The following is a 281,515-nucleotide window of genomic DNA, read 5'->3' as shown; positions in this document are numbered from 1 at the left end:
TCTGTAAGCCCTCACCTGCGATGTCATCAGGGGATGTCTGCTGTCATGGGCAATGGCCTCATCTGGCCAAGTCCCTGCGTCACGGCTGAGGGTCCTGCTGATGAGAAATAGATGTTATATCTTTTAGAGTTTGCAGTTACTGATCTTCGTGTGAAGCGGAGCCCACCCCACAAGGGCCTACCCTTCTTTCTTTCATGAGCATGGCTGAACATAACCTTATCTGTTGGATGGAGTAAGAGCTTATCTCTCACTGTAAATGGCTCCAACTTCCCATTCCACCGCCACTCAGAAGAGCGGTATCCCACTACCAGAAATTCAAGAACAAAGCTCTGGGAAAGCTGATAGAGCAACAGCAATGGACCAGATGCTCCAGCCTTATAAATTAGGAGAAGATTATGCATAGCCAGCTGTACCATATATATGCCCAGTTTTATATGATGCCATGATCCTCTGTGTTTATCATATGGTCTAGCATCTGGTCAGACCTGTTCATACTTCCCATATATCTGCTCTAATCAGATGTGGACTTGGCATTTATTTACTTGCATGACTTGATCTCAGCTAAGAACCACTCTCATGGCCCAGGGGTGGTGTGCAGTTGTGAAATTACACTGGCTTTTGCCAAAGATCTGTCACCTGTTATCAAGTATTCCAAACTGCAGGGAATTAACCATAAATAGGTGGGGTTTTCTGCGGAGGTTCTGTGGATTTCGACATTTGCTACAATGATCAAAGATACTAATCTGTAAAATCTGTCTGATAAGAAAAAAAAGAAAGAAGAAAATAAAGCCCAAACTCCTGAAAGTTAGTTTGCAAAGGACGCAGGACACAAAACAAGGGTACTTCTGTGGAGAAGCAGAGGGAAAGAAATTACACCAGTGTTCATCCTCAGGAAAGTTACAGTCTCCTTTGCAACTTGCTTTCAGAATCTTTTCTAAAGTGCTTCCAAGAAAAAAAAAAAAAAAAAAAGAAAATTTAATTCCCCAAATCATGAAATCACTGGCTGTTTTATTGCAAGTCTTACGTGTTGAGTCTGCTGAAAGCCCAGCTCAAGCAGTCATTACTGACAGAATTTTGGCTTAAGATCGGAAAATGTGATGCTCAATTCAAACTTCAAATTTCAAAATTTGCATTTCAAAAAGGGAATTCCTGAAAAGACTCCATCATCTGAGGTAAATACTGAAGACCCACTAACAACTTGAATTTTTTTTAAATATTGTGCTCTTTTCTAAGGCAGTGGGCACCTGACGTTGAGTTGCCTAAATACCCTCAGTACTGACAAAATGCAGCCCAATAGTATCACGCTCTGAGGACCAGGCTCTTCAGAGATGTCCTTACTTTTAAACACAGGAACCGGTTGACAATGAAGAGCCATTGTGCTAATTGCTACACCTACAGAAGAGCAATTGGAAAACAGTCATTAAAGTCATTTATTCCAGGCAATGTCATTCTGGCACAGCTTGTTTTTTGCTTTTTTGGGGGGCAAGAAGTCATACAAGTCATACCAATTTCCAAGAAACAGCCATAAGCTCTTGTTTTTCATTTTGTAACAACATATGAGTGTTTTTTAACATTGCTCGTTATGGGACACTAGCTGACAAGCACATGATTTTTATAGGACTGGGCTAAGCTCTTATTTCTGGGCTAAACTCTCACCATAAATTCTTATATTGGAAAGAATAAAGCTCCTAAAAGATATCAACAAAAAGAAAAACAACGGGGTTGTCTCTGTTACATCAAACTTCAACACTTTCAGAGGGTCTGTGAAGTCACTAATCATTCTCTGAGTGGAATGAGAATCAGAGAGACAAACCTGGGGGAGAAGCTGCTGGAAAAGGCTGATTTAAGCTCTGAAGTATTAGGAAGGGTCTGTAGAGCAGCAGAGCAACTAATACAAGGAGGGAAGACAAAGTACACACAGAGAGGGGCTGGGAAGCAAAAAGCCTGCGGCATCAGAGCAGAAATGTGTATGTCAACAAGCTTACAAAATAGGAGTAAAGTGATTTGGCCAGCAACACCGTATAGCTGCTGGCACAGACACTAAGCAGCTTCTGCCTTGGAAAAGGACTGCTCTATATGTATGGAGCAAAACTGTTTTATACGTGTCCTCCAAGGAGAAGATATACCTCTAAGGACACAATGCTTATGTATTCTGCTCAGAGAGGCCATCTCGGCTATTTCAGCAGCAATCTTAGAGGGCCAACAGCCATAATCCAGAGGATTTCAAAAGCTGGAGGGAGAAATTTATCAGAGGAACAAGCAGCACCAGTTACTGGTTTATTCATTTCAACTGTCCAAGAAACAAGCAGACACACAGTGGGACTCAATCACCTCAACAAAGGTGCCTAGTGCCATTTAAGATACCTCTGAGTTTCCAGAACATTTGCACATGGTTGGCAGATACAGCAAGGGATCTGCAGGAGACCCTCACCTCCCCGGGGTGGCAGCTGAAGCCAATGAGGGGACATCCCACAGACATGCACTAGACATCTATGCTTGGGTGACTGAAGTTCTACCCCAGTTACTGAAATGCTACTCTAACATACTAATGGGATAGCTACCAGCTATAAACTGGACCCTAAAGTCATGTGTGTATGATTTCTAGGGTTACATTAATAAATCTGAAGAGAAAACACGCTTATGGGGATGAAACACAGATGAGAAAATCTTGGTGTGTACATTGGAGTTGCAAGGTGCCTTGGGCACATTAGCCTTTCTTAATGCCAAAGGGCATTTCCTTTGCATTTGAATGATGAAGTTTACATTTGAATGATCACTTTTACACTTGAATGATCTTGTGGAAAATGGAGAAGGAAGAGTGAAACTCCTAAAAGTGAACGTGAAGAGTCTGCAGAAATTGAATGAGATCCCAGTTTGGTACTGCTTTATGCAATGTTCATTCCAAGTACCTTTTTGAAGCCGATTCTCTTCTCTTACCTGATGAAATATTGCTCCACTCTGATACGTACCATGAAAAATTATTCCAAAAGTACAGAAAAGAGTAAGTTAAATCCTCTCAGCTGCACAACAAGATGTATCATCATGCCATCCCAAAGAGTACAAGGCCACCATCCCTTGCCAAGATGCTCCTTAATGGTATATGCCACAAAAAGATAGATTTCTAGAAATAACAGGAGACACAATGAAGTAACGTGTAATGTACTTCAAGTCCGCAAGTTTTGAAACAGAAGAGCCTGGGATCAAGCAGAAGCAATGGGGAGAGCTGAGCAGGACATCCCCAAGACTAGGAAGTCCAACTGGGAGACCTAGAGAGATCTATTATTGTATATGTTCCAGCCTTGCACTTCCTTGCTCTGCAAGCTGTACTACCACCTCAGAAAAGAAGCAGAGCCGCAAACAAGCAAGAGCCACTGCAGCTGTGCACTCCTTTAGTGTCTGCAAACACAGTACCTGTGATGCACTGGAGTAAAGCTGGCCAGAAGGGCTTACACTGGGAAAGACATTTTTCCCTAATTTTTATACCTGCTGTATATTAAAGACAGCTGAAAACACCAACTCATATTACCAGCAGCCATCTAAAGGTACATTATGTTGTTCATTTTATCATGACTGGCCATTACAACAAAAACCATCCTGCTACTTCCAGGTGAAGGAAGGAAAAGTAACATTTTAGTGCTACATCATGAACAGGTTCAAAGAAAAGAGGCGTGCATTGGTGAACCCAACACCTGGTGAGCTGTGGCCAGAAACAGGACCTCTCAAGGTCCAGTGATAGCCAGTCATGTTATGGGATGAGGTGGGGAAATGAGCTAAACAGGGGAGCACAAACTGAATAGCAGACAAGCTTCCGTCGATTTTCCATAAGCCCCCACACTGCACGTGAATAGGATCAATGAAAACACTTCCAGGTAAATATTTCTAACGAAAAACTGGAATTTTACTGAAAGAAAAAAACCCACTTATTAAAATATCTTTCATAACATTATGCTTTTCAAGTGAAAAAACAAAACAAGTTTCTTTTCTCTGTGGCCAAAACCCCATGTCCTTCATTTTCCAGGCTGTAAGATTTCCAATGCCGTGACTAAATTTCCTGGAGTAGGAGAGGAATGGAAATTTTCCTTGACAGCTCTGATCAATCTTGACCTAACACATCCAGTCAGAGCTCCGACTCCAATCAGTAACCTTTAGGAATGCTTTCAGTGAGGTGCTATTTCTCTGAAAGCAGAATAATTCAACAACCTTTCCTGGAACGCAGCATGCACACGTGACCCAAGGCAGGAGATAAGAAAGAGGACATTGCTCTGCACAGCCTTCAGTCCTAAGAGGGACGGTCATATCAGAAGTTGAAGTTGCTCCGATCATCCTCAGTTTCTTATTAATGACACCCTGTGATTTCCCTAACAGAGACTGACGAATCAGCGTTACGCTGACATGAAACCAAAGCATCTCCCCACCTTGGCTTGGGCCTCTTCCCTGCTGGAGGGGCTCTGCTCCTGCTCACTTCGTTCAAGTTTCACAAATTGCACCTCGCAACAGCTCCCTTCCTTGCTGCAGTGGCTAGAAAAGAAGGCAACAACAGAAACAACGCCCAAGAAACTTCTGTGTAATCGCGGGGGGCCAGGCAGCTTACTGAGGCTTACAAGTCCAAACTGGGTATTAAGTCCCCACTCTGCTTTCATTTTAGAATAGTGCAGAACAGGGTGTACCTCCATAAACAATCACTATTAAAATCATCTGTTTTATGTTTACGATCCAAGCACCACTGCTAGTATTTCTAATGAATTTCAAGACTTGAGCAAGCTGAAGACTGAAGTGTGAGCAGCCAGTGGGCCAAAAGAAGGGACTGGAAGTCATTAAATCCATATCCCTACGGCTACCTGCAAGCAGGCACAAGGGAACATAGAAACTATCTGCTTGTTATATTAATAGTAATATTTCTTCAGTAGAAATGGGTTTTGAGGCACTTATCAAGGCCTTCTGCAGGTTATGTCCCTACCAGCCTTAAAGCATTTCAGTTAGCTGGAGAACAACCTGGACAAGCTCACTGAGAAAAGGTCAGCCAGTCCAGTGAGAGCAAGTCCTAAGACATCCTTGGGATACAGAGAACACAAAATTCCCCAGAGCTATTTACAGTTTCTTAATGGCCAAGTAGGATAAAAGAGCGAGAGGTTCACTCTTCCCCCTCGGCCATGGTGCGTTGGCTGCCGTTACTCAGGGAGCTGCATACTTCACCCTCACCAGCAATTTACTCCGGTGGCAAGAACGGCTTCTGGGTAAGGACTGAGCAAGTACTAGTCAGTGGTGCTGGACATAGTGGATGTGGATGACTCTGAGTCTGGGATGGTGTCACAGCTGTGAGAGGCAGAGAGGCTGTGCTGCACAAGTAGGGACAGACTCTTTACTTGCTATAGGCTGTGCCAAAATCTGAACCAGCTTTCACAATCTGATGGCTAACTTCATGTCATGACACAGGCCATCTGCATTCACTTTCTTAGAGACAGCATCTTAGCCACGGTCTGTGTAAAAACACCAGATGTGAGTGTTCCACTGCCGCAGAAAAATCAGAATTGCTTGGTAAAGAGAATCCCAATTTCAGAAATTCAAGGAAAAAAAAAAAATCATGGGTATAATTTCTTTGTATTTTCTAAGTTTATCTATCTTGGTTTGAGCTGTGCCTGGAAAACTGTATTTCAGAACTGAAGCTTTAATGAATGTTTGCACTACTTTTATTTGTTTAAAGAAAAGCAGAAAAAAACCGGAGGATGAAACAAATTCAAGCAGGGTTTTTTATTCCTGAAACAGGTCTGCTTTTATTTTCTTGGAGGAGGTACGTTTCTACTCAGTGCACACAGCTATTTCTCCAGAAATGGAAAAAAAGCAAAGCTGAAAAGAACAACAGCAAAATCCCAAATCCCAAGGCAACATTTTCTAAACAAACCAGGGAACTAGAACGAGAACAGTCTGGCTGAACCGTACCTGGGATTACACTGACATATTGTGGCGAGACAGTGGTAATGCAATGCTTTAATCACTTCTGTGACCATAAGCTGCTCTGCTACTCTCCTCCCTCTGGTTGAGGAGCAGAGAGAAGTCTGGGGTCCTCAGTCCCAGAACGAGGACAGGGACAAGGAACCTGAGAAAATACATAAGCAAGACCTCGTGATTGGATCCTTCCACTGCTTCCATCCATGGTCTCTGGAACAACGGAGTCGCTTCCACATCTTGGCATAACGAAAAGCCTTGTCCAGTTAGGGAGAGGCAGAGCAGATTGCTTCCCTGTCTTTGAACCCAGAGCTGAAAACCCTACACCCCACACAGCTGCAGCTATGCGTTTGGAGGCCTCCAACCTCTGAGCTTTCAGACAGCCAGAAAGCTCGTTGTTTTCCAAAAAATTGTCCCCGAATGACTCAGTTGAATTAGTTTTTCCCATATCGCTGATGCATTGGGAAAAAAGCTCAGGCACAGGCGGTGCCCTGAGACATGACATTTTCAGAGGAAAAAGAGCATACAGACAAAGTAGTTCCCAGAACTGTGTCAATGAATTAAGCCGTCTGGACTGAAAGTCCCCTCGGCCATAATGACAGGACCTCCCCAGCCTGCAGAGCTCAGAATTGTAGTCTTAACAATTTCAGCCTTTTCAAATAAGAAAACGTATTATGAGTACGGTCACTCTGTACCTCTCTTTCCCAATGTAATTTCATCACTGGGTGGAACTCCCCCTTTGTCTTTCCAGCAAATGCCCTAGGCCTTTCATAACAAAACATTGTCACCTCCCTCTAGCAAATTCTAGTACTAATATTTCCTCTATCGCAGACTTAGAAAGCCTTTCAATCCATGGGGTCACAAGAATCAGAGTTAGTGCCAGAGCTACAACGCATCCTAACCACAGAACAGTTGTGGTCGAGCGTAAAGGGTGATGTGAACAAAGGTTGGACAACCACAGTTCCACCACACCATCGGTTGCACAAGCTGAAAGACTTCTGCAGGGTTACTTGGTGCACCTTTTTTCTAGGCTATGAGAAAAGTTTGAAACATGGAGCCTCATGGTATGACCGTGAAGACCACAGTCATTTAAAGAGCAAGCCAGCTAGCAGAGCTTATATTTCCTAAGTAAGAGGAAACAAGTTCCCCTGAAGCACACAGTATTCAGAGACCATTGACTTCAATGGGAGTTAGTCACCCCTGGTTTCAGAGTGCCTTAAAACCTTTAAGGTATTTATCTTTGCAGCACCCCTGTGAAATGGGTAAGGGCTCTAAATCTGGTCTACAAAGATATTCAGGAGTGTTTGTAAAGATACACAGACACCCAGTCACCTTTGAACTAAGTAATTTGCTAAGATTACACAGAAAGATTATGGGCAGTGCAGGGAACTGAACCTTGTTTTCTCTGCTCTGAGGATCTCAAATACCAGACCACTGTGACACTGCCTATCACTCAAAAATAATTATCAAAGTAATACACGAATGCCAAATTTGAACAAAAGTCTTCCTTTGCAGCAAAGATAGTGACAGAGTTTATATCACAGTCACAGACTCAGCAGTTAAAGGTCAGCCTGACTCTTAAGTGCCCAGTCATTTGAAGGGGAAATACCCATTCTGGCATGCTGTGTTTCAAAAGACACAGAAAGCTACAGAACAGCTGGCTCAGCAGCAGAAATGATGCTCCCTTCCCCGAGTCCACCCTGAATGACTAAAGATGCACCCCTTTTTTGGCTGCTTGGAAGAAAACACTTAAAAAGCAGCAAGATGTTTTCACTGAACAAAAAAGTATGTTCTCTGCTTCAAGTAGAGATGCTTGCTCATTGCTTCTCAGAACAGCAAAATGGGCAGTTTCAATCTACAGCTTGAGATGTTTTAACCACTGTTATGCCCTGACTTTTTAACCTCTGTTGTAATTAAAACCACATTCCTATCAATGGCACTATTATGTACGAAGGCAATTGCATGAAGCACAGCAGTTTTGACTCTGCTGAACTTTATGTTGAAGTGAGTTTAGTTTTGTTATTCACTGTTACCTCGCACAGTGCTTGGCTCCCCAGGCACAGAGGAGAGTAAGGCTACAGAAGAGCCGTGACTATTTCCGTAAGAAACCTGCAGTCCACAGAAATGAGCAGGCAGTGCCTGTTTGCCTACTGAGGAAATATTTCCTGGAAGTGAACCACACGTGGTATTCTTACCTATAGTAAAAGGAATAACTTTTCTATGGCTGCTGGCACCTGACAAACTTGTTTCACATCCCCACCACTGCCTAGTGCATAATTCTTTCTGTCCTGCCATAAATGTCAGTTGTCAAAATAAATACAGATATAAATACCAAATGGCTTGAAGCTTACTCACAAGAAGAATGAAAAGCTTTACCTGTAAAACACTCAAAGTACGCCTGAGGTGGGAGGAGGGTTTAAATCAGTATTTCTTTAATATACTTACAACTTAATATTTCTTTAATATACTCAAAACTTCCTTGGCCAGAGATGAATATGCTGAAAAAAAGCTATTTCGCAGCCCAGCGCTTCTGCTGCTCACGTAGCAATTATTTTGGTATTTTATGTTACTGCAGAGACTAGAGAAAGGCACCCCAGCCGATACACAGCTCCCTGGTTCGCACAGCCCAGTTTCACCCTCCTGCCCCAGGGTGTGCGAGTCGCTGCCCACGGCCCGGAGGAGCGCAGCGAACCGCTGCGCGAGTGGGCTGCCCCCGGCTGGGCGGGCCCAGCACGCCGCTGGGCAGCCCCCGCGGCGCACGCCGCCGCACCGGCAGCCTGGTTTTGGTGACGCCCATCTTCACCCCACGCGTGGCCCCGCAGCGGTCGGCGGTGCAGCAGCTGCTCGCGAGGCTGCACCCGTGGGGGAGCAGCAACGCCCCTCCGGCCTCCGTGGGCCCTCGGCCCCGCGAGACGGCCGGGGTGCTACGAAGGCCTTGCGCTGCGCTGCCGCCTTTCCCTTTCGGCAGCTGGCTGCGGGGGCTGCCCGGGCTCCCCCCGGGCTCTCCCCGGGCTCCCCTGCGTGCCGGGACGGCAAGGGCAGGGCGAGAAAGCAGCAGTCAGGGGGTACCAGCAGGCCGGGTTATAACAAGAGAGGCAAGACGTAGAAAAACTCCCGTGCGGGAGCATGGCAATGCGGAAGAGACGGGAACAGCGGTGAGACTTCTCCCCAGCAAGCTGGGCACTGCCCTGAGGTTGTGCACCGCGCGAGGCATGGCGCCTAGACATGAAATATTGCAGTGCCGAATGCTGCAACGCAGAACGTTGCAATGAGAGAATCCTGTTTGTCTCCCTACCCTGTCTCCCTACCCCACGGAGCCCTGGCAAAAGTGCGGGAGACTTTTTTCAAAGGCTTACACAGCCGTGTGTTGACTGGCAGCCCTCTGCGGGAAGCAGGCGGGAGGAGGCTAGGTGCGCCCAGAGGAGGCAGCCCACCCCCCGCCGCTCTGAGGCCGACCAGGTAAGAGCCTCATCTTGTGATGCTAATCTTGTGATTTGCAGTATGGATACACGCTAAGTGTCAGGTTGAAAAAACATAATCACTTGGATGCTTGAAAATGAGAATCTGCTTAGAAAACTCTACGAGCATGTCAAATCTGGCTATTAGATACAGTATCAGCCATTTTTCCAAAGAAACCTGAAAAGGCAAAAACCTAGCCTTCACCTTGAACTTCTGCATCTCCTCGGAAGGGGGAGCGCAGCGGACGTCCCCTGGCCGTCTGCAGACCTCGGGCAGTGGCGGTGTGACAGTCCTCTGGTTTCTTTCTTCAGCGTTTTCTTATCCCAAATCCAAAACACAGCCTCGTGCTAGCTTCGATGAAGAAAATGAACCCTACCCCAACTGAAACCAGGACACACTCACACCTTGTCCATGGGCAGAAGTTTCAGTGGGTGACCTGGGAATTTTAAACCTGTCAGGTTTCCCCATATAGCTAGGTCTGCACTCTTGATTTTTTTTTTCAGTTTTATTTATGGGACAAGCTTAGGTCCTTGACTCCTCCCCTGATACGCTGAAATTAACAGTCCAGAAAGCAGTTGTAGAGGCTGAAATTCTGATTTCCCAAGGCTGAAGCCTCTCCCACTATGAGTACACATGCCAGTGACAGAAGAGAACTGGTAGAAACTCAGATGCTTATGATGCTCGCTGCTATTTAAACAATTTGGTTTCACGCTATTAGTAAAACTGATAAAAACTTTTCCACAGCAGCAAACCAGACCAGTAAGGACATGACATGAACGTAGTACAGAAATAGTACCTACCACAGAAGGTTTCTTGAGGTGAGATTTGTCAGGCGATGGGCAAAAGTGGCAGTACACCTGCTATGTGGTGCTGACGAAGCTCAGGGCCCCATATAAAGGCAATAATAATAACCCCCAGGAGGGCAGGGTTAGACATGAGTAAGCCATTTTTTAAAAGAGAAACCTGCGCCTAGTACATGCCCAGAGGTTTTATACCGAGTTTTGTGGACACACACACAATCCAGGCAGCCAAGTAGCTGACTTCACCTCTGAAGTAGGCAGCCTCAGCAGTCCAGTCAGCCTCCAGCTTTGGTCCTTCTGTAAATTCCCCACTTTGCCTTGTGACGTGCTGGAAGGAGGTGTCACCACAGCTGGAAAGAAGTTTATGTCTATTCTCGGTTCCTTTATAGTCAACCTGTCACTCCTACCTCTTGCGCTATTGCTGCTTGTCAGCAAGATGCAGTAAGAAAGGAGGAAGTACAAAATATCACAATGATGAGATTTCCGTGAGATTGTGAACGTGAGATGTAAGTCAGCTCAGACTGACACGCTCGCTACCTTTATCATTACTTGAGAAAACATCAGAGCATCAATGAAGCAGAAAACTCTTCAGGTATTTTCTTATGTTTTAGCATGGTCCCAACAGTACAATGCAATGGGACTGTAATTTCTCTCTGTAGGCAGATGGCAAGGCAACACAGAAAGCAATGTAATGATCAGTGTGGCATGTTGCTAAGACATGAATTAAAGCTTCTGGGCCATAAAATCTAGGATTTTATAGAGATGAACTATATTATGCTTTCAGCATGGGCTCATCAAAATTACCAGAAATGAAGATCATGCTTAGCTGATGTGTATTTTTCGGCTTGATCTGATTATGTGTCACTCGTTTAGCTTTGTCTACATCTAGCTGCTTTCTCTTGCGGGACACCCTGTCAAGCAGATTCCTCTGACATACATTTTCAAGTGTTGAAACACATCCTGTGAGATAAGTTCAAATCAAGTGGAGCTGAAGTTGTACCTTTGAGCAGCCTTTTTCAGACCAAACATCACACAAGAGACTAGTTTCATTTAATTCCAACACTTAATTCCAACTGTAATAGGACCCCACTGAAAACATACAGCTTGGGTAGGATGTAGTTACCTAAATCAGGGCAGCAAGTACATTTTAGATGCTGAGGGTATCCTGCCTGGCCTCCAGCAGCCACTGCAAAAGAGACTTCAGGTCTGCCTATAACATGTGTCATACCTACCTGTTCTTGCACCTCCTATATATTCAAGGGCATGGTAACCTGAGTATCTAATATTAATAACTATCAGAATAATGCATATTAATACCCCAGTCCTCTTAGGTGGTGATGTATTTTTCTCCTGCAAGTTCTTGGCTGCGGTACAGCAAATTGCACACCTGAAGCACATATCCTTGTTCAGATAAACTGAAGACTGCAGTCAACACTGTGGTCAAAATGAGTGCAGGTTCTGCATCAGTGTTTAGGTGTCCACTCTTATACTGACTTCAAACTAGCCATTTTGGATGCTGTTAGTAGGCTAGTCATGAAAAGGCCTCAAAAAGTTAACCACCTGACATTGCAGTCCATACAGAGCTCCATATTCCCCCAGGTACATTGCTAGACGTATCTCAGATACCTCGGATACAGGTCTGGATGCCACCATGGGATAGCATAACCCTGGTCACAGTGAGTACATAGCTCTGGTCGTGCAGTGTGGAGTAAGCCACTGCACTTGAGGATGTACACGTCACATCCCTGGCTATGTTCCTCAGGCCTGTGTACTTTATTCTGCTGTCCCACCGCGGCTGCAGTGCCACCAGGTCTCACAGACAACCCAGTCTCATGACTCCAGTCCAGGAAATCTTGTCCCTTCCCTGCACAAACCACCCCTGCTATGTATGGAGATTTTTGCTGAGTTGGAGCAGCCATGGTAGGCCAGTGCAGAAGCCAGGATACCAGACTTAAAAGGTTAATGATCTATCCATTATGCTAAATCCTATGCAGCAGCACTAATTCTTCCTATTCAGTCATCCCTTTCCCAAGAGCTTGGGACAATACGAGAGACGTGGAAGGCTAGCTGATTTATTGCTTTCATGCATAAGGTCAGACTAAGGAAGACCAGCTACTGGAGTCTGTCGCCCGATAAACATAGTATCTGACTAGACATTGGTTAGCTTGTCTTCAAAATATCCTTTGACATGGAGAAATTACTACAAAAATAACACTTGGAGACTTTCAGTAACTTGTGCATCACCTACCTGTTTTTTCCCCAACGCAAAGGAGCAAATAGGTTTTATTACCTTCCAGCATCACATATTCACTCTGAAATGAAAGCTAAGACTTTCTGAGTTACCATATCAGCTACACCTATGGCACATCTTCATGTGGGGGTAAGTGATGAAAGTTACCACAGAATATAACCCTACAGTAAGACTGTAGCCAAGATTTCTGCTATTAAGTCAGAATACCCAGAGTGAAGAGAAATTAAGTAGTAAACATGCTTCCTTTGAAATAAACAGGCATATCTCTCACTCAGATCAAAACTGCAGTTTAGGACTGTTGAGAACACATACACCCCTACACACACCCCAGGACAAAAATGTGCTTGTATATGGAATATTTGTCTGTGTATATACAAACATATATGCACGTAACATAGATATGTATCTATTATATATGAGCATATATATTCTCGGCAAGCTGAAAGACACAAAAGACCCTAAGCCACCACTTCCGAGCTTCTCTCTGTAGGCGAGTTACCTTCTGACAGCAAGATAAATGAAGGGGCAGCTGTGTTCATTCTCTAGCGCTCATGCTTGTTTAGCACCCTGATTAATGAGGAGTGCTATACTTAGTCTAATTTATCTCTCGCAAGCCTTTATATGCTGCTCAGAACCCAATGTAAAGTTTATGTGCAGATGCACCCACACAATAAAACGATTCCATATTGAAAATTACTTTAGTTTAATTTCAAAGTGAGTCCCCAAGGACCTCATTGCTGGGGATGCAGTGTCTCAGCCTGCCTTGACTTTGAGCTCACGTTACGGGTTCGCTGGCAGCCCGCAAGAGAGTGACGACACTGCAGTAAAAAGACGCTGTAGGTATTGTGAGAAAATGGCGACATCCAGTTGCTACTTAGGTAAATTTTTTAGTTCATTTGGACATTTCAGAAAGGGAGGGAAAGAAGCGGGGGTACCGAAGAGAAAAAACCTTGTATACTAGAAGCCCATCCTGTGCAGACATGTCTGTCTGAGGAAGGTAAGAGACTCTAACCTTTACTTTAAAGATTCCTCTGGCTGAGAAAGTGCTTCCATCCCAGAAAAAAGTACATGCGGAGGAAACATCATGGCATGAGCCTTATAAAGAAAAAGCAAATGATGGAGTCCTGCTGCATCCTTATGAAAGATTTTTAACTACATTTCCACTTTCATCTGAATAAATATTTTATGGGATGAAAGTAATTGATAAAATGGCATAATGGGGATCATCAGGAGGAGTTTCAACACCTCTCCATGGACTGGTTTATTGCGAGCCTTTGCAGTGAGAAAGGGCCATGTGAGTGAACACCACATGAACTGAGCGCCAAACAGCTGCAGAAGCTTAGAAATAGCCTGTGGTGGCAGAGTGGGTAACAGGAAAAAAACACTTTGACATACAAAGTCAAATGCACACGGTTAGGCAGAATAGCACTCAACATTCGCTGGCTTTCCGCAAGTCCACCAGAAATCAAGAGTAACTCTCAAATTAGTATGTAAGCTTTTAAGAGCAGGAGGCTTATTAGTCACAAACTGAAGGATCATCTATGTGGAAAGGCAAAAAGGAAAAACAAATGAAAGGATAGTTCTTCTCGTCCAAAGAAGATAAGCCAGCTTGGACCACAAATCCATGCTCCACATTTAGGTAATTCTTGCTTTTCAGTGAGATGAACATTGCCGTCTATTTGGCACGACACTACCGAGGCCTGCAAAAGGCTTGCACATCCTCAACAGTTGGCTAATTTGACATTAATTTTGAGACTAATCTTACCAGAGTTGCAACTTCGACTGTGTATTTCCTCTTTGCTTAGTATTTAATTTTAAATGTACGCTGGGGCCTTTTGACTACAACTTCCCTAAATAACACTGCTCTAGGGCAATGAATACAGATATTCTTCTATTCATTTTTTTAATTAGAGCTGGTATAGTAAGCAAACGCAAGTAAAATTTATCTTCAAACTCTCTGAGATTTTTGTAGCAAATATAAATTTAGCAGTTATTTTTCTAAAGCTAAAATGCTCTAATGTCTTTTATATGATACTGATATTGATAAATGTGATGCAGAAGTTGCCGTTTCCTGCAGAGAGTGAATTGCTGACATTTGAAAAAACAGATTTAATTAATGGCATTTACAATGACTCAAATGCTATCAAGCATTTGTGTGGTTATAGTAATTTCTTTACCATTGCATGGAAATCAAGTAGCAATAAAGCTTGTTTCCTTCAGAAGTTAACAGTGTGAGTTACAGCTAAAGCTTTCAGTATTATACCGTTATGGCCTCTTCATAGGCTATTTGTTTCTTATTTCAATTTCCTACAGCAACAAAATACTTGTAAAATCTTGATTTCAAGGGTTAACAGTCTGATACTGGAGTTAAGCAAAGAAGATAAAATCAACAGAAACTTTATTCAGAAGCGATGAGATTTTTTTCATTTTCTGAACAACTCTTATGGAAGCACAATTTCTGTTTGGGTTATTCCTGTTACTGCTATAAATGCAAACTCATCCTCTAGCCTCTGAAAAACAAGGCTGTGATTCATACACCTGATTTCTAACTGGTAGCTTTATTAAACTCTTGCAGTGTTAAACTTCTCCATATGCATACATTCACTGTGTTGCTGCTTCTGTGAGCTTTAAAATCACACTCCACTTCATGGGTTCCAAGGGACTTGCTTGCATCATAGTAAAAATTACTGCATGCAGTGGCAGTAGAATACAAACTATTAATTTAGCTATTAATTTATTCTAATTCCTCTGTTTGCCCACAGAAAGATGCCTCTGATTGTTGCCAATATCTTTGCAAATTAGCAGCTGTCTTCAAGAAGTAATGTGTCATGTCCTGTTCCTAAGGAACATGGTCATGGGTGTGACTGAGACATCCAGCTGCAGGCTTCACAAGGGATTTCACCAGATGAAAGATGGCAAATCACCTCCTTAAACTGGATCCAAAGCATTATCAAAATATTGGAGGCAAAGCCTTATTGCAGTCAGGGAGTTCGATGGTAAAGAAAAATAATCATGAAAGAAAAATCCAAGGAATTATTTTATTAAAAGGCCAATTAGCACTCATCCAGTTACTTGAAATGTCCTACCCTCCTATTACCTCCAGACACAGCAGATGCAGGCTGGACTTACACAGCCATCTCAGAAAGTCTATATTGCAGGAGACGTAGCCATCAGGGTACTTGGCTCCGTACCTGTTCTTTTACATCCTTCAGATGATACTGAGACACTTCAGAGTCTCCTCAGCTCCTTTTTGCTGCAGCAATGCAAGAAACTCTCCTCCTGGAACCCTGTTCCAGCCAAGGACCATACTCCAACACCCTTTTTAATCTTTCCTTTTTACTGCTGTCCTCATGAATGACCTACCTCAATTGCCTCTGCACTTGTTTGTTAGCACTTAACTTCCAACTACAGCTGTCCACAGCCAAACCTCCCACCTGGCAACCAAGGAGCAATGTAGATTCAAGAAAACAAGTCAGAAAAACAAGTCAGCCTGACTTGTACAGGATGACGAGATGTTTGAAGCTGTCCAGTTGTATCCCTGCCTTTGCTGACAGGTGACGCCCAAGCACACGTTTCTTACACAAGACTGTTGGGCATGTGTGCTCAGGAGGAGCCCAGGCAACAAAGCATGTTCAAACCATGCCAAACCTGGGAGGCTGGACCATGCCAAGGCAGGAGGTTTGATTACATGGTTTCATGGTGGACTTAGTAGTGTTAGGTTAACAGTTGGACTCTCAAGGGTCTTTTCCAACCTAAATGATTCTATGATCTTTCAACCAACACTTCTGACTCTGTGACACTCCATGCTGAGTTCAATTAAACGTGGAAACGGTGGCAAAACCCACCTTTATCACTTGATCCTGGAAGGACCATATCCACTTAAGACATGGGGAACTTAAATTCCTTTATGCAGGAAGGAATGCCTATGCAGGTGCCAAAGGCTCTTGGCAGGATGTGTATGTTTCAATGGTCAATGTTTTATTGACCATTATCACAGAGGGTCTGGCCTCATCATACGTGCAGAGAGGAGATGCGCAGCTCACCCCTAACCCTGAGAGAGAACAGACACATGGTGCAGAGGCACTCAGCACCCATGGAAAACCCATCAGCCCACCTCCTAGGGCTCTCTCCAGCTGCTGTGAACCTCAGTTTGGGTACTCAGTTTGGGACAGAGGGAACCAGGGGGAAGTCCACCCTCCTGAACTGCTCACTGTGGTACGGTAGCCCTCAGCATTGCAGTACCAAAGGTCTTCTGCCTCTACTGAGTCTTAGGCACCCTCAGACTTTTACCACAAACCAGCTAGCCCCACAGATTCAAGTAAGGTGCCGTGCAGCAGCCAGCCATGGCACCTCCTCTATCAAACAGCATCCAGGTACCCACTACTGCCAACGACCGCATTTCAGATGTGTGCCGCAGCTCGAAGCAGCTGATGGGAAGTACCATGTCATATCAGCCATGCGTGCTCCTGCTCCACTTGGAAGTACTTTTTCCGACTGTTAGGACAAAACCTTGCCTTTGGGCATCTCTCCTTCCTTAACAAAACTCTATTACAGTGACACCACTCCCTCAAACACTTGCCATCTCTTTCAGAACTTCAATACAAAAGAAGCCTTTCATTATTTTTATGGAACTAAGCCTTCTCCATTCATTTGAATGACTGTTTCAACCGTCTCTTATGATTTATTAAGTATTTGCAATGTTTTTCTTTTTCTTTGTCGTATTATCACAACACATCAGTATCACTTTGAATGGGATGGTTTCCACTCTGCTCCCAAGGTGATGTAACACAGCAATATAACATCTGCATTGATTACGTTATGGCAAAACCTTTTAATGCGTGGCTGCTTTATTCATGGTTTCCTCAGTGTGCCCGTATTTTTGCACATGTAAGTCCTAGATGACAGTGCTGCCTGGGCTAACCAGGCCAAGCCAGGCTACGGTCTGAGAGGTGATCTCCACAGCAAGCACATTTTAAGCACAATTCTGGACGTGCCATGCCTGCCTGCATGATGGCCATTTGATCTACATGTCTGCAGTGAACCCTGCCCTGTGTGTGGTGACTCCCATCTTATTGCATGTGTGATGAAGAGCCCTGACAATATAAGTTATCCAGATTCAGGCTTCTCTTGAATGACTCCGGGCACCTCCGTTGATAATTATGTGTGGCTTTCTAGCCATCTGAGCAAGGGCAGTAGTCACAGCAAGATCTTACAAAGTGAGTTGGAGGCCTCCATTTTAGGAAGACACCTAAAATAGGTGGTGTTGCCAAAACATGAACATTTGAGCAGGGGACTGAAAATCAGGCTTTATAAAGCTCAGGCATGTTAGCCATCCAAATACGGTAGTGCCCCAAACAACCAGCCTCAAAAAAACTGCAGCTGCTCAAAAATAATTTGTGAACATAGAGTAAGTCCACAAATACAGATGTCTGACCTAAACCCAGCTGAGATTGCATCATTGTATTTCTCAGGCCAGGAATAATACATATATCAGCAGGGGACATAGCTGAGGCACATGTCCGCAGTTTCCAGGCCAGGTGCCATGTACGAAAGGGCAGGTTGTACTCTGAGGATCCAGGTAGGATATGTTTCCCTCCTGTTTCAGGTGTTTCCTAGACTCATTTCTGTTCTACAAGGCTGTATCTTAAGGTTCTAAATGTTTCTGATAAGAAGTCTGGTTTGCAGGAGAAGCACATTTTATAGCGTACCATGATCCTGGTTTTCTGAAGGTTCATGGGAGACCTCCTGGGAGTCATGCTAGATCCTTTCTACTTTGCACAGCAGGATTTCTCTTGCTATCTCTCACCGTACTGCTTAATCATCCAATAAATTAATAAAGAGAAGGGGATGAAAGAAATGAAATAGCTTGACCAGCTCAGTGAGAGCTATGCATACAAATGACTTACTGAATCATTATTTTCCTCTACTAACCCTCTCCCAAGAGACAACAGAGCAATATGCAATTCATGATCAGTCCATTCAGGCTGTTCTTGATCCCACTTAATCCTTGGGTGCAACCTTCTGATATTCTGGGGGTTGTTTTCTGAGGACAGGATAAATTAAGTCTATTGAAGGATGTCAGTTGCTTTCCTTTTGAGGAGGCATTAACTGATTTCCACCAGCAGAGGGTCTTAACTCAGAGGCACACTTCATATTGGAAGCTGTTGGGCTCAAACATTTCTCAGAGCTTTCATGCTTCAGTGAGTGTTCTGGGTCAAGCTCTGTCAGGGATAGTGCTGTTATGATTATTACTTCCCTGTCTAGCTTAGATTTTTCTGTCTCGGTGAACTGACCTTGGATTTGGTTTTACAAAACAGAAGGAGTGCTCTTGGCTGTGGTCCGTGCTTGGGCCTGCTACCTGGACTATGCAAATCAGGATTTGTAAATACACCGTTCAAAATAGCTCTGCAGCTGTGACTTTGGAGTGTGGAAGAATGATTTTCACTTCCCTTATTAAAATGGTTTAACTTTATGTGTTTTGGTAATATCAGTAGATGGAGTCAAATCAAAACCACATGCCGTGTCCTCCTACATTTAACACCTGATGTAATATGAGAGTGAATCATAATTAGTCTTCTTAGTTGAATTAGACACAGGGAACAACTCTGGTAAAGGTATTAACAAGTGTGGTCACTGGAAGACTTACCATGCTTTCCTACTCTGTTAGTCCTTACAATAAGCATTTTATTTTTATAGAGGTTATTGACAGCATGGTAGGTTCAATAGTCTAAGGCATTTTGCTGGGAGAAGACCATTTACCTTGTATTCCTTGTCAATAAAATGAGGAGCAGAGCGTATAGCTATGTCTGCACTGACCTGCAACAGTTGAGAAGGTCTCCTGAAGAAGACTCACTTCAGTTCAGCCATGATGGGGGGAAGATGAGGGTCAGCTGCAGGTGGGACCATCTCATCTGGCACAGGTAGCACTGCCACTCTGGCTGCTGTGGAAGGGGTTGGGGGTAGGCAAGGAAATCCATTTCCACCCTTTTTACTTCAAGGAGCCTGTATGCAAGGTGCCCACACACACAGTGGAGCTTGGATATCAGAACTTTTTCCTTGGTCAAGTCTGCATTTATTAGCAACAGCTGGTAAGAGGCAGGAGGCAAAGCATTTGCAAAAGATCTACAGTTTAATGACCTTCAGGGTTTAGAATATGTACTAATCTCATTCACCTGAGCTTGTCCTTTAGGGAGTGCTCTGTAAAGGTGTATTTCTAATTATAGCTGTGTATAAGAATGATTTTTGATTGATGCTGATTTGTTTACCTTATGAGTTTGAGATTACATGTTTTGTTTAGTCAGTCAATCTACAAAGAGCAAAGGATGATGCAACCAGCAATTTTTAAGATGTTTCAGTTCACTGTGAGCAACAGCAGGACTGTCTGTTTCTTTTTCCAAAGTTCTGGAGAAGAACACTGTTTAAACAAGACCTGTTATCTCCTACGCAAGTTCTTAGTGAAATATAAACGTCTGATCCTTTTGTTTCAGCCTACAGCTGAAAATAACTGTGCTATTTTGCATGCCTTGGAATTCATGAACTTCTATATAATCTTTTATCATCAATGACAAAAATATCTTAGGAAACAAGATGATGAAGAATCTCTTTTGCAAGAGGTACTTTATGGGGGAAGATGAATAACCGTTGTTACACTGAAACTAGTAGCATGAGGAATAACCTATAAACGCTGTCTGGAGGAACAGTCATCGATCAAAACTCTCTTCAGTAACACTCAGAACAATATTATTTTGCTCTTCTCAGCTTTCTCTTTGAAAGCTCTGGCAAACTCTCATGTCAGGGAAGGAAAAAATACTATTTAACTTATTGTTGCCTAAGTATATATTATTTCTTTTATTTTCAAAATGCGACTGAATTTCATAATAAAAAGAATCGCAGATGAGTAAGTTCTGTTTGTGTTTTCCTTTGGATACTTTCTTGCTACAATATTTTATGTAAGAGCATGGAGGGTAGCAAAGCTAGTAGTCAAGCTGTCTTCCCATTGATATGGACTGTATGCACTTATTTCCTATCTATCTTCTACTGAGCTGAAGAGCAAGACCATTGCCTCTTGATTGCGCCAGCAAAACCTAGTAGCCTGTGCCCGAGTTTTAACCTGGCTGGCTGTGGTAGTGCATTTCTAACCCCCCGGCCTTGCTCCTGGGCCGCTCTACAACCTGAGGAATTCAATTGCCTGGCAAGCCTTGGCCTTTGAACAAAGACTTTGGCAGTTGAGAACCCCTCAACTGTACCAAGCACTCTTGCATAGCTGAGGTAGGGAATGGCACTGAGTGTACCAGTGTATGTGGTTGCCTGACCAAGGTGAAGAATGAGAACAGGACTAACTAATCATCTCCTGACAGCCCTGGAACGACCGGTGCCAGTGCTACTGGAGACTTGAGAAATTACCTGTCTGGGTTGCGGCCAGGATGGAACTTCACTGATGCCTACAGTCAATCATCTCCCGACCCTATAAACAGCAGTTCTGAGCTCTTTGGACCGCTGCAGGCTGCGACCAGCATCTCCCTCTGAGTGGGACACCTCTCAGAGACTGTGAAGTCTCAAGTTAGGGAAGTGATTGTGCCCCTGTACTCGGCACTGCTGAGGCCGCACCTCAAATACTGTGTTCAGTTTTGGGCCCCTCACTACAAGAAGGACATTGAGGTGCTGTAGCGTGTCCAGAGAAGGGCAACGAAGCTGGTGAGGGGTCTGGAGAACAAGTTGTATGAGGAGCGGCTGAGGGAACTGGGGTTGTTCAGTCTGGAGAAGAGGAGGCTGAGGGGAGACCTTATCGCTCTCTACAACTACCTGAAAGGGGGTTGTAGCAACATGGGTGTTGGTCTCTTCTCCCAAGTAAGTAGCGATAGGATGAGAGGAAATGGCCTCAAGTTGTGCCAGGGGAGGTTTAGACTGATTATTATGAAAAATTTCTTTACTGAGAGAGTGGTCAAGCATTGGAACAGGCTGCCCAGGGAGGTGGTGCAGTCACCATCACTGGAAGTGTTCAAAAAATAAGTGGACATGGTACTTCAGAACATGGTTTAGTGCGCATGGTGGTGTTGGGTTGATGGCTGGACTTGATGATCTTAAAGGTCTTTCCCAACCTTAATGATTCTGTGATAAGTTGGGAGGTTCGTTGCTGAAGACTGGCACGGACCTGGGCTGAAACCCCTGCTTTGACAATCAATCCTTCACCCGTTGAGAAATGCAAAGGCATTTAACGTGAGTATTTCATAGAACTCTAGGAGAACTTTTTAACATGTACCTTTGTGTATATATATATGTATATGTACATATATCTTTCTTTATATATGTCCTCTTACATATATATCTCTTTTATATGTACCTCTTTATATATTTCTCTGTCTATATCTACACCTGTCTGTGTAATTAGATAACTTTACTAAGTTTTTAAGTTTATTGTGTTGTTAAACTTTATTAGGAAATTATATTACCTAACATTGTGATTAACATTGTGATAGTATTAGTGAATTTTAAATTGCTGCTATTTTATACTAGATTGTTGCAATTCTGAAGTTACACAAAACACAAAATCGTAAGTTACATCAACACAACAAAATCCCCTGCACTTTTTTAACACAAAATCCCCCTTTAGTCATAAACCATTGACCACGCCTGGGACTAGGAGTGGATTCAGCCGCACCTAGACTCCTCTGAGAAGGAGTTTAGAAAGCAAGGGGTTCACTCTGAATGTCCTGACTCAATGGGAGGTTCTTCCTCACTTTCTTTCCCTAATCCACATGTAACACACAACAACCTGATTAGATTCCCCTGACTCTGTGAAAATCATTCCTCTCAATCCATGTGTAAATCATCCTAACCCAATTTGAATTTGATTTCTCTTTTTATGCTTTTTCCATGTTGAATAAGTAATGGAGTGGACCTTGCCATCGTATTCTGTTAAGTCATGTCTTTTACAAATTTATATTAAAATCATTTGCTTTCTAATATCTTCAGTAGTGATTCTTTAAGTGGCTTAAACCACTCATTTGAAACACTGGCAGAATAAATATTTACAGCACAGTACTGATGAGTATGCCAAGGACGTTGCAAACACTAAAGGCATAAAACTGTACATTATCAGAACAAAAGCATTCTCATCTAAGCCTAAATCAATTGGTTAAACCAAAAAACCTAGTCACAAGGGTAAGGTGGCTGTCGTTCAGGATATACAAGGCGCACAGGTCTGTTCCTATAGCAAGCGCAAACCACAAACAATGTCTTTTTCAGTTCTACATCTGGATTTCAAAACGTAAGTCTGATAGCATCTTTTAATATTTTCAACCACTTTTTCTTTTAAGTTCTGCTGAAGAATACTAAGCTGCAACTGTTCTATTGAATTAATGGAAAGGCAAAAATTTCCTGAAATGTTTCCTGAGTAACAGTGTAAGTTTGTCTTTTCCATGTGTAATTTAAAAATTGGCCAGGGCAGCCTCCCTGCATGTTTAATTACAACCATTTAAATATTTCCATAGAAAGGTCAGTTTTGCAAGGCTGGAGTGGATCGTGGCCACATCTCTGAACTTTCCAGTTCCTTCCTAATGCTTATGTTGTACTTTATTAATACAGTCGGCAATGACTGATGCTATCTTAATTGAAACGACTCTTTTATTTACACTCCTGAGTTAAGCTATTCACAGAGCAAAGCGTGGGCTCTCATTTTCTGAGGCAATCTCTCTATTTGCTGGTGGGAGGAAAAGCCACAGAAAAGTTTTTTTCTTCACTGTTCAGCAGGCACACAGATTCATGGGGGATCAGCAGCCTGATGTTCTAGATTAAATAAAATTCTATTTTGTCCGAGCAAGTCTTTTTTATTGCTTGAGGACAATAAACATGACCTGTAGTAATAACTATGCAGTCCACCTACCTCACTTTTTGTCCGTTAACACACCCAATAATAGTCACCACCCAAGTGCAGTCAATGTATCACCATCATCTGGCAGAACCACAACGCCAGACACTGCATGCCTCGCTCAGGCTATCTTCTAATGGAAGCCAACAGCAGCCAGCGGAGAAAGGAGTGTAGGATTACAGATAGCGTTGAAGCCAAAAGCTGTGTCTATTCACGTGCACATACTCACACGTGCACTCTTCTGTAAAATAAACATATTTCTTAGAAACATGAGCAGTACTCAGAATGAGAGGGAGATTGCCGAAAAACACAGCTATGACTTGATTTCAGTTGCATCTCTCATGATCAGGGAAAGGGGGGGGGAGGAGCCTTGCAGTCCCAAACTGATGCATTTGAACTGGTCATCATCCTCAACCCTCTCAAGCACAGCATCTCCTCCCTCCTGCTGGGCTTCTTGGGGCTAAGAAGGTGAGGTGAAGAAGCAAAGAAACACCCCAAGCCTGCCAGCAAGTTCCCTGAAGAAGCAAGTTGCTCCTTCCCACCTGCCACACAGCATTTTCTCCCCAAAGATTATCATCTCTTTCTCATGCTTGTTTGACAAAGGCAAGAGCTAATCCCGACTCCATCTCATAGCCCCAACAGCTAAAAAGGAGTATAAATCAACATCTCTAGGATTGGAGGGTTTTGCAAGATTAACGGGTACATAATCCTAAATGGACTTCTGACTTTTTCCATTGTATAAATGACTTCAATTTTTGAGCTATTATAATAAAGAAAAAATGATTCAACCAACTCAGTCTTTTAGCCACTTTGGATAGAAGTTAAATTCTGCTCTTAACCACTCTCTTCTACAGTCGATCTGGAGTAGATCTACAGAAGTAAAGGGCTAATCCAAATTTGCTGCGATGTGAATGACAGAGAGTCTGTCCCACTAAAATTAGTTAGATTCTTCTATCACTAATTTGTTACATATATACTTTATTTTAGAAAAAAAAATTCCGGTTAGAAAAAGCAGTGTCATCTTTCATCAAAGTACCTTTCCGGTACCCATGCTGGCCATCACCTCAAAGTAGATTGATACGCAGCAGTCGGGTGTCAGCTCTTGCTTGCAGAAAAGCCTGAGAGAAATGGCAGGGAGGAAAGGACTGAGAACCTGAAAACTGGCAAATGGGTGCCAGGACGGGGTAAAATGGAAGGGAGCAAAACAACAGGGAGGACAGCGACTGGGTTGGTTGGCAGGGGAGGGGCTGACTGAGGGTCCGTCTGAGGGAAGGAGAGGGTCCGTGTCACGGCACGTTCAGCTGCTAGAGCCTCCCCACGTACGCAGGCCATAGCACCCCACGAGCACCAGTTACTTGAGAGAAGAGACCGTTCAGGCTCCCTCACCTCCTTCTGCTCTCAGACTCGGCGAGAGCTCTGTTCTCAACAAAAGCAGGTTATTTCTCACCATTCCAGAGTCGCTGAGGTGGGAACGCACCTCCGCAGACCCTCTAGACCAACCATGGTCAGGTGTAGCAGGGTGCTCAGCTCCGTGACCAGCTGGATTTCGAGTATCTCCGAGGATGGAGACTCGATAGCCTCTCCCCACGTGCAAACACGCTATTTAGTGGGACGTCAGGGGAGAAATCAGACATCGGAACACGCAGAGATGCAGCACGTTGCCCTGCAGCGCGAAAGAAGGGGGTAGAACACGACCCCACCCAGGTGTCACGGCGGCGTGGCGGGCAGACCCCGCCGCGGGGGCAGCCCCGAGGCTGCAGCAGCAGGCCTGCCCGGCTTGGAGGCGGCGCCACGGCGGGAAGGCGGGTCCGGCGGCAGCGCCAGCCGCCCGCGCCGGGACCCGCCGCCGCCGCCGCGCAGCCCCCTCGGGCTCCCGTGGGAGCCCCTCCGCGCCGGCGCCGCCCGCCTCCCCCTCCCCTTCCCTGCGCGCCCCGCCCGCCGGCTCCTTCCACCGGGGGCGGTGGCCCCGGGCCGGGAGATGTGAACCTCATGGGCGCCGGCCGGCCGCGGCGGGGGCCGGCCTGGCTGCTGGTGCTGCCGCTGCTCCTGCCGCCGCCCTCCGCGGCGCAGACAGGTAGGTGCGGCCCCGCGGGGGATGCGCATCCCTCCGCGGGCCGGGGTGCCGTGGGGTGCCGTGCCCCGCCGTGGGGTGCCGCGCCCCCTCTGCCTGCGGCCGGCCCGAGCCCGCGCCGGCAGCCCGGGAGGCGGCTCCTGCTGCCGCCGCCGGTCGCGCCGGGGCCGGGGCTGGGGCTGGGGCGCTGCGTGCCCCCCGTGTTAGGCAGCAGCGCCTTCATGTACCGCCCGTGTTTCTGGCCCCCGGTACCCAACTGGAAGAAGAGGACTGGGTATTTCTGCAGAGTTGCTTCACCTTTTTCTTTTCGCCGTCGTTACGCTGGAATTAGGTTTTACGAGCCGTGTGTTAATGTACTTTCAACTGTGAGTTGGTAGCGTGCTCTTGTTACATGCGCCGGGGTAATTCCCCACATGCCGTCGGCGTTTGTATCTTCCTTGGGGCTTGACAGTCGCCCAGCTCCGGGGGCCCCCCCACCGCGAGCCGTCGAGGGACAGATTACAAGCAAAGGCAGGGCGGGTTTTGGCAGTTCAGCTCGTGTGCCCAGCGTCCCGCGTGGCTCCCATCCCCTTCTCCCACCCGCCCACCCCACCGCGCACGGGGAGGCGGCAGCCGGAGCGGGCTGCGGGAGCAGCTCCGACCGCACCAGCCCAGGGCGCAAGTGATGGTGCTGCCGAGGGGGAAGAGCTTGTAAGACCGTAGCTGATGGATGTGCGTGTGTGGTGGGTGCCCTGCTGCTGCCGAAAGCATCACACGCGGTTTCTTTTTTTTATGCCCCTCGACTATAAAACGGGGCCAGGCATTGCAGAGATTTGTAGGTCTTCTGAGAAACCTACTCTGTCTTCATGCCATGTAGCCTCCAAAGCTAACTACGTAAGGACAGAGTCTGCTCCCGCTGAAATCCACAGCGAAACTTACAGGTCCTGTGAGAGCTGGATGGAGGACGGACTGTTCTTCATATCCCGAATGCTCCTCTGTAGCACTAAGTAGTGCTGTGTCTCAGTTAACTCTTTTGACAAAGTACTCTGTTATGCATCAGTGATTTTGAGTAGCTTTCAGAGGTACCAATGCCAGCTTCTTTTTAGGTAACTGACGATATCATTTTCATTTTAAGTACACTGATCATCACTGCAAGTGTTTTGGAAAATCTGTATAACTGGTGTTCAGTTGCCCTTTAAAAAAAAAAAAATTTAAACTTGATTAATACTGGTTTTGCTTCCAAAGAAGGTTTAGAAAAATACCAAGGGAGTTTTATGTTGGTTTTGTCTAATGGTTGTTCAAGGGAGAAAGGAATCTGTTTCCACATTCCTGAGGTTTTAGCTGGACGTAATTTCAGGTTTTTGTTCACAGCAGTGTCAGCGCAGAAGGGAGAACTATGCCTTTCACTAAAGGCTTAGAGCTTCCATTTTCACCTCTTCAGCATGAGACAGTAAAAATTGCTTTAATTCAGGCTATCAGTATTTTTCCAATAATGGAAAAAATATATGAGGTGCAGAACTGCCATAGCAGTGCTCATGCTCTTTCTCCAAAGTGAAGTAACAGGTAGAGCAGTCTCTTTTGGGTACTTTCTTCCCACAGAAGCAGCCTGGGTTGCCAGTCGCAAGCAGATGCAGTCCTGAAGATACTGCAGTTGTCCTGAGGACTTGATCTGGTGCCAGAATAGGAACAGACTGTACAGGAGCCCAGGTGCCCTGGAAAGCAGTTTCACAGCAGGACTTCACAGAGTCGAGCTCTTGCATCTTACGGGATCTGTGCTGTGCCCGTCCCCTTGTGTTCTCTTGCTGAGTTCCTTTCTGAACTCCCTGGCAGCAGCATTTAAATACTGACTTACATTTGGACCTTTGCAAAACACCTTTCGTTTGACTGTGGTGTGTTAGTGGGTACAACCTTATTCTTACCACCTCTCTGAGCGTTACCTGGTTTTGCACAGGACAAAAATTTTACTTGCCACTGCACTCCAGTGGGATTTTTGTAAATGGGTGTTTCACTCGCTGTTTAAAAATCTACTCTAGAGCAAAGGAAAAAGCATGGAAAAAGAAAAATGGAAAAGCAAGTGGGAAAAAATGCAAAGTTCGGTGTTTAATCAACAGGATCAAGAAATGTAGTATGTTCTTCTTTACTGCGTGAGAGAGTTTAGCAATGTTTGCATGTAACTCATAAGGATAGGAAGGGACATCCTGAATTTTGGTCATAGTAGAATCTTAATCTATTAATTTACTGAGCTCCATCTGAAATCCTTCCTCATACTCCTAGTGGAGACTTCCCTAACCTCATTATTCTGAAATTAGAGAAACCTGTACATTTCTAGCCCATAGAGTCCAGTGTCTGTCTTATAGATCTGTACAGAAAAAAAGAATGCAACAGATACTACAGTATATACCTATTCTGAGGAAAGGGAAATCACCCTGAATGCTGTACTGCAAAAACGGAAGCTTTCTGATATAGTTAAGGTGTGCTTACTATTTTTGTTCAGGTAAGGCATGTGATTTTGAAGTAAATCTCTCGATCGTTTCAGTTACTGTGCTTCTGTCTGTATTGTGATGCAGTCTTGGAACTGGATTTCTTCTGGATGAAGCTGCCCTGGAAGATGTGATCCATCAGCATATCGAATGCAAGTGGAGCTAGTCCAATGTTAAAAAGAAAAAACCTGAAATGTGTATAGTGTAGACAAGATTTTCTCAATACCAACATTTTCATCTAAGAGACCTGCTCATATCAGGTTGGATTATTCGCTAACGTAGATGTAGCCTTAGATTCCACTGGAGCTGGTACGTGGCTATACCAGCTACGTTTCTTGTGACGGGACCTTGAAAGCTTCCCCCTTTTAATGTCTTCTAACAGTTGCATAAGTTGCTTGGTCTGCGTTGACACACCTGACAATTTACTTGTCTTTCATCTTCTACTTTATCTTATTTTTACTAATAAATAGATCTACATTTTGAGAAGCAGCTTCAGACCTCCCTTTAATCAAATTTCAGTATGTTTTCTTTCACAGTTACTACAGCGCTGAAATGTACAAAACATCCCTTTTGATCAAGACAATGTGCTGGGAAATGGAGAGTGAAAGGATAAAAGGGGTCATCATATGGGCTTTGCAGTTTAGCCATTGAGCTGGAGTTCAAGGACCACATTGATGCCCAGACATATTTTATCATGTTAAAACCATCCAGAAGGCAGTCAACATTCTGGTGCTAATAATCCACATCCTTTCCTTCTCACATACCCACCGTGAATACTCGAGAAAGCTTCCTGATGTCAGCATACACACTTTAAAAACTTTTAAGTCTCTCCGTGGATGCTGCTCCTGGATTTGAGAGGAGGGGAGAGACTGCTGTTTGCAATTCACAGCCCCCCCGCCTGCCCCCCCCCCCCCCCCAAACAACCCTGCGACAGCAGAAGCAACTTTCTCAGCTTATTTTGATAGAAACAAAGCCTAAACAACCACTTTTGTTTCTGCATGAATTTACGGTCTTTGAGCACCGGTCATAATTTGCGAAGGACAGAAGTGAAATGCTTGTCTCCAAGTTGAACGGTGCTGAGATGTTTAGGTATTGACAGAAGGTGATTTAAGGTACATTTTGGCTCTTGAGAAGAGGCTGATTTGTTGCATTGACACAGCCAGGAAGTATTAGCTAAAGGATTAAATAGCGTACTGAAACATCAGATTATTTCATATATAAGGCATGCAGTATGCACCTAATAAATAGGCTAATAGCCCTGTGGATATACTCTGTGATGTCTATGTCCTAGGAAGTTTATAGGTTGCACTTGAAGTGATGGCTGTATGTTACCCAAACGCAGTAAGAATTCACAGAAGATTGTTGTCTTTGATTAGCTAAATGATTCAAAGAAGCAAAAAATAGATTCATGCAACAGTAGAGATGAGAAAAGCAGTGGGGGAAAAATATTGTAAAATATAATGCGTTTTGAACCCTCAGAAAACTTGACAATTTTGTGCGCCTAGGGTTTTGTATTACCTGGCATATGCCTATAGACTCCGCAGGGTTGCACTGCATCTGTGGTGGCGATAACCTGTGTGTTTACTGGAGGGGGCATTAAGCTTCAGTAATAAGAGTGGAAGTATATGGGAGGGCTGAGCTTGTGTTTTTGTGTGGTATTTCCTGGCTCTCTGCCAGCCTGAAGGAGAGAAGAATAAATGTAACACCGTAATAAATAAAAAGGGATATTGGCATAAGGAGAACTACAGTACATGAAGGAGGAGTGTCATGTTCATACAGTCAAAAGGCTCCTCCTTATCTTCTCAGCTCCAACTTCCAGCCTCATGGCAGGCTGTTTCAGGCAATGCTGCGACCTGTGCCCTGGTGCTTGGCTTTGCTTATGATTTCCACAGCTTGAAACAGCAATTCTTATTGCCTGTAAATTAGGGATGGAAATGGTTAAAGGAGGTTTCCCTGGGCAAAAATTCAGGTTCACCACTCTAGCTGATAACCTTAGCCTTCCATGACTGTTGTTCTCTAGTGGCCTTTATGGCCTTAATTTCAAGAGAAGCAACTGGTTAGGACGACTCAAGTCATTTGTGCATGTGTGGTTCCCATTTATGTTTATTTTTATAGTTGTGGCTTGTACAGATTGATTTCTGCTGATTGACTTCTCTCCAAGAAGTGGTGTTGATCATCTACAACTGCAGGATTAATAGCTAAGAGAGAGAAAAATCACCCTTTATGAGCTAAACAAGAGCTCCCATATTTTAAGAAGCTCAGCTTTGTAAGAGCCTGAATTCTGGAAGCCACCCCATTTCTAGGCAAAAATGAGGTTTTATTAGACAGCTGTCTTTAAAAGATGTACAGATCTGTTTGTGCTTTATACTTGGTATACCAGTAACCTGCAGGTTTTTATCCACTGCTCATCCCATCTTGAAAAAAATACAGTAAAACTAGATAAATCGGAAAGAAATGGAAACAAGTTGTTGGACTGGAGGTATGAGATAGTTTACATATGAAGAGATTAAATAAGCTGTATCCCTTTCTCATGGAAAATAAGTGACTTTTCCTGTCAGCTTGGCTACTGGAAGAGTGTTTTAAGGTCAATAAAGGAGGAGGAAGGAGGAAGAATGTAGTTCTTTCTTCCCTTCTTTATACTCCAGCACCTTGAGTTAAATAGCACCTGGTAGCTTAGCTGTTTTTCAGCCTTCCATTTTCCACTCCCATTTCTGTGATGGGAACAGGAAAGTGTCCAAAGAGGAGTAAGAGAAGAAGAATGTTGCATCAGGAAGTGCAATGATCTTACAGGCCGGTACCAAGATTTATGTGTTTGAGCCTGATCACGCTCTGTGCATAAAAACACAGACGAGTGGGTATTACAGCTCTTAGATGAAAGGGGTGGATTTATTTCCTACTGGTTTCTTAAAGGCTGGAGAGAGCAGTTGAGCTAGTATTATTGCATCTGCTTTGCACAAGACTTCGCTTCTCTTGGCTTTCCTTGTCTTTTCCCAAAAATACATCAATATCCTGCTCTTAGTGGTACTGTAGTCAGAACAGTGAAGTACAGGATGCGGCTCAGAAGCGCTGAAGACTGACTGGGGCACGTGTAATTGCTGACAGCGCTTTTTCCCACTGTAAGAAGGTAGCAGGCAGACGGAGAAGTAGACCTGATTTAGACACAGAGAGCTGAACAACTTGCAGTAGCTCAACCATGACCGAGAGCTGGCTTCTCCATCCGCCCAGGCGATGGTCAGGCTCCTCCTGAGCTCGCCAGAGCGCGTTGGCCGTTCCCTTGAACGTCTGCGGCACCGCGCTGTCCCTTGGATCCAGCTGTGCACGTCACCACCCCTAACGCCGGTGCTGAGGCAGTCTTTCCTAACTTAGGCGTAAAGGACGAAGACGACTCTGCTGAACAACTTCCTCCGAACAGCAGGATCACTTTAAATCTACAGGCGGGTAAATGAGTCTTAAAATCGTGACTGGTGGTTTTAACAAAAAATGCTTGTTGAGTACAGGAAAGATAGTAAAAATAGTATCATACGTATAATTAGATACTGACTTGTTCACGTCTGAAATTACTGTGGGACGCTCTGAACAGTCATACGGTGCCTCAGAACCCACCAGCCCACACCTGACAGGAGACCGACAGAAATGGATGGGTACCCCAGGAAACCTTCGTTTCTTGCGAGTTCTCTCCAAGCAGTTGCTTCTCAAAGGCACTTACATCCTTGATCATCTGTGGGGAGAAGCATAAATGTGGGGCACAAGAGGGAAGAATAACTCCGTGAGTGAGTGCTTCGAGCCGCAGAGATGCTCAGCAGGCTGCCTCACGCAGCAGATGTCCAGCACCGGGCAAGAGATCAAACCTAGAGCCGTGCTGGCTCTTCCACGGGGTGAGCCTGAAATTGCCTCTCGCCATTTGCAAGCACTGGCTGGGGACTGGAAATGGGCCATTCACGGTCGTTCGGACAGGGGTGGCTGTGTGACCCCATCGGCCCGATGGCCTGCGAGAGATGAGGCACGGCGGGCTTGCTGGGGCGTTGGTCTTTGAGATTTGGGATGGAGAAGGTGATGTGTTTGACTTGCATCTTTTGAGGATTGCCTTCCCCTCCGAAGTGAAGGCAAGTGCTCATCCTCCGTTGACATCACACTCAATCTCCTGCCCAAGGGAACGGGTGGTTGCAGAAGAGGGGATTTCACTAATTAATTTGGACTCCCAAGAAAAGCAAAAACCCTTCTCTAGACAAGGCATCAGTAGGTCAGAGAGCAGGGAGCAACACCTTTTAGGCAATAAATGTAATGCTGTCTGTTCTAATGGGTCTGTTGTTGCCTAATAGATATTAGCCAGCACTAAATGGTTAAAAACCAAAACTAATTTTTGCTCAATGTATGTGTAAAAAATAGATATTTTATGCAAGGATGGATTAGCAGTGTTCCAAAATGTGGTGTATTGGGATTTGGCTGGTAACTGTCACACAGCATAATTTTTTCAAGCAGAAAGCTTACTTAATTCTTGACTATTTTGAAAAACAAATGTGAGATGTTAGAGGCATTCTAATTAAGCTTTCATTTTCTTGGCTGTTGTGTTGTGATTGATCTAAGTAGTAATAAATTGGTAGTGCTAAACATGTTCTAGGGAGAAAAGAAAATCCTCAAAATTAAATGCTGGACAGTTGGGCTATTTTTAACATTTTATGTAACTTCAAAACATCTGCTTTAGAAAGCAGCTATTGTGTCATGAATTTCCATCAACAGTGGGCTTTTAAAATTAATTTAGTTCTTGTTGACAAAAAATGTTTTTGCGTTCCAAACTTAGCAAAAACTCATTTAATTTTATAATTAAAAAAACTCCAAAACCAAACACAAAACACTTCTGGATGGATTATGACTCTGAAAGCCTTGAAGGGGTTGTAAGCAATTTTAGACAAATGCACCTTGAATTTCACTGGCTTTGTTTCAGGACAGTATTGGTCACTCAGAATTAATAGAAAACATACCTACAATAACTTTCTCCTGTTGGAGTGCATGGAGGAAAGGTTTTCGCAGCAGGGCATGGTTAGGTATGACGAGCTCTACTCTTGCACTTGCAAACCTTCAACACAGTGGGAAGAAAATTCAGTTTATTCCATTTCTGTCAGATAAATGAGCAAAAAGGAATGGATGTCAGCTGCTGTGGCCCTCCCCAGCTGTCTCCTAGCAAGCCTTCAATGGACTGGGAAGACTTTCTCTTCCTTTTTCAAGTTGGGTCTTTCTAGACTGAGGAAATGTCCTTTGACCAATATTCTCTGTAGAGGTGTTTTTAGCAGTTAGGACATGGTTTGGAAAAATAAACACAAGGCTTCACACGGAGGAGGCGAGCATGTCAGGGCAAGCCGCAGCTTTGGTCCCCCGGCTGCATCTCTCCCATTCTTCGGGCTGTATTTCCACTCGTGCTCTTTCCCCAAACGACCTTTGGGGCTTCACCAGCTTCCAGTGGCAGCCTGCCTGTTTCTGCAACAACAAACCCCGCGTGCCCGGGTCTCGTCCGTCTCTCGCGTTTCCCCTCCTCTTCTCTCACGCTTTTCCATCTGCCCCACCGCCCAGTTTACATTTAGCCTCGGGGCTGACTCCGTTTCTCTCCCCTGACGGACAGGGAGTGACGGGCGCCGGTTCTGGGAGGGCGAGGGCATGCGTTGTGGTTAGCTCGCGAGCCCTGTTATGACTCGAACAGGAAATCACCTCCGTGCTCCTCCCCGCATTCCCACCGTCACTGCTCAAGTCAAAGGGTTTCGACAGCCCGGCGGCGTACCCAGCGGTCCCCGAGCTCCGGGAGAAAGGCAGCTAAGCTGTAATGACTCCTCCTCGTTATCCAGCCTGTTTGGGTCGAAAAGAATCAGCACAGAGAAGAACCTTCAAGCCGGCTTAATTTAAACAAAAGTTAACTCATTTGTTTAAATTGTTGCTAAGATGACTAATAGCAGGTAATGACATTTGCTAGTGTGTATTCCTGGCTTTGCTTTGCTGTGTTTCCCTTCCTCTCTGTAACTTCTGATCTCCACTTTTGGCTCAGTTTCCCTGTTTACCACTTGGTGTACTCCCGCGCATTCCTGCACGGCCAGTGCCAGCTTGCTCGAGGCTGCAGATGTGCCAGAAAAGACAGTCCCAACCCACTGCAAGCGAGAGCCACCGAACACGATGCTACATGGACATTTGATCTGAGTGTGACCATTTTTATGTTATGCTTAAGCATGCGTTTGAGGGAAAATTCTTCACTGAGAACAACATAACCATTGAAACAGATAAACACAAGGAAGAAAAGAGAGCAAAAATTCCGTAAAAAACGAAGAGCAGCAGCATAGCAGGAGCAAGCAAGATTTCACAGGAATTTGGTGGAAGTCACCCAAAGCTGAACAGAAGGACTAAAGAAAGGGCGGTGGCTTCCAGCATCACCAGAAGCCAATGTTTGGTGTCCTACATTGCTCCTAAACTGCTTGATGCTTCACTGGTGGGTCTAAGCTCCCAGTGGGAAAAGGTGAATTGGGGATTCAGCCTGTTTGAGAGCCTGCCCTCTCACTGAGGTGGGTGAGCGTGGATTAGATCCGTGGCCTTGAAGTGGCACCTGCAAATGGTGGGGCGCAGGGAGTGCCTGCAGCGTTGCCCGTAAATTCGGTGCCCAGCACAAAGGAGCCACTTCCATCAGAGGTACTCTCAAGGGCCACGTTCATATAAGAAAATACAGCAGTAATTGAAGCCAAAGTCTATGTCATTGTCAGAAAAGGAGTTCCTGATTTAAATTCCGAGATGATTGTAGGGGAGTCGCCCCTGGGTTTTATTGCTGTGGCGACGGGGAGAAGCTGAGTTGCAGTAAGGCTCACCTTTCTGTCTTAGAGCTTTCCACATCACTTGCTGTCTTAAATTATATCTTACGGGTATCTAGAGAAGCCCTGTGACCTTCTTTGTTGTTTTATTTTATTGGATAATTTAGTGTTTGCACCCCTGTAGCCATGCCAGAGCAAAATACAGCAGGTGATCGCTCTGCTTGAGAGCGGTGCAGTCAACGACAGTACTTGCTCAGGAGGCAGCTCAGTGCCAACAGGTCAGCTCTCAGTAGGTCCTCTGCCTTCTCTCCACCTCAGAACTATAGCCATTGTACAGAAAAAAAAAAAAAAATCTACATTTTTATATAATTGTGTATTTTTATGCTTTGCAGCTGCTAGGTTGCCTAACTCAAGTGAAAAGTTGACAAATCCGCTCGTAGCGAGAGGGCAGAGGTAGTTGCAGCTGTGTTTGTTCTGTTGAGATTAAGCACAGCTGATCGTCACCGAGGTAGGCAGTGGTGCCTCCCAGCAGATAAAAAGCCATCACACTGAGCGGATAATAGCTGTAACACAGAAATTGTGTGTGTTTATGTTTGTAGTTGTATATATGTCTGTGTAGGCATGTGTGGGTAGATACATAGATACAGAACAGTAGGTTTTGAACAGTACCGACTCGAGCAAGGCGCATACCTGGCAGGGAGCTCTGCACAATTAAAACTGACCACGTTTTTAAACCCAGCAGGCACTTTCATGAAGAGAAGATGAGGCACTTGCTGCCGTGCAGCCTTTTCCTCATGTGAATAATCTCGCTGACGTCAGTGGGTTTTTTCGCTCACACGTGAAGGTGTTTTCAGGCTAAGTCACGTCTACTTTGGAGAGTCTCGCAATAGCTTATTCTAAGATCAAGACTTGGTTCTTTGTTGTGGCGGTGAAGGTTGCAAGCCTATATTACTACTTTCTTTCCAGTCCAGGTTTGCAGAGTCATGAAGGTGTAAAGAATGATATTACTCAAGGTTTGATTTACAGCGTTTCCAAAGACAGTAATAAGGGTTCCAGGTTTTTCCATGCAAGAAATAAAGTGACTTGATTGTGCTGGGAAGTGATGACAGCCATTGCAGACTATCGGTGAGACAGACTAAACCTAGCAAAGCAACGGGTGTGACTGATTTCTGCTCTCACGTAGGCCAGTACGAACTGAAAATGCTCCATGTGACACCCGTGCCGTTAATCCCTTAATGGAAATAAAATCAGGATATTACTGGATATATTGTGTTTAAAGACAAGATACTGAAATAAGCAGCTGATGCGCATACTTGAGTCCTTTCCTGACTAATAACCATGGAACATACAGGCTGTATGATCTATTTTATACTCATGCATCCCAATCCTACTGAAAGTCGAATAGACATCAGGGGGTTCATTCTTAACTCTTCCTGGAGAAATAGAGGAGTATGATAGTTTTATTCTCGTTTTACAGATGCAGAATTGAGGAGTAAAAAACTTGCATGATTTGTTGTAAGGGCAAACAGAAGCCTTTACTAAAGGGGCAAGACCAGAAATAGAAGCCAAATCTCTGCTTTTGCAGCGAACGGAAAGTTAACGGTCTCGGTCCCTCTGCCTTCCAAATGGCACTGAGCTGGGGGCAGGTGGGAGCATGCCGGCAGTGTTGTAATGCTTCAGATCTTGTAAAGATACAGGCTGTGGGTTCTGCGTGCTCAGATTGGCTCATCTGCTACAGTCAGTGTTTCTGTTTTGAAACTTCATTTACCACAGCAGAAACCACACTGGGAGGAGGGAGATTTAAAAAAAAAAAAAAAAAAAAAAAAATCGACCAAAAGCCAACTTTTCATGTTACTAGCTTAAAAATATTTTAATGTACCAGACAAATGCATGACTCTTGCTACTTTAAAAAAGTGTTCCTTTTTATGCAAGGATGGACAAATGTCAAAAGGTACAGGCAAACAAAAACTATTCAGAAAACCAATGGAAGTAATTTCCCTTGTCTGTGATGAGCTGGCTGCCTCCAGCCAGTTCAGTTCGGTGACTATGGATTAGCCTGATAAGCAGTACAGATTTTAAAAACTTCTAAAGAAAAACGGTGTGAACAGTGAGCTGTTAGGGACATTTTTTGCTGTCTTGTACCTGATTCAGCAGTACCCCTGCCATATTTATTACTACGCAGTGTGAAGCTAGATTTATCAGATAGTATAAGAAGACCTATTGAAATGGGGCTGGCAGTGACCTTAAGAGATCACCCAGTCACTACCCTTTGGCAGAATCAGATAAATTAGTGTCATTTCTGGCAGATGTTTCTCTAGTCTGCCCTTTGCAACATCTCGCAGCCCTCCCAGGTGACCCATCGTCACGTGCTGCTCCTCTTCCCACAAGGGCTTGGTTACTCTTAGTGCCTCCTTTCTTGTTGAAACTGAACTCCGTTCCTTTTCCTTCTTGTTTGTGGTGGACACGGAGGATAGATTATCGTTTCATGTAAAGACTTCCAGCGTTCCCCAGACAAGGTGCATCTCTGATAAGTTTAACTGCCAAGGAGGCAAGAGATCAAGGCTGATGGGCTTGACCACCATCTCCACCGGAGGGAGAGAGTTGCACCCAGTCTGGTCCATCCTACCTAGAGAGATGAACCACCCCATGGAGGACTTTATCCTCCTCTGCTCTTTAGGACCACTGCAAAGTAGATGTCTCACTCGGAGCCCAAGTTAGCAGAGACAAATCTCCTCATCATCTGCTGCTGTTTAAGGGCTAGAATTTTTTTTAATCTTTCTTCTGGAGGGTTTTGGGCTGTGCAGCATATACTGTATTCTCCTACAGAATGTTTTATTATTAAATCTCTCCTTGTTGGACTTTTTTGTTTTTCCTCATTGTTTTTTAATGAGAAGCCTTTTATGGCTTTGATTCCCAGCAATCTAAGAAAATACCTATGTTTATATTTCCTCCTACTTGGGAATTGCAGCAGAAAGTTTCTTTGTGCCTCAGTCCCACCCTCCCTTTCTACATGGATTGCCTGGTTGCCTTTCTCAGGGCTTGGGCAGGATTCTGTGACTTCTGAATTTTTTTTTAATTTTTTTTTAATCTCTTATTCACAGTTGTTGATTATGCAGTTGATGGGTTTCCTGAAGTTTCATACACTTTAGTGCTGGGATGTGGTACAAAGAATGAAACTTGGTGCATGGATGATTTCTCATAGTCCATGTAGTGCTGGCTTTGGTTTGTTCTTCTTAGTAGCATGCACATTATTGGTTTAGAACTTTGCTATTTTACTGAACAGATGTTGCAAAATTTTAGTCTGTTTTCTTTGCTCTCTTGGGCAGCTCCATCTTTACATTTGGCTTAGTTTCACCTAAAGCAGTTGTAGGGGATGCTTATTTGGGGGAAAACGAAACCTTTTATTTTCTGGGTTCTGTATCTCCCACTTTGAAGCAAATGTTAGAGTAAGGCAGATTCCTGGAGGTCTCTTTCTGCTGCTTTCACATCCCCTGGCATCCTGAAACTTTCTTATTTCATTATAACTGAGTCTATAGTTTGAGCTCATGCAAGATGACTGTCACTGAGCATTTCTGTGTCCAAGTGTTCAAGGAAATGGGACTTTCTACGTACTTTTCGTAAATAAGCTTGCCCTAAGGACTATATGTGAGGAAAGTTGTTCTCTGACTAGAAAAAATTGGAAAGCCACTGAACAGTAGCTAACGGCTAGAGATACGAGAGCAACATTAGAAATACCCTCCATAAACAGCTTTATGATCTGAAGATAGAGGCATAACCGGAGTTTGTTTTGAACATTAACGTACAGCTAGAGGCTTGGAAAACCCAGAGTTTCCACTGAGACAGTTTAAAAGAGTTGGTCTCTACAGAATTACAAGCAGATTGTTTTAATAAATGTGTTGAAGAGAAGCTTTTTGGCTCGAAGACAGCTGGAAGTCAGCAAGTTAATCAGGAAAATGGTGGTGACTTTGACTTACAAAAGCAACTATATGTTACATATACAGGAGGATGAACACTATTACTCTAGTAATAATGAAATATACTACAAAAAACCCTTAAGGTCTGATTAAGAAAGTAACAAAGGTCAAGGACTATTAATTCAGACAGGTTCACACTGTTTGTGTTAGTATGCTTTATTTTCCCCTTTCTTTGTCTCTTTTTCTTAAGAACTAGAATTGCATCCCTGGAGGGAGAGCTTAGAGGGTTTTGAAAAGTCCTGAAGCACTACAGATTCACTTTTTTTTTTCTTCCCCATTATGCTCTTGTGGCCACTCACAACAAGAATCTCCTTCCCAGGAGCTGCAGCTTCAGCTCCAGGGCTGGTGTCAGGGTTGCTCCCATGGGCACAGCTCTCATGGCAGGAGGTGCTGGGGATTCAGTCACAGCTTGGAGCTTGGGATTCTGCCCTTGGGCCCATGGGCCTCCGTTTTGCAAGCAATTTAGCAATGTGAGCATCCCCATTAAATTTATTATATTGGGAGTGTGTATTAGGAAGATGTGAAACCGGGTTCTTAAGAGCCCCAGACTTGCTTGTTTATTCATTTCAAAAGCTGGTGCAATGAACAGCAGTTTAGATGGGTGACCTAACAGTGGGTGTTCACTTCTGACTTTCTGGAGAATCAACATGGATGATCAAATGACGCCGGGGCTATTGTGGTCATCCAGTCTGATTCTGCAGTGTGAAATCATACTTCTGTTCGTAAAGCAGTGTTTGCAGTAGACTCCACGTGTCTTTTTAAAAATACCTGGTTTGATTTTTAAAAGTCCACTCAGCTACACCAAGAATTCTACTGAAGCATCAAAAATATTTTTACAATTTCCAGCGTTTAATTGTTCTGATATTCAAATACCTTTACAATTTTAAAAAAGTCTCTTCTAGGCCGAACTTTGCTATCTTTACCTTCCAGTCCCTGGATATTTCCATGCCAATGTCTGTCGTAAATGGCAAAGACATATTTGCCAGAGAAAAAACAGATTCATACAGATGGAATTTGGGACTGCACTAGCTAGGGATGCCTTTGAAAAGCCAACAACCTTGTGCTTTTAATGATAAGAAAGGCAGCATGTAGATTTTATGGCTTACTTGAAAATAAGTATCTTTTTTGGTCAACTTGGAATCATGTGCATTTGCAGATTCTTAGTTTGTATTGTTCCTTTCTGATTTTCTTTCTCAGGAGCATTGTATTGTTCTTTGCCCAAGCCTAGGAATGTCCATTTTCAATCTATAAACATGAAGAATGTCCTTCACTGGTCAGCACCAGAAGGCACAGGAGATGGAGTACTCTACAAGGTGAAGTATTCAGTGTAAGTTGGCTTGTTTATTTTATCCCCCACTGACTTTTATTTTAGCATTTTAAATAATTTTTTAAAAGTTTATGTAAGATGGGGCTGCTAAAAAGTAAAGAAAGGAGAACTAAAATGTGGGTTAGACTTAAGCAATACGGTTTTTAACTTTTAGTTCTGGTACTGCTTACTTCAGATCCAGTTAAAAAAAAATTCTAAGGAGACTTTCTTCCTATTAGAGAAGTGTAGGATGCAATGTGGAAGCTTTCAAGGGCATTCCTGAGAAATGAGACAGAAGGATGAAGAAGGACTGTGCATTGGCATCTGTACACATTAGCCTTCTGTACACACTTAAAGGGATCTGGAGATGTAGTATTTAGTAGAATATTAACAGCACTCGGTGTTCCGTTGGTCTTTTCTAACAGACCCAACTCCCACAGATTTCGTCTGATCCCACAAGCCTCCCTAGTCTAGAAGAAAATTCACTGAAGTTATCAAGTGTTGTAGAAAGCCAAGTAATGTGATTTGAATCAGGCCCTTCTATTTTCAAAGTCTGCACCTTTGTCAGGTGGTGCAAAATCCATCAAAATGAAGGGATTTGAGTGAGGACCGCACTCCATTTCCTTTATTCCCACCAAGAGAGCACTGGGTCATTCTCTGGGACAGTGCTGGAAGTTTAGCTTGTGAAGGCATAGTGCTGTGGTCATGGATGATGTAATTCTCCCAATCCTTAACCTCTAGTATGAACACTTCCCTCGGTCTAGTAATTTTTTCATGACACTAAAACAATTTTAGATCTCCATAGTTTCCTGTAACTTGTACTGTCTACTAAAAAAAGCAAGGAGTTGCTTCTACAGTCAGAAACTGCAATCTTTTTTGTCCAGACCTTGCTCGCTGTGCTAACAGAGGAGCAACAATAGCCCACCTCCGAGAAGAGGAGAGGGTGCTCAGTAATTAGGGAATGAACGGTAATTGTGAAGAAGGTAGAACACTGAGAAAGCACTAGCTACACTGACTCTGCAGTCATAGGTACGGCCATCTCTCACACTGAAGACAAAAATCTTCATATGTGCTTCTACCTGCCTAGGAGAGCAAGGCCTTGAGCTAGGTGGGAAATGCTGGTGAGTGGTACTGTCCTGCAGTCGTGTAGAAGCTGCCACACGCCCTTACTAATTAGAAGCCAAAGGGGAATTCTTTTCAGCAAAAAGTGAATTTGAAGAGCAGGAGCTTCTGAGCAAATCCAGGTAGGAATTTTCCAAGGAAACCCTGATTTCTTCTACTAGTGTATAAGAGTTGGTCAGTACTGAGGCATTGTTTGTGGCATGAATATGCCCCTTTTGCAACTATAAGGGTTTTGAAATGCGTTGTATTCCAATGGAGTCTTTCTTTTAAGCAAGAACAAGTAGTAATGGTCGGCAATGAGCTCCTGTCCACTCATTTTGGAGACCCTGAGCATTATCTGTCTCCATACAGCAAGATGAGCCACTGACCATTCTGACAGAAATCTTTGTCTCTATATAAATAGTTATCCTGACTCTGTTACCCTGTGTTTAGTGTTTAAACTAAAGCTCTGGAGACTGAAGTTGAGAGATCTCTGGTCTGTGTAAGCAAAACTGGACTTGGATTGGTATCATAGTATCCCAGTTAGTTCCATGTAGCCTCTTCTGGATAGGGCCTGCTCTGATTTATTTTTCCTTAAAAACTTGTGGAAATCTTGTGTTTTATCTCAGCTGAAGTTGGGAGTTCCTTGAAATTGCAGATTTCCGCAAAATAAGCGAACTGTTTTATCAGCCGTAATAGCAGTTTCCGTGCTATATTATCAGGTGACTAATATTAGGGCAATAGCTTTTGTACAGCTCCTTTCTCTTTCAATATAGATACGGTGTTGGCAAATGGATTAGAAAGCCAGAATGCAGGAATATCAACAGAACGTGGTGTGACCTCTCCAGTGAGACTTCTGACTACGAAGAGCAATACTACGCGAGCGTTAAAGCGTTCCTAAATGGGATGTGCTCCGACTGGATGGAGACCACACGATTCAACCCTCTTACAGACAGTAAGGAAAGTTAATCACACAGGCAGATGTTCAATGGCTTTAATACCGTGTGCTCAGACTGCATGTGCCTTCATACTGTATGATATTTTAATTTTAGCATGCAGTTAGATTTCTTGGCAGTTGTTTCACGTTTATGCTTTTGGCAGAAGTAATTGAAATAATCGTATTAGAATGTGGATATATGCGTGTGTTATATATACGGTCTTATATATACTGAATACTCTTTTATGCTGTGGTAAAACTTTACTCAAGGCAAATAAAAGCTGTGGCACATGCACAGTATAAAGAACTCTGATTTTGAAAAGGCTCTATTAAACCAAACAGTATCATGCTCTAGAGCACAATATCTCTTATCTGTGCCAGATAATCTGAGAACATACTGGTAATTTAGCTTGTAGCAAATTGAGTTTCAAGGTTGTTTATCCTCGCCTAGGAATTCCTAGGCAAAATTTCAAGTCAGTGTTTACCTTCTCACTGTAAAGATCCTCTTAGTTACCTGATAAATTATTTTATACCAACATAAATGAATTGTTCAAAGTCCTACTTAGACTCCTCAAAACTTTACAAAAATGTAGTATCATCCACTTTAAGAAACTGCATGGCCAAATCAGTGTGCCTCTGCTGCATTTGACTGCTTGTACATGTTCTTTTTTCCAGCTAAAATTGATCCACCCATGGTAAGTGTATCTTCTACTGAGAAATCCATTTCAATCATTCTGACTGCTCCTGAGAAGTGGAAGAGAAGTCCCGAAGGAGAATCCGTATCTCTGCTTCAAGTGTATCCTGGCCTGCAATACAACGTGTCTGTCCTCAACAAAAAAACGAAGAAGCGGGTGAGCTTTGACAAGGCTGTAGAACTGCACCGGTTAAATCTGTGCTCTGCGCTTGCTGAAATGCACTTTGCCTGTAACAGCAAGGATTGAAATCGGATTCATAGCCTTGTAGGAATCGTGGGCTCATTCAGGTTGGAAGGGAGCTCAGGAGGTCTCTAGTCCAGAGTCCTGTTCAAAGCAGGATCAGCTGTGAGCTCAGACCAGGTCGCTCAGGGTTTGTCCAGCTGCACCCTGAAAATCTCCAAGGACGGAGACTGCACACTGCTTGACTTTCCTTGTAGGGAAATACGTTTCTTTATATCCAGTCTGAACCTCTCTTCTTGAACTTATGTCCGTTGTCTTTCATCCTTCCACCATTCAGCACTGTGAAGGGCCTGGCTCCGTCTTCCTGATGACCTCCCTGGGTCATCCTGGGGGCTGCTGTTAGGTGACCCTGGCGCCATCCCTTCTTCCCAAATGGAACAAACTCCAGTCCCTCAGCCTCCCCGCACAGGGCAAGTACTCCAGCCCCATCCATCTTGGTGATCCTCTACTAGACCCGCTCCAGTTTGTCAGTCTTTTCTGTATTGGGAGGAGCAAAACTGGTCACAGTATTCTAGACGTGGTCTGACGAGTGCAGAGTGGAGGGGGATAATCCCTCCCCTCCGTCTGCTCTCACTTTTTTGCTTTTGGGGCACGTTGCTGGCTCATGTTCAGCTTGCTGCCTGTCCCCAGTCCTCTTCGGCAGAGCTGCTCCCCAGCCAGTCTACTGGCAATACTCGCCAGTGCATCCTTTGTCACCACATCTCAACATCTTCATTGTCTGTCTCTGCAGATTTACGTTTCATTATCAAGTAGCAGTTCCTAGAATAAACACAGCGGATGAGGAAGAGTTCAGAAGAAAACATTAATTCTTCTGTTCCTGTCCTCCAGACACAATCCCTGGCAAACCTCTGAATTCCCTGAAAAGAGACAGAAACTTTACACCAGAAAGGTCACCTTTTGTCAAAGGGAATGTTAAAATGCCGAGATTAGCAAATAGTATAGAAATTTTTGTTCTGGTTTGGTTTTTTTAATAAAGATGCTTGACATAGAGCAATTACTTTACTTTGGATTGCAAGGTCTACATAATACCCATTATTCTAAAGCTCCTATGTTTACCAGAACATCCCATTTGAAAGATTTTGTGGAATGTGCCTTTTATTGTATATATAAGGTATGTATATATGTATATAAAGGCACCTTATGCCTTTTATTGGCCTAGGCATCAGGACAGGGCTGGAGCGATGCTTTAGCTCTATTGCAACATCAGCATGAAAATGTGGGCTAGTGGTAGTACATGGTCCTACTTCATATAAAATATGAAATTGTTCAGTAGTGGTAGAAGAAAATACTCAGAGAGGACGTGACCTAGTTGTATTTGGAAAAAAAGGATGCAGCTGGCAGTTCTTACATTATCATACTCTTTACAGAAAATCTGTGTGCTTGTGACACATTTTGTATACAAGATCTTTACCTTTCTGTAAGTGAGGAGTTAAAGGGAAAAAAAAATTTCCTTTTTTATGTCTTCCAGTGGTTCTTCTCCATCAGCAACAACACCTTGGTTGTGCCCTGGTTAGAACCTGGAACAGCTTATTGCGTCAGTGCACAGATATATGTCACCACACCACTGCTGCACAGTGGGTTCTCTAAAGAATATTGCATTGCTACTTTGAAAGGTATGTGTAAGCTGGCACATGACAAACAGAAGATGCAAGTTAGAAAAAAACATGGTGTTTGCGTTTGTGAGTTTTTTATGTATCCATTCTGAGAGTGAAAAGCTAGAATTGTTTCCCCCTTCTCTGTGAGTTTGTACTGATGAAAAAAATCTTTGCCTTTAATAAAACATAGCTGGGGTCTACAGACTGGAAGGTACAACAGTACCTCTGAAGAAAAGGATCTACATTCTTTGACTCTTAGTGAATGGAGAATATTTTTTCTCCTTGAATGAAGTCTGGGAGTGGCAAAGCTGGGTCATTCTCAGGGGGCAGAAGTTAGAAACAGGAGAACCCGAAGGAGGGATTGTTACTTCCTTTTAGAGTTTAATCTGTAATTTAGATAATAATAAATATTTGTCCTGTAGCTCAAATGTAATTTTTTTTAAATTTCCTGCAAATTCCTTGTTTATCTAAAACATTTGTATCCCATATCCACAAAGTAATGTGGTGAATGCACATTGCTATCTGAATACGTTAAAAAGTTTCTCAGTACAGTGAAAACTTTTGTTTTGTTAACAGATAAAACGGCAGATGAGACTATAACAATCGTATTTGGATATGTTCTGCCTATCATGCTTGCTGTCCTTTTTATTTCAATGACATGCTATTGTGTGCACAGGTATATTCACGTCAGCAAACAGGATCATCCAACAAACCTGGTAAGTGTTCTCTGGTGCAGGAGGTCACTGCTCGCCTCAGCACTCACAGGAGAGCTGTGCATTTTCCAGGGCTCCGAGCTGGCTGGGAGGAAACCATGGCTAGCTGCAGATACACACTCTAGTTGCCACTCAGATCAAGAAAAGAACATCGTATCTAGAGTTATTAAATGCAAGAAAAACAGAGTAATAACTCAAGTTAGCAACTATGGCTCAAAAGATGCCCAGATCTGAAAAGATGACCAGAGCCAATGAGGACCAGAACAGAGTTGTTGGTTTGGGAAGTCATTGCCGTAAGCAAGGTCTGGGGTGCACAGAGGCAAGTTCTGTTAGGAAATCAGCACTCCTTAAACTGATCTAGGAAAAAGCACAGTAGAGGTTCAGTGAACAAGAAGTTACTAATCAGTTGAAATTGGAAACAAGAAGAGAAGATAAGCAGTGCAAAAACCCCGTGATGATTTCTTGGACTATTACTGGCTATTACCACACTTTAACATTTAATTGTGATTGTGAGGGATTTAGCACATGTGCATCATACAGATAATTTAATCTGGATTTCAAGAATACTTTCAAATACTGCACTACTTTCTAACACCCAAAAATGTACCAACAAATACATCCTGTTATTTACACAATCCAAATACACTATGTACAAATGTTTGCAAGTTTCCTAGAGCTGCAAAGTTTGTTAATTTTTAGAAAGAACACATAGAGTCTAAGAAACAGTCTTGGTTACCAGCCCGGGAGCCCAGCAGAGCTTGCTCACAGTTATCTCTAAACAAGTTGCTCAAGCGTAAACGTGCAATTACAATAATGAATGAACACTTTGATGTTGATCCAATCTGCGTGACACCGTGGGATGGGAGGTATAAGGGAGTTGGTTTCAACATGCTGATCTTCCTGGAGAAATCTAGATCAGCACAGAGGCGATAGGAGAAATGTTCAGAGAGGGACTGTGGGTTCAGAAGGAGTGGAGCAGCTACTGCTGCAGTGTGTTCAGATGTGCATGGAGACACCTCCTGCACCTGGTGAGGCACCAGCTTTATCACAGAATCGTGGAATCACAGAGTGGTTTGGGATGGAAGGGACGTTCAAAGATCATCTAGTCCAATCCCCCTGCTGTGGGCAGGGTCATCTGTCACTGGCTCAGGTTGCTCAAAGCCCCCTCCGACCTGACTTTGAACACTTGCAATGATGGGGCATCCACAACTCTGGGCAACCTGTTCCAGAGCCTCACCACCTTCATAATAACGAGTTTCTTTTTCTATCCAATCTAAATCTAATGTCTTTCCATTCACAACCATTGCCTGTGGTGACAACAGGCCTTGGTAAAAAGTCTGTCTCTGTCTTTCTTATTCTTTATCCTGGGACGCAGGGCATGGTGGGGGGGACAGCTTGGAGAGCAGTCCAAAAACGTAAAGGGCTACTTAGTGAAAAATTCCCACTCAATAGCAGATTAAACTCCAGCTCCAGGAGTTTATTCTCTAATAAATACATTATTTGTATGCTGTTTTGTTTTTTTTTTTTTTAATGTCCATTGCACTTTTTAATAACCACCTTGAAGCTTCAATTTCATTTCTCAAACCTCTGGATTCAGTTGATGTTAAGGTAACAAATGAATATAGATGTGGTATTTTAATGATGCTCTCTGGCTTTCCCAACCTACAGGCTGTTCCCCATGGGCAACCCATATTTTCCTATTGCACCTTCCTTTAGTGACTGCTCATACAGTATTTACTCCTGTTAGAAATACTACTCATTTCAGAAAAATTTCCTGTTGTTTAACGAGATGATTTATCGCAGAGTCACAAAAGCAGCCTGTGACAGACTGCACAATGTGGCCTCCATACACCTCACTTCAACCTTCTGTATAGCTTCCTCTCTGAAAGGAAACCTGATATTACTTAATTCTCTGTAAGCTATACCTTAACATGGTACCTGACTGTGCTTGTGGGATGTGATTTTGACTGCACTTCCTCTTCACTGGCTAAAAAGAGTGGAATAGATTCTGTAATTTATGACTCAAGGACAACTTCAGTGGTTTCTCCAAAGTCACTTGAGTTTATGCTGGAGGAAACAAAACCAGAATTTGACGAAATTTTTTTAACCATTATTTTGACATAGGGAAGATGAGAAAATGGATATTAGAGCTGGTCATAATATAGCTTTACTTTGGATAGAATAAAAAAAGTGGAGCATATTAACGCTCCTGGAGGTTTATGTGATGAACTTTCTTCTTCCCTAAATTGAAATAACTGCCTAATAAGGTCTAGCCTAGCCTTATATTTTAAAAATATATGACAATAGTAAGAAGCAGCAATATGGTATTTTTATTATACGCCACTCAAATCAAAATATTTTTTGCTTTCCAGGTATGGCACTACACTGAGAAATGCAAGGAAAGGGTTTTCATACCTTGTGAAAAAATAGTGGTCAACCTTATCACTGTTAACGTGGATGAGTACAAGCCATCTCAGGAATCCAATCCTCTATCAGAAAGGAAAAGTCCCCATTATTACACTGTTTACAATGGCACCGAAGGGAAGGATTTGCCTTCAAAAGAAGTGCTGGAAACAAAACACTTGCTTGATATTTCACATGAAGAGATTTCGCACAAAGAGGATATTTTAGCGGAAGGGGACCAAACGGGGAACTGGCCATCTTATGGCCAGCCTGGAACAAATAATACTTTGAGACAGAAAAATGCAGGGACTGTGGAGTATGAACATGATGTAAGGGCTGAAGACTTCAGTCCTGGTCAGAAACTAGAAGACCTCAGTCTGAAAGAGAAGACCTCTGCCCCCAGGGAACTATTAGGTGAGCCACGGGACTGGATTAATATGAAAACAGGACAGCCGTATTGCCCCCAGCTGGAGGTGAGGGCACCAGACCCTTGTTTGGGACAGAAAATAGAGGAACTTAATTCAAAGATGGTTGATGGAGCAGATGAATTGCTGGGTGAGACCCATATCAACTTGGTGGACTTGGATACTGAAAAATCTGGGCAGATATCCTATCCTCAACTGGAAAAAATAGCACAGGGCCTCATGGAGAAAGAGGGTGGACAGACCATATTAGTAGATTGGGATCCTCACACTGGAAGACTGTATATTCCTACCTTGTCCGGTGTTGAAAATCAGGTGTGTGAAGGAGTATTTAAGTGTGATGATCCTGACAAAGAGGGAATTTTGTCCAGACTGTATGAGAAAGAGGTATCTGATGAATCATCAGAGGACCAAGAAATGTACCTCCTGCAATTCAAGGAACAATGGGGGCTGCACGTAGAAATGGAAGACTGAACAATAATTTTCTAAAATACTATAAAATGCCAATTTTGTTTTCTTTGCCAAAGAGAGCGATGGACTCGGTGGAGCAAACACATCTTAATGTATTGAAGTTTTTAGAACCATCACAGTTGAACAACTTATTCATGATATAATATTTATAACAGTTTCCAGACATGATATAAGTGATTTCAACTCCCATCATAAACCCTTCAGGTAAAATATGATGGTTATGAGATTATCTACTTTTAAAATATATATATATTTACAGAAGATGCTGTTAGGATTTTCACATTGTAATGTCTACCAAAGCAAATGATCGGCATTTGAAAGCAGTAATTTTTAGCAAATAAAAAGCAACAATATGACATTTTGGTGGGCTGTTTCATGTGTCTTGACACAATGCAGTCTTTTCTAGGTCTCTCCTGCTGCATGTAATGATTTGAGCTGACTTTTGCAGAACAAGAATGGCATTCCAGTATATATTCTGTTTCTGTTTTTAAACATTCTTTTGTTTAATGAAGTTCTTGGGTATTTCTCTTGAAAGACTTGTGTGAGGTGCAGGGTCGCATCCATAGTGTGCCACACGGATACGCAGCCAGCAACAATTCTTTTGGCTGGTGTGCCTACAGGCTCAACAGATGTAAGGGAGAAGAAAGCAAGCATTAGTCGTATTTTAAACTGGGGGAAAACGTGGCACAGAGGGATTCAGTGAAATGCCTATAATCTTACTGGCTGGACTGTGTCTCACCCAGCCTTAGACACTCACAGTAAAACATCTGTATGACTCGTGTCCTGCAAGTGTCTGTTGTTCTCCGATGACTTTAATGGCAGGCTGGCGTGACTAGCGCAGACGGAGAAGTCTGCCCCAGACACAACCCACTTGCCATGTCAGACCCAGAAAGTGTACTGGTGGGCTTTCTTTTATTATCTGATGTCCTGGCTGGGACTTTCAATACAAGTTCACTTTTTTCCCATGTCATGTGACATTTATTCAGGACATTGAATTACAAGATATTCTAGAAATTACTTACTAGGGAAGATGATATTTTTCTTTTCAAAGCCTATCTGTCACTTTACTACTTAATAGACCTTTTTTTGAACACCAAAAAAAAACAAACAGTAATGATTTGTTTGGTTTTGAAGAGGAGAAGCAAAAAAAAAAGGAGAAAAAACTGTTCTCTAGTGTTTAAAACTTCTACCCTCCAAACTAGGTACATGATTAGGTGTATTTTTGAAGGAAGAGCTTTACCAGTATCTTTTCTCTCAGGTAATGTTTTTATTGCATGACCTTGGCATTTTCTATGACTATTCATCCTCTGAAATATTTCGGTTGCAGTCGTAGGCTTGAAAACCAGAAATGACAGTAAAATATTTCATGCTGATGACTCCTTATCTGATGTAAAAAATGTCCTCAACTGCTTTTATTATAAAGACATATATCATGTAGTAATGTTACACCTAAATACTTAGGTATATCAACACATTTGTGCATCAGGAGATTCACAGAGGAGGGTTATAGCTCAGAGTGAAAATAGTTGGAGATGTTAAAAGGTCAGAACTTCTACTACTACCAGCCTCATTTAAGCCATCCAAAATCTTTTCAGGTATTTCCTAAAGACTTCTTAACTAACCTCTTTGTGCATAATCTCCTAATTGTCTTTTGCAATGTGGGGGCTGTAATTCATAGGTGGGAAACAATTATTTAGTTTTTTCTGTAGTCCGTTGAATTTTATCCAGTTACCGCTGCCCTAAGACCAATCACTTGTGTTTTGTGTATATCTGCCATATGGAAGGATGAGGATGCTCCAGCTTCCTCACTAGTTTGGTGCAGCTGCCAACCAATCTTCTTGGAACAGGAAGGTATCACTTATTCTGTGTTTGTATTTCCCCTGACCTTATTTGCCAGCTGTTGGTGTGTGCTTTTTTGTTAGATAAACAAGCCTTGCCCCAACAGTTACTACACGTAAGGACACTTAACATACTGTAATTGAGTCATTGCTCCTTAAAATTTGAAAACTTGGTAACTAAACCATAGAATCTCATTTAATTCAGTTCTTTGGTCATTGTAATCTCTTTTCTCTGCATCTTACCCCTTTTTTTTTTTTTTTTACTTTTCAGTTACAATTAAGTTGTATAGCATTTATTTCCTCTCTTGTACTTGAAAAGGCATCACCTTCCTAGTTAACAGGATTCTGAGGTTCTTGCAGTCATAGATGCATTTTCATAATAAATTTATGCATTGAAATAGTAGTTAATTTTTGGACCAGAATATTTGTAATAGAAGTTTGCAGCACTTTCAGTGTTGCTTACTTTTGAATTTGCATTGAATTCAGAACTGATACTAGATTATGCAAACAGTCCTTCATATTTATAAGATACGCTTTCAAAATGTTCTCAGGATAACCACAGCAAAAAGAGCTGGGGGAAAATGGTGCCAATTTCCATCAATGTAATACCATTAAATTGTTGATGCTGTTTTTAATATCCTCAAAGCTACTCATGTTTTGCCTTAAAATCTTCTAATTGTATTAAACAAATGAAACTGATTAGACATGGTACCTTCAGCAAGCCAAACACTCAGCAAGGAGCAAAATACTTCCATGTAAAATTTTAATTCTACCTACAAGATTTTAGACAAAAGGCAGCTATTAATTACATGGAAAATCCAAGCAATAAGAGAACTGACACGTCCCTAGTCTTTATTACACTTTTTTAAACTTCAGTTAGCCACATTTAATAGACTTAATGCCTCCAAAAGCAAGGCCATATATCTAGAAGCAAAGACTACAGACTATACTCAAACATAAGGCCTTGAAATCAGTGATTTTGCAAATGATGTGTGAGATTAATAGAACTAAGTAGCAGTCTGTTGAGAACAACAGGTTGTATATTTCTTGACTACAATGGCAATAAAAATAGAATTTCACCCGTGTCTGCCGGGCTGATGTGACCACTACTGGAAAAATAGCATCCAGTTTACAAAATAAGCCAAGCCATGAAGATAGAAGGCAAATACTACTATAAAAGGTTAAGGCAATGCTCTTCTAAGCCTGAAAAACAGGAAGCCTAGCTATCAAAATGAGATCTAATTGTGATGAAACCGATAGCTAGGTGTGGGCACACATGGTTTTGGAAAAGGAACTATAATTTTTAAGTGTGGTTTTGCTGCCTGCAGCTTAAAGAGTGACACGGTTCTTGAAGGAGGGACTGAAAGAGGCAGCTGAGTGCAGGATACCTGGGGTCTGACTTACAGTGGCCCTGGAAAACCTACTGCACAATGCGAAAGAGCAGATGGAAAAGTCCAAACGCAGCAAGCAAAAATGCAGTATGAGCTATGTGCCTGGCACGGTAAGGACTGCAGCCAGAATGCCCGCCCAGTGCATGAAGTTGGCCAGGCGAGGAATACATGATGACTGCCTAATACATGATGCAGGATAACCTGTAACGTGAAGTGTAGGGAAATGATCAAATTGTTAGAAGGAAAACCAAATTACACGGCCACTGGATGTAAGCAGCTGGGTTGCCTGGACCTCACAGGGCTCTCTGATCACCTCGCCACTGAAGGAGCATGGAGGGCTGGACAAGCCTGAGATGAGGATGTTCTCTGCGTAAGTGGGATCAGAAAAAGAGTTGTTGGAGTGGCCCACTGCGGGTAGAGGGTAAGCGGGTGCATTTTGGAGATGGCAGCAGTGCATTAGCATCTGTGATGGTCCAGTAATTTGCAACACACTGGTAGTGCAGTGGTTAGAAGGAAAGGTCGGCTCTGGAAAGAGTAGCTAACACCGTTAATCAGATAGCATAGATTTTCCTATGGATATTAAGGTAGGTCCAGCATGAGCTCTAAAAACATTCTCAGAGTCTAGAAAATCACAGAATCACAGAATCACTAAGGTTGGAAAGGACCTTCAAGATCATCAAGTCCGACCATTAATCCAGCACCACCATGATCCCTAAACCATGTCCTGAAGCGCCACATCCACATGATTTTTGAACACTTCCAGAGATGGCGACTCCACCACCTCCCTGGGCAGCCTGTTCCAATGCCTGACCACCCTCTCGGTAAAGAAATTTTTCCTAATATCCAATCTAAACCTCCTCTGGCACAACTGGAGGCCATTTCCTCTCGTCCTATCGCTGGTTACTTGGGAGAAGAGACCCAGCGCCCTCGTCGCCACAACCCCCTTTCAGGTAGTTGCAGAGAGCGATAAGGTCTCCCCTCAGCCTCCATGCACAATATGAAAACACCCTGAGCGAGGAAGTACTTCAAATTACATTATTAATAAATGGCTGTACAGAAACATGCTCAATTTCTACTGATTTAAAATCAAATTTTAAGTTAAGCTTTGCTTTAGCACTTCTGTAAAAAGGAATGAATTCCTGAATTTGGGACTGACAAAATCTGTCAAATTTTATCAGAAGAGAGTTAAATCATGACTTCCCTAAGGTCTAACCTGCAAATACAGGCTTAACCAGACAAAATGATTAGAATATGAAGCAAGCAAAACTTAAAATAGAACAACAGCATTGTTTGAATGCTTTAAAACAAGGACAACTGACTATTACCAAGGGCTGTGAAAATTCTCCGATGCCTTTAGGTCTTTCAAACAAGCGTGTCCTTCTTCAACAATAATGCTAACAGATGGGTGACATTCCTTGCCTGGAATATGCTAAATGGTATAATGATGCTCATACGCTGTGAAGTCTTAAAACTGACTAATCCTCTTTTTCCCCTTTAAATAAGAAATGTTGGCTCGTCTATACAGTGGAGTTAAAAGACCAGTTATTCCAAGCACCATGTTTTTGAACAATTGCAGCTTCTATGTCTGACGTGATTCATTCTTGCGAAGTCAAAGATTTAAACCTGTTCCGATAGCTGCCATTGTCCCTTCAAAATACCAGTGTTCCCCATAAAAGGAAGACAGAGCAACAAGTCAAGATTTTTCTGCTTTGATTTTGCATATAGGTTTCAGGCTTCACCAGCCCAGGATCACACAGCAGTAAGTGTAGGAAGTCATTTTCATGTTTAGTGTCATCTAGAAACCGTAAAGATCTTTGTTAATTTGTACCGGCAATAACACTAAGCTGGTCTCCTTAATTTCTCACTGTCTTTTCCCTTTCTGGTACAAAAAAAAGAGAACAAAAAATACAGACTTCTGTTTTTTAAAACCTCCAGAATCGGTTTAGCTGAGACAGATTTTCCTGGACTAAGTTAGGTTTTAAGAAGAGGACTTGCTCCTTAGCACCACATAGCAATGAAAACCCTCGCTCGCCGAGAGAAGACGCACAGTCCAGTAGCGCTTCTTCAGCTCTCAGCTTTTGCATCCATTCTGCTGGGGGAACAATGCCCTGCATTACAGCAATGTTTTGCCATCACACTGTTCCTGCTCTGAATGCATGCTGCTTGCCAGTGCTCTTAACAACACTGTAAGCAAACACAGATCCCCCTTCCACAGTGCCATGCATTAACTGCGAAGGTCACAGCTCCCCTCAGCAGTATGTCACCATACTGAAGGTTACTCTGAATTGTAGGGCTATACACATTCACAGTTTGTCTTGAATTAAAAAAGTGAAATTTTAAGGTGCAAATTTAGCATGTGAACCAGCTGCAGAGTCCAGAGATGCCCAACAAGATCAGAGGTCTCGCAAACCCGACCCCCAGGGCAAAGTCAGCCAAACCGATACAGGAAAACTACTCTCTAGGGAAGAGAAGGTAACAAGCGATGCCATGCAGCCATCTTAATGTGGCATTAATCTCTGCTGTGCTGACTCGGCTGAGCTCCCCATAGATCCCAGTGCAGGGCCATTCTGTCCCACCACCTCATTAATGCTGACATTAACAGGGTTTTGCTGGATGTGGTCTGTTTGCTTGTTTGCTTTGTAGCAGATCAGTGGAGTAGATAGCCTGGGAAGAGTGGACAGTCCTTAAGAATAAAAAAAAAAAAATAGAGAAACATCAGTCAGGAGTGGTTTAGATACAGTTGATCTTGACAGGGAGCCAGGTAAGAATCAAATGAAGTGCTCCTGTTTTATATCAGTGGGCATTGCCAACCAATGCAACGCTCTATAGCAAGCTGCATCAACCCAAACAGCAAAGAAAAATCCCACTATGCAGCCAAGCTATCGATGGGAGAGGTGCTTCAACACCTCTCCTTCACTCTTGGCCTCAGATGAGGCATGGAGTGAGTGAAGTGGTACTCTTCAGGCAAACCTCCTGCCTGAGGCGAGGCAGGGCCCTTTCCACTGGTGTTCAGTTTTCTGAGTCACGCCCTTCACTGCCTGTGCCAGCTTCCAGGTTTCTGGTCTTTTAAGCCCTGAATAACCATTTCATACTTACCCCAGTGCTCTTCATCCTGTCTCAGGGAGATGATGTACCTTATACTACCCCTTGCTCACTCCTTGTAATGTAAGCACCATTACATCTACAAAAAGATCACAGGGACTCAACTGCAATGTAATTTAGAGCCTGTTTACTCTTCTCCCACTGGACTTAAAAACACAGTGTGCTCTATTTGTCTCCTGATATACACAAACACCCCAAAATAATTCTCCTTCTAAATTGAATGTGTTTATGTTTTCCAATGTGGTCACAGAGATATTTTACTCTTTAAGCAGTTACCACAGATGGTATGCATCCTAACAGAAAACAAAACTCTGTTTTTATGATTAAATAGATTTTAAAGATAGATCTTAAAAAGACTTGGGGTGAACTTTTCCCTGGTGTGCAAGATTGAACTTGCATAACTCACAGGCTGATGGAATCAGGTGTTTATTGTTTATCCAGCTCCATAAAGACATAATACAAATTTTAGTAAACTTCACAGAGCTTTCATGGTCAATCAGAAATTTTAACATCCCCACCACTTATTTTTTAGCTGTCAAAACACATGGGTAACAGTCTGTTCTGCTGCTCAATACTACCCTCTCTTTCCCTCCCACACCCAGACCCTGTTTTCCCAGGCCTCGCATTTTTAAGCTGTAGCCAAGTAACAGCCTGAGAGTAGGACGGCAGTTATCAGTTGGAAAGGGATAGTCAGCAATTGTTTAGGGATAACCAGCAAAATTAATGTCAGGCCATGCAGTTGGTTGTGGTAAAGATGGTGTGCATTGCCAAAGAGCAAAGGAAAATAGTAAAAGCTGTTTAAGGGTTGTTTTCTGTTCTACTGCATCAAGAATTTAATCATGCTGGAGATGAGCAGAGAAGCCTTGTGCCTGCCCCGGAGCAATTGCAGAAGCATTCTACCCTCTTCTTTTTGGCAGGAACTTGGTGCCACCTGGAAATAGGAGTGCCTACATCCCAGTACTGACCTACTGGGATTCTCAATATGCAGTAACGAAAGCATTTGGCAAAGGGTTCCAAATTAATTATAGCTGCAAGTTTAGCCTCTGCCTCTGAAGCTGGCATTCAAACTGTTTCTATAAGGATTACAAGCAAAGCTATTTCTAGGGAACAATAGAGGTGGTGATAGGAAATCTGACTTCTGCTCCTTTCTCTCAGTCTTCTGCTCGCTAAGAGACTTCATTGCAGCTCCTGAGAAAGGGCCTGGAGCAATGTCACCTGCAGCAATGTCACCTGCTCTGCTGAGCCTCTGGAACCAGCAGTGAGCTGGTCTGTAACCTCCACTCCTACTAAGGAAGCAGAGGTTTGTCAGCAAACTGATCCCGTGGCTTTTAAAACATGAATGTGAGCCTGAACCTAAAAAATACTCCAAACCATCTACTGTATTCATCTATTGATGGGTAGTCCACAATACCTTTGGTGTACCTTACACCACTAGTTAAACTTTAATTTACTTCCATTTGTGTCTTTCCTGTGTTTGCAACATCCTTAATTTCTCATTGCCATCACAAATATTTCATCACAATCTTTTGGGACAATTGTACTTCTAGTTTATCAAAAACACAGGTGCCAGAACTACCCAACCTCGCAGCCCTTGTCAAAACAGTCCCAGGTCTCTGTAAACACATTCCAGTCCAACACATCGAGGTGCGGCAAGACTATCACCTTTTACCCCATTAGTAAACACAATTGATTTGTGTGGCAAAGAGAAAAGACTCTTACTTCCATTATGCCAACTAATAAATTTCTCATAAACAGGTTCTCTCAGGAGGCACCAGTTCTACCCCACTTACTTATACCATTATTTTTAACGGAAACCTTACCATAATCAACACAAGTTTGATCTAAACATGTTTCTCAAAACCTTTTATTTTTCAAAATGCAGGGTATGCTTATGGAGTAAAAAATAACCCTGTTTTCCAAGATTGTATCAATATCATTAATAAAAATAAGGTGACCCAAGATTAAGTGACACACAGCAGCCAACCCACAACGTCCCTCTAGAGGAGAATGGCTGTGCGACATTATGTTGCAGCTGACCTTAGGTCTGAATACTCTATTTTTTCCATTCTCCTGGCAGTGGTACACTATTATAGCCGTAGATGTTTTACCCTGTTGCTTGTGCCATGCTTTGTTGCATCAGTTCTGTTAAGGTTAATACCAGTTTTCTTTTCCTAGTTAACCTCAAAGGAAATCTCAGCAAAATCTTAACATTTTAATGCTTCTTTCAGATCCAGTGTGCATCCTGGCCAACCAAGCAAGCAGGACATTTAGAAGCCATTGCCAAATTGCCAATTTCCTTCTCAACACCACTTGAAAAGTGAGAGAGATCCATCACTTCTGGAGAGTCTGAAAAGCAGCATGGTCAGCACCCGAAATCCTTAGTGATTGCACTGAGCACTGGACACTTCTGCCAGGGATTGGACTATTTGGAAAAGAAACTCCACATTCCCCCATGAAAGGGGGCTCAGTCCTCTGTTTGATAGAAGAGGCAATGAAGATATAAAATGGGGATTGAAGATATTATTCTGAATGCCTGGCGCATTCTCTAACACTGGGTAATTTCCTGACATTTCTGTGGCATTCAGCAATGCAGAATCTCTCATTACTAAGTGCCTTCTTAATACCTGTGACTGTTTTGAAGTCCACCCTGTAAAAGCAAAACCATCCCACCTATCAACTGTAGTTTGTGCAGTGATCAGGTCATGTTACTACTGGCTCCCTTAAAAATTACCACTTTAAGTGCCCGACAGAGATGAAACATGCATCTTCAAAGCTCCCAACTGATCCAAAGCCAAATATTCCAGTAAATGGTAATAATCAAAATCCATTAAGAGGATGGACCAGTTGTGGCTTGTTTTCCCTAGCTTTTTACTGTTATGTTTTTCATTAGTAAGAAGGCAGATCTGTTCCTTGTAACTTCGTTAGCATTTATCAGAAAGCTATCTGCTATAGTGAGGCCATCAGAGTTCACGGGGAATACATATAAAGACCAAAACAAGCAACCTCATTGAGGCTAGGTTTGTAAATTTGCTTATCTTCTAACTTCTGGTCACCATGACACAGGGCAGATGGCTAGATTTCTTTCAGCCTGATTTGATTACCACTTGTTTTTGTCTCTTCTGCGAAAGAGCACAGAGACTCCACACTGAGTTAGCTGGGAAGGACCTCATCCTAACAGTCTCACCAAAGTAATCTTGTTACTCCACAAACCAGTGCCCTCTCCAGTGTTCCTAGTAGTAGAGAAACATCAAAAGCCAATGTAGTCAGCTGAAATTCAATTAAACTAAGCACCTGAACCAGGTAGCCTAAATTTTGTCTACGAAAAATAGAAAACTCATGGCAACAAGTGTTGTAGAAATACCAACATGGACAAGCTGCTTTACTTGGGGATGGAAAACTATTAGCAGTTCAGATACAGGACAGGGATTTAGCATTTAATCCTCAGGCTTGCAACAGACTTCATTATGACTTCAGGCAAACCAAATTATTTCTTCCTGTTTTCTATTTCTGCCTCTATTAGTCCATGTTTATTATTTAGAAAGCTCCCCAAACCTCTCTCAACTTTGGTCTGCCTAGTGCAAAACATATAAAGACTCGGGCAGTTTTTGTCCAGCTGGAGCAGGACTGAAGGACACAGGAGCGTTTTGGCTGCCAAGACACATTGCAGCTTCTTATAGCAAACACCAGGAGCTGCAGGGGAAATCCTTTGATTCATTCTCTAAATCATGAAAGCTGCTTGGCAGAAATGTGTCATGCTACTGAGTGGGGAGGCCAGGGCAGCGCCTAAGAGCCTGTCTCCAGGTCCATGAATGCCCCTAGACAAGGAGACATCCCCACCTTTTCAAAGCCCTCACTTTCTCAGAAAGACGGAGGATGTCCAAGTGCTTTGTACGTTAAAGAAACCAAGGATGCTTGAGTATTCCCAAGTGACAGCTGCTGAGTGGTGCCAGCGCACCCAGGGAAGTTGCCCATTGAATGAAAAGCTCTTCATAAACAGAATAGGAACTTAAAATCAGAAAATGGATGGACTAAATCCTCTGCAGCCTTTTGACATTTTAAAGCTGTTGCCAGCAGTGTGGGAGGAAGTAGAGCGCCAGACACCTGTCAGTCAGAGTTTCAAGGAGAGTGGATGACTGAGAATTTGGTCACACCAACTTTTGCTGAAGCCCACTGGTCACTCCCTTTTTTCTCAGTTACTCCATTTCTGTGTTATTTGACCAGGCTGTAAAAGCTTTGGAGCACAGTTCAGAACCATCTCATCTCCTCTGCACCTTTTCAGTAATATAAAAAGGACAAAAATGGCAGAGTAGCAGATTCAATGGTTACTTGGGAAGACAAATGCCATAACCATGAATGTCCCTCCCTTCCTCCTCCTTTCCCTGAGCTTTTATTGCTGAGCATGATGCCATATGGTATGGGATATCCCTTTGGTCAGTTGGGGTCAGCTGTCCCAGCTGTCTCCTCTCCCAACTTCTTGTGCCCCCCCCCAGCCTTCTCGCTGGGGTGGAAGTGTGAAACAGAAAAGGCCTTGACACTGTTCAGCAAGAACTAAAACATCTCAGTGTTACCAATGCTGTTTTGGTCACAAATCCAAAACACAGCACCATCCCAGCTGCCATGAAGAAAATTAACCCCATCCCAGCCAAAATTAGCACAGACCTGCTAGGAACTCTTCCAGGGCCAAACACCAAGCAACACCACTCGAAGCGTGGTTGCAGACCCAGGACAGACAGCTCACCTGCCCTGCCAACACCCTTTCTGCAGGACTAGCTAACTTAGCATCTTGCTACAGCGATACTTCTAATGGTCCTAGCCACCAAACTGCCACGTCTCTGGCATGGGTATCTCTGAAGTGCATTTTGCTTTGTAACTTATAAATTCAGAACTGGCAGGACTATTTCTGTGCTTGCAGAATAGGTAACACCAAGAGACTGAAAGACGGGCTTCTCTGCACACAAGGTGTTACGCTTTTCCCTATTCTGCTCCTCAGTGTAATAAAGACACGACCTCAGGTACAAAACTTTCCCGTGGCGTAAGTCACCCCATGACTTCTTGAAGAAGTCCTTTTATGAGAACACCCGCTAAGCGTGGCACAGCACAGGGAGAGGTGCAGACTGAGGGTTCTGGGAAGTTTCGGGACTCATTACTGACTCATTACTGCCATATTAGCAGTTTTACAGGAAATCCTGAACACCTCAGGAGAACACAGGTCTGACATACACCTGGGCTGAAACACCTTCACAGACCTGGCATACCTGGCTCCACAACAACTCCTCGCAAACCTTTTTTCTCTCTGCTTTTTGGTCCCGAGGTGAGAACCCTCCAGCCTTGTCAGCACCCCTCTATTCGAGGGAAGTTTTAAACCGATACATGTTCTGCTTCAGTATTTGGTGCCTATTTGGAGAATGTTATCCTTGATTAAACTTTGAAAAGTAACGGTGATATTTTAGCATTTACCCCAAACTGATGTCGGTTTAGCTTGCTTAGGGCGGCCCAGGCAGAGCCAACCACAGACTCCAGTGCCTGCCTGAAATGTTTCCCACTGACAGCTCTTTCCCATGAGACCGTCTGTTACTTCGAACTCAAACCGGTAAGTTTCCGTATCCCTTTACGTTTTTAAGACACGAGGATCTGCTAAAAACGACCCTGCAGCCCAGGAGCTCGCCCTCCCTCCGCCACTCCAAACCACCCCCCCACACCACCCGCTGAGGCGGCGGTCGTTTGGCTCCCCGGCCCCGCCCCCCGCCCCGCCCCCTCCGCGCGCGCGGCGGGGCCCGGCGGCGCCTGGCGCCACCTGGCGGTCGCGGCGGGCGGCGGCAGCGGCGGGGCCGGTAGTTTGTCTTTCTGCAAGGGCAACCCGGGAACTGGGGCGGGGGCCGGGGTTAGACGTTTTCTTCCCCCCACCCCCTCAGATATGTGTTTCTTGTGTCGTTTTTAACACTTCCGCGCTTTAAAAGTCCTTAAAGCCGCGCGCCGGTGAAAGGCAGCTGCGGCGCGGGCGCGCGCGCGGTGAGGACTTCAGAGGAGCGATTTCACGCGGCGCAAGCACAGCTGTGGGGGGGTGAAATGCCACCGTTAGCACGCAGCTGCGACTAGTTCAGTAAAGAAAGGCACCTGCTAGGTCAGGGTGACAGTGACGCCATTTTAGCGGGTGGGTTCTAGCAATCTCTGGGATTAAGATTCCTTAAATTCTGGAACTCTCTCTCAGGACTGTCTGTAGTTAGGACTTCCACTTCACAGCACCTTAGGGAAATGCACGCATTCAGAATCACAGAATCACAGAACCATTAAGGTTGGAAAAGACCTTCAAGATCATAAAGTCCAACCATTAACCCAACACCACCATGTCCCCTAAACCATGTCCTGAAGTGCCACGTCCACACATTTTTTGAACACTTCCAGAGATGGTGACTCCACCACCTCCCTGGGCAGCCTGTTCCAATGCCTGACCACTCTCTCAGTGAAGAAATTTTTCCTAATATCCAATCTAAACCTCCCCTGGCACAACTTGAGGCCATTTCCTCTCGTCCTATCGCTGGTTACTTGGGAGAAGAGACCAACACCCTCGTCGCCACAACCCCCTTTCAGGTAGTTGTAGAGAGCGATAAGGTCTCCCCTCAACCTCCTTTTCTCCGTTGCTTGGGTCTCCCCCTAAGCTCTGGTATTTGCTCAGAAAGCACACAGCTCAAGCCAGCTCTGCTCAAGTGAAGTCAAGTATAGGCTGCCCTTGGCAGGTGTTCTAATTGCATGAGTGTGCCTAGGGTTGAAATAGCCTTGGAGGGGTGGTTTTTCTCTTTTATGCTTCTCAGAGAGAGGAATCTGTGACAAACGTCTGCACAACGGCAGGATTTTGGAAAGGGCGGTAGATTAAATGCAGCTCCTTTCCCAGCCACCCTCTCTGCCCTAAATCACACACAGTAATCGCCAACACAGTGGCTGAAGAACACACGGAAAGGCAGGAGAAGCCCATGAGGTGCATGTCCATAGGTCAAGGAGAGCAGTTCCAGGGAAGAAGCACATCTGTCTGTCTAGAACCTCCTCTCCAGGTTCCCCTCCATTCTGAGGGTTGTCACTGGTTTCCTCTTTCCAGATAGCAGAGATGTAGTCTGAGTGTTTTAATAATTTCAAATGCAATGGGTTGTCACTATTTTTTCATTATTTCTGAGAATTGTATTTCTTGATTTCCTAAGAAACCATGAGAGCAAAAGTAAAATCCAATGAAGATCCTAAGTGCAGGCACCTGCTCCAGAGTGAACTCCAAACTCTGACTTGGTACCCAAAGTTGCTATTTTAAGGAAGAGGGACAGCTAGGTGTCTCACGGGGTGCCAGAGTGATCAGTGCTCAAGGTGGAGAGCCCATCTTAAGTCACCAAGACAAGTCACCAAACAGGGACACACGAGGGGAAATCTCATGTCCTTCGAGATGTCAGCACCTTGTTCTAGGTGTAAAGAAAGGAAGCTCCTACACTCGGTATCCTGAGCCCTGAAAAACCTTCTGAAATTAGGTATTCAAGGCAAGAAGGGCTCAGTCTTCTCTAAAGCAGGATCACTGAATGGTAGTGGTATATTTGAAAAGTTGGATCATTCACCCAGAAGAAGGTAGTTCACAGAATTCAAGCTCTTCCTCTGGCCAAGGAGGGATCCAAATTCATACCAATATGAACACACGCTGGGAACTTTTGTGGCTATATAGCAATTCAAGGAGGAAAACTTTCCATCTCCCTGGAAGAACACAAGAGGAAGCAACTGTGTCGTTTGTTGTTACTAATGGGAAATCATCTATTCTCTTCTCTGCTGTCAGTACTGGTTATTTATTTTATGTATAAATGCAAACACTACCTACAATGGAAAGAATGGCGACTTCTCTGGATGTCCTGTAGGAGAACACAGCAGCTAGCTTACAATCTGTGATGAGACCAGACTTGTCAGTGTGTATGAAACATTCTTATAACAGACAAATTGATAAATCCTAAAGGGAGATTCAGAGGGGAAAAAAAAAGAAGATTTCTGGATCCCGGTCAGGCTGGGACATAATTGAAATATATCTCCTGCCAAGATTCAGATGTTGCCAAATCTGAACCTATCTATCTTTTTCACCATTTAAATACTCCAGTTCCACACACCCCATCCCTCCAGCTGTTGAAGAAATATTTTCAACAAAGTAATTTTTTTCATTCAGTAAAGAATAGGAATCGTAGAAGACAGAGGAGTTCCACAGCAAAACTTGTCTCAGGACATCAGGATTCATACCAACCATGTAAGAAAAAATCCCATACTATTCCAGTTTTAGAGAGTAGAAGGATTTGAACAAGCAGGCATAAACTTGGGGATAATCCATGGATGATGGCAAACCTTTGCTTCAGCTGTTGCTAGTGAAGATGATGTAGAACACGACAAGTAAGAGGACGTAGCCAAAATGGCTCAGGGGGGTGGATATGCTAAATTGTAAATTGCAATCCGTGATTTGGGAACAGAACATGTAATTACAGAGAGAAAAAATAGGCTAGAAATGAGAACAAAGTTTCGCACTGTTGGAGAGTTAAAGCTCTGGAACGGCCTTTCCATAGCAGCAAAGTGCCCAAACCTGGCCATTTTTAGGAGCTTCATAAATCAGTGAAGGGGATTATATTAAAGACTGGACCAAAATGACCCTAGTTAACCTATAGGTTCATGTTTATAAACCAGAGAACAGAGACTCAGCAAAGCCCCTGATTGTGATGCTAATCACAATCACCCTGCTGCGAGATCAAAAATTCTGTTAGAATAGAATAAGATTTCAACCAGATTAAATAATAGTGCAGACAAAGCCAAGTTTTGCTTCGAGTTCTTCAGATTTACTATTACCTGTGGGTGAAGTTCCCATTCTTGGTTGTGATCTATAATTAATAAGTTTCATGCAAATTTTAGAGCATCTCCCTATATCCTGCATGGTGCAGGTGTAAGTCCTCAAAATGAGTGGCAACAGTTTGTTGCCATCATACTGAAAAACGGATGCTGACAGCAATCCTCCACCTCCTGCTGCCCTCACAATGAGGAGAACGTAGTGCCAGGCCATGAGGCTGTGAAGCCAGGGAAGCAGCAATGCCTGACATACGGTGACGGGTAGGATACCTCTTCTACAACAAGTGTTTCCCCCTTCTGCTGGAGCAATGCCACAAAAATACATCTGAGGCCCAGAAACAGTGTTTACCTTGCAGCACCACTTGGCCACATATCCACAATACAGTCCTCATAGTTTCTGTGCTGGTGCATCAGAAAGACCGAATTATGGTGCTTGCACCTTTTTCCTCATGGAGCTGTTAGAAAATGGGAGCTCTGTTCCTGGAAGGACAAGCCACAAGCAAGTGCGCTGGAAGATAAAGCTGATACTGCCCAGGCTCCCTGGAACAATTTCAGATCACTGTAAAGAGCCTGATCTTACTTTGAATCAACGGCTCAAGATCCACAAATCTTCAGACTGCATGAGCACCGTAGGTGGGCTGAGGATGCAGACCTGGTAGCAATCCTGAAGAGATAATAACACCAGTAGTTCATATTTTGCTTTGAGTTTACTTTCTTTTAAAAATTTATTTAAATAGAAGCAATCCCTTTTTCAGAGAAACCCAAATAATCAAGAGCTCTGTCAAGACTTCTCAATTGGTTTTCTCTTTGAAGATAAATAGCATGTTTTTATGTTCATACGCAGAATCTTCTGCTACCTAACTTCAGCCCATCAGATGGTCTCTGAAAAACAACCAAAGGGGCAGGAGGCCAGCTTTAATCATTTGTAGCTAATACACTGTGCAACACAGAGAGACTGGGGAGAATAAGTCTAGATAGGAAGTCAAAAGTACTGTATTCCTTACAATTACCCATCTTCAAAGGAAAGAAAGGCTTTGGTGGTATAAAAAAAAATAATAGTGGTGCTGTAGTGATGCCATATTTGCTGCATCCTGTATGAATTAGTTTCATTCAAGTAGGAACTGTGTTGGTGGCTTTCTAATTTACATTATGCCTCTGAACGTTATTCTATAGCGCCTTTTGAGAAGAACTTGGGGTTTTAGACAAATTGAATATTGTTCTCGCTTTCATGTAGATCATCCGGATCCAGTCAATGACTCAGTTTTTTTATAGCCCTTTTAAAATTTCATTTTATTTTTAGAGTGCAGAACTTTTTTTGATTTGTTGGAGCCTACTCTTTTGCAGCATTGTTCAAGAAATGACAAGTGCTCTGTGGCTTCACATAAACACTCAGGAAAGATCAGAGACTGGAAAAGCTGTAGAGGCTGTGGGAAAATCTGGGGCTGGAGCACAGCACTGTAATGCCATGTAATGTATTACAGCAAATATCAGATTAAGTGGAAGAGCGACTTGCTGTTCAACATATTTCAAGCCCTTGCCATGCTTGTTACTTTGGGAAGGGATGGGGTGAGCCAGGAGCTGCATTTGGTGCATAACGCGACAGTGACAGCATGATGTGAAGAAAAGAATTTGCTATGCTCAGCTGTGACGGAGCAATGCTGCTGCTGCTGCTGCTGCTGCTGCTTCCCCGGGCACAGGGCAACCATCTGCTGCCTCTCACGAAATGCAAGCCCTCCTGTGAGGGCTTCAGCTCCACACTTCAAATTCCCAAACCCTCCAGCTCTAAGGACAGGGAAATAGTAGCCTGAAGGCTGAAGCCTGGCCCCACTGGGCATTTTCTCCTCTCTCATGGACAGCTCCAGACTGAGGACCACATAGGGAGTCTCTGGGGAAGACAAACTTGGTTTTCCCCATTCTTTTGCAACTTTCTGATGGTCACTATCCCGTCACCCTCCATCTGCAGCATATGATGCGCACCTTCCTTTTCGCTTGCTTCTGGAGGCCACATTGTTCCCCGCTGTAGAAGCAGCTGTCTGTGACAAGGACAGCAGGTACGCTGTCACAGATGTCTGGTTAGCTACCTCTGTAGGTCCCATAGCATGCTCTCTGATATCAGGAATAGTGGATAGCCTGGTTTAAAAAAAAAAAAAAAAGGACAAAACATTACAGAAGCACGGAAAGCTGCCTCACCAGGGCTTTCGGTGCCAGGCATGTGTGTGTCAGGCAGCTCAGGAGCAGTGCAGCTCTGTTCGCATGGTGCTACACCCATGTAAATCAGCCCAAGTAATCCCATGCTGTCACACAGAGCTACCTCAGGTGTCTCTGCACCTGGGGCAATCTGTACTTTAGATAATCTTCCCAGGAATAATATGGAGTTACTGAGAGTAACTCATACACTAATCCCCAGAGTGGACCAACCCAGGAGTGTCACAACCCATTCTACAGAGGAGGAACAAGTACTTCTGCAGAACACTTTGGGAACAGGAGTGCCCAGTTTTGAGGCTCCCTTTTACCTGGTGGAGTCCTCTGCCCCCAAGGAGGGACGCAGGCCCACAGGTGGCTCGGGGCAGGGGTGGGTGCCAAAGCATGGGAGCCAGATTCATGCTGCCAGCCAGGACCTGCTAACACAGGAAATGCTGAACAGGGCAGCGCATTTGAAGATCACAGTTGATGGGGTATTTCAGTTCCTTTGTTCCTTTGGTGCCCATGGTAATTTGTCCATAGCTTGAAGTTTGGTAATTTTTGCATAGCTAATGAGGGCTAACCTGTGTTCTCTACATAGAATCATAGAATGGTTTGTGGTTGGAAGGGACCTTAAAGATCATCTAGTTCCAACACCCCCCCGCCATGGGCAGGGACACCTTCCACTAGACCAGGTTGCTCAAAGCCCCATCCAACCTGGCCCTGAACACTTCCAGGGAAGGGGCATCCACAACTTCTGTGGGCAACCTGTTCCAGTGCCTCACCACCCTCATAGTAAAGAATTCCTTCCTTATATCTGATCAAAATTTACCCTTTTTTGGTTTAAAGCCATTACTCCTTGTCCTATCTCTACATGCCTTGTAAAAAGTCCCTCTCCAGCTTTCTCATAGGCCCCCTTCAGGTACTGAGAGGCTGCTATAAGGTCTCCCCAGAGCATTCTCTTCTTCAGGCTGAACAACCCCAACGCTCTCAGCCTGTCCTCATAGCAGAGCTGTTCCATCCCTCTGATCATTTTTGTGGCTCTCCTCTGGACTCACTCCAACAGGTCCATGTCTCTCCTGTGCTGAGGGCTCCAGAGCTGGAGGCAGGACTCCAGGTGGGGTCTCACCAGAGTGGAGCAGAGGGGCAGAATCGCCTCCCTCAATCTGCTGGCCATGCTGCTTTGGATGCAGCCCAGGATATGATTGGCCTTCTGGGCTGTGAGTGCACATTGCGGGCTCATGTTATATCCTGTAACAGCTCTTTCTTTGTTATGTTACCACAGAAATATCATTTCCAAAAGGTAGTTAGTAGAGAGTCTCCAAAACGCAAGGGGTTCATAGTACAGAAGTACAGACTAATACTTACTAGTGAAACACATTAAACCTCTTTTGTTGCAGTACAAAATTCAGCAGGAATTTTTCAAATGACCACTCATTATTGGCCTGTTTGGTCTCATTGGAGTCATCTGTGGTACTCCCATTAACCAAACAAGAAGCATGTAGGAAAAGCTGTTTACCACGCACACTCCATTTATCTTCTAAAGTAAGTGATGCTCATACATGCCCCAGTCTATGTGAGCAGTAATTCAACAGGCAGGAGTATTTCTCTGAAGCAAGAAACAGCATTAGAAGAACACCACGCTGTACTCTGTCTTACTTGGGTTTACAGTCAGAGGCGGAATTTGTTTTTCTTCTACCGAAGAGTGAAAAGAGTTGTCAGAGGTAGCAGCAACACTTTCCATCTGCACTATACATGCTCAGCACTCTGCTACCGAATGCCAGACAGCACAATCCCAAGTGACAGCTCGGCTGAGCCTTTCACTGCAAACAATACACCGTGGGCTCAGAGGACCTTTCTGTAAAGAGGAAAAGAGCATCTGGGCAGCTGCTCTGCAGGAGGACTCGCTGCACCTTCTTTATCTCACTTCTACACCTGTGAGCTCTCTTCATTAGTTCATCTTCCTCTCTTCAGATACAAGCTGTTATGAATTGTTAAGGAATATTGCATAATGTATTTTACCAATAAGAGGCTGCCTACAGATGGCAACTCATATTAGGTGAGACAATGCTATCTATGTGCCCTGACAGGTTTGTGAACTGTGAGCAATTTTATTATGCACTTGATGCACTTTTATCTTCTAGTAGCACATACAATTGCAGAGGATCACTCAACATTTAATTTTGATTGCAAAGTCTTTGGGCAGAAACCACCTCTTGTATAAGCAGAGCCTAACACAATAGGCACCTGATTTTGTCTGTGTCCTCCAGACACTTCTGGCATGCAAATTGTAAATATCAGTCCACAAGATTGAATTATTCCTGAGTCCTTCCGCTGCATAAAGTTGGTATAATCCACTTGATGTTGTGTCAATTGCTTTACAAAAGTAAAACTTTGTGCATTTACTGCAAAAGCACAAGGTAAAAATAAAAGCTACATGCCCAAGGAGAAACACACACACATCTCCAGGTGTTTACAGAAATACTCCTCAGCTGCTGCCTGTCTCTGAAGTCCATAGCCATTGAATCTTCTGCCACTGGCCAAACACAGCACCACTCAGTCAGACCACCAACCACCTACAGCACTTCAGTCCTACTACCAGTTTCCACCTCTACATGCAACCATTGCCGATAAGACCCAGACCAGGTCCCTGCCATCACCTCGCTCTTTGGTGAGCACCGTAGTAGCGTATCTAATTTGGTCAGACATGGAGAGATGAGCTGAACCAGCTGAGATCCTTGGCTCCAGGAAAAGGACCAGAACGAAGAGTCCCAGTGGGAACAGGTACCTAGTCAGCTGCTGAAACAACCTACCATCCTGCACCAAAGGAGCTTGTGTTGGCATGTTCTTGCGTGGGCTCTGGTCTCCTTGCTGCAGCGGTTAGAAAATTACCATGGTGACTGCGACTGTTCCAGCTCTCTCCGAGGCACAGGAGGCAACTGTTGGGCTCTGTGCTGGCTGGCACAGCCAGAGGGTGCAGGGCTCAGCTACTGAGATCAAGCCTTAGGTGCAACACATGGCTGCTCCCATCCTGGTTTTTGCAGCCCTGTTGGATACACACAACTCAGGAAAGCCTGCGTTGCATCTGCTAGGCATATATACTTACCTTTGGCCCCTGGGGGGGCTGGTCACCTTAATGTAGGGGTGGAAAGCTCCACAGAGGGAAGAGCAATTAAAATCAGGTTTTGCCATTCGTGGCCACATGTCTTTGTACCACCCTTTGTTTTATGCCTTTGGAAAGTTCAGCTCTCATGTGTTCAGTTTTTAGTGCTTTAACAGACCTTCCAGCCATGTGAATCAAATTGTCATTGAATCCAGTCATTTCAAATCAGATCAAGTGTTAGTCTTCAAATTAAAATGTTAAATACAAAAATCAATGGAAGCATTTTACTATTGCACTCTTGGGATTGTTTTAGAGATGCAGTTACAGATTTCAGTCAGCCATGGTTGACTGCACAGCCCAGGAGTATCTTTCAATCTAGAGCCAAGCCTCTGCATACCTTCTGCATGCAGACATGGCCATTGCTCATCTGGATGACATACTCCTGGGCTGAGCACACAGCATAAATTTGATGCCTGAACATCCATCTGCAGCCCATGGCATGTACATGTTTTCTGCTACTGGATCAGCAAACAGGCCTCACCAGCTGGGAAATTGCTGAAAACGAAGTACTTGTAGATTGGTACTGGGCTGTGTGTGTCTTACTGGAGATCAAACCATCCTTGAGTCATCACGTCTAGGTTCATCACGAGGGAAAACCAGAGCAGAAAGACAATTGAAGGAAGTTTTGATTTAGTACAGCCTTAAGCCTGGCTAGATCAAGGTTCTTCTCTGTTGACTTTAGGCCTTCAAAAGTCTGGGCATCAGGACTTGGAGAGTGTTGGAGGTGTCTGGCTCTGGGCTGTACTGTCATTAAAAGCTCACGTATCTAAAATTTGCTATAGGATTTTGCTGTTATAAAACTGTCTTCTGCTGCCACATGTAAGATCCAGCTAGATCCATCATCCAGATCATGATTTTGAGCAACTTCTGAGTATTCTTTGTATAACAAAGTGCCCTGAAGCCCTAGCACATCTCTTTCATCCTGCAATGCAAAGAGCTGGTCCCTGCAGTGGGTGTGCGAGCAGAAAACAATTGGTGGATACACCAAAACAAAGGGAAAGCGTGTAAGACCATTACCTCCTACAGCTGCAAGCCACTGCTCAGTGTTGCACAGCAAGTCACCAGTGCAATTCCAGTTAAGTGTTTTGCAGACATGATGGGTGGGAGTAATAAAATGGAGGTTTTGATGACTATCTATTGACCCAGCTCCATGTTGTGCTTGTAAACTGGGGATTGTCTAGTAGCTCCTTGAGGTGGTTGGAGCAGGTACATCTTACAGGGTATTCTCTTAGGAACATGGTGTAAGTGGGCACTGGTCCATCATAATCATTACATGTCTGTTTGTGATTACTGTGGTATTTAATAGCTGAGAAGGTGGGGGATTCCAGCAGGGCACACACTCGAAAGCAATCAGTGCTGGTGAACTTTTTCACTAGAACTCAATGGCCTTGGCAAGGATCTTTCCTTACTTCTAACCATGCTGAGACACTGTTTTGGCACAGCAGAGGATAAAACCAAGCCAGAGAGTGCCACAAAGAAATTAGCCGCAGGTAAGCACAGTTGTTAAAATAGGGACTGGGGGCAGGAGAGAGTAAGTAAATTGCTGAAGGACATGTTTTCTGAGACCTTTGAAAATGGAGGATATCTTGAGGAAACTTTTACAGGTTTTCTTCCTAAAGAAGGAATTAAAGAAAACATACAAATGACCATACTGGGTCAAACCAAAGGTCCACCTGCCCTGGTATCCCGTCCTCAGCAGTGCCAGAAGCAGGTGCCCGGGATGAGAACAGGAGGCTGTGCATGGTACATCCTCTGAATACTCTCCCTGACTCAACATATTTCCGTCCCAAAGGACTTCCTGATCTATGTGTGGTTTTCTATATTTCTTAACCCTCTGTGCAGTTCTCTTCCATGTACCTATGTCGTAAACTTTTAGCTTCCACTACACCCTTTGGCAGCAAGTGCCACCAGTCTACTGCCTCCTGTGTGAAGGGCTTTTCTATTTGTTTTGAACCCAGAGCTAAGGCACAGTCCTCATATCAGCTAATTCTACTTGGAAAAAAAGACGCAATGAAAATGATAGTTATACCGGAGAGCAATGAGACCTGAAGAAAACTCAGGGCCAAATGTGGACAAGGCCAGCCTGCCCTTGACGGCACTGAATAGTCATATAGCATGGACACAATCACTCTGCACTCTTTGCAGTGTAGACATGTCCAAGAAGGGCCAACGGTGCAAGACAGGCCCAAGATCTGACAGTGTGAAATGCAGCTGAACAGTAAAGAATAGACGAGTGTAATTTTTGGCTAAACTAAAGATTAATAATTTCAGATCTTCAACTAACAGTCATTTTAATTTGAGATGCTCCTACTTAAAGTGAATTAATTCAAATTAATGCCAATATTAATGCTCTGCCTTTAGTCTGTTAGCTTTCGCATGTCCTATTCTTCATTTTGAAGGTACCAAACCACCAAGTCAAACAATTCCACCAATGCACAGTTCTGTACCACTGGAGTTTCTTAGCAGGGATCAGACCATGGATTGCATTATTTAGTGGTTTTAGCTCCTTGCTGTTTCAGATGGAGGTAACAGCTACATACAGTCACCCAAAGGATCATTCAGGTAACTGAAGCAAATGCTATTGTACAAAACCACGCTACCCATGGTTTGCTGAGCTTGCTGGTTGCTAACGCAGAACAGCTTTACTGCTCTAACATCTAATGGGAAATGTAGATTTCTGTAATTTCTGTAATCACAAACATTTCTAGAATTACAGAAATGTGGTCATCATCTTCCTCCTGCCAACACAGGACAGCTCCTTTCTGCATCCTTTTACTCGTCTGTGTTTTATTCATTGTTGGTCACCGTGCAGGAGTGGTAACAGACAGAACAGAATGTGTATCTAGATGGTGTGTCAGGTAATGTGGAAAACTGGGCAGTTTGGGGCTGGTTGCAGCTCAGGGTCTAATGCTCACGCTGCTTCCACCAGTGTCCAACACTGTTCAGGGGTTCACGGGGTGTATCTAGCACAGCAGCAATACATCAGCATGTCTAGGCATACCTGCAGTACAAATAGGGAAGCTAATTTCAGTGCATAAGCAATTGCTCATTTTAGTAAATATTTAATTAAAAAATAAATTAAAACTTAAGAAATTAATTTCTTTTTTTAAGTTACAGTTTTTCTCTCCCCACCATGCAGTGCAGGTTCCACTCCTCCAGCCCCATACACTGTTTATTCAAGGAAGCCTGCAGCTGAGATGGGGAGACTGTCAACGGGCAGTTGGAAGGAGGAGAAGGGCAGTTATCTCCTCAAGTGGATCTGCCATTGATGGAGGAAGTTTTTAGCCCCCACTGAGTTCATCCGCGCCTCATTTCCTGCATCAGACATTCCTCCCCCTGAATTTTGCCAAGGAGCAAACCCACAACTTGTAGAGGGGTATACCAAATCACCACATCTGAACTCGGGAGGCAGGTACCTCCCAGCATAAGTTTGTGGCTGGACAGAGGGAGTAGGGTGAAAACCTTAACTAATGACAAAATGACAGAAAACTGTGTAGCACCAAGAGAAAAAACAGTCGGTAAAAACATCTCCATTCAACATCCCTAAATGCAGGTAGGCAACGATTCCCACAGGAAATTGCTCCACAACACGGGAAATTGTAACAAGGCAAAAATCCTGAGCAACACTGCAACAGCCCCTGTGATGGGTATACCAAATCACGCTCCCCTCACAGGAGCTTTTTTATGCTCCTCTCTGCTGCCGCAGTAGAGAACGCTGCGGCTTTATGTGCCTCGTTTCCTAACTGGGAGAGATGCTTACAGCTCACGGGAGATCGATTTGTCCTGAACCAAATTCTTCCCAATCAATTTCATTGGCATTATGGGACCATGCCAGTGTAACGGAAGAGAACAGGCTCTTTATTTATTTTTTTTTTTTCCGAAGCCCATTGATTTCACCGAATCTACAGAATTAACCCACGGTACAAATCAGTGGATGAAACCCCCAAATACTCATGCCTCCTCTTGCAAAAGCAATCGACAGCACAATTTCAGAAGGAGTGTAATTCTGTTTACAGTTGAAAAGAGCCCAGCAAGGAAAGACTTGGCTATAGACCAAATCTAATGGACTTCATTTAAACGTACACACCAGGCCTGGAACACAGCAACTCCTGTCACAACTGGTGTAACAAAAATGCCAGCTTTGGTGTATCATCTCATCTTTATCTCACATATCAGGCAGACCAAAAGTGCATAGAGCAGTTCACCCAAACCTTTGCCAGTCTTTAAGAAAGCAAGTTAGCAGAAGCAAAGATGACTAAATTAGCCTGAAGGCTGTGGTCCAAAAAAAAAAAAAAGAAATCAACATTTTTGGCATTCTTTTTTTTTCTGTCAGTGCTGCAATGTGAATTCCAGTTTAGGCATTGTCACAAAAAATATGTGGTTGGGGAGAGATTTGCCCCTGAAGGAAAGAGGGCAGCAAAATAAAATCCACCTGAAATGGTTGTGAAGTTTTAAATTTCGGCTGGATACACAAAGGCATCCTTGGACAGAAAGAGGCAGCAGATGTATTTATTTCCAGCCTCCCAGGTCCCTGCATGCCATGGGTGGGGGCTGCTCCAGGCAGCTGTAGGCTCCTAAAAGTGCTGAGGTGCACTGGAGTGACGATGGCTCAGACCCAGGTAATTCCTGCTGAAGTACCTCACTTGCATCAGATAGTGACACTGGATTTAAAATAATCCAGATTATCTGTGTCCATCTTGTTAGTACTCAAATGTTTCTTTTTTTCATTATTCTGACTGAAAAAAGCAGAGCAACAGCACTGTACATCTTTGTAAGTGTGTCTGTGGGACTTTAGATTTTGCTTCCCTTGGCTTTCCTTCTTTCTTGATATCTTATAATAATCCTTTATTATTACTCAAGCTTACCATTTTAGTTAAAATGAGAGCAGTTTTCTGTGTGAATCTGCAAAATTCATCTTGTGTGTCTCTTCTGGCAGCTACTCACAGCCAGACTTCATGCACCCTAATGCTGGAAATGCACCTACCTAAATTAGATATCCCATCGCAGCAGAGTGCACGGATAGCAGGGGCATATCAGTGCCGCCTGCGCCCTGGGAATCTGCTGCCTACTCCTTATCTTGCAGGAGACTGGATTTGTGGCATTTTTTATTCTAAGGCTCAACTGTAAAGATGCCAGATGTGTTTTTCAAGTCAGCTCAAGAATAATGCTAAATCCCCGACATTCTCAAGTGGGTTTGAAGGTTCGCTGTAGCCAAGGCGCTTTTCAGAGATCATTCTTTATTACAGTCCTTACCTTTACATCTTCGTTTTCCCAGCCACTATGAAGGCAAAGAAAATAAGGCAGCCAACAACCTAATCCATTCCATACATTGAAGTATTTTGCAAGCTCATCCAGCACTGTATTGTCTGCAGGAACTTGCTTCTTAAATAAATCTTTTCTTCTAAAAAAACTATTAGCAGATTTGCATTTTTCCCTTCAGAAATATAGAGGGAGCTGTGACTGGGAAAAAAAGTAATAAAGGAACCATTTATGCTCCAGTAATAGCCTGCCTGGATTGCACAGGTAAAATTTGTACCATTCCCCTCCCTCACCGCGATGTTACCGAATGCCTGGGCTGACCTGTTACCCTGCACAGGGAGGGGGCCGAGCGAGCTGATGCATGCCAGCTCCCTCTGAGGTGCTTTGGGAAAGGGGCAAACCCCTGACCCCACAGGAGAACACTCACCCATGCAGCACGAGTGGCAAAAGCTGCTCTCTGAAGCCTCTGCAGTCAGAGCTGTGCTTGTTTGAGGGTGCCGGCGCAGTCCCAGCGGCTGGTGGCCCTTCCCTGGTGGCATGGCTGTGCCACCCAACCCAATGGCACACCCAACGAGCCAGCCAAAACTCCCTTCTCCTGCAGCAGGTGCCTTTACCATCGGTTGTCCTGCCACAGCAATGTGAACAAATAGATTTGGGGTGGAGGGGGGTGTTCCTTTGACTCTGCGTTGCTGGAGTTGTGAGCGTTGGCTCCTCAAGCACAGATCTCTGCTTGGTGGGGTAGTGAATTAATCCCAAAACCCACTTCTAACCCTCTCCTCGGGTTGGGGAGGTGAAACACCAGTCACTACTAAGCCCCTAATGTAGCAAAATGCTTTCATTTAGGTTCTTGTCCTACTGAATGAAGGCTTGGTCAAGGCACAAGATAAACATACGCTTAAACGTTTCGGTACAAAGGCGAGGACTACTGGGTGGTGGGTGATGGCAACCAGGAAGGTGTTGCAGTGACTGCTCTATATTGCCACCTAGGAATCTACTCATGCAGCAGCCCGAGTCTTCAAAGTTTGCCAATTTACGTGCCAGCTTGTTGGTTCTATACAATGCACCAAGAGGAGCCCCACCAAGAAATAATCTCCAGTTGCAACCCATGCTTTAAATGCGGGGATGCAGTGAAGCCTCCTTGGCTCTGAAGGCCTTACTCACTGTGCTTGTTCATGAGGAGTATAAATCAGTATAAATCAGTAATGAAGCTCAATCACAGAACAGCATGTCCTCGTGTCTGTCCAGGAGAGCGAGGTCTGATGCTTTTTGTCTGCTGGCTGCCGCTTTGATTTCCCTGAAGAGGACTCACAGCGTGCGTGCCAGGTCCAGGACCACGTTGTGCCTTACCAGACCAGCCACAGGGGGACAGAGGTGAAGTTTGCAGAAATAGAATAAAAAAAGAGCGGTGCCAAATCAACACCAGAGCTCAGCCAAGACCAAAATCTGCAAGTTTTGAGGAAAGGCACTGAAGTAGATAAAGCTGGGGAAAGTCTAAAGCTTGGATAGCAAATAACCCAAACTCTTCCTGCAAAATCTTCTGCCGAAAAGCCAGTTCTGGCTGTTATTTTCATCTTCCATGACTTAAAGAAAAACATGATAAACCAGAGGAACAAATTTCATGTGATACGTATACATGAAACCAAGACTGCTCTTCGGTAGCTAGCTATTGCTTAGTGTCTTTCCTGAACCGTAGCGTTGACTACTTGGAGCAGCTGATTCTATAAAAGATCTTTATGAGAATACAAGTGTACTTAATCACTGTTAAGTAGATCCTCCAAATGGAAAAAGAAACCATGCTGGTTGTCTTGGATGACAGAGCTGGATGAGCATGAGTAGGTCTGGTTTTATCAAGCCCCTGCAATATTCAAGTGGTTCAGAAGAGCTCAGCACCCAGAAGGCACCCCAGGACATATTACAAATATTACAGGCCATTCTGCTCATGCTTAACTGTTATTAATTTAAAAAAACAAAACAAAACAGTTGAGCAATTTTGAAAGTCCAACCCTGTCTCAGGAATCCTTGAAATGTGCTGCTGGCTTGGCAGTGATGCTACTTTGGAGAGGAGCTCTTCAAAGTGACCTGCACCCCGACTTTCCTAAGTTAAGCAATTTCTTCCATGATGCCAGGCAAATGCATCCCAGTCTCTTTTGTATTAGAAAATATTGTAAATCCCAGGGCCAAAATTGTGTGACTGTGCACTGCCAGTTTGGCTGTGTTGTGTGTGCATCGGCCTCCTGGTGTTCGGCGAATATTCAGACCCAGTGGCCTGTCAGCCACTATGCTTGAGGAAATGCAATCTTTTTCCTGTAAAATTGCCATAAGGACACATTTAGCCACTTTTTGTATGTTTGTAATAATGTATGTTGTTGGACCTTTTCTATGCCACTGAATGCTCGCTCACTCAAGAAGGCGCATTGGCAGAGGGAAACAATCTCCCCTTCACAGCCCAGGTCAGCTAGTGGTGTGACCATCAGAAGGGAAAATCCGTATTTTACCTTTTAACCAAGTGCACATGGTTTGGCATTGGACAAACCATACGGACAGATCTGCAGAGATACTCTGAAGACTGAAAATTCACTTAAGAGAATTAAGCAATTCAAGATGCACGGAGTTAATGGTGATATATAGAGCAGCCTGTAGCTCTTTTATTTATTGATGATACTCAATATTTACAGCAGCTGGTAAACCTGTCTGGTTTACTATCATGACCAGTTCCAACTCATTATTCTCTCTCATTTTACACCCTCCCATGTCAGGTAAGAAACAGTCTGTGACTCTTTTTCAGAGAAATCCTGAATTCTGTTAAAGAATTGTTGAAGTGTCTTGTTTTATCAGGAACAAAATCAATAGCACCTAATTTTAAAAAAAGGTGTAATTTTGAGAACAGAACTGATATGGCTTTTACTTGACAAAGGACAAACTTATCAACAAAATTAATGTGCCCAGAGCAGAGTTTCTTACATCTGTCCAGTAAGAAAAAATCACAGGACCACAAAAAGCAGATCCACCCGTCTTCCCTCCATCCAGGTCATTCACTCTCCATCTCTCCATGTGTATCGCTCTTCCAGGGCCCCAAATTCAAGTGCATTCACTGCAGATTCACCACACCATTTGGCCCTGGGTTTCTGTTGCCGTCACTGTTCCTTTCTGTGTAAGGATAGTGTCAAACTGAAATTTGGTGGAGGGGCTGCTCCTCGGGGATGTGGGTATAGGGAAGCGATATGAACGGAAACATTTTGCTTTTCTGTAATCTCACATATTCCCCATCCGTCCTAATTTGTAACTCTCGTGTTTTCCCCATCCGCCCTAATCCCCATCCCATGTGCCTCTTCAAGCAGCGTTTTCATGCTCTCTACCCGTACTTTCATCCCAGGCACAGTCTGTCTCCTGTTCAAAGACAGGGTCTAGCATTAAAGTGTGACTGGCTTTCTTAGCCTCCACCTATAATAAAAGTGAGCCTGGCTCAACAGCAATAATGATGGCAACCCCTTTTCAGGCTTATAGCTTTATTACTCAAAATGTTCTTACTGTGAAAAAAATCTCTGGTTTTACGTGTAGCATAAATATCCACACCGGCGTGCACGACCAGGAGATTTCGGTACTGGCTGGCTGTCAGAGCGAGAGCCCTCGCTCCACAGCCCGGCTCTGCAGGATACTGGTACGCAGCCCTGGCCCAGCTCCACAAGAAGCTGGTTCGCAGCCACAGCGGAGCTATATAGGGAGCTGGTAAGCAGGGAGCTGGTGTGCAGAAACATGCACAAAGGTAGCAAGAAGCAATCTGGACACAGGAGATCCCGCTGGTCCATCCTCTCCTTGCCCTTCTAGAAAAAAAAATTTTAAAAAATAGGCAGGAGCCTCTGTCGCAAGTCCTCCACCACTGGCAGAGGTTTTCAGGCTGGACGCTGGAAACGGGATTTGGGAAATACAGGGGGAACAAGGGAAGAGGAAGGAGGGCCTGTGCACGCTCATCGATTCCCGACAGGCGCGAGGTTGAAGTGAAAAGCTTCCCGATGAACTCCAACAAGCTACTGAAGCATGAATATAGCAGCTAATTGAGAGGCAGAGTTGATCGCCTGCACTGCACTCAGGGGCTCCAGGTTAAAGAAACCTCAAGGCGGCATCTGAAATGATATGGGACACAGGCAGAGAGGGCAAGGAGACAGGAATCTGTGGTGTTAAGCAGCAAAATGTTCAAATGTTAATTTAGAGCCCAGAGCTGAAGGGCTTGCACCTTTCTGCCTAGTGAAGCCTTTGCCTGCAGCAAACGTAATCAAATTACCGGAGGCTGTTAAGCACTGGCAATAAACTAACCCCGACATACACAGGGCTGTGGAGTGATGCTTAGTAAACTGTAAAATTTCTTTTGCTCTTACCTGTTTTTTTGTGGCTCACTGCTCATTTTCCTTCTAGAAGTGACAGTAAATGCGGGATCAGTTTGTCAGTGATGTATGCAAATGTTTTACTTATCCTTAGAAATTTCAATTGCCTCGCCTCCAAATACTCAAATACTTTAAATTATTTGAGAAAATAGTATGTTTTAGAACAGATAGCCAGCCTGGCTTTCGTTTTCCTGTTGCATGTGTTTTTGTGTGCGTGTGTGTGCCTGCGCGTGCGATATACAGCAGTGCTAAGAGCAGCTGTTACTCGATGATGTGTTGACACTGAAATTAATGTTTATTCTCAAAGCAGTCATTGTGCATCAGGTTCATTCATTATCCTGGAACAAGGACAGTTTCCTTCTCTAAACTGTCCTGCAGGCACATCTGTGTAGAGCTCTAAGATGAATTCGGCAATAATTGCCAGCCCCGGTGTCTGGCACAACCCAGTTTCAGCCACGGGCACGTTACACACCTTTCATCTGAAGCAAATAGGTAAAAATTAACACTTAGGTCATCTCCTACGGTTGCCATGAGACATAGCTGGTAATACAAATACTTAACATTGTAAAATAAAATCAGTAGTACGTCCTTTAATAATGCAATGATTTTATAACTACTAATAACAAGCATCGTCTTATTTTTATTTATGCTAAAGTTACAGCATTTACACTAGTGATGCTAAATCATCTTAAATATGTAACCAAAGGAATCACTGCTGAGAACCACAGAAACTTCAGGCTGTACAGCGGATTCGGCCCCTTCAGATCCCTGTGTTCCTTTGTCTGTCCTCAGTCCCTCTGTCCATGACAGTATTTACAGTGTGCAGACACACGCTGAGGAAACTTGGACGCTATAAAGGCACAAAAATAACTAGAAATGAACCAAAAATGAGCCCCCCAGAGTAGCAACAATAAGAAAACCAGGAGGCTTTTGGAAAGCAGTGCATTTTATTCCCACATCTCATTCCGCAGTCTTCCGCTGATGCTATTAAAATACCTCAGCACGAGGCATATTTTTATTTTATTGTGCAACAGTCTCTTTTACTGAAAAAGTGGATTGCATTTCCCAAATTCCCATTTTAATTTAGGGAATTTACAGGTATAAACAGAATACAATATAATCACATTTCGACTATACATGCAAATGTACATCGTAACAGCAGCTTTTTTAACAGTCAAAACTGTTTGAATTTCCGCAAGTTTCTACTAATACTTCAACAACAGAAAGCGGCAAGACATTGAATTCTCGCAGGGAAAAGTCCTGCAACAAGAGCCCGGGGGAGAGCTTTCCACAGCACGGAGTGAACGCTACAGGACCCAAGACTGGCATCCAGGTGGTTACGAGATCCACATTTCTTGTGGACAGAAAACACTGAGCACAGTCAGGACAGGTCAGAAATGTGGGTGTCTCTTCAGCCATCTGTACGGTTACAATGCAGTCGAGTGTCGTAATGAGTTCAGTGATACAGCAACTGTAAGTCATAGGCACAAACTTCTTCAGTCTAGGATGCATTTGATAAACTAGCAAACACCCTATTATATTAGCCTATAAACAATAAATAGAGCTTTTTTTTTTGCAAAAGATGCTGTATGGAGCTTGAGCAGAAAGTAAACGTTGTATTTTGGCATAGAGCCAGAATCTCTCGATACTCACAAGCTATACATAACGTGTGATGTACAGATCTCCATGCCCCGTCCCCCAGCTCAGCAGCTACAGGCTTTTAGCCTCAATGTCTTTACAGCTGCCTCTTTCAAAATTCATGGGTGACGCCAGGTCACCCAACTTCTGCACTCACTCAAAAACCACACTGTCGCACCTGATGCCTCTGCCTGCATTTATTGACAAGAGTCTACAGCTCCCCCAGAGATCAGTTTTGCAAATATTCCCTGCTGGGTAAATTGCTCATTTCAGATTTCGGTGCTGAACACGCTGTGAGGCTAATGCTGCCTGCTTGGCTTGAGAAGGCACTGGGCTAGGCACTGCTTAATTAGGGCTGTGGGAATAATTGATTTTCAGTTCAGTGGCTTAATAACTAATAACAACAACAACAACAACAGCAATAAACGACTTGGTTCATTTTTTCAGGAGATGACAACAACTTGTTTCAGCCGACGGCTGGGGCACCCTTTTGGGAAGACTCAAGAGTCAAATCTCTTCTCTGCCTAGTTCTGAGAAAAGGTTTGACCCAAGGACCTCCCCTACCGAAAGGGCAACCCCAGTCTAAGAAATACTCAAACACTTGTTTCCCCATTCTTTTGCGTTAAATATATGTGGTACAAAATACCAGCATATTCAGCAGAGACCCCACTGGAGGGCATGCTCCCCGTGTCCCACAGCACCGCTTGAGCGGCCAGGGTGGGGAGGCAGCTCTGCCCCTCGCAGCCCACGGGGACACTCCGGGCACCGGGGAGCAGCTTCCACCGAAGCCACGGACGTCTCGGTGCCAAGTGCCCCGAGCACCCTGGCCCGCCAGCGCTCGGCCGTGGGACGGCAAGGGCTGACACGCACAAAGCCACGGCCCGGCGCCTGGCCAGGATATAGCAAAACTGTCCTGCAAAAGCACCCCTAGGAGCCCCGGAGAGATGCTGTGCCCAGCTCTGCTATCAGTCTGTACTTCCAAGAGAGGGAGATGGAGAGGACACCTGGGTTCCAGTCCCAGGTCTGATTCACCTGACTTTAGGGTTACAAGGAGGGCATAGCACAAGACACATGCTTTCCCCCTAATTTTTTTATAGCCCTCCCAAATCAAATCAATATATACCAACATTTCCGAACTCTTTTATTTGGGTCAAGCTAATATTCCCAATGTTGCATGTAGTTAAAGCTCATAGAAAAACATCCTTCTTTTGCTAACCAAAGCATCTCAAAAGTTCAGGTCTGGTTCTGCCCTCATGTACACCACTGCAAGACAAAAGTATTTCTACTGAAGACACAAACCACCCGATGCACGCCAGGTCCAAGGCCCAGCCTGGCCACAGAATCAGGGAGAGTTTCAATTCTCCAGTTAAGAAGGTGATTTTACACCAATATAATTGAAATGGCACAACCTCTAGCTCTGTTGCAATTGTACCGACACAGAGGAGCACATAAAAAAAGTACAGTTAACAGGAGCTTATATATTGTAGGAATATATTTATATAGAGTACCTATAATTAGATGGATACAGATACGGAAGTACATCGACAGAGCCTCTGAATGCTGTTAAAATCCCAAGGCTCCAGACACAAGCTAAGCTACAGGCCACCGCCATGTCACTGGCACCGCCGACTAAATCAGTGGTACCAATGTCCCTCATAGCCCGGGCTGCTGGGCAAGCACCCCATGACTTCCCATTAGCCAACTCTCTCTGTGTCCACAGCAGAGGACTCGGCACCTTTAGCTGTGGTGGGTCTAAACTGATGTACTGAAAGCAGCTGAAAGCAAGCCCAAAGCATGAGCAAACTCTGACCTTTTGCTTTTTGACAATGAGGTAAAGTCATCCTACATGATTTGGATTTGTCAGCATTGATGTGGAAATGTATGCTCTGCCTTTCCCCCTGTACAGAGAACCAGGTGTCTGTCCTCAAGCAACAGGTTTTCAAACCTGCTTTTTAAGGGTTTGGTAGCTCTTCATTTTCTATCAAATAATCCTTCTTTATATAACTAGCACCCCTCACCAACCTCCATACTCCAAGATAGGCATCCTTCAGCGAGCTCCTGTTCACTTCTTGTGTGTTGGTGGCTTTTCCCTGCACCGACGGTCCCTTGGCAGGTTTCTCAGTGCTGTTCTTCTCTTCCTCTCTGCTCTGGCTGTCCCCCATAGATGATCCTTCCACTGCTGCTTCCTCAGCCCCCTTCTCCTGGGAAATTGCCTCCATCGCAAATAGTGCTTGGTCCCCAGCCTGCCTTTTCCCCTCCTCCTCTCTAGCTTCTTTCTCCAGGTCCTCGTAATTGCTCTGCCGTCTGGTCTCAATGTACTTGGCCACGCAGTAAATGACGGAGCCCAAGGTGTTGACCACAACACCGGCTATAAATAACTTTGTGGGCTCCACGTCATTGAATGCCACCATGCCCACCGTGATCGTTGCTATGCTCTTCACCACCCCTACGAAGCTGGTGGTCACAGCTGAGTTAATGTAAGTGCAGTGAAGGGTAGTAAAGTTCATGGCACAGCTAATCAGGACGCAAGCGATGAAGATGCATACCATGGCAGGGTCCTTCCACCCCGGGAAGGACCAGACGTTGATGGAATCCATGCTGGCAAAGGAGCAGATGATGAGAAAAGGGGTGGCCGAAACAGCGATGGCGTACTGAGCTGTCAGGGGTCCATACTCACTATCTACACTGGTCTTCTGAATGAGCACCAGGTAGGCAGCGTGTATCAGCACAGCCAGCACACCTGTCACATAGCCCATAGCATCCCCGGTCAGGTCACCAGCTCCTGTCAGGAGAGTCACAGAAGAAACAAGCATGGTTTTTGCATGGGAGACAGAAAGAAAGCACCGTTTGGCGCTGCGGGGATATTTAGGAAATAGGCATCAGTGCACTTTCTGTAACTCCTGGGATTTGTCATGCTTGTCCCAAGGCTGGACACACTTAACTCCCAACAGATACATAGATCTTTTTTTTTTTTTTTTTTTCCGTGCTGCAAAGCTACTGAATGTCAGCCACTCGCCCCCGAAATCCCGCAGCCAAAATCAGATTGCGTTCTCCCTTTTCTGAAGATGCTATGTGAGCTTTGCAGCTGAAACCGCACATACACACAGCAACCCCGGGCATCCCCTTGCCAGTCCAGCCCCCCGGCCCTCCGTCTGTCCTCCTGCTGCCCCCAGCAAGGCCAAGCCGTGTGGGGTCCCTGCAGCGACAGTCTCCCTGCCGAGCCCCCAGTCAGCCTTCTTTGCAGATTAAGCGCCGTGTGTTGTGCGCCCTGTTCCCCGCGGCAGCCCCCAGCCCGGGAGTGTTGCCGGGGGCGCACAGAGCCAGCTTTGTCTCCTACACCTCGGCTGGAAATCAACACAGTTGAGCCCCTGGCCCCACAGGGTTGCAGCTGACCCCTAAGCTTGCACCTCCCCCTGTACGATCGCATTTATCTCTGTAGGGCCGCAGTTGCCCCCATGGAGTTGCAGTTGCCCCCAGAACATTACACCTACCCCGGTAAGCTTGCACCCACCTCCCCATAGACCACACCTCCCTCTGTAGGGTTGCACCTTCCCCAAGAGGGTCGCAATAAGGTTGCGCCGATTTCCGTCGGGTTGCGCCGAGCCCGGTAAGACGGCCTCTGTCACCGCGGGGCCGCATCCCCCCCCCGCGACGTCGCACCTGCCCCCGTACCGCTGCTCCCGCCACAGCGGGCTGGCAGCTGCCCCCCGGGGGCCGCACGTCCCCCGCATCTTCGCATCTTTTCCCCCGGGCTGCCGCTGCCCGTCCCGCCCCGAAGCCCAGCCGGAGCAGCTGGGGCTGCCGGTGCAGAGGCGGCGCGGCCGCCCCGTCCCGTCCCGACCCGCCCCGTCGCTCCGGAGCGGCGGCGGCCGCACTCACCGGCTAGCGCGGCGCCGCAGGTGGTGATGAGGACGGCGACGAGGACGCCGGGCGAGGGCATGCCGTCGCGGAGCACCAGGGCGCCGGTGAGGAGGGTGACGAGGGGCAGGCAGCGCTTGAAGACGACGTACATGGGGAGGCTGAGGCCGCGCAGCGACCAGAGGGTGAGGGTGGACTGCAGCGTGGCCAGGGCGGCCACGGCGGCGAAGGGGCGCGCCAGGCGGGGCCCGAAGGGCGGCAGCGCCGCCAGCCCGCGCCGCCGCAGCGCCTCCAGCCCCAGCGCCGCCGCCGCGCTGCTGAGGCACTGCAGCAGCGTCAGGAAGGCGAAGTGGTAGCGGGCCAGCAGGAACTTCAGCAGGATGTTCAGCGAGCCCGAGCACAGCCCGTGCGCCACCGCCACCGCGACGCCCCGCGCCCGGCCCCGCCACCGGACCATCCTCGGCCCCGCGCGCGGCCCCGCCGCCGCCGCCGCCCGCGGCACTGCCGCCCGCCCGGCCTGCCGGCGGGGGGGCGGGGGGCCGGGGCCGGGGCCGGGCGGAGGCGGGGGGCGGGCGGAGGCAGGACGCGCTCGCGGTGGGGTGTCCCCCCGCCTCCCTGTCACCTCCCGCCGCCGCTCCCGGTGGGGTGTGAATCTGGGGGGGATGGAGGGGGTGTGTGTGTGTGTGATGTGTGTCCCATCCCGCCGCCCCCAAGTCCTCCCAAACCCGGCCGGGGGCAGGAGGGGCGGGATAAACGCGGGGCTCCCGCAGCATCGCGGCCGAGCGCCACCGGCCCGAAAATAAGGTTGGGAGACCCGTAGGGAAACCCCACGTCTCGCGGAGCTTCCACCCACGCGTACAGAAGCGCGGCGGTAACGCTTTTCTCCCCTCAAACGCGTACGTCCCCGCAGGAGGAAGCCTCCCCGCCCCCGCCTGGCAAGCCGCCTGCAGCCCCCCGCTTGCTCGCCCTGGGGTCCGGCGGGGGGCGGCGGGAACCGCGGCGCAGAAAAGTCGCTAAAAATCGGTAACCGCACAGGGGCTTCGGAGGCCGGTGAAGCTGGAATGAGCTCATCCCTCCTCTCGGCTTGCCGCATGCGGGGTTTCGCGGGAGCCCGCGGCTGAGCCCCTCAGCTCGGAGGAAGAGAAGACGCGATCCCCTGGCCAGCCAGCCCCAGTCGGGCAACGCAAGGGAATGAAAAACTATACTTTTTATTCGGAGCTGCCTGATATTCTTGGGTTTTCTTTCAACATCATACACGGTACGTCTCTCTCATCAGCAGTAAGACCACCTTTCACCCGTCAATATGAGATTAGCAAAGTTATTTTAAACAAAACTAGTCGTGTCCCCCCTGCCCCCGCTCTCCACCGGCACGGTATTAGAAGGAAGCAGCCTGGGGGAAAATGGCACACCGGACACCCGAAGCTTGTTTTTGGAAGACTTACCAGGGAAAGAGTGGACCAGATCCTTACGAGGATTGCCAGTTCTGGTGGGCTTGTACGGAATTTGGCACACGCACAGCATGCATTTCAGCGGTATCGAAAAGGCTCGACCTTTTTCTGCGAGATTTCTGCAGAAAAACGTTACATTTCAGTCTCAGTTCAGTTCATAGACCTCACTAGACATACCCAGCTTCCAAAGCCAGCTATAATTCTTCCCAGTCATTACACTGGAAACGCTTGTTCAGCTTGGTGTCCGTAGCAGTCGCAGGAGAGGGGTGCTGCTGCCAAACAGCTCCCAGCAAGAGCGGGGCAGGCATTAGGGCTGCCGGGCAAGCAAGCATGCACGAAATGACCGCACTAGTATGGAAGAGCGGCAGGGAAAACCACACCGAACCCGCAGCACTGGGCTCTTCATCGGAACCAAGAGAAGCTGTGGATGCCCAGGATTCTTTAATAACTATAAAATAATTCTTTCAGATATATAAAAATATATGTAATAAATAGAAGTTACTTTAATTAATTATAAAAGCAATACTGCACTTCTTGCTGGGTGCAGTAAGGGGCTCTCGGTGGTCACGGGGATCAGCCGCACCAAAGAGGATGTGTTATAAATTTCTTGGGTTACATCCAGCAGCGGAGCTGGCACTGGCAGGGCAAGGAGGCAGGGCAAGGCTTATAAAATGGAACGACAGAGGTACACATTCAGGTATGAGTGTTAGAAGATGAAAATTGGTGATGAGGGAGAGGAAACCATGGGTACCGTTGAAGTTAAACAACAGAGGTAAACGACAAGAGAAATTATATTCTCTAAGCAAAAACTAAAGGAACTTCTTTTTTTTAGCCCTTGGGGTAAAGGTGGATGGAGGCAGAAGCGATGTTTGGAAATCTAACCTGCGCTTCAGCGCCGTCGGCCATGCTTGTGCGGGGTCCAGCAGCCGCTGTTGACTCTGCTTGTGGCGCATGCAGATGGAGCAGTGCTTCTTTCTACTTTTTGATGCGTGTCCGTGGATAAATATTCTTTCTCACCAGAAGCTGTCTCCAGCTTGCCTGCCTTTTATTTTTCCATTTTCAATGTATTCAACTTCTATCAAGGTACTGCTCTCACTCCCTCTTTCTTGCCTGGCATTTTCTCACCTTCCTTCCTTTCCCCCTCGCCATTGCAGAGCCTGACATTAATGCAAGAACAAGACTGGCTTTGTGTGGACCACTAACACTTGCCTGACTCAGAACTGCAGCCTCTCTTTTCCTCCTTCACCTCTTCTTTTCTTCATCTTTACAAAATCTATGGGAGGATTCTCCTGGTATCTGTCATTGTAAATTGGTTTTTTCCCTTTTAAGCTTTCCCTAATTATTTTCCACGACAGTGTATTTTCCATGTTGTTCTCCCTCTGGTTCTTACCAAGGCAGTTGTATTTTCATCTTCTTTTTACATGCAAATCTTTAGCTTTAATAATATTTGAGTACTTAAATTTCTATTGATTAAAAAGTCCACTGACTGAAATATTAAAACACTGAAAAAACACCAAACAGGACTCTTTGTGTATCCCTCCTTTTAAAAGGCACGAGTAATACCTATCTGAATTTCAGATCACAAAAGCCATGGATGCAGTCAGCATACCTGGAAATTTAACCTTTGCTAACTCGGGGGGGAAGAAGGCAGGCACTGAAACCCAGAAGTTTTCAGGCAAAAGTCAGTTGTGGTCACCCCCCTGGTGTCATGGGGCACTCCACCTCCGGGGCCTTCACCCACTTCAAGCAGCTGCACCGCAGCATGAAATGTAAACTCGCAGTGAAGTGGCCTGAAATATTAAGGCATATAAAGGTTGAAACTCTCATTTAGACTTACTGGAGACCAAGGCTGGCTTCAAAGGAAGCCACTGAAGAACTGTGCCAATGCATTTACACCACCCTCCATTTGGACTCGTCCCAAGCCCACACCCAGCACAATGTAAAGGAATGTATGGATCCCTGTGACAGTGTTTGCATGGGGGAGAAAAAAAAAAAAAAGCTCCTTTTACCAAATAAGTGCAGATGGAGAAAAATTTAATTGTGCTTTCTGGAAATACTCTAATTGGGACTCCACCTAAGCGTAACCTCTGGAAGAAATAATTTTGTCTCCTTGCCAGTGAAATTATCACTACAGAAGACAGTCTCTGACACTGCAGAGGATCAGGCTGCAAGTCTGCGTTGGAAGATAAATACTTCCCTGATTGAAACAGGAAAACAAATGTATCAGGATAAAAATTTGAATAGAATAGTTCAGTTGGAAGGGACCTACAAGGATCATCTAGTCCAACTGCCTGACCACTTCAGGGCTGACCTGAAGTTAAAGCATGGTATTAAGGGCGTTGTCCGAGTGCCTCTTAAACACTGACAGGCTTGGGGCATCAACCACCTCTCTAGGAAGCCTGTTCCAGTGTTTGACCACTCTCTCGGTAAGGAAACGCTTCCTCACGTCCAGTCTAAACCTCCCCTGGTGCAGCTTTGAACCGTTCCCACACGTCCTATCACTGGATCCCAGGGAGAAGAGATCAGCTCCCCCCTCCCACCTTGCCCTCCTCAGGAAGCTGTAGAGCGCCATGAGTTGGACCCTCAGCCCCCTTTTCGCCAAACTAGACAAACCCCAAGTCCTCAGCTGCTCCTCACAGGACATGCCTTCCAGCCCTTTCACCAGCTTTGTTGTCCTCTTCTGGACACATTCAAGTACCTTAACATCCTTCTTAAATGGTGGTGCCCAGAACTGCACACAGTACTCAAGGTGAGGCTGCACTAACACTAAATTTGGGAACTCAAGTGTCTGTGTCCCAAGTGTCCCATGTTCCTATCTCTTGGAACTCACCTGTGTTGCAAGGCTAGCTTCTCTTGCAACATCTCTCTTGGCACTCCTAATTTTAGTCTTGTCTATACACAGCAAGGTGGGGTGGAAGGGAAGGTGCTGTCCCTTGCCAAACCACCCCTTTCTCAACATGGGTTCAGGCCAGGCCCAGTACTAGACTCCCCTTGCTCCACACTCACAAAAGTTGAGTTCTCCTGCCCATCACTGGGAAGGAACTGGATAAAGCAAGAGAGAGACATAATTTGAGGTAGTGAAGGTACTTCCCTCATGCTCTCTCTTCTTGTGTCCAGAGACAGCAGTGGGTGCTCAGTTCGTAAGTTGACTCTCTTACAAAATTTTGACCTAGCAGTGGGACACAGATCATGGTAATGAATAGCTCTGTGGTTCCTTACAGCAATGAGGTGATCATGATGCCTTAACTCTAATCCTTTGATGCAAATTATGCTCAGTTCTGCATTTCACCTAGGTACAATGACGTGGGTGAGAGAAAGCAAGCAACAAAACATGTGGAGGAAACTGGCATCAAATTTCTAAAGGCTTTTTTTTTTTTTTTTAAATGGTTTCTTGGATGAAAATGGTAAAGATCTATATAAAGTGTTTAACGGACAGTTTGCTTTAATTAGGGTCTAACACAACCATGAGGTATATAGGGGAAGCGTTGTGCAGAGTTGTATCCATTCCCCATGCACATTCAAAACGGAGCAGTACTACTGAAAGGCTTAGCACTCCCATGCCTATGCAGCAAAACTTGAGGCCAGGACTGTACTTGGCTAGAGGAGAGAGATCTCTTCATCACTGACATGTAGTCTGCACAAGCAGACACAAAGAATCATTTAAAATAGCTTTCCTTTATCAAAATGCAGACCTGATGGGACATACAGCTAGGCAAAGATGCATAAAGTACGGTCTCTAAAAGAACAGAGGAAAAATGTGACTGTCACCCAGTATTCATACAAGACATAAACCATGACTACAATACTCCTTACTTGTAAGATACGCTCAGTATCTTTCACTGCATTTACTTTTTGATCAACGTTTCTTAATTGGAGAAGTGAATACAACAGAGTAGCCAAAGATACTGTGTGCAATTAATTTAATAGCATTGTAGAACAGCAAATCCATTCCTTTAGAACATGATTAATCAATATGTTTCTTGAACCAAGGAGAAACCTATGGGCTCCCATAAAACAAAATCTTCCACAGAAGCAAGTGCAAAAGTAGAACACATTACATCTTTAAGATTGTTGTCATTAAAGGTCTGTTTCAGTAAGCAAAACAAAAAAAGATCAGAAGCTAGTATTATGGACATAAAATAAAAAAGTATTTCTTTAAAACAATTAGAGCGAACATTCCCTGAGAATTAAGAATCAGCAACAGCTATAGCCAGATTGGTTTTTCTGTTACAGTGCAGAAATGTCACAGCACATTCTCTCCATTCAAAGATCACACAGGAATATTAAAGGCCACAGTTTTTCTTTATTGTGTGCATCTTCTGGATGCACTCATTTTTCAACAGAATTAAATCTGGATGCAGCAACCCTCAGCACTGAAGCTAACCAGGACATAAGGGGAGAGAAGGCAGTTAAGAAAAGGTTTAATCCATATGTTGAGCATGCATGTTCAGAATTCCAATTTTTCTTCCCCCCTGTGCTAGGTTTTCTAAAATTTGCCCTTCCAGCTGATAGGCTATGGCAGCATTCTGGAATGTCCCCCTCTTTCCCTCTCCCCAGAAACACACATATAAAATACATACCCACTGCCAAAATGTTCCACTCAGACAAGTAACTTGTAGTCTAAGCACAAAAGGGAGATAAAACAGAAGAGTGGAGTAACTATTAAAGTTAAAATAATAAATTTTAATGCCTAAAATTAGATTTTATGGACCATGGTATTGCTGAAAGCTGTATGCAGCACAGCTTTATCACCGCATCGCTCCTCAGCACACAGAATTAAAGTGCAGTAAAACTTGGGAATTTGGTGCAACACACCATCAAAAAAAAGAGAAAAATCTACTTTTTGGTATAATTCGGCTCGAGAAGATGGCATTCTGGCCTCAGTTTGCACTGACCCAGAAAAACTAAGATCCTATCAGGATCCAAATTCTCATGCTGTAGAAGAGGGTTTCTCTCTGTCTTGCCCTAGCACCAAATCAATATCGGCGCACCTCCCTATGGCTACTTGCTAGTTGTCTGTCTCTTTCTCCAAGATAGCACAATCATTGTTTCCTTGCAACTTGCAGGTCTTAGCTCTGCTGAATTCTTCTTTCAGTTCTTCCAAGCATCCAGTAGATCTGGCAGTGTCTGCTATTGCTTGATATATGAGTGGTGCAACCCAGAAGTGTACAGCATTCATTAACAGGAGAGTATGAAAACCCAAAGAAAGATCTGCAAAGACCCGACCTGCAAAGAGCCTTTTGATGGTAAAGATTGTTGATATGGGGTAAAAGCAGAAGGGAGACAGCTTTAAGAAGGTTAAAAAAAATAAACAGGCTAGCAGGAAACCAGGAGAGAAGCCTACCTTATACCAATGAGAACTGCAGGAGTGTCACAGTTGGATCCTGAAGGAGTATTCAAAGGAGATTGGAAATGCATAAAAACTGAACATCTCCACTTGCCCCAGAAAAACTCAGGTGAAAATACCAGCATGTGGGCTGAGGACTCAAAGTGGGCATGCAAAGTACTCAACATACCTAGAACATGTTGGGCATATTCTTTTAAGTATAATAGCTTGGCCATGCTGGATCTGCTATGCTGATGCCATGCAGTTTTTATCTGCATCTATGTGGGTTCAACTGGTCTGGACATCAGCTCTCACTTTGGCCAGATTATCAGAAGTACAGAAACACTGAATATACGGCCATATTCCTCTTCTATCTCTTGGAAAAACTTTCTAAGTGAAAATAGAAGACAAGTCTAATAGAAGAGATGGTTGTCCTATCTCTAAATCTTGAGGACTATGATCCAATTACTGTTGAATTATTTAATTTTTTCCTAAGCGTTTTCTCTATCATCAGAGTATCTTTCTGCATGACTTCATCAACTGTTTTACTCAAGGAGATCTAAGGGAAAAAAATATAGGAAAATAGTCTTTACCATCTTTGTGAAGTGGCAATCAAAAAGGTCAAACGAATCAGCTGGCTATAAACTATGACATTTACTGTCTATCTAGAGTATTTGTCATATTGCACAAGAAAATAACGCAATATGAGTCACAGCAAAACATATAAATATAAATGCATCTGAGTGATACAAACCGCAGGTTGACATTACAGTACTTTACAGTGAAAAGCCACTCCTTTCCTTTCCCCTTTCCTTTCCCCTTTCCTAGTAAGTGACATTATCTCAAAATACACTGCCAGTTACTTTTATTCTTTATAAGGATCAAGACTATGCAGGCCTCTGTATCATCATTAGCCAGACAGATCACAAAATTGTGTTGGTGATTCTACTCTAAAGACACCAGTTTGTATCTGCTACGGGCACTCTTCGGCCATTCAGTAGCTGTTGAATGCTTTGCTGGCTCAGGTACCACCTGCACAGTAAACCAAGCCCTAAAATCTCCACGTGCTTAAGTGCACAACACTCTGTTCAAGCAGAGTTTTGCTTAAAAAAGAGACACTAAGATTAGTGACACAGTTGACACTTCAGCACAAGTCTGGCTGTGGAGGAAGAGAGAATGGTTCCTGGTGTGTCAGATCTTCTTCACCTTCTCTCTAGACAGGAACTGCCAGACATGACGGAGTATAGATCTTGACTAGTTCATCCCAAGCACAGTCCACCACCTACAAAGCAAACGAAATCTATTTAGATCGTTCATTAAGTGTCATTTTTATAAAAAACAGAAGCAACCTAGAAGAAAATAATGCATATTGTAGAGTTAATGTTGGTTGGTACTCTGATTTACAATGCTTCAAAAATACGTAATAATGTAGTTGGTATTGTTTCGTTTTTTAAAACTTTGTCTTAACTTTACTGAGGTGCATGAAAATGACCAATTTCCTATTTTTCCTTTCCTCATGCCCAGGAGGAAAGCAAAAAAACCTTTGGGTTTCAACTGATTGTTCCAAATAGGCTAAAGAAAGTAAGTAACTGAGAATGAGGTGAAAGAAGGACACACAGACGTTCAAGAAACGCTTCTGGTGTTTCTTCTCTTTACAGGGTCTCAGGACCCTTTTATATCTAAACATTTCATGATCAGATCTGACCAACTTTCTTATACTTGCAGATAGGGAAAATTATTATAGATATTTGAGGAATGGAGAAATAAAGACATTGACAAAAAAGATGCAGGAAGTTTCTTGAAGAATTAAGCCAGAACCTCATTCTCACTCTGATAAGCTATGAGATCACTTTAATTGTCTTTTGTTGAGAAGAGAGATGCCTACTTGCTGAGCACTGAAAATTGAGGGTGGTGGTGTTGCTTCAAGCACTACCTAGACCCCGCTAGTCTGATGAGAAGTGATGCCACTTGTGCCAATGCCTTACAAACACAGAGACTGGTTCCAACATAACTGAAACTCTTCTGAATTGCAAGTCCCAATCTCTACACTAGATGCAGGTTTGAACCTGAAAATGATAGAAACAGAAGGTTAACCTAATTCTATAGCATTAAAAGATTTTAATAAATAACAAGATTCCACAGAAGAAGACTATAGAATGTTTCAGGTTTGAAAATGTTTTTGTAATGCACTTTAGAGTCTGTAACAAACTGAAAGGGTTAATCACACTGATAATTACTCAAGCAGATGATCTATAAAATATATTCACAAAATATTGTGGGGGACAGGAACTAAGGCAAAGGGAAGAAGAAGGAGGAGAGCTAAAGAGAAAAAGCTGATGAGCCCAACAAATGTATATGTGCTGGTTTTGGCTGGGATAGAGTTAATTTTCTTCAAAGCAATTAGTATGGGGCTATGTTTTGGATTTGGGATGAAAACAGCCTTGATAATTCAGGGATGTTTTCATTATTGCTGAGCAGTGCTTACACAGAGTCAAGGCCTTCTCTGCTCCTCACCCCACCCCACCAGCGAGAAGGCTGGGGGTGCACAAGAAGTTGGGGGGGGACACAGCTGGGACAGCTGACCTCAACTGACCAAAGGGATATCCCATACCGTATGACGTCATGCTCAGCTTATACAGCTGGGGGAAGAAGGAGGAAAGGGGGATGTTCGGAGTGATGGCATTTGTCTTCCCAAGTAACTTTTATGTGTGATGGAGCCCTGCTTTCCTGGGGATGGCTGAACACCTGCCTGCCCGTGGGGAGTGGTGAATGGATTCTTTGTTTTGTTTTGCTTTGCTTGCATGTGCAGCTTTTGCTCTCCCTATTAAACTGTCTTTATCTCAACACATGAGTTTTCTCACTTTTACTCTTCTGATTCTCTCCCCTCTCCCACCATGGGGGAGTGAGCGAGCGGCTGTGTCGTGCTCAGTTGTTGGCTGGGGTTAAACCACGACAATATGGCAGTAAATCTGGCTGAATCCATCTTGCATTATCTTCACAATGTCCTTTCCAGTTGGGATCACAAAGGATACAGTATTGGATCCTTTGCATAACAAGCTTCCTTCTGCTGCAGACTGCAATTCCTGTTTTCTTCTACAGCCAGAAAGAACAGCTGCACACTAAAAATTTGGAAATCCAACTTCAATATTTGATTCCAGACTATAATTAGCCCATTTTGTGTTTACTATACTGCACTATTATTCATTTTTATTGCTTCCTTAGCTGGTTCTACTTAGTTATTTGAGTGATTTCCATATACATCTAAATGGATCCAAAAAAATCTCTTGACAATGTGTCTGCCTATTCATACAACATAATAGAGCTTTGTGTAATTTAATGTTCTGCTGCATTGCAGTCCCCCAAATCATACGCAAAAGAAAAAATTGAGTTCTCCACTAAACTCTATGTAGAAACTGGCAATCGTATAAAACACAGGGGTTTTTTAAAATATTCTCCACAGCTCTGGATCAATATCTGTATTTCTATAGGTAACACCTTCTACTTTCATGAAGAAAGAAGAAACAGATATAACATTTGGAAAAAAATTCCATGGGAATTCCCACCTGTTATCAATGTAATTAGCATCCTTGAAGTAGCCTCTGAACAAATATAGTTACAAAACCATTTAATCTAGCACTAAAAATAAACCGGGTATATTAAAAGGGAGTTTGAAAAGGGTCACTTGTGGTAATTTGCCCAACTCATTGACTTAATGATAGCACATGAAAGATGAAAACGTAACCAGCAAACAAAAGGAAAATAAAAGCTACATCAAATAACAGCATATCAAGTTCTCCTGTGCAGCAGGAACAGAATACTGATATCGGAAACCTTGATGAAAATACACATGCAAAGAACAGCAAACAGGTATGTATGGGGAAACTGGGGCACTACAGCATAGAATATTGCAATATTACTGCATGGAACAGCATTTCCGTTTCTCTATAATACTTTCTCCAAAATACAGCCAAGCCTGTAAGAGAAAGGGGACAACTATAAGCTAACAGCACTGCAGCCAGCATTAACTGATGGACAGCTGCTACATGCCCCTTCGCAGTATCTGATAGATTACAACTGCCTCAAATACAAATGACTAAAATGAAACCCTGGGATAAAGAAAAGTGCCCATTTACGCAGCTATTGCATCAGTTTACAAAATGTCTTCTCCTTTTGTTTTACCTTTTTTCTTCGGACCTGTCTTATACAATGGTCTTATGATCATTGTATGCCTTTTCCCGTAAAGGGGAACATAGTATATTGAATGTAAGTGCTTCAAAATTACTTAGAAATGTCTGTTCTTATGTGACATATGAACATTTTAAATAGATACTTTAAAGTACTTTAGCCATTTTATTTAAAAAAAAAACTAAATGATACTTAAATTTAAATTTTAAAATAGCAGCAGGGATTCCATTGGGATGAGGGCTGATCCAGCACACCACAGTAAATAAATACAGCATAAAGAAAGCCACAACTTCCTAGAGTTTATATTTTGATCAATGAGATGATGTTACTAACAGGCAGAGAAAATCCTCCTGTGGTAGGACGGAGGACAAAGGAAAATTGAAAACAGACTCACACATTAATAATCAGAGGGCTGGAACACCTCTCCTATGAGGGCAGGCTGAGAGAGTTGGGGTTGTTCAGCCTGGAGAAGAGAAGGCTCCAGGAGACCTTATTGCAGCCTTCCAGTACTCAAAGGGGGCCTACAGGAAAGATGGGGATGGACACTTTAGGAGGGCCTGTTGTGACAGAACAAAGGCTAATAGTTTTAAATTAAAAAAGGGCAGATTTCGACTAGATCTAAGGAAGACATTTTTCACAGTGAGGGTGGTGAAACCCTGGCCCAGGCTGCCCAGAGAGGTGGTAGGTGCCCCATCCCTGGAAACATTCCAGGTCAGGTTGGATGGGGCTCTGAGCAACCTGATCTAGTTGAAGATGTCCCTGCTCACTGTAGGGGGGTTGGACTAGATGACCTTAAAAGGCCCTTTCCAACCCAAAGACTCTATGATTATTTGCATACCTGATAAAAGTCCTCGCCAGTAGGAACACAAAGGCATGGAGGCTTGGTCTTTCTGTGAAAATGTCTTCCTTGTCTTAGGGACAAATTTTACTCTGTTTGAAACAAATCTCACCAATTTCAGTATTTAGAGGGTGCATAATTTAAATTTTTTTTTAAGCTGACATGCAAACAAAGTAGAAGACAGTTTATTTCAGTTGCAAAGAATGGTATAAATTATAAAATCCTTATACTATTTAATATTTTGGACACCTGTATGCCATACAATTTTCATTATCATTTATGAATACTGAATTATACTCTTATAATGACAAAATAAAATTCTATTATAGCAACTTTTAACTATCAGAAATTGCAGGGAAAAGGAGAATAACGAGAGCTTAGTTGTAAAACATGAGTATTCCACCTTACACTGACTGGTAAGTTACATCAAGAAAGAATGCAAATAGAAAAAACATTCTAAACCTGGTTATTTTAATTATAACTAAAGTTTTATGGGACAAAGGCAGTCTAACAAAATGATATTTACTACTTATCTCTAATGCTTTTATTTCAGTAGCAAAGTTGCAGTGCTAGTATATACGGTAGGGGTATTGTACTGTCATTACTGCAGAATAAACATCATGCCAAGTTATCTGCCATACAGATTTAAGCAAGCCTATTTGAAGCACATAAAATGGGGATCACTGTATTTCCCTTAAAGTAAAGCCAAAAAGCAAGCAAACCAAAAACTGCAGTCATCACAGGCAGCTGATTGTTTGACTAGAAAAATCATAGTTTAACTCAAATGAAACAGCTATCCTGTATTTTATTGAAGTGTTTATCCTTGTCCCACAGGGTATAACAATGTTTCCCACCAACTGATTTAATATTGACATTCATTCATTTATCAAAGCCATTTCCATTGACTCACTAACTGATTTACTCCTCTGACAGGCCCTCTGTTTCCTATTCATCACAATCATCTTGCTTCGCAATAGACTTAGACCTTTTCCAGAACCCGAGGGCAATCCATTCAGTCTAGTGCAATTACCTGCATGACATTCTGCCTCCTTAATGTTCAGAAGCAGCAAGAAAACAAGAGAAATCTCCCAAGTTAGCTACTAATTTTTTTGAATATTTGAAGGCATAATAAACCCCCAAGCCCTAAACAAGATTAAATACATTCAGAAGAACAACTAAAAACTTTAGGTTCCATAACCCCTTTATGAAGGGTTTAATCAGAGGAAAGTACAGCTCGCTCTAGATTAGCATTTCCAGAAATATCTTGGTGCCACTCAGCTTCCAGAATGCTCATAATAAATCATAGGATAATGCACAAATGTGTCTGGGAGTGACCTATTTCTCTTCTCTGCTTTTCTCCATCCCATCCCATTTTCAAATAAAACTCTGTAGAGTTCTGCTTTTCTATAGAAGAGACAGTAAAGAAAGTATTCACTTCTTTGCTTCCATTAATATTGTGTTACCCTTCGTCTTTTAGTTTCTTATCTTCTGTGTCTTTTCATACAGAATTTAATTGTCTATTTATATCATTATTACGTATTTTTGAGGGGGTCTTGAGCATCCTCTGTAGGCGTGTGGGATGGAGATTAAGTGGATAAAGCAAGCTATTAGGTTTGCTACTCATCAAATGACTTTCATGGGTGATCATTCCTCATATTCCACTTCTAGACTAGATGAGAATTTTGGCTTTAGTCCACACTCACACTTCATACACTAGAAAAAAGCAAGTAGAAAGTATTTGTATTTTAGCACTACATTCTTTTGATCAGGACCATTTAAAAAGAGTAGGCAGAAGATCCCCTCCCTCGTTAAAACTGGTTGGTTAAGTGCATAATGGATCATGCATGAGTTTAAATGCATTCAATACCTATTTTGTATTAGAAAATCCAAACCACTAGTGTGGCCTTTTATTCGGTCAACAGTTGCCTGGGTCAACTGCACACAATGCTGACCTTTACACAACAGTGAAAGTGATGGGAGTGTATAAATTAGAACTTTTTATTTTCAATGTGCAATAACACCAATCATTTTTTTCATTTACTTTTGAAAAAACACACATTGATTTAGTTATTATTTCCAGTAAAGATGGAATAAAACAAACCCTGAACCAGAAGTTCTTATAAAGATCTAGGTTCAAACTACAGTTATCAGAAACAGATATTCCAAATACTGCTTAAGAGATACGTTTCTTTCTTAAGGAGAGAAAAGATAAGACTTGAGGGACATTATTTTTCAGATTGCAAAGATATGTCACAAAGAACTGATCTAAAAAACCAGAGAGCTGTCTCAACATTTGTTTCGCTGCTCTGATATGGGCAACAGGAAGATGACTTGGTAGTCATGCTACACATTGCTAAATGCAAGTCTTCTGAGCATGCATTTTATTAGTAAGATGTAAAAGAAATTGCAATGCGAGTTGCAGGTTAGAGAGAAATCCTTGGAATCTCCACAGAATTTGTAGCAATTTATCTGTACTCTACAGATAAGGGGAAAGACATCTCTCCAGTCTTTCAAGAACTGGTTTTAATTGGTAAAGTCAATCATAAGTTCTGTAGAGGATATATTGGAACTGCAAAATGCCCTTCTGTGCTGATACTAATCTTGATGACCCCAAACACAGTCAATTTACATGCAGTGAAACTGTTTTCTAATGATCCTATCCAATCTTCAAACTCATCATTCAGCTCCAAGTTCCTTCCTTTTGGGATATAATCACAGAAAATCATAAGCCAAACCATGTTTTTGGTAGCAGCTGCAAAATCCTGTTGTCTTCCATTGAGTTTTGCTAGCACAATTCTCTGGGACTTCTAAACAGATTTATTGGTCATGCAGAAAAGAAACAAAATCCACTACATTGACTAAAAGATGAGGCTCACAGAAGTTGAAAGTATTTGTGAGTCACTGAATCAAATACAATGCACATGCAACATATTTACCGAATAAGAAACTGCTGTCTCTTACCTCTTCCCAGTACTTCAGAATCAAAATTAAAGTGCATTTTCCTCCCTGTACACTTGCAGCTTTTACAGAATTGTGGTGCCTGACAGCGACCAAACACCTTGGACTTCTGCTGATAATGGCAAAAGTGACCATTACTCAGGAACGGCTAGCTTTGACTTAACGCAGTGAAAGTTTAATTTTAACAGTTTGGGAAAGACATACAATAGGCACCAGTAACAAACGTCACCTGCCTTTCCCCCCTTCCACTTCTGTAAAGAAGTTCAAATTGGTTTAACATTTGCAGCTGGTTAAATTTGATCTTTCCATACAAAAATTCACTCTGAAATTAAGTAACAGAACAGATGCTGTCAAATCTTTTTATCTCAAAGGATCACTAACTGCATAACTTTAGTACCATCCTGGAGAAGGACCATAAGGAGAGATTAAAACGAAGTACAGATAGGGATATAATTATAGTAGTGTGATAGCCACAACAGCTGGGTGGAAGCTATCAGTTCCTTGGCAATTAAGTGTAAAAGATAAGAGCAAGCGATCAAAAGAAAAAAAAGCAGAGAAAGTCTTTGCTTTTCTGTACATTTCCACAAGATGTAACTCCACTTTTATATGAAACAGTCAACATTACTGGACCTGTTGAGGGTGCACAATTAATTTAAATGAACAGCAAAATACATAACAAAACAGCCTCACTGAAGACATCTTCTGCATTTATATTTAGCTATACTATGGCAAGTTGGTTAAGCCCACTTCAGCAGCCCATCTCCTGTCTGTTCTCCTGCTTGCTGTGTTGGCATAGCTAATATGGCACGTTGCACAAGCTGCACATGGAAAACAGGTAGCAGAACAAACCTGTACATTGAAACTTGACAGATGATCAAAAATTCCTCCATAAAGCTGGAAGAATTTAGAACTAGATTTCAGTTACCTTCAGGGGATACAGCTCAAGTGTATACAGTTTGGCTATGACCTCTCTCCAACCAGTAAGAAATTACAGCTTTTAAAATTTTAGTGATACTGATGCTGTAAGAAAAGCCATGATACCATCAGTACAGCAACGTTTCATGGGATCAACAGACTGATGCTACAAATAGACACCTCTGCTCAGTTTTAACGGCCTCAGGCCAGGTGGAGGGAAGGAACAGACTGTGGTATGGCACAACAAGCTGGTGATACCCTACAGCTTTAGGGAGAAGACAGTGGAGGTTCAGGGAAGCTGGATCACAAGGACAGTGTAACACAAAGCACAAGACTAGTTTCATGGGTACTGGACTGGTATTATCACTGTCTCCGTATTATTTAGTATTATGTGTGTCTTCTGCCGTTATCACCCCTCACCCTCTCCAAATGCAATACAGAAGAAATGTGGGCAGGCCCCTTCTTGCATTGATACATCCCAGAGCTCCAGGTGCTTTGAATAAATAAGAGACACCAGTTTTAGGTGAACTAATCTACTCTGGGGGAGTATTTACGCAAGGAGGTGCATCACACAGAGGGCTAGAGAAAACAAGTTTGCCTCCCAAACTATATTGGCACAAACAGCTATTTAGACAGCTAGCTGCCCCATTTGTAGTATAGTTACCATCCAAAAACACACACACAACCGTAGTAAAAGAAAATTGTAAGTGATCACTATTTGTGTTGTACATAAATTATTCTAAAACCTAGACTTTAACTAACACTCATTCAGATAACATACAGTACTGTATATCGTCGAAGCCCTGGTCTGACTTGGCATGTCATGGATGTCTAATGTGCTCTTATTAAGTGTTCTAAACCGCTACACCACTTGCCATCACTTCTGTTGAAAATCAGGTACCCTTGCAATTTAGGAACACCATTATTCATAGTGTAAAAGTACAGAGAAATGGAAAGATTCCTCTCCTGTTCCCATTAGATACTTAATCCTGTTCTCAGCAGCAAGATAGAAAGCCTGGCTCAATGGAAAGCATTAATTTATACTTTCCACTGGCTGGTTTACAGAGTTCAGAATAGATGTGAGGTGTAGGCTGAGAAAGGTTTCCAGAAAAATTTCAGAGCTTCAGTTTTTCTGACATTTGTGTTAAGCAAAATACAGCTTTAGAACTACAACAGAAAGGGTTGGTTATTTTTTGTCCACGATTTAATGAAATTCATGGCACATATGTATTTTCTATTCTTCATATATTTATTGAAATAATTTCAGAATCAAGACAAGTGAATGTTCACAGTATCTGTACTTTTTATCTGTGCCATTATTGGATTGCCTAAAAGACATTTACGATTAATTCACACTGCCAGATCACTTTCAACCTACAAAAGACGCAAAAGACTGCTTTTAAATAAAGCTGCACAAATAATACCAAAAGAAGTTACGTTCATGCCTATGTGCTGTAGGTAAGCAGCAAAATCCCATTAAGAGCTAGGCTTAAAGGAGTATTATATTTTAATTCATCAGAACATTCACAGTTCACATACAGGGAAAGTAAGTATCAGGACAGAAATAAGAAAGCTGATGAGCTACAGAGTACAATTCCAATATATGGTCTAGCATTATCAGTCTCTAGCAAGGAATAGTATATAGCTGATTACCATTTTCATATCCTCTACATACACCCTATGCCTATCTAGCATACACAGAAAGAAACACGCTTTAATTGTTTTTCTTATCCCCAAACTTTGGAAAGAACAATCATGTCTGGTTTAAAAAACTGCATACTCTTGATACTGCTGACAAGGTAAGTGGATTTGTCCAGTTCTTAATATCATACACCATTACAAATTTAAAAGATTTTTGGTGCTTAGGGTCTTGTCACTGTTCTTAGGTGTGCTAAAGCTACTTTGGCTGAAAGCTGGAGTTGGGAGTATTTACTCCTAGCAACCTGCCTTGCAGGCTCTCACATCAGCACATGCAGTTTAACAGAGGAAAAATGCCGAATATCATGAGACTCATTCTTGTTAAATGCTTTGCACTGTAAAATGCACATTCTTCTGTGCACCTGAAAGCTTGTTTGTTAGTTGTCTGAAATTGCCATGAACCTGACACCAACATTATAGTGGAGAAAAAAACCCAAACCAAACAACAGTTAATTTTATTAAAATGCAAAACTTTCAACAAATGCTTACTTTACGTAGAGGCTATACCCCAAAACAGATATCAGAATCTTAAGCACAAAGGAGTTTTCTGTTTCATGTAGTTAATACTTACCTTCACAACCTAGGATCCATTGCTTATGACGAGATCTTTCTCTCATATGTTGCCTTCCCTTAGCAGGATACTGTACAAGAACCAGCTTGCCTGCATGTACCTACTTTCTGCCTGTGGATTCTGTTCAAACCTCAATCAGTTCCACAGGAATGTCTTATAATTCCTAGATCAGATACTTAATCACAGTATTGATTTTGAACACTTTTTCAAAAGTACAGGCCTTTCCTTGACATATGAAAGATACTTCAAAAATGCTGAAGTTCATTGGACAAACCCAAAGAAAATATCATCTGGCTAGACAATAAAAATATCATTAAGAATTGAAGCAAAGGTTAATGACCAGAATGATACTTAATTTGACTATAAATGAATAGTCTTGTCCATTATGAATAAGATACCCTGCATACATGGAGGAGAGAAGCAGTTCAAATCTCAAGTCGTAACTCCTTATAAAGCACACAGTGAAAATCACAAATCATACAAATGAAGAACAACAATGAATGGGGCTCATTATCAGGTCTTGTTAGAGAACAGACATGAAGGCAACCTACGTATTGGGAACAGCAGCATAAAATTTAAGCAAACAATCTTCACTGGATCAATGTAGAAGCCAAGGAAAGGCTGCAAGTGCTCATACTGGAAGCAACTATTCAGTAAGTGTTCATTCTTTACCTTGTAGGTGCAGTTTAATTCTATCACAGGTTTTTAAACTTCTTTTAAAAACCAGAATGTTTACATTTTGCATTGCTGTGATAGCCAGTCCTCACAATACATTAAATCAACTCAATAGAAAAAACAGAAGAATATTAAAGCCGTTGCAGATGCCAGACTTCCGTCTGGAAGGCACACTGGCATGCAGTGCATATGGATATGTACCCCAGATTTACAGGTTTTGTGCATTAAGTCCTACATCGAATTTGTGTGGGAAAAAATACCAGGATGCACGAATGCCCTAATGCAGATGGGTATGCACACCATCATTTTCCTTTTTCCAACATACAAGTGGGTGTGCAACTGTTTGCTTTCAATTCATTGTCTATCATCAATGAGCAATCACTTGGCCTTGTTCCAAGAAGGATATTCCATACATTGCAGTTACAAAACAAGGAATATCTGCATAGCAGCAACTCCAAGTTTTGACAAATAAATCATTCAAAAAGAAGTCATATATAGCCAGACAGTCAGAAACTTCATCCACTGAGGCCCATTCTGTAACACACAAGGATCTTTGCAACAGGCTTATAACCAAGATGCAATCACACCCTCAATACAAAATGAAGAAAAATCTTCTCGTTTCATTCAGATCCCTGGCAAAGCCAACACCAACTTCATGGAAAGCTGAACTGGGCTCAGAACATGCAGCGATGTAGCACTGTAAGGCCCTAATGTACTACGCTGTGCTTGCTGCTCCCTCTGACCCGATTCAGCCAGAACCGCTCCTATGCGCTTACTTGTGATGAAGTTTTAATTCCCAGCAACTGGCCTTTAAGCTACTCTTGACCTGCCCCAGTGAAAAATAACTTGAAACTTGAGAATTTTTTTCAGTGTGACAAATTCCCCTATGCGGTTCACAGCATGGCCTCATGAGCAGTCACTGCAGCACCTCTGAGGCAACAGAATTAAGGGAACAAGCAACCAGGCAGGAAACTCTTCAAGCTAGCATGTGGCTAGAATGGTTCTGCATGCATTAAGCTAAGTAAGATTTTGCCAATCTTACACCTTTCTCCTTTTATCAGTAGCAGAAATTACAATGGTTTTATTTGCTTTGTCCAATCAGTGTTTCAATGCATATGTTACAAGTCATATGCATCCAGGGTAAAAAAATTAATTACACTGTGTATTAGAAAGGAATCTAGATGCAAATGATATCTGCGGCACATTAAATAGTGCATTAGCTACAGTTAACTCAGTGACAGTCATTTCTGTGTGAAAACTATAGACCTTCTCATTTTAAAGCAAATAATTAGCTTTACTTTTTAAGCCTTTCTTGCCTGAAAAAACAGCTCATACTACAAACAACAATCCTCTGCTTACAAAACAGAAACAGTTGTAGCAACAAACAACGAGGGGAATCCTACCACAAACAGCACATAAATAAGTGCCCCTGATAAAATGGGTTCCACTCATTCACATCAACAGCTGAGGGTTTTAGAATTCTAACTACATATTAAGCTTCCTCTAGTACTCCAAGTATTATGACAAACCTTGTCTAGGTATCACGTGTGACACTACCAATGTTTAACTTGATGTTCTAAGTGGAAGAAAGCTCTGTATCTCAGCTTAGCACTCTAGGCCCTTCTCTCTTACTCTTCCTTCTGAAACCAAACTGCCTCATTTTCCCTGAGCTCACCGGGGCTTTCAGCTATCTGATTTTGCAGTTCTGTCTGTCCTGCCCTCCTCTCCTACCCAACACAAGTAACTGCTTTATAAATAAAAATGGACCTGAAGTGAGGTTTATTTAATAAGCATTCAGCCAGACTCAGTTCCAGAAGCTTTCTGCAATCTGGTGGCTCTTACTCAGGATCTGAATCCTGCAGTCCAGCCATGACCACAGTCACTGTAACAGGCAAGTGAAAAGTAAATTCATCCCAGCTCTTACCTGACCACGGTTGTGAAGACTTAAATCGAGTCCACATGTAAATTCAGTATGATGCTCAACTGTTTCCAGCAAAGGATTAGGCTTGGAAAAGTCCCAGAATCTATAGAGAGAGGGAAGGGCAGGGGAGGAATCAAACAAACCACAATTAAAGTAATTGAAAGGGCATTTCAAAAATATAATGCAAGATATTGACAAATCTTTTGCTGCCAGGGTATTTAAAAAAGCAAACTCATCCACTTAGGAAACATAACAAATCATATTCCTGCAAAGCCATCTGCTGATTTGCATAAATTAAACCCCACTGGGGAAAGACTGTCTTTGTCTCATGTTGCAGAAACTGAGATCAAAGTTGGCACCAAAGAGCAGCCGTTGGGGCATTATTAAAACAGAACAAAATGTAGGCTAGAATACACTGGTCATATTTCTTGATGGCTAGGGAATTTTATCCCTGAAAGACATTATCACAATTTATGATTATTCTGCTTTTGGTACTGTTCAGTATGGGATTTTTATTTACTGAAAATTACATGTTCATTTAGAAATGTTGGTCATTCCTGGTCTGAAATTTGAGATTGTGTTCCTGTAAAACAGAATTTAATATTATAATTCAATAATAAATTTGTACTAGATCAGTTGTATTACACAGTTAATTCCACTAATTCATATTTCAAAAAGCAGTTTTTCTTTCCAGCCCTGGTTGTTATAAATGTTTAGAAAATAGGTTTCTGAGGTGTTCTACTTCTCCCAGATACTGCCCCGTTAGATGCAGTGTCCATCAATGCAGTTAACAGCAAGGATAAGAGGTATAAGAGAAGATGGGATGAAAGTATAGGTACAAGAAAACTCCGTCATGAAAAAAGGATTCAGGACTAGAACTTTCAGATAATAGCACACTGACAAGACACCATACGATGGCACAAAAGAAAGATTTGTTTTTCTTTTTTGCATTGTATATACTGCTTAGAAAAGTCCATAGGCTGCAAAGCACAGCACATTTTGTGGGCTGGCAGCTGTAATCAAGTTTTCTACAGCTTGAATTTTCTCACAGTGGTCAAATCATATGCTTTATGTCTTCTGTAACAACCAGACAGGTGTCTCTGCCTTGCTCCTATTGGGGAACATGACAATAAGAATAGTTCATTATCAGACCAACTACACTGAAAGCACTGTATGTTCAAACCAATTCAGGTAAAATAGCAAACACTGGAGCCAGCAGGATCAGTTTGTTTAACATGTAGATGTTATTTCCTTCATAAATGAGCAGAGTGCTACCAGCACAATGGCTATGCCATAGCAACAACCCTCTCAACTTCGCTTTAGTACCTGAGATCTAAGATAAACAACTTATTTTGCAGCAGAGAGGAGCAAAAGACGACCTCAGCATTTTCATTCTCCCACATTTCTTCCTAAGATGGTAAGGAAACAAATTTTGTTGTTGCTAAGTAATAGTGGTAGCCTTCCTAAACACATGAGCTCTCTACTAACTCTTGAAAGACAACTACTCATAACTGAAAAACTAAGATTAAAAGGGTCAGATTTAGATGAACAAAAACCTAGAAAAGACTTTCTGGTATATTTTAAAAATAGTATGACAATTTGGTGTTTGTTATATGGAGTCATGTTTGCAAAAAGTCAGAAGCAGTATAGAGCTTAAGAGTACTGCAACCTAGTTCAAGTTCCAGAGACTGTCTGGGACCTTTGGGGCTTTTTTTGATATAAAATAATTACTAGTGAAAGTCCAAAAAATGTACAGTCTCAGGACTCAGAACCATTGATGACAAGTTAATGATGATTCTCATAACAACTTTGCAGTCCAAAGTGAAAAACACGGTCTACAGTCCAGCTTCCAAAACTAGCATGGTGACAGCAGTATTTTGCTCAGAGTCAACTTCCATTGCATTCTGAAGACTTAAAGCACAGTGTGGTTTTCTAAGACAGTGTTTACCCCAGCAGGATAGCTGTACAGCAAAATGAAGATGCATTCATGGCACAAATAGGTGTGCTTGCATTACTTTAATTGTAGGTGTATCTACACGGTTGGCAGCATGAACTTCAACAGTGGGACAATTACATACACTTTTAGGGTCCATTACAGGTTTGTACAGCCTGTATGGAGGTATGCCACTTAAACAGAACTGTCATTTTTACCTATGACTGTAGATACCCTGCAACCTATATGAGTGCATTTTCTTAATTTTTTTTCACTGAAACTGTTGAAGGTATGCCTTTTCCCTCATTCCTTGATAGTTTCTTATTTGTTTTACATGTACTTCACATGCATTTCATAAGCTGCATGTACATTGCAGGTGGCCTGCTTATTCTGAACAAGCCGTTATGTGAAGAGAAAAAGCCTGTCATCCTACGGATTTTATACTTTATGTACCACCATAGCAAATATCACAGAGCTCCATCTTGCTACATACATCTGCTGTGCTCCCCTACCAAAACACTTTTACCAACCCCCAATACAGTTTCTCCCATGTATCTCCTACCATGTCCTCCTTCCCACTCTACACTTACCCTTACCCTGCTCCTGCGCCTTCATCACTGGCTGGAAAAAAAAGGCAGCAAGTATCATTTCAGGGTCCAGTGTCTGCACAAGGCAGTACAATGCATGTGTTGTTGTGGCAGCCTGTTGCTGCACGCTGAGGAGCTAGCAGATCAGCAAGCCAGTTAGACAGGTGGTGAACTCATACTACGACTTTTGCCTTCCTTAAGGTAATACATTGGATTTCACTCTCTTGTATGCTCATGAGTTTCCACACATTTGTACGAGCTTAGTAAATTTAGACTACAACTTTCCTGTCAAATCTAATTAAGTCTTCAATAAGTTCAAAAGTTACTTCAGGAAATGATTCAGGGAAAATGCACAGATGGAAGCACAAAGAGCACAAGTCCTCAAGTCCATTTCCTTCTGGGGAAAAAAAAAAATTAATGATAAATATTTATGCATGAAAGCTTTACTGCTGCTCTTAAGTTTCAAATAGAAGATGTCTTCATAAATTGTATTTTTAGGTGGCTGTGAATCAGCTATTTAGAGGGTGCTTTCCATAAAAGCCCACTCAACGACTAATGCCACCATCAGGCAGAAGTCACAGTAGTATACAGATGTATATAACCAAGAAGTTTTCAAGACCAACCCAGGACTCAGTTTTCTACATGTGTATCACACAATTCATATTCCTGCTCCCATTCTCTAATCCCTGTGCAAAGATAGCTACCTGTAAAAGTTCCTCCTGCAAACTAGAAAAACTTCTGTCTGAGCAGAACTTAGTGTTGAGCTACTTTTGGATACAGGCCAATCAGAGTAACATCATTACTTCAGGCATTAAATGGGGACATCTAACTATTTCCACAATAATATCCGTAAGAGATTATTTCATTACGGTTCCAGTAAAGTATCAACATTATGAAGCAGCTCAGATATAGAAGAAAGCCTTTATTCAAAGTACTATCTTCCATAAGCATTGAAGAAAAGAGGAAGAGTTGCTTGACAGCTAAATCAAATGGCAAAGGATCCAAAAAAGTAATTCTGAAATAGGTTTTACTTTTGAGTTTGCTCCAGTAGCATAGTTCTTCCCTCAGGACTCAACTTATATGCAAGTAATTCTTGATGAAACGCTAACTTCTTAGTTTACTTCCTATGTACTGTATGGGAAAATAAAGTACACCACTTACACATTTATGAACCTACTCTAATAGAACTGCATAAGCACCACTGTTTTTTCTTATTATACATGTGATGTCCTGACAAAGAAATCCTGTACATTCTTCTTTATGGTAAAATGGCAGATTGCAAGTTATGTTTGTTTCAATTGCTCTGCCACAATGTAACAGAGTAACTTTTAAGAACTAGTTACCAGCATTCATAAACAGTAACTTTAATACTTTCCTCCAAACAATGATTTGAGAATAACTCTCATCATCATGATGTGCTTAAAGCCAACCTGAGAACACATTTATATCATCATTCTATTGAGCTATCAACTAAAGATCCTACACCAGAAACAGAGTGCCCTGAAAAATGGCATGCTCACAACATGAAGGTATTTCTTGTCACTAAAATGTTCAATCTGATTTCAGAAATGCAAGTGGGAAACTCCATTTAGGCAAGTACTACTTACTCTCTAGTACTTTTAGCTTAAATCAATACAAGGTGCAGACCAAGATGCAGCATCATGTGCCACTCTGATCTTGAAGGCTGAAGACATAAGCCTATAAGGGCTGGTTGGTGTACAAGACTTAACAACTTCATTGCTGCTGATACACAGTAATTTAAGTGCAATTATTGAGAGTGAAGTTATCCAGCTTACTCTTTATTCCTCAATTTCTCCCCAAAATATGAATTAACTAAACCGGCACGCAAACCTCTAATATAGGGACCTATATGGTTTCATGAGAGCTTCTAGATATTCCCCATCCTTTAGTATCGTAATTCTAGACGGGAGCTTCAGTTCACTTTGACACATGCCCCACTCTTCTTCAAGCACGGGAAAAATCACTTGCCTAAAAACAGGTAAGTCAGATGCCCGAGAAATACAGAAGTGGTTGTCACTGACATACAGATAATAATGTGGGCATGTGTGGTCTCTCTCAATACTTCTGCTTCCTCAACTGTCCACAAAAAACTCTAACTTTGCCTTTCAGACAGACAGGATACATTTTGTAGAGAAAGATTTAAATGTATTTGTATGACAAACATAAATAATAGATAACTTCACAACTAAAAAGTAAAAAGGGGTTATTTAGAAGAAAAAAGATGCACTTTCCATAAGAAAAAAAAAAAACAACTCAGATGCTGCCATAGTTAAATATTCAAGTATAAATACTTGAAGGTTCTAATTACAAATATTTAGACTTATACAGACCTGTTTATTAAAAGAAATGAAAAAGAACAAACTACTATCTCTTTGCTGTATTCTTCAACAACATTATAGTGCTATTCATAGCACCAGAAAATTTGTTTTCATAGATGAAAGATATTAATCCATTTATGATGCTGAATCATTTGATGAGTAGCTCCTGCAGCCAACACTTTCCTGTTTTAAGAGAAATTCCATCTCATAATATTTATTTCAAAGAAAACTAACATATGCAAGCAGGAAAATGCCAGTGAATTTAAAAAAAGACAAGAACCTGGGCATTCATTTATATGTCTAAGTATTTACCATGAAATTGTAATTCTTGTTTTAATCCAAAAAGGAAACATGTAAGAGAACAGATATGCTTTGCAATAGCGCACAAGTGATTTTGACTAACTCTGTAGTTGCAACAAACAGTTAAATTGTAATTGAAAAGTACAATCAGTTTTGAATTTTGTTAGTTTCATCAGATGTAATGCTCAAAGCTCTGAGTACCACTAGCAGATTTGCTATCAAGGAGACTTTTTACAATGACATGAAATATCATCAACTGAGACATTCAAAATAACAGGTGCTTCTACTGTAGAGTTTTCAGTTTCACACTGGAAACCACTAGTGACAAGCATTTTGATCAACGGGAAGATATTTTCCATTTGGAAAAAAAGAAAAAAGAGAGCAAATGAGCAAATGCCTACCTTTTCACACTGAAGGAAAAAAAATAAACAAAAAAGACAACAAAGATAATTAACTGAAGTAAAAAAATAGTTTCTTTTATGAGCAGCATTATTCCAGAAGTTCTTAAAATTTCTCTGTGATCCAAGTTACTTGTACATAGTAATAGAGAGCTGGAGATCGTGGTTTACCTTAAAGCATCTTGCACAGATGATTCCCAGTGTAGTACAACTTTCAACAAAAACTGCCTTTTTGGCTCAGAGGAAAGCTGCTGTGAATACATTTCAAGATCTGGCCTGACACCAGCTTAATGAAGGTCTATAATTTATCAGTTCTTCTGTTTAGATTTTGGTGAGCACTGTCTGTGATAATGCACCAAGATTTTTTTTTTTTTTTTTCTTAGACTGAAGAGAGTACAAAAATAGAGAACAGTTATTCCAGGAAGAGATGACATTGATGTTCTTTCAAACTGAATTTTGATAGAGATAAGGTTTAAGAACATGCATGCAGACCTAAATAAGTCCTGGAAATGTTACAGTACTTTATGCATTTCCTGGCATTTTAATTCTTAATTTCTGTTAAAACTGCTCTCTAATTAACCTACACTTTTCCCAAACTCTTCCAAAGACTAAGGAAATGGCATAGAAAAAGTTTGACACAATGAGGCATTTACCACACAGGAGTTAAATCCAAATCATCATACCCAAGTATGTAAAAATTCAAGTTCAAATCCACATCCTCTTTTTCTTAGCCCCCACTATGAAGTTGGCATGTGAACTACATTTTTTTTCAGTAGCTTGACTATAGTGCACACATGCAATCATTACACTATTTGCAAAGGATGAAGCTAAGCATTGTTAACTTTGCTTTCAACCTAATATTTGTTGCTTTTAAATAGCCAGTTGTGATTATGTGCCAAACTAGCTGTTCTACCTGAAACAAACAAAAACCCTGCCTCTTACATAGCAGTTTGGTAATCTTCTCCAAGGTTTGCATTTGTTTAGTTAAACTATAAGCTTCAGTAACATTTAAGATTACAGAGCTTAAACAGTAAGCTATGCTGTGTCCAGTTATCTACTATATGTTAATGCTTACAGACAATTCTGAGCTTCAAACAGAAATGCTAAAGAAAAATAAAAGCACAATATGATAATTAAGCTGCTATTAAAATAATACTGCTTGTATCAATCTGTTTTTAAAGGACTGCCATATCATACCGTTCTATGAATTACTGTCAAATGTGGCTAAAAAGTCACAGGCCTTCAGTAGATTCAACAAGATCCAAAATTAATACCACATACTGGAATCCCTACTCCTCCTCCACCTTCTATATATTTATCAAGTATTTTTGTTCTTAAATTGAAATGAATGTGTATGTAGTCACATCCACATGTACAGACATGTGTGTGTATGTGCATGTGCATACATGACAGCATGTGTGCACATATGTGCATCTGGAGTATATGACACATCCAGTCAAACTCTAAACACTTCTAAGTGAACTCTACGTCTTACTGTGAGCTACATTCCTTCCTGTAAATGACGGTATAGGTTATGTGGTAGAGGTGCAACATAGTCATCATATGATATTCTCTAAAAGAGATGTTCCCAAAGTGTTGTGGTAACAAGTCTCCTCAATTATACAGAATTTTTGCTCATGCCACCTTTTCCAAAGACCTGGCCTTCTCTGTTGTTTTTTCACTCATACCAAACCCAGCAAGTAATAATTTTAGAAAACTGCTAAAAATCTGTATTTCATCTCTTCAACAGTGCCCTCTGTCCCTAGTCACAAAAAGTAATTATTGGGACAGAAAAATAATGCCTAGAGTGGCATTTTGTGGTATATAAGCTAGGAGCTCTCCTCATCTTTACTGACAGTTTCCACATATGAAAATGTCAAAGCTGAAATTGCACTAGATTTTGGTACTGCGTGAAGCGCATTAGTGCCAAACCTGAAGGATATATAGTTAGTGTCAAAAAAGGGAAAAGTATGACAACACAATCAAGTCACTTCAATACATCAGCATGCTAATTATTAGTCATATTGCTCAGATAAGGCCACTGGAAGAAACCAATTGCCACTTTTTATTTTAGAACTAGAAGCCTTTTGGGTAACGATACGCTGCAAACCAGCTGGCACTGCATCAGTAAAGGAGGTTAAGATCCCATAAATAACCATCCACAAACCACTGCGCAGTATTCTATGAAAAGTGCATTTTAAACATGAATACAATTAAGCACTTTATATAAGACAGAATGCTGGTACAGCAGTCTAGAAAGTTACATACATATGGACATCACAGCACTTACACTGTCAGTCTCCTGGCAGCAACCATACACTACCCCTTACTACAATAAGCAAAAGAGTAACAATTAACATAAACTTAGGAAAGGTTCTCAAGCACTTAAGTCTTTTACTGAAATTATGACATGCCTATAGGGGACAGGAATATTATATAAGCTCACTCTAATCTATAATAGAAAGGAAGACTTTTTGAAAGGAACAAGCCCATGTAGTGACTGAAAATTTAAGGAGTGACTGGACTGCTAAACTCACAGATTTACCATTATCACCACCTCACCTTCCTAGCCTCTCTTTCCTGAGGAGCCTTTATCCCTTGCAGCACTCCAGTCTTGTGAGCGGTCCCACCATCTCTCTATAATCCCCAAGAGGCCACAGCTCTGCCACCACACATGGACTTCTAATTCCCCATTTGTCTCCTCTGGTGTATACAAGCGTCAGGCTGCTTTCACAGGGAAAGTGCAAAAGCTTCTGGCATTACACTCTTCCCCACACTCTTCTCTGATCCTCATGCTTTCAATTCTCTTCAGGTTATGGTCACTCTGCCCCAATATTGTTGGTCGTGCAGATTGGCAACAATGAGGTTGCACTAAGAAGCCCAAAGGCGGTCAAAAAGGACTTGAGAGCACTGGGGCAACTGGTTGATGGAGCGGGAGCACAGGTAGCATTTTCATCAATCCCTTCAGTGACAGGGAAGAACGCTGAAAGGAACAGGAAAGCACATCTGATCAACACGTGGCTTAGGGGCTTGGTGCCATCACCAGAATTTTGGGTTTTTTGACCATGGGGCAGTTCACATGGCACCGGGCCTCCTTGCAGCAGATGGAGTGCAACTGACTCCAAGGGGCAAAAGGATACTTGCTCATGAGCTGGCAGGCCTCATCGAGAGGGCTTTAAACTAGATTTGAAGGGGAGAGGGGATAAAACCAGGCTCACTAGAGTTGAGCCTAGGGGCGGCGTGCCAGAGTTGAAATCAATAGCCCAGCTCAAGTGCATCTACACCAAAGCACGCAGCATGGGCACCAAACAGGAGGAGCTGGAAGCCATTGTGCAGCAGGACAGCTATGATGTAGCTGCCATCACAGAAACATGGTGGGATGCTTCTCATGACTGGAGTGCTGCAATGGATGGCTATAAGCTCTTCCGAAAGGATAGGCAAGGAAGGAGAGGTGGTGGGGTGGCTCTGTGTGTTAGGAAGTGTTTTGATTGTATAGAAATCAATGATTGTGAAGACCAAGTAAAGTGCTTATGGGTAAGGATGAGGGGGAAGGCCAATGAGGCAAATATCTTGCTGAGAGTCTGTTACAGACCACCCAACCAGGACGAAGAGACAGATGAGATGTTCTATAAGCGACTGGCAGAAGTCTCGCATTCGCTGGCCCTTGTTCTTGTGGGGGACTTCAATCTACCAGACATCTGCTGGAAGTATAACACTGCAGAGAGGAGACAATCTGGGAGGTTTCTGGAGTGTGTGGAGGAGAACTTCCTGACACAGCTGGTGAGTGAGCCCACCAAGGGAGGTGCCTTGCTGGACCTGCTGTTTACAAACAGAGGAGGACTGGTGAGACATGTGGTGGTCGGAGACCGTCTTGGGCTTAGCGACCACAACATGATAGAATTTTCAATTGTGAGCGAAGTAAGGAGAGGGGTCAGCAAAACTGCTACCATGGACTTCCGGAGGGCAGACTTTGGCCTGTTCAGGTCACTGGTTGAGAGAGTCCCTTGGGAGACAGTCCTGAAGGACAAAGGGGTCCAGGAAGGCTGGACAGTCTTCAAGAAGGAAATCTTAAAGGCGCAGGAGCAGACAGTCCCCATGTGCCGTAAGAAGAGCTGGCGGGGAAGGCAACTGGCCTGGCTGAACAGGGAGATTTTGCTGGGACTCAGGGAAAAGAGGAGCGTTTATCACCTCTGGAAGAAGGCACAGGCAACTCACGAAGAGTACAAGGATCTCGTTAGGTCAAGCAGGGACAAAATTAGAAAGGCAAAAGCCCAGCTAGAGCTCAGTCTGGCCACAGTTGCAAAGGATAATAAAAAATGCTTCTACAAATATATTAACAACAAAAAAAGAGGAAAGGGGAATCTCCATCCCTTACTGACTATGGCAGGGAACATTGTCTCCAAGGATGAGGACAAGGTTGAGGTACTTAATGCCTTCTTTGCCTCGGTCTTTAATAGCCAGTCCAGGTATCCACAGGGTGTTCAGCCCCCTGAGCTGGAAGATGGGGATGGAGAGTACAATAACCCACCCATAATCCAGGAGGAAGCAGTTAAGGACCTGTTAAGCCACCTGGACACCCACAAGTCTATGGGGCCTGATGGGATCCACTCGAGAGTACTGAGAGAGCTGGTGGAGGAGCTTGCCAAGCCACTCTCCATCATTTATCAGCAGTGCTGGTTAACAGGGGAGGTCCCAGAAGACTGGAGGCTTGCCAATGTGACACCCGTCTACAAGAAAGGCCAGAAGGAGGATCCTGGGAACTACAGGCCTGTCAGCCTGACCTCCGTACCGGGGAAGATCATGGAGCGGCTTGTCTTGAGAGTGCTCAGAGGGCACGTGCAGGACAACCAAGGGATCAGGCCCAGCCAGCATGCGTTCATGAAAGGCAGGTCCTGCTTGACCAACCTGATCTCCTTCTATGACCAGGTGACCTGCCTAGTGGACAAGGGAAAGGCTGTGGACATTGTCTACCTGGACTTTAGTAAAGCCTTTGACAACTGTCTCCCTTTGACAGCATTCTCCTGGAGAAACTGGCGGTTCGTGGCTTGGACACGTTTACTCTTCGCTGGGTGAGGAACTGGCTGGATGGCTGAGCCCAGAGAGTTGTGGTGAATGGCATTAAATCCAGCTGGCAGCCGGTCACAAGTGGTGTTCCCCAGGACTTGGTTCTGGGGCCGGTCTTATTCAATATCTTTATTGATGATCTGGATGAGGGGATCGAGTGCTCAGTAAGTCTGCAGATGACACCAAGTTGGGTGGGAGTGTTGATCTGCTGGAGGGTAGGAGGGCTCTGCAGAGGGATCTGGACAGGCTGGATTGATGGGCAGAGGCCAACTGTATGAGGTTTAATAAGGCCAAGTGCCAGGTCCTGCACTTCAGCCACAACCACCCCATGCAGCGCTACAGGCTTGGGGAGGAGTGGCTGGAGAGCTGCCCAGCAGAAAGGGACCTGGGGTTGCTGGTTGACAGCCGGCTGAACATGAGCCGGCACTGTGCCCAGGTGGCCAAGAAAGCCAACAGTGTCCCGGCCTGTATCAGAACTAGTGTGACCAGCAGGAGTAGGGAAGTGATCGTGCCCTTGTACTCAACACTGGTGAGGCCGCACCTTGAATCCTGTGTTCAGTTTTGGGCCCCTCACTACAAGAAGGATGCTGACGTGCTGGAGCATGTTCAGAGAAGGGCAACGAAGCTGGTGAGGGGTCTGGAGCACAAGTCTTATGAGGAGCGGCTGAGGGAACTGGGGCTGTTAGGTCTGGAGAAGAGAGGGCTGAGGGGAGACCTCATCGCTCTCTACAACTACCTGAAAGGGCGTTGTGACGACAAGGGTGTTGGTCTCTTCTCCCAAGTAACGAGTGACAGGACGAGAGGAAATGGCCTCAAGTTGCACCAGGGGAGGTTTAGTTTGGATATTAGGAAAAGTTTCTTCACTGAGAGGGTGGTCAAGCATTGGAACAGGCTGCCCAGGGAGGTGGTGGAGTCGCCGTCTCTGGAAGTGTTCAAAAAACGTGTGGATGTGGTGCTTCAGGACATGGTTTAGGGAACATAGTGGCGCTGGAATAATGGTTGGACTTGATGATCTTGAAGGTTCTTTCCAACCTGAGTGATTCTGTGAATATCTGTCGTTTAAAAAATTCCTCACTGGGTTAGCAAGCCTGTTGGCAAAGATGCTGCTCTTGCCTTACTTTGTCAGATGGATCTTATGCCTGCCTTACAGTACCCAGTTGCTTAGAAGAGGACCCTGTGGTTGTACAAGACAAAGCCCTGCTTGCGACACCAGCTATGCAGCCAAGTGCTGACTTGCTGGAGATGTCTTTTCCTAGCTGAACCTTTTTCCTTCACTGTCAGTATCAAGGAAAATACCACCTGGGCCCCCAACACCATGTAGCGACTCGTGATATGTTCATGGTCACCTCTTTCAGCAAGATGAGAACACATACAGGTAAAAAAATGGGAAAAGGCAGTGTTCTGAATCTGGACAAACCCCAGCAGCCTCTCCACAACCTCCTGGACCTCAACCCAAGGGAGGCAACAAAACCTTCCAAGACACCAAGTTGGGTTGGCAGACAGATACTTCAAAAGGGAATGCAACAGGAGGCAGTCCCCAGTCAGGTTGCACATTTTTCTTTTGGTGCAGACACTTGATTCAGGCTCAGCTGACTCTGATAACTCCCCAGACTAAGCTCGTTCTTGCTCACCCATTTCCAGGGCACTAAATCTGTTCTCTAGCTCCAACTTGTGTTGACAGAAGTCACAAGTTTCCAGCCTCCCCTATCATGGGAATCTTTATCCTCACCCTCTGCTGCTAGAAGCATAGTCTCTAACTGTCCCTCCTTCCATGCGCTGTGGGATTTGGGCTCTCACTTCTGAAGGATATCTGTGAAGACTCTGTCAATCTTGCATTCACTATCCTTGATGGTACACAGTCTGCTCATCTCCTCCTGCAGGTCCTTCACCTCATTACCTCAAAGTGAACAGGTACCTCCCACAGGTGAGGCCACCATCACCCCCAGCCCCAAGAAGAGACACCAGGCACTCCCTGCAGCCTAAGTCCTGGAAGGCAACATCCTCTCTAGTGCTATTGAGGTTGAGGACTTGCATGTACCAAGGACAACTGCTCCAGCAACTGTCTCCCTGTGGAATGTCACCATTGTCACTGTACAGTCTCAAGCAGTTCCACACCATCTCCAGCAGAGCTTCGGAGCCCCTTTGCACTGCTGCATGTTTCTGTTAGCTGCGTTCTGGGAGCTTGGATGAAAACAGAGTATTCCAGTGATACCATTCTTCCAGTAAAATTTTTGAAACATACAAAATTCCTACAATGCTTAACACACTAACTTCATGATGCAACTTTATATGATGTTATGGCAAAAGACTACATAGATTTATAATTTAGAAGCATTTACAGGACTGAAACTTAGCAAAGATTCCCTTAGGAAACAGAACCTTTCTGTGTCTGGTGTCAGACCACTTAGTGGTGAAGTGACATTAATCGGGATGATTTGGGTGAGTGGGATAACTTTGCAGTCACTTGTGGAAGAAAGAGGGCTTCTCCCATCTGTAAATGTACTGCCTACTATATTCAGTCCATGTTATAAAATTAAAATGTAGATCAAAGAACGCGATTGAAATATTTGGGAATGTACTTCATCGTGTATTGACTTATGACACTGTGTATCTTAGAGAAGTCCTAATATGAAGCCAAACTTATTTAGGACTTTTAATCAGCTTTAAATCATCTGTATTATAAAATCCTCAGCAGTATCAAATACACTGGGCAGCCGGGGGAACTTGCAGAAGTACTGTCTGAAGAATTTCAGCATACACGCCGTGGAACAACACTAAAGCTTCCTAAGATACTGGCAGGACAAAAACTTTGTTCATAAAAAGCTTAAATAAAAATATGTCACAGAAACATAAGAAGTCACCCACCTACATTCATTTAAGAGGTTATTACCTTCTTATCAGACACTATCACAGCCAGATGCAACTACATTCATCAGAATTGTGTGAAAAGGATTACAGAAAGCATCTGTCAGAGCAGATATCATTCAGAAGAGTGACTGAGCTAGCCTTTAACTGAAGAACCCATGCATTTTCGATATCACTTATGAAGAGAGAAAATATCCGACAGCAACATTAACTACACTTCAGCATGTCCACTATAGAACTCTTTTCTATTGAAAGCTACATTATTTTGGATTATCTTTCCATTTCTATCCAATTAAAAAGAAACAACACAACTGTACCTCACAGTAAAATCATAGGAGCAGGAAGCCAATAAGGTTGCATGGAACGGTGAAAACTGCAAGAAAACAAAACACAACAACTTTTAAAGTAAAAACATTGTGAACGTATACAGACTTACTATTAGTACAAAATTATAAAAGTTCGGCTATTTAAACTGTCTTGGTAGGTACCACATCATGCTGCAACAAAACCCGACTACATCAACAAATTTCCCTGCCATGCTTCTAACTACAAGGAATAACTCTATGGGATCCTGGTTTGGTTTGATTTCATTACAGCAGTGCCAAACAACCATGCTGTAAAGTTAAGGAGTTTTAGGACAGTCATATAAACAGTCATTAAATTCTGCTTTTGGCTGACAAGCTGAATATCATCTCATTATACAAAGCGAATTTCAGAAAAGCTGTGTGACCAGTTTACTATTTTCAGAGAGAGAAAATATGTGCCATACTGCAGAGAATGTAAGATATATTACTTCATCAATTCCATGTCCTAAAATTTTGAAATTATTTACAGAAATGGGAAAATTGGAGAAAAGTTGAAAAACTGAAGGCAGTATAACGTCACTTCCTAATGTCCCCCTCTCCTGCAGGGCATTGTACAGGACACACTCTTCTATAGACTCTTGCAGGCAGGTCTAAGAACTGCAGCAATAAGGATGCAGTTATACAAAAATTGTTCACCTTGGCTCCAGCTTTTTGGCAATTCTCAGTTTCCAACTATTTTAAGGAGTGCATTTCTCAACAGGAAATACACAAGTCATTGACATTACTTCAGTTTGAAATGCAGGTTGCCCACATCATGGTTTATCAGTAAGATTCTTTCTGCAAGACTTCCAATATTATTCACAGCTACTACAAAGTCAAAAGTTAAGTCTGGGCTATTGCCACAACTGCCCAAGTTGCCAAGAGAGCAGTGTATGTTGCTGCCTGCTGAACTCTGCCGACAAGAGTTCTCTTTACTATAGCAGAACTGAGGGATGTGCATGCTTGAACTTTAACCTCCCCAGCTGCCCTTCAATTTCTCTAGAGAAAAAAAAATTTCACAACAAAACATCCTTTTCTTCTGCACCTCAGGAATATGAATAATAATGGGGAAGAAGTCTGATAAGCAGCAAAAACCAATAGCACATTTCCCACATGCCTCCTTTGCATCTTTGTCCACGTGGTTTCAGATGAAGCAAAAAAAAATCTTGTCAAAGCTGAAAAGCTTTGTCATTAACCTTAAGTACCCTAGAAACTTACCTAAGCAAACTCCACCAAAATACTTAGCAGAGTGCTACACATACAAGTTGAAAGAATTTGTGTAACGTCTTTCTGCTAAGAGAAGAGAATTTTTAAAATTCTGCTCCACATAACTGTAAGATACTACAGTTTTATAATCTGAACAGTTTTATGTAGACAGAACTGAGACCAACATATCATCCAGCCTGACCTCCAATATTTCACAGATCATTCATCCAAATATCTTTTTAGGTAAACTCAAAAACCATAACCATGTTTCAGTATAAGAGATTAAAGCCAGCTAAGAATATGAGACAGCCAAATGCACCAATGTCAAAATCTCCTGAAAAGGGTTCCAGACAACCTCAGTGTGCTGATAATGCCCTGTACTGCAGTGAAAGACCATAAGAAATCTGCAGGAATCCTGACAGTATCATATTGGGTAGAATTCCTTGCCAGCCTCAGATCTGACAGTCAACACAACTCTGAAGAAGTGAAGAGAGTACAAAAGTCAGACAGCTGAAGAGCGTGATTTCATGGTTGGTTTAAGGTAAGAGTGCACTGCTGTCAAGACTGGTGGCCTTCCCTTTCCTTTCCACTTCAGGCTGTGTGCTCCTCCTTTGTGTCTGGGCTTGCAATTGTGTGGTTGAGTGACAAATTGAGACAGCTTCGTGATCCAGACAGAAACTTACCACTTTTAGGGACAGGATTTTCAGTCAGAGCAATGAGCTGAGCCAGCTTGCTGCAGAGCTTTATAATTGCTAATGTCAGCACAATGTAGGGGAAGGGACACTGGTAGGGACAGCTGCCTCTAGGTAGCGTCCTGGTCTCTCTCTCAATTTAGTGAGACTGGTGAGTTACACCACACAATTGTAGATATGCCGCACCACCTCTAAGTGCTGGCCCACCTTCTCATCTCTTATGCCCACAGAGACCATGTCTATCTTGAAATGGAAGCTATAAAAGCCTGCTAAGACTGACCAGAAGCCAATATGATACAGAAGTCAACATGGCTGGTGCTTGCAGCCCAGAAAGCCAACTGTATCCTGGGCTGCATCCAAAGCAGCATGGCCAGCAGGTCAAGGGATGTGATTCTGCTCCTCGACTCCGCTCACGTGAGACCTCACCTGCAGTACTGCATCCAGCTCTGGGGTACCCAACATAAGAAGGACATGGACCTGTTGGAGCGAGTCCAGAGGGCCATGAAGATGGTAAGATGGCTAGAGCACCTCTCTGGTGAAGACAGGCTGAGAGAGTGGGGTTATTCAGCCTAGAGAAGAGAAAGCTCCAGGGAGACCTTATAGCAGCCTTCCAGTACCTGAAGGAGGCCTACAAGAAAGCTGAAGAGGGACTTTTTGCAAGGGCATGCAGTGATAGAACAAGGGGTTATGGCTTTAAACTGAAAGAGTCTAAATTTAGATTAGATATAAGGAAGAAATTCTGCACTATGAGGGTGGTGAGGCACTGGGACAGGCTGCCCAGAGAAATTGTGGATTTGTTGGAAATATTCAAGGCCAGGTTAGACAGGGCACTGAACAACCTCATCTAGTGGAAGGTGTCCCTGCCCATGGCAGGGGGGTTGGAACTAGATGATCTTTAAGGTTCCTTCCAAACCATTCTATGGTTTTATGTACTCTCACATACCCCTCCTTTGCACATGTATGCATATACAGCCTCCCCACTGTGTCCTTAAAGCCACTTAGTGAATTGATCTCAGAGGTTGGTGCAAAGAAACTTCTGCTGCTGGCCAACTCTTAACAATCATTTCAAGGCATTTTAAGAAAACAGGGAGCATGATGGGCCCTAAAATGGAAACTCAGATGAGATAGTATAAGAATATAAAAGATACCCTACCTGGTCAGGCCAACAGTCTTTGAGTCCAGTGCTCTGTATAGTTTACATGGCATCTTCTGAATTTTAGTTTGTACCAATTGCCTCTGGTCCTCTCACTAGATACCACTGAGAAGAGTCGTGCTTTGTCTTCTCTGTTTCCTCCAATCATTCATACACAGTGATAAGATCCTCCCTAAGCCTTCTCTTCTCCACACAAAACAAATCCCAGCTCTCAGTCCCTCCCAATAGGACAGAAACTCCAGTCTCCTGATCTTCTTTGTGTCCCTTTCCTGGATTTACTGCAGTATATCCATGTGTCCCTTGTATTGGGAAGCCCAGAACTGGACTCAGCACTCCACATGTGGTCTTACCAGTGCCGTGAGTAGCAGGGAAAGATCACTCCCCTCAACCTGCTGCCAATGCTCTTCCTAATGCAGCCCAGGATGATAGACAGTAGAGAAGTTAGAGCTGTTATCCCTGTCTAGCTCTTCTAGCTCTGTTTATTGATCAGCTGCTATCCATGACCCTGATGACACTGCCTGCCTATGCAACCTTTTGTGCAGAAAGCTAATTCAAGAAGTCTAACATCCGATGTGTAAAAGCAGTACTTCCATCTGTTGGTAAACCCATCGTCTATTAGTTTCACCAAGTGTCCTTTAGATTTATTACCACAAGTTATGGTGAATAACAATTCTGCATTCACTTTCTCCATTTTATCATGAAGACAACATGCTATGAATCTCTTCGTGGCAGAGCTGTTTTAAAAAGATCCCACTAACTGTCAGAGAATAAGAATATGACAGTCTGTATTGATTGATACTGTATTGATTCATCTGTCTTGTCAAGTTGGAGTTGCAAAATGATCTAGTTTAAAAAACAAGAAAAACAAACTCGAACACCACTGCTAAACATTATTCTTTTGTGAAGAGCATTTCACGAAGCCAGGTTAGAGCACAGTCATGCAGGAATTAAATTAGAAAAAAAAGACTAGACAGACCATCCATGGGGATAGCAGGCAAGGGTAGCTGGGATAAGGAGGAACAGGAGCTTCTCAGGCCACAAACAGGATTTGTGATACGGAACCACTCTCTGAGTCACACCCTTTTCTGACAAATTACAACCTAAGGGCATTAACTTTTAAAGATGTTAGAAACAGATAAAAAATTCCAAGGTCATATGAAGCAAAATACTGACTAAGAATAGTTTTTTCCTGACAGTTCAGACTTCCTAGAAAATATTAATAAACATACCTGTTCCTGAAAGGCTTTAAAAAGGATCAGGTATTATTTGACTAATAGTAAAAAATAATAAGCACTAATATGAAAAAAAGTCATTGTGTATCTAGAGCAAATTTCTACTGGTGTGCGATCTAGCCGTACACAAATTCAGTGTAGTCACCTGTAGCCTTCCATGCATGAAGTTTCTAAATTCCTTTAAACATCTTAACATTTTCTTTGTATACCCAAAAATACATATTCACAACGAGTTCTGTATCATGTGTTATGTGAATACTGACGCTTTGTATGGGGAGAAAAAGGCACAGCACCATTAAAAAAACAGTAAGGGAAGGTATTTTCTCTATCTCAAATTTCTCAGATAACTTAGCTGAAGTAAGCTCTCCAACCCTCTCTCAAGCTCTTGAGCACTCCTCACGGAAATCTATTGGACTTCGAAGATGTTATTCACTTTGAAATCCCAGTAATCTGCTAAACATTAAAATGTTTTACAACACTAAACTGAAGTACAGTCACTGTAGCATCAAAAATCTTCAACACCTGCTGGTTTTTTCCTAGTTATTAGTTAATATAAAATATTACTGCTTTCCAGAAAAATTTGCCTAACAATTCAGTGGTGGTCAACGTGGAATAAAACACAACTTACTTTTACTCTTCTGATAGCATAGGTATGACCAAGCAAGATGAACACTGGTTGTCGTATGTTTCGCAGATCCCAGCCTTTCAAGCTACAGTCAACTGCACCAGTTACCAGCAAGTTCTGATGATTTGATAAAACACAGACATATCAGGACAATTTAATTATTAAATTGCAATGATTCCTACGTTGGCTACAAAAGTTATTTAAATCAAACAATACAGATGAATAAACCATAAATGAGGTCTCATTGTGTAAATTATAAGAGAACAGAGAAATACAAACTGTTTCTCCACTATGGACTATTCTGTCCACTACACAAAAGAATAAGCAAAACCTCTGATATTCTGTTGGAACAATGCTCTTCTGAAGATGTAGTAGTGAATGAGAGCAACAAAGCAACTAGACATGTTTTTATAATGAGAAGATGCACTAATCACAGAATCACTAGGTTGGAAAGGACCTTCAAGATCATCAAGTCCAACCATTAATCCAGCACCACCAGTAAAAACCCCAGCTATTTAATGAGCAGTTCAATTAGGGAAACAGTTGGATGAACAGGTTTGTACCTCATCATACTTGCACCAGTCACAGCTCAAGATCTCAGCCTGGTGGGCTGGTATCACAAGTTTGACTCCTGGGTCCTTCACATCCCAAACTCTTAAAGTCTGGTCACCTGAAACAAAGAGAAATTGATTCAACAATGTTGAATCAGTTATGGGATACAGTCCAGTACTTAGTAGAGAACTGTTTCTTAGCTCTGTGGAATACAAACTATTATATAAGGACATTCATGCCAAATAAAGCAAGCACATCATAGACACAGAGGGCAGATTGATACACAAAAGGAATCAGAACTGACTATTGCTCTTTCATTAGGAAAAAACCAAACAACTTCATTTTATTACTAATACTTTCAACATTTATTAAACTCTGGTTTGATTAAAAGGAGACAGGGTAAAATACTCAACACTTAATTAAAAGCAAGAGCTTAAGGTCCATTTAAAAATGGACTTAGAAGACCAGAATCATGAAAAATCTTTCTCTGCAAGCCAGACGAGGAAAACTACCTAGACACATGCTTTTGGCATGCAGAAAAGTGAACAGTATTTAAAATGCGACTTCTCTCCAGATTCTTTCAATAAAAGGAAAACTTAAGACGTGTTACCTATACTCGTCATGTGCAAAACCTGCAGTTACTCTCATTTATTCAAAGATCAGAAGATAAAATAATTCTGCTGTAACTATTACACACATTAAAGGCAACGTCTGCTCCAACCTCAGAGCATACACACACAGAGGTCTTCAGAGAGCAATGAAAGGAGTCCAGCCTAACTTGAGCTGTGAATCACTTGAATCTCTCTCTACCTCCAGCCATAAATTGTCTTTTACCCCTAAGATCTTTAGCACTAGGGTATAACCTTCTTGCCAATTCAGTTCCTAATGGCTTACAATTAGGAAGCCATTTCTAATGGCAGTTTTCCATGTAAAACTGCATCGGCTGACAAGACAACCACGCTTTTCATTTTTTTTTAATCATCATTCTCTCATTAACCCTGAGTATTTAGCTTTGTAGCAGCAAAAATGGATTCTCCAGCTCATTTGTTTACAGAGAGAGAAAATTAATTAGAATCCATGATTATGCCTATGTTCACTCAAGAGACAAGTGAAAATCACTAGAAGCTGTGTCCAAACACCCATGCTTTCTACAGAAAGCATGCATCAATACTATCTAAATTAAAAAAAACACTGTTTTACCTTACTACTGAAGAAATTACTAATGCTTCTTTACTAGAAACACTCCTGGAAATCCTCAAATTGGTTATCATCAATAATTATGATTTTTGTGCTGTTTAGATACAAGCATTTTGATAGTTTTAGTGCCCAGCTGGTCACTGGCCTTATAATATGTAGCTGGGCACACAAAATCATAGTTCTTTTCAAAAAACTGGCTACAGTTCAAACAAAACCATCCCTAGAGCCACAACAATATTCCTACTGCATGAACTACCAGGCCTTTTGCAAAAGGACATAAAACGTTTGGAAAGTTTGAATTAAAAAAGCGAAGCTAGAGAGAGTTTGGTTCCACTGCATGACACAAGACTGGCCTTATGACTGTAGTACTACACAAATCATGGGAAGCTTTGCTCTGATGGCCAGTTGGCTTTTCCTCCAACTCGATGACAGTGAGAGATACTGTGCTCTTGGTGGCTAAATTCCCTACCTGTAAGGTGGGAACAACACATGATTTCTCATGGTTTTCCCTCCCCTTGCCTGTTTTAATACTGTCAAGAGTGAGACTGCTGCTCAGTATATGTAGAGCACTCCTGACAATGACACCCTGCAGTCGGCGGAAGCCCGAAGCATCACTACAGTGCTTATGAAAACAGGACAACATATGGAGAGGAAGAACCATGACCAGCAGGGTCTTGGCAAAAGAGAGGCAGTATGCCCGTCCACCCACCATTAGTATTGCTAATCTGCTTGCCTGCAGAGGACAGATTTCAGCTTGAGTCTTAAGTCTTCCAGAGATATTATAATGGACTTCTTAAAAAGCTTTTATTTTAATTTCATCAGATAACATAGATTTGAAGGGGAAACACATATTTCACTACAGACAGGATCATTTTTCCCAAGCAAATAAATATGTAAATCCAGATGAAATAGAAAGAACTGCTATAGAGATGGGCCATAGAAGCATTATGAGGGCCAAAAACATTTGGAAAAGTAAGTTACTCAGCCAATAACAAATTAGATGCTAAATATACAATTGCCTCAATTATTTCTTTTTTTGATAGAAAATGCTGACGCACAAGAAAGTTATTTTCCCTTTCTTTTTTTTTCTTTGAAAATGCTAGACTTAGCTGTTGTTAATTCTGGCTGCCACTATTTGTGAAATGTTTTTAAAAGAGTAACAGAACATGCAGGTGAACCTTTCTGTGAATAGAAGAGACTGAATTAAAGCCAAAGGCAAATCAAATTTTCCCATTTAAACTGTAAATGGAAGAATTGATAAAAAAGCTAATACAGTGTAATCCTGACACTTTACACATTTTAACAGACTTTTTTTTTACCTCAAACATCCTTCTATGACTTCATTATATATATAAATATATATATTTACATTTCAGTTCAACAAAAATTGCTATTAAAAATTTTGGAATTTCACACATTTCCATGATCCCTTCAAATCTGCATTACAAAGGATGCATTTCTTCCATATGGTAAAGCAGAAGTAGGATAATAATAGAAGGTACAAGTAAAGCACACCTAGTACAATCGTATTCACTAACAACCACTTCCAGCTGGCATCCCAAAGTAAGCAACCACAAAAGTGTCCAGCATGTGCCCCACAAAATATTTCTATTTTTGTAAGAAGCAATTTCTCTATGACAACAAATTTTTGCTGGTCTGTTAGATAATTATGATTCCAGATTTGTTTGTATATTGTACTTGCTTTCTTTCATTTTAATGAATATTTGTGAAATCTTGGACGAATCAATAGAACTACACAATATACACTCATCTATTCAAAATTTTTGAAATGGATGCTAATCTACAAGTACATCATCCCTGTACATGGGGTAAGAATGCTAATGAGAATGACAATGTATGGTAGTGAAAGGATACAGTTTATTTAAGATTTAAATTTCACGTAGGTTTCATACTAACTTTTAACTCAGATGTATTTTACCCAAATCCATAAATCATACTCTAAGTCCTGTGACAACAACGAGCTAAGTAATCACTGCCAGGCAGTGCAGGGGTACAACATTAACTATAAAACATAGCTAGGTATTTGAGAGATTAATGAAAACCCAAGAAACATTAAACACTATCTGAAGGAAAAAAGGACTCCAACCAAGACAGATACAAATTTTTTTTCAAGAACCAAAGTACCATTACCTTGAAGTTTGGTTGGTTGGTTTGGGGGGTTGCATGTGTGGTTTTGTTTTGTAGTTTGTTATGTTGTTGTTTTTGTTTAGTGGGGGGTTTTTTGTTTGTTTGTTTTTTGTGGGTTGTTTTTTTTTTTAAGTTCTAAAGCAAGAAATCTGATTTTTGGACACTGTTCTCTCATCAAGAAAAAATACCACAAATAACATATCATTAATTTACTGTAGGAAAATAATTCAGCATAATAGACACAAATATTGGCATATATCACAGAATCACTACGATTGGAAAGGACCTTCAAGATCATCAAGTCCAACCATTAATCCAGCACCACCATGTCCCCTAAACCATGTCCTGAAGCACCACATCCACACGTTTTTTGAACACTTCCAGAGATGGCGACTCCACCACCTCCCTGGGCAGCCTGTTCCAATGCCTGACCACCCTCTCGGTAGAGGAAATTTTTCCTAATATACAATCTAAACCTCCCCTGGCGCAACTGGAGGCCATTTCCTCTCGTCCTATCACTGGTTACTTGGGAGAAGAGACCAGCACCCTTGTCACCACAACTCCCTTTCATTTATTTGTAGAGAGCGATGAGGTCTCCCCTCAGCCTCCTCTTCTCCAGACTAAACAATCCCAGTTGCCTCATAATCCTCCCCATAAGATTTGTGCTCCAGACTCCTCACCAGCTTTGTTGCCCTTCTCTGGACACGCTCGAGCACCTCAACGTCCTTCTTGTAGTGAGGGGCCCAAAACTGAACACAGGATTCGAGGTGCGGCCTCACCAGTGCCAAGTACAGGGGCACGATCACTTCCCTACTCCTGCTGGCCACACTAGTTCTGATACAGGCCAGGACGCTGTTAGCCTTCTTGGCCACCTGGGCACAGTGCCGGCTCATATTCAGCCGGCTGTCAACCAGCAACCCCAGGTCCCTTTCTGTCGGGCAGCTCTCCAGCCACTCCTCCCCAAGCCTGTAGCGCTGCATGGGATTGTTGCGGCCGAAGTGCAGGACCCTGCACTTGGCCTTGTTAAACCTCATACAGTTGGCCTCTGCCCATTGATCCAGCCTGTCCAGATCCCTCTGCAGAGCCCTCCTACCCTCCAGCAGATCAACACTCCCACCCAACTTGGTGTCATCTGCAGACTTACTGAGGGAGCACTCAATATCTTTATCCAGATCATCTATAAAGATATTGAACAAGACAGGCCCCAGAACAGAGTCCTGGGGAACACCACTTGTGACCGGCTGCCAGCAGGATTTAACACCATTCACCACAACTCTCTGGGCTCAGCCATCCAGCCAGTCCCTCACTCAGCAAAGAGCAAACGTGTCCAAGCCACGAGCCGCCAGTTTCTCCAGGAGAATGCTGTGGGACATGCTGTCAAAGGCTTTACTAAAGTCCAGGTAGACAATGTCCACAACCTTTCCCTCGTCCACTAGGCAGGTCACCTGGTCATAGAAGGAGATCAGGTTGGTCAAGCAGGACCTGCCTTTCATGAACGCATGCTGGCTGGGCCTGATCCCTTGGTTGTCCTGCACGTGCCCTCTGAGCACTCTCAAGACAAGCCGCTCCATGATCTTCCCCGGTACGGAGGTCAGGCTGACAGGCCTGTAGTTCCCAGGATCCTCCTTCTGGCCTTTCTTGTAGATGGGTGTCACATTGGCAAGCCTCCAGTCTTCTGGGACCTCCCCTGTTAACCAGCACTGCTGATAAATGATGGAGAGTGGCTTGCCAAGCTCTTCCGCAAGCTCTCTCAGTACTCTCGGGTGGATCCCATCAGGTCCCATAGACTTGTGGGTGTCCAGGTGGCTTAACAGGTCCTTAACTGCTTCCTCCTGGATTATGGGTGGGTTACTGTGCTCTCCATCCCCATCTTCCAGCTCAGGGGGCTGAACACCCTGTGGATACCTGGACTGGCTATTAAAGACCGAGGCAAAGAAGGCATTAAGTACCTCAACCTCGTCCTCGGAGACAATGCTCCCCGCCATATCCAGTAAGGGATGGAGATTCTCCTTGCCTCTCTTTTTGTTGTTAATATATTTGTAGAAGCATTTTTTATTATCCTTTGCAAATGTGGCAAGACTGAGCTCTAGCTGGGCTTTTGCCTTTCTAATTTTGTCCCTGCTTGACCTAACGAGATCCTTGTACTCTTCATGAGTTGCCTGTGCCTTCTTCCAGAGCTGATAAACTCTCCTCTTTTCCCCGAGTCCCAGCAAAATCTCCCTGTTCAGCCAGGCCAGTTGCCTATGATGTAACATCAAAGAAATCTTGACAAGATTAAGTAATTCTGCAGTGCCATTGAATGATTACAAGTTAACATTACATGCTTACTTGTATGTAATTTTTTAAAATACTAAACCAGATTAAAGTATTTAGTCAGAATCAAATAGAAAATCTGTGAGATAATAAATAGCAGAACCCAAATTTCATGACTTGCAAAAACTTCTAGGCATCTTAAAATGATCATGCTGTCTGTTTCTATCATAGATAGTATAAGCGAACCTAGAACAGGATTAATAAAGCTCATGAGATTCCACACACAGAGGCAGAAACAGAGCAACAGAAATAACAGTTTTATTTAAATCACCCAACAGGTCTCTACTGAATGCACAAAATTTTTTTCCATGTAGCACAACCTAGATATCAAGTAAACGTAACTATCAGTGGAAATATGCTTTCCATCTGGTAATTTTTTAGTCTGATACAAAATGCTGTAAAGCTAAAAATCAAGAGAGTTTTAAGTTATTTCAGAGAAGACTTCAACAGACTTTTTCTGAAAAGAGTAAATGGTTTTTTAAAAAAAAATCAGTCAAAACTTTTATATCAGTGTTTTTCAAGATGACTAAACATAAATCTTGGGACAAAATTTTTATTTCAAAATTTACATAACTTTTGACTTCTTATTAAGCCATTCTTCAGCAAATGGCAATATTGTCTAGACAGCCAACTCTAACCTAAATGACTCGAAACATACTCATTCACTGTAAAAAACTGTTACTGCATTTTTCTTCTCAACACTAAAACATTATTTTACAATAAGGGATTCTAATATAAAATATTATAACCTGAAAGTGCTTTATATTCTAGCATGTGCTGCATACAATACTTTACTGTTGTTAGCATGTACTATAAATTGAGGGCCAAACTAATTTCCTGAGAAATATTTCAGCTTGCACATTAGAGGTTGATTTAGTAAAGCTTACCGAGCACATGACTCTGATGAATTCAATACTCAACCATCCTCCTAGTAGATGTACACCTTCCCCAGCTCATTATTTCATGCAAAATAATTTGTTCATTTTTAGTTTTCTTTCACAATTTGGATCCCAAGCACAGAAAGGTGTGCCAAGACTACATGGTAGCCTGATTTATGAAACTACAGTTTGACAACCCCTTAACTACACACATTTGTCACTAAGACCAGTGGGCAAGAAGACAAGCTTTTTAAAAGGCAACCTAGCATCAGGGCTAGCAATAAACCAGAATAAGAGATAAACAATATTTTTAAATTTTAACCTTAAAGTCTAGCACTGAATGCAAGGGCTTACAAAGAGTGAAGGCTGGATTTACAGGTTCATTTGTAAACCAGCAAAGCTACAGTTCTCCAACATTTTTGTCAACATAATAAAAATTTCTCAGAAATGATCACACCTTGTTGTGGTAGGAGAAATTTTTTCGCCCTGGGCAAGCAAAGAATACAATTAATTGATCTAAATATTGATGAATACAGACATTATCTGGCAGATTTAAGAAACACTTCTTTCCCTTATTCATGATTTAAGATGTTACAGAAGCTATGCATCTGCCCTGATCAGTAAACTTAAGGAGTGTAGTAACAGTTTAAAAAGAAATTAATGCAGCATTAAAATTGAGGTCCCAGTAGTTAAGATAAAAGCTAGCAGTCATTCTAAATCTGGGCTTTGTCGAATTGAAAACATTCATATTTTCATTTGCCAGTGTCATATCTGTGTTGAAGAATACTACAATTACGCAGATAAGGGTAAAATAGTACTCATTAATTACTTCCTACTGTTAAATTTAAAAGGACACTAAAACCAGTTGATACTATAAAGGATGCTTTCTTTATAAACCACAGGATTGAGCAAGGCCTATTGCTCTGCAGTTATGGAGAATCATTTAGTAGAATGGATTTACAATGTTGTGTGCATTCGGCACTCTATGTGCTTCTCACCAATTTGCTCTCTGGGTAAAAAAAAAAAAAAAAGGACGACCTTCTGGGCAAATGACACAATGACTCATTAAACCCTTTTAGCCACGAAGATGCTGTTAAAACATTTATGTCACTTCTTTAATGACATTTTCCACATCACTGTTTTTTCAGTGTAAGGCAGACATTTACCAGGGCTCTGGTCTGGTGCCACATGCACGTACACCTGAACATCCTGCTTATCTTATCAGCTCAGAAATTGTTACTGACATCACAACAGCACTTATTTACATATAAAGAATTAACAGTTTGTTCTGTTACTATTAAATCCCAATTTCAAACATGAAAAGATAAGCCATTTACTTGCTTTTTGAGAGTACAAATGATTGTACATGAATGCAACAGCATTGTAAGGTACCTCACACATCCCTGAAAATGTTAAATGGAAGTGTATTAGACACTGAATAAAAACTAATTTAACTGAAGCATCAGACATATTTATCTTCTGTAATTCAATTGCATTTTATTGTCCACTGCAGACAAACTTAGTCTTCCTGTATTTATTCAGATCAGAGACTTAATGAAGCAAAATAACCACACTTAGTATCAAACTCTTTTTCAACTGCTTTACATTGCAGTCTTAGGTTTCTCATTTTCTTCACTCATATTCTTTTTTTAGTCTTGTAATAGTTTGAGAAATAGTCATATTCCAAAAGCAACGATTTAACCTTATTAGCTTCAGGCAAAAGGTGTCTAGGCACATAATGGTCCTTCTGAGCAGCTATTTTACTGTGGTTTACAGTTGTGTTTGGCTTTCTGTTTTCAGTGTTCAAAAACTAATTAGTTAAGTGGAAATTAAATTTCTGCTGGCATCTATGTGGATTCAAATAAGGCAGAAAAAGGACAGGGGTGAGGTATGCAAAAGGTTCCTAAACCCCCTTCCCTCTTGCTTATCTTCTTTAAAAAAAAAAAAAAAAAAAAAAAGTGCAGTGTTTTACTTAAATTTAGTTTAACCAGAAGCATTTCAAGACTGACATTTTTTCCAATTTATGCTTAACAACAGACCTAACTTGTTTTACTAACACATGCAAAATTGAACATGCTGCAACATGAAACAGTTCATTTCTGGTCTGAAGTGCTAAGATGTTATACTACCAAGATATGAGTAAGTCCATGGTTGTGAGTAGGTATGTTTGAGGTGGGATGAGAAAAAGAGGACAGGAGTGGCAAGAAAGAACACACACACACTGCAATACTAAAGCAGCACAGCCTCCTTCAAAACGGGAGTGCTTCAATACCCTTCAAAAACACCCTTAAAAAAGCTATTGTTTTAAAAAATTAAAAAACACAAGGGAGATGAAAGGAAGTACAAAATGTTTCCCTCCACACTTTTTAAGCTACTTAAGGCTCCAGCAGTATATGTTAGTCCCTTTCAAGTGTCACAGTAAAATTCACAAAAGAATAGGAACCCTTTAGTGTTTTAGTGAAAACTTCCAGCAGCTGCACCCACTGAGTCACTCAAAGAACAGATCAATTGTATGTTGCTCTATCCAATTTAAGTACCACCACATACAGCATCTAACAATCAATGTTTCCCAAAACTGTTCAAGTGGCAATGTATTAGAAGGGAGTTTGGCTTCTAGGGAATCAAATTTGAAATAACTAGCAGGATCAGTACAGCCCTTTTGTTCATGTAGAATGTCATAAATTTTGTATGAGTAAGACTGCCACGGACAGGAGGCTTCTGAGCAGACTTTAAAGAGATTGTAACCCCCCCTAGAATCTGCAAAAAAACACTAAGCAGCATTTTCTCCACTTAGGTTTGATCAAATGGTACTTAGCCAGTATTTTGTAGCACACAGCTGCATTTCAGTAGAATTGTTCATACAGAGTACAGGACTCAATCCTGTAAGTTTCTGCACAACCTATTAGACACCTTACTAAGTGTTACTTCAATGAATCTTTAAAGAAGTGGGAAATAACTGTGCACCAGTGTCTGGCTTCCAAGCACTACTACATTAGAACACATACATGTAACTTGTTAGTCATTCTAGTTCAACTCTGCAAGAAGAGTCAGATGGCAATAGCCAGACTGAAATTTTGTAAAAGCCATGGCACTTTTTCATCAAAATTCCCACCGAATAGGGAAGAGCAGTATCTGTGTACTCACTGTCTAATTCTTCAGTAACAGGAAAACATACTCATACTTGCTTGCCCTCTTGATGTAAGAGCTAAACAATTTATATTTAAATCAGTACAGAAGTCCAACAGACTTGAAATTAGGTAAATTTAAGCCACAGGAGTTAATCTACCAATATTTGTATTAAGGCAGTGTCTTACTGCTCCTCTATTTCACAAACAAACTCCATGGCTCACAGCACCCCTCAGCAGTTAGGCTCTAGGTCTCACTCCACGGCTGTCCTTGCGCCTCTGGCACAGGAGCAGTGTTTGGAAAACACTAACACCTCACCATACAGTCTCTCTAGGTACACCCAATTCAGTTATGACTGTGTTGACCAGCAAGATTCATAGCACTGGCCAAAGCAGAAAAGTAAAAATTAGTGATTACCTTTCCCAAAGAACAAGGCATAGAGATCTCCATCAGTATTTAAGCAGTAGTACTTCAGCAGGAACTGACTATGTTTCTCACAGAGCTAACAGTCTACTGACACTTGAGATAATGTGAAAAAAAAAAGTGAGAACACAAAGTAAAGCATATAACATGATTTAGCATTCAATAACAAGAGTGAGGTGAATAGAAGAGCTCTACATAAAATAACAGAAAAAAATGCCACAAGGTCACTGAAGTGTCTGCTAGAAAACTGCTCATCCCTGTTTAAATGACCAAGAGGATAATTTACAGATCGTAACAGAACCTACAAATCCAGCTGCAGCAGTAAGTTTATCTTTCCTTCTTCCATTTTTATGTATGACACACACTACCATCTGCTGGACAAAGTGCTGAACTAATTCAATAAGATACAAGGGCTTTTTGTTGTAAGAACCCCTTTACCATCACGTTTACCTGAAGCAGATGCAAAACAACCTGGGATGTGTGGAGACCATATAGTGCTGTAAATGACCCCTTCATGGCCTTTAAAAGTGCATAATGATTTCCCCACAGCTGGATCCCACTAAATAAAGTAAAAAGAAAACTGCTGAGGTATACATGCAATAAGAAAGGAAAGGGTTTCATACATTAAAAAGCTTTTTACATATAGAAAGGACTAAATGAACTTCTTTTTACCATGTATCATGAAAAGCATTTGTATACTTAAACTAATACCAACTGAGGGATAAAGCAATATCTCAGTTAAAGCAGAATTTCAGTCTCAGTGTAAAAATAAAGAGGAAAGTTAATCAATGCTGTTTCTTAACACAAAGAACTATCAGATCCAAAACAAATCACATTTTTCACCTTCAGCAGAAAACCAACATACCAGCTTGGCTGTTTGATCCCATGAACCAGACACCACCAGCTGCTCTCCCCTAGTTTGGCTCCAGTCAACACTATATGCCTATAAATGATACAACAGCCTAGTTTAGAAAGTGCAAGCCAGATTTTCACAAAATAGACTTGGATTTGCAGATAGTATCTTAATCAGCTAAAAAACCACACCACTCAAGCACCACAAAGCTGCCAACAATGCCATTTACCTGAAAAAAAAATAAAAATTAAACATCTCAGTCTGTCATTACAGGTACATATAGGTTCAGAAAAGTATCCAAAAAAGTAAAGATCAGCCAAAAGGGGGGGGGGGAGGGGAGGAGTTGTAGCAAAATCCACATAGACCCGCCACCACTAGAAGTTTCTACCACTGTAAAAAGCCGTAATTCAGACTCATTTCTTATCTCTGATCCAATTTTATTCAAATGTCTACAGTTTCTAATTGCTAGCAATGTAAATGCCATCTCTCTTCAGAGCTGACTATGGAGCTGACTTTGAGGTTTTAGCTGACTAACAACAAATGCTTTTTTATGATATCTAATACTCATAAGAAATACATGCCATAAAATACTCACGATTTTCATCTTATCCAGGTTTATGACACTCTTTTTTTACCATGCATATCCTCAAACAAATAAAATAAAATTAAAAACTCACCTTCTCTCATGACTAGTCATTTCAGCTATTAAGAAATTTCTCTTCTTTGTGTAGTTTAAATAAGCTCCCTCTTCTCCGACAGTTTATTCTAACCTTGGTCCCTGCCTTGACAGAGGACACCTTAACTCCATCCTTCACTGCTGATTTTTCAGCTCTGCTGCCTCAGCAAAAATGAACGCTCTAAGGTAGTTCTCCAAATTACTTCAAATCTTCAAGTCTCAAGAACATGTACAACTTTCATCTTGAGATGCACTGCATCTTCATCTACATGATGGAAAATGCATTCTATTCCGTCTAGTTTTACCCCACACCAAAATGGCTCAATAACATACAGTGGGACATGAACCATTTCAGTGCTCAGGTGGATAAATATTATCTGAAACAGCTTCTTTGCTTCACCTCCTGACCCATTCAGACCTTCCACGACACTTCTCAAACGTGGCCACCAGTAGTAGGTGGCACTGCTCTCAGCAGTTGAGCCACTAACCACCAAGGGTTTGTACTCCAGCTGGGACAATCTGGTTCTAACACAGCACTGGATCTAATCCATAAGTCAACGTACTAGATGCTGTGTTTCTCTTCGTTGGATGGAATCGTGCATTAAATGACAGCAACCCTGTTTTGAAGGTGAAAATGTTTGGACCTGTGTCAAAATCCAGCAAAAGCCAAAGTCTTCCATAGGAAGTGTCCATATGTGTGAGAAAGGAAATCAACGTATCATTTAGCTACTTCTGAGCATTTTCCTTCCTAAGAAATATTGCAGTTTATGCTAGATCCAGCTTAAATTAACTGTTTTTCATCTAGTTGCTTATTTCCCATAAACAGAAGGCAACCACTGCCCACAGAAAAATGAAGTGCATTATCTGCAACTTTCCTTCTTATTTTACAGTGTCCTGCTTCCCATATATACTGAAAGGCATATTGCTCTGGCATTATTTTGTGCAAGCTCCCTTCCTCCAGGAGCTTATAACCCAAATGTACAAGACGCTCAGACAAATAACAAACTGAAAGGTAATTCTTTTGTGTGTTTTTCCAAACCATGACACTTTGCTTTTCTACTTTTGTCAGCTAACTACCAGTACTACAGCTCATTAAAACACCCTCCCTTTCAACCTGACCCCTCCTATTAAAGTAACAACAAAGGAGACACACAAGTACCTGCTCACATTTTAAGGATGGAAGACATCACGGTTCTCCAAAGCGGCTCCTAAGCTCCTCACAAACATTAGCCTCTCTCTTTCCCCTAGATCTGTGTGATAGCCTGTGCTCAACTCCTAAGCTACTGCTGTTTGGAAATGCCCCTAAATGTATCACTACTAGTATGCCTCTTTCACACAACAGCCCTATGAAGTCAGCTTAGTTGAAGTGTTTGGCTCTCATATTCATGTCCAAGATTTTCCAGGAAGAAATACATCTCTGAGAAATATGCACCTGTGTCACACAACTCACCTAGCCCCACATATTTAGGATGTGCCAGATCTACTGCACAGATAAGGCAAAGCACACATATGGCTTACAGCTCAGTCACGAGCTATCAGCACATAGATGTGCCGAACACGTGCTGTGACACGGATCTGTGTACATACAGCAGACATGGTTGGGACTGCCCAGCACTCTGCAGCTGCATCAGAGGCAGTGGGACCAGTAGTGCAAATTCTCCTTCGGGCAAGAATTACGAAGAGAACAGACAACAGGCGTGGAAAAAGCAAGAGCTATTTTCCATTTGGCATGTGACAAGTTCAGGTAATGGGAAGAGAATGAAAAGAAGGTGGTGTGGAGAACCAAGTAAGGTTCGCTTTTATTCTTCTTTCCTTGTCATGCTGTCATCCAACATAAATTCACAGGCTCTTCAATAGAAGCTGTGTTGAGCAACAGGGAAAGACTAATAGCATAGCATAAACCTTAGTTGTTAATCTTTTAGTGCTTTATCTTCAATCATAAAATAGATTAATACTAGTTTATGCCTAAACAGCAGCAAGAAATGCCTCAGGCAAGATGAAAAGATTATAAAAAAGATGTAAAACCATAAAAAACAGTTCAACATAAATGCTTAGGCTCACTTTACAAGACAAATTTATTTCAAGCATTCTATCGTCTCACATTCCAGAGAGACTTCATCAAAACCAAAGTAAATTAAACTAATTTATTCATGAGATTCAGCAGTTGGTTAGTGCTGGAATAAAACTCATTGTCCTTTGATAATAAAGGCACACTTTTAAATTAAAAATGCACATTCTTTTTGAGGAGGGACAATGATCTCATTTAGAAAACAAGAAACAGATCCCTGTCAACCTTGCATTAGAAATATTATAAAATGCAGTGACAAAATTGTCATTAGAAATGTCAGACAGGGATTAAGGATTAGGAAGGTAGTCAATCATTTTAAAGACCACTGTCTGCTAGTGTTTACTACAAACTATTAGGTATACTCCCACTGAGATCTATCCTCTTAATGCATATTTATAAAGAATCAATACAAAGCTTTCGTAGCCCACAATAAACTCAGCCCATGTTTCCTATACTGTCTTTCTAACTCATGGTTGAATGCATCCACCTCCCCATGCTACCTGCTAAACTAAGACTTGGACACAGAAATGTTTACTTCACAAACAACAGATGGTGTAGCAGAACCAAAATAAACTTATGGACAGAATTTCAATAAGAAAATGATAGAGGAAAAAAAAATTGGTATTCTGCCTTGCCTACGTCTTTCTGTTATTACCATCAGCCTTTGAATACTATCATCAAATCCTGAACACAACTACAAACTCATCTCTCAAAATTATTTACATAGTGTATGTATTAAAGTACCAAAATTACAAAGAAATAAGGTACAGAAGACAGACTGTCATGTAACTGCAGTCACTCAGCTTTTAACTTTGTGCTTCATATCTGAAAAAAAAACAACCCCAACTTGAGGTCTTTGCGAATATAAAACTGGATTCCCTCCATTTTTTATGGGCTACATATCCACTAGGTTATTTTATTCAGATGTATGTAATTTAGATAAAGTGCCAGTAATCCAGGCTAAAACTGAAAAGCATCTAAAGTTCAAAGACTTGACGGAAGCGAGTTGAGAGTTAGAAGGAAAGAATGAAAAAAAAAAAAAGGGGGGGGGGGAATGTAGAAAAATCACTTGGGGGAAGTTCAATATACTAAAGCACAAATGTCCTTTAAAATATGCAAATACATTTATGAACATGAATACAACATTTTTTCTCTACTCATATTGAACTGCATGAAGAAACTAAGATCTTAAGAAAATCAAATGCAATGGTATCCAACCAAGGCTAAAAAAAATACATGCTGTCCCAATATTTGACTACTGTTACTTCAGTAGGACCTTACAGATGCTAGGATGGAGAAGGACAAGCGCCAGAAGTCCTAAGGATCTGCATATAGTGTATCACCTATATTCTCAAGGATAACACTGCTAGATACATCAGCTGTCTGATTTAGACCTATTCAATAATGCTTTCCAAAAATGTTGTACTTTCATAGAACACAATGATTACTTAGCCTATAAGAAACCACAAACGCTATTTCTGAATATATTAATGTAATTAAGCAGTATTTACTACAGCATACAAATGTACATATGAATATGTACAATGGGTAACATTATTTTGAATATAAAGTGTATTAAGTTATAATTCAAACCACGGATCAAAACAAAGTTAAAAAATAGACAACAAAACTCACTTGGTAAGTCCACAAATAAATCTTTAATAATTCAAACATTAGATCGCCTATTAAATTTTTCACGTTTGCCTAGTTTACCTCCTGAGTGTGCTCTTTATAGACTTGCAGCGGACCTTTGGTTTTAGCTGTATCCCAGATTTGCAGAGATCCATCTCCGCTAGAAGTGATCAACACATGTTCATTATTCTCACTCCAGGTCACATCAAACAGGCCATCATTCCAGTCAAAACTAAATTGGAACAATGAAGATATTTGTCCATGAGAAAGCATGACATAAAAGTCTGGACTAGTTATGTGCAAAGACAGTATTTCTTTAAATGACCCTCTGTACCATTCTAAACAGTATTTTTATATATTTGAGTTTCCAGTAAATCTCCTTACAAGTAACTTACTTGTTATAATGTCAACTTTTACAAATGTATGCCAGAATAGGTTGATTAAGTTAAAGCATAAATGAGCCAAAGACGTACCACACACAGAGAACAAAATCAGTTTTCAGTTTTAAACCTGAGAGGCAAACAGAGACCAAGGTACCACATGTCTCAGTCTGATCTATGGTTTCTCGAAGAGGTTGCTACAGAGGTAGCAACTGTCCGTAACAACTGTCGTAAAGAAAGAAGTAAAACTGTTTGTGTTGGCAGAGCTCTATCCAATTCACAACACCATTAGGAAGCTGAGTCACAATGAAAAAACAACAGAAAGACAGTCATGAACATATTAAAGACCTCCATTCCCTTAAAAAGGGCTTTCAACACACCAACGATTTATCATATGAGATCTGATACTATATATTAGTTGCTCTGCAACAACTATCAATGACCATGCTGTTATCTGATGGTAAATATGAATTTTATTTACCCCCTTTCCACTGAAGGTTCAGCTAAGCTCAGGTTAAACTTCATGGCACCCTGCAGTAATGATGAGGGAAAGGTATGCACACAGAACGTTTCAATGGAGAAAATGACACAGCTTACAGCTCAGGAAGTTACAGGACTTTCTACCACAAAATAAGTGGAATCTCTAGAAACATGGAAATAAACAGTACTAAACTAGAGCACTTAGCAGAACTAACAGTGTGTTGAACAGCTTCAAAAAGTCTTGCTTTATAACGATGAATTAAAAACAGTTTCTCTGAATATGACTGTATGTTAAGCATTTCTATTTCATTCCTCTTAATCTAAACAATTGCTGTTTCAAAACCTTCTTTAAAAAAATTTTAGGTCATTAATAGTCAAGTATTAATGCCCTCTTTCCTAACTTTTTTCCTCCTCCCATCCAGAATGCAAATCAAACTCCTCTCAAACCCTTAGAATATTGGATCTCCTAGGGAGGACCTCCATGATTTAACGCAGCTTCCTGCTCTATTTTCAGTATGAGGCAACCATAAGGGCATAAATTTAGGTAGCAATGCACTGTTCCCAAAAAGCTAAAACTTTTCATTTCAAGCTAGGGCAGAGAGGCTGCTTTTAATTTACATTGTCAGTTTTCTATAAAAACTGTATGATTTACACTACAGAAAGGATGTAATCCAGATTAACAAAATCCATGCAATGTAAACTTATCATTTGTAAGTAAATACAGATACATTCATTTGTACATAAATACAAAGAGTGTTCAGTAGATACTATAGCATGAATACAATACTTTTTATTACTAACAATAACGCAAACTATTGGAGTTGTGTCTTGTACTCACAGGTACATAGTAAGTTTTCCTCTTGCAAAAATAAAACATAAACCTATGTTACCTCCTGAGCAGAACAATCCCAGCTTCATTTTGTTCCAGCACTGCCAGAGTTCCACAACCTAAACCAGCAAAATAAATCAAAACGTCACAACTAGCTCCCCCATGCCAAAAGGAAGTACTGTGTTCTGAGGTAGCTACAATGTACAAATACAAAGAGCATCTGAAGTTTAAGAGGCCAAACAATTATTTGAGTAAATAAACATCTTCTTGTCTCATGTTCTCTAAAACAGTAAATTAGTTATATCAGATTGTTTTTTGGGTGCTCCCTTTTGTTGTTGTTTTTACTCCAGTGTATCTGTAGGTGAGGCTGGAAAAGAAACAACTTGCTTCTAAAGGACAAAGGTATGTTTTCCCCATGAGCCTCATGTTACAGACACACCAGCATGAGGTTCCTTTTAATCTTTTTGGTAACACAGCATACGTAACAGTTTTTCTTCCCCCTGAATTTAGTAATACACACACAGCTCACCAGAAATTAAACAAATCAGTTCTGAAAAAACACACACGGGTACTGCTCTCACAATATGGGATATTGTCAAAGTAATGCCACGTTTAGAAACTTTATTTAAAATGAATGCTTTCAGGAGCAATACTCCCACTGGAAATGAAAATGGTCCCAATGGGGAGACAAGTCCAGCCTGCCTCTTCAGTGGGACCAGGGAGTCCGCAGGGCCTGCATGAGCACTCAGGGACCGAGACAGGAATAGTTAAAATTTTAAGGAGAAAAAAAAAATTCAGACGTTTCATTCACACTGTGTATGTCTCTACTACAATATTTATTTTCCACCCGATAAAATCAGTACTCCTCTGAGAGGGTTTTGTGAAAAACGCCCCCAGAAGAGCGGGTCTGTGCGTTCCTCAGCGGGAAACCCGACAGGCGGGGGCCCGAGGCCGGCGCCACGCTAACCCCAGCCCGCTGACAGAGACGAGACGTTGTACCCGAGCAAAGCAAAAGCAACACGAAGGGAAATCCCAAAACACTTTTACAGACGCTGACTGACGTTCCGGACACCCAGACTTCCCGCCAGGAGCCGCCGCCGGCGACGTACGTTAACGGTTATCCCCCTCTGTCCCCCGCCCGCACCTGCGATGCCGTAGTACTGCGCGGCGGCACAGGCCACACGCCCCGGCCAGTAGGGCGAGAACTCCGCCGCGTACCCGTGCAGCCCGGGCAGCCGTAGGACCCCGCCGCCGCCCGCCGTGCCCATGTCTCCTGCCCGGGCCCCGGCCGAGGAACAGAGGAGCCGCCGCGCCCCCGGCCCCACCGGAAACGCCCCGCCCGCCGGGCGGTGCTCAAGCTTGCGGCGCCACAGCCGCCATCTTTAGTGATGGCGGAGGGCAGGGCGGGCCGGGCCGTTATCAGTGTGGGAGGCCGCACCGGTCGCGGTCCCCCTGGGCGGCGGGGGAACCGCTACTGTCCCCGGGCATCCTGGGTGGCCGCCCCACTCTGCTCGCTGTGCCACCCCCCAGCCGCTGCCGGGTCCCTCTCTGACCGACGCTGCGGTAGCTGCAGCCTTGGGCCTCTCCGGCTTATCCCTCCAGTGCAGCCTTGTCCTCTGACCTGTTCAGAGGAAAGCTGTAGGCTTAGGAGGGCCTCATGAGAAATTTATCATTTGATACTGCTGGCCTTTCATCCGTACCCCAGTGTGATTCGTAATTAAGGTCATCTGGCCCAGACCAGGCCTCTGACCACTCACAGCCTGTTTCTCGTGATAAACAATTGCGCAAAATCACCTTCTGGTGAGGAGGAGAGGACTTCCAAACTTCATAGGCATATGACATGTATCAGCTTAAATGCATGAAGTGTTTCAATTGTAGTTTAAGTATGTATGTTACCTGTCATTTTTCCTTTTAAAAAGTCCTTCTAAGTGATTTCATTGTCTTAATTTCTTGACTAGATCTGCATCTTTTATCTCTTGTGATGCAGTTATGCTTTATGGAAGTCCTTTTATGATCAAACTCAAGTTTTCTTAAACCCAGGATAACTTATGTTTAAGTGTCGGTGGGAATTTTGCCTTCAAAAGTAAGGGGATGGGGGTAGTTCAAGCTTAGAAAATAAATATTTGGGCAGAGCAGCAGCTGCAGCTTTTGTTATATTCTATCCTTTGTGTGCTATACAGGACTTTACAGACACAGAGATTATTCCAGTTGGACACAGACTACCCTAATTAGTTATGATGACCCAACTATGTGTGTAAAGATACAAAAATACTACTTTGCACATTAGGCAGGTACAGCAAAGGCGAATTAGATAATTTAATCAAGGTTACATCATGGAGCTTGGAGTTACATACTCCTGCTACTCAGCCTTAAAACTAAAACTTGACTACAAAATGTATTATAAAGCCACACAAATGTCTAATTGCTTAAACTGACCTTCAAATGCAGGTCACTGAATTAGGCAGTTCTACTAATTCTTTGATCTCGTGGTAAAAAAGAAAACAAATACATTTATCAAAGAGCCTCCAGGATTTTAGAATAAAATCAATCCAAACTCAGTGCAAGTGAAGCTTAGTTTGATGTATCCTTTGGATTATCACAGCAGCCTCACAACTGGCAATGTATAGACTTGATTTATTTACAGACATGATATGAGATCAGATTTTTTAACCCTGGAGCAAAGGAATATCTTACTGAATTGGCTGCTCCAGGCCAAATTCCACCAATTTTGGCCTCTGTGGAATATTTTTAAATCAATGTATCTTTTAAAAATTAAAAATGTAATTTAAAATTAAATTTTTAAAAAGTTACAAGACAATTTTCTGAGCAAGCATTTTTAAAGTAATTGCCCTTTGTGTCTGGGATGTCAGCAACAACATCTGAAAAGATACACAGCCACCTCAGTGGTGCAGTATGTAAATTTGGACACGGCCCTTTGCAAGGTGTTGTTTTGGAGTCAAGTGCTTGATGCTGTAAAGTCCAGTCACCCTATAGACAATTTATCACTGATATATCCGAGTATTGGAAAGGTTTCATCAAGTGCATTTTCAAATCTAGTGGATCTTTTGTAATGAGTGAAATTCCACAAAGAGGTTATGCAAACAGGAAGCACTGATAAGAATCAGTGGCCCCTTAAAGAGAGATTAAAGAATTTTTGTAGACATTAAGATCGAGACGTGGTTCAAAGGTTACAAGGAAATCCTGAGAGAAGGACTAGCTCACAAAACTTTTTTTTAATCACAGAAAAGCTTGTGAGTTCAGGTTTTGGAGATCCTTAGAAGTAGAAAGCGAAGTAAGACTGTGAGTGAAGGTATTTGCACAGAAGATTTCAAGGCAGAATAACAACTAAAGAAATGAAAGCTATTTAGCAAGCAAAGAGAGAAGGGCCCCAAAACCAGTCATGCTAAAATTTCCTCCTCAGCCCCTGGGCAGCTGAGTAAATTCAAGAAACGTGACGGACCACCAATCACAGTAACACTTTATATGCAGCTGTTGAAAACGAGTGGTGTACCAGCCAGCTCCTTCCTCCACCGGCTAACACCAAACAGATGTATCCCGCGAGCGGCGGTAGATGGCAGCCATGTTCTACGCCAAAACTTCGCAAAAATCCCCCAGCTATACTGAGATTTTTTTTTCCTAACCCAAAACGACTCAAAAAACCGAACTTGCTTGGTATATAACTTTTAGGCTATATTTATGCTGCAGTCACTTGTCTGAGCTCAGCTCACAATCATTCCCCACGTTAGCATTAGAATAGGTAGTTGAGATGCTTATAGCAATATCTCCACATCCACTTCACCACCTTTTCAGCCCACTCAGCTCTGTTCTGTTAGAAACACATCCATCCTTTGCTCAGCTTGTTGGCTGACAGCTGGCTTAGGTGCGAGTTGGGCTGGTGACTGTCACTGCTATAATACACGAATCCTTACAGAACCCTCTCTGGTCAGCAGAAACAGTTATCTGGAAGTCTCGAGTCCAAGGATTTAAAAAGAAGTTGTGGAAAGAGCTTTTCTACCAGAGAAAAGAGATTGTGAGCCCCACATGCAAGGACAGGTAGCTTAAAACACTGAAAATACTCAGGGATTGCAGTAAACTTTTTTCTGTTTTTTAGTTACTGAGCCATTCCTGCTATCAAGATTTTACTCTACAACTTACTGGCTAATAGAAACGTAAAGATGTTCCCAGCTGAAATTCCCATATACTCACAAAGCTGTATGAGTTGAAGCTTTGAGAAAAGCATTTAGTGTCCTAAGGTTCCTGGTAAGATTGCAAAACTGTCAACAGTGAAAATAAACAAATGGACTTAACAAAGGGGGTTGCAGGAATGAATGCAAAGGGAAAAGGCTTCCCTCGTGAGGAAAGTGAGGGTTGTGGAAGTTGGAAGGAAGAGGCAGTTAGTATGGAGACTTTTCTGGAAGTTTAAAAGAACAAAAGAAGTGAGAGGAAGGAAAGACGCTGGAGCAGAGGGAGATTTAGACAAGGAGATTTAGAAAGAAGCATGAGAGTTGCTGTGGGGAAAAAGGGTATGAAGCAAGAACTGTGCACATTCTTCATGCTCACAGGACAAGGGCTCCAAGGACAGTCCTGACTGATGAAATATGCATCCCCAATGATGTATCCATATTGCTCCACCAGTTTTTGCTGACTGCCATTTATGTGCACCGTGCCATAACTTGGTAAGCGCATTACTCATGTTATTACTGTTCCATGGCCAGCTACATCCCTACACAATGGTCACCAGTCTCTATTTACCCCTTTGTACTGAAGTACTGCTTTAAATGTTCAGTGTAATCATAGATTTACCACTTTTCAAAGATTGGCAGCTGACTGCCTCAAGAAAATACTGCCCTCTCTATATCAAACAGAAAGGTTACTTCTGATTCTTGACATGATATACTTAGCCTAATTTTTTAGGATAATTTTTAGAAACAAGTTTTTTATTTCAGTTTAATAATTGCTACAGCTTGTGAGAATTCTGGTCTAAAGCATAGAGAAATCGCATTAGCTTTATATACTTTCAATATCTAATTTGGATTTTTGTATCTGCAAATTTCTTCTTTTTCTTCCCACCCATAATTGAAGCATACTGGAATTTACTCCTGCAAACGTCTTTGTCCTGCTTGTAAGTGAAGAGTTTACAGCATATCTCCAAGCTCTCATTCCTATATGTTATCCTGTAGTTAAATGAGGGCCTTAAAGTATAGATGAGATTTAGCACCCATTTTAAACCCATTATCTGTAGCAATGTATTTTAGTCCATTCTATCAATTCCATCAGCACTACCATAAAAATTCAAAATGCAGATTAGTCTAGCATAATTTTTCTCCCTCTGTTGGACACTGATGGCGATAATACATGAAAAATATGATTTGGACAGTTATGTTAAATGCACATGTGTTTTAAATTTTATCTCTACAAATGAGGATACATTGGAACTACCTTTTTTGGTCTTGGATCTTGTTAACGCTAGTTTGAATGGCTAAATCAAGCTTGTGGCATCTGTCATACACTGTTTGTCAGTTATCAAAAATTGCTTTTATATTTGCAACTAATGAAGTTGGCAAATTCTTGGATGTTAACATTGTAATTATGGTTAAGCCTAGAGGCCAATGATGTATAGCTGTAAAAACATATAATGAAGAGCGGGCTATTATTTCAACAGATTTAGAGCTAGCTGCTTGTTACAAGTTTTTGTCGTCAGAAAAAACAGTGGGAACAGGGCGATACTGAATCGTGATTATATGCAAACCATCTGGTGCTAAAGATGTTAATTTTACAGCCCTGGAGAAGCAAGTGAACAAGGTAAACTTGCTTCTGATAACAAATGGGGTATTACTTTGTGTTTTTTTAAAAATCCTTTGAATTATTATCTCCTAATCAAACATTAAAACACAAGAGCTCCTAAATGTCTGATCGCTCACTTCAAAGAGATAATAGATTAAAAGATATGGTTTTGCTTTATAAAAACATGGGCAATTTGTGTTTGTTATTCCAGTTTCAACAGCATTTTGATTTTTTTTTTCCCCCTGGTTTAGGGCCCAACCTCATTCCCAGCCAAATCAATAGAAGAACTAACTTGAATTTGGAATAGACACAGTGCTAATAATGAAGCAAGACTCACAAGTCAGTAATGCTAAGTGGAATAGCATGCTTCTTCCGTCTCCTTTCTGTCTGGAACTTCCTTCTGCACTTGACAAACATGGGCTGTTCTCGAGCACAACAGAGACATATTGTTCTTGCTTCCTGTAAGGTGATGTAACTGCAGTGCCGAATGGATTAACACTGATTCTGCATTTTGTAGAAAATGACATTATTTAGAAAAACACTGATTGCCATTTAGACTGTGGCAAGAAACAATAACCCACTGTATCTGGAAGATTAGCAAATATTAACTTTCCCCTGTAAATTAGTCTTTAGTTTGCTCATCATCTTCCCACCCCATTTATCCATTTCTTATCAGCAGAAGCAAATGCCGGGCATATCTCATCGAGAAAGGGGACTGCTCAACACAAAAGCAAACAGAGCTACTGAACGTACTGCAATGACTAATTTTTCTAATTATTTCAGAATTGATCCTCTGTCTATAGAAGCAATGGAAAACAATGATACAGGGACAGGCTTTGTGCCAACAAGTTGATTAGTCTTAATGAGATCAATTTTAACTGGATGGACCTATTGATATGACATATAAAAGTCACTATAAATACATAGAGTATTATTTTTCCTTCTTTTCTCCTGTACTTACTTAAATAGAAACCCCTAATAAAATTTAAAAAAAAAAGAAAAAAGTCATCCAATTTCACAGTATTTCTGTTCAAAAACAGATTGCAGAAGTCTGGACACCATTTCCTTTTCCAATCTATTTTTAATTCCTCAGAGATTCACTTGTGGCCTGTAAATAATCTGAAAGTTTCAGGTGTTCTCTCTTCATATTATGTATTATTTCAAATGTCAGAGGATTTTTTCCTCTTCCCCAGCTGGGTGGCCTACCGTACAAAGTTAGCGCAGCTTCTGGCTATACGCTAGTTCCTCCTACTAGTTTCCTTTTCCATGAAGAAATACTTTTGCTAATTATCAAGCATTCCTGACAGGTAAATTCCAGGTGAATGTAAGAAGCTGACGTATTTAATCAACATACAGGGGTAAGTTTTCCAGTTTCCAGGCACAGTACTGGAAAGGCGTGAGGCCGATACTGCTGAATCCATCCACAAACCCTTCAGTGAACTTGAAGTTGTTTGGGAACACAGGGAGAGGGAGATTTCACAGAATCATAGAACAGTTTGGATTGGAAGGGACCTTTAAAGGTCATCTACTCCAATCCCCCCTGCAGTGAGCAGGGACATCTTCAACTAGATGAGGTTGCTCAGAGCCCCATCCAACCTGACCTGGAATGTTTCCAGGGATGGGACATCTACCACCTCTCTGGGCAACCTGTGCCAGGGTTTTACCACCCTCGCTGAAAAATTTCTTTTTAGAAATCAGGTTTAGGTGGGAATAGTAGAGGACAAGGGCTAACGATTACTAAATCCTGACACCGCTCTCAACTCAGCGCACGCAAAGCACTTACTCCTGATGAGTGAGTTAGGACACGTGTGTCATTTAAAAAAAAAAAAAGGCAGTAAATGGTAAAAAAAATCCCTTTAACAGGGTTTAACAGGTTGCTCCCTCCCGGCAGCCCTGCCAGATGGAAAAGCTCCGTGAGGAGGCGTCGTGGCTCACCCGAGAGCTCCCACTCGGGACGTGGGGCGGCTGGAACGCTCGTGGCGGGGGGGTCATTTCTGCCCGGAGGCGGAGCCGGAGGGAGGTGCGCGGCGCTGGGGCCGCCTCAGCCCTTCGCGGCCGTCGTTCGGCTGGAGCGGGGGCGCCGACGAGCGATCCTACAAGTGGTTCCTCCCCGCCGCTGACTGATTTCTGCCCGGCGGAGCGAAGCGGCCGGAGAAGGAGCAGCGAGGTCCTGGGGACGGCAGGAGAAGGGGGCCGGCCGGCCAGTCCCCACAGGTGCGCGGGAGAACGGAGCGGCGCGTCATGGTGCCGGCGGCAGACACCGACGGAGGCTGTGCTCGTCTCCCCGCCTCCGGCAGCCTTCGTTAGCGGCCGAGGGGGATCCCCTGGCTTCACCCCGGCCGCCTCTCCCCTCCAGCAAGCTCGGCGGGACCGTTCCGGGGGCGGGCGGCGCAGCATGGCATCCGCCTAACCCCGGCCAGCGCAGCAGAGTCCGGGACGCGCCGCCGCGGCCGCGGCGGCCGCTCCTCCGCCGCCGGGATGAGCGACAGCAGCGAGGGGATCATCAGTGTGCCGGTGCCCAGCCCTCCCGGCGGCGGTCCCCCCTGCGAGGAGGCGCTCGGCAGGCGGGCTCAAGGGGCCGACGCCGGCTCTCGCAGCCTCCTGCCCGACTTGGCCGCGCCGCCGCCCGGCACCCTCTGGGCTGAGGACGGCGGCGCCGCCGCCGCCTGCCCGGGCGTCGCGGCGCGGGCCAAGGGTGGCGGCCGGCGGACAGCCGTCACCTACGTGATCAACGAGGCGAGCCAGGGGCCGCTGCTGGCGGCGGAGAGCGGCGCCCTGCAGAGCCTGCGGGAGGCGTGCGAGGCGGTGGGGGCCGCGCTGGAGACCCTGCACTTCGGCAAGCTGGACTTCGGCGAGACGGCGGTGCTGGACCGCTTCTACAACGCAGGTGAGAGCGACCTGCCGCGACTGAGCGCCGCTCGGCCCGGGCCGCCCCGGGTTCACCTCGGGGCGGCGAGAGCCGGCGTGGCCCTCCCTCGCTGCGGGGTCAGCGCCGGCCGCGGAGCCCTGCGGGGGCTGAGTCCCGGGGTGCCCCGCTGCCCCCGGGTTTCGGTGACAACCTTCGGGCGGTCACGGCCGTTGCTTGGAGAGGCACAAGTGTGTCAGAGCCTGTTTTTGTGTCCTGGTCCCCCCCCAGCCAATGTGTTTTGGAGAAGAAACTCGCTGACGGCAAGCGTCCTGTGAATCAGCACTTGTCAGCACTTGTGATTTTTTTTTTTTTTTAACCTGTGGATTAAACATGACCTGGCTCTTTCCTCTCGGTCTCCCAAAAAAGTGCAGGCATGCAAGTTTTTAGAAACACACTGAGCTCTGGCTGAAACAGACAGGAGCTGCGGGGCCCCGGGAGCTTTGAATAGCAGATTTGGCACCAATCGTGTAGCTTGACAATTTCTTTGTGCTGACACAGTATCTGGGACACTCCGTGTGTTTGTGCTTGGAAGTTTGTGCTTCAGATATTGGTTGCATGAAACATTTATGATGGATGGGGTTGAACAAAGAGCTACGTGCATCTGGTTAGTTGGCAAGAATACCTTGTGCTACATCCTTTCACCCCAAGTTTGCCAGCGATAAAACTGTAGCACCTTCATTTGAAGGTGGGGTGAGCCGAGGTTATGTGTTATGATTTACCTGGCCCCATTTTTAAAAAAAAGACAACTTTCTCCTGTCTTTTTTATTTTCTTAACAGGTGTGTGGTGTGAATGTAGAATAAAAAAGTCTGCTTACTAGACCCGTAAAGGCTTCATATGACTAAAATTATAGTACTGAATTAATGCCTCTTTGCCTTAAAAAAAAAATCGGAAGCAGGAAATTAACCTGACCTACAATTTTAAGCTTGTTGTGTGGCATGGTTTTTGCGTATGTGAAATATGTGCAAAAAATGATCATTTAAAAAATTTTGGCTGATACTGTATTTTCCCCCTCTGCTGGGGAGGGGTGGGGGGAGAGGAGAGAACCCCAGCTGGTGGGATTGTAGCCAGTTTCCACAAAAGACTCTTCAGAGCAGATATACATGTGTGGGTCATCTCTTCGAAACTCCGCAAGCTTTTCCTTGTGGACTGCTGCTTTCAGTTCAGTGAGGTGGGTGGTTCTGAAGTGTGCAGCCACAGCTTATTCCTCATGCCTCTTGCAGAGCTGTGTCGTTAGAGGTAACATCCTCAGAAGTCAGAGGAGCTGTCCTCACAGGTGGAAACAGGAAGGCCATAGAGCTTCCTTACAGATCCTATACTCTCCACATACAGATAAGAGAGACTTTGGATTTCGAGCACCCTGACACCTCTTTGTTCCAGGGCAGATGCAACCTGAGTCTCTTTTTTTGGTTCTGTTGTGGAAGCAGTCTGGTAGTGAGGCTCATGGAATTGAATTATCCGTGATGTTTTTGTGCCTTAAGAAGCACAAAAATTGGTTAATTTTTTAAGACTCTGAGCTGTGCAGTAGGCGGGGTCTCAGTAGTTCACGGAGGCTTTTTTTGTAATGGGAGATTTGACTTCAAGTGGGCCCTTTTTAATTCTGGCAGTAGGCGTCTGGCATATAGTGCTACGTAACTGCACACTTACGTAATATAAGTTGCTTATTTCAGTGGCTTTTGAGCAAACTGTGTAAATGTGAAAACATTACTTTTTCTTTCAGTAGTGTTTGGCTGTGGGAATTTAGTCAAAGTATTGCAAAACACTTTGCCGTTCTGCTTTAGTAGCAAAGCCCATAAACATGTAGAGAACCAGGAGAGAAACAATTCAGCTCCTGGACTGAAGAGAGCAGGATGTAAAAGTTTGTGTCTTCTCCACGTATACTCTGTACTGTCTGAGCTGAGGAGTCATAAAACAGCTGTGATCCCAAAACTATGTTGTGCTGCTGCCTCTAAATCTGAACTTAGGTCTAGAAAGATCTGTGAGTTTTCATACTTGTTTCTTTATTCCTGTTGCGTTTTATAGACTCTCTGTCTATACATTTTTAAGAACTAGTTTTTCTCCAGAAACTTTAAGAAGAAATGGCTCTCGGGTTAGGAACAGAACAGTGCTAGAGAGTAGAAGCTGTTTAAGCTCAAGAATTCAAGTGGGGAGTAGTGTAGGGAACAAAACCAAAATAGTCATGGAGGGTGTAACTATTGCACAGGTTTTATTTTAACTGCTTTAACAGGGTGGCTGGGGAGCATCTGTAGGTGACCTAAACTTCTTCCCTATTCCCCTTCTTGTTCTCTCTCTTGCTGTGTGCTTTCAGTGATCAAAGATGGTATTAGTAATATTGATAAAGAACGTCTGTATACTGTGTTCTTTTATTATTTAAATAATGTAGTGTATGAAAATAGTACAGCATGACTGAATATCAAATAAGAACTTGGCTGTAAAAGTACTTTCAAATTCAGTAATGGTTAACTAGTCTTATTCAAGGTATCAAGTCTTACTGGCCTCAGTGGAAAGGCCAACTAAGTTACAAGAGTAAGGAGTGATGTGATTTCATGAAGGTTTGGAAAAATCGAGTTTATAATAGTTTTCGAATGAAATAAAACAACAAACCTCTAAACTTTTGTAATGCATATAAATCAACTGGGATTTGGGGAGGTGGGAAGAGCTACAGTGTAACATCTGTCTGTCATCAAGCCTTCTCTTACTAGTATCTTACAGAATCATAGAATTGTTTAGGTCAGAAAAGACCTTTAAGATCATAAAGTCCAACTGTTAACCTAGCACTACCAAGTCCACCACTAAACCATGTCCCAAAGTGCCACATCTACATGTCTTTTAAATACCTGTGGGGATGGCAACTCAACCACTTCCCTGGGCAGCCTGTTCCAATGCCTGACAACGATTTCATTGAAGAAATTTTTCTTAATATCCAATGTAAGTCTCCCCGGCACAACTTGAGGCTGTTTCCTCTTGTCCTATTGCTTGTTACTTGAAAGAAGAGACTGACATCCACCTTGCTATTGCAGCACTATTGTACTCCTTTCAGGTAGCTGTAGAAAGCAGTAAGTTCTCCCCTCAACCTCCTCTTCTGCAGGGTAAACATCCCCAGTTCCCTCAGCTGCTCCTCATAAGACTTGTGCTCTAGACCCTTTACCAGCTTTGCTGCCCTTCTTTGGATGTGCTCCAGCACCTCAATGTCTGTGTTGTGAGGAGCTCAAAACTGAACACAGTATTTGAAGTGCAGCCTCACCAGTGTGGAGTTTAGGGGGATTATCACTTCCCTACTCCTGCTGGCCATGCTCTTCTTTGATACAGGCCAGGATGCTGTTGGCATTCTTGGCCACCTGGGCACACTGCTGGCTCTCATTCAGCCAGCTGTCAACCAACACCCTCAGATCCTTTTCCACTGGGCAGCTCTCCAGCCACTCTTCCACAACTCTTTGGGCCTGGCCATCCAGCCAGTTTTTTACCCTGTGAAGAGTACACCCATCCAAGCCATGAGCACCTGGTTTATCCAGAAGAATGCTGTGGGAAAGAGTGTCGAAGACTGTTTAGGTAGCCTGTTCCTAACCCTTTAGACAGCAAAGGCTGTCTAAAGTCTAGGCAGACAACATCCACAGCCTTTCCCTCATCCACTAAGTGGGTCACCTTGTCGTAGAAGGGGATCAGGTTAGTCAAGCAGGACCTGCCTTTCATAAGCCCATGCTGACTGGGCCTGGACACCTTGTTGTCCTGTACATACTGTGTGATGGCACTCAAGATGATCTCCTCCATAGTCTGACCTTGGTGCCAGGGAAGCTTATCAGGCCTGTAGTTCCCTGTATCCTCGTTCTGGCCCTTCTTGTAGATGGGTGTCACATTTGCTGACTTCCAGTCAACTGGGACCTCCCTGGTTAGCCAGGACTGTGGATAAATTATTGCAAGTGGCTTGGTGATCACTTCTGCCAGCTCCCTCAGTACCATTGGGTGGATCCTATCCAGCCTGATAGACTTGTAGCAGGTTGCTAATCACTTCCCCTTGGATTATGGGGGCTTCATTTTGCTCCCTGTTTTCCAACTCAGGGGTCTGGTTTTCCAGCTCAACTGATCTTACTATTAAAGACTGAGACAAAGGCAGCATTGAGTACCTCAGCCTTTTCCTCATCCTTTGTCACTGTTTCACCCTGCATCCAATAAAGGATGGAGATTCTCCTTAGCCCTTCTTTTATCACTAATGTATTTATAGAAATATTTTTTTATTATCTTTTGTGGCTGTAGCCAGATTAAGTTCTAGTTTGGTTTTGGCCCTTCTTATTTTCTCCTTGCATAACCTCACGACATCCTTGTAGTCTTCCTGCCCTCCAGAAGCCCAAGGCAGCAGTTCTGCTGACCCTTCTTCTTACTTCTCCAAGAATCAAAAACTCTTATCATTTCATGATCACTATGCCCAAGATGGCCTCCAACCGTCACATCACCCACAAGTTCTTTTCTGTTCGTGAACAACAGGTCCAATGGGGCGCCTTCCCCAGTTGTCTCACTCACCAGCTGTGTCAGGAAGTTCTTCCACACACTCCAGGAACCTCCTAGGCTGTTGCCTCTCTGCTGTATTGTATTTCTAGCAAGACATGTGGTAAGTTGAAGTCCCCCATGAGAACAAGGGTGAGCGGTTGTAAGATTTTTTCCCAGCTGTTTATAGAATATTTTGTCTGCCTCTTCATCCTGGTTTGTTGGCCTATAACAGACTCCTACGGTGATATCTGCCTTGTTGGCCTTCCCCCTGATTCTTACCCATAAACCCTCAACCCTATTGTCACCATCATTAAGGTCTATACAGTCAAAATGCTCCCTAACACACACACCCACCCGACTGCCTCTCCTTCCTTGCCTATCCCTTCTGAAGAGTTTATAGCCATCCATTGCAGCACTCCAGTTGTGTCAGTCATCCCACCATGTTTCTGTGGTGGCAACTATATAATAGAGTTCCTGCTGCACGATGGCTTCCAGCTCCTCCTGTTTGTTGCCCATGCTGTGTGTGTTGGTGTAGATGCACTTCAGTTGGGCTACTGATCCTGCCACCTTTTTATGGGGAGAAGCTCTAATTCCTACGTGACCATTCTCAGGCACTTCTGTGGTTTCTAACACATCAATAACCCTTGTGTCTTTGCTGCTGCATGGATCTCCATCCCCTACCTTGACTGAGATGGCAGACCAAAGGACATCGCTAGCACCCAGTCCCTCAAACAGTGGTATGCTGCCCCTGGGCTTGTCTCTAGTGAGCCTGGTTTTATCCTTTTCCCCCTTCAAATCTAGTTTAAAGCTCTTTCAATAAGTCGTGCTACCTCTTGTGCAAAGAACCTTTTCCCGCTTTGAGACAGGTGTACCCCGTCTGTTGCCAGCAGACCTGGTGGCGTGTAAACTGACCCATGATAAAAACCAAACTTCTGCTGGTGACACCAGGCTCAGAACCAGGTACTGATCTGCTGACTCTTCCTGTTTCTTCCTTCCTCATTCTCTGCAACTGGAAGGATAGAGAACAATACTTGTGCTCTTGATCCCTTAACCAGTTGCCCCATGGCCCTGAGGTCTCTCTTGGTTGCCCTTGGACTTCTTGTTGCACCTCATTGCTGCCCACCTGAAAAATCACTAATGGATAGCAATCTGAGGGCCGTACCAGGGTAGGAAGCTTTCTCTTCACATCTTTAACCCGGGCTCTGGCGAGGCAGCAGACTTCCCTAAGAAGTGGGTATGGTCTGTGTATTGGGCCTTCTGTTCCCCTCAGAAAGGAGTCTCCTATGACAATGACCTGTCTTTTTTTTCTTTATGGAAGCAGTTTTGATGCAGGGCGTAAGCTGATCTAACCTCGGTGACACCTCCAAGCTAGATGAACCATCGTCCTCGTTATCATTTGGTTCCACTTTCAGAGCCTCATACCTGTTGTGCAAGGGCACCTGGGGCGGAGGGGTAGTCACAGCGGAGACACGCCTGCTGTGCCAGGCAGGAATGTGTCACCATTGCCCCCCATCCCTTAAGTCACTGTGTTCAGCCAGGTGGAGAGAGGATAGGGGATCCTCCGTATCGCGTGTGCTGTCTGCTCGTTGAGTCTGTCTCAGGGGAGGTAGGGTTCCTTGTTTCTGCTTTGTATAATGTAGTCTGAAGTCTTGGTGATCTCTGATGTAGGTTCACTTCATGCCTTTCACTGCTTCAAAGAGAACTTCAAGGAGTATTAAATAAAATCTAATCTTGGAGGTAAATACTCATCATCCGCTCTAAATGTAGATTAGCCTACTAATAATCTTCTTCTGCCAGCTTGAGTCAACTGATGGTCCTTAAATGCTGAGACATAATTAGCAATGCATATGATTAGTCAGTAGGTCTCAGCTATGCATAACTGAACCATTCAAACACCAAATATTAAGAATGAGCCTATTCTAGCATTTCTGCTTGATTTCAGCAAAAAAAAAAAAAAAAAATTGCTTCTTGAGAAGCAAGTGTCAAATCAGCCCTAGAAACTGTTGGAAAAGTGTCTGACAAAAATAGAGATTTCAACATTTATCACATTTTCCTCCATTTAAAGAGATCATAAGGTGAGAAGAAAATCTAGTCCGTCGTCTTGCAAAACTCAGTGTATCTGGGTTTGATCAGCTGTCTCAAGGGCTTTTTTCCTTCATGAAAAGGATAGTTAGAGTTTTTTGGTTTTTGCTTCCTTCCCTCCAGTTATATTAAGCTGCTGCAGGTGAATTGCAGGTCTCTCTTAAATTCAGCTTAATTTATAAACAGTTCAGGAATGTTTAAACAGTCAAGCAATTAGAGACATGCCGAAATATAGCAGGGAAATCTTTCTATCATGCAATGGGTAGTCATAGTATTTTAAAAGTTACTATAACCTTTGATATTTGTAATTAAATGGTATTTTCTCTACATTATAATGACCAGATCTATATATCCTCTTGATTTTTTTTTTCTTTAATTGCTCCATTCCTTTTGAAAACTGAGCCATAAATGAATATAGAGTACCTAAGAGTTTGTTTGTCTTAGGTAAGCATTGATTTTTTTTCTTTCCCATCTTTTTTAGGCAATTGAAATTAGGATCATTTGCTTTCTGTGCATATCTTTACACGGTCATTTTGTATTACATAAATGCATGAAGGATGAGCTGAACAGAGTGTTTTGTGCTAAAAGTACCGTAAAAGGAAAAAATAGCATGAATCAGTAATCTGGGTCAGCTCTTCCTGGGAGGGAGGTGCTCTAAGTCAAGGTAAGTTCTTCACACAGGCTTTTAGGATTAGGCAGATTTTTGTCAATTAAAGAAATGTCTCATTTGACTTGTAATCTGGCATTTACTTTTAGAGTGTATTGATTTTAAAACGGCACGGTAAGTTAGAGGTGAGTGTTCAGTTGACTAGCAAGACAAGTGGTGTACAAGTGTCACAATAAAGAGAGGTTTTTGGAATGACCTGTACAGTACTCTAAAGGTGAAAGTTGTACTCTTTTTTTTTTTCCTGAAGAGGTTGGTAATCTCATATTTTGGAGGTGATAACACCTTAAGGAGTTAGAGAGAAACCTTACCGGAAATTTGTCTTATTCTGGAGTACCTTCACCCTCGTTTGGAGAAGCTTGCATTGAGTTATAGTGCATGGATAGAGGGATCACTTGTTTAGTATTTTTGGGTGTGTTTTTTCCCTGCTTGTCTCCCTTGCAACATTAAGCTACAGAACATCTTGTGAAGATGTAAAATTAATTTTTTGGAAGCATGGTAATTTGTCGGAAACACAGTGTCAAGCATTCTGATGGAAGATAAGAAAGATCATACAGTCGGTGACTGAGGAGGATCTGAGTTTTCTAATCTGTACAGTCACGTGCTTTAGGATGGTTCTGAAGCTAAACAACTTGACTGATATGCTTGTCATACAGATCTCTCCTTGTAACTTTAATGTTGTCTTATGTATGGGAATTTCCTTCTCTTTAGTTTCTTATGCTTGAGTTTCATCAATCAATGGCCCTTGTGATAATATTTTGTACTAACACTGTTGTGTGGTGCTATTGAGAGAACTCCCCAGAACAACAATGAATGACTAAAATAGAGTTCATCGAGTAACAGATAACAAAATAGGTTTAGTCTCTTACCTTTGTTTCTGGAATTCAGCATCTTTGCTTTTAGAATTCATCCAGGCTTGGACTAGAAATGGTCAGTGTCAATAAACTTCTTATGCAGTGTGTCTGGGGAGAATCTTGGCATACAAAATGACAAAATCTTCAGAGAGCCAGTACAGTCACTTGTGTGAAAGTGAACTTTGCTTGGAAGATGTGCTATACCTCAGTTATTTCTGCAGACTTTACAACACATTTGTGGATTGTGCATTTAAAAGTAAAGCAGTACCAGGGTTCAACTGCATTCTTGCAGTTCCTTCCTATTTTTCTCTGCTGAGTTCTATGATGCTACATTGTTTTTTGAAGTGATTTATGCCTTTATCTAAGTTTCTTGGAAGTTCTGTGATTGTGGCACACTAATGCAGGCTCCTCTGAAACCCAAAAGAGGTGATGTTCTTTTCAAAACTGATATTCTTGATTCTATCAGTTGATCTAAACATTTTCCATGGTAAAGAGTGGCATGCTTCCTACCATATTATCTCTTTGTAGGAGCAAAAAAAACACTACTAGAGAGAGAGTAACTGCAAGCTTTATTCTACTCTGCATTGTCTCTCAGAACCATTAGGCTTTTTTACCACCTTTTTTTCTGTACTCCCTGATTATTGTTTTTTTTCATTTAATTAACAGAGTTTTGTGAGACTGCTGAAATACTGCACATGCTTTCTGTGATTATGCAGCACTTGCATCCATCGCTTACGTTTTTGACACAGACCTCTCCCTCCATTCCCCAAGGTGCTGCTGAATCACCACTACTGTTTCTATAGCATCATGACTGGAGAATCCCTGTTCCAATGATAGTTCTTGTTATGTAGCAGAAGAAATTATCCTGATGCACTGTTCTTGTCCACTTTCAGGTTCAAGGGCAGCTACTAAAAAAAGAAAAGTCTAGTTTCTGTGTCAGTGGAACTTGTGTTGAAAGAGCTTTGTATTTCAGCAGCACTGTGTTGCAAGTGGTGAGTTGGAGAAAGAAATGCCGAGTAATTTAATAATGCAGATGCTGTGCAGAATAGAGTTGGTGCTTATAGCCATACTCTCAAGATAGACATGTCAGGGATGTGAGGTATTATGAGTACAGAATCTTTGTGTCTGAATGCATGGTGAATATTGTAACAGGTAAATGGGGTGGGTTATAAAGCTCCTTTTGACTCTGGATATTGATTCTGGTCTCTATTAGAAGGCAGCATTAGAAACTTAAAGCAAATGCATGGCACATCTTCAACATAAATCAGTATTTCGTTCGGAAGCACCTGAATGTGATCTACATGTGATCTACATCTACAACAAAAATGATGAGTCTGGGGAAAAAAAATATAATCCTGATATCAAGTTTCTTTTGCTTGTTCATAGTTAGTGCTAGTGGACAACTTCTGAATTTATGAAGAAATTATGGGATTTGAAACAACATATTCACAAATACTTCCATTGCTGGACCAGCTGTAAATTTTTTAACCAGATTGCAATATTGGTACTGTACGCATAACTTCCATCAGGCTGCTTGTCAATAGGTGTCTGGAAGACTAATATACCATTAGTTTCTGTATGAAGTAGGAGGAGCGCAGCAGATACATGGAGGGCCTGTATCAGAAGTGGTGTGGCCAGCAGGAGTAGGGAAGTGATTGTGCCCCTGTACTCGGCACTGGTGAGGCCGCACCTTGAATCCTGTGTTCAGTTTTGGGCCCCTCACTACAAGAAGGATGGTGAGGTGCTCGAGCGTGTCCAGAGATGGGCAACGAAGCTGGTGAGGGGTCTGGAGCACAAGTCTTATGAGGAGCGACTGAGGGAACTGGGATTGTTTAATCTGGAGAAGAGGAGGCTGAGGAGAGGCCTCATCACTCCCTACAACTACCTGAAAGGGGGTTGTGGTGAGGTGGGTGTTGGTCTCTTCTCCCAAGTAACCAGCGATAGGACAAGAGGAAATGGCCTCAAGTTGTGCCAGGGGAGGTTTAGACTGGATATTAGGAAAAATTTCTTTACTGAGAGAGTGGTCGACATTGGAACGGGCTGCCCAGGGAGGTGGTGGAGTTGCCATCTCTGGAAGTGTTCAAACAATGTGTAGACATGGCACTTCGGGACATGGTTTAGGGGGCATGGTGGTGTTGAGTTGACAGCTGGACTTGGTGATCTTAAAGGTCTTTTCCAACCTTAATGATTCTGTGAGTGAATGTATGTGGGCTGTGAGACTTGGGTTCTCATTCAGACTTAGTCAGTGGCCTGTTGTAGCAGTTTGTAGCTCTGCTGTGCAGCAAGAGCTTCCTCGGGCCCTTCCCCCAGCTGAGACGCTGCTGCACAGCAGAGCTACAAACTGCTACAACAGGCCAGTTGAGGCCATTTCTATAATGTAAATAATACTAAGGGTGTGCTCTTTCAGTGCTTATTTACTAAACCTCACAGTGATATCAGTGAGACACCTGGATAGACAGTCCACATCCAGGCTTTTGTTGGATTATTAGAAGTTACAGGCTTTTGAAATGCTCCCTCCTCTGTTAAGTGCATCAGGGTGTTAGAGCTAGTTTTCAAATACTGTGTGCTGCATAGTATTTGAAGAAGCAGGACAAATGCAAGTTATGAAATTATTAGGGTCTCTTAAAAGACAATAAAGATGTAAAACTCATTGTGAGGCATTTGTATAAGCAGACATCATGAAAGGATATTCCCGAGTGGAGAAAAGGCTGAATTTAGCTAGATAAATGCTTTTTGAGAGTAATGCAGAAGAAAGCCTGTGACTGATTTTTCTGCAGCTTGCGTTTTGTAGCTCTGAGCAGGATGTGTCATAGAGAAATGACTCCAGCCATGATAAGGATTCGACTTCTCTTTTTAGTCGCTTTCTAGAGTAAAGCAGCACGATACAAAAAGCTGTAAATGTAGCAAGTGACAACTGAACGAAATGGTCAAGTGAAAAGTAGAAAAGGCCTTAATACATCATTTAGCACCAATATCCTCAGTAAATTTTCCTGTCTGTTATGGTCTTAAATAAAATTAAGTTAAGCAAGTGAAAGTTTCAGTTTTATGGCAGTTAATTTTCTTTTTTGTGTCTCGGTAGAGAAAAGCTGAGTTTTAAGTGTATTCTGTAGTCTGGTCATTTCAAACTTGTTCCTGTTTTTCCCCAGCCCTTTGGAACAGTCTCTATTTAGAACTGCTGTATTTGCATGCGTAGGTAACCTGCAAGTTGTATTTGTGAGTTATACCCATATACTAAAAAAACCTCAGTGGCTCAACAATGATGGGGAATTTGCACATTTGTGGTTAACAAAATGGAAGTTATTGCTGGGATTCCCATCTTTCATTGTAGGCTTCCTGCTTTAGATTGTCCCTGAACATCCACTGTTCACAGTAGTCTCCTGCTTATTTTGTATGGCTTCTCTGGGGGTTTATGTTCGACAATACAGACACACTCGGAAGTACAGCATTTTAGATAGACGTATGAAGCAGTCAGTGAAGCTGTCTTGTACAGCAGAACGTGTGTGTGACAGATGAGAGCAGAATCTGTTCTGACAATTGGGGAATTTTCTGGTTAATCACTGGTGGGTAGATTTCTGTAAGAATTTTGTAATTGTTTGTATTACAAGAGAAAATGAACCTCAAGCTGAGGATGGCACACAAGCACAGGCTGCTGCTTTTTCGTGTGTATTACTTTTTTTCCTCTGAGACCAAACGTATTCCTTGACTGGAGCAGATATAATCCTTCTTTCAGTTATGAAGAGCTGCTGATCAACTACTAACAACAGCATGCCAGAGTTGAATTCTCGTCTAAATCCTGTCTGCCTTTATTCATAACCTTTGGGATGCGTTTAGGTGCAGCATGGGGCTTAAAGATTTCCCACAGACTGACTCATTTGAAGTCAGTGGGAATCAGCACTCTTTCAAATCCCACAAGAAACGTACGTTTTGATTTAGGAACTACATACCCTTGTAAAAATTCAGCTCTGCATTTCTCCCTTACTGTAATAAAGTAAAGAAGTTGCTCTGGGACTTGCTTGCTGATGGCATCAGTGGATGTCTCGCAGAGGGTGCACTCGGGATGAGTAAGCAGCTGGTGCTTTCAGTGGTGAAGACAGCTTTTCAGTGACGTCTTCACAGACGAGTTATCTGCAGCTCTTGCAGAGAGTTCTATCTGATCTTCTTCCCCTTTACACAATACCTGTCTGATACAGGTATAATGCTGCTTTCGGTACGGTCTTTCTGGTTTACTAGGGACTACAGACTGAAACTTGCGGTCTGTGAAGTGTGAAGATGCAGGTTAAATAGTTCGCGAGAGTTGAAAGTCCTCCAGCACCTTCCCACGGACTTCTGTGCTTCCAACAGAAGTGTGTTCTGCAGTGTGCAAGAGTGCCCAAGTCAGTCATCTGACTGTAGCACAGAAAGCCCTGGGTGTGAACAAGGAAGACTCAGTGATATACCAAGAGGAAAGGAACACTTGTACCACTATAGGAATTAGTTTATGGTTCTGAAGTGGGGCCCCTCGTGCTTGGGATAAATTTATCCAGTTATGTTGACATGGTGGCAAAGTGCTTCATTTAACTCCACCATAGAGGCACACCCATAAGATTAAAAGCGCCTGCTTCTACTGCTCCACCTTCAATATGATTTTTACAGCTACACGTACTTTTAAGAGCATGACAGTACTGTTCTTTCCCTCTAGAAAAATATCTCTGAGGGGAAACATGCCAGATGTATGCCATAATTTTGTGTTTTATTGGTTTATTGTTGACTTTCAATGCAGTATCTAAGATAAGATTTCTCAGCCTTCTTCCAGGAACCTTACAGGTGATTCATATGAAAATGGATTGACTTTAATCTGAATATATGTGTGCTGTCCACTGGCTCTGCTTCCACATGCTGGCAGTAAAGTGGCATGCTGGTGAAAGCCAGGTTTTTGGTTGTGTGCTGCATCCTGTCTTCACTCGCTCCTTGCAGCTCGTGCCATCAGTGGAAGTGATGTGCAGCATCTGTGCAGAAGGGCAGAAGCTATTTGCCTCTTGAAGGTAACCTTGTCTTCCAGATCACAGCTGGAGATGAGGAGTTTGTGCCAATTGGTTGGTGTGAAGAACTGGGAATCCTTCCAAGTCTCCTTGGGAGTGAAATTTGGTCAGTTCTGAACACTATCAGCATTCCTAGGTCAAGCGCGATTGCAAAAGCCTCAGTAGCATGGTCCCAATCACTTTCACTAGAGAACAAGTGGTTGTTACCTGTGTAAATAAACTGAAGTCTCTGTTTCCTTGAGGTCAGTTTCAATTTGTGTTTTCTGCAGAGCTGAACTCCACTGGTACTTCATATAATAATAAATATACTTCACATGATACTTAGAGTCCTTTAACATGTAGTCTCTTACAGGGTTTTCAGTGACCTTGCAAATCATGCAAACTGCTGTGCAGAAGCTACTTTCTTTGCTTATGATGATGAAACTTATTTCAGAAGGTAAACTTGCCTGATTAATGCAATATTTGTATATTATTTACATTTCAAGACTGTATTAGCATGGGAAACCCATGCCACTCTGCCTTCCACAACTGCTTTTTGTGAGTGTATGTTAATTAGGAGAAGAAAAGAACTTCCTAAAGATTTGTTTATTTTGAGACTGTGTAACTCAAAAGCTTCTACTTTCATTTTATTTCTGCTGGAGTTTTTCATTCCTTTTATGTCTTTCAGGATTGTTACTGAAGTTGGGAATTTTCCTGATTTATTAACCAAGAGTAACAACTCTGGGTATAGTGAGAGTGGCACGTATGAAGCATAGGAGAGATTGCAGGGCAAACCAGAAAAAAAGTGGCACTTCCAAAATAACGCATTGCTGTACAAAGCAGGATTTATTTTTTTTTTTTAATGGGTGCCAGTAAAAGGGGGAAGGAGCATGTTCCTTAGTACTGCAGCTCCAAAGGGAGGAGGGGAGAAAAGGCATTACCCTTGTCATGAGAGCAGGCTGATGTGGCCAGTGCTGTCTTTGAGGAAGTGCTGGGATATTGCAGCACTGCCGGCTTCTGGTCTGTTCATGAGGGATTCTGTTCTTTCTTATCCCTCGATCAGAGTGAGCAGAGGACTGTTTTTTTTCCTTTATTTGCTCTCACAAACCAAGGGCAGCACATGGGTACCCTGACTTCCTACAGCCATAGAAGGCTGTCTCCAGTGGTGAAGTCTGAACTTCACATGGCACTGCTGAGTCCAGGTCTGTAACTGAAGAGAAGGTACTTCCTGAGCCTCTCAGCATGAGGGAGGAAGCCCTCTGGCCTGGGTTAGAGCTGGGGATGGGTGGTGGATGGTGGGTTCTGGACAAGCCTTCTCTTAGGCTGGACTCTATATAGGCAGCACTGTCCAGGGTCGAGACTCCATGATGCATCTCAGCCCAGCTGTGCCAGCAGCTTTTTGCTGGACCAGGCTCGGGGTGTGTGGTAGGACTCTCTGTTTGCAGATGAGTTAAGTGTCATATGGGCTGGATTTAACTGCCATTCAGAGAGCTTGTATTGAAGCTTTACTCTGCATTTATTTCTTTGAGGCTTAATGACAACAGAAGTTCATGGAGGTCATTAAGTGTGAAAAAGTTTTAACTTGGTTTAAATACCTCAACACGCTTGGGTGTATTTCACAATTTTGAAGAAAATGGAGAAAGTGCTAACAGTATGCATTTCAAAAATGTTCCACAAAAGAAGCAAGAAAATAAGGATACTTGCCAGTAATTCCCTCACCAGGATCCATGATCTCCCTTTTCCAGCTGATGCAAGAAGGCCAAAAGGCAATAAAAATGCTAGGAAAATGGGCTAATCTAAAGCAAGGGTTTCTGTAGCAAACCCTGCCAGATGGGTGTGTAACTGGAAAACTTCCAGTCCCTTTTGTTGCTTGACTGCTTGCATTTTGGTCTGTTTTCTGCAGTGTCCCAGAAATGCTTCTGCTTTGAATGAACATTGTGTTGACAACCTGATATTTTATCTGTATTTCTTCTCCATTCAAGTACTTTAATAGTAGCTCCAGTGGAAAAATTTCCTGGTAGGCAGACTTTCCAAGCCCTAATGGATTTCAGTTTATACTGTGGCTGGTTGCACACTGGCAGGTGCCTGTCTTCAGAATTTAATTCAGTTCATAAGTGCTAAGGCACATGGAGGACAGGGAGGTGATTCAAGACAGCCAGCATGGCTTCACAAGGGCAAGTGCTGCCTGACCAACCTAGTTGCCTTCTATGATGGAGTGACCACATCAGTGGACAAGGGAAGAGCCACCGATGTCATCTATCTGGACTTCTGTAAGGCCTTCGACATGGTCCTCCACAACATTCTTCTCCCTAAATTGGAGAGATAGGGATTTGATGGGTGGACTGTTGGGTGGATGAGGAATTGGGTGGATGGTTGCATCCGGAGGGTGGTGGTCAATGGCTCAATGTCCAGATGGAGATCAGTGATCAGCAGTGTCCCTCTGGGGTACCTATTGGGACCAGTACTCTAGTATCTTCATCAACGACATAAACAGTGGGATCGAGTGCACCGTCAGCAAGTTTGCAGATGACACCAAGCTGAGTGGTGCAGTTGACACGCCTGAGGGACAGGATGCCATCTGGAGGGACCTGGACAAGCTTGACGAATGGGCCCATGTGAACCTCGTGAAGTTCAACAAGGCCAAGTGCGGGGTCCTGCACATGGGTCAGGGCAACCCACAGTGTCAGTACAGGCTGGGGGATGAAAGGATTGAGAGCAGCCCTGCCAAGAAGGACTTGGGGGTACTGGTGGACATGAGCTGGCAATGTGCGCTCGCAGCCCAGAAGGCCAACCGTATCCTGGGCTGCATCCAAAGCAGCACGGCCAGCAGGTTGAGGGAGGTTATTCTGCCCCTCTGCTCTGCTCTGGTGAGACCCCATCCTGGAGTCCTGCATCCAGCTCTGGGGCCCTCAGCACAGGAGAGACATGGACCTGTTGGAGCAGGTCCAGAGGAGGGCCACAAGAATGATCAGAGGGATGGAACACCTCTCCTGTGAGGACAGGCTGAGAGAGTTGGGGCTGTTCAGCCTGGAGGAGAGAAATCTCCAGAGAGACCTTCTTGCAGCCTTCCAGTACTTCAAGGGGGCTTAGAAGAAAGATGGGGACAGACTTTTTAGCAGGGCCTGTTGCGATAGGACAAGGGATAATGGTTTTGAATGGTTTTAAAATAAAAGAGGGTAGGTTTAGACTAGGTAGAAGGAAGAAATTTTTCACAGTGAGGGTGGTGAAACCCTGGCACAGGTTGCCCAGAGAGGTGGTAGATGCCCCATCCCTGGAGACATTCCAGGTCAGGTTGGACGGGGCTCTGAGCAACCTGATCTAGTTGAAGCTGTCCCTGCTCACTGCAGGGGGTTGGACTAGATGACCTTTAAAGGTCCCTTTCAACCCAAAGATTCTGTGATTCTATGATAGAAGTTACTTATTTCTTACCTATCGTGAATTGAAACTACTGATTTAGAGATACTGCCGTAGTAACTCCTAGCCGTACTTTTGCGGTAGGACTGTCTCAGACCTCCAACACTAAAAGGTCTAGTTGAGATGGCATATTTTTGAATAATCTTTAGTGCTGTTAAATGAATAAATACAAGTAAGGTTGCAATCAATGCAATATACATATCAATATTAGACAAGAGAAATAGCCTCCTGCTAAGAGTATACTGCTGCCTCCCTCTAGCTGCACTGCTAAGTAGGGAAAGAAGGTAATAAAATCCATTTTTGCATGCACTTACTCTTAGTAAGTAGGACTGCTGGAAAAGTTTAGTGTATTGTATTCCTTTGATGTGTTGTCCCATGGCATCTTAAGTGGATGAAAAACTGGACTAACACACTTCTCCCTGGTGTTGCTTTCAGTGTTCAGGTAGTTACATGATGAGGTAGGTCAGGGAGCTGACCTGATTGCTAACTCACTCCTTTATTTTTTTCTGGTTAGCTTTCTGTTGAGTAAGGGCTCAGCATGCGTTCCAGAGGACAGACTGGAAAAAGCAGGACTGTAGCAACCTGAGTTGAGGTTGCCTAAAGGTGTGGTTTCATGTTATTCTTGATCCTGTCTCACTGTGGGTTGCCTCATATCCTTTCTTCTTCCGGTAAGGGTGACTAGGGAGTGTATTTCATGTTGGCTGTGCCAGCTGTTTGTGCTCTCAGCCTGATGTTTTTCAGAAACTCTCAGTTTACAGGATGGTCTGAAAATGTTGTTAGGGTTTTGCTCTGGATCGGAACAAAAACCTCAGGGCATCTCATCAGCTGAAAGTTCAAAGATTTTGCCACTCAAATTGAAATTTGTGACTGCGTCTCTGCTAGGAAATGAGAGCATTCATGGATAACAGAGCTCAGTTGCTTGTACTGCTAAGTTGATATCAATTCTGGCTTTGCTTTTGGCCTGGGCCAATAGTACCATCTCAGTAGCCTTCCCAGGGGCCAGTCTGAAGGCAGGAACCTGAGGCGGGGAGAATTTTAAGATGGGTGTAAGCCATTGCATGCCACCTGGTCCTCATGCAGAAGTGGGGTCTGGGGCATGTTTAATCAATGAGCATTGCTTTACTGGTTTCCTAGTTTTAGGTGTAACAAGTGTGCTCCTTTGAAGGGACTTAAAGCTCGCGCTGACAGCTGAGGACGTGCGGAGTTGCAGTGCCGTATCTATCCAGGGAGGTGGGTTAAAGGTATTGCATCTGTGAATGCACAATTCCAGCAGCTATCTTAACTTCCAAAATCACAGTCTTTCTTGGAGCACTTAAATTGAATGAAGGGCAGTGGGGAGCTATTGCAAGTCTTAGGCCTTGGTAGCCACTGAGTAAATAATCTGCTAATAAGTGCTGTCTGTTGAAAAGAAATCTTTCAAAAAAACCCCACCTTACAGAACTAGATTGGAAGTACAGCATTTGCGTGTCTTTTCCAGCATGGATCATCGGTTCCTTTGGATCTGCACATAGCATACAAAAAGCCATGACTGAATATGATGGAAAGATTTTATTTTCCATTTTAGTACATTTGGACTTTCAGTCCAACTGTAAGGGATAACTGAGAGAGCACCTCTCAGTTCCTGTTTTGATAAGAGATGCTATATGTCAGTGATAAATTTCAGCATAATATACCTGCTCTGCATTACTGCAGTTTACTGAAAAGCCTTCAGTGTGGAAAATGGAGGAGCTTGACTGTGAAAGAAACAAATGAAGTTTGAGGAGCTTAATTTGGACTCATGCTATTCTAAATGATTTGTTCAAAGCCAGCAAAATTGGTTCCTAGTTTTCATGGTTTAATCTGCTGGCCTTTGTATCTAGGTATTTTTTGACAAATCTCAGTATTCTGCAAAGTGAAAGAGTGGTTACTTTGCTCAAAATGAATGTATGAGTAGGTGGTGGCTGTTGTAACTTTTTTTTTAACAGTGTCTCTAATGTTTCTTAATCCTAAATGATTCTCTTTCTCCTCTTTAGAAGTTGAAGAATAGTCCGAAGCATGAGAATTCAAGTGTTAATACTGTACAAATGCAAACCGAGATGTATTTCTTAGCAGCTGTGTTGATTATTTAGTTTGTGTAAAGCTAAATATCTATTTTGCTGGCAAATATTCAAAGACTTGCATCTGTGTAGCTTTCCTATTCACATCAGTATTGTTGTAGGAAAAAAAGAATTCTATTTTTAGCATAAATGGCTGTTATCTTGCCAGTTCATCACTTCAGCTTGAATGGAGCTTGAAGCCTATGTTGAATCTTGCGGTTAGATCTTGCATACAGAGTTATTTTAGTTAATTGGTACCAGGCCACTTGGAATACTAATTGAATTCCAGAGATTATTTGGAATGAAAACATTTCTACCCGTACATAGAACACAGAAGGAATAGAAATCTAAGATTAAATAAATCACTTGTTCAATAGGCAAATGGTCATTCCTACCATTTTGACTCTGCTCTACTACTGCCAGCCATCAAACTTTCTCTTGGACCATTAATGTAGCCAGTTGGAATTGTGGAAGTCATAAGCTTCTTCTAGTATAATTTCCTTGGTTCCGTTGTTGTCTAGCTAGTGTGAGTTTCTGCTGTCTGCTGTGATTCGTCAAGAAATCTAGGTGATAGATTAGTTTGTAGTGTGTTTTCTTAAATAAAATGTTTGACTGTGTTCCTATTCTTTTGGTCCTTGTTTTTACTCAAAAATATGATGCTATGCAAGACACTTAAAGCATATAACCTCATTTGTAGCTGTGGTGCTAGTTCTCTTTCAAAAACTGCTACTGGAACAATAACGTTTTTTCTAAACATGGAGTTTGGCACTGTGCTAGGTTGGTGAATGTCCTTGTATAAGTACTTCAGAATCAAATTCAACACTTTCCGTGTTTCAAGTGTTTTGTGTTGAAGTCGCTTCTACCAGCTATGATGATGCCGGCCATTCCTGTTTGTGGGTAGCATGTCTGCTTGTGGATTTCATCTATAGATCCTAAAGCACTTTATGGAGGGAATAAAGAGCAAGCTTATGGTTTTAAGGATAGTGAAACCGGAGGGGTAGAGTGGGAAGTGACTTGCTTGAGGTTCGGCAGTGAACTGAGAGCTGAGGAGAGAACTTGGGTTTCCTGAGTTTGTGAGTTTCCTGCTAGATGAGATGTGCTGCTGCTGTAATCATTGGTGATTTAGGTATGACTCATTTCTGTTAAGAAGTCAAGAACATCTATGATCCTTAACATCAAATCAGAAGAAAAGTTTTAAAAACACCTACAGCATGGTTGGATATTAGGTTGTACTGCAGTAATTCTGAATCAGTGTTGTGGTGAAATAAAAGCAGCTTTTGGTATTGGAATCATATGCAAAGGTGGTTTGCCTTTGGAAGTAAAGTTTGAGCATTTGTCTATTCCTGTGGTGACAAAGCAACAGTAAGCCAAGGCTATCCTTCTTGCTGTAAAACTGAATTGAGTGAGAATGAAGTCATAGCTGTTGCAGGCCACCTGGAGTTACCATTGACAAAGCCAAATGCGGACCTCCTTATCAGACCTGCTTGATCTCCTTTTGCAGCAATTAGCAGCCGTCATGTCAAGCGTTAAGAATTTAACTCAGATGAGTCATATCCGTTTTCTGTTGTGGGATGCAACAGCGCAGTTACTCGTGCGGCTGGGCAGGCGGTGTAAGCAGTAGTAATTTTAGACATATAGTATTTTCTGTATTAGCTTGCAAATTAATGGTTACTTCTCAGGAAGTTTGAATGTGAAAATTCAGGAACTTAAATACTAAGTAACTTCTTATGTGCACACACAGAGAGTTAATTTTGGTAGAGGAACCGGTGTGAAGTTTTGTCCTCCTCAATAAGGATGAGGCACGTATCTCCTCCTCTCCCGTTTACAGATACTCTTAACTCCACCACTCTTACCCTTGAAACATGAGGGGTAGCTATGTGATCTGCGGATCTGTGCTCCGCTTGGCTAAGGCAAAGAGTCACATCTCAAATTCTGAAATTAATTTCAAACTTGATCTATGATGAGATGAACTTAAGCTGAATAAAGTCTGGATGAATCTGTGTCTGTCTGCACTTAAATGTTCTTGTTCTAATAAATCTGCTATGCCACCAGTTCCAAACACCAAGTGATCATGCACTGTGTGCATGAATCAAGAAGCTGGATCAGAATCCTAACTTGCAGGAAAAACTAGTATACTTCACCTTCGAGCATGTCTTCTAAATTAATTTAAATTTTGTAAGCCTAACAGTCGCAAAATTACAGGTTTTCCAGTTTTTCCTAGATGAGGGCTACATTTCATTTTATTTTATCCAAAACTTTTGTAATTACGGTCCTCGGGAACCAGTGAGAGATGAGATTTACAAAAGGACAGCCATTCTAGACTTTCTTGCAATAATACTTGCATTGTAATAAAACTGGCATGTCTGCAGCTGTGTACAAAGCTGCAACTTTGCTTCTTACTGCTGGAGATAAATTCGTCTTTCTTGACTTCTAACAAGGCTCTTTAAATTTTTAAAAGGATTCAAGGCTTTTGTGTCACAGGGCAAGATTACTTAAACCTACACTGTGGAGCACTTTGCAAAGCCAGACGTTGACTCCCGCTAGATATTTTGTGAATTGTGGCGATTGAAGTAAGTAATAGTGCCATGTGCCGTGTTAGTGACATGTGTCAGGTTCTGATGGAGGGTTGGTTCTTTAATTTCTGAATACTCCAAACTATACTCTCATCTTTAAAATCGAGAATTTACTTTGTGTGAAGTAGATACTTTTATGCAGTGTTTTTCGTGGAGCCCAGGGGATCTTTCGAATGAAGTTTAATCAGGCCTGTGGTGTTTACTCTGCACTTTCCCTGTGTTTACAGAAGTAAATGGATTTGTGTGGCAGAGTGCTACAGGTGGTACAAAGGATTTGAATTTTTCCCTGCTAAATTGCAAGGAGGGCTGCATGCAAAACTCATGCTTACGACTTATGGATCAATAAGGTGTGACGAAACCCTGGGAGGATTGTCCTACCTGCTTTCAAATCATGTTTGACTTGTGAAGCCTTTGCACTAGCATGAAGTGCAAAAAGCAGCTTAACTGTAGCTCTGTAGCTTGCCTTTGTTGCTGAATGAAAGTGGTGGTTTCTCTTTTCTTATTTTTATTTTTGGAAAGAAAGAGATGGAAATGAGTAAAGTATATGAGTTTTGGGAGCAGAGACTGGTATATCTTTATGTTTTTCAAGGATTTCTTAAAAGTGGGATATAAATAGGCTTTGTAAGGTGTAGATGAGTAGGAAAAATTAGAAGTAATCTTTTGAATTTAAACAATGACTATTTAGGACATTGCACGTAGACAATAAATCATAATAAATTCATGTGCTAGCGATGGTGAATATAATGTTGTGCCTGTAGGGGAAGAACATGCTTTCCTACCTGTAAACCTGTGCACAATGAAGCAATTGATAAGCTAGTGTTTATGTGGGTTTATTTTGAGAAATACTGGTCATTGTGGTCACTAGACTGATTTTAAAGGCAAATGAATAGACAGAAACACAAAAGGACTAAATGCTGCTGGGCGTGCTTATTTTCTGATCTATTAGGATGCCTAACGGTGGTTAGAGCTATTGGGAATAAATTTCTGAAAACCTCATGGAAGTAATAAAAAAATAAAAATGTCAGGAGTTACTAGGAAAGAAATAGAGGAAAAACCAGAAAAGTCTCTTGCTGTATAAATCTGTTGTGTCATACTTTTATTATTGCATGCATCTCTGCTCATCTCATTTCAAAAATGGAATTTGTAACTTGGTGGAGGACACAGACAAGGGGAAAAAAGGTTTGTCAGAAGCATTCATGGAGTTGTTCCCATGCAGATGGAGGCTGAATAGATAGGTCTCTTCAGAAGGAAAACAAAGGGAAAGGTGACATAATTTAAAATCAGGAATGGGAAGGAAAGAATGATTAAGGAAAAATTACTCATTTTTGGCCTTCTAGCTCTTATCTGCAAACAACTTTAGAAGAAGCTAGAGGAAGCACATTTCCATACAAGGACATAGTTAAATAGTCCTCAAAAGGACTAAAATTCGTGAGGGATGAGTTTGCTGAGACCTATTTTGTGAGTGGTGATCACATGAAATGACTCGGGAGCTCTTCAGGGTGTTGAATTTCCAGAAGCTTTATGGATGTACCAGGTAGCTCTGCAGTTGCTCTGTTTCTTTCTTTCCCCTAGTAACTGCTGTTGGCAGTGATAGAGATAAGATATAGGACTAGGTGGACTTTTTAATCTGACTTAAGGCCAAACTGACACAGTTCATTGACAGTTGATGTAAATTTTCTAACTAATTTGCTAGACAAATTGTAAATGTTTTTCAGAAGTAGATGCAATGATGATGATGAACAAGGCTGACCTATTTAATGTCAGATGGGGACAGATCATCAGCTAATATAACCTGATTCACAGAAGCACACCGGTTTACATTGGGTGAGGATCTGACATCAGCCTGGCATCTGAAGTAGCAGGAAAACCATCCATAGTGTAGTGCCAGATTGGCTTTAGGATGTGTTTTCTGTGCACTGTTCCACAGCCACCTGGCTGGCCTCCTTAGCTTCATCACAGCGGAGCTCCAGGAGCTCTCCTGTCAGGATACTTTTCTCTGGCAGTAACTCTGCATCTTTAATTTGTGGGTCACCTTCAAAGCGAAGCCAGGGAATTCAGTGTTTTAAGCTCATGTTTTCTGAAGCATGAATTCCAGCAGCCTGGAATTGAGACCTGTACAACAGAATTGGGAGGAGGGGGACTAGGATCCGCTAATGAGTGTATCCGAGAGGACATCCCTAGGACGTGCGGGGACCTTGTAGGTACTTGAGGCAATCCGAGTTCCAGTGAAATTAAGCTCATCTTAGGTTGATTTCCTCTTGGTGACTAGGCTCTGTAATAGTGGAGGTATTCCTAGGGATGCTTTAGCACACACTTTTCACAGTCCAGTTTCTGACAACTATGTTTTTTTGGTTAAAGTGATGCCTGTATCTACAGGCGTGTTGGAGGTGGATAAAAGCAGTGAAAAAAGATTTCTGTTGGTGTAGCTGTTAGTAAAGGATACAAACGAATCGTGGCTCTCTGAATGGCAGTAAATCTCTGGGTATTTTGCCCCAGAACAGTTTTCTGCCAGTGGGAAGGGGGTTGTTTGTTTTTAAAAGTTCTTATCAGTAACTTAAGTTACTTTGTCCTTCAGTAACTACTTTCGAGTTAAGTGGAAGAAAGTTTGGTTAATATGGAGTACTTCTGAGGGCAGCATCCTTCATTACACCTCCTAGAGTGTAACTGTTCTGTAACTCAGACACATGAAGTTTTTGTAGAAGGTGCCTGTGGAAATTCTTTTGCTTGGGAGGTGTGTGTGTGTGTGTGCATATTATGCAACCCCTCATTTGTGCAAAAACACTGAAAGTACATCGGGGAGATCTAGAACGTGCTGGAGTAAAAGGAGCGCTTTCCATGGGACATCTTGTTTTACTTTTGTACCATTTTCTTTCTGTGCTGAAACTAATTGCAGTGCGGTTGAGCATGGTCTGAGCCAATTTTCCATTTTGTCTTCTCATTTCACAGAAATTTGAAAGGGAGGTTCTCTACCTGATTTCATCCATCCAATCCAGATAAGAGCATTTTCTTGTAAAGAGTAAATAAAATGAGGTCTTAGGCTTCTGGAGGTGTTTGCTGCTTTACTGTAAATATTAATTTCTCTGTTTCATGAAAGCTCCTCTGATATATAATCAAAATGTACTAGGTCAGACCTGCGTGTACACACTGTTTGGAATACCTGCAGTGTAGACATTTGCATAAAAGTATTCCCATTTTATTTGATTTAAGCATCATTAAATTGTTATGAATGCATTTTAAACATGAAGAAAAGTTAGAGTTAGCGTCCTAATCATGTGAAGTCAGAAGCAGCAATGCAGTATGATTTTTGTGAAATGAGAATACATTGGTTTGCAAATACAGAAGGGACAATGCAAATCATAGAAGAACGTAGGGTTGGCAGGGAGTCAGTGGAGTTGCTAATGCACTTTGAACTCCAGGGATGGATCAGGTATTAAAGCCCCCACCCCACCATGAGGAATCCAATCTGTTACTGGAAATTTCCACTAGCAAGGAGTCTTCAACCTCCTCTAAACCCTGTGTGTGCACAGCTGCCTTTAAAGATAGACTGGTTTTCCCCCAAATCTGTTCTAAATCTCCTTTACTTTAGAAGCAAATGTATACTAAGAGATGTTTAAAAAAAACCCTACAATGTTGTTCTATGTTTTAATTTGAAATGAATTTACATTTAGTCCTATTGTTCTTTTATCATTCCCAAACACAGGGATATTTAGTTGCTTTTCTGCTTGGCAGCAACTTTTTATGCAGTGAGGAGTTATCATATGACATGACTGGCAATAACTTCTTTTTTCTTGTAGATGAAACAACTCTAGCGAGTTCAGTCATTTCTCCTTAATCATGTGTCTTTAAATCTCTTATCATTCTCATGTTTTGTTCCTTTCTTCTGGATACTTTGCCAGCTTGACTTTCCTCCTTCAGTTATGCCCCAGATTGCACACAGTATTTCATTTGATGCCTTTTGATTGCCAGGTAGAAGAGGATAATGATGTCTTGTGTTTCTCATGAAACTCCTCTTCACACAGAACAGAATGTGGTTTTATTTTGCAGTAGCCTACAGTGCTGGCTCATTCATTCTGTGACTGCTAGTATGTGCAAAGTATATATTTTTAAATTATTTATTTCCTGTACGCTGTCTAGACAGTTTTACATTTTATTTCAGCTCCCCTAAGCATAGGGGATAATAAATAGTCAAGTTTACTGAATGTTGTCAGTCTCACTTCAGAACAAGTTACCCTCCTGTCCTTCAGCGTGCTTCCCAAATAGATGCCATAGACAGATTCTAGCTGTATTGACATACAAGTCAGGAATGCAAGTATGACTTTGCACAGTCCTTTGTGATATTGCGCTGCAGTTTGACAGCGAATCATGGGTAAATACTCTCATCCTATAAGGAAAACTTGTATTGTTTTTACAGAACTTGGAGTTTATCTTAAAATGTTCAAGAGCAAACTGCAAAAAGTAGGAGTGAGCAGTTTAAATTCCTGAGTCCTGGATCCAGTCTTAAGTTTCAGCCAGCTTAATAGTTACGATCAGATACTTCAGATGAGACTTCTCATACATTGATTGTTATGAGAAGCAGCAGAGCAGCAGAGCTACTAAGAATGTACTCCTTTCTGGAGCAAGCCTAATGAATAAAGATCTGTGTGCTTCTCAGGAGATGATGGCGTTTTCTATCGGAAAACACTGCACATGAGACTCCTAAGCCTGTGGGCATTTAGTTTTCTCACTGTCTTTCTGTTCCTGGGAGAACACTGGACACAGCAGTGAAAATGCTACAGTGCAGGGATTTTTTTGGAGAGGGTGGTGCGAACCAGGGATGGTAGATGTATTTTGTACCTTTTGTTATGATGAGACCTGGGGCTTAGAATTCTCAAATACTGTATTATTTATGAGAGATATTTTCTTCATAGGATAGAAATGTTTTCTTGACCTAAGTGAAGACATTTAACAAATGTGTTTGTTTACATCTCTCAGAATACTTCTGCTTCCAAATTTTCAGAAGCCTGGGCAGATCCCCATTTTGTACAGACATTCCAGCTGCTGTTCATCATATTCTTTAAAAACCATGTATTTATTTTTCAGTCTGTGCTCGCTGCTCATCAACCTTCTATGTTTAAACCATTTTTGGTATCACTGTATTGGGAAATGTTAACTCTCATGACTTGAAAATAATGTTGTAAGAAGTAACTCTATGTCTTTGGATTAGAAACACTTCTGGATTTTTTTTCAACAGTTTAATGGGCATGGCTCTGACCTTCTTCAGAATGGTGTACACACGCTGCCTCAGTCTGTCTCAGCCTTTTAGTTTGACTTGGTGCAGATCACATTTCTACTAGAACCTCTAAAAATGAGCAAGCTTCTTAACAAGAAATTGAAAGGAGTAGGAGGAAAAGCTTTCAGATAGCTTGAAGACATCTTAAGGAACACCGCTTCCAGAAAATGCGTGCTACTTAGAAGAAACTTTAAAGTAGCCCACAGAAGGTGGCATTGCCAAGAGAATGAAGGAATGGAATGATGCCCTTTGAAAGGAGAACTTTTGTCCAGATGAGGAAACAAATTAAAAAAAACATGAACTATGGCAAAATAAATGTAAGCCTTAGTAAGACTGTTTCCAAAATAGTTTGACCAATATGTGTTGAAGCCAGACTACCAAAAAAACCCATACTTGAATGCTTCACCAGCAAGGAGCAAGGTAGGGATCCTGTGCAGTCAAGATGGAAAAGGAGGACTTGAGAAATACACAGCTTTCCTGCTATGATCTTAAGAAAGACTTTCTTTAAAGGGATGAGGCTGAGGACTTGCTTCAGATTTAAATTGCCGGGAGAAGAGATTTTAAAATGAACAGTAACAACTCGTAGGAGCTATGTGATGATGACTCAAAAGCTCTCAAGGAGCTCCAACAAAACAAGCTGAGCTGTTAATTGTGGTGTGTGACTTCCGACTTTAGTTGATGTTGGCAGCATAGGAAAGGGAGGTGATAATGTGATACCAATAGGACAAATGGGCTGAAAATACAAATGAAGAATATATTGCATAAACACATGGATAAAATCTGGCAGTAGGGAAGAGTTGACGTGGCTTTTTTGTAGAGGGAAATCACACTTTTTTTGTGAGACTACTTAAGGGTGATCCATTTAAGACAGTATATTGGGATGTCAAAAAGCTTTTGATGGGATACCTTACCAAAGACTCTCTAAGAGACAAAATGACTTGAGATGGCATTTTTACTCCTTCCAGATGAATAGGTTCTTAAAGGCATGGAACAGAAGATCAGTTTTGCAATGAAGCAAGGTTGCCAGCAGAAAAATCTGCTGGTGAAAGGATTGCTCTGTGCTTTCTTTTTGAATTGGGCTTTTCAAAGGATTCATGGCTGATCTGGAAACTTCCTGCTGGTGAACAGTCTGATGGCAATGTTTGCTGATGTGCAAGCTAGTCAAAACTACAAAGAATAGGCTGTAAAGAATTGCAGAAAGTCTTATGGTACCAGGCAAATGGGCAGGTAAAGGGCAGCTGAAGTTCAGTGATAGTGAATGCAAAGTAACATATATGAAAGAAAAGCAGCTCTAATTATTCACCCAATATATAAAGCACTACATTAGTTGTTGCTATTAAGCTTTCTAGGTAGCTGAAGAGTTTTCTGAAAATTGTCTCTGGATTGGTAACTGAGAAAGGTCAGTCTTTACTTGCCCCATTCTTACAATCTCTGCAACACTGACTGCTGGCTTCTGGCAGAGGGGAGATACTGAGCTAAACAGAGCTTTGGTCTGATCCCTCTTGCTGCTACGATGAAGCCCAGAGTTGGTTTTTGAAGCTTGGAGGTGAATCTGCCTAGATATTCTGTCACAGTGAGCTGCTCAAAGAAGTGCAATATATAATCATGTTATAAATGAAAATAGTCAGATTTTATTAGACTAAAAATTAGCATACTTCAGTGGGGAAAACTTAAGGACACTAAGACAGAAATAAACAGAACAGAATAAACAGAAATAAGAACTTTTGATCAACTTTCCTCCTGCCTGTTCTGTCCTTGAGGTGGGTTATTGTTTCTTGCCTTGATTTTAATGAACTCTACACCTTTGGAGCTGTAGCAAACTCTCTACAGTTCCTTTAGACTTTAAGGAAATATTTCCATCACCTCTGAGGCCTGGCTGTTTGCTTTTTGTAGGACTCTCCTCTCTTCTCTGAGCTCTGCTGTTGGCACGCCTGTCCCACAAGTACTTTCTTCTTGGGTTGTCCCAGTCACTTCTCCAGTGAATAAATAATCACTCCTCCATCTCATGTCTTAAAGATGTGTAACTTGAAAACATAAACCAAAATAATCACACAGATACCATCACACATGTAGAAGTACTGAGTTGCTACAGCTTGCGTTGTTTTCTTTGACTTTTTCTGCTGTTGTGTTTGTAGATTGTTTAAAAACATGTTAATATTTGGTACAGGTCCTAACACTTACTAGCCCTGCAATGTGCACAAGCCTTCAGCTGAGCCTCACTAGTTACCACCTTGAGCTCTGAGTATTTTTTCTGAGGCAAAGTTTGGAGTTGAGATAGTATTTAGTATTTGGTGTTCTTGGCATTAGGGAGCCTGTTTCACTGGGATTGATACAGATGCAGCGAGCCTGAAAGTATTGAGGTTATTTTTAAATAAATGGCTCTTTGTTTGCTTGTCATCTTTTATTCTTGCCTAATCCTGAGTTCCTCCCACATGCACCAAGCTGAGAGGTTTTTTTTTTCCCCAATGTTGGCAGTTGGAATCATGTGATAACATCACAGTCCTTTGTCTTGGGCCAAGAGAGAGTGGATTTTTTGAATCTCAAGCTTTCTTCTTTTTTTTTTTTCCCCTTCAGCAGAAAGCTTTTCTGTATTGTTCTAGTTGTCTTCAGATCATTGATATAGTCAGATTTTGCCATGTAATTTGCTGTGTTAATTCCTACACTCCCCTTTGATGTTTGCCATTTACATTTCCCCCCCATTCCTTTTCTAACATCTGTATGAACTTTCTTTGTGTTACCAGTTAGCTGCCAGCTTCTGCTGTTTTATTCCAGTAAGTACTCTCTGCTTTGCTCCCATCTGCCTTCGATTACAGAAGCAAGAGGTTCTTTTCCCTTCATGTTCTTGAAGCGTAGTGCAGTCAACAAGGCCAGGGTTTCACTCGGAGGCTTTCAGTCTAGGATACTGTTGTTGTAAAAAAAAAAAAAAAAAAAAAAAAATCAGTTGTTTTTTCTCTGCTCGTTGTCTGGATGATTCTGCTTGGTGAAGTCTTATACTTGCTTTTATGAGAATAATCAAAGCCAATTAGCTATAAAAGTTGGCAGGAGTCAATTTGCAGAGTTTTTCTAAGCAGCATTTTGATGCATTGTGGGAGAGAGCGCAAGTTTTGCAGTGCTCTCGTGTGACAGCAGAGCAAGCACCACCGATCAGTTAAATGTTTGGGGAGGTGCTCCACAGCACTGGGATTTGTGGGTTCTGAACTTTCTTGTGACTTCTGGTTTAAATTTATACAAGGGCAGCTTATATTTGCTTTTGTGCCACACTGTCATACTTTAGCTTAAGTAGTTCTTCTTTCTTACCTTATCTATCAAGAAATCAGCAACTATCAATGTTTTAAAAAGAAGGAAGATTGCTTTTTAAGTGATTAGCCAATTTATTATTGAGCGGATTCCAAGAGGTATAAATTGTCACATACAGAGTCTGTCAGTATGATTTAGATGCTTAATTTGTATCTGTAATGAGGTGGATTGGGATGTGTGCATGTATGTTTGTTTATTTTTCTGTGTTGTGCCTCAAGGAACTCTTGTGATGATGATCTGGAGTTCTTGAACAAGTGGATGTTGCATCCATGTCCGTAAGGAGGATAAAATTCCCTTATGCACTGGAACAATACCTGACTCTCAGTCTTAAGCAGAAGTGGGGAGGTATTCAGCTGCATCCCTGCAGATATTGTGGTGTCTGGTGCCTTCTTTGTATAGGACCTAGTGATTGTGTGGGTGGAAATTGAGATCGCCTAACCGATCCAGGAGGCAACTGATCCTGCGCACTCACCTCACCCCTCCAAGTGGACAGATACACTTACTCAGTTATCTCCCTGGGTATTAACCACACTAGATATGACACAAACATGTGGGAGAGGGTCAGGACCACCCCTAACAGTAACAGCTATCTCTTCGAAGAGTTTATCTGAAGTGAAATCATACTTTTTGCTTAGGAGTCTAGGTGTAGAAGTTGACTTTGAAATTCAAGAGAAGTTCGATTCCATTTAGCTATTCGGGAAGCTGTGGGCTTAATACCAGTGTGAGGGCAACATAGTACTATTGTATTTAAAGGTCTCTTTTTGCTGTTTGGCTAAGTATTGGGTGCTCTAATTGCTTCTCTCTCTACTTTGTTCTACGCAGCATCCAGAAAGGGAAACCCGCCAGACTGCTGGGAATGTGTGCTCAGAAATTCCCCTTTGAGTAGATTGCAGGACTGGCTCTGGTTTGTACTTCAGTGATGCAGGATCTCTGCTTCCACTTCATAAAAATGAGACTGCTTGAGCCACGATTACTATTACTAAGGTTTACTAAGTGCCCTTGAATATGCTTTGCACATCAGTTGGAGCTTCTACAAGTACTGTGCTTTTCCTCTAGTATATGGCTTACTTAAATAGCTTATACGGTCATTACCTGCTTTTCCTTCACCATACCCAAGCCTCAGGCACCTTTTATAAAGTTCTGGCTAGCCTCTCCCAACAGACTGGCTCGGCTGGATGGGTTTCCTGGGAGGTCAGCCATTCCCCTGTGTTTAGGTGTTCTCACTCCAGTGGCTCCCATCAATTGTTTCCGGTCTTGGAGACGTACGAGACACTCTGGACAGGAAATGTCTGATTCCAGTGGTGCTGACAAGTCAGTGACGCTGTGGTTTGCACGGTTGAACTAGAAATACCGAGCTGTACTGACGTGGTGCCGGGATTTCCAAAGCAGGTTTCTTACCTCATGCAGGCAGTCTATGGGTAAAGAGGGAGATATCCATGCCAAGCATAGAGAACCATGAAGAAGCTGAAGTAGATAAGGATGTCGTTTGCTTGTTTCTGAAAGCTTACCCAATAGTAAGCCAATCATCATGGCTTGTCGAAACTGTTGCTCTAATGCTGAATGGAGAGCTGCTACTGCAGTATGAAAAACGCTTAGTGTTCAGACTTGCACTGAAATAAATTTCGTCGCAAGCCCTTTTCTTCCTATAGCTCTGTCAGAACAGTATCTTATTGTGTCATTTAACCCCCAAGTGGAAAAGAACCCTAAATATTAGTCTGTCTCAGAAGTTGCCATTATCAGCTTTCCTTTTGCCCTGATTAATTTTGGGACAATGAATGTAAGGCAATGGCCATGTATTTAATTCCAATGAATCAGATGATAATAGCAAACATAAACATTCATTAGTTTTATAGCTGCTCTGTTTGTATTTGTTATTTTTCCTGGCAGCACTGTAGTAAGCAGGTAGTATCAAAAAGTAGGTTGTACATGTATGATATCTCAGAGCATTTGCTTAAACATGCTTCTCTGCCCTGTTATATTTTAAACAACGAGTAGGAGATGAACTTTGACCACTGTATTTCATTTGTTGCCTTCTTGGTGACTAAAGGCATTGCTAATAGCCAAGAGCAAAGGGCTTTATTTCCATTAGTGGACATTTACCCTTCTTGACCATGTTATTGTGTATAATCTTAAGTTTTTACCATTTCTTAAGAAATGTTAATTAGTAGAGATTTTATATGTGAAGTTCTCAGTCTTTGCACAGATGGCTTAAAAAGAGGTAAGAGGATTTACACTGCAGGTATGAATTGGTTGATAACACAGTTGTAATGTATGCCAAGCCTCACAGAGATGTGTCCTTTTCCCCTGCTTCTCCGGCGAGAAGGGTCAGGTCGACTGCCTCCAGCTCCGTCACATGAATCTGGTTTCCCAAGATAACAAGCAGCCGATTCCCAGCGTCATGGTGTTTTGTTCTCTTGAACATGTGGCGGTGTGTTCCAAGCGATCGTTGGCATAGAAGTTAGTTAACCTAATAACATAGCGTGTGACTGCGGTGTGGTTGTTGCTATCTCTGCAGCTCAATGTGTTACCCAGTTGATGTGCAGGTAGGCAGCTTCATCACGGGCGGCTTGGTTGCTGTCAGCAGGCAGGTGGAGCTCCGGGTGGTTTAGGAAATGAACACCAAGAGCTTACTGAACTGCCTTCTTGCTGCCTTTATGCTGCTTCTGCTACCAGCTAAGCTCTGGTCTCACGCTTATGTTATGCTTCAGGCGTGGGTAGGCATGCCGCTTGTTTAAGGAGATGGGAGAGGAGGTTATGGCTAGACTTTTATTGCTCATAAACTCGCAAGGCATAATAATTTCCTGTAAGTTTTATTATGAGACTTACGTCGTAATGATAAGTATATGCAGTTTATGTATTGATGACCAAACAGTTTTTCTGGGTTTAGCTAAATCCTGGCTCTTCCCAACTAGTGAGAATTTTGAGGTATGCTTACTTGACTTAATCTGTCTTGAAAACCATCAGTCTTGCTCAGCTTTGCTAAATTTCTAATCATACTTTATGTAACCGAATATAATATTTAGCTGCTTTATGGTGCACTTGACAGTACATTTCAGGCGCTTTATAGGAATCATAACCACTACCCTTTTTTAAAATGAGCTTCCATTTGCTGCTTTGCATTTGACTTCTGAACTTATGACCAGTGCTCCATACACTGATCCTTCTTTGATCAGAGGAGTTTCCCGCCTGATGTTGTCAAAGAAGGTAGTCAGAAATGGGTCTGTCAGAAGAGCTGGTTTAGGGTATAGTTTTTTTTGTTGGTTAGGCACCAGGTTCCGAAAGTGCACACACTTTTTGTGGCTTGTTGGAATTGCAGGTAAGAACTGGGCTGTTCCCCTTGGAAACTTGTGATACCAGCCCTGAGGGCTAACCTGAACTTTAGAAATCTGATCTCTTTGTCATGAATGACAACTTCATATTAAAATACATAACTGCTAGAGCAAGAAGGAAAACTTCACAGAAGTTGGACCTATTCTAAAGAAGATACTGCTTTATCAAATGACATGATCCACAAGATCTGGATCTCACAGAAGTCTTAACACGTAAAGGAAAGAGATCCTCTTTAATTGCATAAGAAATACAAGTATCACAACAGAGTTTATTCAAGTATCTTAGTGTAATTTTTCTTATAAATGTTGCCTTATTCTCATGGTCCTTCCCTCCTCTTTTTAAGTAACTCAAGGCTTTTGTATGGTTTTTTTGTATTGCTATGATAGGGACAGGACAGGACCCAAGAATATTTCTTAGAGTGTGCCCCTGGGCCAGATTGAGTTAAATGGATTTGGCCAGCTGATCTTGACAGTAATATACATGTGTATATATATATACACACACACATTTTTAATTTTTTGTTAACAGTTATTCTTTTCTTCTTCATGGTCCTGGGAACTTGCCATTTTAACATAGGATTTCTCAAGTATTTTCTGTATTCTGACCTTGATCAGGCATTATCACTTTATTTTTCTTTTTTAAATGATATTTCTCTTGTAATCTTAGTTTTGCAACTTCAGTGAGAGAATGTTATCTTGCAAATTTGAGAATTAAGCCATGGCAAATTGTGCAAATTTTCCTCCTGCTTGGTGTAACAGAAATGTCCCACAGACTTCCAGTTGCTCAAGATTAAACTTTTATATGAATAAGAGTAGTTAAAAATAGAACTTATGGCAACTTCCTAGGGAAAATAAACAAATAGACCCTAATCTCACCCAAACAAAATATAGTAGCAATATTGTCATTCTTGTTTGGCTTTTGTAATGCCTCAGTTTCCTAAAATTAATGAAAGTCAGCTTATGTATGGCTTTAGGAATGCACTGCCTTTTTTACTTCAATAAAATGTATTTGATGGAATCCACGCAGCAAATATTTATGTGAAATTGGACAGAGGAAGATTCTTATGGAACTTTAAGAAAACATAATTTAACATTAGATTTTTGAGGGGAAAAAATTCCCCTTTTTTATACCATGTTAGTCTCCTCTCTTTGAATCTTGTTTCTTGAAGAGCCTAAGCTTGTATAGGCAAATGTTGTCTGTTCATGCCCCTGTGGGTACCTATCCTTTCTTCAGCTTTTTCATAATTTCTAAGCCTGTAGGCAAGTTATGCTAAAGTACACCTGAAGAGTAATGTCTCAAAAATGTTGCTTTTCAACAAGTTGGAGAGACACCCTTACCGTGTTTGCAGTTGAGAGCATGGCCACAAAGCTTGGCTTTTATTGAATGTTGTCATTACAATTTTGATCTAAGTTAATAGGCAAGGTGAAAAGTTGTGGTTGGAGGTAGAATCTCTTATTAGATCAATCAGAATAGAGAAACTTGAGGGTATGTAAGCTTTTTGCCTACAGAGCTTGTCTTGCTAGCTGTCTTTTCTGTCATGAAAGCATCCACAGGAAGGGGTAAGCAGGGAGAGACACTGGAAACCAGGCTGCTTTTTTTTGTTCTACTCTTAACAGAAGTACATTTCTCTGAAGGAAAAAAAAAAGTGAAAACCAAAACCTTCTGAAAGACAAAAAAACCCTGAACTGGATGAAGAGACAGAAGGGTGTTTGCAGGAGAGGTGGAGATGAGTCAGTTTTCTTGTTTTGCTCTCTTGATCTCACAAGACTTTTGCAGTGGAAATATGCTGCCTGTTATAATAGAAGCCTTAACTATTTCTGCTGATGCTTTGTAATTACCTTGTTTTACATTGGTGTGAATCTGGACAAGTGAAACACACATTTTAAGAGAAATTGTGGACTACGTTCCTTTTGCTGTAAGCATTTGTGCACATGCTTAATTTTATTCATGCAGGTAAAATTTACAATGAACAGAACTCTCTGCACAATAAAGTTCTTACTTACATGGGGGTTTCTATGGCTTTACATACTCATTCTCTCCTCTTCTGCTGTACCTTGTCCTTTCCTCTCTAGTCTTTCTATATGAATCAAATCTATATTCAATCAAAATTGAATGGCAATTTATACTGGAACTTCACTTTTGCCTGCCTTTCAATTTACAGCTCTTTTCTTCCAAAGTTCTAATACAGAATCTATACAGTATGTTCTGCAGCGATGTACATACATTGCATGAATTTTTATTGCAACTTGCACAGAGGGTGAAAAAACACATCAAATGTATTTTTTTCTTTTTTTCATAAAGGTCATCAATCATCACAAATAGATTAAACAAACAGATTTTAGTCTTCAAGGCACAAAATGAACTTTTTGCCTTTTCTTGGTTAGTGATGCTTTTCCCCTTTTTACCTGAGGAAGTGAAGGTCTCATTTAAAGAAAAAAAGGGGGGAGGAAGAAAGAAAAAAATGAAACCACATCCTGCTGACTATATTCAGAATTCAGACCTAACAGCTAAAATGGGGAAATCCCTATAGATCTCTTGTTTCCTACTTGAAATCTGGTCTTATCAAAGCCAATTGTGTGAAGAGACATGGCCTAGAAGTATTTGACTGTCAGAAATGTGTGGCAATGACAATAATTTTTTCATTTCTTTCTGCAGATATTGCTGTTGTAGAGATGAGCGATGCCTTCCGTCAGCCTTCCCTGTTCTACCACCTGGGAGTCAGGGAGAGCTTCAGCATGGCTAACAACATTATCCTCTACTGTGACACAAACGCGGAGTCTTTGCAGTCACTGAAGGTAGCTCTGAAAGAAAAAATGGGGGGATGGGTGGCAAATCGCAGTAGGTTCACCTCTTGAAATCGGTTCTCTGTTTCCATAGGAAATACAGACACCACTTGTGGTTCACAAAAGAATAGCAAAAATACTCAGAGGCCTGGAAAACATGTCCACAGTGAAATGCTGCAAAACTCAGTTTACTTTTCCCAAGAGAAAGATTTATGTGACTTTATCACAGTCGGTTAAAAACCTAAATGTTAAATGGCTCTTTAGAGAAACAGAAGTTTGACAAAATTTGGGATGGGCAATGAAATACATGATTTTGTCATTCAAGCGAATTACTGGTGTTTGGGGTAAATTGTTACAGTAATAACAATCAGGTGAGAATGGTAGTGTGTACGGGGGAGCAAAATAACCCTTATGTTATAGCTCCTGTGTAAAGTAGTGTTTTTCTGCCAAACCTGATGGGGCCCCGGGTGGCCTCTGGTATGTCTTGCTGAGTTACAGCTGTTTACATCAGGTGCCTACAGGATTGCTGTGCTGGAGATTACCAGCAGCGTAGCAGAGTTAGGAAAAACAAAACTTGTGCCTGGTCCTCAGGTTGCAGTTCACAGTATGGTAGGATGGTTTAAGACAAGATGGTGGTTTAAGATAATCTATGGGGCTGTGAATTGTCAGCCAAGGAGTTGATACTTGCTTCCTCCTGCAACTCTACTAGTGACAGAATGAGAGGAAATGGCCTCAAGTTGCACCAGGGGAGGTTTAGATTGGATATCAGGAAAAATTTCTTTACTGAGAGAGTGGTCAAACATTGGAACAGGCTGCCCAGGGAGGTGGTGGAGTCACCATCACTGGAATTGTTCAAACAATGTGTAGACGTGGCATTTCAGGGCATGGTGGTGTTGGGTTGGTTGGACTTGATGATCTTAAAGGTCTTTTCCAACCTTAATGATTCTGTGATTCTGTGTGATTCTACTAAAGGTTTAGTAGCTTCCATGGGGGTGGGGGAGGGCAGACAGCTTGGATGGCAGTCTTTTCAATTACTTCCCCTCCCTCAGATTCATTGGCTCTGATCAGGAGGTGTTTTATGCTATTACGCTTCCATTTTAGGCGTTGCTGAAAAGAAGCATTTTAAGTAAGCAGCTTGGTGAGTCAGACTGCAATCTGGGCACTGCCGCCACTTGTGAAGGGTTTGCTCCCACTGCTTCTGGCTAGTGCAGGGTATTTGGCTTTGATTCTGTCCCATTATTTGCAGCTTGGCCCTCTATTGGGAGAGTCATACCTTTGGTAACTCAGGTTCTTCCCCCTGCTCTTCCCTCCACATTTTCTCAGCCAGCTGGAGTGGTTGCAATCCAATTACTTCCTTTCTTTTTGCAACACAAAGAGTATACAGATAAAAGCCCTAAAAATAAAACTGCTCATGACAAAAGACTTATCTGTGGATTGAATGCAATTATGCAAGTACAATGATCTACAGTATAAGCAGAGCAGAATTTCAGTGTACTGGGCAAGGAGCCAAATGCCCAACTCCCAGTGGAAGTCACTTAGAGTGAGGCACCAGGCTTCCTTGGGCACTGGGGAGAGCTTTTTACTAGTTTAGGAGCTGGGCTTTGCAGATGGGTCACATGCAGGGTTCCCACTGACACCAGTGGAAGCCCAGTTCTGGGCAGGGAGACTTGGATGTCCCAGTTGCCACTGGTACAGTGCCTGAAAGACGCCCTTCAGTTTCCTTGAGCTTTGAGCTGGGCCCATGCTTCTGCTTTGGAAGTTTGCAGGAAAGTTGTCAGAGAGCAAGACCCTTTCTTTATCATTTAGTAACTGCCTGAAAAAAGCAGTTTTGGGCATGCCTGGGCACCTTCTGAGGCAATGTTTGTTCCTGTATTTGTTACAGCCAGCAGACCGAGTAGAAACAATGCAGGAGTGTGTGTGCAGTTTTAATCTTGTGTAGAAGAGGGTGAGTGAAAAAACTGAAAGTGATCATGAAAATGCAGGAAATACAAAACTGCGGTACAATGTAGGTAAATTTTTGCTGGTAGAATGTTCCTCTATATGAACATCAGATCAGGCAGGACAAGACTTTGAGCAACCTGATCTAGTGAAAGATGTCCCAGCTCGTGCTGGTGGGTTTGAATAGATATTTATGTCCCACGCTTCGAAAGCTAGCAGCAGTTGTATGTGAAACGTGCCTCCTCGACAGGGTGAAGAGCAGTTTTATGGAAGCCTAACTTATGCAACATGGAAAGTACGAGGTGCCTTGGTTTAACACGCGTTTGTTTTTAACGCCGTGGTGTAGGTGAAGCTGCGCAGTGGTCCCAGTGGCAGAGGTGTAGCGCAGCTGTCTGATAAATCTGGCAGGGTTATCGGTTGCTGGGATCAGAACTTGCTGACGGATCTTCCTGAAAACGAGGTCACTTGTCCACAAGTGGTTCACACTTGGGCTGTACCACCCAGATTAGTGTGCAAGAACCAGCTCTTTCCATCTGTGTGTGCTCTGGGTTCTTGCACAAACTTTACATTTAAAATGTGAAGATACGTTCTTTGCGTCAGATTTATTAGAGCAATGTGAATTTCAACCAGTTTTGGAATATTTTAAGACCTCATAGAAATACTGCTCATACTATTCTTCCCAGTTTCTTCTGCTGGCAGCACAATGTTACTTACTATACTTCTCAAATATGAGTAGATGTGTATTAATAGTCAACTTTTGGACAGCATCTGTTTAGGAAAATTTATATAGGGAGGGGTATGGACATGCACACAGTACATACGCTCCTGTGGATATATAAGAAGTATGTATCTATTTGGTTCCATAGTAATTTTGTCTCTCCTGAGACAATACTTGACTTACATTGATTTGACAGAAAAGACAACCAGTCTTTTCCTGTCGTGTGTGTGTAAATGTTAATATTAGCAAGTCATACTGCTCAGATATCTTTCCTGGTAGTTGTTCAGTGCTACCAACATTATTTCTTTTCTTCTTTTTTTATTCCAGGAAATTATTTGCCAGAAGAATAATGTAAGTATGATTTCTAGGTGCCAGTTGAATTCTAGGCATTCCAAACTTCTGTTCCATTTAATGTTGTTTATCTTATGTTTTCCACTTGAATCATTTAACACTCTCCTACTGTATTGCACAGAGCTAAATGCAGAATTCTGGAAATCCTAGCAGCAAATCTGTGTATATCACTTTGTTGCTAGGTACCAGGCTCACGTCTTTCTTTGCTTCCATCTATCAGTGGTATTCTCATTGCTGCCTTTACTTGTCTGTTGTATTTTTTTCATGCACCGTTTACATCTGTCATTTCGTTGTGGTTTTTTTTCTGTACAGTGTTTTTCAGTGTTTTTAAAAAAATACTCTATTGAAAATGAGAGTTATTTGGAAACTGATGCTTGTTTTAGAAACTCATGGCTACAGCTATGAAAATATATATATTTATAAAGAGAGAGAGTGTGTATTTATTTTTAGAAGCTGAGTCCTGGAGCCTGTTAGTCCTAATGCAGGGCAGATCCCGGTAGTCTATCTGTGACTGCCAGTCATTAAACTATAGGTTTCTGCACCTTGGCAGCCCTCTGGTTTCTGAGGTTGGCCTTGCAAATCTCCCTTCCCCTTTTCACTCCCAAGTTCAAGGGAGGCAGACCTGCGACTGTGAGAACACTGCTTTCTCAATGTGGTTTGTTCCAGAGCAGCAGGGCCAGTCATGTCAGAATATATATCTGGCATGTTGAGTTGTTCTTGGCTTCCCTTCAGGACTTACTGGTAGCCATATATGTTAAGATACAAGTTTATAGTGGTTAATCAGTGGTGTGCAGATATCCTGAGGTGCTATGTGTATGCTGTACACTTCCATATATTTGAATAAACTTTTCTAAGGGACATATGAAATATTTAATTTTAAAAATTGGTCAGGTTTTATTTCCCACAGAGTTAAAACTGTCATAAAAACTGCAGTATTCCTGGTTTTACTTTTTTATTTAACGGTGAAATTAATGGATTAAGTACTGACACTGCCAATATGAAGGATGATTCTTTGAAAAGGATGCAGTTATCTACTATAGCTGATAGCTTCTAAAGATGGCTTCAAAACCAGTGCAAGCTTTGGCCCTAATGCGGCATTTTAAGTTACATTTTATTTTTCATAAAATAAAAGCAAAGAGGCTTCCATATAGAATTTCTGTAGAACTCTTAACCAAAAAGTGCTTTTTAGAGTGTCACAGATTGCTGTGAATAACGTGCTAGGAAACCTCTTGCCTTTCTCTAATGAAAGTGGGGTAAATGATCAGTTAGGCCTTTACGCAAAACGAAAGAGAACAGTAAGGCCTTTCTTGTGAATGAATGTATTGCATTCTGTATTTTTGTTCGGGTGTCCCAGGATCTAGGGAAAATGATATGTGACTAATGCAGTGTCTCGGGGAGGGTAGGGGGAAGAGCGCTCTCTCCCAGCAGGAGATGACTGGTACAGTAGAATAAAGGGGAGATGTTGTCGTCTTGTCCTATTTTTAAATGACAGTCCCTGAAGCTCAAGGATAGGTATGAGAACTTGGCCTTCATCTGCTTGAGAAAGGATTGTTCTGTTTCCCATTTAAATTTGGATAGGTGGCTGTGAAACTGCCATTTGTCACTTTTAGAAATGTTTCAATGTATGCCACAAAAAGAATGTGTTCCTCGAGAGTCTCGGATGTTTTCAAGTGCACCCACATAACATCTCTTCTGGGAGGAAGTATTTTCCCAGGGATTAGAACAGGGAACTCAGTGAAACTGGCTTAGCAACTCCGCAACTGATTCCCCCCCCCTTCCTTGTTTTTTGGCATGATGTTAGCTAAATTACCTGGAAGTAGACTTTTCACAATGTTGATGCATGCCTAACTATTGAATGTAATTCCTACTTCATGAAAATCAAGTTTCTTCATAAATTGTAAGACTCTTGGGTAGATGGGTATGACAGAGGTGCTGTTCTTGGGAGGCTGTGACTGTGATGCCCATCCTTACCAAAAATAGTCATACAAATCCTTATGGGAGGTTGCAAATATGAAAAAATGGAATTCACGTATGAATAAACCAGGAGTTTAATCCTGCTGTTCTAGAACTTGTTTTTTAATAGCACGCAAACATCAGCTGTAACAGGACAACGGTATCCCTGGCACCGGGGGATTAAAAAGGCTGCAAAACAAGTGCGTGCGTGTATGTATCTATATATCTCTAACTGAAATGCATTGTGTTTGCTTTTCCTGAACCTTGTATACCTAAAAGTAGTGGGGAGAAAAAAAAAAGAAATCCATTACCACCTGGTTTGTTCTTTGTTCTGACTGGATTTTTGTGTTTCCTAATAATAGTCAATAGAATGTTGCATAGCTAGGATAAGCAGCCCGGAGCCTGTCAGGGCAGAGCAGCGCAAGATAACATAGGCTCATTTCCTGTTATATGTGGTTTTATAGCTATTTAGTTGGACCTTTTCCAAATGTTGCAGTAATACCAAAAACCATACATTTTCACAGGGAGTGATACTTCCACAGGAGGCAGTTACTTTGATATTTGAAAGCTTAAGTTTAGTTTTTGCTGTTAATCTGATTTTTGAGGTCAACCAAGCAGCAGAGGCATTTTAGAAATGACTAGTAAAGAGTTTCAGTCATAAGGAGATGCTGGTGTAAAGGTTATAGCTTTACTTTGCTTGCTTTAGCTCACCAGTTTTTTATTTCATCTTTATTCTCCCTGGGTTGAATTTTCCCAACTTTGGAGAAAAGCTGCAGGCCAGGTTCCAAATGGCCATTTATTAAAATTAAAAAAAAAAATTATAGATATGATTTGCAACCAATTGCAGTAAGTAACACCTCAAGATGGTGCTCGCCTTTTGGCTCAGGCTGCTTGCTTGCACCAGGTCAGAGTGATAGGTAGCCTGGGGAGCTGCCCGGGGTGGGAGACCGTGGTACAGCCACTTGGCCTGAGCGGAAGGTCGGTGGGGAGGCCATGGGAACCATTCTGCTGGGCAGCTGACCAGCAGGCATTGGCGGTTAAGTAACAGGGTTCATGTTGTATGGCTGAGGACTTTTATTAGTATCTGCCTTTTCTGACACTTGGAGGGAGCGGAGATTGTAATTTTTACTTATTTTCCACTGCCCTTCCTAACTGCCTCCTGTTTAAGGTGTAGCTTGGGAGACAGCTTGGTGTAGCACGCCTTCACCGGGAGCGGGAGAACGAGTGACCCTGGGTGAGGCATGCCAGAGGCATCTGAGAGCTTGGACCCTCCACACAGGTTCTGCTGGAAGACTGTAGGTCCCATAGGATATGTTTAGCTATTGGTCTCTGTCACTGTGGAAATAGGGGAAATATTTTTAATACCCCAGCTGACAAATAATTTGGGGTCAGTTTGATTTTTGGTATCCAAGTATGTAAGAATGCTGTGTAGTAACATCCAGTAAATATTTTGTTGATAATGACAACTGTGGTTTTTATTGTTATTTATGATACATTACTATGTCTTGCTTGTTCATTAATTTTTTGAATTCTTTGACACGTACTTTCCTTGGAAAAACTGAAAACTTTTTTTTCCTGTGTGAATATGATGCAAGGACCATACAGAGTGTATGCTGATTTTTAACAAGCATTTAGGATGTGGCATGGTTGCAATAGAATGTTATTGCTGGGTGTATAAAGAATATATTCCCAAAGAAAATGGGAAGTATTTGAAAGAGTAGACCCAGTCTCTGTGTTTCAGTTCATTTGAGGTGTGAGGCTTACTTATGTTCCGTTTCAAATCAGTAGCAAGGCTGCCATTCATTTGAATGGGATTTGAAGTAAGCTCAAACTGAGTCTGTATTCATTAAAACATCAGCACATGTTGATTTATTGTGTGTTTGGGGGATGGAGGTAACAGATTTAATAACTTGGTTTAGGGTTTTGCTATCTGCTACATGCAATGCCATGTGCAGGCAGAGAATTGCCTTTAAGAAAAATCTCATCAGAAGAATTGAGATCAGAGCAGATATTTCTCAAAAGAACTAGTATGAGAAATGCAAAAAAGCTCATCTTAATTAGAGGAGAGTCAGCAGGAAGAACAGTCACAGAAGCTCCCACTGTGAGAGATACTGGCTATATTTATTACCTCAGCTCATTTTATTTATTAAAAAAAAAAAAGTTACATTGGTGGATTCTGACCTGAAGCTTAGGAAAATAGATGGGATTCTGCCAGATTCTCCCATTCATCATGGTTTTGTTTGGGGGGATTTTTGTTTTCTTTCACACTGCTTGTCTTTGAAGGCAACTTTCTTCTGTTTGTGGATGTTTGGCTGTTAAATGATTCCAACAGAGTCATGTTAGTAAAGACCCTCAGGGAACTGGGAGGACTGCACACCATTGACTCCTTGGGGTTTTGCAAGTTTTCTTCTTCCTTTTGAAGTAAAATTCAAGATCTGAGCATTAATTGGGCAGAACTCAAATGCTCACTTGCATAGCACCATGTCGTCTTTATCTGTACAACTTCCAGAGAAAAATCTTCTGTACTGTCAGATGTATTTGTGGGGGAGAGAATAGTGTTTACCGTATTACACGATGTTCTTTTAAAGACATGGTCTCCAAATTGAATTTCCGAAAGGTTGCCCCTTTCAGAAGCAACAGTTCTGCATTAGAGAGGGATATTGAAAGAAGGGCATTTTTATATTTTTATTGTGATCGTTAAAATATAACGATAGCCTATGCATTTTTATTCTCTCTTAAATACAGATATGTAATATCTTAATTTATTTTCAGAAGCTGAAAAAGGATATCAAACAAGAAGGATGTGCTTAATGTTCCAGTGACCAGTAGGTCTAGCTAGGAGCAGCATAGTCTTAAATTCTGTAACTGTAGAGCTATTAAGAAAACCTTACGGCTGTGTCTGATCTGAAATTACACACACTCTGGAGTTGTTTAGTTTTGCACGGTAAGTTAGGAAGGGACATTTAAAAAATATAAGCCAATTAAAACATTGGCAAAAATGTTGATTTTGTTACTTGGTGGTAAGCCTTTATGCATGTGTAGCTGTCTCCGGGCAGTACTTCTGCCTTCTGATTAGTCTGACTGATTTGATGAAGTGGGTTATGACATGGTCTTTCGGAAGGTGGCCTGACATTGCCAGGTACTGAGTGTGCTGGCCCAAAGCTGTCAAAGATATGTATGTTCATATCTCCTAGATATGACGAGTTCAGCTGATCTGAGAGCTCAGGCCAAGTTTACCTTATCTAATGTCCTGAGTTCTTCTGCATCAGGCTGAACCATAGTAACTATCTGTGTGTACACTTGTGGCCTGTCCCAGCCCCTGATGTTTTCAATAATGCCTTTTAGCTCACAGCTCAGGTGACCTGCAATCACTTTCTAACTTTCAGTAGTGTAACTTGAGCTTTTGAACCTTAAATAATGAGGGATTTATAAAGAGAGAGGGTTGGAAAATCAAACTTGTAGCACCTATTGTTGATTGGGGGGGGTCTATTTCCACCCACTTTTGAAGCCCCTTTAGGCTACTCATGTTTTTTAAAAGATGTTAACATAACTGAGAATATTGCAATTGGATTTAAGGTGTTACTTCTTCAAAAATTGCCCATTTTTCTTGAATGACTTGATTCTGTTACTTTCATTGTACCTGGTATGGCGAGTCAGAGGAATGGATCAAAGGAAAACGGCAATTTGTCTTGGGTGCTCAGCAAACTTAGAACCTAATGTGAAGTTAATTAGGGTTAGGAAAGAATATCAGAGTTTGTGAGATCAGAGTTGGGATGGTGTGTTACAGGGCAGATTTTAATAGGATAACTGGAATATATTTAAACTTCCAAGTGGAATAATGTGCACTAAGTCAAAATGCAAAGCAATGTGTGAGCAGATAGGAAGCATGTATCAGAAAGACTAGCTGATCCTTTCTGACTTAAGTGTAGCGTATATTTTGACAAAGAAAGGTGAGAAAGGAAATAAAAGTGGCTGAGGCAGAGGTTTCATAATCTGGGAATGAGGGAAGAAGGTGTAGAGCTGTCTGACATTGGAGCAGCTCCTCAGCTGCTACCCCCACAGCTTGGTCCTCTCGGGCTCCCATCCCAGTTGTTGCCCAAATTTAGTCAGGGTTGAGCTCTTTGTAGTTAGAATTTGTGATGGTGACAAAATATGTTTCTCCATAGTGGGAGACCATAGACTGTATTATATAGGAGCAGTTGTACCATCACTGTTTTCTTATCTTTATTCCACCTTTAATAAATGATACATAATGTTTGATTATTTTTTAATTTTTTTTTCTTTTGTCACCAGAGCCACTGCATGTCTGCCCTTGTCAGGTTCAGCTGTTAAGTATCTAATGTACTCTTTAGCTAGGAAAGTGAAATTTAGGTGAATATTTCTTTGTGTTTCTTAACTTTTCTGCATGTGTGTGTTCTTTTTTTTTTTAAGCCTGTTTCCTAAGGAAATGAAACTTAAGAGCTTGTACTGTTTTTTCATCCTCCACCCTCTTTCTATATCTGCCTGTCCTGTCTGATGAATTTCAGCCACATTTAAGAGGTTTCAGAGATACAGAGCTCCCCACAAAACATAACTGTCATGCCCTGGCTGAGGGAAAGGCCAGTGTGTTCCCACACTACTTGCCACTGAGGAGCAAGGTGAGGTTCTGCCTTGAGACAATTCCCTGACAACCCTGGGGGCCCTCTGGATGATTGAATTGATTTTATTTTCTTCTGTTTTCTTCCCATGTAGTAGTTTCTCCTGCCGCCTTCTGTTAAGTTCTTGCTTGTCCGCTGCTTCCAAAGGCTACCAGGAAAGGCTACCAGGTTTGCATATCTTCTATAGCAGGCTTTATCATATAAACAGGTTTTCCCCTCCTCCCCTCAGGTAACAGGAAAAATGCATGTAAACTAATTTTTGCTGGCCCTCTTGCTCCACTGAAATAGATACCTGCTTCCTGCAGAAGGTGCACTTGGGATCAGTTTATAAGAGCTCTTGCTCGGTAATGGAGCACTTGGCCTCTGAAGGGAGAGTAGTTTTCCTGCTTGTAGGATTATATATGAAGACTCCAGTACTTAGGTTAGATGGCCTAACCATTATGCCAGGATAAACTTTGGGTTCTGTGGATTTCAAAAGTTAGAAATATCCTTTTTCAGGGTTGATTTTTAATTAAGACCTGAGCTTTGGAAGCAGTGTGCCAGAAGTCTGAGAAGGCCTTCCTGCGAGCAGTCTTGAATTTATTTTTAATGCACTGAATAAGTATTAGGAAGTAAAATGATTGCCCTAGGATAACTGTAGCTACTTCACCCTTTGTTTTGGCTCTGACTTACCAAACTTTTTTCCTTTACTTAAAAAAGGAAGGTTGGAGAATAGTCTGCCCATGCTTAGGAGTGGGTCCTGTGCCAGTCACTGCCCACCCTTGTCTTGTAATTGCTGAACCTGGTTCCATTGAATTCATAATTCCCTCTGTGCTTTTGACTGTGGGGCTTTTTAGGTTTTAGCAGGGTCAAAGGTTCATCCATTCACTCTTGAAAGTGTTTGATTGCCTTACATGCTGGCATATTCTTGAGCAGAAGTGTCCATTCAGTTCTCCATCGTAAAGACAAGCAGTTTGGGTTCTAGCAGCGCACTGCTTAGTTGCTTGTTAAAAATATTGTCATACACTTCCCAATTCTCAAGTTTCCTTCGGAACTGCTACATTCATGCACGGAAAAATGTGTTCTAGTTATTCAACTGTAATAGTTTTCAGTTGTTGAGGGAGGAAGACTAAAGTCATCTTTGTGCAAGTCTGTGTATGCTGTAATCTCCAACCAAGTTCTGGGTTAGTTGAGCTCAGCGGACCTCATGTAAACGCCTGCATCAATTAATTTTAAATTTTACAGTTTGTCAATATATCTCAGAAGTGGGGATGGGATTGCCTTTATAGTGAGGTCTTAAAGTTTCATAGTATAATAGGTGTAATTAAAAAAAAAGTAATTCCTGTATTCTTCATAGCCAATCTCTGATCTGTACACAAATATATGTTTACTGACATATCTATATGCATATATTTATACAGAGTAGAGTACCTCAATCCTTCCATGCTTTTAAAATCTAATAATGCATGTTAAAATGCATGTTTTAAGCACACAGCTCTTACTGGGCATTTGATCTCTCAGTGCACAGAGCTCAGCTTGCCAGGGGAGTCTCTGAAGTGGTGTCCTCATTGCTGTATTGACTTCTGGGAGAGCAGGAGCAGCTGACCAGAAAGTAATTAACTTCGGAAGTAATTTAGGGGTACCAAAATAATGAATCTCAAGAATTGATTCCTTAGGGCTTTTCTTGCTGGGCTGCCGGCCACTTCAGTAGTGGAGTCTGAGCTTCAAGAGCCAAATGGCAGAACTCCTCCTGATTTTGATGCTGTGCTGTCTCATAGATAAGACCCTTCAGAACCACAAATATTCAGCAAACTTTCTATGTGCATAAATCTGTGCTCACACACATACCACAGGCACCAGACATCTTTCCTCCCTCGTTCCTGGAAGATAATCTTAAATTATTTTTTTTACAAAGTATCTGTCATACATTGCTATATAGGAATAATACAGTTTGGCAATGCTAAGGCGTTCCATAAGTGTCTGTATTTCCATTATGAAATATGCATGGTTTTAAGTCCCACTGGCTTGGAAGGTTTACTACGTAGCAGGGTATTTCATTTGCCTTTGTTATGCTAAACTATTTGAGCCATTTCGCAGTTCATACGAGGATTAGTTTTCTCTACAGTGTTCCTGTTGTGAGACAACTAGCTTGTGTTACTGTTTTCAACATCTGTGAGCCTAACTATACTAAATGGCAGAGTGCTTGCTCTCTTCTGAACATCACTCACCTTGAAAAGAGCGTTCGTCAGCTTCCCTTGAGTCCACCGGCCGCTTCGGGGTGAATAGGTGTGCCCTCAGAATTGTTTTGCTATTGAACTGATGTACTGACTATTTTAAGGTCAGATATGATGCTTCTAAAAAGACTCATCTTGCAGGAAACAGTTCAGAAATCTGAAAGAATACATTTCGGGTGTGTATCATATTTGAGATGAAAATTGAATTTATGTAATCCTAAACTTCATGGGTAAAAATCTTGGTCTTGCTGAAGTAAGCAGCAGATCTCCCTTTGACAGGTGAAATTCTGCAGGTAGGATACACAGTTGTTTTATGCAGAGGCTTGTCACACCATGACTGCCCTAAATATTGCACCTTGTTTCCCTACAGATGTGCACTGGGAACTATATATTTGTTCCTTATATGATAACTCCACACAACAAGGTGTACTGCTGTGACAGCAGTTTCATGAAGGGACTAACAGAACTGATGCAGCCCAGTTTTGAGTCGCTGCTTGGGCCTATATGCTTACCTCTGGTGGATCGATTTATTCAGCTCTTGAAGGTGGCACAGGCTAGTTCAAGGTGAGTTGTCTTTTTGTACCCCTGTGTAAAACTCATGCATTCCTGTTGGCAATATAAATGTCAGACTCTTGCTTCAGGGTGATGCGACATGTCGCCTTCTTTTGAGGCAAATTGATAATGAGTAATTCAGTTTGACCAAGTCTCTCCATTGACACTGCTCTATCAATAAATGTTCCACATATACATTGTGGGAGAGCTGCAGGGCCAGAAAAACAAATGTGAGGGACCTGCCCCCCAAGGCTGACCTGAAGTTGTCCCTCTCCAGCCAGTATTTCCGGGAATCCATTCTGAACGACATCAGGAAGGCCCGTACCCTCTACATGGGCAAAGAGCTTGCAGCAGAGCTGGCAAGGATTCGACAGCGAGTGGATAATGTTGAAGTCTTGTCTGCTGACATTGTAATAAACTTGCTGCTGTCCTACAGAGACATCCAGGTACGAATACTGTGCTCTAAGATCATTTAAACCATATTAAATTACATTCTCAGTGAAATTTTTAGTGCATTTTGTGCTAACAAACTAATGTATATACAAACTAATATATAGCGAGAGATATATATGGAGATAATAACAGACTAACAATAATGCACACTAGTAAAAATCTTTTACATTACCTTCACTGCTGCTTTTTACTTTATTTTGTAGTTACACTGTTTATAGCGTGCCTTTACATAGCAGAAAAGTGTTGTTGTTTTATAACAGCACCTAAAAAGTGTACAAAATGTAATAACTCTTCTCCATCTCAGCGTTATTATGTCCTACTTAAAGGGTATGGTAAAATTCTGCTATTGATAGGTCTATGTATTCTTTGTCACCATGCTTGTGACATTTCTCATGGAAGCATAACATGTTCATATGCATTTCAGCTTCTGGAACAGTGCTAGTAATTGCTTGCTTACAGATAATTTCAACTGTTACTCCTTAAACATGTTGAAGTGGTTTGGTTTTGGTTTTGTTTGTTTTTTTAAATATGTCAGTTGAGTAAGCTACTTCAAAAACTGTGGTATTGAAAGATTCTTTTACTTTGTTTTTGTGGCTCATGCCTACTTCAGAGTTTTGGGATGCCTCAATTCAGAGGTAGTTAGCATTGTAATGTCTGCACAATATGAACTTTGATATGTGTTCAGCCCCTGAAGCCAACTTTAATCATGAAGTAGATGTACTAAACTTTCCACAGGTCCACACTGGAGCAGTACAGGAGACCAAATTGTGTTTCCCTGCTAAATACCATGCATATTCACATTTCTGAGTGCCAGGCTATTTACATTTTGAGACTGAAGAAACTGAAATCCATAAAACTTACAATGAACTGAAAATACTTCTTACTAGGATATGAGAGATGCTTGGTTCAAAGAGGAGTTTATATAGGCGTAACTCAGTACAACCACTTAAAACTTCATTATTCCCTTCTTTTGGAAGGATTACGATTCCATTGTGAAACTGGTGAAAACTTTAGAAAAACTGCCTACTTTTGACTTGGCTTCCCACCACCATGTGAGGCTTCATTATGCGTTTGCGCTGAGCAGGTAAGAATCTACCTTTCCTTCCGCTGTTGAACAGTAAATCAGAACTGCAAACTTCACGCAGCCTCGGTAATCGTGAGTGAAGTTCCCTACTGGAATCTTCATACGTAGGTCTTTCACTGAAGCAACTTTGGGGGCTCTGAGCTTCATGATCAATCTAAGCTTTCTTTTTCTCTCGTGCTATCAAATTCCATTCCTTTTCCTTTAGCATGAATGTTTGCTTTGTCCTTCCATAGTTTTGCATAATTTTTTAATTTCAGTATCTAAACTGGAGCAAATAAATACGTAGCAGTATTTTACCTTTGTAAAATGCACTTCCAACATTGCTGTGTGAGTGGCAGTGCTGGAGCAATTTGTGCTTAGACATATCTCATTCAAGTCTGAGTTCTGGTAGTGTCAGGAGACAGGAGGAGAATGTTCATCAAATGTCCGTCAGAAAATTTTATTATATTATAGTAGTAAACTGATTTTCATGTTCTCTGATAATAGGCACAAAATGCGCCACATGGAACAACATGCACTGCTTCGGCTAAATGAGAGCCAAGCTTAGATTTTTTTCTAGGATGCTGGCAGTTGGGCAACTCACTAAAAGGGGAGTTTTTCAGACGAAATTACAGAAGTTTTCTGCTCTCTTACTGTTACCACAGTGAACATCTTGCTATTGACACTTAGAGGAGTAGACCACGTGTCAGCAGGCATTGAAATTCTCAACTGTGGAAAATGTCTACAGATACTTCTGCTTCTCTCACAGAATTGAATATTGTAATTCAGGTTCACCGAGGAGGCTCAAAACTGCATATCATGTCAAGGTGATATCAAAAGTGTGTCACAAGTAATTACTTGAAAAACTAAACCTGTTTTTAAAACAAGAATAAAACAAACAAACAAAAGTTTTCAGAAGCTATCTGCCATTGTTTTGTCTGAATAAAATGTCCTGGTCCTTTCTTTCTCCTTTATACCAGGTATACGAAGGTATGAACACAGTGCCCTTTTTGTTCCTGCCTTGCAGGAAGATGTGGAGCTTTGCAAAGGAATGATCCAGCATATATCTGCCACTTCTATGTAACCTTCACAAAAGTCACTCCATGTACCTTGGAGTGTTCATCTGTTATTTAGACCCCAGGGTCACTGTTCTGTAAAACAGTGTCACCTTTGAAAACAGGACTTGACTAGTTCACTGGGACACTAAAAAAACTGCAAAACTGCAGTACGAACTTTTCAGGCAGATTCTTATCCCCTGTTGGTTCTGTTGGGATTTCTTGCAGTCTGCAAGGTCTGTTTTTCTAGATATGACTGTAAGATATGCCTTTCAGGGTATCTGGCATACAAGAGGTCTACACAGTACCTCTAGAGGAGTTCAGATCAGATTTTCCTCCCCCTCTGTTCTCCAGATTGTAAATCCAACTGGAATCCGTTACATCCATGAAAATGCTTTGTGCTTTGGTGCATGCCAAGAAGGCATTACCTGGGCTAATTGTAGCTTTCTCCTTACTGGGAATATAGAGGGTGTTTCCTGAGCTAAGGCAGGTCTGGAATACTCTGCACATCTGTATGTTTACTGTGGACGAAGCTGTCCCTCTTGCTTCTAATCTAGGTCACTGGTATGGAAGAATGCAGCAGCTCAATTCGGATTAGTCTGACCTAAGTCAAGAAAGTGTGAGAGAGCATTGATGATGGAAAAGTAAGCAGAAAGGAAAGTGGGGACCTCTGTCTCTGGAGACCAGTGAAGTATAAATGGCTCATACCACAAAATACTGGTGTGCCTTACTGGTTTTGTCCCCATTAAGTTCAGCTAGCTATTGGTTTGATCTGGATTAGTGATAGTGGATACAAAATGTGGAAGAGTTGTCCACCTGAAACTCCATTTTGAAAATTGCTCTTCTGTAACATAAGTCAGCTGAAAAACATAGAGAAGCTGCAGACTTACTGTTGTTGCTTTACTTGAGTGGTCAGTCTGAGGAAAGAAAACAAAAGGAAGCAAACCTTCAACAACTGGGCAAGTGATCAGTTGGCAGGGGAGCCCGAACAGCACAGACCTGAAGGAGACTGTTACTTGCTCAGCCGGGAGCACTTGATTTCTCTCACTGGGGCCTGGGATTGGGAGCACTTGTCTTCTCAAATACGTACCCCAGCCTTGCTGTGCCACTCTAGAAGTACTTGGGGAGCCTTCTGCAGCTCTGTAGTCTGAGGGGACTTTTCCTAATTTATTGGAATATGACTGGTCTGAAGGTTGGGAGTAAAGGGCACTGGGTTTCATTCATCCTTCCCATCAGGCTGAGACATCAATAGAGGTTGGCCCAGGACGTAGACTCTCACACTCAGGAAAACAGACTCTCACACTCAGACTCCTTTTTTCTCAGGAAAGCAGTTTATGCTGTCTGCTCAAACAACTGCTTTTGCTCTGTTTTCTTAATTATTTTTGTTACGATGGAAGTACTCATTCTTCCTCATTTACCCAGTTCTGCTTGATTTAAACCTGTTCTTCCACATCACTTCCTTCTGGAGCAGCATACATGAGCTCAGAGCTCATGAGCTCAGGTATCACTCTGGTATCAGTACATGTGCTCTGATCTCTCAGGTTTGACATTGATGCTGCCTGTGCAGATGCATCGAAACTTTGATACATTCTTGTAGAGAGGGAATTAAAAAAATCCATTACTGACCCTCTGTTCAAGTAGTTACCTGCTTTAAGATGGCTGTGGCTTTTGATGTGGTTTTTTTTCTTGCCGAGGTAGCCTTCTCTTGCAAGCTTCTTCAATACAAAGCTTGCAAAAAAAATACAAAACCACTTTTATATATTCCACCCAATTCAAGTTGTAGACATTCAAATATTGTAAGAAGTTTCTCCAAAAGAATATAATACTCACCCCAAACCACTGAAGAATAGCTTTTGCTGAGAAAGGAGTAATTTGCTTGTTCAGTACACAAATACATAAAAAGTTCGATAGTCTTGATACTGAATGATGTATGTATTCAAACTGTGAGTCACCAGGAAGTGTCTAGTGCTTGCAATGCTGTGGTTTAGTTGTCTGAAGTACTGTTAATATTATCTTACTGGCTTCACTTCCTAACCTTCCCTATCACAGGAATTCAGTCTGATTTTTGCTTTTTTGGGGTTTTTTTTGCTTCACATTCAAAATGTATGTATAAAAAAAAAATCACAAACACAAGATGGAATCTTTTTTTCCTTTAAAGCAAGAATTACTATAAAAGAAATATTAAATAGGAAACCTAGGTTCATATCTTTATATTTTATAAGAGAGTAATGCATGATCTTTCTAAGAATTCCTCATGATTCCTCTGTTGCTGTTGCCAGTGCTTTGCTCTAGCTGATGCCTTGTGAGAGAGAGAAAACATGTTTGGGAGCTTTTGTAAAGGTGTGCCATGATATTAAGGCAGGGGTGAGGGGGAAGGAAGCAGAAGGGGGGAGAGTGTGTGTATATAATATTGTCCATTGAGTCTAGAAGCACATTTTACATGGATGAAGTCATACATATATATTCAATCATGGTCCTGAAAAATTATTTCTTGTTAAAGGTATTGCATTTATTAATCAAAATTTTTATTTTTTAATAGGCGAAATCTGCCTGGAGACAGACAGAAAGCTCTAGAAATTATGATTCCCCTGGTAGAACAGGACGACCAAGTAGCTTCAGATATGTACTGCCTGGTTGGTCGAATTTACAAGGACATGTTTTTAGAATCTGGGTTCATAGATACAGAAAGCAGGGACAAGGGGACGTTCTGGTGAGTACTCTTTTCCTGGCCTATGTCCTTCTGTTACCTTTGGGAAAATTATCCTTAAACAAGAAGATATTTCAGCTTTTTCATTGCAAATGTTTGGCACCCTTAAGGGATACACTGAATCTTCTAATCTTCTTTGCTTATTTGCTAAGAATAATAAATTTACGCTGTTCACAGGTCTGGTTCCACAGAGTTCTTAAAGTGTCTCAGAAACTTGGAAATTTAGGTAGCTCTTATCAGAGTGTATTTTCCCCCTTTCTCCCAGATGCGAAGTCTCCTGTTTACTGTATTATTCTTAGAAATCTGGGCCAGACAATCAGCCATACATCAATTGGCATATCTGTAATCTGACAGATACTAGCTAGCTAAGCTTAAAGGTGCTGAGGTTAAACTCGGCACTGATGCTTAGGATGTACCATTCTGTCTTTTTTTGGCTTCCATGCTCACAAGCAATATGACTGTTCCTGGCAAAACTCATGCTGGCAAAAGTTTTATCACCTTATCACCATATAATTATGCATATTACAGGGGACTACACTACCATTGATAGTCAAAGCAGTACACAGTAGACTAGACTAATTCTTATCTTAATTTTAGAGGCAAGTACCATGTTGTTTATTGCTTTTGAAATGCATTAAAATGCTGTTATGTGGAATAGGTTAAAAAAAAAAAGTGTTTTGTCTCTTATTTAATCTATCAGGCTTTTAATTCCAAAAAGTGATATACTTGAAATTGGGGCACTGGACACCATTCTAGACTTCTGTCAGGATGAGCTGGATTTCTCCATTATGATTCAGATGAGGATACAGACAATCTGTGTTTATGTATCCTGCACATCACATCGTAGTTCTGGTCTTGTGTTCATCAGCTGCCTGTTGAAGTAAATGCTTAGAATGGAAAGCTTTCTCCTCCCTTTGTCATTTATCACTTGTTTTCAGTAAACTTCAGATTAGAACTGTCTTTGGTAAAAGATAAGATATAATTGTTTACCATTTATGGCCTCAGAATACGAGTACAGTTTATAATTGCTGGTCATGCTTTACAGTTTTGCAACGCTTACTGGATTTTTTTTAAAGATGTTGAAATAACAGGAATGCAGCAAATTGTTGTCATTCACCCCTTTGTAATTTTGAATTAAAGAAAAAATTTATTTCCTCTAGGGCAAAGCCCATAAAAAAACTTCCAAGATTCTGTTTTAAAAAATTTGCTAATGTCATGAACTAATACAGAAAGAAAACTGTACTCCTGTATACAAATACTAGGCATTGTCACAGGCTAAATAATATAAATAGAAATTACTTTTGCTATTGTACATTTTGCTTTTTCCTCATTCATAGTGCCTTATGAACAGATAAACTTTGAGATTTTCAAACATAATTGAACTAAGAACGTTTATAATAGTGGTAATTACTTCTAGGATATTTCATGCAGCCATTTTAACACACTTTTAATAAATGCATCTTGGCAGTCATGATATTCATACATTTAATGAGGGGAAGTGATTGCAATCAGCCATACCACCTTGGGAAGGGACAGCCGGCTGACAGCTCCTGTAGCAGGGTAGGATGCTGACCGGCCAGCCCCTAAATAATCCCCGAAGTCTCTGGCAAGTAAGGTCCGATACAGACTGCTCCATGCGCCACTGCTGTAGAACAAGTTGATCTCTGTTGAGTCAAGCTGGAGCTTGGCCGGATGCTCTACCGGATGGGCCAGTTGTACTTTATGCTGGGTATTGATTTGAATTCTAGTGTTAGTCATACAGACGGCTTGACGTGGCTAAAGGTTGACTCATAACTCAGTGGAAGGCTCTTGGGAAGGAGCAGACCTACTCCAGTGCTGTGGCAGGCCACAACAGGGGAGGGTGTGCACAGGAACAATGCCTCCATGGTAGTCATAGAATCATAGAACAGTTAGGGATGGAAGGCACCTTTAAAGGCCATCTAGTCCAACCCCGTGCAATGAGCAGGGACATCTTCAACTAGATGAGGTTGCTCAGAGCCCCGTCCAACCTGACCTGGAATGTCTCCAGGGATGGGGCATCTACCACCTCTCTGGGCAACCTGTGCCAGGGTTTCACCACCCTCGCTGTGAAAAATTTCTTCCTTCTATCTAGTCTAAACCTACCCTCTTTTAGTTTAAAACCATTATCAAAACCATTATCCCTTGTCCTATAGCTACAGACCCTGATAAAAAGTCTGTCCCCATCTTTCTTCTAAGCCACCTTGAAGTACTGGAAGGCTGCAAGAAGGTCTCCCTGAAGCCTTCTCTTCTCCAGGCTGAAGAACCCCAACTCTCTCAGCCTGTCCTCATAGGAGAGGTGTTCCATCCCTCTGATCATTTTTGTGGCCCTCCTCTGGACCTGTTCCAACAGGTCCATGTCTTTCCTGTCCTGAGGGCTCCAGAGCTAAATAGTGTTACTTTATGTTGAGATAAAGGTTATTATCTCAGTCTTAGAGAAATGAGGATGTAGGAGAAGTATAGTGAATTGCATAAGATAATGAGAATTTGGCAGCAGAACCACAGCATTGGTTTTGCAACAAGTGATGTCAAGGTACTTCGGTCTATTAAATTAAAAAAAAAAAAAAAGGCAGGCAGTGTGCTTTCCTGACAAAAAGCAGAATAAAAGACATCTCCCATGCAAATATGAGAGACGAGATGAAAGATTAATTGTTAACTGTCACTTTCTTGTTGCATACTGACAGTGTAAATCAGACTTACCCAAGCTATCAAGTCTTTGTTCAAATCTTTTCACCGCTACCTCCCTAATTCTGTGTCTGTATTGCAACATTTTCACAAATGTCAGTTTTCAGTTTCTTGACGGCATTTATAATCGCATCAGCTATGCCAGCCCCTACTTCATAGGCAGAATTTTAAACCTTATCACTTTTCTACAATACTGTGTGGATTCCTTCAGTGATACTTGGGGCATGACAATGTGCAGCAATTGCATCAGTTGAATTTAAATCAGTTCAGTCCAACAGATGTGACTGTTGTTTGGGAGTTGTGTGGGAAACTGTGGGTGTTTTCATGTGTTCAAAATTAATTAGTACAGGTTATTTATTTTTATTTTTTGTCTGTAAATTTTTGCTGTCCAGGCTATGTGGATATAAGGCAGGTTTAAGAACGTCAGCACAGGATCGCACCAAATAGGAAATTATACTTTTGGCTATAATGATTTAGGAGGGGTAAATAGGGCTACAGAGGTCCAAGATACTAGCATTTCATGGTGTGAGTAACACTGAAAGATGGCTAGAAAAGCTAATTTCTGCTGTGGGGAAAGGAGATTTGGAAGCAACTTGTAAAGAAAAGGCAGAACCCAGGAACAGAAATTCCCAGGATGTCCTGTCTAGTCTGCTGGGGGTAGCTGGTGAGGTCTTGGTGGCAGGGGCTGCAGGGGTGGCCTCTGTGAGGAGAGACCAGGAGCTGCCCTGTCTTGGACACAGACAGTTCCAGCCAGCTCCAGTGGACTCATGACTGGCCAAAACTGAGCCTGTCAGCAATGCTGGTGATGCCTCTGTGATAACATATTTAAGAAAAGTTTTTTGGGGGGGCTGTTCTGCCAATTACTTGTGCCAGCAGAAACTAATTTGTAAACTTAAGCTTATCTTCACCTCCTTTGCTTGTATGATTAACATCGTTTACAGCATAAATGTGCCCACTTGTTGATAGCATGAGATGCTTATTTTATGTTTAAATTTTAAAGTTTTGTATCTGTCCAAGAACTAGAAAAATTTAGGTAGTCATACCAGAAATAAGGCATTTTGAGGCAAAACAAAAAAGTGAAGATACAGAATCTTTTATATTGGAACAAAAAATACTTATTGTCAAGTTCTTTTCTTTTTCTGTCAGTCTTTCCTCTCTTTTCCTCGTATTGCATGAGCATTACAGCATGAAAGATCTCTAGGGCTAAAAAGGGAGTCCAGTTCCCAGTGTTGCTATGTCTCCAAACAGATTACACCAGCTAACGGGTTTCTTCTAGCTGTGTGCACTTGGAATCAATGATAGTGTCATCCTGTTTCATTGGTGGGTTTTTATGGAGTTTGGGTTTTTGTCATGCTTTGTTTTGGAGGTTTTGTTGGGTTTTTTTAGGGAATGAAAATGTTTCGTATGTACTTTCTTCCTCATTTTGTTGTAACTCACAGTACAAGAGGAAAGGCAGATGATAAAAGAAAAGAAGAAATTGAGTCTTCTCTGCTCATAATGATTGATTTTTAGAGGGCTAGACTCTTGTCTAATGATTAAGTTCTTTGGAGGTGGGCAACTGGAGTATAAAATGAGTACACATGTAGCAGATTGAAGAAGAGCCTGTCTTAAAGTTTTGGAAAGCAGAGCTTATGTTAAAGGATGCAAAGTCATGAATCATTAAAGAAGGACAAACAACAAACAAAATAAAAAAAATAATTTAAATGCAGCCATATTTTTGGCCTGCTAGGAACAAAATGTCTTAGTTTTATTTACCTTCCAGACCATGCTTTGGCATGTAAATCATTAGTTTTTGCATAGATTATTTTTCTTTCATTCCTTATGTATTAATCTCACAACTGTTTCACTTTTTCATTTAACCTATTTGTTTGCCTGGATTTTTCCCATCCTTTTGAACGTAATTTTAAACTCTATTGCTTTTACTGTAATGGCGTTGTGTTGACCTAATCTCTTGTGCTCTTTAACTCACATATGATAGTCTTGTTTCCCTTCTCCTAACGGAGTGAGGGAATCCTGTATATATGCAACCAAACATGTTCGTACTCTGTGGAAGGCGTTTAAAGCACTGTAGATTTTCTGTTGCTGTTGTCACCACAACTTGCATTGTGGTGTTTTGAGGATATTGTGTTCTCTGTTTGTGTCAAGGCCCTGGTCTACTTTTAAGACAATATTTGGGCTAGGGGAATACCACTGCTGTTCCTCTTGCTTGCTCACTTCCTCTTGAGTGGAATCAAATCTGGTGTAGTCCTTTTTTAATGTGAAAAGACTCATAAGGACAATGTCAATGAGACACTCGGTAAGGAATAAAATTTGGAGTAGCTGAAATCATAGCTAAATGTGAAATATGTTCTTGTATCACTTGCTTTTGTGCTTATCCATTTTGATATGCTTGTATGTCACTGTAGCAATTCCACAATAGAATCTAGAGTTTCAAGTCAGTGAAAATTCATATATTTAAGAGTAAATTAAAGAGTCCATTAATAAACATAATTGTGAAACATGTCTCTTACAAGCTGATAGTATTATTTTTTTTTCTTTAATCTCAATGAAAAACAGCAAATCCAGTAAGATACTATAACTTCTCTGGGGTGGATGAGTAGGGTCTGTGCTTGTTGCGTTAGGGGAAAGGAAGTGGGAGGAGGATGTATAAATAACAGACTCCTAAAAATAACCACAAAGCATGTGTGGAAAACAGTAAAATATTTTTGCTTCCATGGATTCTTGCTGTATAAACAGAAGATAAGCACTCAAAGTACCTAAAAGTATAATTATGTCCCTATTAGATCGCATTATTTAGAAAGTAAACTTGTATGTTTGTTTTTTCTAGGTTCAAGAAGGCGTTTGAGTCAGAGCCAACATTACAGTCAGGAATTAATTATGCAGTACTCCTCCTGGCAGCTGGACATTGCTTTGATACTTCTTTTGAGCTGCGGAAAGTTGGTAATTATAGCTTGCAAATTCACAGTGAAATTACATTCTAGTGAAAGTATGATAGCATCCACTGTCATAGCGGAAGAAATCTGATGGTTGTATTCTAATACTTTGATAGTGAGCATGCGAATATTTAAGTTGGTCTCCCTCACCACCACTGATCCCACCTGATTGTGGGTGAGCACTGTCATGAAGACCTGGTTCCAGTTTCAAGGTCTTAACTGGTTATCAAAGCTTAGTGAAAACAGACAGCCCTTCTTTGCAATGGCATCGGGTGTGAAACAGGAACACCTGAAGGGGCAATCCAGTTCCAGCTAGCATTCTTTAAAACAAACAAACACCCCCCCACCCTGTAGAACTGTAGGGAATATGGACAAAAAGTCCATCCTAAGAATGGGGAAAATACACTTGACCTGAGCTTGGAGCTTGGGATGGGCTGAGAGAACAATGTTTCTCTTCTGATGCTTTCTTTGAGGTTGCCTCAATGTCTGTATTCGTAGAATCACGGAGTGGTTTGGGTTGGAAAGGGACCTTTTAAAGACCATCTGGTCCAACCCCCATGGCATGGGCAGGGACATCTGTCACTAGATCAGATTGGTCAACCTGACCTTGAACTCTTACAATGATGGGGCATTCACAGCTTCCTGGGCAACCTGGTGCAATGTCTCACCACCCTCGTAAAAAATTTCTTGCTTAAGAAGGAAGAATTAATGTGTCCATTTTGTTTGTGACATTGTTATTTTGCTGGATTTGAAGAGAGTGCAAAGGCGATATTAGTCAGTAATACTTTCAGGGATGGTATGGGAGAAAGCACTGAATGTTGCAGTGTGTAGTAACATGTCCTTTGCAACTAGCATTCTTCTCCATCGTGAATTTGTATAATTCCTGGTTTATTGTAAAGTCTTTTTTTAATCCTTCTGTCTCCTGAGGAGGTTGTCAAGTGAGAAAGAAACAATGTTCTTCACTCCACAGAATGTATCTGTAATCAGCCACTGCTCCAGTTTAGAAGTTAGGTGTGTACTGTGTAGAATCATAGAATAGTTTGGGTTGGAAGAGACTTTTAAAGGTCATCTAGTCCAACCCCCCTGCAGTGAGCAGGGGCATCTTCAAGTAGATCAGGTTGCTCAGAGCCCTGTCCAACCTGACCTTGAACGTTTCCAGGGATGGGACATCTACCACCTCTCTGGGCAACCTGTGCCAGGGTTTCACCACCCTCACTGTGAAAAATTTCTTTCTTCTATTGAGTCTAAATCTGACCTCTTTTAGTTTAAAACCATTACTCCTTGTCCTATCACAACAGGCCCTGCTAAAAAGTTTGTCCCCAGGTATGTCTGGAAGTAATTTTCTAGATAGGGAAGTTTTTTGAGTGAGAAGGTCAGACTGAGATGGTTACTTTTACATAGATAATGGAAGTGAAATTGAAATTCTCTGGTGTGAATGAAGGCGTTCCTTTGGATGTGATAGGCTGCACAGAGTTGCCCCAACTACAGTTTTTGCCCTTCTGTGAGTGGGTGAGATTTTGCTTTTTGGGTCGGATAGAATTTTTTCATCTCCTACACTGAAATTTGAATTCTTGTGCCAGTGTAGGAGGTAAAAGTACATGTTTTTCTTTCTACATAGCATTTTCAAATATTCATTCAGCTGGCCTAATCTTAAATTAGATAGTTTAGTGAAACTGGGCTATATTTGTTGTGTAGTTTCATTTGAATCCTTCCATTCCAAAGAAACTCCTCAATAGCACACAGGCTACAGACAACTAGATTTGGACAAATTAATTGTATTAATGAAATCTGGGTGTTGTTTGTAGGGATCAGATGTTTGGTATCATCTTCCCATGAGTTTGTCCAGTGTTGCTTTCCCTGTTGTTTGTATGGAGAATGTTAGAGAGATTAAGGTTCCTTATTACTTCAGGTTCCATCTACAGCTGATGAATGATTTAGTGGAGAAATATCCAGTAACTATTTGGTGGAAGGTGGGTTTTTTTGAGCTGTTGGTGTGCCTCTCTCATGTAAATATTTACTACTTGTCTGTTGAAAACCCTTGATATAGCAATGCCTCTGCTTATCTACTAGTGTCTGTCTGTCTTATTTTGCTATAGGAAATACTGTGAAAATACTTTAAGCTTCAGACTGACAGCTATTTTGAAACAAATTTTCAAACACATCTATAATATGGACCCTGTGTGTGTCATTGGTCATTGATTTCTTGTTGATAAAACTGTGGTCACTGTTCATAGAATCATAGAATACCAGGTTGAAAAACACCTCAAGGATCATCTGGCCCAACCATTCACAGCAAAAGCACCGTCTAGACAAGATGGCCCAGCACCGTGTCCAGAAAAATCTTGTGTCCAGTGTTGAGGGGTAATGGGTACAAGTTACTCCTGGGGAGATTATTCCAATGGCTGATTATTCTCATTGTGAAAAATTTTCCTCATGTGTCCAATGGGAATCTCCCCAGGAGTAACTTGTACCCATTACCCCTCGTCTTTTTCGCATGACTCCTTGTAAAAAGGGAGTCTCTGTCATCTTTTGTAGCCACTCTTTAAAAACTGGAACATGGTGATAAGGTCTCCCCGAAGCCTTCTTTTCTCAAGGCTGAACAAACCCCGTTCTCTCAGCCTTTCCTCATACGGCAGGCTTCCAAGTCCTTTGATCATCTTCATGACCCTTCTCTGGACCCTTTCCATCCTTGTCCACATCTTTTTTGTATAGCAAGGACAAAAACTGAACACAGTATTCCAGGTGTGGCCTGACAAGCGCCGAGTAGACTGGAATGATGACTTCTTTATCTCTGCTGGTGATGCCCTTGTTAAGGCAGCTCAGTGTCCTGTTGGCTTGCTTTGTCGCAGCAGCACACTCTTGACTCATATTGAGCTTGTGAGTCTACCAGGGCCCCCAGGGCCCCATCCACATAGAGCTGCTCCCCAGCTGGGTAGATCCCAGCCTGTGCTGCACTCCTGGATTACATTTTGCCAGGTGCAAGACCTTACATTTGTCTTTGTACAATGAGGTTTGTCAGCTGGCTTGAGTTGTGCTAGATTCTAAAGATAATTTAGTATTTTCTTTGTCTTGGGCTAATGTTAAATGTTTTAAACAAAAATAGGCAAAACCATGAAGATTGTATGGGAAAGTGTTTTGATTTTTTCCCTGTCCCAAGAATCTCATATGTGTGTGATTCTTTTGATGTCACCTCTTGTACACACAGATCTGAACAAGACCTTTTGTTAGCCCTAGTTAGATTTGCCTGGCAGTGCTTTCAGTTTGGTGTCCACCTGCATTATCTGTAACCATTGTCTGTAGCACACAGAAATTAGAGGAGTTCTGTCTTTTGGTGGGAGGTGAGGAGAGAGGTGGGAGCAACCTGGTTGAAGATGAGTCCAGATTGTATGGAAATGATATTGGTAGGTGGGAAAGGCTAAGGAAGGGTGTTGTCCTTAACAGCACTTCCAAGGGTGCATCAGGCTATAATTAGCAGATGCATATCTGATTACATCGGCAATAATGTAGTAAATCCAGTAAAACTAAGAGTGAGTCCAATATCCAAGAGAATTTTTACTCGTCTGCATTAGATCAGAAAATTTGCCTTCTAAAAGTTCCTACCTTTTCTTGTCAGATAATAGTTCACAACTAAATGATCATGCGAAGCATTAATGAAAATCCTCCTTCTATTTTCTGACTAATATTGCTTTCTTAACTGTGCAGAATTGGAAAACTTTGAAGCCAAAACAAACACAGTGCTTTGCATTGACAGTAATGATCGCTGCAGGCTGTGCAACTTTGACACACAAACGATCCTGTAATATGAATTGTTCTGTCAATATTTGAGTAAGAAAAGCAGTTTATTTATAAAGCCTTCATAGTAATATTTAACTGGTAATATCTACTTACCGTATCTTATTTTCATCACAACCTGTGAGTATATTCTTGGCATTATAAAAACAATGGCTTTTCTGGCATTAATGGTTCCTCTATTTTGGCTCATTAATTTTTAAGGCAAAATAGTTTTGATAAAATATACTGAAATTTAGCTGCTGCTTTTTTATCCTTCCCCTGCGAATGCCAGGTTTATTATGGAAGGAGAGAATGTCTTGACTTTGCCTGGATTTTCTTATACTGTCAAAAAACTTTTAAACATGGTGAAATAAAAACAAACTAGAGTAAAGAGAAATTATACAAGGAGACCACAGACTCAGAGTGAAATTCATGAAGCTGTTCACTTTGCATGTTTGCATAGAAAGGTTTTTTTTGTCCCGTCCCCCCCTCAAAAGACCAAACTCACTGGAAAACAAAACAAAAACCACCCACCTCTATGAATTAGAGGTACAGTCTTGAACCTATTGCTGATGTCTCCATACTGCAACTGTGTTTTTCCAACTTGCTTTTCCAGGGATAAGTAAGTTTGTAGATGAGCTTTGCAGAGGTCAGCAAACTAGAGTGAGTTTTAACACTGAGTACCTCACCTTTCTTAAAGGCATTTGATGAGAGGCTGATGTTGTCTTCACTGTGGTAATAGGATCCACTTCACAGAATACTTGGGTAAAACTTTCAGTTCATCCAGGCTATGTAACAGTAATGATTCCCACACTTGGTGTCCTCAGACATCATTGCTGCTACCCATCCATCCTTTCTCCCACCGCCTTTCTATAGCTCTCTCTTATTCCATGAGCTGGGACTCGGAATCCTTGCGATCCCCAGTCTTACCCTCCTAACACTACTCCCTGCTGTGCCAGTAATCCCAATCCCTCCCCATGTGAGTTGTATTTCTCATCAAAACCACACTGGGTCTATACCTTGCTTTGGCTCTGTTCCCATGTCCGGAGTACTGGAGGGTTGTGATGGGTGCATTCCTGCAGGCACGGTGAAGCATGGTGGAGTACGTAAGCCTGTGAACCAGAGACCGGTGCTGCTGCTCACTGTGACAAATAGCTTGTGAGAGCTTGTCAGCGGTCACCGCAACTGTGAGCACCATCACCCAGTACTTGGTGAAGGTGCTCTGCACAGCTGAATTGCTCCCTTTCCCCTTCCTCCCAGCAAACGTATACCCTTCCGAAATGATTCATGTGTCCCTGTGATACCAATTCCTTACTTCCCTTGTGATGAGGTCATTAGTAGGTGAGGAGGAAGTTAGTAGGTGTCTACCTGCTCTCGTATGTTGCTGTCATCAGCATGCAAATGTTTTAGACATTCTAGCAGAGCCCTTCAGCCTTTGAGGATATTGCTGAGTGGTATTACTCTGGGGTCCAGGGGAGATTAAGTTTTTCCATCTACTGTGTTGTGTGCATAACATGTAGATTTTGGTTTCTAGAACCCAACTGAAGTTGAACATTTAACACAAATTACGTTATCCTATCCTACGCTGGCAAATGTAGGTGTACATACTCAAGCGATCTCTTGACAAATGTGCATGTATATAGCACCCTGGCTCAAAGCCTTGCAGAGCTGATGTACATGGAGGTGGTCACTGCTGTACGTTGTGGAGTTGATGGAGGTGATGTACGTTGCATTATGTCTCAGGTGGATCTGAGATGTTTTGTAAAATCTATTGCATTTTTTTCTCTGCAGGAATAACTAAACAAACGTCTTTCCCAAGAAGTGAACAAATACTGTTTTTATAACTATTACTTTGTTCTGTATGTTACTTAAACATGACAATTTGTTAGCACACAAAGTGTGAAATACAGATATGAAATAGACTATTGACCACTTGGATACAATTTCACATTTTAAAAACATTTATTGTCTGATGTTGATAACATAAAAATGTGAACAACGTGAGAAAACAAGATGAATTTTGTAGACTGAGATGTAGCTAATGTAATGTTAGCCATTTTGATTTGTTGCTGCTTCCAGCATGAAGTTTAGTCTGCTAGCTACTTCAGGAAGGTTAAGGAAAAAAGAAAGATCAACAGTTGCATTGAAATTTCTTGTGAATAATCAGCTTTAATATCAAGGACGACGGAAGGTGATGTGGGAGGGAAACCGTCATAGTGGAGTAATGTGGGAAAAGCGAATAAAATACTATGGTGGTGGAGAGGCTTGTCATGTAAGCTGCAAATTGCTTTATTTGCGGGGGATGGTGTAGCATATCTCATGTTAGCTATAAATATGTGGCAGCTAATATGAACTAAAAATCATCGTGAAGGCCACAGGGAAGCTTGTAGCTCTCAGGAAACTTAGCATGTCGAAATAAAACGTGAGGGTCTCCATAGTCTTGAGTTGCTGAGGGACTTACGAATATTAATAGATGTCTTTCATTGGGGTAGGACTTGCGGCAATTAAAAGAACATCACTGCTGGAAGAAGCCCAGTGGATCATCTGTTCCTTCTGCATGGGACCTTGTCTATAAAGGTAAGTTTGGGGCTTGGGGCTTGTAACTCAAAAAAACAAAGCAGAAAAAAACATAATAGGTGCCTTATTCAGCATCTGTTAAGTTTTTACAGCTATGTTGTGTAGCCTAAGGCCCCAATTTACCTTTACAGATGAGGTCCATGCAAGAACATAGGTAATCTGACTGTGGCCTTGTCCTGACAGTGATGTTTTAAAGTTCCTTTCTTGAGAAGCCTTTAGGAAGAGGGGGAGGGGAAAAAAAAAATCTGCTACCGCTTAGGGTGTTTGGAAGGCATGTAACATTAACTGGTAAGTATGATTTCCATCTTTATTGAAATGGAGGAGCTACAGTAATTTAAGCAATTAATAGATTTCAAATGAGGGAAATGGTTACTTTAAAACTGCATTAATAAATTCCTGTGACCTATTATTCTTTTTACTACAGGAGTAAAGATCAGCAGCCTGCTTGGTAAAAAGGGGAGCTTGGAGAAACTGCAGAGCTATTGGGAAGTGGGATCTTTCTTGGGGGCCAGTATGTTGGCTAATGACCATATAAGAGTGATCCAGGCTTCAGAAAAGCTGTTTAAGCTAAAGGCACCAGCATGGTAAGGTGATAAACGAGATCACATGCATTGCTATGTATTAAAATGTTGGACTCCTTCACCTTTCGTATTTGGCATTGTATTTAGTTGACAGGAGATTGTTGGTTTTTTTTAGCAGGTTTTGCTGTCTCAGTATTGTTTCACTGCACTTTTACCCAGACAAGAGACTCTTTCCCATGTGCCCTCATTCAGGAATAGATTTGATATAGGTCTTTAATTTGATGTCTGAGAAGGGTTGATACACTATTGGCTCCGGGCTCTTCTGAGAGCAAGGGGAAAAGGAGGAGTTGCTTGTAGGTACCATACTTCAGTGGTTATGTTGCTGAAGAGAAGCGGTAATGGCATGTGGGTTTAGTCATAACTGCCTGAAAGTTTTTGGGAATGCAGACAACTTGGCTAGGGAGGCATGGATATGCCTTGGAAGAATACTGTGATGGTTATTGCACGTACCAGCTGTTTTAGGAACTTGAACACGAATGAGCTGTATGGTGCAAGTTGCATCTCGTTATTATTGACAAGAATGCAGATTAAAGTCCAATTAACAGAAAGGTTATAAATCTAGGGTTAAAGATAACCCTGTAGTCTCAACAACTATTATGCAAAGGCCAAGAGGTGTGTGCTCTGACAGCAGGCTCCCAGCACCTGTTCTGCTTTGGTCATAGACAGCAAGTAAGGATCAGTCACCTTCTGATCAAGGGCTGGGATCCTTTTAGCTGGGGGGAATCAAGACTCCTTTCTGACTAAAAAAGTTGTCACTCTGCCAATTGAAAGAGTGCATATGTCGCAGCCTATGTGTGTTTGTCTTTTTATAAAGGCTAGAAAGTGTCTCCAAAAGCTGATCAGAGAGGAATGTATGTATGTGTTCTAAAATATGGAAATGCTAAGCTTCTATATCAACGTAACATAGGAAACTGTCAAAATTAAGGACTCTAATTTTCTGGCCAAATATTTTATAAATGTTGTTTACAGTGTGTTTATCTGCAAGGTTTTCCATTTTTACTACGTGCATGTTGTGCTAAGAAACTGGGTAGCACTCTCTGGAAGCCTCCTCGTAGAGTTTTCTGGAGTTTATGAATGCCTGGTTGTCAGGATTTTATGTAGCAGTGCCTTTGGGGTTTAAGTCTGTGGATTAAACTGTGAAAATACAGCACACTCATCTGTGCTTCAGGAAGGATTTCTCCTGTGAGCAGTTCTTTCCCAGTCTGTTGCCTGCTGTTCAACCAGAGCCCGCTTGGTGCAAAGAGGAGTAGATACGGTACCTTAAGCTGGATATCCCCATGGTCTGAGAAGGGTGACTGGAAAATGCGTAGCTATGGAACTGTTCCCAAAAGGCCCTCTGAGTTTACATCATACCTTCTTGTCATAAGCCTGGAAACAAAGTTTCCATGAGTAGTTTAATTGCAATAAGGGGATAGCTGTGATAAATCCTCTTCAAGCATGTATATCTCATTGCTGTAGTATTCATAAAAAATGAGTAAGATTATGTTTACAACCTTTTTGCAAAAATTCCAAGAGAAAGCAATAGTGTGAGGACCTCCATAAATCAGGCCCAGAAAGTGGAACAGCAGGGAAAGGGATGAGCTGCATTTAGGGGAGATGTTCAGCACTCCTGTTGTCCTTTCCCTAGCAGTGCCAAAAGGCTGCTTAGCGTAGCTGTTGTCATCTTTATGGGATAATCAATTCCAGAAGCGTCATGTTGTAGAAATCTGTGCTAAACAACTGCCAATGCAGATACAATACAGAAGACAGAACAGTGTAGAAAGTTAAACTAGTGGCCTTTTCACATGAGTTTTCATCTGAGGTTGGTCGTTATTGAAAAAAGCTTGACATGGGCTCAGTTTGGTCTGCAGGTAGAGGATTTAGCTATTTCGTGAAGCTTTCATGGTTTAGGATAGGAAACAGTACATGGGATCCAGGAGTATGTGCAGGAAGGAGTGTCCCAGAATTCATTTGTATTTCAGGTTACTAACATAGCAGCTATGTTTCCAGTTCTAAACGGGGGACTGCTATTATTAAAAGCAATCCTAGACAACCAAAATCTTACTGGCTGCCTTAGTGTTGCAATGGTAAATGCTTCAACTGTGATTAGAGGTAGAGATATTATTATTTACAAACTGTATTAAATCTACTACCTTTGTATGCTTGGATGATCGCAGGTACCTGAAGTCTATTGTAGAGACGATTCTGATATATCAGCATTTTAAGAAACTGACTGCAGAACAACACACGGCTAAACAGGAACTTGTGGACTTCTGGATGGACTTCCTTGTTGAAGCCACAAAGACAGATGTGTCTGTAGTTCGATTTCCAGTAAGTGGTTGTTTTGTTGTTTCTTTTGTGGAGTTTTTTTTAATAAATTCTGACATGAAAGAAATGAACACAAAACACAGCTTGTTTGTAGTTGCCAGACAATAAACTGCTTGTCCAGAAGAAATTTATTTGGCCCGTGTATTAGATTGGTTTTAATTGATTGCATGTGGCTAAAATGGGATTGCACAGTGTGTTGCATATGAAAGTAATGAGGAAAACAGTCAAGATAGAACTTTGCTATTTAGTGTTTGCTACCAATGGGTATACTTCTAAAGCAAAACTTTGCAGTGTATTCCAGGTGATACTGTATTAATTATGTTATGTTTTGAAGAAAATATATTTAATTTCAGCCTCTAGCTCAGCAGGCGTTGCATACCCCACTGCCAATTAAGCCTGTGCTCTGTTAGAGGTTAAAAACCAGCCCAAACAGTAAGAAATCCATTGTTCCAGCTACTAAACAATGTATTTCGACAACATTGCATAATAGTTTATGTATACTTTTCTGACTTCCTCCACAAACATTTTTCTGAATATTTTATTAGATACCCTGGTATTGTACAGGGTGCTGAAAAAAGTATACTGTAAAAAGGTCTTTGTTCCCTGTATATATTAACTACATATGTAGGGGAAATACTGTCTTGGGCATCCCTTTTAGCTAATGAGTAGCAAATACAGCTTTTTATTTTAAGTAGCAGTTGCTGTCGCCTCCCAGGTACTTGAAGCACATACTAGTTGTTTTGTACAGTTCTTTTGGCTTCCGTGTGTAGATGGGATAATAAACCATAAGGAAAACTCTAGTGTTGACCAGCAACAGCTTGAGGCAGTAAAGTGAAAGCAACATGAGACTCTCTAGGGAGTCTGGTTCTGCTTCTTGGAGGACGATGGATGTAAAGTTCTGCAGGGAAGCAAGAAATATTTTGAATCCTCAGATTTTTGTAAAAGAGAAGGCCATGTTCTTTTTAGATTTTTGGTGATGAGATGTCTCAAATACTTAAAATAGGTTCTGACTTATATGTCCAAGCGAAATGGTTTGGATTTTTATTAATATCGAGAGACAAACTTATCATTGTGTTAGCGTGAGCCAAAAGATAAACTCGGGGACCACATGGTTAGACTAGTTTCCTGTACAATATGATCAGGTGTTGCAGACAGACATACATGATCTCTCATAATACAAAAATTATGTTTGTGCCTATTCAAAAGGAAAATCACAGTCAAGTCAACATAATGAAACGGGGTAACTTCTTTTTACTTCCCTTCTCCCAGGGTCTTGCAAATAATTTATTCTAAAAGAAGGTTTTTGCAGAATTTGTTAGTGTGAATTGTTCTCAGAGCTTCAGCTTAAGGGCTTCACTGGCCATTGGTACTAGCTTAGCTGACAGTTGCTCTCTTAGCTGGTAGCTTTGCTGTCATCATCTTCTTTGCAGTCTTTAGAGGAAGAAATTGTGTGTAACTTGCTATAGGCTAAAGACCCCGGTTGGTGAAATTGTCTAAACCAAATTGTAGGAATAATAAATGTCTGGAGGTGTCAGAGAGAGACATTTGAAATCCCACTGGTCATTTACAGAGTTAAATGCCTAGGTACTTTTCAGAATTTGGCCTTGCACTTCTGCCAGTGTATCTATGTGCTTGTTGACCCTGTAGGAGGGGACATGGCTTAGACTTGACTTTAAGCCAGGGCTCTTTCCAAGACTTTCTGCTTAGGTGTTTGTTTATTTTTTTTAAACAGATGTAGACCAAGTTGCCCTAGTCAATCATTTTTTCCTAAAGCAATTCCTTGAACTCCAAAAATCAGTTCAGTAGAAACAAAATTTTCGGATTAGGAATTCTGTATCTTGGATATTTTGGAGATGGTGTTTGACTGGAACTTTTATTAGGAGAGGGAAGGACAGAAGAAAGGACGAAGATTATCAGCTTGTTAACTATCTATAACCTAGTCCCACTTTATAACTATCTTTCAGCAGATCTCTGAGGGTCAGAAATCTTCCTATGCATGCATACAGTGGAAGAGAGAGTAGGTATTTCTTGAATTAATAACAATATATTACATTCTGAAGAATGAATCATAGAATTGTTTGGGTTGGAAGGGACCTTTCAAGGTCATCTATCCCAACCCCTCTGCAATGAGCAGGGACAGCTTCAAGGAGATCATGTTGCTCAGAGCCCCATCCAACCTGACCTGGAATGTCTCCAGGGATGGGGCATCTACCACCTCTCTGGGCAACCTGTGCCAGGGTTTCACCACCCCCATTGTGAAAAATTTCTTCCTTCTATCTAGTCTAAATCTGACCTCTTTTAGTTTAAAGCCATTACCCCTCGTCCTATTGCAACAGGCCCTGCTAAAAAGTCTGTCTCTATCTTTCTTCTAAGCCCCCTTGAAGTACTGGAAGGCTGCAAGAAGGTCTCCCTGGAGCCTTCTCTTCTCCAGGCTGAATAACCGCAGCTCTCGCAGCCTGTCCTCATAGGAGAGGTGTTCCATCCCTCTGATCGTTTTTGTGGCCCTCCTCTGGACCTGCTCCAACAGGTCCATGTCCTTCCTGTCCTGAGGGCTCCAGAGCTGGACGCAGGACTCCAGGGTAGGGTCTGAGCAGAGCAGAGGGGCAGAATCACCTCCCTCAACCTGCTGGCCGTGCTGCTTTGGATGCAGCCCAGGATACGGTTGGCCTTCAGGGCTGCAAGCTCACACTGCCAGCTTGTGTCCAGCTTTTCATCCCCCAGTACCCCCAAGTCCTTCTTGGTAGGGCTGCTGTCAATCCCTTCACCCCCCAGCCTGTACTGACAACTGGGGGTTGCCCCGACCCATGTGCAGGATGCTGCACTTGGCCTTGTTGAACCTCGTGAGGTTCACACACACCCATTCCTTGAGCTTGTCCAGGTCCCTCTGGATGGCATCCTGTCCCTCAGGCGTGTCAACCCCACCATTCAGCTTGGTGTCATCTGCAAACTTGCTGAAGCTGCACTTGATCCCACTATGTCACTGATGAAGACTACTGGTCCCTATACGGACCCCAGAGGGATGCCACTGATCACTGATCTCCATCTGGACATTGAGCCATTGACCACTACCCTCTGGATGCGAGAATACCTTTGACACAGACAATATGGGTTTGGTATTTTAGACATTGTATTTCAAGCACTGAAAAATCTAAAATAAATAAATAATTCTGAGAAACCACACTTCTTCAAACAGCCAAGCGTTGTTGACTTCTTCCTTTAAAGCATGCAGATCTGGAAGTAATTCTGGCAGAACATTATTGAAGTAGTGGAGTGGTTGGCTTCATTTACTAAGTGGCTGTGTTAGACTAAATCTCGCTGCATTGTACCCCATCTCTTTTACATGATGGTTCTAGTTTTTGTTTTATTTATTCCAGGAAATTTTCTATTGTAGCTGTCAGCGTCTTGCAGCAGTGCTTGTTGCTTTTGAGAAAATAATTTAATCTGGTGGCTACAGTTCACAGTGCTCTAAATCCAAAGCAGTTCAGTCTAGCTCTAGGTTGATGTGTTTTTCTGATTTTACCCACATGTGCTTCTATCAAAAGATAATAAAAGTACACCATGAATCCTGTCCACATGCGAGATGCGTGTTCTTGAACGGCATTGTAAGAGAATGAATGACTGGTGACAGAAAGATTTCAAAATCTGATAGTTGTCAGAGATATAATTTGAAAAATTAAGATACATGCTATTGAGTGACACATAATAGCTTACATTAAAAGACTAAATTAAAATTGGCATTTTTTTAATCTTAAGTTAATGTGAGCCATACTAAACTAGGCCAGTACTTAAAATTTTACCCTTCTGCTTCCTCTGTTTTTTCTGCTATGGTATGACTACAGAAATAGTTCTAACAGATCTTAATACTTTCTAAGTTCTACATATTATGTATTAATTCTTAACAATCTTTTTTTCTACAAGGTTTTAATATTGGAACCAACAAAAATCTATCAGCCTTCATATCTCTCCATCAACAGTGAAGCCGAGGAGAAGACTGTATCTATCTGGCATGTGCTGCCTGATGACAAGGTATAACATGATGTTGTCTGTAGCTGTAACTCTTTTCACAATTTAAAAGTATGCATTGCACAAAGGACGTATAGCATGTAAACAGTGCATCTAATAATGGATTCTGCAAAGGAGAAGGTCTTTTAGTAGCACACAGGAAGATGGTGTGGACATACATTGCCATGCATTTTTTGGTATTTTTTTTAATATGGAAATCTTAATTTTTTTCTTAAAGTTTGTCGTGTTTTGCAATGGATCTTTTATCTTCATCATTTTTTAAAGTAACTTGCATCTTCTTTCAGGTTGTTTTAAACCAGTGTATAACATACAACAAGTCTGTTGGTTAAGATTTCATAAGTAATTTACAATATACTGTCATCATACAAATAATATAGCATAAAATTACTTTAAAAATTACTCTAAAAATAAAATTACAAACAGAACTATCTTCTTCCTGTATTTGCAGTATTTCTTGTCAGCTGTGGTAAATACTCCTTTAATATGAAAGTAATATAGACTGATGTCTTAAAATAGTAGCAGAATCAATCAAAAGCCAAAGAAGTATTTGGCAGAAGGATAGATAGATGCTCGGAAGGTCTGGAAATTGAAAAAGCTGGGAAGTCCATATGTCAAGGTGTGAGATAGCCAGACATATTTGGAAAGGAGCATAGAAAATCTGGAGATGCAAGGTGAGAGGAAAAGCTGGAATGGTTATTGCGTTCTGGGGTGCTTCAGAACCAAAATGTTGGTAAGAGTGAGGAGAGGAAGGACATCGTAGAACCTCAGAGAGGGATGGGAGCATGGAAACATGGGGGGAGTATATGAAGAGTGAATGGAGGCTGAGTCAGCTGGAGGCACAACACTGGAGATGGTGTGATTTGTAAGAACTGTTCAGTCTTCCATAGCAGCATTTGGTTTGCCTGCAGGATAGGACAGTGAAGACCCATTTTTCAGGTAGTCCATCCTTCAGCTTTCATACTTGTACTCTGCTAAAGGAGAAACATTTTTTTCATGTGGAATGTGTGAGGCCATACAGAATTTTTGTTGCAAGTACATGAGAAAATGTAAATGGATAATGGCTGAAATAGCACATTTAAAGCCCAAACTGAAATGTTTGCTTGGACCAATGCATTTCTGTTTATTTGTGGTTTATTCTGACTGATGTTTTTCCAGGTAGGCTCAGCCTCTGAGAGTAATACAAAAAATAAATTTATGCAATTCCTGGACAAAACCAAAATCTACCACACAGTAAATAATGATTTGTGTCAGTACTACAGAATAAACTTTGTTTTTGTAAAGCACCTGTTCTGAAAGTATTTCTGTATTCAGAAGTTAGTCTATTTAGAAACTACTGCATATTTTTGTTGGTTTTGTAGGCTCTTTTTTATGTATGTGTATGTAGTTCACCTCCAAACGATACTTTCCATTCTTTTAAGGGGCTTATCTATAGTATAAGAATGAACATAGGACTAGAAGGAATTTTCTGGACTATTGAGTCCTCTTCACCTCTGTTGCAGACACCCTTGCCATATAATGTTTCACATAAAGTGATCAAGCTCTGTCTGACTGCCAGTGTGGGTTTCATAGATGACCGTGCTGGAAAGGAGTTTGAGAATGCCGCTGCACCTCTAGAAGAGCCTAGAGTGGAATACTGCGGGCGAAGTAGAAGAGCGCTACTTTGTCTTCTAGCTTTCAGTCGGAATTTGTTTGTTGCCATTTCATACTCATTCGTTTGTTCTTTTGCTAATACAGTTTTATGTTAAGTGGTTCTTTTCTCTCTCTGATGTTTACCTTGCAGTATTTTTACAGAGAATCTTAGTATCTCTTATTGTGTAGGGTTTTTTTTTAATTTTATTTAGGCAAAACAAGTAGTCTTGGTGTACTGGCTACACATGGTATCTCATTGCCATGACTTCTTATTTTCCAGTTTGAGTTAGCCTTCCTCAAGCATGTGCACTCAGATTCCCAAAATGGTATTTCATGGTGCATTCCTGTTATCTTTTAGCTACAGGGATATTTTGCTTGATGCTCTCAGCGATGGCCTTTGTTCACAGCTGTATCACTTGGCTACCCAGTCATCCTGTGACTTGGAGAAGGATTTGGATATATTAGTCTGTACCTATTTGGTGTTCAGTGGATAGCTATTTTGGCTTTCCAGAGTTTGTAACCTTTGCTTTATAGCATTTTCCATTACTGTAATTCTGTTACTCAATTTTTAAAGGTTCTTTATAGTATGTTATATGTTTTGGGTTTTTTGTGGGTTTTTTCACCCTCCTCCCTGATTTGGGGAGTGTACCTCTGTATTTTCTGCAGATTAGTGTTTCCCTATTGTTGTTACTCTAGTGTTAAACGAAAGTCAGTTTTTGTTGCGCTCCCTAGTACTTTTGCTCTGGCCAGAATCCTTACTGTGGTGAGCTTATTTGGTAGCCTGAGATCTGACTGATACAGCAGGCATCCCTGCCCTGCAAGCTCTAATACCCATCAGAAGAATGCAGTGGGCAATTTGGTAGTTACCCCTTCAGCTGTACAATTATAGTCTGTTATTCCAAGTTTGCTAAATCCATCAGAAACCTTACAGGGAGAAGAGGGACTAAAAAATTTGGAGACACCAGCTTCCTTTCAGTTGAATATAACCAGTATAATATTTGTCTTTGACAAGAGGTTTTGTGAAGGAAATTGGTGTATTATCTGTTAGCCTGCTGCAAAGAGGAAGACTCGCTTTGATCCTTACTAGGCTGAAAACAGGCATTTTAGGGGCTGATTAACAAGCAAAAACCACGTAACCCTACTGCAAGAACAGGTTAGACAGCTGAGTTTGGAAACTACTTCAGCTATCCAATTTTAATCTACCTACCACAGGTCTGTCACAGCTTTACCCACTCATGCTTCAGATTTCAGTTCATTTTGACTCATAAATTAATGGTTCTACTTATTTTCAAAAATTGAATCGGTGCTCTAAGAATAAGAATTGCGGGTTGCAAAGTATGTGAACTTCCTTTCATGCACAAACAAACTGAATTTCCATTTCAAATCCAAACTGGAACTCAGCGGAGCCTGCAGCTGGCAATTTTGTAATAAATAGGCAAATGACAGTCAACACCAGGATAAATAATGTGGCCTTTTCCTTTTCTGTGGATTTTTTAGCAGTATGTCTTAACATTTATGCCTTTAATAATACCAAGCTTAACGTAAACAAATGCCTATAAAAATCAGCTAGCATTATATTTTGTAGAATGCACATCACGTTTGCTTTGCAGTTCCCTAATTTTAGCAGCCCTTTCCCCATGGGGTTAGAGGAATGCAGCAGTGCTGTTTGCAAGTTTGAAATAGAACAGCCTGTCTCTGTTTCGCATTGGCTTCTGAATCCATTTTGAGTTTTGTTTTGGGTGGTTGGTGGTTTTTTTGCCTAACCAAAGAACAGATGCTGAATTTGGATAGCACGCCCGATATATTTACTCCAAAGTATTCAAAACTTGGCAAGATCATGAGGGACATAACTTTTATATTATTTCATCGCCTGAGAACTTTGTGTGGTAAATAAAAGATGTATGAATCCTGAGAGGTTAGTTGCATGTAGATGACAGGTAAAACCTACCGTACTTACCCTTCTTGTTACACTTCTTGAGCATTTCTGCCTGTCAGGACATATATTTTAAGTTATTTAGATTTTAGATTATTCCCAGTAGTGGGAATTGGACAAGTACCAATCGCTAAGCTCTGAAGAGAGTTTCCAAGCATGAAAAATTGGAAAGTGGCAGAGTTTGTATATGGAGGGAGGAGTAAAAGACAGTGCAAATACACCCTCCTTACTAGCAGAGGGATTGAGTTGGTGGTCTTTCTTTATGCAAGAGAACCAGGTGACTTGAACCAGGAAACTTAGTTTCACAAACACTTCATACTAACATCAGTTAGCACCTTCACTTCAAGATGCAATCCCACCTTTTCTTATTATCGGGCTGTTCTCCTGTCCCTGTACCCCACTGGAGAATCCCTCCCCTCCATTTAACATTGAAGGGATACTGGAGTTACCGCTTTGTACTTCACAATAATAATAGTGTGAAGCTTGTGCTTCAAGACAGATGTTTGCTTGTATTTTTTAGTATGTTGTGCATACCAAAATGTTAGGCATTTTATATTGGCATCACAACCTTTAATGTGATTTGAGCAGGAAGGAAAGAATTACAGAGGAGGAGAAAATTGATCTAGGAAGCCTTATAGAAAACTGTTATAGCAGTGAGGATTTTTCCTCTATCATTTCCTGCACATTGTGCAGCTATTTTGGCAGTGTATCTGTTCTGACTTCTGTATATTTCACTATTAATGAAATATTTTATAAGCTACACATTTTCATGTCTTCTTTTGGAATACATTTGACTATGTGTTTGACACTATGCCCCTATGCTATAAATTACCTCTCAGCAAGAAATATCTCCATGCCTTTTAATTGCTCAGGTCACTAAAATGGCAAATGAATTTCAGCTCTAGAAAGCAGAGGTTCTTCCAATATGTTGCTCATTATGGTGGGACCCCAAGGTTGCCAGCACTTTGAGGTGGTGTAGTTCCACCTTTTCCTGAAAGGAGAATATTTTCATTGGAAGATACACAAAAGGCTTCTGTTTCCTACAGTAAAATTTTAATGTAACATAAACATAGAGCAATACGACTGTCTACAGCGAGAACTCAGTCCTGCTGAATGTGACACATGTAAAGTTAAAAGATCTGAACATAAGTAAGGCCTGGCCCTTTGTGTTTTCATAGGGTGTCTTCTTTCTTCCAACCTTGCTTATTACTCCAGCAGCTGTTAGGGGTTGTGGTACATTCTTACTGCTCTCTTCTGCATTCCTAGGGAAATGGTCTCCTTTCTGTTTCTTTGGACACTTGGCCTTCATATTTGCTCCTTCCCTGAGCAATTCATCCTACTTTTCAAGGATTTCCCACTTTGCTCTCCAGCTTCAGACATCCTGCTTGTAGTGCTCTCTGCCTGATCTTCCCACACACTAGGGCACTGAGCATGCAGAGCAGGCTCTTGTTATTCTCCGAGGTGGAATTTTATTCCCCCCCTTTCCAGGGGGTCACTCATGACCTCAAGTTCAGCACCCAGACCAGCCCTTTTAATCTGCTGTTTTTCATGCTTTCTAAAATAGTATGTTGTGTTTGCAGAGTAAACAGTGAAGACAAACCAACCAAAAAGTCTGTCTAGAACTTCTTTGCTTTGGTTTTGGGTGGAAAAAAAATGCCCTGAAAAATAACTGTTAAAAAGTGATAGGCTGTTATAATTTAAGTGTTTCTCCTTCCATCTCGTGAGTTTCAGGCTAGAAGATAATGCCTACTTGTGCATCATTTGTAAAAAGGAATGTGTTATTTATTTATTTTCTTCTGCATATTACAGAAGGGTATCCACGAGTGGAATTTCAGTGCTGCTTCTATCAGGGGAGTAAGGTAAGTTGTTTCCCTTCCGTGTTTTGAAATGAAAAGAATAATTGAATAAGTATTGTATTAAGCTGCTGCTGTGGACCTTGGTGGAGTCCCAGAGACAGAATTGGAGTGTAGTATTGCAGGTAATTTCACAGGTGCCCTGCTCTAAGTGAAGCCCCGGGAGTCTCCTTCCAGATTCAGAAATGACCATTGGCAGAGTTTATGATGTAAAAATTAACAAACATAGCCCTTTAAATTAAAGAATTTCAAAAAGTTGGTAGTCACTTAATGCTCATTAAAAGTGAATTAAAATAGCTGCCGAAGTTTCATGTCATTTTACCTGAGTTCCATCACAGCCGAGAGCTGCGTGGTGCACAGAATACGTAAGCCAGGAGGTAATGTGGATGCAGAGCGGGGGAATATGAGCAACTGACGAGATCAAGGTGTCTTGCAGTATCCTAATTGCATACCTGTTGTTGGGTTTTGGTGTGAGTGTGTATGTTTGGGTGGGTTTTTTTTTGTTTCTGTGTCTGCTTATGGGTATGGTAGCAAAACTGTTTTGCCACTGTTTTCAGAGAAGGCCCATAAGGAGAGGAGTCTGTCAACGCAGGGTAGTGGATAGGCCACAAAGTGAAAACTTGAAGATTGTTTGAGAGAACACAAAAGGGAGTCACTAAAAGAAGAAGAAGAAGAAAAAAAAAACCCACAAACACCAAACAAAAAAACTCAACCCTAAATGTCCCAAAGATTCATGGTAGCAGAGGTTAACATGGATTAATAAATCATAGGACACATGAAAGACTGGCTTCACTGGATTAGAAGAGAGCAGTGTTATATGTTCAAGACCACCTTTCTTCAGCGTGCTTCCCTCTTTGGGGCAGGGCTTGTGAGGCGATGACAAAGGAGGAAATTTTGCCATCTGTTTGCTTGATTTCAGCAAAATGTTTTCTGACTTCTAGGGAGAATTATTTAGTGGAGAGTAGTCCACTAAAGCGGATTGGTCAAGATTGCTATATTGTGAGTAGAGAACATACAAATTTGAGCTAGTGGGTCTACTGTACTAGCCCAGGTTGAATGTAGTGTGTACCCTGTTTAGCAGGGTTCAGTCTTGCAATTTGTACCTTCTGATAGTAAGAAAGTAGTGTTCTAACACTGCTGTGATGTCTTCAGATCAATTCTTCATCTTAGTCTCATTGTTTTTTTTCTAGGATTTATCTATACTTTGGCATCCTGTAACTTTCCATTCTGGTGTTTGTTTGTAGTGTGATTGGAAAAAAAAAAAGTCCAGAAATCTTACATTTCTTTAAAATAGTCATTACTCTGTTCTAATAATAACTGTTCCATACACACAAAGCTGTCACTGTCTGCAATATGTGTTTGCACAGATGGATGATTCTTTTTGCTTCCAAAAAGTAACTTAAACCAAACTATCGATAGGCAATCAATTCAATCCTGTGGGCTTCCCCTTATTTTAGGCAAAAATTGCAATGATACACTTAGTTCAGTCTGGTTTGGGTTTTGGTTACAGTATGTTTTTGTGTGCTTCTAAAAAAGGAAAAAAAACCCTATTGATTTATTGTCCTCACTTCTTTTCTTCCCCTCCCCCTTATTAAACCATGCTGTGGTCAGTACCATTTCTGGTATACCCTCCTGCATTTGTTGTTTAAACTATCAATTGTCATTTAATTTGTCAATTAATTTTCCAAGCTGTTCATCTGGACAGACTTCACAGTAAGTCAAAAGTCGCTATGAATTCTTAGAAAACTCTCTGGCTGCCTGCATGAGGAGCTGCAGGGGGAAATCTTTATCATATGGAAGTATAAAACTGAATAAGCCTTTTCTTTCTCTTTTTTTTTTCCTTTTCTTGCAAATATATGCAAGTTTCTGACCACTTAATTTTTCAGTTTTTTTCCTAGTTTTATGAAGGCAGGTATTCTTTGGAGTGGGACAGCCTTCAGAACCGAGCCTGCTTCTACTCTATTTTTGTATCCAGGCTATTTTTGGCTCATTTGAAGCTCCTAGACTTAGAGCATTCTAGGAAGGGGGAGTTCCCAGCCTTATGAGGATTCCTAGCCTTTCTAGACTAGTAAGAGCCAGCTTTAGGGGTGCAGCCTTAACATACAAGGTGGGTCTTTGTACATCTTTGAGGCTTTTGCAACAAAGGCCTCCATAAATATTTACTGCATTACATAAGGAGACAGCAGGTCTGAAGAAACATCTAGCATTGAAATGGCTAATGTTTTGGGTAAATACTTCAAGGAAGTGACTGAGTCACTTCATCTGTGTGCTTTGTATCAGCCGGTGTAATCAGTGGCTTATATCATGAGTAATAGAGATCACAGAATCACTAAGGTTGGAAAGGACCTTCAAGATCATCAAGTCCAACCATTAATCCAGCACCACCATGTTCCCTAAACAATGTCTTGAAACGCCACATCCACATGTTTTCTGAACACTTCCAGGGATGGCGACTCCACCACCTCCCTGGGCAGCCTGTTCCAATGCCTGACCACCCTCTCAGTGAAGAAATTTTTCCTAATATCCAATCTAAACCTCCCCTGGTGCAACTTGAGGCCATTTCCTCTCGTTCTGTCGCTGGTTACTTGGGAGAAGAGACCAACACCCTCGTCGCCACAACCCCCTTTCAGGTAGTTGTAGAGAGCGATGAGGTGTTCCCTCAGCCTCCTCTTCTCCAGACTAAACAACCCCAGTTCCCTCAGCCGCTCCTCATAAGACTTGTGCTCCAGACCCCTCACCAGCTTTGTTGCCCTTCTCTGGACACGGTCCAGCACCTCAACATCCTTCTTGTAGTGAGGGGCCCAAAACTGAACACAGGATTCGAGGTGCGGCCTCACCAGTGCCAAGTACAGGGGCACGATCACTTCCCTACTCCTGCTGGCCACACTAGTTCTGATACAGGCCAGGACGCTGTTGGCCTTCTTGGCCACCTGGGCACACTGCCAGCTCATATTCAGCTGGCTGTCAACCAGCACCCCCAGGTCCCTTTCTGCTGGGCAGCTCTCCAGCCACTCCTCCTCAAGCCTGTAGCGCTGCATGGGGTGATTGTGGCCGAAGTGCAGGACCCTGCACTTGGCCTTATTAAACCTCATACAGTTGACCTCTGCCCATCAATCCAGCCTGTCTAGATCCCTCTGCAGAGCCCTCCTACCCTCCAGCAGATCAACGCTCCCACCCAACTTGGTGTCATCTGCAAACTGACTGAGGGAGCACTCGATTCCCTCATCCAGATCATCAATAAAGGTATTGAACAAGACCGGCCCCAGAACCAAGCCCTGGGGAACACCACTTGTGACCGGCTGCCAGCTGGATTTAATGCCGCTCTCCACAACTCTCTGGGCTCGGCCATCCAGCCAGTTCCTCACCCAGCGAAGAGCAAACCCATCCAAGCCACAAGCCGCCAGTTTCTCCAGGAGAATGCTGTGGGAAATGCTGTCAAAGGCGTTACTAAAGTCCAGGTAGACAACATCCACAGCCTTTCCCTCATCCACTAGGCGGGTCACCTGGTCATAGAAGGAGATCAGGTTGGTCAAGCAGGACCTGCCTTTCATGAACCCGTGCTGGCTGGGCCTGATCCCTTGGTTGTCCTGCACATGCTGTGTGAGCGCTCTTAAGACGAACCTCTCCATAATTTTCCCTGGTATGGAGGTCAGGCTGACAGGCCTGTAGTTCCCAGGATCCTCCTTCCGGCCTTTCTTGTAGATGGGTGCCACATTGGCAAGCCTCCAGTCTTCTGGGGCCTCCCCTGTTAACCAGGACTGCTGATAAATGATGGAGAGTGGCTTGGCAAGCTCCTCTGCCAGCTCTCAGTACTCTCAGGTGGATCCCATCAGGCCCCATAGACTTGTGGGTGTCCAGGTGGCTTAACAGGTCCTTAACTGCTTCCTCCTGGATTATGGGTGGGTTATTGTGCTCTCCATCCCCATCTTCCAGCTCAGGGGGCTGAACACCCTGTGGATACCTGGACTGGCTATTAAAGACTGAGGCAAAGAAGGCATTAAGTACCTCAACCTTGTCCTCGTCCTTGGAGACAATGTTCCCTGCCATATCCAATAAGGGATGGAGACTCTCTTTGCCTCTCTTTTTGTTGGCTCTCAAGAGTTGCCTCTCTTTTCTTGCAGCTCTCAAGAGTTGCAAAGGGACCTGGAAAGTATATAGAGGTTTCTGAGCAGCACAGTGCTAAATCACACTCTATGCAGGGAATCACAGTAATTGAGTTTAGCTTAACAAACTCATTGATTAGAGGTTTGTGCACTGATGTAAATAACTCTGCTTTTGTCATATGCCTTCTTGATCCCTTAAACACAATGTTTATTACTGAATCGGGCCAAAAAGTACTGTTAATCTTAAAGGTTTCATCAGAGCTTTTGGGACATGGCTGCTACCCCAAGGTGCTTTGCATCTTAGGTTATTAAGGAAAGCCCCTAGTGTTCTGCAGAGCTGACATCATATGAGCAAGAAGATACCATCTTTATTTTTGCAATTTAAAAATAAAGAAGTATCAGACTGAAGTTGCTAGAGTACAAGTTGGCTTTTTCTCAGTGTTCAAAACAAGCCCTGGATTATGAAATAACTGCTACTTGTGTTGTTTCTGCGGGAGAGTGCCTCAGGGGTTATGCTGATGAATGTAGTGCTAGAAACAGTGAAAATGTTGGATTCAGATCTGCATCCAGCTTTCTTCGTAGCTGAAGAATTGACAACAAGGATGTTCATCTTCCATCCCAAGTTCTTGGAGCTTGGAATCTTGTCGGACTACTTTAATTATGACAGTAGGAGGTGTCTATGCTGCTACACTTCTAGAAAACAGACAAAAGTTCTACGGAGCTGCTTTTCTGTTGTTGCTGCCAATGCTCAACTCCCTTATTTGCTGCTTCAACTGGAAGTAAGCAGTAGTCACGGTATTTGCAGTATTTCTCATTGACTAAGGGGAGTTCTGGATGCGCACAAGCTGAGCACAAGGCCACGCTGCATTGCGCGTCCCCGTTTGTCTTCAGAGTTTTGCAAATTCAGCTCCAATTCTGCTGTCGAAGTCAGTGGGTACTACGTGTGGTTGGGAACCATCAGAATGAGGCACTTCCTGAGCAAATTAACCTGTCCGTCTTTATAACTTCTTATTTTTTAGTCTTCCTTTTTTCACTTTAAGGGTTTTTTTTCAGGGAGGAAAGCAACATACAAGCAATGTAAATGCTCACTTAAAGGCCTTAAATATTTATGCATTTGCCTGCCCGCTGTGTACATTCCACATTCTTACCCTTTTATTTACTGCTGTGTTACTCCGTGGCTTCTGTGTATGTCAGGTTTAAACTGACAGTTTAATCAGTAAAATGTTTAAACTCACATGGAACTTGAAATGAATGAGTAATTCTGTTAATGTCAGTTACCCTGTATCTGGAGAGTTTACCTATATGCTTGAAAATCTTGAATTAAAAGTTAGTTTATAAACTGGGGACAGTGACTGTCTTCCCAGATGTGTACATTACTTAGCACTTATGAATTTTTCCTGACATAAAAATGAGTCACCACACCTACAGACAAATATTCTTATAATGAAGCTCGCTCTTCTCATAAGTAGCTTTATGAAAGGTAGGACCCCCAGCTTGTCCAAAGAGCCATTTGTTTATCAAAAGTTATCAAAGGGCTCTACAATAGAGGAGTCCTAAAAGGAAGAAAGGATCAAACAACCTTAGGCACCTATTAAAGGTTGAAAATTACAAGTATTTCCTGATATTTAAAGAAAAACTGTTGTGTTAATCAAATTGTGAGTCCTTTGGCACAATATAGAATACTATTATACTTTATTGTGCTATAAATGAATTAAAACCAAATAGCTATCTTGATCCAGCTAAAATAGATTGATTTCACTAGGACTGTGGATTTTGTTCAGTATCTGAAGAACGTTAATAAAGAGACTTAATTTGTCTTGGTTTCTCAAATACTGCATTATATTCCCTTGTAAAACATCTAGCCATCTTTTTTTTTTTCCTTTTATAATATAGTAACAGTCAATTATACTGCATCAGCTTGACACCTGGCACTCAACATGTGACAAAGTTACAGAAAGAGCTATTTCAAATAATGTTTAATATTTTCTATAAGGAGCACAGTAATGACATACATCTAAAACAATTCTGGTGAATGAATATCTGTGCAAGAGCTGCAGCCTACTTGGGGTAGAAAACTGACAACTGTACCAGTGTTTGCACCTCTTCTGCTCTTCTCTTGAGACATCTATGCATCCATAAGAAAATGGCATATGTATTTCTTAATTATCTTTGTTCTGTTATAGCAGCTAAAACCAAAATTGAAAAAAGGTGTGGGTGGGTAAGGGTGGTAAACTTATTCACCTCCTTTTTTGATGCTGACTTAATTTGAAAATACTTTTCCAACAAACTATCAAGGTACCCATTCACAAGGAACCGATCAGACCTGTCTACATTCAGGTTTAGCTATGGCTGATTTCTAAAGTGGGCAGAATTTACGGTTTGAGTTCAAAGTCCAGCTTTCTAATGTGATCCTGAAAGGATATTTCATCTTGGCTGCAGGAGTGGAAATTAAGGGCCTTACATAAATGCACTGAAGACAAAAATTACTTAGGTCAATGTAAATAATCCTATTAACAACTTTGCTCCTACTCTGTCTTGGGCACTGTGTGGACTAGGGGCAAGCTGAATCATAGCAAACAGCAGAATGTGAACTTTGGAGGATACAAGAGTGTAATTTTACAATAAGGAAAAACTATGGCTTCTTAGGTTTAATCTGGTACTCTCCCATATTAAATGGGTTGACCTGTATGGTTTGACACAGCTGGTAGAAGTCCAAATGGATCTTTACAATAACATGTTCTGCTTGGCTGTTCTTTCAGCATTTCAAAGTTTGAAGAACGATGCTGTTTCCTATATGTGCTGCACAACTCAGATGACTTTCAAATCTATTTCTGCACAGAACTTCATTGCAGAAGGTGTGTCACTCTTGTTATTTCAGAAAAAAAAAAAAGGGGATGTGATGGGGTAGGTGGTGTCTGCATGTACAACAAGGACTCACGGTTTCAGAACTATGATGAAAGTTGATCTGAGCATCCTCAGTGATCATCATCTTTCATGCGAAAGCTCAGTACTGCAGTACCCTGGAGATGTATGAGGTTTGAAGGGTCAAAGTGCAAGCTCAGACAAACATGAGAAACATATACAATTATAAATTTAATTTTTTTTTTTACACAATTTGTGGCATTATTTTTCTAATACTATCATATATAGGCATACTACAAGTGTTTGTTGCCCCCAGTCCAACAAAGCATCCTAAACTTAAAATGGGCTTTCTGAAGTGGGAACATTTATGGTAACAACAAGGTCTGGTCAAGATTTCTCTTTTACTGTAACTCAAATTTTATTTATGACTGCGATGAAGCATACTTGATGTCCTTCACATTAACATCGTACATAATTAAGATTGTACCAGTATCCATGCAGGAATCTTGGCAAGGGTTTGTGCACAAAATTAGGGGTGCCTCAGTTTCTCTAAGTTATGTTTCTGATGCATAAGCTTGAGGGCTGTGGCCTTGAATTGATCCAGAAGGCATTCCCGGAGGAAATTTCATGTGTGGTTTTTGGTTTGTTTTTTTTTTTTTTTTTTTTTTACTAAAAAAGGCTGCAACTTTATAAAAAATCACCGCGGTACTCTGTATCAATGGCTGTGGCCACCTTCCAGCCTAATCACTAGCTTGTCCTCTCCTCCACTCTGGTTCATATAGGTTTTTTTACCATGTTCATTCCCCTTCGTATCTGAGCACTTCTTAGAAGACGAGTAAGCAATGCCTTAGCATGATATGGTATTTGTACTGGTATTCTTTCAAAGGGCTAGAAGTCATATGTAATAGTATATTTTTTTAATGGGAAGTTGTGAAATAGACCCCCTTTTATTCAAGCAAAAACTAGCCTTCCTGCACTACAAAATCTGCTCCAAATGTAGGCAAAATTTCTAGACACGTCTAATGATGCTTCAGTGCTTTCGTTTGGCATAAAGAAACAGTGCTATAGGATGAGAATTTCATCTGATACATAGATTTTGAAATACTAATTCCATTAATAACTTCAGACATCATAGATGTCTTGCACATAGAAAAGGAGTACCTAGAAGCAGTAAGAAAACTGCAGATAACAAAAATACATTTTTTTTCTTTTTGCTGACAAACTTTGACGCTGATTTTATACTCACTATACTTAAGTCCTCTTGGTTCTTTTATTACTTTAGAGAGAAGCATTCTCTTTGTCCCCATGCTGTCTCAAGTGTGTATTTGCTTTTGCTTTTCCTTTTTTCTCATTTTAACAGGTTTTTTGACATGGTGAACAGTATCACTGAAGAGATAGGGAAGACTACAGAGGAAGGGGAATGCGATGGAGACTCTCTAGAGGTATTTTTACTGCCCCGCCCACCCCCGCATACTAATAATTTTGGGCTTCTAGTGTAGTGTTTCACTGAAGGGAATAAATTACTCATCCCTTCTCTGGAAGAAGTTAGATGAGTTATTGTTTATAAAATTTTATCCTCTACTGTTTATAAATTAATGATTCTTTTTAATGGTCCTCGTGTACTTTTTGTAACCAGCATAGCTAAATCTCTCATATTTCAGTTAGCATACTCGCTTGAGAAGGTACTCAACTCTGGAATTCTCCAGTCGTGCGTATTAGAGCGCGACTCTTGTAACAGTTACTTCAGAGTGTAATCGTAGTCAGGCAGCATTAGCATCTCTTTAAATTTTAAAGACTGCTTGTTGTCCGTTTCATGCATCGCCGGCATCGTGTACACTGACATTATTGGCAGGTCGTCTGCACAACAAGCAAAGACATAACTGTAGTAGGCGAAGGCTTGTCCTCGCTCGTTACCATCTGCAGGCAAGCACGGCAATGAACGACAAATCAGATGGTGACGTGATGGTGTTGGTGCTGCTGGGAGTCTCTTTATGCCCGTAGCCCACTAACTCACGCGGGAGCCCGGGATGCCCTACTTCTGCTGCCGCCCCTGTTAGCTGTTACAGCCTGCCTGGGCATGCCATTACACCCTGTATTCTCACTTTGGGTTTCGATCTGAACAATCGCATCGTTGAAAAGTGAGTACAGGGCCATTGGGTGCAACGCAGTACCCAGGGTCTTTAGGCTTTATTTTAGGTGGCAGGCAGCAGGATAGAATATCTAAGCCCATGTCCTATCACATGAAAATCTGGTGTCCTGAAGCCCTAGAGACATCCAGAACTAACTGAGAGAGTCAATACTGGGTAATGAATACAGACAGCCTTCTGTCTCAGTTTTGATGATGGCATTTTATAATACATCTGAAATTGGAGATGAGATGAAGAGAAACCACTAGAGTGACTCGTGGGATAGAAAAATACCCTATAATGAGAACCTTAGGGTGCCTAATTTGTTTATTTTAGCAAAAAGAAAAGCAGTGGGTGACTTGATTACAGTGTGTAAGTATTTTTACAGGGAAAATTACTACATGCTAATCGTCTCTTTAATCTATTGAAGAAAAATGTAATGAAATACAGTGACATGAAAGAAATTTGAATTAAGAGCCATGACTTCACCATGAGAGTAATTAACGGTTGAAACAAAATACCAAAAGAAGTAGTGGATTCTCTCTTTTTAAAAAAAGATAGCAGTCTTTATTTGGAGGAAAATAAAAAAAATACTTTATCTAGACATGAGCTGCTGGGCTTTGCCTGGGAGTGAGCATGTGAAATTACATGTGTGTTACACAAGAAGACAGTTCAGATAATCGTATCTAATGACTGTTTTTGGACAGTCCTTAAACTCTTTGAAATTCAAATTCAGCTGAAACTACGCTTAATACACTGCAATCCTGCCTAACCGCCATTGGCACGCTCTGCTGGCACTGGCAAAATTGAGGTTGTGCTGTTTTTGGAAGATGTGGCCAGGTCAGGAGAGCATCTGGAACAAATTAAGTGTGTCCTGCCTTGCTTTCTATGCCTGTGTGGGAGACACAGTTCCCAGTTTGGCGTGGCGTGCCCTCTGTCGTCTTCACTTGTTTTTACAGCACCTGCCAGCAGAATTGCAGATGCTGTTGAGTGAGACATACAGCTGTAACTGCACGGAGCAGATAAAGGCTAGCTTAGCTTTATGCACTTAGCTGAAATGGCTACCTTAGAAGCCAGTGCTTCCTGTACAGTCAGTGGAGAAATACAGGCCTGTCTGCACAGTATCAGAATTGTCGTCTTGAAGTGTGGTGATTTTTTTTCCTTCTCTATAGTCTGCAGAAAGCAACCAGCATCCCTGATGCCTTAGTTATGAGCAGATGGAATAAATCTTATCTTTCTGTTTCATTTCATGTTGTTGTTTCCTTTGCAGTATGATTATGACTACGATGAAAATGGTGAGCGAGTCATTCTGGGGAAAGGAACTTACGGCATTGTATATGCAGGACGAGATTTGAGCAATCAAGTCAGAATTGCTATTAAAGAAATCCCAGAGAGAGACAGCAGGTATAGTAACTGTGGCTGATTCCAAATTTTGTGCATTACATAACATCATCAGCAACGTGATCAACCAGTTTGCTCATCAAGGAGTACTTCTACAAAGCTGCCAGTGAACTACTTCTCTGTGGTATATAATGGTGTTCCCTGTCTTTGTAACTAGACATTTCCAAGTTGAGGAATAGATTATGATCACAACTGAGAATGTAGGTGTTTACTGCTTTTGGTACTAATAGTTTATAATACTTTTTCTTTGCAAAAGAAATATTGCTGAAGTACAGAACCTCACTCAAACACCTAGTGATAAGCCCTATCTACTTAGACATGCTCAGGCATGTCCTTATAAAAGAACTATTCAAATTCATGATTGCAGAGTCTTAAAATTCTGAGCCTAAATTGTTGATTAAGACGTTTTCCTTTCCTGTTTGTGCATCATTTATTATGAGACCCCTTAACATTATAATAAATCATGTGGAATGATCTACTTGTGCACATTTTTTTAATGCAGAGTCTCTTTATATATGTATAGCCTTCTCTCATTTATAAAGGTTGCCATATAAAGACCAGACACTTGATGTCCTTTGTACTTGTATGTCTGGAGGCTTGCAGTGTATCTTACTTTGAATACACAGCTTTCCGCAGATACTGTGATAAAAGTGATAGCAAGTCTAAAGGTGAGATTTTTCAAATGAAACTGACTGCATTAAACTGTCAAGTTATTCTTAAATTCTACATTAGCCTTTGGGTTTTGTAGTCATGGTGTACAAGCTGCTTCTTAACAGGTGACTTGAGTGGCTGGATCTTTGAAGTGTCTCTTAAAACAGACTGTAAAATATTATCAAAGACTGTAACTCAGGCTTATGTTCAGGAAAGCTTTGAAAAGTAGGAAATAAAGTCATTGCCGTGGTTGGTAACAGAAGGATAAATCCCTCCTTTCCCAATGTTAAAGAAATAATTTTTATGAAGGAAGCTCTTCTGATAAGGACAGAACACTGCTTGGTAGCAGGAGGAATCGCGTGCTAAATGAGTAGAGGTAAAATCTGAGTGTACCAACTGGTGAATTTTTGTCCATCATTTCAGTTGGGAATGGAATCCATATTTCCAAGTTTCTTGTCTTTTGCCCATTTGGCTTCTTTTTGTTTACTGCTACGATATAAAGGATAGCTTGTGCTTCAGCAAGGATTTCACACATTTTGGCATACTGCATTTCCTCTATGTTCAACCTACAATTAATATCAGGAAGGAAGCTGGTTTTATGCATCCCTCCATAGAAGTTGTCTTAAAGAGAGTGCTGGTATTCAAAACAGTAGATGCAAGAGGCTATTCTAACCCACCACAGTGGCTGATATTCGTCTCATGTTTATCTAGAATGTATGTCCCTGGGGGTAAAACCACTATTTGTGGAAAAGGAGCATTGTTCTCTACAACCTGTCCAGCATCAAGTACTATTATTAAATTGTATCAGAGCCTAGATGTTGACAGGACACTGTTATAAATTTTTCTTTGTGTCATTTACAGACTGGAAGGTCAGTAATGTCACCTTGGTGTCCTAGCTCAGTTTCTTTTTCACAGGTCTCACAGGCCTTCCTTCAGTTATTCTGTCTTCACTTAGTTGTTCTTTTCTTTAGTGTTTAATAAATGAATCCTTTTAAATCTTTTTGAATCCATATATATATTGGCTGTTCAGTATGGATGTGTGTGGTCTAATAATTAATTTTTTCATACTCATAATATTTTAAAGATACTAGAACTTAGATTATGGAAAAGGGAGTCCTCCCATCCTTTATATTGTTACTGTAAATTTAACTTCAAGGTGTGTTATAATTTCTCAGAAAGTATGGCCTTATTTTACGTAAAACAATCTCTTGAGTCAAAATAGAGTTGCAAGTTTTGTATGTGCTAGGAAGAAATTTGGTTTTTGTAACAACTGTGGTTAATAGAAAGGTAGCCTGAATAGAGCAGTAAATACTCTAAGCGAAAAGAAAAAATCCGGATTTTTCTTCTCCAATACACATTTTAAAAGAATTTTCAATGGAAAAGGTTTCAGGTTCAATGAACAAAGCATACTGGAAAAGGGATTATTAAGAACCTGTCAGTCTGTCCTCTAGACTTCCAAATATATTTACAGGCTTCCAGAACAAATTTCAAGTATTAGTCTTTCAATAGCAAAGAAAAAAATTATTAATTAATTTCTGATTAATTACAACATGATTTTTTAGCATTTTGAAGGAAATCTATGGAAAGAAAAGGATTAATCTCTGAAGTTAATTTGTAGCATTTTCAAAGTAAAAATTACCATCTTTTGGATTTGTAAGAAATAATCTTAAATTCTGAGTTAGAGCATGGCCAGAAATGCAATGACTTCAGTGCAGAAAGCAGTGATACTGCTTTATGTAAATGCTGTATGTAAATTTATGTAAATGATACTGCTATATGTAAAATACAAGCTACTGAATAATTTGTGTAATTGTCAGGAAATGTTAGACTACAGGGACACATTCTGAAAGAAAAGGAAACATTCCTGCAGTGCTGTTGCTCTCAAATGCATTTCCAGTACTACAAAATAGTACTAGTGTCCATATCAACTTTCCAAGTTAAAGTAAAATCATGTTAGGTATGTGATAAGATCTAGCTTTCTAGAATTTATCTTTCTTTGTACAATTTAAAGTCTGCTCATGAATAAGCTCTAAAATAATAAATGCTTCATTCTAGTGGAGAATTTTCTTAGGGCTTTATTTTATTAGCTAAATTATTTTAGTTGCTCAAGACTCGGTTACCTTTGCAGTTTAAAAGTGCAGGGGGAAGAATTATAATGGTCATGCTGTTGCTGCTCTGAATGAATATCCCTTTAGTAGAACTCAGGAATATAATCACTGATGACTTTGCATTTCTGAATGACTAACAGCATAGTCAAAATTTTTATAGTCATGTGTGGAGAGGCAAGCCAAAACTCAAATTACTCTTTAGTAAACAGACTCCGAGTTGCATAATCACGCTTTTCATTAACCAAATACTTAGCTTGTTTTTTGCAACTCTTGTTTTCCAGAGGGATTTTAAGATGCACCCTGTTTTTTTTTCTTCTTCTTCTTTTCCCTCCACTTTTAAGAGTTCAGCCTCCACTTGTGGCTTGATGCTGTTGTTAGGGTGAGCTGATAACTACCTGCCCCAAAAGGGAGCGGAGCTCACAGATACTTTTCCCGTAACAACTTCCATTGCATTCGTGCTTTGATTGCATTCCTGGCACTGGCACTTTGCTGACTCCAGGGAGGGCTAACTCCTGGACTTGAAGCAGCAGGAAGCTATCCCTCCTCCCAATAAATAAATAAAATAAAAGTTTTATGGCAGTTCATTAGGGGATGAGAATGTACCAGTGTTGGTGCGAGGTCTATGCTGAGAGCAACCTGATGAAGATGGAAGTAAAACTACTCCTTTTGGTGGCAAATAGCTGCAAGGTTGAGTTTGCAGCTCATGTTTATGTTTAATTATGTTTAGCAGTTATGTTTAGTACTCTGTTGGTATAAGCATCTGAGTGTGTCCTCCGCTTGCTCAAGACCCTACAGCGCTTTCTCGCATCTGGACTGATGTTAGGAGGTCTGTGTCCTTCATCTGTTTCAGCAACCTCGAAAGTCTGACTGCAGATGTTAGTGCTTTAGTGAAAACAACCACCGGACTCTCAGCATATTGTCTACGTTTTGCCAGACAGTATGCAGAATCTGGCAGCTGACCTGCGTGTGTGGCTCACCCATGGCTGGAAGAAGAGCGTTAGGGCTGGCCCAGGGAGCACACCTTCTGCTGAGCTCTGGTGCTGTTCCACACTGGAGAAGGCTCTGATTCCAGAAGCCTTCTTGGCAAAGGGACTGCTGAAAAGCTTACATCTCTGAAAAATATTTCACGTTGGACTAAATTACATTTGATGAAATTGTTTTGATCAGTTCTTCTGAATATCTCCCCATGAAGTGATGGCTGGTTTCTTACTCTGATGGCTATGCACTCTTGCTTTCAGATAAGACTTCTACTTTAATTAAGTTTAAATGGCAATTTGTTTTCATTATTGAGGTGATTTTAATTATACACTAACTTTCTGGTTTACTAGTTCACTTCAGCACTAGTCTGAATCCAGCTGCTTGCCCAACTGTTTGTTCTCTTCGAGTTAGGCTGGAGAGTTCTTTTTCCACAAGTGTTTTGCTCAGGCTATCTATGTACATTTATAACAATTTGTGTGCGTATGTATACACAATATTATATATATTATATGTTATGTTTATTTATATATGATTACATAATTTTTTAGTATTTGTTAAATGCATGTAACACATAGTCATTTTCAGTGTAAATGTGTTTTATGGGACCTAAAATAGAACCTAAAATAGAAAGCTACTACAGTAAACACAAGACTTTCTTCCTGAAAGCCAATATTGAATAAACTGCTTCTTTTCTTTCCAGGTACTCCCAACCTCTACATGAAGAAATAGCTTTGCATAAGCATCTCAAACATAAGAACATTGTCCAGTATTTAGGTTCTCTTAGTGAGAATGGCTTCATTAAGATATTTATGGAACAGGTGCCAGGTGGTAAGTTGTGGGAGAGACTGGTTTGGTGGTTGTTGGTTGTTTTTTTTAACATTTAAAAAGTGTAAAACCTACAGCATGCAACAAGAAATATTTCATGCAAATGTAATATTCTTTAATATCTCTTTCCTAAATTAATGGGGAAAACTCTGTCTGCAAAAACCTTGAGTTCTCTCATTCAGTATTTAGGTAGGATGTGCTATGGATACAGCTCAGATCATTGCTGTGGCAGGTGACCTCCTTTTAACCTACAGATCAGAGATGATCAGTGGTCATCCTTCTAGAAAGACTGTAGCTAGTCTCGGATGGCTGAGCCCTCCTCGGGTACCTCGTGCAAGAGAATGGCGATCGGTGATTGTTGCTTCTGCTTGGGACCAAAGAACTCACAGCAGCCAGACGCAACAAAAATCCCACTACTTGAGCTTAGCTTTTTCCAGGAAATGTGGAGTTGGTGTGTGTACAAAGACATGCATACACACATCCACCCTTCCTCACTCTTTTACAACATTCCTCAGGGGCAGCTTCTCTCCAGGCATAGGAGAGAGGTGAGCACGTTAATTTAATGGGTTCTGGTCTGCCTGCTTGAGCAGCCTATGCTTCTGTGCTGCAGCTGAGGCCACTGGAGATACTGAGATTCTCTTTTTAATTATTCAGGCTGCTGATGATGCAAGTAAGCATTCTCCTGGAGAGGCCTTTGGTTATAGAAGATCAGCCTACGCTTGGTTTGGGATTGATGTTTGTTGTTACTTTTTTTTTTCCTTTGGGGGAGAAGGCAGAATTTAATTAGATTTTTACTCTCACTTTTTTGCTCTCCAAAATTATAGGCAGCCTTTCTGCTCTTCTACGATCAAAATGGGGACCATTAAAAAATAATGAGCAGACAATTGGCTTTTACACCAAGCAGATTCTTGAAGGATTAAAATACCTCCATGATAATCAAATAGTGCATCGAGACATAAAGGTAAGAGTTTACAGAGAATTAAGCCTGATAGTGTTATGTAACTGCATAACCATTTATTTGTCCTGTAATTCAAAAACTTTTAGAACAAAAGTTCTTTGTTGTCCCATACCCTCTCTGCTATTCTGAACTGTGAGTAAAATAAGTGAACTATTGTTAACTTGAATTTGAACCAAGAAAATATGGGGGTTTTTATTTTACAAGAATTGACATATAGCCACTTAAGATGTGATAAAGTGGATATTTTTATTTCTGTTTTCAATTATATGATTGAACTTCCCTAAAAGCTTATTAGAAGTGAAGAAGGTTGTGGAATGGGCTATTAGCAGGTTCTTTTCGAAGGAGATTGCAGATGAAAAAGTTCCTTTTTAAAAAAAAAAAAAAAGACTTTTTCCCTCTCTTAGTATTCTTTAACTGAATTCATGTAGTATTCCTGTAGTAGGGGAAATTGACTTTGAGATTAAGTTTCCGATAATGGGATTAACAGAAGGCAGGAACATTATTGATTCCTCTTTCATCTCCCCTCTTAAGAGCCTTAAGAAGTAATTGTTACTAAAGAGTGCTTTATAGAAACAGGCTATGCAAGAAGTCTTAGATGAAGAGTCAACAGAGAAAAATAATTGCTCTGAATGTTCTGTTCCTCAGGGTGATAACGTGCTTATCAACACGTACAGTGGAGTGTTAAAGATTTCAGACTTTGGAACTTCAAAGAGACTTGCAGGAATCAACCCATGTACTGAAACTTTCACTGGTATGTTCCCAGAGGATACTCTCTTTCTTCACTCGAACTTTGCATGTAGGGTCAGAATCCACAGCTACTGAACTTTTATTGCCTTCAAATCAATATGAAAGGTTGCTGCAAGAATAGCTTTTTGTATACCTAATCTTAAGCTACACACTGTACTTGTATGCACTGTTCAAAGAGTGTGCTGTTTTGGAAGTTCCACTTGAGACATGAAAGTCCTCTAGAACAGAAGAGCTGTGTCTTTCCCATGTTGTATTTGAGTTTGTCTCTTCTGTGCACATGGCTTTTTCATCTTGCTGATCGAAGGCTAACTTTTTTTTTTTCTTTCATGACTGGCTCATTCTGACTTCTTCTCCAGAATTGCTTATGTACAGAGCCCGTCATTAACTTGATCCTCATTCTGCTTGATAAATTGATTAGGACCTTAAATCATGCAGTGGCACTGCACTAAATAATTATGCAAAATGAGAAATTACTGTTATTTTAATTCTATCCTCTGCTCTTCCATTTCTGCTCTAAATGGAACAGAATGCAGAATGATGTGTCAGGTTGATTCCTGTACTTCAGAAAAAGTGTTCATATCACCTGCTGTTTTAGGTTCAGATTTCAGGTATCACTTCCTTTTTCTCTCTGAATGCAATTTGGGGCAATCTTCCTTAGTGTAATCTTAATCTGTAATACAGTAAATGAAAACTATGTCTAATTCAAAGCTCATTGAAACCTCTTAATAATTGTCATTGACTCTGAAAAGTGGTATCATGAAACAGTAGATGTTATCAGATGCTCTTAGCATAAGTAATACTTTGAATAGTATTTTGAGTTTTATGTAGACTGCATATGGAAATTTTTGAATTTTGAATAATAAAGAGTATTTTTTTAACTCTCATGATACTGCTCCCTCAGTGATTTTGTTCCTCTTGTCCTTTAGCTATCTATTCACATCATTAGCGCATCTCAGTAAAAAGAGTATGTTTTAAACAGGTACCCTTCAGTATATGGCACCAGAAATCATAGACAAAGGGCCACGTGGCTACGGGAAGGCTGCAGACATCTGGTCTTTGGGATGCACAATCATTGAGATGGCTACAGGCAAGCCCCCATTTTATGAACTGGGAGAACCACAGGCAGCTATGTTTAAGGTCAGACATCTTCCTTGTACAACTCAGGCCAGTATTTGTAAACTTGGGAAATCTCATGACTGGAGAAACTAATGTTAGAGGTTGCAGGAAAAGAAGATAAAGGAAATGCTGATTCAACTGAGTGGGAGTGCTGTGCAGTTCTGAAGAGAGTGATGGAACAATAGCAGCTCTTCAGCAGCCTGGATGTTTGAAAAAAAGACAACTGAGGAAAGAAGCAGTTTTCTGCTTTGCGAGAGCCGCTACTTGCAGTTGTGGGGTTTTTTTTAATGTAATTGTTTATATAGTTCTTAATAGTTTCTTTTCTTTCTTTGACTTAATAAACTAGTTACAGAAAGATAATATCAAAACTTGAGAGTGATATACCACTTTTACCATCTAAACACTTTTTTGATTCTATTTAGTGTTTGGGAAAAGAACAGTATAGGCCATTGTTTCTCCCTTTATTTGTCTCAGGTGGGAATGTTTAAAATACACCCAGAGATTCCTGAATCCATGTCTGCAGAAGCCAAGGCTTTCATACTGCGTTGCTTTGAACCAGATCCTGATAAACGAGCATTTGCTCATGAGCTACTTGTAGATGAATTCTTGAAGGTTTCAAGCAAAAAAAGAAAGTCCCCATCAAAGCTCTCAGGTAAGCACTGCTAAACTCAATCTGGAATCTTTCTGTTATTCATGATACTGTTTCCTAAAACTGCTGATTTAGTCTTTAAGATGAACACAGCAGATCTTCATCCCAGGTGAACATTCAGTTGTAACCTTCTATTCTAGCAAGCTTGCTGCAGAAATAGTGTTGTAGCTGAATTCTGTTACCATGTTGTCACAGAGGTAATTATATAAATATTTCTAATAAGGTTTCTAAAAGTCTGTTTATGGTTTTGTGCGGCTTTTGTGTGTTTGTGTGGCTTTTTTCTTAATTTGCATATGTTTTCATTCAAAGAAGGTTTGCATAGAGTACATTTTGTGTAAGGTTAGAACATGCTATTGAGCCTCGGGAGTTTTCTACATGAGCAAAATCTTTGTCTCATAGGAAATGTGCATGCACTGCATGATTTTTCTTTCACATACTCATTTCCTGTAGTGTTCTAAATCATGGAAAGTAACAAAGGACTTCTGAGAGTACGAATGACATATTCTTTGTGTGTGCATATATACATATGAAAATATCTCTGTATATTTTTAGCATGATACCTAGAATAAAGAAAAATACCAGGTAAAGGAGATGAGGTTGGATGAGCACTTTTTAACATGATTTCCATTCCCCTCAGGTTAAAATTAACTTAAACAATAAATTACACCTTAAGAGGTTGCAGACAGGAGAGTCCAGACAGTCCATAAAAATGGGAAGAGCATTATCCTTTAGACTATACTTATTTTCTCAGTTAATTTCAGCACATTTAACTTTTTTTTTTCTTTGCTTTTCTCCCACAGTTCTTTCAGCTAACACAAATGGTGAGTTTTAACATATTTTTCTATCAAAACATAACTGTGTTGATACTGTGGTTATCACTTATTCTGGTATAATTTGTGACACTAAAATGTTGCAAAGAGAAGTGGGCGCAATTATGAAAATAAGTGACCTTTCTCTGTTAGGAACCTCTAATTCATTGTGCAAATGTAAACTCCTGTTTGTAATCCTACCAGACTACGGCCTAATTGTCTAGGCAGGTGAGTAATACAGGCTTGAAGAGCTGTGTTGTTGTTAGAGGGCCATTTAGTGGAAGTCTGGACAGGAAACCAAATGGCTGTTTTATAGTAGCAATAGAGATGAGGTTTGTGGAGATAGGAAAGATAGATTTTTTTTTTTTTTTTTTAATTAGGCTAAATTCTATAATTGAAAAAAAATGGAATGCATTTGAGACCCCCTGTCAGGCCTGGGTACAGGATACTCATCTCTTTCAGGAAATGAACTGGGGAGAGTGGGGTGGGGAAAACCAGGCAAACACATAGTTACTTCATTCTGAGTTGCTATCAAAGTACATTTTGAAATGCACACGTGTGAAGTAGGTATGAATAGTTTCTTGCAGCAGTAATGTGCGCTCTGGATTTAAAAACAGAAGTTCTGACGTAACATGCATGTTTATTATTAATCAAAGACTATGAACTAGTTAAACTTGTATAAGACAATCTGATAAAGGAGTGTATCTTGTATGTGTTACAGTATATATACTTATATGTATTGTATATAAAAATACATACATCTATATACACACATAAAATTAAGATCTTGGAAGGTGCTTGGATGACTTAGAAGACAAATGTAGAAACATTTTGCTACTGCTGAAAGTGTGTACTGATGATATGAGATGCACATTCACTCCAGTGGTGAAGTTCTCTAAGTGAACTTGCAAAGAGCCCAGCATTTCTGTATCTCAGGAAGGTTTTGAATAAAAAGATAACTCTATTCCAGAAGAATAAGCTTTAAGAGTGTTTTGTCAATTTTATTTTAATATTTTATATTGGTGTGGGGGAAGACTGGATTCTTTCTGTTTCCTCTGAAAGAATAACCTTTTCAGTTCAGAACTGTGAAATATAACAACTGCACTATTAAATTCTAATTTCTGAATATTCCTATATAAATAGAGTATCTTCGGAGTATATCCTTACCTGTCCCTGTTCTGGTGGAGGATACAAGCAGCAGCAGTGAATATGGTTCTGTCTCACCTGATACAGAATTAAAAATTGATCCGTTCTCTTTCAAAACAAGAGCCAAATCCTGTGGAGAAAAAGATGGGAAGGGAATCCGGTCCCTTTTTCTGAGGTAAAGAGCTATCTGGTGTTTATGTTACCCAGTAGATTAGGAATGTGTGCATTTGGGTCGTTTTTATGAAGTTTCTTTTCACTGGGTATCTTTCATTCAGCATCCCAGATGAAAATTTTGAGGATCACAGTGCACCTCCTTCACCTGAAGAGAAAGATTCTGGATTTTTCATGCTGAAGAAGGATAGTGAAAGGAGAGCCACCCTTCACAGGATATTAACTGAGGACCAAGAGAAGGTGGTGAGGAACTTGATGGAAGCTTTGGCTCAGGTAAAGTAATTTCAGAAGGCAGCAAAACTTTTACAGAATTTTAGGACTTATCTGAAGTTACCTGGAATACTTGAAATTACACATAGTAAAGCAATTTAAAAGGATAAAGCAATTTAAAAGGAATGTTTGATTAAACTAGAAAGCATACACCATGTAAGTTTTCACAGTTTACTGTTTTATTGTGCCTATTAAAAATAGGCTTTAAAATTGTTTATGCTGCATTACATAAGCCTTTTGTGTTGTTTGGAAATACTGTATGTATACCTGGATATTAGTGCTGGCCAGACAGCATAAAAACGTGTTTTCATGGTACTGTATTTTGCCAGTGATTTTCAAATGGGACTAACTGAGGCTATCAGGTCAACTTGTGTAAGATAGGATCATCCCCAGGAGGAGATTAGCTTGCCTCCCTCTCAGAGTTCTGTCTTCTGGCTGACTGGTTTGGTGGAGGGAGGTTTAGGTCGTTTGGTTTGCTCTGGCCTTATGTTAGGTTATTGCGCAGAAAAAATGGGTCTGACTGGTACACCATTGCCTTCTAGCCAACAGTCATAAAGGGAGAAAGAGGGGGCTAGGGAGAAAATAAATTGCAACTGTTTCTCACAGCAGTTGGGAGCACATATGGAGGGGAGGGAAGATGGAGTAACAGTGGGAGCTACAGCAAACAACAACATAATTGCGGAACGACCTTTTGGCACTCTTTCGTGGGGATGATTCATGATGATGTATCAGTTCAGGATGACACTGAATAAATTACAGGTCATGACCACACTGCTAAATGTTGCAACACAGTAATGGGATGACATAAATTTTTTGTTCTTGTTTGTAACGTGTGTATTAGTAGTTAATTGACTCACTTCATTCTCAAGGCTAGATATTGCTGGTCTAAAACATGTTTGTATAATATGTGGCAACTCATCTTCTAAAGATAGTACTGTTTAGAAACTGATGCAAACGAGTATGATTCTTCTGCATGTACTACAGTTAATGTAATTGGAAATTGCTGCCGTACCAATAAAAAGAGCTTCTAACTCTTGGTGTGGGGTCAGGGGGAACCCACAGTTGTCCTGGTAACCGTAGAAAGTGTTAAAACAGAAGGCAGTGAGAGAGGTGCTCGTGATCTGTGCTTTGCTAGAGTGTTGCTGTAAGGCACAGTTGTTAGCATGTGTATGAAAGGAATAATCAGTGATTGTGAGAGCCTGAAACTCAATCACAAAATCCAGAGAGGGTGCTTGGTGTTTCGTGCTTTCCTCAGCTGGGGCTGGAACAGCCCAAGGTCGGGCAGAGAGACATGGAGCTGTAGAGCCAGAGTTTAAAGCACATGTGCGTGGGACTGCCTGCCCGTCAAGAGGATGCAGAGCTCTGGCTCCCAAACACCGTTTTCTCCCTTGAAAGTGGGACCCTGGTCAAAGAGTAAGAAACTTACTCAAACCACCAGGAAGTGGTGGTAACTGCAGTTAAGGGGAAGTTGAGTAGGCTTCTTATGTCCTGCTTAAATGCAAGAAATTACCAATAGATGGGAGCCTGACTTGCTTGTTAGGCCTCGTCAGGATTTAGGCTTTGATAGTGCTTTTCCCTTCACAAAAACTATTAATAAGAACGATTTCAACAAAGTCGTTGGTGGGGGGGGGGGGGGGGGGGGGGGGGCTAGTGGAAGAGAATGACCCTCCCAAAATAGGTTACCGTTTCTTATTACAGAGCCATACTAGTTGCCCTGTCCCCGGCATGCCTTGATGAACTTGGATCTTCTAGTCCAGGGCTACAGTGTGTCCACCTATTTGCCCTAATAGCTTTTTAATTATTTACATGAAAAGGAGATCAGCTACTGCAGGACAGAGGGAGGGATCCACTTCAGTATAGCCAATCATCAGGTGAATTCTCCAAATCAAAGTGGATCAGGATCAGAGGCTAGGATCTTTTATCTCAGAGATGGATACCTTAGTAAGTGGAATGTTTGACTGCTTTAGAGGTTTTTCTTTTTTTTTTTTTTTTAGTTTCTTTCTCTCTCAAATAATCAAATTATCTTTATTTAATCCTGATCAGAATTAATTAACTATGGTTAAAACCTCAACGTTATTGGCAAACAGTTGATGTCTGACCAGCTGTAACATTCATGGCAGCAAATTGGCAAATACAGCAGCACCAAACACCATATGTTCTGTTACAGAAATCAATGTTAGATACCTTTAGTCTATATAAATAATTACTTAACTTCCTTCAGAATAAGCATCTAATACTTCATGTTGAACAACTAGTATGTTTTTCTATCTCTGGCTTAATTTTCAGTTTGGAATTGAAATTTGTATTCAGTTGGCATAACTTAAATTTAGAGAGTAAATACAGTCCTCTGCTTCCTGGTTACTTACGCTCGTTATTCTCATGAGTGGTTTTAGCTTTTTGCTACTTTGGTAGCTCATGCAAAACCACAAAAGCTTTTAAAAATAGACATATGAATATTTATAATAGAAAGGTGAGAGATTTGTAGACCTGCTCTAAGAATAGGTAAGTGTAAAACTTCCATATCAAGGGAAATTGTGTAGGAAAGAGCTAGGCTCTTATGAGCCTTCTGCATAACTTTCACTAATCCCTTCTTTTAAATGCTACTGTGGGAGTTTGCATGGTGGCTCTCAGAGGCACTTTGAAATTAGAGGCACGACAAAGTACATGTTTCTTTGCAATTTAGAGTAATTTGTAGTATTCAGGACACAGTATATTTATTTGTATCTTTTCACTCCTGTACTATGAGCCATACAGACTATAGTGTGCACATGTATTTCAGCAACTGATATAAAATGAAGTCAGCAACTTACTTGTCAGGTAATCTGCATTACCAGGGAGCTCAGCGGTAGAGCTCTGCACTTCTGTAGTTACACTGCTACCTGACCTGCAGCTGCACCTTTCCCTTAACCGTAGCAGTAGAGTTTCTGAAAATCCACATTGCCAACTGATGTTACTGGCTAAAGTCCTCCTGGGTGTATGTTTCAAACTATGGCTATCAAAACTCTTTCTTTTCCTCTCTCCTTCTACCAGGGAGCCGAAGAACCCAAGCTAAAATGGGAACATATCACGACGCTCGTTTCCAGCCTCAGAGAGTTTGTACGGTCCACTGATCGTAAAATCATCGCAACCACTCTTTCAAAACTGAAACTAGAGTTAGACTTTGACAGCCATGGTATCAGTCAAGTGCAACTCGTGCTGTTCGGTTTTCAAGATGCTGTAAGTTGTCTTTTTTCTAAGAACTTTGTGCACCAAAACTGCCAAACTGAAAGCTAGAAGCCAGAAGCAAACAGAACTTCGTTAACTTCCACTCAGAGTTACTGAAACAATAATATTTGAGGGGTTTGAACCTGTACAAACAAAAACCCATGCCACAGCCATGACTTGGTTTGGTTGCCATGTGATCCTTTGGCAGGATGCAGATGCAGAGCACAACTGTTGTGATTTTGCAGATTAAAGATCTAGAAGGTTCAGCATAGTTGTATAAACATTATGTCATAACACTAAAGCAGGAAAGCCTTTTTAAAGAAATCTCATGTTGGTGGGTTTTCTGGTAAACAAGACCAACACTGAATGTCAGGCTTATCCTACATAAACGCAGATCTCTTGAACTTGGCTTTTCTTACAAACTAATACATTAAACCACTCTGACTCCAATAGTGGGATCTGTCTACCTTACAATATGGTATTGAGTTCTTACTCTAGTATTTTTGGTTGACAGTAGATTTCTGCCAAACCAGATATTTTCCTTTCAATTTTTAATAAGCAGGATAAGAAGAATGAAAAACAGGTTACTTTTCTGTCCATAATTAATGCAAAGTTTATGAGCAACCAAACACACACATGGATACCCTTTAAATAGCTAGTTTACTGAAAGCTATTTTTTTCTTCTTAAGCTCTGTATTTAAATGTTAGTTCACAAGCAATTAGGGTTAACACTTAAGATGAATGACCAACATGGGAGGGTGCAACTGTGCTAGGCATCACTTGTCCAGACTGAAGTCATGTAGTAAAAATGAAATGACAATCCAAGCAGGCATTTGAGGTAGGTGATTCTGTTAGCATTTAAACCTGGGGCACTCTGACAAGTAAAAGAGCTGTCAGGAAGGATTGCATTGTTTGTTGCATAGACTACCTTGAGAAGAATTAGGTGCTGTTTACGAAAAAAACCCAATGCATGAAATGAATCTGTAACAGAGAGGTTTCCACGAGTGCAAGTTTTCTCTTTGAGTACCCTTAAGCTCTTCATTCTACTCAGTCTCATATTAGTACTGTTTTGACACTTGTATGTTTGGGTTTTTTATTCCAAGGTCAAGAAAAGAATTAAGGGGGGGAAGTACAAATATCTGGGTTAGTTTTCTGATAGAGGTGTTGCCTGGGCATCAGTTGTTTGGTGGTAATTGCCTGAGTCATGTTCTTTTCAATAAAAATTTTGCCCTCTTCTGTTAATTTAATCATTACAAGTTGCTGGTTTTTAACTGCTAAATGTCCCTTTCATTACTGTCTCTCCACTATTTAACTCAGATAACCCACAGAAGGTTCAAAGAAAAACTTTGCTTTGCATGTGCCCAGTCTTAATTCTTTTGGACATACATTAGATTTCTAGAGCAGAACACCAAAATCCAGATCAGTATCAAGACCTTCGATACTGCAGAGAGTGGGATATTGCCAAAAGTGAGGGAAAGTTGTTCCCTGGTTCTCAGGACTTAATAAGGTACCCTCAGGTAACAAGGTTTAATAACCACAATAGCCTCTGGAAGCAACCAAGAAAAAGTAGTTTTGTGCTGTAATCTAAATGGCTAAATCACGTTACCGTGGACTGTTGTGTTCTTGACACAAACCACATCGTGCTGCTGCTTCAGTACGTAGGCTGCGCTTAGGTCGACACGGGCCGTGTCTCGGCGCTGCCCGGGCGGGCCGTCGGCCGCCAGCCCCTGGGGCCCCGGGGCAGCCGCTGCCCGGCCACCGGGCCCGGCACAGCCCCGCGGGGCTGCGGGCGGCTTTCCCAGTCCCAGCGCAGTGCCCGGGTGCCACCTCCTGGCCGCTGGCAGCAGGACGGAGGAGACACCGGGTACCGTGGTGGGCTGGCCTGGCTGGCAGGTAGAGGAAAGCCCCTACCCGGCTTACTCGTTCCCTCCCTCCCAGCGGGATGAGGGGGAGAATCGGAAAGGCAAAAAGTGAGAAAGCTTGTGGGTTAAGGGGAAAAAACCCCAAACAAACCCCCCGAGTGATGCAAAAGCAGTCACTCACCACCAGTCGACTAATGCACAGCCAGTCCCTGAGCAACGGCTCCTTCGCTCCATTGCTGAACATGGTATTACATGTAAGGGCGTATCTCTTACGGCAGCTGTGCTAGCCCTGTGCCCTTCCAGCCTTTAGTCCACCCCCAGCCTGCTCGCTGGTGGGGCAGCGTAAGAAGCAGAGAAGGCCTTGACGTGGTGTAGGCATTGCTCGGCAGCAGATAAAACATGGGGGTGTTACCAAGGCTGTTTTAGTCACCAATCTGAAACATTGCACCATATGGGCTGCTGTGAAGAAAATTTGCTCCATCCTGGCCAAACCCAGTCAGGTCCCTTATATAAATTACTGCACTACTGAATGCTGTTGCTTTGGGGCAGTGCAAATAATATGATTAATAACACTATTAACTTTTACACCTTTCTGAAGGCATAATTTCTGTAACTTCAGTCATCTCTTACAGAGAGGTTATCACAATGTGAGAAAATTAAACTAATCCCTTTTGTAGGAAGACAGAGTATCTTCTTTCCACGTTTTTTAGTACGCAGTAGTGGCTACTTTTTTTTTTTATAAGGCTTTGAGTAACTTCATAATTTTCTAAATACAGTTGTATTTGTTTCTTCCTGCAACTTCTCAAGTTCTGTTCCCACAGAGCCTGTTGCTTTGGGCTGCTTCCATGCCTGGAAAACAGCACCAAGTCTGTTCTGTGCTGTTGCTGCTTACTGCGGCTAGTCATCTCGTCGTAGCACTGTCAGCACTCCTGCTTCTTCCCTGTCATTTGGGAGTGGGAAAACAATTCCCCCAAGGTAGAGACATTCTTGCAAGTGGCATGGAGCATCCGTAGAGGCGCCTGGGAATATGGCTAAAAGCAGTTTGAAAGTAGGCCTGTAGGCAGATAGGAGCAACCCAGTGTAGAAAACTTAACTGACTTGTACAAAATAAAAAGTAGAAGAAGGAAAGAGAAAATGGCACAGCACACAAATTAAGTCCCCTGACTATTTAAACTAACATTAATTATTTTCTGAATCAAGAAGGAGCAGCATTACATTAGTTCTTTGATATTTCCTACAATTGTACTTTAAAATAGATAAGTATTGCTCAGAGCAAGCAGTGAAAACAATGCCAAAAAAAACCCCAAATTAATTAGCTTAAGTTACAAGCCTTTCATAATACGGTCTTTGGTATTTGTCTTGCTCTCATTGTTTTAAAGTTTCTCTCCACACCCATGAACATTAAATAAACTTCAGTATTGCAGTCATCAAAAATCATCTAACACAGGAGCTAGTACTTGATAAAAAATAGAAAATATTGCACAACTTGTAATAAAGTGGTGGAAGTTGGCCATATTACTATTTTCTTCATTTAATGACAACATGAAATAGTTTTAATGACCTGCTTTGATACAGCATCTATGAGTTCAAACACTTTATATAATGCTGACATACATTACAGTTTTAAGTTGTAGGGGGGATATAATATCTGAACTGAATTCTCTGTTGCTAGGTCAATAAAGTTCTCCGAAATCATAACATCAAGCCACATTGGATGTTTGCATTGGACAGCATAATCAGAAAAGCTGTGCAGACTGCCATTACTATTCTGGTCCCAGGTGAGTAATTTCTCAATACTCAGCAAATATTTATTAGCTGATCTCTTTAATCATGGTTTGGAGCTGTGATTATGATGCTTCACTTAAGATTTTTGAAAGCTGCAGTGACCTTTTGCCTGTTCACTGTCTGTTTTGCAACTCAAAAACTAATCAGTGTATTGTCCAAGTTATTTTGGAAGGCACCTTTCCAAGATGTGTAATCTAAACAATTCTGCAACCCAGTGAGCAGTACTAGGCTAAGGTGCTCTGGGGCCTTATTTTTGAGGTGCAAAATGCTGCCCCTTGAAATCCAAAGGACAGAGCACTTGCCAGCACATGTCAATTTGGGAGGTGTTTTACAAAGTGCAGATTAATGATGTGCTTTTTGGAGCACTTGAAAGTCTGTCTCTGGCTCCTGATCAGAAGCTGTCTAAAGCAGTAAGAAAAAAGAAAAAATCTGCTTGCAGTTTGAATATTTTATTTTTCATATTGTGGAAGTAGAATGGACGGCTTAGCTCAGGGAAGGAGTCTGTGTAGAAGAAACTGGAGCCCATTCTATTATTAATCTACCTACTTCCAGAGTTGGTTTCTCTGCTGCTTCTCTAACTTCTAAGCTTGTGATTCCCCCGTTCTCTACACTGGAATTAATGGTGAAAATTTCAAATATATGATTTAATGGTTTAAGTCTGAAGTCAGAATACTTGTGTTCCTGTTTTGTGCAGTGGGTTAAGTCTTAAATGATCAACAGGGGGATCTGAAAATTCCAACAAAAGTTACAGCTCTTCCTGTTCTCCTTTGTATTTTCTGTATGCCTAGCACAACCAGCAAGGCGTAAACAGGATTTCTGTGTTACTTTCAAGTCATAAGGAGAATCTGTCTTTTGATTAGACCGCTGAACACCTTTAACAGGCATGTACTTTATTGCTGTTTAATAGGAGCACTGTAGAATTTCTCCTTAATAGACTCTTCCTCCCTGTTACAGCTCAGTATCAGCGTTGATTGTACATGGTCAAGCTTAAAAAAAAGCCTCTGTGCTAGTGACTTGTGGGCACTACTGATCATCTGCCTCTTCCCTAATTGCCTTATCCCACTTCTGATTGCTTCCCCTTGCCTTTGTTTGACTCTCCTTTTTTTTTTCTCCTTTTTTCTTTTTTTTTCTTTTTTTTTTTTTCTATGAATGATGGGAAGATTTATCTCTGGCTTTAACACATCTAAAAGTTATGGGATATTTTAGGAGTGGTAAGAAGCAGGTGTTGTTTAGTTACACTGCCTGGTTGTGAGTAATGGCAAAATGAACTTCTGTTCCTATCAGTGTGATGTAGATAGGATGCAGATTCAATGCTGTTGTGGTTTAGATGTACTTGCCTAGCAATATTTGGGTAACTGCTGTGTAATAAATCTGCTTTCTTTAATTTAGAGGAAGCAGAGCTCTGTTGATCTTAGTATGTTCAGCCTTGGAAAAGGTATGTAGCATTGAGATGAAGAGATGAAACGGATCGAGAAACAAATGTCCCTTTTGTAAAGAAGAGAAATGTACTCGTCAGTTCTTCAGCAGAAAGGACAAAAACCTACAAAACCCAAGTGTGATTCAGGAAAAAAAGTTTGTTTTGGTGAGGAGACTAAAGGGGAGTGCTCAGCAGTAAGAAGCCACAATTGAAGGAAGGAAGGCAGGAAGGTTTATATTAAATGGTTAGAATTAACAGATGTTGTTGAAATAATAGGTTGTGTAGGATTGTAAGATCTTGTGTACGTATCTTACATACCTGATAAGCTCTGGTAGGTAGTTTAAACAGGGAATAACAGAAACCAGAGTACACCTATAGCATTGCGTACGCAGTTTTGTGGACGTACATCATTACAAAATGGGCACTGTTCTCACTGAAAAGTAGAAGGGAAGTGTGCTACTTTTAATTGTCAGGAAAGGGGTCTGTGTGTTATTTCCTCTCTATATCTTTGGATACAATTTTTTGGTAAACACAGAATTCTTATAATGACAGAATGCTAAATATGCCAGAATACCAACAACAAGAATAGCTGGATATAAGAAAAATAATGGTTATTTGTTTAATAAAACATCTCAGGTCAGGCACAGAAGAAATTACAAACCACTGAGAATGGAATAAAGCAAAAGAATGTACTTCTGCTGTGCATAGTACTTCAGCACGATTTGACATGGAACGCTAGCCAAATCTGCAATCCTATTTATCCAGGTTTTTGGTTTTTAGAGCTTAGAACATGTTAGAGCTTTTGAACATTCGATAGGCTGAATAATAATCAGCATAACTAAGATGCTGTTATGGTCTGAGTGGTCTTAAATGCCAAGAAAATATCATCCGTTCTCTTGCTACAGAAATTTCAGGTCTCTTTTAACGAAAGCTGTGGGATGATCTGTAAGTAGTCACTGAGGTCTGCTTTTATTTTAATGTCTAACTAATGTTTAACATCTTTAACGTTTTTTTTCTTTTGCTTATATTTTAATGTTGCTAATAGAATTGAGGCCACATTTTAGTCTCGCATCTGAAAGTGATACAGCAGATCAAGATGATATAGAAGTTGAAGAAGATCAAGACGAACAGCCTCAGAATCAAACTATCCAACAGCCTTGCATTGTCATGGAGGATGCAGTAGCTACCTCAGGGGTCAGCACACTCAGCTCTACGGTATCCCATGACTCCCAGGCTGCTCACAGATCACTGAGTGTCCAGCTCGGCAGGCTAAAGTTAGAGACAAACAGGTAAGTCTGGACATAAAGGGACACTAGCCTGCTTGTGACAGTATGTCATTTTGCTTTTAAAACATACATGCTAGAATACTAGTGACAGTATCAAACTTCCACGGTACTGTAAGTTGTTAATTTAAGGGATGGTCATTGTTTAGTTGTGATTGATCACTTATATTAGTTACTCATTTCAAAACAATATTGATGCAAGTTAAGGTCAGTCTTGATTTCAGACCAAGGAAGGTCTAAAAAAATTGAGCTTGCTGCCAAGCTTCTGCTTTTTCTCTACTTCACATGCTGTGTATGGCTGATGAATGGTGTTATGTTTTGTTTCCATTAAGGCAGAACTTGCTGTTCTTTTCTATAGTTATTCTTGGGGAATGAACTCCAGCTAGTTGACAACCACACACAAACTCCACAGGGAAACTGCTTCAGACTTGGTTTGTGAACAGAATTCACGGCAGCAGGATCTGCAGCCAGAAATTTGGATAATTTTGGATTTTTTTCAGAAATCTATATGTTCCACTTTAAACCTGAGAAGTGGATCTTTTGGGGTTTTTTTGTTTGTTTAAAGAAGTATCAGAGACAAATCTCTGTCTCCATTATTTTATCTAAATAATTTTCTATATAATTTTCTTTTCATTAAAATAGGCCAGACAGTCTGTTTAAAGTAGGTATTTTAGCTTTTGCAGCATCTGATTTGTGACATTGGATTACCTACTGACGTCAATAAATTTTGAGTATGACCTTGGTAGAAAGAGAACATGTCTTCAGTAAGACAGTTGTTATGCTGCTAGAAGATACTTTGTAGCTTTTGTTCCAATTTAAATTAAAATGTTAAATTACACTTTATTTTTAAATGTGTCCAAGAATTTTGCCATTACAGTAATTCATTAGCCTGTACTGTTTTTAATAAAGTATCAGTATTTTTGAGTTCTTAATGTTACAATTAATCTCTTTGCTTGTGATGACCACTGAGAAATATTTTGATTGCCTTATTGATACACTTAAATAAATACTTAAATAATTTAGATTGCCTCACTTTACTTCCCAAGTTTATGATGGGGAGTAGCATCAGAAGTGATCCATTTGTAGGGGTACTTTTTTCTAGCACTTTGCTTTTGTAAATTTCTGAAATGCAAAGCCTTCGGCCAAATAATCACATCCTGTCATTCATGCAGGAATTTTGAAGTAAATAATGTGGCCAGTTGTTTAAGTATTGGCAAGAGCAGCAAGCAGTTACCAAGAGGTAATAGTTGATTATTTTATTGTCCCCAAAGGCCTTTTTTCAACCAGAAGGGATAGAGGAGGAATAAATTAACTGAAAGGTGACTGTATACCTGTCTGGACAGTATATCAATCTGCACTGAGATTAAGCAAGTTGTGGGTGTGCGTAGAGGCACAGGGCAGCTCTGTTTACATGCAGAGTGGACTTGTTAAGAATTGTTAGGCTCAGGTGTGGAAGCACCCAAATGCAACTATGCTGCTGGTAGGGCTGCATGCAAGCTCAAAGTAGGGCTAGATGTTTTTACAAAAGCAATCACATGAGATGCAGTTTGTTTCTATGCAAAGACAGGTAGGATGTTTTTGTGGCACATTCTGTAGCTGAATCCCACAATGTCCCATGTTTCAGTGGCCCAGAAAAAAAGTTGTAGTGCTCAACTGGTATAACTAAATAAAATTAAAAAAAAAAGAGTAAATAAAATCATACTAAAATGGAACAGTTATTGCATAGGTCTCAGGCTGACAAAGGCTTCAAGGAAAGGATGAAGGTGCTACAATTCTTTCAAGGCAGAACTTCCTAAGACTCAGAAGTCAGTGATAGGTTTATGAGTGTGTTTTCCATGTCCAATTTCTCTGACCAAGTTCCCAAATATATATTGCTCGTAAGTCTTCCTTTTGACTAAAACATTTTCCTAGAATCACAGAATCGCTAGGTTGGAAAGGACCTTCAAGATCATCAAGTCCAACCATTAATCCAGCACCACCATGTTCCCTAAACAATGTCTTGAAACGCCACATCCACATGTTTTTTGAACACTTCCAGAGATGGCGACTCCACCACCTCCCTGGGCAGCCTGTTCCAATGCCTGACCACCCTCTCAGTGAAGAAATTTTTCCTAATATCCAATCTAAACCTCCCCTGGTGCAACTTGAGGCCATTTCCTCTCATCCTATCACTAGTTACTTGGGAAAAGAGACCAACACCCTCGTCGCCACAACCCCCTTTCAGGTAGTTGTAGAGAGCGATAAGGTCTCCCCTCAGCCTCCTCTTCTCCAGACTGAACAACCCCAGTTCCCTCAGCCGCTCCCCATAAGACTTGTGCTCCAGACCCCTCACCAGCTTCGTTGCCCTTCTTTGGACACACTCCAGCACCTCAGCATCCTTCTTGTAGTGAGGAGCCCAAAACTGAACACAGGATTCGAGGTGCGGCCTCACCAGTGCCGAGTACAGGGGCACGATCACTTCCCTACTCCTGCTGGCCACACTATTCCTGATACAGGCCAGGACGCTGTTGGCCTTCTTGGCCACCTGGGCACACTGCCAGCTCATGTTCAGCTGGCTGTCAACCAGCACCCCCAGTACCCTTTCTGCCGGGCAGCTCTCCAGCCACTCCTCCCCAAGCCTGTAGCGTTGCATGGGGTTGTTGTGGCCGAAGTGCAGGACCCTGCACTTGACCTTATTAAACTCATACAAATTGCAGCAGTTTCACATACCAATTTTCCATTGTATTCTGATCATTTTCCTTTGGTCGGTTTGAAAGGGGCTGACCACTGATTCTCTCTGGGTTTGTGTTATGAAGGAGGTCAAACATGGGTTCCAATTTGTTTCTGCTTGACACTCTCAAAAGTAATTGCTTAGGAGAGGACACAAGGTATTTTACCTCCTCTTTTCTCACGCTTCATATAGCATAGGAGGGTAGGCACAAAGCGCCTAGTATGTTAGGAAGGGACAGCCCTTTTGTGGATGAGAGCATGTTTTCCCCACGTAAGAAATGCAACCATAGGTTTTCACTGTGTTTCATCACAGCTCCACCCTTGCCATACCTTTGAAAATATCTGCTGGAGAGATGTGAATGGGTATTTTTCCTTTCAAAGGATTATGTCACGAAGATTAGCCCTTGGTTTATGAAACACTTTGATATTTGTTCTTCTCAGTTACACAGTTTTGTTTAAAACAGAATGCTGGCTGTAGTAACTTCACTGAAATTTTGTACCATACCACCTGTTTAGTGGGTGGATGTGTATACGGAGGCTGGTGTGTTTAGGGCTTTTTTTTTTTTTTTAAGAGCTGTAGCTTTAGGAACCAGTGAATGTTTATGTCTTGATATAGGTCATAATAAATCTATAGTGAGAGCATGTTCCTATGAAAGCTGAAGAAGTCTGTCCTTGTCTCTGTCAAGGTTTCCAGTTTAAGCGTAGCAAGATCTCTGCTTTCCGGAAAACATGAAACTACTTAAGGAAATGTGTGCTTCCTTCCCTTTACTTCACAGGTTATTGGAGGAGTTGGTTCAAAAGGAGAGAGAATTTCAAGTCCTCTTACATCAAGCTATAGAAGAAAAAGATCAAGAGATCAGAAACCTACAGCTTAGGTCACAGCCAATAGGTGAGACGAGTTTTCAGAGAAAAGTTTTGTACTGGCTACAGATGAAGACCATGGCAGCTAAACTGATGTTATTTTTCACTAATCCAGTCTCAGCAAAGATACTGTATTATGCTGCTGCTGGCAGGGTTTGCTTTGAAGTAAGAATGTATGTTGTGGAAACAAATTACTGAATTTGTTAATCACAGCACAAGGAATAGTATGATTTAAATGGTTTTGATTGTGATTATATGGAAGAGTACAAGGCTCCTATCCTACAGAATAAACATTGTTTCTAAAGAGGATAATCTAGCATTTTTAGGTATGTGCTTTTTGAATTACAGATTGTTTCAATTGTTACATTGAAAGATCACGAGGATCTAATCAGTGAGATGTAAATACAATTTAAAGCTTGCCGAGGGAAGCTGAATTTGATATGTATCTGCCCTGAAGAAGGTGGAAGTGCTAATGCAGTTTGATGTTTCAGTGTAATGTGCTTCAAAATAGTGCTGCTTTCCAAAAGCAGCTGATCCTCAGTCTAAGGTGTTGCCTACGCATCAATTGTATGTGTTACACTGAACAGTTCAGTTCAATTGATGCAACAACCTTAGTGTAGAAACAGTTACAGTGAAATTGATGTGCCTTGTATTAGTAAAGTAATTTTCCAAAGAGGACAGAAAATGTATCAATGTTCATACTACTTTAACTGTACCCCTAACCAAGTAGAATAATTGGTGTGTAACCATCTATAAACTGTGATTAAGTGTGTGCTTTGGGAATTGGCATTTATTTATGGGGATAGTGGTGTTCTAAGATTGAAGGGAAAGCCCACTGAAGAAAGTGCTTCAGCAGTCAAAAATGACAGAAGGTTGCTTTGGCAACACAAAACCTTTTCTCAAAAATGCTTGTTGTAGATATTCCTGGATTGTCTGTGTGTCATCGTCATTCCACTGGCACAGGAACCGAAGACCCTGATCTCATAAACTGGCTGAGCGTTCAAGGAGCTGATGAGGCCACGATAAACAAGGTAGCAATGATTCCGTTCCCTCTCTGACACAGTTGCAGTACTGTTTTGTACCTGGATGCAAGAAGATACCAAACCTCTTTAATTACTTGAGCACATTTTGAGAGATGAATTTTTTTTCAGAGGATGGGAAAAAGCCATGAATGTGAAAGCCTTCATAAAAATACAGTATTGTTAATAATTCCTATATCTGCTTAGGAGTAAGGCAATAAAATGTCCAGGTAAATAGACAGTACTGCTTTGGTTCATAATTTTTTCAGCATCTTCACACATTCACAGAATCATTAAGGTTGGAAGGGACCTTCAAGATCATCAAGTCCAACCGTTAACCCAACACCACCATGTCCCCTAAACCATGTCCCGAAGCACCACATCCACACGTTTTTTGAACACTTCCAGAGATAGTGACTCCACCACCTCCCTGGGCAGCCTGTTCCAATGCTTGACCACTCCCTCGGTGAAGAAGTTTTTCCTAATATCCAGTCTAAACCTCTCCTGGCACAGCTTGAGGACGTTTCCTCTCGTCCTATCACTAGTTACTTGGGAGAAGAGGCCAACACCCTCATTGCCACAACCCCCTTTCAGGTAGTTGTAGAGAGCGATAAGGTCTCCCCTCAGCCTCCTCTTCTCCAGACTGAACAACCCCAGTTCCCTCAGCTGCTCCTCATACGACTTATTCTCCAGACCCCTCACCAGCTTCGTTGCCCTTCTCTGGACACGCTCCAGCACCTCAATGTCCTTCTTGCAGTGAGGGCCCCAAAACTGAACACAGGATTCGAGGTGCGGCCTCACCAGTGCCGAGTACAGGGGCACAATCACTTCCCTGCTCCTGCTGGCCACACTATTTCTGATACAGGCAATTCATTGCAGCAGGATTCATTGCAGCAGTTCATGCTGTTTATACCCTGGATACAGGGTACATGTTCACCCTTAGCTAACTGTGTTGAAGCGGAATCTCCTGAAGTAGATTGGTCTGCTCTCCAGCAAATTATATCATTTTAGAGGTGTTGAGCATCTCAGAATTTCAGCTGTCTTAGGAAAAGCTGCATGTAGTTATCACTCCTACAGATCAGGTCAAAGGTTCCTCGAAATTCAAGTACTTCAAATTTAGATGCCACTTTTGAAAAGGTGGGTGTTAACTGTTGTTTTTAATTACCGCATGGGTGAAATGTGGTATTAATTACGCTCTCATTTGTGTTTTTTGAAGCCTGTGGCTCTTGGATATCAGATAACAATAGAAATGCCAGTTGACAAAAGTTCTGAGTTGCTGTAAAAGCATTGCACCTTTCAAGCTGTGCCTGGTATGCCAATGTAGAGTATACAGTATAAAATGAAGTAGTTTCACTGTATTCTCAGAACAATGTGGATTAATCTGTTACATGTACCACGTTTTGGCCCAATTTTAGGTTTCTTCTAAACACAAACTTTTATTTTTAAGGGTGGATGGTATATAAACCTTAGAAAGTTAGATTTTATTTCTAACAAAATGTTCCTTTAAACTTTTTTTTTTTTTAGTTCTTGGCTGAAGACTATACATTAATGGATGTTCTCTGCTGTGTTACACGAGATGATCTGAAATGTTTGAGACTGAGGTAATGCTTCACAGTTAAATGAACTGTGCTGAGCAGGAATGTGTTTTGTTACAAGAGAAACTTAACTGATTCTAAGCCTGTATTTATTGGATTGTGCAGTATTAATTTCAAAAAAGTAACAGTTTCCGGTCTGTCTTTGTATACTGATGCAATTATTATATTCCTGATAAACAGCTGATACTGTTTAAATGTTAAAATAAGCTTTTCTGTTGAAGGAAAGCAAAGGGAAAATTTTAAAGCTTTTACCTTATACCTGAAGACACTGGATATCCCATTAGAGCCTTGCTTTTATTTAAAAGGGTAGAGATAGCAAACCATTCTGCAGTATCATCTTCATCGGACTTCAGAAACGCTACTCATGGACTGCAACTAACACTAGATTTCACCCAGTCATGCCAGGTGTGTGGGTCACTGCAGAACCAAGTTTAAGTAGCAACACTGGAAGTTATCAAACACTCTGTGTGTGCCCAGTCAGTTTAAAAATAACTAACTACATAAACATAGGAAAAAAAATATGGCACGTGTTGAGATTTTTTTCGTAATTGACACTTTCATAATGTTTTAAGTCTACTGTGGGTTTTGCAGGTCTTTTGGACCAGCAGCCTGAATTCCAGAAAGCAGGCATCTGAAAAGTGGAAAGATTGCCCTGTACTGTAATCAGAAAAGGACTCTGTTCTCTATTTGAGTATTGCGTGTTGAATTTCACCTTTGATCAGCCTTCCCGCTGAATTTCACTGGTCAAAAGCGGAGCAAGAAAAGCAGAAGGTGCCTAAATGGGAATACTTTCAGGCTAGAGAGTATCTTTGTAGCTGAGCATATTTATGATTTTTCTTTACAGAGGAGGAATGCTATGCACGCTCTGGAAGGCCATCACCGACTTTCGAGAGAAGCACGCCTGACACTGAAATTTTGCTTGACTTCTCTGCAGAGAGGAAACTATTTCCTTTCAGCACAGAGCAGGTGTGCTGTCAGAAGGACCGTTGCACTTTAATCCAGTATTTGTTTACCGATGTTAAAAACACTGCAGCTTCCTGACTGCTTTTACTCCTATAATCCATAAAGAATCTGTAAACAACCTGCAACATTATTTTACTTCAAATGTTTTTACCGGCAAGTTTCTCAAAAATTAAAAAAAAACCCACAACACCCTAAAACTTCATAAACTCATGAAATATTGTAGTTACAGTAACCAGACGTTAATTTCATGAAAAACTGATGTAAGATTTCATGTGACTGTACATCACTGGAACAAAACCAAAATGTGACAACAACTTTTCAAGTTTCTTTTTCTTTGTAATGTATCTCAATAATCTGTAGTAGAACTTCATAATTTTAATCGTAATTAGGTATTTTTCTTTTAGTGTGCAAGACCTAAAGGTAATTGCTTTTACCTACTGCCCTACATAGTTTAATGTTGTTTATTTTTGGTAATTTAAGTTCTATGGTGCATTTGTTTTAGAGTTATTTACTACTGAACTGTACCAGTTGCATACACCTGAACCACAGTAATGTTAGCTTGTTCTAAAGCTATCTCTGACATACACAACTGAAAATAAAAAGAACCTAAGACTTACTTTTTCCTATATTTTTGGACTTCTAAAATAAAAAAGGTGTAGAACTGGAAAATACTGGAATAAAAAAGAGGAAATACATCATACTGAGTATCAAGGGAACCTTTCTGACACATGTTGAAGTTACTGTGATTTGAGTTTGATAATCATAGCATTGAATATTTTCTTATTTTTCCTGTTCAGTCTAATTCCTGTACTGACAATCCAGGGCCAAACAAAATTTGTCTCTGGGTGCTCTACTTGACTTGAGAAATTAGTGTCCTGCCTCTGTGCATTGAATAGTCATTGTGGCCTGTTGTTTTCTTCTGCTTTTGTTTATGCAAGATGTATTCTCTCACATGTAATGAAAGAGGATAGTTGATATTCCCTGTCCATCCGCTCTCATTGTGACTCCAGCATTCTAGCACTGGGTATCATCAGATTCTTACAGGGCAGCTGCAAAAAATTCCATTGTGAGTAAGACTTGCTTCTTCATAAGCCTTGGTAATCAATGAAGAGCTTATGCCCTGAATTTTTCAGGTCTAGCAAGTATTTTCAAAGAAAAGTAAATATTTTTTTCTAAACATAAACATGTTGTCCTAACATTTATGTAGTAATTTTTGCTGACTAAAAAACAATTGTGTATTAAAAAAAATAGGCTACACGAAGAGCAGTGGATTAAATAATTTTAATCAGATTTTTTTACTCTGAAGATGGTTCCACTGATGGTTGTGTACAGATAGGCTCAACTCATTCCAAGAACATAACTACAGTTCAGGAGAAACATAGCTAGTGTTTAACAATTTCTACTGCCATTACAGCTTAAAATAGTACAATTTCAAGGTAGTTTTAAGCACTGGAAAGACCAGTGGTGGAGGTTGACTTGCAAAACCCAAAGCAACTAAAAACTCTACATGTGGAAAAATGACCATAGGACAATGAACTCCCCTAATTTGATTTTTTTTTTTTTGGTGTGAAACAGGATCGTGTATCAGTCCATGATTGCAGCTTGCAAACCTCTGATTTCATTCAGCTTGAATAGACCAGAATATAATTGTACTGCTTTATTTGTGTGTTGATACTTTGAAAGCATCCAGCCTGTTCTCTATTATCTGTGACTCAGGGTACTCAGTAATGCCAGCTATGTGTAAGAGAAGGGAGTGTGATCAAGGAATCATTTTTAATGTCTCCATGAGACCTAGCCTGGCACCAGCTGTGAATTAATTCCTGTAGTCTACTGCTGGCCTCACCAGACCCAAGGTGGCTTCTGCAGAGCCACTCAGCAATCAGTTCTGTATTCTCCACAATAAGACTGTATCAAGTCTGATGCATGCCTAGGCTGGGCCATGTACACTTATGCTACTTCAGAGATCATGAACTGGTCTGAATGTGGTTCCTCGAAGAGCAGAGCTTATCCATCTATGTACTAGATCTGTGCACAACAGTTTATGTAATATCCCCACTTCAGGCCTTTTCACATAGATTGTGCCAGACGCGTTACTTTTTATATCCTTGGATGGAATGTGAAGAAACATTTTGGGACAAGCTCCATCAGACAGGTCAGTCTAGGATTCCTCAGCTTGGCTCCCTGGATATGCTAGTGGATGCCTACATGGACTACAGGTGAGGGATTTGAGATTATGTTGTAAAGACACATTAAGTTTTAGTGCAGGATTTTGCCAAGGGCAACCTTTTGTCTATAGGACATACCACTCCCTTTGAGCTTGGATAGCTTGTTGGTCCTTAACGAGTGCTGTTGCAATCCAGGGCTCACATTGACTGAGGGATGCTGTTCCACCTCCTTTAAGAGAGCCAGGCAGAAGTGAAAACTTCACCAAGGCAATGGTGATTTTGGAATCTCTTGACCTTTCAGCATAGAGCCTACAAACGCTTACAAACCACAGGGCACGTTCATCACCCATGCCCCAGCTCCTTCTGTTTTAGAGCTCCTGATGCAACAAAACATTCATCGTCCCTTCCCTTGGAAGAAGACCTCATGCCCTGAACTTCGCTGTTTGCGAAAGGAGAACGTTCTGCACCGAGGCAGGAGTTTGCTTTGCCCAGCGGCCCAGAGGGAGGGAGCTGCACCTCTCCGTCCCTTTGCCTGCATGGGTGTCGAAGCTGCGTACTGCAAGTTCCACGACTCATTCACCCTCCTGCAACCATAGTTCTGATGATTGGTGCTATCTGCAAGCAGACGCAAAATGAAACGATGTTTTAATCCAGACCTAGACCCCTTTTAAGAGAAACACTTTTATGACTTAGGGCAAGTTTAGGCAAACTCACAGGAAAGGTGACAAGGCTGTAACCTTTACAGAAAGCTCTGGTACATTGATAACTCTTCACGGAGCTGTTTTTTAAGTCAGGCGTTGCAGGCAGCTTGGAGTATGTAGTCGGCTGTTTAAAAGCTCCTGCTGTAATAACAAGACTACAGCAGCATAGCTTGTGAGGTGGCCGCCACTCCTCCTACTCGCTGCCGAAACACCGGCGGGGAATTGGTAATCATCCCAAAAACCTGTTGTTTCTCTCGGCGCCGCTACCTGATGAACAGTGTCACAGCGGCGGGAGCCCCTCTGAGGAAAAAAAAAACACCTGGGGAAACGCCGGTGTAGGGACTAGACCAGGGCTGCCGAGGGGGCAGGCTGGGCGCCGCCCGCCCCCGCCCTGCCGCCTTATAACCGCCGTGAGGGGCGGCTGTTACCCGCCCGCAGGCGCCGGGTCCGCCCTCACCTGCTCCCGGGCAGATCACGCCGCTGGCGGAGGAGGGGGAACGTGGCGCTCTCACCTGCCCGGGGCGGCGGATCCGCGGGGTGGAGCAGCCGCGTTCGGGGAGTAGGAGACATGGCGGAGGCCGCGGGCAGGAGCGGTGGGGGTCGGCGCCCCGCAGGTGAGGCGCTGCTGGCGGTTGGGGTGGTGGCAGCGGCGTGGCGGCTACGGGCGCACCCGGCCGGCTGTGAGGAGAAGGAGCGCGGCGGGGCTCGGTGGCGGCCTCCTCCTCGCGCAACAGGTGCGGCGCTGCCCCGTGCTCGCCGTGTGCCAGGCTGTGACGGGGCTTTCCTCCCTTCCCTCGGCTGTGCCCTACCGCGAACCGCCGCCTGCAGACCCGGGCTGTAGCTAGCCGGTGGGGCGACCCCGCGCAGGGGTGCTGCGGCCCGGCCCGGGCGGCGGGCAGAGCCTAGCCGTGCCGGTGGGGGCGGTGCGTCCGGCCCCTACCCCGCCGGAACGGCGAACCCACTCCCCCCCCCGCCCCCGGGGTCCTGCCCGGGGCAGCGTTTGTTGATTTGAGACACGTCGCTTTCAGGGCTCGGTGTGCCGCGGCGCGCCCCCACCGCGGCGGGGCTAAGGCGAGGGTGATGAGCCGCGCGGTGGGGGCGGCTCGGCCTGGCCGGCGGGGAAGGGGCCCGAGGGTCTGGCCGCCGGGCTGCGGCGCGGCGGGTCTTGAACGGGACTTGAGGTAGCGGCGAGCCCCTGGAGTTAGGGAGAATGCCCGCTGCATCCAGCTAGCGGGGACGAGGTAAGCCCCGGCGAGGGCGAAGGGAGGTCTCGGTGCGGTTGAAGCACCTGGTGGCTGCGGCGGGCGCCTCTCCGAGCGAGGCCTGGGGCCGGCGGCCTGCGGGAGCCCGCGGCTTTGGCTGCACCTTAAAAGCGGCGACAGGCTTCTGCAAGCCCCCGCTTCCTGTGGCGAAAGGGGGGAGGTGTCTTTACATCTCCTCGAAGGGGAGATGTACACTGCAAGAGCATTTGAAAACGCTTTTATTTTGTCCGAAGGGCGAGGAGGGTGCAGGGAGGAGATTTTTGGCTTACGCAAGCGGATCGACTGCTGTATCCCTGTTGTAGGCGCAGATGCTGTTTGCTTTTGCAGGCAGTGGAGGGGTTGCCTTTCTGGCATGTTCACTAGGAGTGCTGCTTGCTGGACTGTGAAGTCTGACTCCAGCTTTCAGTCCTCTGCTTTTTTTCCTTTTTTCTTCCTTCCGTAGTGGATTCCACTTGCCCTTTGCCAGTCCTTCACTTCTCTAACATAGGTCCAAGTTTATCTCTGAATCACAGAGTGAGGTTTTTATCAAAATAACATATGAATAGGCCATATGGCTGTTGGTTAATTAACTGTGTTTCCACGGTATATTTTTAATACATGTTTTATATAATGTGGGCATGCAGTCACAAGCAGCAACTGTGGGCAGACCCATCCAAATGCTCTCTGCCTTTATTAGAGTTAGAGGTACAGTGCTTTTGCTTAGAAATAACTTTTATAAATCACTCCCAGCCATCACTCTGAATTTCGGCTTCAGAAAGGATGTGCATCTGTTACCTTATGTGTTTTGGAGTTTGCAACCACATTAACTTTACTTTCCACAGGAAGAACTGGCTGTCAGTGTATTTTTAAAGCCACATGTAACAAACTCCGTTCAAGTCCTCTACCTTACATTGTTGACATGATTGATTTTTTTTTTTTTAAACTGTATTATCAGTCTTCTTAAATAGTTTGCTAAAACTGGAGATGAGCTGTCAGATGATACATGTTTCAGATGTGTATGCTTTTAAAAGGACTTACATGCTTCAATTTTTTCTGAGTTTGCTTTGTAGTTTCATGTTATTGTGTTGAACTTTTACTCATTAGGACATACTTGTAGACAGGAGGTGGATCTGCTTGTGTGAGTTGTTGAGTATTTTGAGTTTATATTGGTTTGTGCTGTCAAAGTTCATTTGAAACTTCCTCGTGTGTGAAATGCCGGAGTTGTGTTTCTGTGAAGCTGTTTGTTGTCTGTTGAGGTTCTTTTAGGTCTCAGAGTTATCACAGGGGCTGCTTTCCAGGCGTTCACAAACAGGAACACCCTTGTAGCACCTCAGGGAGCTGCTCCGTGGCTGTCCGGGTGTCCGTGAGCGACCCGATGTGTGTGCCTGGGGAGGGCCATGTGGATGGCTCTGGCTGTAGTCTGCTCTGCAAGCAGAACGCCTGTGTCAGGATCCGGCTCCTCAGGAAGGTCAACCTTTGGAGAAATTACCTACTGGTTGACTTATTGCTCCTGTTTAAAAAAGCAAAACCAACCAGCTAAATAGCTGTCTCTGTGGTGTGGGTTTGGGATTTTGTTCCCCTCCTCTGCAGCTAGACATACAGACTTTCAGAGCTGATCCTGGGGAAGGCTTTAACAGCACCACAAGGACTTTTTGAAGAGATGTTACAAGTGGATCCCTTTATTGTTGGGCAGATGGTCTGCTGCACTTAACTGGCTTTCTTCAGGTGAATGGCTTAATTACCAGGGTGAGGCGTTTTTTACTCTGCCATTCATAAATGTATAGATGGCAAAATGAGTACAGAGCTAAGGGGGTACGCTAATTTAAACCAGTTAGAGCTTTTTAATCATAGCTACTTGGGCATCTTAATAGCGCTGACAAGCTTTTCGTTGATTCCCGAGATGAGGGGCCCTCTTGTGGGGAATAGCAAGCAGAGAAGCTTCCAAGGCAGCTCACTTCATGGCTGCCAACCATAGACATAGGCATGTCTCTGCCTGTGGGCCACCTCGGCCAGCTCTGCGCACAGCTAAACATTTGCTTCGGCGTGGGGAGATGAGAGAGCAATGTGCTTTTTTTTTAAAAAAAAAAAAAACACCCCACAACCTTCAATGTAATGATTTTTTGCATATCCTTCTAGTTAGCGTTCTCTTCAAAGTGTGTTTACTGTTACTCTGTTCTTTTTACAGCAAAGCAAGTCTACACTTTAAATTATGATGGTGCCAGGTAGCTTGTTAAAGACAAACACTGGGGTGTTCTCTCTGTAACATCTGGTGAGACTTTTCATCCCTTGCTTGTTTATCCTGGTAGCTTCTCCATCTGAGAATAAATCAAGTTTTAGCTAATTGTGTTGTGGTTGTCTTGGGGTTTTTTTTAACACAGATAAAGTATAGGGGAAAGTGCAAAAGTACGGAAGGCATGTGGCAGGTGGGAGCTTAAAATGTTGTCTGGCTCCCTGCAGCCACTGGTTTAGTGTGTTTACAGGTGGGTTTTCTTCCTGGCGGTGCAGCCGGACCCTGCAGCTGTGCCTGGGCTGGTGGGTGTCTCGTGTGCTGCTGCCAGGCTCATACCCCATGTGCCTGCGGGCGCTGCCCTGGTGGTGGCCTGTGCCTGGCTACTGGTTGGCTACTGCTTGGCCCTTGCTCTTTGCCTTGTAACTCCAACATCATAACTTCAAGGCATCATGGAGGGAGTGGTGATTTGAAGCAAAACGTGGTATTGCCATCATAGTAGCTGCTTGTGAATGCTGGAAGTATTTGAAGTGTGTGTAGTTAGAGTACTCGTGAGTCCATCCATAATTATTTAAATTAATACCCCCCTTGTGAATATTTCCTATCTTTTTATACATAAATTAAGCTAGGGATCTGCAATTCTTCTATTGCCACCCTTCTCTGATTAAAACCTATTCAAACTTTGAAATTCTGTACCAGATCTTACAATTAACTGATCCTACATTAATAATTTCCTGAGTCAGTATTGTAGCTCTGAACGCATAGAGACTGATTTATCGGTAGCTTGTAGAATGACAATGATACAGCTAAATTAAATTCACGTGTGGATGAGGGGTAAAATCCTTATAGAAGCCATCCCTCAGCTTTAGGAGGCTGCTGAAGTACTCTCTCTTTGGTATCTCTCATTGGTTGAGTAATGTTTGTGTGCGGACTACGTGCTGTGGGAAAGTTTGAACAAGCCTGTTTGTATGCGTGTTGTGTAATGTGAGTCAGGCTCTTTCTCCACCCACCTACTCCTAGCACAGCTAGTGTCACCAAAAAAAAAGGGGGCAGGGGGGAGAGAAACACAAAACCAAGTAAAAAAAAAAAACCCCAAAAACTAAAACATCACAAAAAATAAAATTAAAAAAAACCCAAAACCAAACACTGCCACAGAAACCTCTGGAGTTCATGGAAAAATCAGGCCTGTTAAATGATGCTGGAGCAATTGGTTTATGTGCTACTTCCCCTCCAGGAAAAGAACTAGCTAAAGTAGTGTGTATTGTCATTTTACTTGGGCTTCATTCTTCATTTTGAAAATGAATATTCTTTTGTAAGTGCTGCTTCAAACTGTAAAAATTGTACATTTACAGTAACCTGAGATGGCTACCATTTTATTGGTATGATGGCTGGTTTATTACGATCACAGATAAACAAGTTTACTACTTTACAGCTGAAAATTATTTGTGGTATTAAAAATAATGAAATATAAGTGCAATAATTACCTCAATTATGTAAATACTGTGTAATCTTGCAACAACGTGTTTTCTGTTCCACTTGAAAAAATGTGTAAGTCTAGACCCGCAATACAAGCCGCAGCGTGCTGCTAATGTTGCTGTGGTGACTCTCTTTGCACACCCGCCTTTTCTCCAGGAAGGAGATCCTCTATATGTGACTTCTGTTAAACAAATGCAGTGGCCTGCTAGGAGCTGTGGCAGAACAGGCTACATGCATATTATACGTTTAAGGTGGAAAAGACTATGAGAAGATGGTGTATTTGTTAAACTGGTTCAGATTTAATTCTGCAGAATTAATGTTCTGGAGTATTGATTCCGGAGTCATGCCATATTTGCTTTCATTAAAATCCATCTTTCATTAAAATAAGCAGAAGGTATATTTATCCCCTTTGTGGCTTTGGAGAAATATCTTGAAAATATGTATCCTAGGAGATCTGTCAGTTCAAGGAAAATGACCCTAAATTGTCTGTTGAGATGACATATGGAGGATAGGCTGCCTCACTATACAAATGGATGGAGTTAGAAGCTCTGACTCCTGTTGACTTTGAGATTCTTCAAAGGTGTGATGGCATGATTTATGCTCCAGATTGATAGTCACTGTGAGACTAGGTTATGGAGGGGAGAAACAAAGTACTGATGTCTCCAAATTTTTCTCATGTTTGTGTCTGATACTCTAATATGTTCTCCCTTAAAGTTAATGGAATCCAAAAGTCCAGACTTCTTGGTCACCTTTTAAGAGACATGTTGGAAAGTAAGATGTCAGGAGAGCACTGGTAATTAACACCGCACAGAGTTCACAGGATTCCATCCATGGGATACTGTCAGTAATACAACAACGGAGGAAGATTTTAATTTGGTCTTGGCATACTGCCTTTTCTTTCAAGTACATTCATGCTTCTGTGAAAAAGCTTAGTGCCTTGTCTTTGAAGTGTATTCACATTTCTACCAAAAAGCTTGGTACGTGGTCTTAATTTTGAGTGCTTTACAAGTGCTTGGTTCTCTTGACATGTATACAAACTAAGTATTTAAAAAATAAGTGCTTTTTACAGACAGAAGCAGTGGCAATGCTGCCCAGGCTGTTAGTTAGTAGGGTAATTAGCACTGATGATTTCTGTCATCTACTGAATTCCTGTTTCCTACTGCCCTGTGAAGTCCCCATCCCTTGCTGCCTTTCCTTACTTAACTGAGCATTGGCTGAAGTTACATGATACTATAGGGCCTGATCCTATAGTATCATTCTGTTACATGGAAATAGTGTGTTGGCTAAGAATGATCTAATATGTTTTTATTCATCATGCATTGTGCAATTTTCATAATTAGTCATACAATGCAAATCCATTTAATTAAAAATGTAACAAGACTTGTTAATGTACATCTTGTATTTGATTGTTTTATTGGTGTGTATGTGTTCAGAGTGTGTGTGGGTGATGAGACTCTTGCCTCTATGTTCATGTGTCTCTTGCCCTGATGAGTGAGTTTGAGTCAGAACAGGGCAGGGCTCCCAGCCTTCTCCTCAATTTTCCTATGCATGGGAATGCACACAGGTTCAGTTTTAATTGATAGAAGGGAAAACAGTTAGCACTTCTGTCTAGTCACTTCAGGGGAGCTCTTACCATCCCTTGGTCCAGTGTGTGGCACTGCGTGTGTCAGAGGGACAGCTGAAACTGGGAAGAGGTCACTTCTGAGAGAAGCACCTGCATGGAGGCCTGTTTCCTGGTGGAGCTGCCTTCTGCTCCAGGGTCTTGTAGGCAGTGTGGCTGCTGGCACAGCTGCCTGCCTGTGATTCATCAGGACTGTGGTGGGTAGGGATGATGTGGGGACTGGGGAAGTGAGTCTCCCACATCGTGGGAGAGGATTGCTATGGCTGCTCTTAGCACCTACAGTTCTGCGGCTGTAGAATCCGTCGTCTTACTGTTTTGATCAAAGTAGTATCTCGAAGGTGCACAGTTGTTGCAGCACATACGATGGGACTCATAAACAGATGGCTAAGCTAAAGGACCCAAAGCAGTCAGGGTAGTTAATAGGAAAATAAAGACCTGGTGTCTGCTTTTTGTTTCCAGACCTAGCTTGTTTAGACTTCATCATCTCTTAGGCAGATATAAATAATAATTCCTAATTCAGTTTATTGGAAAGGCAGATACTGAGGTATGAAACCAGAAAAAAGACATGTTTCTTCAAACTCCAGGAGAGAAAGGTGAAAGAGCTGAACCTGCCTTTCTGAGTTTGCTTTCTGGAGGATCTTAATAATCCACTACTGCTCCCCGCTGTTTCCCCAGCACGTATTTAAGTGGATGTTTGCTTAGAAAGGCTGGACGGTTCTGCATTTTCTTGCGTTGAAGCACCTAATTCAATGCGTGAATGAAGAATAAATTTGTGAAACTAGTTGGCTTTATAAGCTTAGTTGGTTTAAGAGGCTTTATGGCCTCAACTTTTGGAAATAAGTTGACTCATGGCTTGTTTAAAGCTATTCAGAGAGCATCTATACTCTTGACAGCAGGATTCTTATTAGTCAAAAATTATTCTCTAGCATTTTATATTCAGCCTTACTGATTAATGCAAAGGGCATTTTTACCTTTTAGGAAGGTGGAAAGAAGAAATCAATGATTGTATCAGATGTTTATACACTAAATACTGAGGTGTTACAAAAATTAATGTACTGCTGTAAAAATAATCTGCCAGTCCTTCATTATCTTGTATACAAAAGTGAGGCCTTAGAGAGATCTTTGAAGAGAGACTTAGAAACCTCTGTAAAGATGAGGTTATTATTGGTCTTTTTTTGACAATAAGAGGTAGAAGGAAGAGAGAATACAAGAGCAGCAGTGGAAAACTAGGTGTGTATGGTGTTTGAGACAGTGGTTGGATTAATGGAAGCAAATATCTTTTTTTTTTCTGATGTAGTGGCTATTTTTGCTATTTCCAACTTAACTTTTTGTTTTCTTTTTTTTCTAAAATGAAAAAACAAACAAACAAAAAAACCAAAACACCAAAAGCCAAATAGGGAGGGGAAAGAATCCTGTCTGTTGTCTGAAGGCTATTCTGCTCTGTCCTAGATTTACATGGCATTGAAAAGAAGGTTTCCAGTCCTTCCAGTAAATAACTGTTTTCTCACACAAGAGGGGAAGAAAAAAGGCTGTGCTTCGTGGTTCTGGCCTTATTTAAAACCTAGTGAAGTAGAAAGTGAATGCAATGAGATGAGTCTTCTGAAGGAAATTAGGGAGAGATTGAGTTTGGAGTTTAGTTAGTGTCCATATATTCCAGCATTGTCCTGCAAGGAGTAGGGAGTTGGAGTTGATGATCCTTATGGATCCCTTCCAACTCTATGTTCTAAGATTCTATAATCTAGCACTGTCTGTATTATATCTTTCTAAATTAGTTCTTAAAAAAAAGCTTTTGACATAGATGATTAATGTTGAAAATGTCTGTACAAAATATGATTGTGTGTTTTGATGGGTGGGCACATTGAATTTTTTTGATATACTGTTTTTGCAGAACAGGGTTGGAGCTTTTAACTGTGCCTTGATTTTTTTCCCGATCTTTTGTCCCAAGAACAAAACATGTGGAACCCAGTTCCCAATGGGACCTTATTGTTTCATGCTGGGAAAACATGTCTATAAATGCAAAATGCGATATTCTTTCTTGATGCTACTATACAAGATGGGTACTTACCTTGTCCTGAACCTCTCAGTACTAAGAAAATCAGAAATAACAATGCCATATTGACAATCTGGAAATGAGCATATATTAATATATTGACTTGATCTAATTGCCCCTCACTACAAGAAGGATGCTGAGGTGCTGGAGTGTGTCCAAAGAAGGGCAACGAAACTGGTGAGGGGTCTGGAGCACAAGTCTTATTAAGGAGAGCAGCTGAGGGAACTGGGGTTGTTGAGGCTGAGGGGAGACCTTACTGCTCTCTACAACTACCTGAAAGGGGGTTGTGGCGACGAGGGTGTTGGTCTCTTCTCCCAAGTAACCAGCGATAGGATGAGAGGAAATGGCCTCAAGTTGCGCCAGGGGAGGTTTAGATTGGATATCAGGAAAAATTTCTTCACTGAGAGGGTGGTCAGGCGTTGGAACAGGCTGCCCAGGGAGGTGGTGGAGTCGCCATCTCTGGAAGTGTTCAAAAAATGTGTGGATGTGGTGCTTCGGGACATTGTTTAGGGAACATGGTGGTGCTGGATTAATGCTTGGACTTGATGATCTTGAAGGTCCTTTCCAACCTTAGTGATTCTGTAATTCTTATAAAATGCACTTAAGTTGAGGGGAAGCTTTCCTTGTGTGATAAAAGGCCTTGAATCAGCATCCAAGAGCAGAAGTACAACAGTGTTTATTTTGCTACACATACTGTGACCCAGACCTGTCACAAGTTTTTGGGGTTTTGTTGGTTGGCTGTGTTGTTTTTGTTTTTTTGTAACCTACAAGAAAATGATCTTCAGTTGTTAGCAGTTTTGGATAAAACTGAAGAACAGAATAAGAAAAGGATTGTCGATAATACTCTAAAAGCACTGAAGGACATGTGTGACTTCTCTGTTCAGCTTGTTGTTTTCACAGTCCAAAACTTTCTTCTCTTTACTGTTTCAATAATTGATTAGCTGCTGAGTAGCTCTTATAACAGTAAGATCATACAAAGTATTTTAAAAGAGAAAAATATTTTATGAGAATGAATGAGTTCTTTCAGAAGAATTCTTCTGAAGGTTTTATGCTGTCTTAAAACTGGAGAAACTGAAGCTAGAGTTTATAACTGACTTTGGGCTTTGGAGAGCTTCAACACCTGAAAAAAGAGCAGTGGTGAGCAAGCTGCCCTGGCTTCTAAAACTGGCTTGATGCATCTGTGCCTTGAAATTTTTTTAATCGCTCTGGCAGTGGGGAAGAAGAGGAGTTTGAAGGCTGGAGATGAGCTAGTGGTCTGTGCAATGGGTGTCATATCTGGGTGTCACAATAATGGCAGGCAGTAGATTTTTTGTGTGTGTTAAGATTGAGAGATTATTAGACCTTGAAGTGTTGAGGGGTTTGGGTATTTTTTGCTTTTTGGTGTTTGTTTTTCTTTGAGGGCTGGGAGTGATGTTCCCCTATGAAATCCTGACTTGTTGGTTGCTTGCTCTTTGGGCGTGGTGTTCTTCTGAACCAGTGTTTTACCTGATCCTATGCTAAGAACATAGCAGGAGAAAGACATGAAATCCCTATAAAATGTAGCTTGATGAACATGCAATGGGTGTCTCAAGGAGTGGGAGGAAAAATCTGTATATTGTGATTCAGCAGTGTCTTACGAGTGCTTCTGTTTGCAGGGCTTTTCATAGGCAATTTGTCTATAAATTTCTTTTGCCCCTTTTTGCAATAGTATATGATCCTGCATTCAGTTGGCTTGATTTTTCTGTAATATAACCTGACATGCCCAAGGATACAAGATGGCTTCCAGTTAGTATTACATCAAGTGCTTTGGGTTTTTTTCCTTTAAAACATACACAGCCCTAGTTATCACACCCTGCCAACTCTTGTGAAAGATACAAATTGTCTTGTCTTTACAAGGTTTTTCCTTTCTGTTACCTAACTTCTGTTGAATACTGCCTTTTGTCTTCCCCTATGAAAGAGCAAAAAAGTTCAGTAAGTTCAGACTGGCAGAGTGCTTCACAAGGCAGTGGCTGTAGAACATGAACTTATCATTACACTCTAAATCACAGTAATGAGCTTCATGTAGTTTTTGGATAGTGTACAGGGACTGAAACAATCCTGAGAATGAAAGAAGATAGCAAATCTAGAGTTCAGTCATTGAAAATTATTAGATTACCCATAGTAGACTGCACATAGGTATCATGGTGACTGTTTGGGTGACTGGCTTCAACTTGCTTTTCATTTAATAGGGAGAGGTATCAAGCCTTAATACTTGATGTTAAAGCAGAAACATCAATTAGCACGTTGTTATAAATGTTTACATTTCCCAAATCACAATATAATTATCCTAATAGTCTTTGCTCAAATTGCTGTTTAAGACTGTTGCATATCAGATAATGTATTGTGCAGGTAATTATACGTGTAGAATGCAGTGGGTGAAAGTGGGTGTGTTTAAGTGTAGCGGTTTAACTGATAATGAGTTTGAAAGTGGGGTAAAAAGGAAAACCAGAAATTATCCAGTGCCCTCAAGATACACTGTTGCCCTCATTCCATCTCTTGAGAGAGTATTACCCCATCAGTAAGAGCTCAGCTGTGATCATAATGGTACAGTGTGTCACGAGTGGGGGGGGAATCACTAATAGGGGCTGTGTAAGCAAATTTTTTTTTTAAAAGAATTTAACAGCCTTGCTACTGAAATTATCCACTGCTTTGTTCCCTCAAGGGAATGTTGCTTTCATCCCAGTTTTCGTATAGAAGCTCCCACATAGCTGAAATGAGGCTGAAATAAGTAAAGCTTTCCTGGTAGAAATACCTCAGGGATTTCTTTTGCCCTAAACCAGTGGATGGAGGGAGGGGATTTGTCAGTACAGTCTGGTTTTATGCAGCATTGGTACCTTTTTCTGCATGTTTAATAGCATAATTAGGAAGTGTGGTGTTTTGTTTGTTTTGGTTTTTTTACAAAAACCCAAGTACCTAAAGTTATGTGGTTTCTTCTATTGTAATATGTGTATTTTATTTGTAATAGGTTGCAGGTGGCTAGGGTGCCTTTTTATTAGGCATTTGGAAACATGTTGTGGGCTGGCATAGTTTTTAACCACAGGTGCCTTGAAATAAAATCATGCTGCATAAGCTGAATGTGCTGGTGATCCTTGTCCTCTGGTAGAATTCACCTCTACATTAGTAAGTCAACAGAAAGAAATACGCACCAATGCCTCAGCTGCCTGTGTGTCATAGCCCAAATCCATCTTCACCAGCCCCTGATGCATTAAACTTAGTCATTACCGCATTTTGTAGTCAGATGGGTGTGGGGGATCCTACAAGGACCAAGGAAGGCATTCTCAGTCTTGTAGCCATGACTGCTTAGATAATAGGGAAATGCAGATGCTGAAAAATCATACCTGTAATCTTGACAGCCCCTTTGGGAGCCCCTCCAGTCAGGTGTATTTTCGTGTGTTGGATACTTCTTATATGTTTTTTAAAATGCGTATTTAAGTAGTTTAGCAATTAAAGGTGACTGATTGAACAGAATGTTTAAAAGGGCAGGAATCCTTTCTTAGTGACTTAAAATGGTGAAAGGGAGTGGAGTGAAATTCAAACTGTTTGCATAAGTGTTGTTTTCTGTTACTTCTGTTGGCAACAGTCTTGGGCATGTATGAAAACTATTCATGCTACTAACTACTGTCCTGTTTTTGTGGTTATGTGTGTACTGTTAAGTTGTATTTGTGGTAGGCATGAAGAGGATGGGATTTGAGGAATGGAGCTGTTTCTCTTACGGGACATAGTAGTAGTAGCCTATATAAAACCCAGAAGGCAAATTGCTGAGCTAAAGAGCTTGTGTTAGAGCTTTTTCTTTTTTTTTTGGTCCACGCCCTTTAGTACAAAGTGTCTTTAACTGTAGACAAATGTCATCGTGTATAGCTTCCGTGTACGCCCAGAGTCCAAAGTGTAGCCAAGTGGCAGGACATAGCCAGGAGGAAATACATACCAGAAGTGGGCTGCAGGCTTGGTTCAGAACTGGTTCCCTCCTGCAGAATACTTCTGTTTTGGGTGTTTTGTGCCCATGCTGGAGAAGAAGGAAGAATGGTCCAGCTGAGCCTTCAGGTGGTGCTGTGTTCTTCTCCATCCACTGGGTTCCTGGCTGATGAGCCTGAGGTGGGTGAGAATAGAGCTGTCCTGACAGCTAAGCATGATTCAGGACTCCTCTGTAAAGTGTCCCAGGCCACTGTGGTACACGTTGACTGTCATAAACTCTGACTCTTCTTCAGTATTGTTAACCATGTCGTTGAGGTGATAATATATGTCTGAATAATCTTGTATTTTCAATATGAGCCACCTGCAGACCTGCCAACTAATGTATGTGCCATCTTGTGGTGGGTGATTGTGTTGCATCAAGTTTCTCTTAAAAAAAATCTGAAGTGGGGAAAATCCTGTAGTTTTAATGTTATAGAGATGTTCTAGCTTGCGGTTTTTCTTCAGTAGCATTTTGAAATTGGTGAGCACACTTTGAATTGGAGATGTGGAAGTGAAGATTAAGGTCTTGCAGGTAAAACATCCAGTATGTTGTATAGTGGTGTTTGGAGCTGTGAAGGATGGAACATGCAGATTGCAAACCTTGTGAGCAAGTGCTCAGTTGTAAATGAGTGAAGGAAATCCAGAATGCCAGCATATGAAGGAAATCCAACTAATTAAAGCCACCCAGGCTGTTTGTATTTTGTTCATTTTGCAAAGTGAATGCTAATGGTTGGTGCTGTAAAACTAATTGTGCAGTTCAGAATATTCACTCTAAAAGTCCTTTTGTTATGCTGTTTACTGTATAAGCCAGAAATCCTGATTCTTGAGTTTTCACACATGGAGAAGAATGTTCAAACACCTGCCTGTAATTGTGGGTGTATGCATTCCTAATGCAAAAGGTATGCACTGCATAGGAAGGTGAGTAAGGGGGGGGGGGGGCGCGGGGGAAACACACCCAACACATGCATATATGGAAGAAGACTCATCCTCATTGTTTTACTTTACATTAGGCTAAAATTTCTA

At 41.9% G+C, this 281,515-nt stretch overlaps 4 protein-coding genes across 5 annotated transcripts; 2 read left to right on the top strand and 2 right to left on the bottom strand.

Moving 5' to 3' along the window:
* Positions 1-24,584: 24,584 nt before the first annotated feature.
* Positions 24,585-48,489, top strand: IL20RA (interleukin 20 receptor subunit alpha; the record flags this gene model as incomplete). Its single annotated transcript, XM_081998344.1, has 7 exons — positions 24,585-25,394; positions 39,801-39,930; positions 41,787-41,965; positions 42,623-42,798; positions 44,351-44,495; positions 45,054-45,193; positions 47,563-48,489. The coding sequence occupies exons 1-7, from the start codon at positions 25,310-25,312 to the stop codon at positions 48,487-48,489; spliced, it is 1,782 nt and encodes a 593-aa protein (XP_081854470.1). The 5' UTR covers positions 24,585-25,309.
* A 33,741-nt stretch (positions 48,490-82,230) lies between these two features.
* SLC35D3 (solute carrier family 35 member D3) lies at positions 82,231-84,593 on the bottom strand (the record flags this gene model as incomplete). Its single annotated transcript, XM_081997470.1, has 2 exons — positions 82,231-83,060; positions 84,158-84,593. The coding sequence occupies 2 exons, from the start codon at positions 84,591-84,593 to the stop codon at positions 82,231-82,233; spliced, it is 1,266 nt and encodes a 421-aa protein (XP_081853596.1).
* Positions 84,594-92,123: 7,530 nt separating this feature from the next.
* PEX7 (peroxisomal biogenesis factor 7) lies at positions 92,124-142,546 on the bottom strand (the record flags this gene model as incomplete). Of its 2 annotated transcripts, XM_081998458.1 has the most annotated exons (11): positions 142,109-142,546; positions 141,026-141,083; positions 139,357-139,507; positions 134,912-134,989; positions 134,497-134,605; positions 123,973-124,079; positions 123,413-123,526; positions 118,475-118,530; positions 104,675-104,774; positions 93,862-94,029; positions 93,174-93,257 (listed from the first exon to the last, which is right to left on the bottom strand). In XM_081998458.1, the coding sequence occupies exons 1-11, from the start codon at positions 142,230-142,232 to the stop codon at positions 93,174-93,176; spliced, it is 1,149 nt and encodes a 382-aa protein (XP_081854584.1). In that variant the 5' UTR covers positions 142,233-142,546. The 2 variants fall into 2 exon arrangements, with proteins under 2 accessions (XP_081854585.1, XP_081854584.1); XM_081998459.1 differs by lacking the exons at positions 93,174-93,257; positions 93,862-94,029 and adding an exon at positions 92,124-92,192.
* Positions 142,547-148,061: 5,515 nt separating this feature from the next.
* Positions 148,062-264,984, top strand: MAP3K5 (mitogen-activated protein kinase kinase kinase 5; the record flags this gene model as incomplete). Its single annotated transcript, XM_081997847.1, has 30 exons — positions 148,062-149,635; positions 185,347-185,486; positions 188,458-188,481; positions 197,655-197,848; positions 198,114-198,282; positions 199,267-199,373; positions 202,947-203,117; positions 208,645-208,757; positions 215,523-215,682; positions 217,836-217,989; positions 221,905-222,012; positions 227,381-227,430; positions 234,287-234,382; positions 235,750-235,831; positions 237,786-237,919; positions 242,354-242,481; positions 243,303-243,439; positions 244,082-244,187; positions 245,163-245,320; positions 245,774-245,951; positions 246,749-246,769; positions 247,901-248,078; positions 248,179-248,347; positions 251,375-251,560; positions 255,083-255,188; positions 257,658-257,901; positions 261,381-261,493; positions 262,384-262,496; positions 264,009-264,085; positions 264,924-264,984. Exons 1-30 carry the CDS (start codon positions 149,227-149,229, stop codon positions 264,982-264,984), a joined length of 4,086 nt encoding a protein of 1,361 aa, XP_081853973.1. The 5' UTR covers positions 148,062-149,226.
* Between the last annotated feature and the right edge of the window lie 16,531 nt (positions 264,985-281,515).

The sequence above is a fragment of the Phaethon aethereus genome (genome assembly GCF_964289735.1).
Source record: "Phaethon aethereus genome assembly, chromosome: 3".
In the NCBI taxonomy this organism is placed as follows: domain Eukaryota; kingdom Metazoa; phylum Chordata; class Aves; order Phaethontiformes; family Phaethontidae; genus Phaethon; species Phaethon aethereus.
The sequence above is the reverse complement of the archived record's forward strand: the minus strand, read 5'-3'. Positions and strand labels throughout refer to the sequence as shown.